The sequence below is a fragment of the Thalassophryne amazonica genome, chromosome 7 (assembly GCF_902500255.1).
Source record: "Thalassophryne amazonica chromosome 7, fThaAma1.1, whole genome shotgun sequence".
Taxonomy (NCBI): Eukaryota; Metazoa; Chordata; class Actinopteri; order Batrachoidiformes; family Batrachoididae; genus Thalassophryne; species Thalassophryne amazonica.
Window position 1 is genome coordinate 76,532,519 of NC_047109.1, and position 243,793 is coordinate 76,776,311.

At 42.9% G+C, this 243,793-nt stretch overlaps 4 protein-coding genes and 1 long non-coding RNA gene across 11 annotated transcripts; 2 read left to right on the forward strand and 3 right to left on the reverse strand.

The window, feature by feature from the left end:
- The first annotated feature begins 4,641 nt into the window (after nucleotides 1–4,641).
- On the forward strand, nucleotides 4,642–34,833 carry cacng6b (calcium channel, voltage-dependent, gamma subunit 6b). 4 transcript variants are annotated; one of them, XR_004561839.1, is made up of 7 exons: nucleotides 4,642–4,731; nucleotides 9,048–9,661; nucleotides 15,301–15,375; nucleotides 22,919–23,056; nucleotides 24,436–24,834; nucleotides 31,779–31,783; nucleotides 34,823–34,833. XR_004561839.1 is itself a non-coding variant. In XM_034174612.1 (4 exons), exons 1-4 carry the CDS (start codon nucleotides 9,298–9,300, stop codon nucleotides 24,654–24,656), a joined length of 798 nt encoding a protein of 265 aa, XP_034030503.1. In that variant the 5' UTR covers nucleotides 8,944–9,297; the 3' UTR covers nucleotides 24,657–25,908. The 4 variants fall into 4 exon arrangements, 1 of the variants encoding a protein (XP_034030503.1); XR_004561840.1 differs by lacking the exon at nucleotides 4,642–4,731 and adding an exon at nucleotides 5,073–5,205; XR_004561838.1 differs by lacking the exon at nucleotides 4,642–4,731 and having other exon boundaries at nucleotides 8,944–9,661.
- An 8,269-nt stretch (nucleotides 34,834–43,102) lies between these two features.
- cacng8b (calcium channel, voltage-dependent, gamma subunit 8b) lies at nucleotides 43,103–101,452 on the reverse strand. The gene is given in 7 exon segments (XM_034174613.1): nucleotides 43,103–44,208; nucleotides 44,211–44,714; nucleotides 50,080–50,220; nucleotides 50,835–50,918; nucleotides 61,576–61,800; nucleotides 65,160–65,422; nucleotides 101,351–101,452. Coding segments are annotated over 5 exon segments (1,251 nt in total). The 5' UTR covers nucleotides 61,799–61,800; nucleotides 65,160–65,422; nucleotides 101,351–101,452; the 3' UTR covers nucleotides 43,103–43,909.
- Nucleotides 101,453–115,319: 13,867 nt separating this feature from the next.
- On the reverse strand, nucleotides 115,320–177,374 carry LOC117514248 (voltage-dependent calcium channel gamma-7 subunit-like). The gene is made up of 6 exons (XM_034174614.1): nucleotides 177,276–177,374; nucleotides 164,918–165,113; nucleotides 163,284–163,370; nucleotides 160,445–160,585; nucleotides 122,499–122,644; nucleotides 115,320–115,907 (listed from the first exon to the last, which is right to left on the reverse strand). Exons 2-6 carry the CDS (start codon nucleotides 165,111–165,113, stop codon nucleotides 115,440–115,442), a joined length of 1,038 nt encoding a protein of 345 aa, XP_034030505.1. The 5' UTR covers nucleotides 177,276–177,374; the 3' UTR covers nucleotides 115,320–115,439.
- Nucleotides 177,375–183,921: 6,547 nt separating this feature from the next.
- LOC117514250 lies at nucleotides 183,922–195,524 on the forward strand. Its single transcript, XR_004561842.1, has 3 exons — nucleotides 183,922–184,114; nucleotides 190,687–190,689; nucleotides 195,514–195,524. It is a non-coding gene; the product is annotated as an uncharacterized LOC117514250 (long non-coding RNA).
- On the reverse strand, nucleotides 184,395–237,252 carry prkcg (protein kinase C, gamma). 4 transcript variants are annotated; one of them, XM_034174619.1, is made up of 17 exons: nucleotides 237,087–237,252; nucleotides 235,955–236,186; nucleotides 213,745–213,796; nucleotides 213,579–213,653; nucleotides 211,797–211,908; nucleotides 210,114–210,242; nucleotides 209,863–210,019; nucleotides 209,391–209,592; nucleotides 206,968–207,165; nucleotides 193,370–193,543; nucleotides 189,688–189,779; nucleotides 189,163–189,225; nucleotides 188,868–189,006; nucleotides 186,705–186,785; nucleotides 186,417–186,524; nucleotides 185,783–185,923; nucleotides 184,395–184,590 (listed from the first exon to the last, which is right to left on the reverse strand). In XM_034174619.1, the coding sequence occupies exons 2-17, from the start codon at nucleotides 236,179–236,181 to the stop codon at nucleotides 184,429–184,431; spliced, it is 2,112 nt and encodes a 703-aa protein (XP_034030510.1). In that variant the 5' UTR covers nucleotides 236,182–236,186; nucleotides 237,087–237,252; the 3' UTR covers nucleotides 184,395–184,428. The 4 variants fall into 4 exon arrangements, with proteins under 4 accessions (XP_034030510.1, XP_034030509.1, XP_034030508.1 ...); XM_034174618.1 differs by having other exon boundaries at nucleotides 213,579–213,660; nucleotides 213,765–213,796; nucleotides 235,955–236,080; nucleotides 237,087–237,237; XM_034174617.1 differs by having other exon boundaries at nucleotides 213,579–213,660; nucleotides 213,765–213,796; nucleotides 237,087–237,237.
- Between the last annotated feature and the right edge of the window lie 6,541 nt (nucleotides 237,253–243,793).

The window sequence follows — 243,793 nt, forward strand, 5'->3', positions numbered from 1 at the left end:
ATACCGTCATGCGTAACAGGTGGACCATAGTACATTTTGGTGATTCATGATCATTATTGTCATTGATGTGTCATGCTGTGTCAGACATTTAAATACACACACACACACACACACACACACACACACACACACACACACACACACACACACACACACACACACACACACACACACACACACACACACACACACACACACACACACACACACACACACACACACACACACACACACATTTAAGAATTTGTGTGGGACAATACACAGTTGTCTGGGTACCCCCTGTGAGCACAGTTAGAATAATTACAGAACGCAGCATAATTATTCACTAGTGGGCTTAAAAAGAGTGTTTGGAACAATAATTGTGTAAATGTCTGAAATTATACATTATTATTAAATATTGCCAACACATGAACATGCTCAGTTATGCACAAGGAAGCATCAGGAGTATAGGTGCCATTGGCTGATTTATTTTCATTTTGTGCTTGCCACATTAACACATGCATAATCCTCATTTACATGCTGCTGTCTATGTAACATTAGCACCGCTATCATTTGCTTAATTAGACTTAATAAATCAACTGCAAAACTGTCTCCAGCATGCAAACATTTGGATTGCCCATGCAATTTAGAACTTGTTCTCTGCAGGATCATAGTACATCAGAACTAAAATGTGTCAGAGAAAGGTCACTGTTGTGAAACTAAATGAAACAAGAGGAATTCGAGATTTCTGAAGTCCGCCAATCCGGATCCGGATCGCCTCCCAAATTCAGTGGAGTATTCCATGCCCTAATATCTGTCTGTGGTGTAAATTCTGTGAGAATCTGGGAAGTAGTTTTGATGTAATCCTTCAAAGCCTTTATAAAGTGAAATCTTGATCCAGAATCCAGATCCAGATCTGGATCACCTCCAAAATTCAGTACAGTCTTTCATGCCGTAATAGCTATCTGTAGTGAAAATTTCATCAAAATCCATGCAGTAGCTTTTCAGTAATCCTGATAACAGACAGACAAATGAATAAATGCCGATGATTTTATTAAGTCCACAAAGGATGTAATAACAGCTTTACAAAACAATTCAGCTGATGACATTCTGAAAACAGTAAATGAAAGAACGACCATACTTCAAAACACTTGACACTGTAATGCTTCAGAAAATGATTTTTTTATTTAGCTCATCAAAAATAACTTAAGCAAATAGCTTGAATTGAAAACCATTGCTTCAAAAATGTTTCAAAATGCCCAAAACAATAAATAAAAGTACAGTTTTAGCAATTGATTAACTTGTTCAAAATGCCCAAAGCTCAGTTTTAAGGAAACAGTCTTTCAAAAATGATCACATCAATCAATAAAACCTGTCAAAGAATACTCTCAGTCATCCAGAGAAGAAGAGGAAGAAAACACAGAAGCAGTATTTGTTATATGGCTGGGGGGGCCTGGCTGCCGGTTTGTTTGTCTTTTGGTTTCCTCCCAGGTGGCTTGCGTTTGGGACTGAGTGGCTGTGTTGCTGAGGCTGTCAGGACCTCACCCTGATCACCTGCGACTCGTCAGGACTCACAGCTGTGGTGCATCTGGATGGAGTGGAACATGTTGGCATTTAAGACTGGAGTGCACAGTGTGTATTTGCCAGAGACTCGACCTTGTGACCAGACGGGTGAGATCGTCGTCTTGGGAGCCATCTCATCAACAGCGGATGCTGAGAACGTCCAGGTTTGATGCACAGTCTGTGAAAGAGGAGGGGGTGAGGTCTCACGCTCGTCAGCACACTTCCTGAGGTACGTTAGATTTTGTGACTAACAGTTATACAGTCAGTAAATGTGGTGTCCCTCACACCTTATTGTATTGAGCTGTTTGTTAGTCATGTATCAGCTTCCACTGCGGTGGAGTTTTGTGAACTGGATGTTCCATGCCTGCAGGTTGGGAAGCTGATCAGCAATCAAGCCAGGAAGTGTTTGCTGTTTGTACACCTTTAAGTGTTCTGTGTGTAGAGTGTGGACTCACATAATGGTTCCTTCTTTCACAGACTCGGTTGTTGCGGCCACCTGGGGGGTGTCGGCGGGGTCCTTGGGTCCGAAACAGCTTATGGCTCTGGACCGTTAGCGCTGCTGGGAGCGCACCACGCCAGACCGCACCTTTCTGTTATTATATTTTCACTGTTATGTATTAAATTCAGTTAGCCTTTGTACCGTGCTCTGCTTATTTCATACTGGGTCCTTCAAACGCTGGTCGGTTCTCCGAGCTGCGTCCGACACATAACAGTATTTTGCACTTGTAAAACAATCCTGTAATGGAAATCATACATACTTGGGTGTTTTTGGCAGTAAGCAGATATAAAATAGTAGGTAATATGAATTTTGCCTGCTATTTTAAACAGAGATGGAATTTTGGGCAAGAAAAATCTGCAGTGTGCGACTGCCCTTAGACCAACAAGTCCAGTTACTTATGGCCCCTTCACACATAGTGCAAAGTTTGGATGGCATTTGGACGGGAACGGCGAAACAGTGCAAAACAGTTTGAAATTAGCGCACAAAACATCACTCACAAAGCATCGCCCCGACGGGCAGGTGTGCACAAACCCTGTGCGAGAGTTTGTGCACGCGCCGGTGTCCGTTGAGCAGGAACAGTGCCAGGTGCACCACAAGGCAACGCTTATGTGGAAGAAATAAAAACCAGCTGGTACCTGTGGGACCACATCGCGCTGCTTATGTGGAATAATTAAAAAAAAAGAAAAAACACATCACCTGGGACACAAACTTGCACCTTTTAAAACCTTTGATTCCCAGTCAGAGACTTTACCACCAAGCTACAGAGCTGTTCTTTGAAAGCTGCGGGAAGCTGCCTCACATCAGGAAGGACATGGAAGTATTACAAAAAAAAAAAAAAAATTAAATACCACACCATATAAAAACAAATTTATCAAGCAAGCAATACAAATATGATCTGTCTGTTCCTCTGGTGATGACCCATGTTCACAGATGTACAGTCATGAAATGACAGGAATGAGAAGCAGTGTGCGCTGATCATGTCCACATCTACTGGTCAGGTGCGTCCAGTCGGCCGCGCGTGTATTCTGCCCGACATGCGTGTCTTGTGGACAGTGAGCCACAGCACAGACACTGTGTCATGTGGAACGGAGTTCAAATGGGCGACGTGATGGTCAGATCGCCTGCTGCGTGTTCTGATTTGAGGGTGCATTTCAACTTTGCGAGCTGTCAGTGTCCGTTCTGTGTATACGCTCGCTTGCTGCAGCTTGTCGCCACGCCGATATATGTTTTTATTTATGTCCATGTAAATACAGCAATCAGAGACACACACACACAGTAGACAGTTGTTAGTCCATGACTGTCCAAACACAATAGGTGTTGTGTAGCTGGAATGTCCAGAATGATGTATGACCACAGCTGCTTCTGTCAGAAGTCACGGCTCCCGTGAGTGGAGCGCACACACCCACGTATCTGTGTGTGTGTGTTTGCAAAGTCACACTTGTGGGAAACATAGACAAATTTCACAGCAGTACGAAAGTGATTGTCTGTAGCTGTTGTCATGCCAAGAGTGCGACTGGCCACACATTTTCTAAGTGAGCGGTGTTAGGTGTTCGTGTGTGTCACCTGGAATTTGTCTGGCACCTGCCACGAGAAGGTGCAATGGGTTTGCACAGTGCATACTTTGTCTTTCAGGCACTTGTGTGCACAAATAGTTGTAGCAACAGGTGTACGATCCGTTGCCGACAGGAATGACATTACACGGTTTGCACATGATTCCTGTGTCATGCACACTAAGTGTGCACTTCGTCCAAACTTCGCAGTATGTGTGAAGGGGCCCTTAGTGAATAACCCGATTCATGCTGGATTTTATGGTTGCAAATTGAGTTTTGTGACCATACTCGTAATCCAGCATGAACATCTGCAAATCATCAGACACAACAAGGTTATATTCCCATTCTAATCCAATTCCATTGTTTGCACAGATTATTTCTCTGTAAGTAATTCGGTTGGCGAAAGGGTGTGGGCGGCTCGTCAAAGCTTACCGTAGCAGTGTCTTCATGCCAAACTGGAAATTCTGTGAAAAGACCCACAGATTTCGCCATCTTGTCAGCTGCACTGAGTTAAATTCATGGTAAATCCATCAATCAGTCCAGTTAAATCTATGCATTTCGGCATTGTCCTCCCTGCACTAGTTTCTGTCGCTCTCAGCTGACAGCGCTATTAGTGACACCTGTGCAGCAATGCGGGTCAGGGGGCGGAGTAACACATCCAATGTGAAACAGTTTTAATATTTTGCCACGTCCACGCAATATTTTATGGTCTGAAATCTCACACGATTAACCAGTCAGATTTGCGTAAACAAATGTAATTGGATTAGAATGTGTTTTTTAGATACACACTGTGTACACACTGATTGGCTCAGGAAATGATTGACTGCTTTGACTCACTCCAAACACCAAGTGAAACAACTGCTTCAGAAAGGGCGACATCTTGTAGACAGTAGCTCCTCCGACCCGTTCAGAAAGAATTCCTGGCTCTGCCCCTGGTATGGAGTACAAACAGGGTGAGTATCCAGGATTAACCACCCAGACTGCACCCCCCTCCCCTCTTACATTCACTTCCCATAAGCCTTACGTACCTCCCTCCCACCCCGCTTCCTCTCTCTACTCTCTCACTCCCATCACCGCTCTGCTCCTCGATTAAGTTTCAAGCGTCTCTCCCTTCAGAACTGAACAACATACAGCAAACAGGTCAGACTGATGTTTTTTTTCAAAAACTACAAGACTACTCCTTGTTTCTTGCTTTCTTACATACATGTGTTACACAGATGACATTAGATGCTGCTTGTGAAAAGACACAGTCTTCATTTTTCATGACTGCAGACGTTTGCCACATAAAATGAGCTTTTCCTCTGCTCAGATTGCTGTACAACGTAGGCCAGCACACATTAGGTTGTCGCTGCATTGCCAACCACAACCACAGCATGGCTGTACTGGAAAATATTTAATTCCAGTGGAAGCGTTCGTCTGCATTATTGCTCCAGTAGAGTACCCGACCGACCATGCTCGAACCCTTCTGACTACCCTGTAGCTGATATGTGATCAAGTTTTGTAATTCTATGAGCACTAAGTGTGCTGTCAGCAGCTGCACTCAACTCGATAGTCTTCATAACGCTTAATGTCGGAGCAGGATTCTCGCAGGGGAGTGACTCTGGAGTTTTACAGGTTTGCATGAATTTGCCATAATTTGGAGAAACCATTTGGCTGTATTGTAAATTTTTAATTTATTATTCTACAAAAGCGTACCGCAGAGTAAACTACTTGAACTGTTATTACCGCTGCCAAGGAGGTTGTGTTTTTTGTTGCTTGTCTGACTATCACTTAGTTATTAGTTATAATATATGTTTGTCAGCAGGATATCTCAAAAGGACAAGAATGAATCTCAATGAAATTTGATAAAGATCAGGTGTTGGTTCAAGAAAGCCTTGATTCAATTTTCTTGCAGATCCAGAACAAGTAGTGAAGCCTTTCTCTGATCCCGATGCCACAAGAGACGACCACAAACTAACCCCATGAAACATTTTTTTTAGTGTGCATGTCTTGAATTGAAGAGCCATTTCAGCATGAAAGAAAAATAAGGTTTTTTTTTTTACATGTACACATTTTAGTAAGTTCTTGTAGTCTTGTTCTTGTTGAACATAGACTAACAATGGTTTTCAAATAAACATTTTGATTATAAAACTGGAGCTTTTAACATGAAATTTCTTCTGACTGAAGTGAAATAAATGACTAATGTTAAAAAGAAGGTAACAATAACAATTTGCATGAACATTTCTGAGTAGAACAGAAGCAAAAAAAAAAGAAGTGATAATAACATAAACAAACTAATGTGGCTACTTAATAACACCAAAACCTTTTAATTAAGTTGGTCCAATTTCATTAACTTTGGAGCTGACAAAGTATAAAGTAAAAGTTGAAATATGCTATGAATATGCTAAATTATTTAACTAAATGGTTTACTAAACTTGACACATTCTTACTGTACACATCTCATGACATTTACTCAGTAATGCCTGGAAAAAAAAAAAAAATCCTTGCAAATTGTTACATTGGTTTTTGAGCTTATCCAGGCCGATGATAAACTCATGCCATAGCAAAGGCTTCACCGTGGCATGAGCTCATCAGTCCGTTTGTCATCCGTCCATCTGTCCGCCATCCATTCACAATTCATAGAAAGTGCAGCTTCTCCTTCACTTCTTGATGGATTTTGATTTCAGTGGTTTTGTTTGCTTTATTTAAGCACTTTTCACAATCTTTTTTTTTTTCATAATTTTGAAATTTTAAATTTTAGGGAAAATATGGGGTTTTTTTTGCTGTAAAAACTGTAAAATTCACCCAAAATGCTTCTCCTTCAGTTCTTGATTGATTTTGATTCTGTTGGTTTGTTTGCTCTAAGCACTGTTCTTCATGCAATTTTTTAAATTTTTTTGTTTTTGGGAAAATATACACTGAAAACAATGAAACAGATCAAACACGACAGATACAACCCCTGGAAAAAATTATGGAATCACCGGCCTCAGAGGATGTTCATTCAGTTGTTTAATTTTGTAGAAAAAAGCAGATCACAGACATGACACAAAACTAAAGTCATTTCAAATGGCAATTTTCTGGCTTTAAGAAACACTATAAGAAATCAAGAAAAAAAAGATTGTGGCAGTCAGTAACGGTTACTTTTTTAGACCAAGCAGAGGAAAAAAATATGGAATCACTCAATTCTGAGGAAAAAATTATGGAATCACCCTGTAAATTTTCATCCCCCAAATTAGCACCTGCATCAAATCAGATCTGCTCATTGACATTGACCCTATGTGTCTTTTTGCAAGGAATGGTTTTGCAATTTTTGCTCTATGGCAAGATGCATTATCATCTTGAAAAATGATTTCATCATCCCCAAACATCCTTTTAATTGTCCAAAATATCAACATAAACTTGTGCATTTATTGATGATGTAATGACAACCATCTCCCCAGTGCCTTTACCTGACATGCAGCCCCATATCATCAATGACTGTGGAAATTTACATGTTCTCTTCAGGCAGTCATCTTTATAAATCTCATTGGAAAGGCACCAAACAAAAGTTCCAGCATCATCACCTTGCCCAATGCAGATTCGAGATTCATCACTGAATATGACTTTCATCCAGTCATCCACAGTCCACAATTGCTTTTCCTTAGCCCATTGTAACCTTATTTTTTTCTGTTTAGGTGTTAATGATGCCTTTCGTTTAGCTTTTCTGTATGTAAATCCCATTTCCTTTGGTTTCTTACAGTTCGGTCACAGACGTTGACTCCAGTTTCCTCCCATTCATTCCTCATTTGTTTTGTTGTGCATTTTCGATTTTTGAGACATATTGCTTTAAGTTTTCTGTCTTGACGCTTTGATGTCTTCCTTGGTCTACCAGTATGTTTGCCTTTAACAACCTTCCCATGTTGTTTGTATTTGGTCCAGAGTTTAGACACAGCTGACTGTGAACAACCAACATCTTTTGCAACATTGCGTGATGATTTACTCTCTTTTAAGAGTTTGATAATCCTCTCCTTTGTTTCAATTGACATCTCTCGTGTTGGAGCCATGATTCATGTCAGTCCACTTGGTGCAACAGCTCTCCAAGGTTTGTTCACTCCTTTTTAGATGCAGACTAACGAGCAGATCTGATATGATGCAGGTGTTAGTTTTGGGGATGAAAATTTACAGGATGATTCCATAATTTTTTCCTCAGAATTGAGTGATTCCATATTTTTTTCCTCTGCTTGGTCTAAAAAAGTAACCGTTACTGACTGCCACAATCTTTTTTTCTTGATTTCTTATAGTGTTTCTTAAAGCCAGAAAGTTGCCATTTGAAATGACTTTAGTTTTGTGTCATGTCTGTGATCTGCTTTTTTTCTACAAAATTAAACAACTGAATGAACATCCTCCGAGGCCGGTGATTCCATAATTTTTGCCAGGGGTTGTACAACTGGCCTATGAATGTGAAGAAGCAATTAGTTGAGACCCTTGAGGTGTTTGTGAGACTATTGCAATGACAATAATGTGTATTTTGATCAAACAGTTCAGGAACCACTGGAGTGATTGCAAACGGTTTGATATAGAAAAGCTTTTTATTGTGCTAGCAACATCTTTGATTTATTTTTACGTCACACCACACACTTTTGCACAGCTACTATTGTGTTGCTGCAGTGATACATAAAGATTGTTGTTAATGAGGTCATGTTGGGAATTGTCTATATAAAACCTCTGATGCTGTCAGCACAAAGATTGGAATTAAGTGATCCACCAACTGTGAATTGCCTGCCGGTGCGGCCCTCCTGACCGGCTCTCCTAAACGTCTCCAAGATCTGAGCTGTTGGACTGAACACCAGGGTCAATTACTGCACCCCCCCCCCCCACTTTGCCAAAGGGTTTGGTCTTGAATTATCGCCTCTCGCACACCATGTGCCCAGTGACTGCACTGTGACTGACATTGGTTAAAGACCCCTCGCTCACAGTGGTGAGTAACCGATACGACTCTGTGGGGGCAGATTAGCAGTGATGGCTGGTGCGTGTCATGCAGGACGGGAGGTATTTGTGGTAACATGTTATCCCCTCAGACCAAACGGAAGCTGTGTCAAGGCCACACACATTCTACCTACTTGGGGATGAGCTCTTGTCACTTTGTCTGGGATAATAGAAGACAGGTTGCCCAGTCTGGTGTTACTGCTCACCTTGACCCCCCCCCCCCCCCACCCCATTCCTGCCAACCACACACACCAGATGACTCCACTATCTCATCCTAGCCAAAATTGTTTCTTCATCTGAAGCAAAAATCTGCCTTTCGGGGAAGCACCATATGGCTTATCTATTTTTGGCTGAGAACGTGTCACACGGTTTTGTTTGAGGAAGGAATACTGGAGATGCTGATAAAGCTGATGGAAATTAAATATTACACTGGTGATGAAAGGATTTTGTTCTTGTCAAGCATATTCTGGCGGTACTTTCATCTTTCTTTTTTATCTCTCTCTCTTTCACAGGACTGGACAAAAAACAGTCACAGGCTCTTCTGGTCCTTGCTACCGCCCCTCTTTATTTTATTGCTACTTTTATTGCATCCCCTTTTCTTTTATTGGTACTCTTTCTATTCAGACCACTTCTTGACCCCCTACTCATTTGACAGTTTCTCCATTTGACTATCCATCACAGAATAACTGGTAGCTATTTCCTGTACCATCAGAGCACTGTTCCTCCCCCCCTCTTTTGTGGGATCTGACAGGTAAATTTAGCATGTGGTCCAACTTCTTTGTGCAGCAGGATGAGGAAGGTCGCATCGGGGTGGCGGGGGCTGGACATGGCACAGCCCTGGGTGGGACAAAAGTTGGCAGGGGACAGAGGAGGATGCAAAAGATGAGTGACAGTCAGGAAGGGAAGATCAAGCTGGCCTTCTTTGTGTCAATAATTGGCATGACCCTGACGGTGTTGGGGATGGGGACAGAGTTTTGGGTGGAGCTGGCCCAACCGAAGAATTTCAGTGGCAATGAGACATGTCAGATGGCCCATTACGGCTTGTGGAAGGGCTGCATCCGCACTCTGTGGGTGGCCGACATCGATCCTGAGAGGACAAGCTGTGGCCCCGCTGAACTACCTGGAGGTAACACCTCTCCATGTGCATGTGCGTGTCCATGGGCACATACATTTCTGTGTTTAGGTTTCAGTGTCAATTAATCAGTCTGTTCTCAGAGATGTCTCACACGTAATGCTTGTCAAAAGAAAATGTAATTAATTAATTAATTAATTAATTACTTTCCCAAAGTGTTAGCTCCTTTTTGTTTTTGTGCAGATGGTTTATCTGGCAATGCAAATGTGGTGGTGTTTGTGTGAGTATTTGAAGGAACGGGAAAATTATATTTTCCCTCTGACAAAATACTTGCATCTGTACTGTTCTTACATCGATATGTCCAAAATCTTTCACACATTATGTACAGTACTGTGTAAGAGTTTGTAGTGTTTTTTTTTTGTGAATGTGACTTTACTGAGTCTTTTTCCAAGTATGTCAGCAAATGACCAAATTTTAAATGATTAATGTCTCCTCAAACCACAATTATGACATTATTAAGAAACAAAGGTGAAAAAAAGAAGGAAAGACAGAATGAAAAATCCAAATATTCCATAAAATTTGGCCTAATTTAAAAAAGAAGCTAATATGGTACTGTGCATCCAGAAAGTATTCACAGCGCTTCACCTTTTCCACATTTTGTTATGTTGCAGCCTTATGCCACGTTCACACTGCACGCCACACGATGCCACAAATTCGCATCCCTTGCCTGGCAATGGACGCCCTCCATTGTCCGGTGTGTCGCTCTGCTTGAGCCACATTCACAGCAGACGCCACACGACACTACAAATTCATCATTTGCTGCAGGAGCTGTGTCTGGATGACGGCCATTTTCAGCGGTACTTCCACCTCTCCAGGACCCAGTTTTGAGGAAGCTCCTGTCCCGTTTGCGCGCACATGTGAACAATTAAAAAAAAAAGAAACTGGTTGTCGCTGCTGCTGCGGTGCCACTGCTGCGGTGCTGCTGCTCGCTGTCCCCTCAAACTCTATCATAATTGTGTTATAAACCAGTCACCATTTGTTTTATTATACATCTGTGTAGTTAATAAATAAAATAATCTTCACGGACGATTTGTTCGCGTGCGCATGTGAAAAAAAAAAACGGCTGCTGCCGCTCCTGCGGTGCTGCTGCTCGCTCTCCCCTCCAACTCTGTCATAATTGTGAAATAAAGGACAAAAGGGACATAAGTCCTGCTCACAGGCTGCTGCCAGAGACAGGACATGTCCACATCAAGTATAAACTCCAGACATCTCCGCGTCACTACATATCCAGTCCCCAATTGGTCATTGCGACGCAACAACATGAAAAAGTTCAGATTTTTCAACTTGGGGAGGAGGGCAATGCGACGCGATATAGCGCCACAAACGTGCCAATCGCTCAAAATCACTTCATTCGCATCGCTTCATTCGCATCCATCGCGTCATATTGCGTGGCTTGAACTTTTGTGGCGCCACAACGCGTTCTTCCATAGGGATTACATAGCAACCTGTCGCCGCCGTCACTTGCGTGTCGTCCGGTGTGAACTCGGCATTATTCCAAAATGGAGCATATTGTTTTTTCCCCTCTGAATTATACTCACAACACCCCATAATGACAATGTGAAAAAGTTTTTTTTATATTTGCAAATTTATTAAAAATAAAAAAATAAGAAATCACATGTATATAAGTTTTCACATGCTTTGCTCAGTACTTTGTTGATGCAGCTTTGGCAGCAATTACAGTCTCAAGTCTTCTTGAATATGATGCCACAAGCTTGGTGCACCTGTCTTTGGGCAATTTTGCCCATTCCTCTTTGCAGCACCTCAGGTTGGATGGGGAGTGTCGGTGCACAGCCATTTTTAGATCTCTCCAGAGATGTTCAATTGGATTCAGGTCTGGATTCTAGCTGGGCCACTCAAGGACATTCACAGAGTTGTCCTGAAGCCACTCCTTTGATATCTTGGCTGTGTGTTTAGGATCATTGTCCTGCTGAAAGATGAATCGTTGCCCCGGTCTGAGGTCAAGAGAGCTCTGGAGCATGTGCCTTTTACTCAGGGGTGGTTTCCCTCTGGCCACTCTACCATAAAGGCCTGATTGGTGGATTGCTGCAGAGATGGTTGTCCTTCTGGAAGGTTCTTCTCTCTTCACAGAGGAATGCTGAAGCTCTGACAGTTTAGATGGGTGGACAGCTATATGAGTCCTGGTGGATCTAAGCTTCTTCCATTTATGGATGATGGAGGCCACTGTGCTCATTGGGACCTTCAAAGCAGCATAAATGTTTCTGTACGCTTCCTTGAGACAATCCTGTCTCAGAGGTCTACAGACAATTCCTTTGACTTCATGCTTGGTTTGTGCTCTCACATGCACTGTCAACTGTGGGACCTTATATGTTGACAGGTGTGTCTTTCCAAGTCATGGCCAATCAAATGAATTTACCCCAGGTGAGCTCCAGTTAAGCTGTAGAAACATCTCAAGGATGACCAGTGAAAACAGGATGCACCTGAGCTCAATTTTGAGTTTTATGGCAAAGATTGTGAATACTTACGTACACGTGATTTCTTCATTTTTAAATTTTTTTTAACTAAATTTACAAAAATCTCAAAAAAACATTTTTACATTGTCATGTCAAATTTTGAGGAAAAATAATTTCATTCATTTTCCACATAACAAAATGTGGAAAAAGTGAAGTGCTGTGAATACTTTTCGGATGCACCGTATGATTCACAATATAATAACAACCATAGAGCACCGCATTTGTTTGTGTGTTTTTCATGGAGGTTATCCTAGGTGTCCCTGGAGGGACCCGCCTCACATTTGGCAAAGTGGTCCTTGATAGGCTGGTATGGTGTATGTGTTAATTTCAGTAGACTCCTTAAAGTTATGAATGTACAAATGTTTGTCATCACTATGGTCCTGTCTGATGCATTTTCTTTGATTTAATAAATAAAAAAATAAATAAGTCATACTACAAGGAAATATGCCGAGCTGGCCTCTTTGAAGGAAATGGTGGGTGAAATGGGAGCTGTTGCTTTCTGCTTGCACTGATGATGTGGTTGAACTGAGAGCTAAAGTTGAACAGCTAACGGCAGAGTTTTCCAAGTTGGAAAATCAGTGTGAGGATCTTGACTCAAGATCCCGTCGGAACAACGTAAGAATAGAGGGGGTTCCAGGGGACACGGTAACTAATATATACATCATTGCAGCCCTGCTTAAGGACGCACTACAGCTGGACAAGGAGCCGCTACTGGATTTAACACACCGAAACCCCTCAGCCGAAGACCCGTCACGGTGTGTGACCGCGGCCCATTATTACAAGGTTCCATTATAACAGTGACTGTGCAGACATTTTGCGGCTTGCGAAAGTGAATCAATGGCTGTCCACTGGTGATACGAGGATCTGTTTTTTCCCGACCATACTGTTAAAGTGGCCCAGGAGGCTTTTAACAAAGTCATTTCGGCAGCTACGTGGCATGGAGAGGGTGCGCTACTGTCTCTTTTACCGACTGAAGAGCAGCTACAGAGGCATCTAAAAAGACTTTGTTTCTGTAGACGATGCCAAGGCATACATACATACATACATACAAGATGAAGGTTGGTTGATATTTTTATACATTACCTACCTGGTCCAGGAATGTAATACCTCAATTTTTTACAGTTGCTGGCTGTGTACGTTGGGTTATTTTGTTACTCCTGTTTATTTTAATAGTTCATTTGTGCAGTACGCACAAATGAACTATTAAAATGCGCCGAGTGGATTGAAATTACATTGTGATAATGCCTTATTTGCACAATGAGTGTTTTTGCCTGTGTCATAGCTGTTTATTTAATTTGTTCTCAAACTATTTAACTTATTTTAAAAACTTGTCAATATTATATTTGTTTTTTTTTACGTTTGTGTTCATAGGAGTGCTATTATTACATTTTGATTCTGTGGGAGTCACTTTTCCTGTTGTTTTGTTTTTTATATACTTTTTTCTTATTGGTTTAACTTGGCTTATTCACTGAGTTTCTGTCACTAATTGATATATGGCAGCAACTGTTTTTCTGTTTTGTTTTTTCTTTTCTGTGTGCGTGTTTGTGAGCCCTGGCTCTATTGGATGTATTTGGTACTTTGTTTATTTTTAAATCCTAGCCCGCTTGGTTCAGGCACATCCATTTGTTTTATTACTTGGAATATTGGTGGTATGGGTAATCCTACCAAAAGGTCAAATATTATTGATCACAGACTATCATTATATGTGGATGATTTGTTATTATATCATAAATGGCAACCTTTTATTTCATATTTCACTGATTTGCAGGTCTTACCTGACTGAGGGCTGGGTCATGCAGTTTCAACTATGTGCCTTTTTATTCTACTCATTGAGTTGGGGTAGTTGGGTGTGCATATATATGTGTGTGTGTTTGTCTCAAGGTGTGTGTTTCCTTTTTTGGGGTGGGGGGGTGGGGGTGGTTGTGGTTTTGTAGGGTTTTAATATATAAAAATCTAAATATATCTGCATATTTATATCTTTACATATTGGGGAGGAGGTGATGGTCTAGTGGTTAAGTGTTGGGCTTCAGACCAGAGGATCCTCAGTTCAAAACCCAGCCAGACCAGAAAATCATTAAGGGCCCTTGGGCAAGGTCCTTATCTCCTAGTTGCTCCCGGTGTCAGCGCCTTGCGTGGCAGCACCCTGACATTGGTGTGAATGTGAGGCATCATTGTAAAGCGTTTGAGCCTCTGATGCACATGGAAAAGCGCTATATAAATGCAGTCCATATATATTGCTGCTTTCAATAAAAATATTTGGAAAAAAGTCTCTGTTTTTCTTTTTTGCATCCATATTTACACAACCCTGGCTCACTTCCCAAACAAAGGGCGGCCCACTGATGCTGTGTCTGCCATCTCAAGACCGGCCATCCATCTTCACTGCCTCCTGCAGAGGAACATGACGGCTCAATGATCACACTCTCAGAAAGAACAGACTCAGCTGACTGTGATGGCTTAATGTATTCAAACTCAAGAAGCTGATAAATGGTTTGTCTGTGCCAGTTAGTGATCCCTAATGTATAAAAGCACAAACACGCGTCAATGTTTGAGCGTTGGTGTATTCGGTGGGTGAAAGTCCTCACTATACGCTTGTGAAGCCAAGTGGAATCTGACTACTTCACAGTTTTTGTCTAAATATAGAGAAGGGGAATCGAGGAAGAGGGCCAGACAGAAAGTGAGGGCGAGTGTATGTCTAATGCAGTATTAACTATCCCCCCTGCGTTCCTCCCCCTCCTGACGTCTCCTGCACCCTTCACCTCCTTCTCCATCTGTGGCTTTGCTTTATCTGTTCTTTTTCTAATCACCTCTCCATCTGCCCCACCTTACTCCTTTGCTTCTTTCCATCATATCATCTTCCACTTACTCCTGGTTCTTCTACCACTGTGCTCCTCCTTTTCAAATCCCCATCTGCCCTGTCTACCTCTCGCCTGTCCACTCTTTCTCACCCTCTCTGGCAGCACCATATGTGCACCACTGGACTGTGTGTGTGTGTGTGTGTGTGTGTCTGGGTGCTCTGGCTCCTGCGCCACATTTGGATATAAATAGGGATGATGCCCAGGAGGACAGAGTGCATGGATGCATGAGGGAAACATCAGAGAGGACCAGCAGCCGTCCGTAGGCGTTTGCACGTGTACGACCTCATCCTGTCCTCTTTATTCACAGAGTCCAACTGTACTTACTTCAAATTCTTCACCTCTGGGGAGAACGCAGTCATATTCAAGAAGACGACTACCAAAAGTGAGACACTGCACTTTCACACACCCCCTTTTGGTTCACCTGTACATTTTGTTTCTGCAATTAATGACAGTTAGGATGAGCAGTCAGTGTCCTGAATATATGGACACAGAAAACATTTATGTTTTCCCACCACTGCATATTGGAGTCCAATGCAAACATTTAATATGAACTCAAAGAGTGAACATTCAGATTCTGTTTGAGGGTATTTGCATCAAATAAACTGATGTGTAGGAACTCAAACATGTGGGACCCTGTATTAAAAGGATTTTACACTGTATTTTACACATTTTCAACAATCTGAAAAACAGATATGAATGTTTTTAGCCAAAAAAATACCCCATTCACAACTAGAATGTCAAATAATCAGTCAATTTTTTTTTTTAACTATTAAATGATAAATTCACTTAAAAACAAAAAACAAAAACAACAACAAAACAACAAAAACCTTGAGCCCTGTTTGGACAAGAGTAGTTTGACATGCGGAGGTGTGTCATGCAGTCATCATCAGAGTTTCCGTGCAAGGAAACTGTACAAGGATCCATAGAAATTACCTCAGGTTGTACTGCTACCATGAAAAAAACACACATCAAACATATTATGCAGAAAAGGAGTTTCCCCACCCCCTTATGCAGGTACTCAAAGAGGCATTTGGAAGACCATCAATTTGGCAACAACAGATTTGACATTCACACTCATGTTTTATTGGAATTTCTGTATCAGCGCCTCTATTCCCTCAGAATGCAGAGTTAAAAACAAACATGAAATCAGTGAGATGGCACAAGTTGGTTTATGTGAATCAGCCATAAATAATACAAATGCACTTTGGTAGAAACATTACTCCACCTTCCCAGATAAAACGAAACCTGTCCGAAAAGGGCTTTAGTCGTATTAAAACATTATTATCAAACAAGGCTCTGAATGCTGTTCTTACCTTTGACAGTCACTTTGTTTGCAAGTAGTACTTTTTAAAAATAGTGTTCAGGAGGCACGGGGACTTAGTGGTAAACAGTTGCTTCTTGGAGAAAAGGTCCTGGAATCACGTCCCACATCATGCTTTCTGTGAGGAGTTTGCCTGTTCTCTCCATCCTACCTCCAAAGACATGAAGGATAGGTGAATTGGAAACTTTAAATTGACAATAGGTGTGCCCGTATGTATCAACCCTGCTATCAACTGGCCAGTCTGTCCAGGGTGAGCCTCGCCTCTCACCCACTGGCTGCTGGGATAGGCTCCAGCACTGCCCATGACTCTTAAGTGGGTATAGAAAATGAAGGCACGAAAGTTACTCCACTTAAAGTAACGAGCAGCATAATGCTAATAACCTACTTCTTACATTGTTGAAATGTCTCTGTACAAAATGTCTCAAGAAATGCAGCCAGTTTGATGTAAATTCAGTGATTTATTATTTTTTTGCCACTTATCCGGGTCTAGGTAGTGGTGGCACCAGACTAAACAGCTCTCTCACACTTCTCTACCCTTGGCTAAGTTCCTAGGGGATCTGGAGGTGTTGCCAAGGCCACTGGGAAATAAAATCCTTCTAGTGTGTCCTGGGTCTTCCTATGCCTGGAAGAACTCTCTCGGGTGATGACCAAGGGACATTCTTGCAAGATGTCCGAACCACCTCAGCTAGCTCCTTTCAATGAGAAAGAGCAGCAGCTCTACTTCAAGTCCCTTGTGGACATTTGAACTTCTTACCCTGTCCCTGATTGTAGGTTCAAATACACAACAGAGAAACCGCTTTTCCATTATTTGTATCAGCGACCTTGTTCTTTTGGTCAGTACCCAAAGATCATGACCACAAGCGAGGATAGGAGCCTAAATAATCTGGTAAATTGAGAGCCTCACTTACCTGTTTAGATTTTTCTTCACCACAACAGTGTGGAGGTGCTGATCCTCATTCCAGGTGCTTCACACTTAGCTTCAAACTTGCCCAGTGTGCATCAGAGGTCACTGTCTGATGAAGCCAACAGAACCACATCATCTGCAAAAAGCAGAGATGTAACTCTGAGGTCACCAAACTAGACACCATCCAATCCCTGACTGTAACATGAAAGCCTGTCCACAAAATCACAAACAGGATAAAAGACACAGTAAGCAATCCCTTTATTAATTTGATACAGTCACCAGATATTTATTTAGTCAGTACTTATAAACACTGATGGGAATAATGTTGTTAAAATAAACACCGTTACAAACACCGTTATTTTTTCCAGTATGGGTAATCTAACTACTGTTTACGTCCTTACAACGCCGTTGCTATCACTATAATTAAGATTATTGCAGCTGTTTTCATCTCTCAGCCACAGCTACGAACAAGCGAAAGGCCATTGCATAAGTGATGGTGATTGGCAAAGAAAGGGTAAAATTTCAAGGTAAGCCAATCAGAGGTGGGGGGGCTTCATGCACAAATACAAACACAAATACAAACACAAACACACAAGCCCTTGCTCACACACAAACTGTACACAGCATTAGTGTTTTTCAACTGGAACTACAGACATTACTTCCTCTCACTGAGATAAAAAGCAAGAATGTACGAGGTCTGTCAATAAAGTATAGGTCCTTTTTATTTTTTTCAAAAACTATATGGATTTCATTCATATGTTTTTACGTCAGACATGCTTGAACCCTCGTGCGCATGCGTGAGTTTTTCCACGCCTGTCGGTGATGTCATTCGCCTGTGAGCACTCCTTGTGGGAGGAGTCGTCCAGCCCCTCGTCGGAATTCCTTTGTCTGAGAAGTTGCTGAGAGACTGGCACTTTGTTTGATCAAAATCAAAACGGGATGCAGCCGGCGCAGTGCGGCGGCACAGGAAAAACACCTCCGTGTTGGTAACCATTTGTAAAATCCAGGCGGCTTTTGATGGCTTTCAATGGAGTGAGTATATGAGAAATTGTTTAACAGCTGGACATGTTCCAACTTGTCCTTAAGGCTTCCAACAGAGGTGTTTTTCCTGTGGCGGAGCGTCGCGGCGGCTGTGAGCCGACGCTGCAATCTGCCCGCACGTCTTTCATTAAAAAAATCTCCTTTAACAGTGGAATATCCGGATAAAATGCTGAAACCGACTTCTTCTGAAACTTCTCTGTTCTCTCACGACGTCCTGGATCAATAGAGCCTGAAATGTGGAGGTTTTCAGCTTGAAACAGGCTGACGACGGCGCCTGAGAGCGCTGCGCGACGTCTCGCTCCGTGGGAAGTCCTTAAAGTGACAGTATCACCTCAAAATCTCTCATCAGCCGTTAAAATTTTCACCGAAAACCAGCTTCATTTTTCGAACCGTGTCCACTTCGATGTGCCTCACAGGTTTAGAAAAAATTTTCGATCAAACAAAGCGCCAGTCTCTCAGCAACTTCTCAGACAAAGGAATTCCGACGAGGGGCTGGACGACTCCTCCCACAAGGAGTGCTCACAGGCGAATGACGTCACCGACAGGCGTGGAAAAACTCACGCATGCGCATGAGGGTTCAAGCATGTCTGACGTAAAAACATATGAATGAAATCCATATAGTTTTTGAAAAAAATAAAAAGGACCTATACTTTATTGACAGACCTCGTATATGTGAACGAGCATAATTTAATTTTAGATTTATTTGATGTTCGCTTGTGGCCTGTTGAAGTGCATAAATATCAAAAGTTCTAAAATATATTTTATGTTTGATTGTTCAACTATTATAAACATAGTAATGATAATATTTACAATAATGTATTTGATTTGACTGGCGTGTTGCCCGTGGGGATCCATGTGCTCTAGATTGGGTAGTGTTTATAAAATAGGTAGATGACATTTATCAAGGATGGTAATAAATTATGCAAAGTTTCTATAATGATTTTAATTGAAAGTGCAAGAAATTAAATGAGAAAGTTTTCTGAATATTTGTATTTATTATTTGGCACATTTAATTGATGTTGTCATGTTTTATTGGCAAGGTTGGCAAGGTTGAGATATTTCCTTTGTTCAGAGCTTGTCTGGTCTCAAGCCCAACGCTTAGACCATCACCTCCCCCTGTCCATGGTGAATCCTGCCTTTTGCCCAATGACCACATGGATAGGTTCCAGACTCTGTGGCCCATAACATGAAATACCTAGTTTAGAAAATGAATGAATATTAGAGTGATAAATTGCATCATTTCTTAAGTGATTAGAGAAAAGGTGATATGACATAATTACAAAGACAGTGTTTTTATTTTTATCTTTAATTTGAAAAACTTGATACCTGACTAATTTCTGTAAAGTACAACCCCAATTCCAATGAAGTTGGGACATTGTGTAAAAATGTAAATAAAAACAGAATACAATGATCTGCAAATCCTCTTCAACCTATATTCAGTTGAATACACCACAAAGACAAGATATTTAATGTTCAAACTGATAAACTTTATTGTTTTTGTGCAAATATTTGCTCATTTTGAAATATTTGCACACAAAAAAAGTATCAGTTTATCATAAAATGTTTTTATTTACATTTTACACAACATCCCAACTTCATTGGAATTGGGGTTGTAACTGAATCCTAGTATTAATTCTAGTAGTCAGGGTCCTCCCTGGACAGGCTTCGGGTCTACAACCAATTTAAAGTTTCCAAATCACCTACCTTGCATTTCATTAGAAAATGGAGGAACCCAGAAGCACCAAGTGGGAATCCACACAAGCATGGGGAAATCATGCAAATGCCACACAGAAAGGACCAGAAAGGACCAGATCAGATCTGAACCCATGGCCTTCTCATTGTGAAGCAACAGTGATTGTCATTGTCATTGTGCCGCAAAAAAAGTCCTATATTAATAAATCAAATTTTATGCACCCTGAGGCCCACTACTGTCAGAGCTTAGGGCCCCTGCACACATAGTACGAATGTGGTCGAATTACGCATTACCTCCAATGCCTCATACACCTGTTGCTACAACTATTTGCGCACACTAGAGGCTGAAAGACGCTGTGAGAGCCCATTGAACCCTCTCGTGGCAGGTGTCAGCCAAATTCCAACTGACACACACGAACATCTAACACTGCTCACTTGGCACTTAGAAAATGTGTGGCCATTCGCACTATCATCACAAAAACAGTGCCCCATGAGTATGGCTTTGCAAAAAGACACAGTGACACATTGATGTGTGCGCTGAACTGACAGGGGGTGTGGCCGCCGATAGACCTGTGGTTCTGGACATCCTGGCTGGGGAACACATACCGTGTTTGGACGGACATGAACTAACAACTGCCCACTGTGACGCACGTGTGTCTGCTTGCTGTCCTCCTGTGGACATACATAAAAACATATATCACTGTTGCAATGGGCTGCAGTGAGCACGCGCATGCCACACACATTGACAGGCTACGCCAGGTGAAATGGACCATCAGATCATAACATGCAGCCGGCGATCTGAATGTCACATCACCCACGTGAGCTCTGTTCCACATGACACGGTGTCTGTCCTGTGGTGCGCTGTCCACAAGACACGCGTGTCAGGCAGGACACGCACGCGGGGCCGGCTGGACATGGTGCCAGCAGATGTGGACATGATGAGAGCACCCTGCTTCTCATTTATGTCATTTCATTGCTGTACATCTGTGACCATGGGTCATCCACAGAGGAACAGATGGATCATATTTGTATTGTTCGCTTGATAAGAGGGAATCAATAAAATGTGGTGTTTTTATATGGTGTGTGGTTGTATTTTTTAAAATATGTCCATGTCCTTCTTAATATCAGGCATTTTCCCGTACCTTTTATAAGACAGTGATGGTAGCTCAGTGGAAAAGTTTGTGGCTGGCAATCAGAACTTTTGGAAATTGCAAATCCCGTTCAAATCCCGTGATTGACATGTTTTTTTTTTTATATATATATATTTTCACAGCCGCTGCGCGATGTGGTTATACATGCTGCAGCTGCTTGCACTGTGTTCCCGTGTGCACAAAACAATCGCAGTGGCTTCGTGCACGCCTGCCCACTGGCTCAATATTTTCGTGGTTCACTCATAAGAGTTGTTCCGCCATGATTCACCCTGATTTATACTTAGTCGTACTTTGTGTGAAGGGGCCCTTATCCTCGTATTCCATAGCAGACATGGATCAGAATCTACAACTATCCCTGGACATGATGCCAGTCCATCACAAGTTACTTACCCAACCACGGCTGATACCCAACTGGATTGATCTTGAAAATGCAGATGAAGTGTCTTGTCCAACGACATAAACAGGTCACATGACTGAGAATCTCACTGAGCTACTCTGGGAAGTTCTAACAATCAATAATTGAATGTAATGGAATAGGAATGGAAAAACAAACAAACAAACAAACAATCCAACCAACAAACAAACAAACCAAACTCATAGTAGACAAGCTTGAATCTTCGACTGGACTGGGCTGCTTCTTGCGTCAAGCAACGCAGTCCACTCGAAGATTCAAGCTTCTCTACTATGGAAACCACCTGGACAACTGAGAGCCTTCACAGAAATCAAACTCATCACCACTGTATTATCAAAAATGTAGGGTGCCTAAAGCCTTTGCACAATGTTATACATCTAAATTCAAATAGGTCTGTTTGTCTGTCTGTCTTACAGGTATAGGAATTGCTTGACTGTATGTTTGTGTGTGTGTGTGTATGTTTGTATCGTGTTCGATTTGTCAGTGTTGTCTTGACAAAAACTCTTGAAACTTGGTGCACAAGGTTAACTTATTAACACCTCAAAGGAGCTCAACATTATTTGTGTTTTGATTGTCACTGTGGCCACCAGATGCCAAGTCTCAACAACCTTGTGAATGTGATAACTTGATAAAGTCTTCATAAACAGCACAGTCTCACATTTTTTTTTCATGCTCCCATGACAAAATAAGTCAAATTGTCATGACAGGGGTTTTTTAACTCACTATTACTAACCCTACTCCTATCCCCAACCCTATCCTTAACCATAACCTAATCTTACTCCTTCCCCTCACCCTAACTATAGCCCCCCCCCCCCCCCCCCCCGCTTCACTTTTGATTTCGTGCAGCCATCACGGAATGAATTAGAATGAATTCGTGCTGTCGTGATGAAAATGAGGCGCTTTTTGTGACAATATCACGAACCAATAGATTAATGTATATTTCATGCTGCTGAATCACGACTTGCCGTGAGACTGGGTTGTCATAAACCACAATCACACTTGTTACTGTAGATTACGCCTTACCTGGCACAAGAAGGAGGTTTGGCTCAGCAGTGCAGGTTTTGGTAATTAGTGCCTTTATGTAATTGATAGATCCTTAAAGTTTATGCAGTGTGGCACAACACACTATTATTTTACAAAACTAGCATGGGTGTACTGGTTTCGCCTGTCCACATGGTTTATAATGCCAACAAAATGTGTTTGAAGCTTTGTAACTAAAATCATTCTCACCATAATTGAATTTTTAATTAGAAGCTTCAAAATTTTGATGTGTGATGTATTCAAATTTAAGCGTGTTGTTTGAGATAAACTGTCATAAAGGTTTATTCATGATGTATAAGTGCTTTGTAGAATACATTTCACCTTGAACTACACATATTTATCTCTCTCTGCTCTCTTTCACAGGTCTAAATCTGGCGGCAGCTGTCTTGGCACTGGTTAGTCTGACAATGATGGTGATGGGCTCCATCTGTATCATCATGTCCCTCAGCAAAGGAGGACACTTCTTTCTCAAGCCAGCCTCCTTCTGTTTTATCCTGTCAGGTGGGATTTCATGTAATGTACGCTGAGAAATATGCTTCTAACGTGATCTACCATTAGAATAGGAATGAACACCCTTCAGATCTTCGACTTAGAAGACAACTGATTGATGGTTCGTATTTTTGTTCTTGAACAATTTTTTTAACTGCATGCAATATGCCTTTTTGGCTTCTCACTCATAGCCAAAGCAAAATCCCCACTAGCCATTTTCACAAGAATGTTGTTGAAACACAGTGATTTGTTTTTGTACATTACAGGATAACTACAGTCCAAGTCTTTAGGGTCCTGGTGCTTCATGTCTTACTGTATGAGTAAGACTTGGAAACTGACTGGTTACTAAGGCAGTGACTAGATGTGTTTGACCTGTGTACTTGGCTACTACTGGAACAACTTTGTGTCAGACAAGTGGTTACTTAGGTTACTAAGATAAGGAGTATCCCTTGTATTGTGAGGGAGCGTCGGCTTTGACATTTTGGTCATGTGGCACATTCCTCCAGGTATGATCAAGAGTGCAGTCGCGGTTAAGGACTCCAGGGGGGAAGGGGGAGGGAATGTCCAGGGGTTCCCGTTGCTTCACCTGCCTGTGGCAGATAGATGGTGACTTTTCACAGGTGGGAATGGACTGGTTCTTTGCCTGGGTGGTTGGCATCCAGGACCCAACGTTGTTCCGTGGTATCATGGGTGAAGTGAAGCATGGCACCAGCTCATGCTCCCAGACTTGACTTGACTTGGCAATGGGCAGGTAACTCAACAGGATAAGGAATTGATCTACCTATTTGTAGACCGGGTTTGATTCCTGGTCACACTGCTTGTCTATGTCTTTGGACAAAACAGTTCATTTGCATTGTCCAGTCCACCGTAAATGGGAATTGGCCTTTTCTGTGGAGGTTACCTACAATAGACCGGCATCCTGTCCAGGAGGAGTTGTAGACTATCATCTGCTTCACGCCGTAACAGGGGTCAACAACCTTGTGTCTGGAGATCACTTACCCTGTAGTTTTTCCACATGTACCACTTGTAAGGACAGCTAAATAGCCAAGACAGGTGTTTTCAAACTCTTGATTGGCTGACCGCACATGACAACTGCTCTATTGAAAGTTAGAAAACATGCAGAACAGGTGAACTCTATGAGCAGGGCTGGTAACCCCTGTGCCACAATATTAAGGTATAAGCACTGAGACCCTTTGGGATGGTGTTTATCCAGCCCAATGGTTTAGGACTTACTTTTTTCTTATTCTACTGGTAATATGTAATTTCTAAGTTATGTGCATAATTTGGGGGGAAAAAGACTTCTCTAAAATAGCATCACATCTCCTAACTCAGATGTTCAACACCTCAAACCTCTGACATTCCTTCACCTGTCTCTCTATCCACCTCTGCAGGTATAATGGTGCTGATTTCTGTGCTGGTGTTCCACCAATCAGTGTTGGCCTTACTGTCCAGCAATCACTCCATACCATTACACCATGAGCTGTCATGGTCTGTGGCCTGTGTGGGTTCAGCAGGAGCCATCCTTATAGTCGGGGGACTTCTTTTCATCATCCTCTCCCTTCCATTCAGCCCTTGTCAGAAATGTTGGCCCTATAAGAATAGCACCACCTAGCACTTGTGCTCACAATCTGCACATTTTTGACATTTTGCTTGAGAGCGAGTGTAAAACTCCTGTTTCTTGAGCTTGCTCTTGGTATAATTCACCTAAGGTCTTAATCAAACTTACAAAGTTATGACACATAAGGATAAGCCACCCAGAAGTAGTTTTTTTATAACTTGCCTTGATTGTTGTTGAGTGTTATGCTGTGTTTACTTAAATAAGTCATATATATGCTTGTAAGTGTAAATTATTCTAATTATTCAATCATTGTGCTCAGTTGAAAATCACTTTATCATCTAGTTAAAAGTCTTTAAACAGCCCCATCATAGTGCACAAGCAAAAGAAAAAGTCCCCATGGGAGATGAAAATTGGAGATGCTTTAATTTTTGACTCCTGGACAAACTAAAATTTATCACAATTTTTAGTGTTTACCCCATAATTCAGGAACTTTAGACCCCAATTTAATTTTATTTAGCGATGTGAAGAACTTGACGTGTATGGTGGTTTATATCCCAACATACAATTTGCCCAAACTGCAGGTTTTTAGAAATAAAACCACAAAGCTTTGTACACTGGCAGTCATCCCGAATCCAGAAGTTTCAAATAGTGAAGGTTTGTCAGAAATCTGACAATGACCGACATCGGGACAGGCGTTCTTTGACATACGACAATAATGCATCCTCTTGGTTTTCCATCATTTTGGTTATTGTTTCTGTGATGGATTGTGGTCAGGTTACTATATATGCATACTGTATGTCCATGAAGATAACACAAAAGCAGTGTCTGCAAAGTGACTTTTGATGATGTCAGGTCAAGTCTGGGAGTACAAACTACAGCTTTTACAAATCTTAAATTTCAACATAATCGGAGCATTAATTAAAAATTCTTGATCCTTTGTAAATCCACCTGAATTCACCATGTTTTGAAAAAATGTTCCCAACAAACCTCTGATTTTTTTCATACTTTCACAAAATAATGTTATTATTTATAGTAAACACCAGGCAGATTTTCAGCCATATATCTTCATTTGTTTTTGAGATATCGGTGCTTGGAAATGGGCTGTGACACTGATTTTAAGTGATTGGTACAGAAAGAGATGCCAAGTTCAATAAGTCATTACTTGTGAGCTATTCACACTAGGTGCATGACATTTTCAGGAGTTGTTCTTAGGTGCAAGACTTCTCAAACTACTGTTAAAAAAAAGACCCACAGTTACATATTTGCCATTTTATAAGTTGCTGCACTGAAAAAAGTGAAACATCAGAGCACTTCATTCAAAGGACTTATTTACATTGGTCTAATGGAAAATTGTGGTTTCCAGTTTAAATGTGCTGGAATCACTTCACCAAATCATAAATATACATTGTGAAAAACTAAAAAAAAATTTATATCATTTTTTAAAGTTGATCCAAAGTATCTTTTTTCAGTGTGAGAACTGTTAAAATGTTTGTTTGTGCTTTATTTTGCCCTTTATAGCTCCACATTAAAGCAGAATCAAATCTTTTAAATTTTGGTTTTTATTTCTCTGTAGTATTTTTTTAATAGTTCAAAGGCAATACCAAAATATACCAAATTAAGCATCAGTTTTGATACCACTTGCATTTAAATCAAAGTCAGTGTCATGGCCATTTTTAAAGCCCCAAAAAGTTCTTCCTTTAGCTGTCCATTGGGGGTTGTGACAGCAGATCACCCATCTCCATCTCACTCTGTCTTCTGTAACTTCCTCTGTCACGCCAACCATCTGCATGCACTTCAATCAATCAATCAATCAATTTTTTTATATAGCGCCAAATCACAACAAACAGTTGCCCCAAGGCGCTTTATATTGTAAGGCAAGGCCATACAATAATTATGTAAAACCCCAACGGTCAAAATGACCCCCTGTGAGCAAGCACTTGGCTACAGTGGGAAGGAAAAACTCCCTTTTAACAGGAAGAAACCTCCAGCAGAACCAGGCTCAGGGAGGGGCAGTCTTCTGCTGGGACTGGTTGGGGCTGAGGGAGAGAACCAGGAAAAAGACATGCTGTGGAGGGGACCAGAGATCAATCACTAATGATTAAATGCAGAGTGGTGCATACAGAGCAAAAAGAGAAAGAAACAGTGCATCATGGGAACCCCCCAGCAGTCTACGTCTATAGCAGCATAACTAAGGGATGGTTCAGGGTCACCTGATCCAGCCCTAACTATAAGCTTTAGCAAAAAGGAAAGTTTTAAGCCTAATCTTAAAAGTAGAGAGGGTGTCTGTCTCCCTGATCTGAATTGGGAGCTGGTTCCACGGGAGAGGAGCCTGAAAGCTGAAGGCTCTGCCTCCCATTCTACTCTTACAAACCCTAGGAACTACAAGTAAGCCTGCAGTCTGAGAGCGAAGCGCTCTATTGGGGTGATATGGTACTACGAGGTCCCTAAGATAAGCATCACTCTGAGACAAGACCTTTCTGATTTTAGAGATATTGCGTAATGCAAAAAAGCAGTCCTACATATTTGTTTAATATGCGCTTTGAATGACATATCCTGATCAAAAATGACTCCAAGATTTCTCACAGTATTACTAGAGGTCAGGGTAATGCCATCCAGAGTAAGGATCTGGTTAGACACCATGTTTCTAAGATTTGTGGGGCCAAGTACAATAACTTCAGTTTTATCTGAGTTTAAAAGCAGGAAATTAGAGGTCATCCATGTCTTTATGTCTGTAAGACAATCCTGCAGTTTAGCTAATTGGTGTGTGTCCTCTGGCTTCATGGATAGATAAAGCTGGGTATCATCTGCGTAACAATGAAAATTTAAGCAATACCGTCTAATAATACTGCCTAAGGGAAGGCATGTATAAAGTGAATAAAATTGGTCCTAGCACAGAACCTTGTGGAACTCCATAATAACTTTAGTCTGTGAAGAAGATTCCCATTTACATGAACAAATTGTAATCTATTAGGCAAATATGATTCAAACCACCGCAGCGCAGTGCCTTTAATACCTATGGCATGCTCTAATCTCTGTAATAAAATTTTATGGTCAACAGTATCAAAAGCAGCACTGAGGTCTAACAGAACAAGGACAGAGATGAGTCCACTGTCCGAGGCCATAAGAAAATCATTTGTAACCTTCACTAATGCTGTTTCTGTACTATGATGAATTCTAAAACCTGACTGAAACTCTTCAATAGACCATTCCTCTGCAGATGATCAGTTAGCTGTTTTACAACTACCCTTTCAAGAATTTTTGAGAGAAAAGGAAGGTTGGAGATTGGCCTATAATTAGCTAAGATAGCTGGGTCAAGTGATGGCTTTTTAAGTAATGGTTTAATTACTGCCACCTTAAAAGCCTGTGGTACATAGCCAACTACAAAGATAGATTGATCATATTTAAGATCGAAGCATTAAATAATGGTAGGGCTTCCTTGAGCAGCCTGGTAGGAATGGGGTCTAATAAACATGTTGATGGTTTGGATGAAGTAACTAATGAAAATAACTCAGACAGAACAATCTGAGAGAAAGAGTCTAACCAAATACCGGCATCACTGAAAGCAGCCAAAGATAACGATACGTCTTTGGGATGGTTATGAGTAATTTTTCTCTAATAGTTAAAATTTTGTTAGCAAAGAAAGTCATGAAGTCATTACTAGTTAAAGTTAATGGAATACTCAGCTCAATAGAGCTCTGACTCTTTGTCAGCCTGGCTACAGTGCTGAAAAGAAACCTGGGGTTGTTCTTATTTTCTTCAATTAGTGATGGGTAGAAAGATGTCCTAGCTTTACGGAGGGCTTTTTTATAGAGCAACAGACTCTTTTTCCAGGCAAAGTGAAGATCTTCTAAATTAGTGAGACGCCATTTCCTCTCCAACTTACGGGTTATCTGCTTTAAGCTAGAGTTTGTGAGTTATACCACGGAGTCAGGCACTTCTGATTTAAAGCTCTCTTTTTTAGAGGAGCTACAGCATCCAAAGTTGTCTTCAATGAGGATGTAAAACTATTGACGAGATACTCTATCTCACTTACAGAGTTTAGGTAGCTACTCTGCACTGTGTTGGTATATGGCATTAGAGAACATAAAGAAGGAATCATATCCTTAAACCTAGTTACAGCGCTTTCTGAAAGACTTCTAGTGTAATGAAACTTATTCCCCACTGCTGGGTAGTCCATCAGAGTAAATGTAAATGTTATTAAGAAATGATCAGACAGAAGGGAGTTTTCAGGGAATACTGTTAAGTCTTCTATTTCCATACCATAAGTCAGAACAAGATCTAAGATATGATTAAAGTGGTGGGTGGACTCATTTACTTTTTGAGCAAAGCCAATAGAGTCTAATAATAGATTAAATGCAGTGTTGAGGCTGTCATTCTCAGCATCTGTGTGGATGTTAAAATCGCCCACTATAATTATCTTATCTGAGCTAAGCACTAAGTCAGACAAAAGGTCTGAAAATTCACAGAGAAACTCACAGTAACGACCAGGTGGGACGATAGATAATAACAAATAAAACTGGTTTTTGGGACTTCCAATTTGGATGGACAAGACTAAGAGTCAAGCTTTCAATGAATTAAAGCTCTGTCTGGGTTTTGATTAATTAATAAGCTGGAATGGAAGATTGTTGCTAATCCTCCGCCCCGGCCCGTGCTATGAGCATTCTGACAGTTAGTGTGACTCGGGGTGTTGACTCATTTAACTAACATATTCATCCTGCTGTAACCAGGTTTCTGTAAGGCAGAATAAATCAATATGTTGATCAATTATTATATCATTTACCAACAGGGACTTAGAAGAGAGAGACCTAATGTTAATAGACCACATTTAACTGTTTTAGTCTGTGGTGCAGTTGAAGGTGCTATATTATTTTTTCTTTTTGAATTTTATGCTTAAATAGATTTTTGCTGGTTATGGTAGTCTGGGAGCAGGCACCGTCTCTACGGGGATGGGGTAATGAGGGGAGGGCAGGGGGGAGAGAAGCTGCAGAGAGGTGTGTAAGACTACAACTCTGCTTCCTGGTCCCAACCCTGGATAGTCACGGTTTGGATGATTTAAGAAAATTGGCCAGATTTCTAGAATGAGAGCTGCTCCATCCAAAGTGGGATGGATGCCGTCTCTCCTAACAAGACCAGGTTTTCCCCAGAAGCGTTTGCCAATTATCTATGAAGCCCACCTCATTTTTTGGACACCACTCAGACAGCCAGCAATTCAAGGAGAACATGCGGCTAAACATGTCACTCCCGGTCTGATTGGGGAGGGGCCCAGAGAAAACTACAGAGTCCGACATTGTTTTTGCAAAGTTACACCCGATTTAATGTTAATTTTAGTGACCTCCGATTGGCGTAACCGGGTGTCCATTACTGCCGACGTGAATTACAATCTTACCAAATTTACGCTTAGCCTTAGCCAGCAGTTTCAAATTTCCTTCAATGTCGCCTGCTCTGGCCCCCGGAAGACAATTGACTATGGTTGCTGGTGTCGCTAACTTTACATTTTGCAAAACAGAGTCGCCAATAACCAGAGTTTGATCCTCGGCGGGTGTGTCGTCGAGTGGGGAAAAACGGTTAGAGATGTGAACGGGTTGGCGGTGTACACGGGGCTTCTGTTTAGGGCTACGCTTCCTCCTCACAGTCACCCGTCAGCCTGCTTTCCCGGCTGCTCGGGATCTGCCAGGGGGTAACTAACGGCGGCTAAGCTACCTTGGTCCGCACCGACTACAGGGGCCTGGCTAGCTGTAGAATTTTCCACGGTGCGGAGCCGAGTCTCCAATTCGCCCAGCCTGGCCTCCAAAGCTACGAATAAGCTACACTTATTACAAGTACCGTTACGCTAAGGAGGCCAAGGAATAACTAAACATTTCACACCCAGAGCAGAAAAGTGCGGGGAGAGACAGGAGAAGCCGCCATGCTAAATCGGCTAAGAGCTAGTAGCTATGCTAAGCTAGCGGATTCTAAAAACACGCAAAGTGAATATGTGTAAATATTTAGAGGTGATTCAGCAGAAGGAGTGCTTTAGTTAAGGCATGTAAAGATTACATGGGAAACAATCGTAATCTAGATAACTAGATCAATCTATGCGCAGATTTAAACAGCTAACAGATACAGAAAAACACCGCTGTGCTCCGGAAACAGGAAGTGATACAATACCGCAGTGAGAGCCAACCACCAGCCAACTTGGTCAACACATTCTCAAACCTCCTCTTTGGTCTTCCTCTTCACCTGCCTGGTGGCTCCATCCTCAGCATCCTTCTCCCTATATACCCTGGGTCCTTCTTCTGCACATGCCAAACCATCTCAATCTTAACTCTTGGACTTTGTCACCAAACTTGTCCCCCTGTGCTGTCCATCTCATATGTTCATTCTTAATCCTGTCCATCCTCGTCACATTTCAAGAAAAAGGAACATCTTTAGGTCTGCCTCTTGTCTTTTTGTTAGTCCCACGTCTCTAAGCTGTACAACATGGCTGGTCTCACTATTGACTTGTAAACTTTCCCCTTCACTCTTGCAGATATTCTTCAGTCACAAATCACTCCTGCCACTTTTCACCACCCACTTCACCTTGCCTGCACTCTTTTCTTCACCTCTCTACCACACTCTCCATTACTTTGGATAGTTGACTCAACTATTTAAACTCATCTGCGTTCACCACCTCTGCTCCTTGTAACCTTCTATTCCACTGGGCTCCCTCTCATTCACACCCATACTCAATCTTGCTCTGACTGACTTTCATTTCCTTCTCTCCAGAGTGTATCTGCACTTATCCAGCCTTGTCTTGACCTTCTCTCTTCTCTCACTACAGATTACATTGTCATCTGCAAACATCATAGTCCATGGAGACTCCTGTCTGATCTTGTCCACCAACCTGTCCCTGCAAACAAGAAAGGACTCAGAGCTAATCCTTGATGTAATCCCATTGCCACACTGAATGCATGCCATTCCTACTGCACATTACACTGCTGTCACACTGTCCTTGTACATATGCTGCACCACCCTCACATACTTCTCTGCAACTCCAAATGTCCTCATACAATATCACAAGTGATCTCTTGGCACCCTGTCATAAGCTTTCTCTAAATTCACAAATACACAGTATAACTCCTTCTGGCCTTTTCTATACTTCTCCATCAGCACTCTCAAACACTGGTGCTCTTTCTCAGCATAAAACCATATCTGCAGTAGCTGTCCAGAAATACTTGATCTCACCCAGTGCCTGTCTTATCATAACAACCATCCTCTTTCAGCTTCCACAATCTGATCCTTGGTCACTCTTTTCCACTTCTTCATCTCCAAAGTCACCCTACAAATCACTATCTGTGTCGTCTTCTGTAATGGTCATGAAATAGATGGGATCTATGGACTCAACCCCCTTCCCCTCCCCTCCCCAGCCAGCCTCCCGTCCTGGACACCAGCATGGTCTCTCAAAATTTCCTGTATATTTGTACTATCAAGTGTGTTGGTAGCATGGCCCAAGCAAAGGGTCACCCCTTTGAGTCTGGTCTGCTTGAGGTTTCTTCCTCAAATCATCAGAGGGAATTTTTCCTTAGCACTGTCACCTGTGTGCTTGCTCGAGGGGTTGGTAAGGTTAGATCTTACTTGTGTGAAGCGCCTTTGTTGTGATTTGGCACTATATAAGTGAAATAAATTGAATTAAATTGAACTATCCATTGCTGTCTAACTATACGGCCCCCTGCCACCACTTTAGAGTTTTCAATATCTTTAACGTTGCATCTCCTACAAAGGATGTAGTCCAACTGTGTGCACCATGCTTATGAAGATATACTAAGCCTGAAATTTTGTATGGTGTTGACGAAGAATACCATTATTTTTTGAAACTATGAACAAATTTGGAGACCTCCAGTGATTCCATTTGGACTGGCCCGCCTGTATAATCTTTAATTGACCCCTACCTCGCTATAGCTACCACTGTGGGAAGATACATTTTGTTTAAGGAATGGTACAATGAAACTGGATTGTAACTGTTGTTGGGCTACCTTTGGTCACACTGCAAATGTCCTTGGCTCATGGACTACAAATATAAAGTCTGTCCTGATATATTTAAAACAAAATGGCATGTCACATGCTACATGGCCTTGCCATACTAGTCAGGTTACATATGATTAATGATATGTGTGTGGATTTTGACATTTAATACTTGATAAACCTGCTGACATTTTATTGACTATTTATTACTTATGTTTGCTTTAAAACAGTTATGTGAATGCTGCTTCATTACATTAAAAGAATTTAAGATGGAATTATATAAACTGTGAGAAGAAATTTTATACATCAGTGAATTTTATGGACTCACTTTACAAGTTCAACTATGTATATAAAGTGTATGTGTATATTTTATGAATATCACTGTTTTGTAGTATTATCTGTAACATCTGCAGAATATTTTTGTCATACACTCACCTGATTGTAGCCCCTTATACATATTTCTTCTCATGCAGATGTATAATATGTTACCGGTTTTGCTTATAATTAAAAAAGTTTGAAAAGATAATAGCTTTGTTGTGTATGCCTGCACTGCATGCTGTCTGTTGCCAAATTTAAAATTTGTCCATTTGTAACCTCTCTTCCAAATGTCTCCCTCCCCCAAACTCAGCCCTCTATAATTAGGCCAGAGCTCATGCAAGCATTTCACTGCAGCGGATAGGAAACTTTATCCTTGAATTTCAATTATGTGTCCTCCACTCTGCACTTATACCACCGTACCCTCTCCTTCTCCTCAACTGATCCCAGTACTTCACTTTCTCAACTGTCTCAACCCTCACCTCCTCTCGTCTCTCCCACGACCCTCAGCGCCACAGAAAATGGCTCATTAGATGAATGCAATGCAATTTTGTACAGTGGTACACACAGTTCAGATAATCAGCTAACAGTTAATATACAATTATAGACTTTTTGATGAGGTGTACCCGTTGCTTATGCGGAACGAGGCCTCGGTGAACCCCCTGCGACCCGACCTTGGATGAAGCGGAAGAAATGGATGGATGGATGAACACATAAACTCATTAACTCATTATTTGTATAACAACAGTGAACAATGGACATGATAATTACATTCCGGACTCATGCCATTCCAGCAGGCATGCTAAATCATCTATATGTTTAAAAGCCAAGTGGCCTTGTGTACATGTATGTGTGCATACTTATGTGTGCTTAACTTGATCACTGAAAAACTGGGGAGAGCTGACATTTGCTGTTGGTATGCTTATGTACTTCTAGGTAAGCGGCGGTGCCCACCACTGATTTTGAGTAGGATTTCCAACCAAATATGTAGCTGCGACTCTGTTAAATTAAATTAAACCTAGAAGCATCAGAGAGTGCAAACCTCTGCCAAGGCCATGGGGTCACTGACGCCATAACATCTACATGCCATGGAATCATTGAACCTAAAAAAGTCTAACAATGATGTTTGCTCAGTAGTAAAAAAAAGTTTCATCTGCTGTGACTGGATAGCATGTATCCTTAGTGCTTGACATTACAGTTTATTGCAACTTGCACCTTTCCCAGAAGCTACTGACATCTGAGCACTGATATTGATATTGCATGTGCTTATAGACAAAAACAAATAAGAGACAAAATTCAATTTATTATTCAAACTAAACTGCAAATATATGAATTTTTTAACATTTATGAAACACTTCTCTAAATAAATAACAGTAAATTCTGAAATAGAACTATTTTTTAAGTGTTGCATGTGCTACACAAGGCCATAGGGTCACTGACCCTAAAGAGATTCCCTCCTTGGCACAGTGATCTATTCAACAATTCAGTGTTACAACCAAAACTATGATACATACACTTTTCTTTCCTTTATATTTGACATCCTTGACCATGAAAACATACCACTAGAACTTGGAATCACTTTTATGTCTTTATTAGTTCAAACGTTATTGTATAAAAACGATTTTTTCAGTAATGGCAGTTTTCTTCAGGATCTAGCTCCATAACATTTGAAGCTACATCAAATCTGATGCACCGTTACTGAATCAGTACAGATTCAGCTACAATTTGGTGTTAGTTGTGCATCTCTAGCTTCATTTGTCACCTCACACTGACACATTTTCTATTTTCCCTATATTTTGCATAGTCTGGATCGCCAGATCCGGAATCCGTATTCCGACTCATCACCAAACTTTGTTGTTTGATAGAACATTTGACTATGTTACACCCCAATTTTTTTCAAGCCTTTCTGCCTTGTTTTTGTGGAGTTAGAAACTAGAATGTCAAAATTCCCCCTATCCCACAATGGTGAAGAATCCTTTAAAAAATTCCTGGATCTGGATCGTGATCCGGATCACCACTAAAATTTAATCACTTGTTCCTCTTGTCATTTCCAACCATTCCACAAAATTTCAATCAAAATCCGTTCAAAACGTTTTTGAGTTATCCTGCTGACAAACAGACAGACAGACAAACAAACAAACAAACAACTCGACCGAAAAACATAACCTCCTTGGCGGAGGTAATTATAATGCATGGATAATCTTTGCTTGAGTTGGGACTAAGTATATTTCTTGGATGGAAATCCTGCCCAAAGCTGAACTGAGTTCATTCAATGAGTCAGTTATTTGTTAGATAAGAGATGTCCCGAAAGTTACACCCAGTCCACTTACACACATGCACATGTTTAAGTAGTTCTACTGAAAGTGGATGAGAACAAGTATTTTTACTGTAGAAAAGGGCTTCACAGAATTTTTTAATCTTGTCGATTTATCATTTGGTATTCATCAGTATGTGCACACACAAATCTGCAAGAATAAGAACTGTGAAGCTTAAAACAGCTTGTGAAGTTAACTTTATATCTACATCTTTAAATGTAGTTTCATGCTAATGAGGTTACTTTAAAAATTATTTCTAACACAATTATTGATTTCTTGTTAAAATATATAATCAGTAAATTAAACCAATTATCAATCAATCAATCAATCAATCAATCAATCAATCAATCAATTTTATTTATATAGCGCCAAATCACAACAAACAGTTGCCCCAAGGCGCTTTATATTGTAAGGCAAGGCCATACAATAATTACGTAAAAACCCCAACGGTCAAAACGACCCCCTGTGAGCAAGTACTTGGCGACAGTGGGAAGGAAAACTCCCTTTTAACAGGAAGAAACCTCTAGCAGAACCAGGCTCAGGGAGGGGCAGTCTTCTGCTGGGACTGGTTAGGGCTGAGGGAGAGAACAAGGAAAAGACATGCTGTGGAGGGGAGCAGAGATCAATCACTAATGATTAAATGCAGAGTGGTGCATACAGAGCAAAAAGAGAAAGAAACACTCAGTGCATCATGGGAACCCACCAGCAGTCTAAGATTTGTGGGGCCAAGTACAATAACTTCAGTTTTATCTGAGTTTAAAAGCAGGAAATTAGAGGTCATCCATGTCTTTCTGTCTGTAAGACAATCCTGCAGTTTAGCTAATTGGTGTGTGTCCTCTGGCTTCATGGATAGATAAAGCTGGGTATCATCTGCGTAACAATGAAAATTTAAGCAATGCCGTCTAATAATACTGCCTAAGGGAAGCATGTATAAAGTGAATAAAATTGGTCCTAGCACAGAACCTTGTGGAACTCCATAATTAACCTTAGTCTGTGAAGAAGATTCCCCATTTACATGAACAAATTGTAATCTATTAGATAAATATGATTCAAACCACTGCAGCGCAGTGCCTTTAATACCTATGGCATGCTCTAATCTCTGTAATAAAATTTTATGGTCAACAGTATCAAAAGCAGCACTGAGGTCTAACAGAACAAGCACAGAGATGAGTCCACTGTCTAAGGCCATAAGAAGATCATTTCTGTACTATGATGGATTCTAAAACCTGACTGAAACTCTTCAAATAGAGCATTCCTCTGCAGATGATCAGTTAGCTGTTTTACAACTACCCTTTCAAGAATTTTTGAGAGAAAAGGAAGGTTGGGGATTGGTCTATAATTAGCTAAGATAGCTGGGTCAAGTGATGGCTTTTTAAGTAATGGTTTAATTACTGCCACCTTAAAAGCCCGTGGTACATAGCCAACTAATAAAGATAGATTGATCATATTTAAGACCGAAGCATTAAATAATGGTAGGGCTTCCTTGAGTAGCCTGGTAGGAATGGGGTCTAATAGACATGTTGATGGTTTGGATGAAGTAACTAATGAAAATAACTCAGACAGAACAATCTGAGAGAAAGAGTCTAACCAAATACCGGCATCACTGAAAGCAGCCAAAGATAACGATACGTCTTTGGGATGGTTATGAGTAATTTTTTCTCTAATAGTTAAAATTTTTTTTTTATGACATTATGACATTTACAAATTATGACAACACTTTTGGATTATCTCACCATGCAACCCCCAAAATGGATTATTTTGTCAAAGGTGACATTAACATGGATTTAACAAATGTGTGAACAAAATCTAAGAGAAATAAAATGTGTGATTTGATTCAACTCATCAAACGTGAGCAAAAACAAAAGAGTTGCATGTATATTTTTGTTGAGTCTATTTCTTTATTAATTTTGTTCTTTGCTTATTAATTGAGTTGATTGTTATTATTTAGAACTACCACCAGAAAATAGTTCAGTTTTGTTCTCCAAACACACTGTTTGAGACACTCAGTGGCCAAGTGTTGAAATTGTCTATTAATTGTGTTAACTGGAGTCAGAATATTGGAACATGTTTTTATTATGATGTTTTAAAAATGCCAGCTTCACATATTCATCTTAGTGTGAAACTGGGGATATTGCTTAAACATAAAAGAAATTTTGATTTAGGCATTTTTAAATTTTAGTTTTAAGCTAATGTATCTGAGGTGGAACCTTTAAAAGCTATTTGACTACAGGATATGCATTTAATTTTCTACAAGTCTAAAAAAAATCACGTATTATGTCTGAAGATGGCTAAATAAATCAAACATTGTAGCAATAATTATAGTGAATAAATAAATAAATGAGTAAATCATGAAAAAGACTGTATCAAAAATGCAAGATGATCAAATTATAACATCTTTATCAAACACCTCTGCTGACAAGACCTTTTGTAAAGTCTAAGTTATTGCTATAATGTCCAAATATGGAAAACCACAGTTCATAATAACACTGTAATAAAGCATTTAGAATAACAATGTCTGTGTGGCAGGTGCTATAATTTGCTCTGGGACTCTTATCATTGCTCCTTGACTCTCTCGTTTCCTCACTGTAACGATATCTCGATTACAAGAAGTATGATAATAGCAGTGATATCTAATCCTCACACCCAAGGGTCTATAAGGAAATATTTAGGACCCTTATCATGATGGAATGCTGCTTTCTGCTTTCCAAGTGCATCTGCAGCCAACTCTCATCTCTGAAGACAGTCCACCTCCTTGGACTTGTTCCCACTAGTCAGCCCCCACCTGCTCAGTGGGTGAACAAAGTAATTTTATAATTGCTACCACAAAAAAAAAAAAAAAAAAAAGAAGCATGAGATACCAGATGTCAGTGTAATTTATAAATAAATAAAGTGACAGTCAATGGAAAGTATACTAAATTGACTTTCAATTGCTTTTGTCATTATCCTGCTTAACAAATACAGCCCATCTGGCGCTCCCCATATATTTGCAAATATTATGTGCTTCAGGTTTGACAAAAAAGGTCAGACACTTTGAGGATCACAGCATGTAAAAGACCTCAAGGAGCTACTAAAAGAAATATTTGCTCCCTGATAAAGACCGCTGGCTGTTACAGCTCCATGCTACCAGACTGCTGTCAGACCCCAATTTTATTTTATGAAACTATCAGTATGTTGGTATTTCCCTGAACATATCAATAATACAAATTGCTCAAACTGCAAGTGTTTTTAAAACCAGTGTTGACTTTTAATGACGCCTTAGAGCATGTTCTTGTGCTGTGTGTTGTTATATCCACTACACTATGGAACCACCTTGGGTCCTGAATGGCAAGCACCCAATTAGCTGTTCAAGTAACAGTCATTTCAGGGTTTATTCAAATATACTCAGAAGACACCTAGTACCCAAGACATGTTGTTCTCATTTTTAGCATCCACGTCTTACAACAGTACAGTGTAACAGGAAGGAGCAGGACTATAAAGACTTGGACCTTTGTTTTCTAACAAAATATGAGCATTGCGAAACACCACTGTCCAGAACCTCACAATGTCATCAGCTCTGCTCAGGTGTCTCTTGATCTCAAAAGTAGAGGAGGAGGATATTCACAAACCCAGACACTCTGATTCCTCACTCAACCTCTCAAGTGTTGCAGTCAGGATATCCATTGATTCAGCAAACATCACAGCATCATCTGCGAAGAAAAGGTCAGTAAACCTTTTCTCGCCAACAAAGCACCTAAGCTACTGCTTTCAAGATCCTTGCCCAATGTAAGGTGTATTCTGATAACTTTAGGAAAGAAAAAGAAGAGCAAGATACTTGGGATATAAGTTAATTTCCCAATCTTTTTGTATGAGTTCAAAGGACACTGACCGTACCTTACTTTTTATGGGTCTATTCTGTGTCAGTACTAAAAAAAAGGCTCCTAGTGTGTTTAGCCTTCAACGTGCAATGACTTGAAACTATATCATCACAGATCCAAGATATTTTGGATATAAATTAAACATACAACCCTCTCATGGGAGATCAGAGGATGCTACCCTTGACTTATTCTGTCTTGGTCAAATCCAGCTCACCACATAAAATAAGGCTTTGGCCCATGATTACTCAACACTATCTCATTGCAAACCCATGACATTTGGAATACTAATTCGTATAACAACCGTCTCACATGAGCACTGATGACCTACTTTTTATGGGTCAAACTGCAGTCCAGGAGAGGTCTCTTGCTTTTGTAAGTTTAGACAAATGCACATGCACAGCACGTGCCAATAATAAACTGCATTTATTACCTTCCCAAGTGGCTATTGTGATGGCCGTGCCATGGGAATATGGCTGTCCTCTCACAACATAGGTCAAGTCAAGGTCATAGGTCAAAGTTCAATGTGAAAACCGATATCATGAATATGTTATGGAGTTCCACAAGGTTCTGTGCTAGGACCAATTTTATTCACTTTATACATGCTTCCCTTAGGCAGTATTATTAGACGGTATTGCTTAAATTTTCATTGTTACGCAGATGATACCCAGCTTTATCTATCCATGAAGCCAGAGGACACACACCAATTAGCTAAACTGCAGGATTGTCTTACAGACATAAAGACATGGATGACCTCTAATTTCCTGCTTTTAAACTCAGATAAAACTGACGTTATTGTACTTGGCCCCACAAATCTTAGAAACATGGTGTCTAACCAGATCCTTACTCTGGATGGCATTACCCTGGCCTCTAGTAATACTGTGAGAAATCTTGGAGTCATTTTTGATCAGGATATGTCATTCAAAGCGCATATTAAACAAATATGTAGGACTGCTTTTTTGCATTTACGCAATATCTCTAAAATCAGAAAGGTCTTGTCTCAGAGTGATGCTGAAAAACTAATTCATGCATTTATTTCCTCTAGGCTGGACTATTGTAATTCATTATTATCAGGTTGTCCTAAAAGTTCCCTAAAAAGCCTTCAGTTAATTCAAAATGCTGCAGCTAGAGTACTGACGGGGACTAGAAGGAGAGAGCATATCTCACCCATATTGGCCTCTCTTCATTGGCTTCCTGTTAATTCTAGAATAGAATTTAAAATTCTTCTTCTTACTTATAAGGTTTTGAATAATCAGGTCCCATCGTATCTTAGGGACCTCGTAGTACCAATCACCCCAATAGAGCGCTTCGCTCTCAGACTGCAGGCTTACTTGTAGTTCCTAGGGTTTGTAAGAGTAGAATGGGAGGCAGAGCCTTCAGCTTTCAGGCTCCTCTCCTGTGGAACCAGCTCCCAATTCAGATCAGGGAGACAGACACCCTCTCTACTTTTAAGATTAGGCTTAAAACTTTCCTTTTTGCTAAAGCTTATAGTTAGGGCTGGATCAGGTGACCCTGAACCATCCCTTAGTTATGCTGCTATAGACGTAGACTGCTGGGGGGTTCCCATGATGCACTGTTTCTTTCTCTTTTTGCTCTGTATGCACCACTCTGCATTTAATCATTAGTGATCGATCTCTGCTCCCCTCCACAGCATGTCTTTTTCCTGGTTCTCTCCCTCAGCCCCAACCAGTCCCAGCAGAAGACTGCCCCTCCCTGAGCCTGGTTCTGCTGGAGGTTTCGTCCTGTTAAAACGGAGTTTTTCCTTCCCACTGTAGCCAAGTGCTTGCTCACAGGGGGTCGTTTTGACCGTTGGGGTTTTACATAATTATTGTATGGCCTTGCCTTACAATATAAAGCGCCTTGGGGCAACTGTTTGTTGTGATTTGGCGCTATATAAAAAAATTGATTGATTGATTGATTGATGTTAAAATAATTTGATGCATTAATATCTCAGGAACAGGCAAGTTGTATATGGATCTAGAGCTCTATATAGTAGCTGTAGATAAATCTCTAAATCTAGATATCTAGATCTAGAGAGCTCTCTCTCTCTCTCTCTCTCTCTCTATGTATATATATATATAGTTATAGTATCAGACATCTGATCGTACTTTCTCGCTAAGTCAAAAAGTTAGCTGGCAGTGGCAAGACACTGCAATCATCTAAATGCCTTGCTCTACTTCATACATTGTATTGTACTTAATAACACAATGTGTTCACGTGTTTTGTTGATTGTTAGGGCAATGGTTAGCTTTAATTCACAAACATTCACAAAGGTTTGATAAGTATCTCTGCTGGTAGGGAAAGTCCATGTCCATGTGCTTTGCATGCAGTATACAAATAATAAATGTTTATGAGTGTAATGTAAGAATATGTTCCATTTTTGAAATCATGCAAATATTATTACCATTGCACAAATGGAAAACATTCATTATTTGTTTTATATGACACTTAAATAGATAATAGTCAAGGCAAAGTCCATAGGCTATAGATAGCTTCTTAGTAACATTGATGCATTTTTATGCAAAGGTAGTGTAGTCTTTCAGTGAGGTGAAATGTGTGGAACCAAAATTTGTGGTAAATTGAACCAAATTGTGCAATAAATAACATAAATTATGCAATGGAAGAGTTTGCTGTGCAATGGGACAAATCAATGCCACATGACATATACAGTAATCCACCAATCAAATAACATGGATCTATTTAGGTATTTTATAAATGGATACCTTTTAACTATGTGCATATGAGGAGGGGGTGGGACTTCTGAGAGTGTTGAGTTGTTGTATTTATTGGAGGGTGGGAAGAGGGGGTGAGTCTGACTGTGGTGGACTTAGATTTGTTTCGTGGATGAATAGTGTGATTTTTTTTTGTTTGTCTCTCCTTTAACAAATATGTCCATCTTAAGTATTCCATCAAAACTTGCTCATGTAAATCTTCTTTACACTGCAAACAGCAGAGCTTTACTAGATATTTATAGTTTCTGCAAGAAATCAATTCATTCAGTTTGTTTCTGACTCTCCCTTCAATGACTCTGCTTACTCCAAGTGGGGCCGGACGCTTGTTCGGGAACAAGTATTTCAGACAAAACAGGAGGTGCATTGTGTATCTTATATGGTTATTTTCCATCTCTGAGATAATTAAATAAAAGAAACAAAAGACATCAGTCGGTGATTATATCCGTTCATCATTTTTATAAACTTCGTGCAATACAGTTTTTAAGTTTATCACACATTTAGATAAACCATAATTTTCTCTAGATATATCTATTCTCAACTACATACTATTCATATGGCCCACATAAATGCTATCTGTGTGCAGTTTTATTAGAATATTGTCTTTTAAATTCAAATAAAAGAAAATGTATAGAATCTGGAAGCATCTGGTAGTTTTCTTTCTTCATTATATAATGTAGCAAGGTGTCCATTGATCAACCTGGATCAGCAGTCACTCAGAACAGCTTAAAGAGGAGAGTGGGGACGTTTACACGTGTGTACATTCTCATCAACTTCAGCAGGTCAAAGTTCAGGAGTCAGCAGTCAACGGAGAAGCACAGTGAAAAGTATCTTTGGGGAAGGTTAAGGGTCGTTCGTCTCTGTGGAAACTCTTCTTATTGGTCATGTAACATAGGAGGGTAACACTAACTGTGTGACCAGGACAGAGGCCAATTATGGTGGAAGAGGGTGAGTCCAAGCAGTACACAGCAAATAAAACACTTCACCCAAACTCTCGCTGCCCAAAAATGGACACCAACACGAACAGTGGTCCCAAAAATGGTTTACAAATATGTTATATTTATCTTTTCAAAGGTTTTGTGTCATTTAATCCCTCTTAGCTCACATATACACACACACTGTATATTTATTTTTTGCCTCAGAAAATAAATTGCAAGTCTCATTTTGGGTTGCTTGGTAGAAAAGAAATGATTTATGTTATGTATATTCCTGCTCAGGCAGCAACCTTTACCTGATTCTGTACAAATGAGTTATATATCTTTTTTTTTCTGTTTCCTCCAGGCAGAGGTTTCTGTTAATGCCCAAGAACATTTTTTTTTTTTTTTACATGACTATAGCTACAAGTACAAGTGCAAACACTGATCAGAATGGAAATAAGACAGAAGCCCACATAAAGACTCGTAACACTGAAGTTGGTCAGTTATCTCAGTCATTCACATTGTTGTTGCACTTGTTTAGGTATCAGTATTGGAAGACAATGTACAGTATTCACATCTGACTCAATGTCATAAACCAAAAAGTGCACATATTATGGGCATTATAAAACAAACAAACAAACCAATACAGGCTTTCAGTCTCCTACATATTGTGAAAACACTCATGCTGGACACAGTAACAGCTCACTGACAGTTGCAGCGGCTCTGCACGGAAGAAATTCACAGTAACGTCTAAAATTGGACAAAATAAAATGAAAATTACATTTTCATTCCAAACTATAGTGCTGCAAACACAGGTACCATGTAATAACACTGAGAATAATCACAACAACAATTTACACCAACAACGCTCCGGCTGAATTAGTGGTAATATTGCACCAAAAAAAGTGAAACATTTTTATAGTAGCCCAAGGTTAATTGCGTTTGATCATTAACAAAATAAATCATTTTTAGCACATTAAAATATCAAAATAATTTTTTTTTTTTACTGTGACAGTTCATTGTTGTTGTTATCATTCTGTTATTACTCGTCTTCTTTTTGTTATGTGACAGTGGGTAGATAACAGCGACTGTGGAGGGAGAGATGTAGCATTTCATTTCTATCCAACACTGCTCCCTCTTTTATCTCTACTCAACCCCTCACACTTCCTTACTCCTCGTCACCTCCCCCATACCTTCTCCCTACACGGGTGTTGTCTTCCTATTGAGGGTGTTAGAGTTACTCTCTCTGTCTCCCTTCAGCCGGTCCAGGGTCCCCATCCCTCGATCCCTGTCTACTGTGGACGTGGTAAAAGGTGGCGGGCCGGAACCCACTGAGTTGGGTATCGGTGCATTAGAGTTGGAAGAATTTGAGGGGTTGTGGGATTTCAGGGAGGGAAGTGTGCCGCTCATCATTCCTCCACCGCCTCCTCCTCCACTCCCATCCTTTGGGAAGCAGTTGTGGAGCTGATAGAGCGTAGCTCTGTCCACCGTTCCATACATGGTGGCAAACCTGCCAGTTTAGGGTCACGTGACAATGTGTAGAGGGAGATGTCGCCGCCGGCCAGGGCTGTGTGGGAGCGAGAGTGGGGGTTAGGCAACGTGGACACTGAGATCGGGCCCTGGGAAAGCAGTGCTGACGGGGGTAGACCGAAGTTCTTGCCCCCGCCTCCCCCGACAGGTGAAGGGTCTCGGGATCGGGAAGGGTCAGTGGAACGGGATGAGGAGCGGGACCGGCGACGGAAACGATAGCTGGGTAGTCGGAGCATGGCATGCGTAGTGCTCTTGAAAATGTCAGTGCGGGAGCGGCAGCGCAGCTCCTTGTTTTTCTCTATGTAGATGTTGACAGCCAGGACCCCCACCATCTCAGCCATGATGAAGGACAGCCCTCCAAAGTAAAAGGACCAGCCATACGAGTACTGCCACTTTTTATCTTCATCCTTCTTTGGGGAGATATCCCCCAGTGCAGCCGAGATGTACACAATAACACCGATTATGTTACTCAGACCTGAGAGAGCACAGGAAAACTGTAATGACACAACAGCTAAACAAACATATGAGGTCTATTAGAAAAGTATCCGACCTTATTATTTTTTTCAAAAACCATATGGATTTGAATCACGTGTGATTACATCAGACATGCTGAACCCTCATGGGCATGCGAGAGTTTTTTCACACCTGTCGGTTACGTCATTCGCCTGGTGGGCAGTCTTTGAGTGAGGAGTCGCCCACCCTCTCGTCGATTTTTTCATTGTTTAGGAATGGCTCAGAGACTGCTGCTTTGTTTGATAAATTTTTTTCAAAACTGTAAGGCACAACTGAGTGGACACCATTCGATAAATTCAGCTGGTTTTCGGTAAAAAATTTAACGGCTGATGAGAGATTTTGGTCTGGTAGTGTCGCCGTAAGGACGGCCCATGGCACCTGACGGCGATCTGCGCTTCGAGGCGGCAGCGTCTCGCCATTTCAAGTTGAAAACTTCCATATTTCAGGCTCTGTTGACCCAGTAAGTTGTCAGAGAACAGAGAACTTTCAGAAGAAGTGGGCATGAGGAGTTTATTCGGACATTCCATTGTTAACAGACATTTTGTAATGAAAGAACGTGCGGGCAGAGTCGCATGTCGGGCCAGACCCGACCGCGGGGGGTCGCGACAGGAAAAACACCTCCGTTGGAAACCTTAACGGGCAAGTTGGAACATGCCCAAGCTGTTAAACAATTTCTCAGTTACTCACTTGTTGAAAGCCATCAAAAGCCGCCTGAATTTTACAAATGGTTTTCAACACGGAGGTGTTTTTCCTGTCGCGGCGCACACAGATTCGCTGAGTCGTTTGCGCACACGTCTTTCATTAAAAAATGTCCTTAAACAGTGGAATGTCCGCATAAAGTCCTCATGCCGGCCTCTTCTGAATCTTCTCTGTTCTCTCACGACGTCCTGGGTGAATTAAGCCTTAAATTAGGATGTTTTCAGGTAGAAACAGGCCGATGACGGCGCCTGGAAGTGCTGCAGGACGTCCCGCTCTGTGGGAAGTCCTTACACCGACAGAAACACCCCATAATCTCTCATCAGCCGTTAAACTTTTCACCAAAAACCAGCTTAATTTCTCGAATAGTGTCCACTCGGATATTCCTCACAGGTCCAGAAAAATTTTTGATAAAGCAACGCGTGCCGTCTCGAGCAGCGTGTGAAACAAAGGAATTCAGCCGAGAGGGCGGGACCACATCTCACTCAAGGCCTGCCCACAGGGAAATGACGTCACAGACACGCGTGAAAAAACTCACGCATGCGCACGAGGGTTCAAGCATGATTGGTGTAATCGCATGTCATTCAAATCCATATAGTTAAAAAAAATAAATAAAAGGGTCGGTTTATTGTCTAATAGACCTCGTATACAGCATAAGATACAATACACAAAATAAAACCCATTAGGCTGGTGTGATGACTTAAAACACAATTAGCCAGGAGGTGATGGTCTAGTGGTTAAAGTGTTGGGCTTGAGACCAGAGGATCTTCGGTTCAAATCCTAGGGCCCTTGGGCAAGGTTCTTCATCCCCTAGTTGCTCCCGGTGTGTAGTGCGTACTTTGTATAGCAGCACTCTCACATAGGTGTGAATGTGAGGAGTTATTGTAAAGCGCTTTGAGCGTCTGATGCAGATGGAAAAGCGCTATATAAATGCAGTCCATTTAAGGCAAAAAGTCACAAACCCTCCACTACTCTGACAGAATTGTCTAGACATCCCCAAAACAGCTGTTCCAGCACATCATATTCTTACAGTTTACTTATTCTGCTCTGTACAGCTGATCAGCTAAATGAAGTGTCATCAAACCCTGACTGCTCATCAGAACATATGATTTAGTTTTTCTGTTGATGATATAATCAGCAACTACACTCTAAAAAATGAACCGCTGTCTCAACGAGAAAAACTTAACTAGAGAAGTCTTGCTGCATTAACTCAGTTGAAAGTTGAAATAACTAAGTTGAATTAAAATAAAATAAGTTATTTCATTTTAATTCAGAAGCTCTTTAATTACATTTACTAGCAAAAACCCACCCAACAGTTGAGACTTGTGTGCGTGTGGATGTGTGTGTGTGTGTGTGTGTGTGTGGGGGGGGGTAATGCTGCTGCATACATATGTTATGATCATTATACACTCTAAAAAAAGACCCGCTGTCTCAGCAAGAAAAACTGATGCAACAATTTGCATAGATTTTCTTAAGTTATTTCAACTTAGTTATTTCAACTTTCAACTGAGTTAATGCCACAAGACTTCTCCAGATAAGTTGAAATAACTTCAGTTAAATTCAAATAACAAAAAATTCTATGCAAATTGTTATATCACTGTCTGTTGCTGAGACAGCGCTTCATTTTTTTTTAGAATGTACTAAGATATTAGATGGAATGCTTATTTTTTGCTGTGATTTTTGTGTGAAAAATTTGATGTTGATGTTGTGAAACACTTTTCTTTGGCTGTTTGGAAAGCATAATGCAAATAATGCATTCTTCTTATTGTTATCAATAACTAATAACAGCAACAATAACAATAATAATAATAATAGTAATTTTTTTCATTGTTATTTAACCAGATTAGGGCCGTGTCACACCTTGACGATTTAGCCAGTGTATGCTGGCAGCCCCGTTTCCACTGAGCAGTCCAAGTCGGTACTGCAAGGTATGGTGTGGGTCTGAACAGTTAAATCTGGCTTGGTTTGCGTTTCCACCAGTGGCAGAACCCTTATGTTTGGCAGACAGTACATGTAAATATTGATGAGTACATCATCGAGCATGTGTACGCTGTCGAGCAGCCTCACTTCTTCACACAGAGGCCAAACAGTGTAATCTAACATTTTTTAATTTAATAAAATTTTGTCTTGGTTGATCATGGGATTTATTTTCATCGTATGCAGAATGCTGAAGAGTCGACTGATGCCTGTGGTAAATGCTGACGTGAATGAATGAGGCGCTGTGACTCTTTTAACTTTTAAACTAAGTTAATTTTCTTGTTGGCACAAAGTACCGGTGTCCTGGAGTTCAGGCTGAGAAATGTACTAGGAGCAGACAAACACAGAGGGACTGCTTTTAAAACACTTTGTTTCTGCAGCCATGACAAGGAACTAAAGTATTTTCAAACGTCGTTTTCTAAAATCAGGATGGTTTATGTGGATACGTTTTCATCAGGCTGTGATGATGAATCTGACTGAAATGAAAAGGTAAGATTAAGACTTTATATTTACTTTGTGTGTGAATGGTTTTAATGCTTGTAAAAGTTTGAACTGTTCACATGAGGAGTACAGCTTTCAGTTGTTCAGCCAATCAATGGACAGCATCAATGGACGTATTTCGACTTATGAGTAACTTACAATAAATGTGTGTCAACAATCGCATAACTTATCTACAACTCAGTCTGTGCATGCGGGACATATGAGACATACGCTGGCATATGTCGAAAACACTGTGCATGCTCAAAATGTTTGAAGTACCCGCCATATTATGACATATATCAGTGTGCTTCAACGTGGTCTTAACTTATTCAAAACTTACCCATAACTTATTAGACGTACGCCAGTGTATGTCAGTGTTTTTAATACACTCAGCATACGATGGCTAAATCGTCAAGGTGTGACGGGGTGTTAGTCCCATTGTTTTCTTTTCCAAGGGGGACCTGGCCAAGAGGGCAGCATCATGGCTACATTAAAAATAATAAAAATAAAATTAACAACATTAAAACTTGCTCAGATAAAACACTTGCACACAGATGAGGCAGACTGCAACAATTTCACCAGAGCCCTAAACTCATTCAGTGTCACCAGGGCTCAAAGTCGAAGTTCCAATTGTAGTTTATCCCAAGCATTAGGTACTGAAAATGGGGACAACCAAGTCTAAAACATCCATAGACCAGAGATTGTGACATTTTACATCAGCACATAAAACATTCATATGTATTTTAAGTGTTGTGTATTATTTAGTTTGTTACTGTACTGTTTTATATTCTTATCTCTGACCCCGCCCAATTAAACTTAACTTATTTCTTTTTTACACAATAATTTTAAGAAAATTAATGTACATGGCCGTTGTTCCTGTATTTTTTATAAATTATTGTAAAATGCTTCACATTGCTGTAGTGTATGAAATAGGCTGTGTAGATAAAGCTGCCTTATGTGAAGGGATCAGATACAAAATCTAGGAACTGGAGAAAACTGCAGTTTAAAATGTCGATTCAAAGGAAAATGTAGTATAAAGTATAAAGATTTCCAAAAATAAAATGGATCTTACCCGCCAAATTCTTTAATATTTTGCATACTGATACAGGTGAACCCCATTAACTCGAGTATGCGTAACTTGCATTTTGGCTTTACTCACGGTCAATTTGTGGACACTGAAAATTTAGACCACTGTATAAAGACTACTGTATGTTTTTGGTCAACCTCATTAACTCATGGTTTCAGATAACTTGCAGTTCAATTTTGTGGATCCAAACTTGTGTGAGTTAACGAGATTCACCTGTAGTTATCTAAGAGCCCAGTCACATGGCACACAACGATAGCGGAATGAAGGAAAAAAGTCACAAAGTCACAAATCCTCGAGAAAAGGTGGCTAAATGATCCTGCACTTCTCCCATCACCGAAAAACCTGCAAATCAAGAGCGCATAAAGGAACGAAACAAAACCAAAAATAACTAAAGAAAAACACAGGGAACGCCGACCTTAATGCTTTAAACAAAATCAAAACAAAACATTCATGATGTTTGTCTGTGCATGTGTGCACAGCCATTCCAGCCATTTGTGGTTGGAACGTGCATAAATAGTTAAAGTAGTTGATAAAACGTTCTTGCCACTGTTGCTTCTGTATGACAATGTTGCTTTTCGTCCCACACGTGGACGAGTTAGATTCAGCTAGTCAGATTATTGATCCGTTCAGATGCCATTAATCTTTGTGTAAGGCGTCGGACTTGGGAGGTTGGACAAAGTTAGATGACAGTCAAACGGAACATCACGGGAACTACGCAAACGATGAAGGACCGTCAAAACAGAAACAAAACGGAATATGGACAAATTGAGGTTGTCGTCAGGATTCGTTCACATTTTTCAACAGTTTGAAAATTCTGATGAAGCTGGACGATGGTTAAACGATGCCTCCTAAAGTCAATGTAAGTACAGATTTCTCGTTTTGTTTTGGTTTCAGTGTCCTTCGTTAGTGCAGTGTGACCAGGGCTTAAGCACCCCAACTAAAAATTTGTCATTTTGGAGATACTGGGTTTTGCATCTGAATCCTTCATATTGTATCTTTAGGAGAACAACTGAGAACCGCTGAACCACAAAGGTTCCGCAACAAAAACATATTCACATGCACAAATACATTCATCTATGCAAGGTACCTGCAGCCACAAAAAGAATTCCTGCCCCCAAGATGATGTTTCTTTTACTCTTATAGAAACGGCTAGCAGCGATGCACACCCCTCCCATCAGGAGTAGGATGGCACTGAGGATTGGGAAGATGTTGGAAGCTCTTACTACCCCTGCATGGAGGAAAGACGATGCATTAGCAGGTAATACTAAACAAAGGGAAGGAATATGTAAATGTGTCAAATGACATTTACGTTGTCCTGATATAGTAAATCTAGCTGCTGGAGAATGCAGAAAAGTGAGGGGGGAAAAACCCTTGAGGGGATCAATTAAAAATATACAGAGAATAGCTTAATGTAGAAATTAATCGCACATCAAACATGCTCAGTTGAATCAATCCTTCCTGTCAAGCCGTCAAAGCATTTACATGCACTAGTGGACGCATACAAATACACAATTGTAAAATCTCTCATCCAGGACAATTAGGCTTCAGGGAAGGAAAATGCCACCTAAATGCCAGCAAAATGCCTCTGCAGCACTGTAAACAGAACACAGGCTTTGCTTTCTGTATGCATTGACTTACACATAACATCTCTCAGAGCTGAAAGATATCTGCAGGGCACTGGGTGTAAACTAGGGCGCCACCATCTACACCCATCTTTCTCCACACAATGCAGAGTCTTTATTTCCTGACCATGTATGAAAAGAAACCCCCAGCAACTTCTTTTTCTTGCCATTTCAATGATTCCCTCTCTTCTTGTGTTGTTACAAACTAGTATTGACTTACGTAGGACGTACTCTGCCCCATCGTGGTCAAAGTCTGCATCCTCTGGGAAATGGTTGATTTGAGAGCACACTCCTCTTTTTACTCCTGAGAGATGGAAGAGCACAAAATACAAGTAAACACATGCACAAAAAGTGAAAATCCCCTCCCGATCAGCAGTTGAGTATACTGTAGTCACATTTGCATTGTTGAATTCAGATGTGCCGATTGTTCTCAAAACGATTAATGACATCGTACAGTTTACAAAGGTTAATGGACAGCTAGGAATTGCAAGTTACTAAGATGTATTCTCCACAGGAGGCTCACGTGGACAAATTCATTTATGCAGACATACAGGAGAACAGATAACCCACTGGGGTCTTGCATGTGGACAAACAGACGAATGGAGGGATGCAGGCACGATGATGACAGCACACCACTGTTGCTGATGGATTGTGAGAGAGATGGGGTGATGGAATGAAGAGACAGACGGAGGGAGGAATGGACAGATGTGCAGTGAGCTGGTGTCTTTCTAGCAGCGCTTATATTCCCACTGCTTGTTCTGCAAAGAAAGAAATGTAAGATCCATTGTGTGGACTTCAGAAAAGTGTTATTTTCTTAGCTTCACACACAGGCTCAACAGAGTACAGAAATGGTTGCAGGTGAAACATGTACAAGGTCTGTCCATAAAGTATCGTACCTTTTTATTTTTTTTTAAACTATATGGATTTGATTCATATGTTTTCATGTCAGACAAGCTTGAACCCTTGTGCGCATGCGTGAGTTTTTCCACGCCTGTCGGTGACGTCATTCGCCTGTGAGCGCGCCTTGTGGAAGGAGTGGTCCCGCCCCGTCGTCGGATTTTCATTGTCTGGAAATGGCGGAATGATTTGGCATTTTTTTTCCATCAGAATTTTTTCAGAAGCTGTTAGAGACTGGCACCTGGAAACTATTCGAAAAATTTATCTGGCTTTTGGTGAAAATTTTACGGGCTTCACAGAGAATAAGGTCTGGTAGTACAGCTTTAAGGACCCCTTTAAGGACACTCAGCATGCCGCGCTCCGAGCTGCGACGACGCTGCACAAGCCACCGGACCATTTCTAAGCTGATGGCTCTGTGGATACGAGACCGTCGTGTGCTCTTTCTCTGGTTATCACAAGAGCTGGACATCAGCCATTTTCTGGCAGATTTCACTTTTAACAAGAGATTTTGTCATGGAAAGCCACACAGACGCTTCGTGCGTCACGACCGATTCGCTTTGGAAGCGAGACAAAGGAACACCTCCGTTTCGGCGTGTCAGAGGACAAGTTTGGACATGTCTATCTCGGCTTTCAATGCTTACCAGTCCAGTAAGTATCAGTGAAATTGTGGAGAGCTGGACATGTCCAAACTTGTCCTCTGACACGCTGAAACGGAGGTGTTCCTTTGTCTCGCTTCCAAAGCGAATCGGTCGTGACGCGCGAAGCCTCCGCGCGGCTTTCCATGACAAAATCTCTTGTTAAAAGTGAAATCTGCCAGAAAATGGCTGATGTCCAGCTCTTGTGATAACCAGAGAAAGAGCACACAACGGTCTCGTATCCACAGAGCCATCAGCTCATAAATGGTCCGGTGGCTTGTGCCGTGTCGTCGCAGCTCAGAGCGCGGCGCGCTGAGTGCGGCGTGCTGAGTGCGGCACGCTGAGCGCGGCGCGCTGAGCGTCCTTAAAGGGGTCCTTAAAGCTGTACTAACAGACCTTATTCTCTGTGAAGCCCGTAAAATTTTCACCGAAAACCAGATACATTTTTTGAATAGTTTCCAGGTGCCAGTCTCTAACAGCTTCTGAAAAAATTCTGATGGGGAAAAAACCCCAAATCATTCCGCCATTTCCAGACAATGAAAATCCGACGATGGGGCGGGACCACTCCTTCCACAAGGAGTGCTCACAGGCGAATGACGTCACCGACAGGCGTGGAAAAACTCACGCATGCGCACAAGGGTTCAAGCTTGTCTGATGTGAAAACATATGAATCAAATCCATATAGTTTAAAAAAAAAAGATAAAAAGGTACGATACTTTATGGACAGACCTCGTACTTCCGTGGCCCTGTGATTACCCACTTGAGTTGTAGCTCATGGTCTTGCAGGGTTTTTGGTGTTGCTTAGCTCACCAGTGAAGCACACTCACACCATCCTTTTTTAAAGAGCATGGACTGAATTGTTGACTTTATCACTTTTACCCTACGGTCATATTAGCTACAAGAGAGCGCAAGCGAAAGCAAGCGTTAGAGGCATGAGAATGAATTTCCAAGATGTCTGGGCCCTGATACTTCCTGTCTTACTGTATTGTTGTGAGCTTTGGATGCTAACTTGTAATCTAAAACGCCCTGTCCACATAAATCCTGTTAGGGTGCATTTGGCTTCCCAATAGGAAAAAAATGCAAAATGGCAAACACACGTGATAATCACCAACTCCACCGCAATCCACCTGCAAGCATACATGGTCATCCTGCAGCGTGCCGCCAACCATCTGGAGCGTCGCAATCATCAGGAACAAAATTTTGGATGGTTCAAAATGTCAATGCTGATACAAATCATTGGGAACCTTACGCAACTTAATCGTCCTGGGAACTCTGCTGCAAGCTGACAGCATTAGACTTGTACCAAAGACTAATTTAGATCTGTACCGGATCCATTATCATAAGGTTCACCGAGGCAGTGCAGCAAGCAGGCGGCAAAATATTCCATCTTGTGAGTGTCACCAGTGGCAAGGTAGCTATCTTCTGCTCCGCCCCTTGTTACAGTCTCGGATGCCGTTTACTTCCCGATTTGTATCTGGATCCCACCTGGAAGCTGAGTGTGGACAACATGTAGACACTAGGCATAAGGTAATGACTAGATATCTTTGATACTATGTTTCTTTGGAGACTCAGATATTAGCATCATTTGCATTGAATGAGAATGTCAGTTATGACATTTTGATCATCTGGCACATTTCTCCAGGGATGATCCAGCACATAGATGCCTCGGTGTTGAGGATCTCAGCTGCTGGTGAAGGCCAAGTGGATGTCTCCGTTTCACCTGGCAGCAGATCACAGATGGTTACTTTTGAGAGGTGGGGATGGACCAGTTAGGATGTGGTGATGCGTGGCACCAGTGCATGATCCCATGTGTGAAACGACTTGACCTGAATGTGTTTTGGAATAGAACAAGCTATGTTGCTGACCTAACCATGCTACCATACTAGGATTTGGGTAAATTCTGTTCTGCTTTCAAAATTTAAAGCTGAAAGTTAATCGTTTATGTAGGCCAAATATTATTGTGCTTTTTGTTGCTGATTAGTTAGGCTAGGGATATGAAAAATAGCCAGCTGATTAAAACAAAAAAATGCAAGACAGCTGGAGACAATAAGGTACAAGAATCAATAGTGTGTTCAGTAATAATGGGCAGTGCGTCGAGGCTCTTGGTGAACGCCGCTCATGCTTCCAGTAAATTTTAATCTATCAGATTTGGTGAAAATCAGATAAACTTTGCCATTGTGACTGACACACACATACATGCACAGAGTGTAATTCCATCTGGCCTCACAGCCAGCGGGAGACAAATTTATAAATGGACCTAGTGACCATGTCAACACAGGCACAGGTTTTCCATAAAGGGTTTGTTTACCTCTGTGGTTTGAATATAAACAGTGTAGTGAGTTTTTATTATATTTTCACAAAATGAATAACTTTTTGCTGCACAAAGAAGCAACTGCGCAGTGACAGTGTCAAAGCGACAGACATCCTGGATATTGAAGAGCAGAACAACAAATGTTTATGAAATGACATTTTCCCCTTCTGGAGCGGTGACCTTAAAAATGGTGGTAAAAATGACTTTTATTGCATTTGTGAGAATTTTGGTACAACCCGAATTCCAATGAAGTTGGGACATTGTGTAAAATGTACATAAAAACACAATACAATGATTTGCAAATCCTCTTCAACCTATATTCATTTGAATACACCACAAAAACAAGATATTTAATCTTCAAACTGATAAACTTTATTGTTTTTGTGCAAATATTTGCTCATTTTGAAATGGATGCCTGCAACACATTTCTAAAAAGCTGGGACAGTGATATGTTTATCACTGTTACATCACCTTTCCTTCTAACAACACTCAATAAATGTTTGGGAACTGAGGACACTCATGATTGGGTATAAAAGGAGCATCCCCAAAAGGCTCAGCCGTTGACAAGCAAAGATGCGGTGAGGATCACCACTTTGTGAACAACTGCATGAAAAAAATAGTCAAACAGTTTAAGAACAATGTTTCTCAATGTTCAATTGCTAGAAATTTAGGGATTCCATCATCTACAGTCCATAAAATAATCAGAAGATTCAGAGAATCTGGAGAACTTTCTACACGTAAGCGGCAAGGCCGAAAACCAACACTGAATGCCCATGACCTTCGATCCCTCAGGCGGCACTGCATTAAAAACCAACTGTTGTGTGGGCCGCTGAAGAGGAGGTACTGCTGGCCCACCACCACAAGATGGCGCCCTGCTTGAAGTGCGGGCTTCAAGCACGAGAGGGCATCGGAGCAACCAGGAGTGACAGCTGTCACTCATCATCCGTACCAGCTGTCACTCATCCACTACTCATCACCACCACCATAAAGGCCGGACTGCAACTCCACCTCCCCGCCGAGAAATCAGCTACCATTCAGGTAATTTCTCTGCTGACTCATACGTTGTGTAATAATCTGAACTTCTGTTGCAGCCATTTTCCTGGTGTTTTCCTTATCGGTGGGATTGGCGTTTGGTGTGATCAGCGACGGCTTCGCCTCACACCCCAAACCAAGATAAGTGGTTAAACAGGAGCTGCACGAGTGTGTGATTGGAGGTGGAGGTTCTCCCTCCTTTACTGAACACTGACTGTGGGAGTACTGAGTGTGCGAACTCACACTCATCAGGACTGTCTCTGTTTTCTGCCAGCAGTACCGGGTCTGGCTGCTGAAGACAGCGGCCACCTGGGGCGCAGGGCTTGGCGGCTCCGGTGTTCTTCAGCTCCGTTGGTGGTGGAAGCTGTGTGGGGATCCAGCTCTTCTCTCGCCAGGCGTCTTCTATCATCGAGCCTGCCCACACGTCACCTGGTGTATGATTGACAGTCCACCATATTGTTATTGTCTGTACGTCGTTGTGCGATTCACAACATTAAATTGTCACTTTTGGCTTATCCATTGTCCGTTCATTACCGCCCCCTGTTGTGGGTCCGTGTCACGTCACTTTCACAACACCAACATCATTGTGTAAAGGATCTTACTGCGTGGGCTCAGGAACACTTCAGAAAAGCATCGTCAGTTAACACAGTTCGTCGCTACATCTACAAGTGCAAGTTAAAACTCTACCATGCTAAATGAAAGCCATACATCAAAAACATCCAGAAACACCGCCGCCTTCTCTGGGCCCAAGCTCATTTGAAATGGATAGATGCAAAGTGGAAAAGTGTGCTGTGGTCTGATGAGTCCACATTTCAAATTGTTTTTGGAAATCATGGACGTCGTGTCCTCCAGACAAAAGAGGAAAAAGACCATCCAGATTGTTACCAGCGCAAAGTTCAAAAGCCAGCATCTGTGATGGTATGGGGGTGTGTTAGTGCCCATGTCATGGGCAACTTACACATCTGTGATGGCACCATCAATGCTGAAAGGTACATCCAGGTTTTGGAGCAACACATGCTGCCATCCAAGCAACGTCTTTTTCAGGGACGTCCCTGCTTATTTCAGCAAGACAATGCCAAGCCACATTCTGCACGTGTTACAACAGTGTGGCTTCGTAGTAAAAGAGTGCGGGTACTAGACTGGCCTGCCTGTAGTCCAGACCTGTCGCCTATTGAAAATGTGTGGCGCATTATGAAACGCAAAATATAACAACAGAGACCCTGGACTGTTGAATAACTGAAGTCGTACATCAAGCAAGAATGGGAAAGAATTCCACCTACAAAGCTTCAACAATTAGTGTCCTCAGTTTCCAAACGCTTACTGAGTGTTGTTAGAAGGAAAGGTGATGTAACACAGTGATAAACATACCACTGTCCCAGCTTTTTTGAAATGTGTTGCAGGCATCCATTTCAAAATGAGCACATATTTGCACAAAAACATTAAAGTTTATCAGTTTGAAGATTAAATATCTTGTCTTTGTGGTGTATTCAGTTGAATATAGGTTGAAGAGGATTTGCAAATCATTGTATTCTGTTTTTATTTACATTTTACACAATGTCCCACTTCCTTGGAATTGGGGCTGTATTGCCCTGTGATGGTTTTCTGCATACACATGCATAAGGCTGGTCAGCTTTCATATCCTAATACACACTTTGAGTTTCATACAGTTACAGTATCTCTGCAGGATATCCTGCATTGAAGCTCAGATTTTATCCACTTTATGATGCTGTCATTCCTCGACTTGTTGATCTAGAACAGAGGGCTCAACCTGATTCCGGAAAGGGCTGAGAGGGTGCAGGTTTTCTTTACAACCACCCACTCCACCAAGTGATTTCACTCATTAACTGACTCCATGGTTGCAGATGTATAATTTGCCTGCAAAGTGAGGTTGTGCTGAGAGACAACACCACCACACAAATAAATGAGCAATCACAGATTTCTGATGTCCACCAATCCAGATCCAGATCACCTCCAAAATTCAGCATATATAAAGGGAAATCTTGATCCAGAATCCGGATCTGGATCACCTCCAAAATTCAGTGGAGTCTTCAATCCCGTAATATCTATTTGTGATGAAAATTTGGTGAGAATCTGTTAAGTAGTTTTGAAGTAATTGTTCAACGCCTATATAAAGTGAAATCTGGATCCAGTATCCGGATTCGGATCACTCCAAAATTCAATGGAGTCTGCCATACCCTAATATCTATCTGTGATGAAAATTTGGTGAGAATCCGTGAAGTAGTTTTGAAGAAATCCTTCAAAGCGTATATAAAGTGAAATCTTGATTCAGATCTGGCACACCTCCAAATTTAATGGAGTCTTCCGTGCTCTATTATGTATCTGTGGTGAAAATTTTGTCAAAATCTGTGGAGTAGTTTTGACGTAATCCTGCTAACAGTAATCCTTCACAGCGTATATAAAGTGAAACGTGATCCAGAATCTGGATCCGGGTCTGGATCACCTCCAAAATTTAATGGGCTCTTTATGACCTAATATGTATCTTCATCAAAATCCATGCAGTAGTTTTGATGTAATCCTGCTAAGAGACAGACAGACAAATAAATAATCCCTGATGATTTTATTACGTCCTTGGCGGACATAATACAGAGATAAAAATTTTGGCTCAGTGGAGAAATACTAGAGACTTACTGCAAGTTGGCAGATTTCCTCAAATTTCTAGCAGCACCTACAGGAGGACTGATCAATGATCCCTGAATGATGTACTGCATCTAACTCACTGTATGTCTCCAAGTATCTTGTTAAAGAACAAAAATTTTCTGCTCAGCAACTCCATCAGTTGTCATATCTAGTGTCAAGTTTGTGGAAAATACGCTGACATATAGAAGAAAGTCACCATCGGCAGGTAGTTCATTGTGATCCCACTATTAGAAAATCTGCAGAAGAGCTAGAAGAGGATACAATGCAAAATGTGGTGCCTACCAACAGGCATGAATCTTTTAGCGCTAACATGTCCTGCATTTCTACTCCGACTAAACCTCACTGCAGTGCTGCAGGACGACTGAGCAGCTCTCTTGGCTGAATACTCTGCAGACATCAAGGACACTTGACCTCTAAGCTTCGCCAAGACGCTGTCAGCTTTACTACACCACATCAAACGAGTGAGACTTAAAGAAAATGAGGGGACTTTAAAAGAATAAAGCAGGAAGGAGCGAAACCAGCGATAGATAAAATATAATGTTGAGGATGGATCTGAAAGCGTGAGGCAACAGAGGGAGTGGGGTGAGGTGGGGGAGTACACTGCAGCAGTGCTGCAAGGGCTAGAGCTTATCTCTAATTGGCTGCTTGCTATCAGGAAGCTTAGCGATGAGGACAAATTAGCTTTGTGCAATCGCCAGGGCCCAGGATGGGTTGGGGATGCTTCATAAGCAGATCCAGGAGGTTTTCCCGAGGACAGAAGAACCTCCACCTCAGCCGTGCGTGCGAGCAGACACACAGATCGCTCACCGCGCGACCCCCTGTGGCTTCAGCCGCTTCACTGTTCGCTCAGTTCCAGCTCTTGCTGTTGAGCGTCTGCCAGGCAATGAAATGTATAATGAATTAGCAGCTTGTGTTGCAGCAACAAAAGTGAAGATTGACAGAAAGCTGCTGCCAGTTTGTGGAGCTTCTGCCACTTGGAATGAGATATCTGTATGCAGCAGAGGTGATTGTAGACCTTTGTTACACAGTGTCTCAGCACTTGGATGAAGTAGATGCTCTCAAAATGAAAAACAATGATTTATGGATGAATTCGGCTTGAGTATCAGTTACAGTGTTTTTTTTGTGTGTGTGTGTGTTTTCCAGTTATTGTAGTAAAAATTAATGTAATGCAATACTATGTAGATTAAAAAAAAAACAACAAAATAATGGCTTCCAAATCACTTTGCTGTCATTACCCAGCAGCCCCGAAAGGCCTGCTACTGTGCTAAGTAACTCTGGTGTGGTGGGAAGGAACACCTTGTGAGAAGCTAACAGCTAGCAGAAGATGCTAGCTCAGTACTCTCACTATGAACACATGGCAGAAAAAAAAATAAAGAGGGCAGGATAGGAGGAAATGAAAAACAAAAACCATGCCCGGAGTGTTGATTAGAAAGGATTTTACTTGTTGGTGAAAGTTAAAAGAGTCAAAACAACGTTGATGCAAAACTGGACTTGTTGCTATTGGACTAGTAAGCCACGAGGTTTGATTACTTGCTTTGGGTGTGCTGTTGCACTTGCTTGATGTTAGGCTGTGTTTGTGAAGTTGTTGAGTTCTAAGTTTATGCGTATAATGTGCGCAAAACCATTTTGATAGAGATTTACCCAGTAAAGTAAGTAATGCTATGATGTTAGCTTATTGCTACATAGCACACTCAGACATTGGCCATTCTTTTTTTTATTATTTGTAAATGTTTGCTTTTATTGCTGATATCACAACAAATAAAGCTAAGCCATAATATTTATGTAATATTGTCTAAGAATACTCTACTTTATCGGTTGACATGCTTCTATATCTTCTGACGTCCGTAATTGCCAAGTTGTTCCCTTTGTGCAGTTGAGTGCTTTGACCTCTTCAGCACATCTTTGAGACTACTTCTACAAGCTTAAATGCTTTATGTTTGTCATATGACTTTCTGATTAGATATTATTGAATAGCTGAACAGGCTGATGAATCAATGTAAAGATATTACGTTATTAGTATATCATAACTCAGTTATGTTTAATTACTGTATAAACCTGTTATGTGTCTATTATTTGTGTACAACTAAACTTAAATGGCTTAAGGTTATTCATTTGCTCAAACTATTTGAGTTCAGGTCAGGTCTGGGAGCACGCAATGGTGCTACACCACTACACGACAGAACCAACTTGGGTTCTGGATGGAAAGTACCTAGGTAGACAACTGATCCAACTGGTAAAATAAATGGTCAGACATGTGGCCAAATATGTGCAAGATTGTTGGCCCAAATTTACATCCCAATTCCAAAATTGAGGAAACTGGGCAAGATTTATTACAATAGCAGAAAAAAAGTCATGTTTTACTTTTATATGACCACTTACAAACAAGTGGAACTGATTATTGCAGAGTATTATCGTTATTGCGGAATACAGATGAATACGGATGACTCCCAACTTCAGTCTACTCACTACTTCTACATTACTACCAGTTATTACCACACTTTTCCACAAAGCTACCATGTTATTACCACACTTTTCAATGAAGCTAAAATGTATCTGCTAACATCTCAATGCTGTCTTCTGTTTTTAAGAGTGTGACATGTTTTTCATGGGATCAGTGTTGCAAAGGACAATCAGGAGGCTTCTGTTCAGAGAAAGGTAGGCTGGAGCTTTGTGATGAGAAATTATGCTCGTTGCTCACAGAGCTGTATGAGCCTCCTGCTCCACTCATTATCGCTCTCTGCTTCAATGAAATCACTCACTGCTTGCTCAGAGACAGAAAACAATCTGCATTATATTTTAATTTTAGCTTGAACTGTAGCCTGGCATCAAAATAACTGAGCAGCCAATTCCATATTCAAGCTGAAATTATTTATTTCAAGATGCACTAACAAAATCAAAGCAAAGTCATCTGTAACATTAAAGTTTTTATTATTTTGGTGAGCTGAAGGTCAGTCATTTATAATTGGAATGGGCTTCACTGTTATAGTGAACTCTTTGTTGTTCCTGTGCTGATTCCACTGTGAACATCACTTTAAAACACACAAATACCAAACTGTCAGACATCTGAATTATTCCAGGAGGCAAAAAGGAAATGAATACCATCAGTAGTCTCTGACCTGACACGAAACAAATAATGCTACAAAAACAAAACCACTTGCATCATTTAAGGCACAGTGAAGCTCTACCTCACACAGTTTTACTGGCCCCTAGAAGCCCAGAAAGACCAAAAGCAGTCTGGATTCTACTATATTTAGATCTAGGTGCAGTCTTCAACCTGAGCTGGGGCTACAGAGTAATAGGCAGAGCTGCACTGCCCTATTTCACCCTGAACCTCCTGAAACAGCAGAGTCAGCTAAAGAAAACCTGCTCCTGTATGCATCTTTATGATCCAAACAGATCCAAAATGACTGCAACAACTTGCTGCCTACCTTCCAGGCAGCATATCCTCCACAGTCCGGAGTGGGTGAGGGCCCCAGGGTCCTTCTTGTCCTTGTTATGGGGGTCATCCTGGGTGACGTTGGCTGTGCTATTGCAGATGAGGGCACGGGAGTACAGCCAATAGTCCGTCCCTATTGCCACCGTCATCAGGCCGAAGGCAGCAAATGCCCCCACGGTGGTGAGAAGGATTTGGATCCCCTTCTCACACACCATGCCTCAAGAGAGAATGATGGAATAGAAGAAAGGAGAGGAAGAAAGAGGTGGAGAAAGAAGGAATAAATTAACACGAGCATTAAAACCAAAATTCCAGTGGTGGCTCCAGACATTTTTTTCTTTGTGGGGTTTGGGGGACATCATTTTTACTAAATGTCCACATATGCATTTTAAAGTACATTTCACATGTGTGCTATATATAGAGTTGTTAATTCATGTCACATATACAACTTACAAGTGCTGATAACAGCAATATTGCTTAAAAATCTAAACAATTACCCTTCTCCCAGGACAAAAATGGAAATTTTGGGTAAACATACACACGGAACAATAGAAAAACTCCACAACTAACAACACATGATACAGTCAGGATAGACACCGTTTTGTTTTTGTATCCTGCTTCAGGCTTTCTGAATACTGGATTGGCATCAACCCACATCTCAATTTAAGCAGATCCTAGTTCCTAGATGGAGTAGTTTGATAAAGAAACAATCCATTTATAATCATGCTAGCATACCAAAGCAACCAGAATGATCAAAAATAGATGCATCTTGCATTATAGGAGTGGTGTGAATTCGCTCCACTGATTCTTCTTAAGAGTTTTTTTAATTGTCATGCGTACAGGCAGGTATACCACATAATGAAATTCCTACTCTGTTTATTCTCGCTAGGAAATTTGCATGTAAGAAAGTTCACATCAGATGATTTGAACTCCCCCCCCCCCCCAAAAAAACTCCTCCACATTATGAAATACACATAATACGCAGGTATTAAATACACTATGTAAAGGATGTACAGTTTAGAGGATTTACGGAAGTGCAGTTTTGGCAATTCTGTACAATACTGTGTAGTTTTAAGCTGCATTCCTGCAGTGTAGGAGTCATAAAGTGCATGGATGCAGAAGAAATGGACAGAGCTATTATAATAAATACTTAGAGAATGATAGTAATAATGACAGTGAAATAACAGTCACTCAGATGGAGGAGTCAGTGTGTACGAGGGTTACTGAGAAGCCTAATAATAGTCTAGTCTAGTGCAGAATCTCATCTGTACATAAGAAACAGGGGGCGCTACAGGATTGGATCTGTCAGAAAATGGAAGCTGGAAACATAAAACTTTCAATAGCAACTGCAAATTTTAAGTAGGAGCTGCTGAATTTTTTTTTTTTTTGGGGGGGGGGGGGGGGAGCACTGAGTCCCACTCTGCAGCCACTTATGTAAAGTCCTTGCACATGCAAGTTGTATTTTGGCCATGAGGCCTGTTGGACACGGTGCTTATCACCGCTTTCCATAGAGTGAAGTGGATAACCGTCCATAACTTCCCCTGGACAGGACGCCAGACCAATGCAGGTTACTTCCCCAGCCAAGACCAGTGCCTATTTATAGCTGGGTTGACTGAGATAATGCAGATTAAATGTCTTGTCCACTGACACAGACAGTCCAGGTCCTTATCCACTGAGCTACCTGCTTACAGACACTTAAAGTAGACCTGCATTGAAATAAATGCAGTCAGATCTTTGGACCAAAAATGACTTATATTTACACATAAGATCCTGCTGAATGTAGTAAAGTAAATCTGCAAGCCCAGATCTGTCATTCAATGGAGAAATCTTCATTTAAAAATGAGAAATTTACAGCTAAAATTTAGCCCTCCGCAAATTGTCCCTCTCATCATGGACGCTGCCGAGATGTCACGGACAAGACTCTCTCCCAGCATGCATTGCGCCAATTGTAATTTGTGGATTTACGTCAGTTTGAATCTGCACCTTTTTCTTGTCTTATACGGAAGGATCTACTTTTTAAAACTTCATATTGTCTTGCGGTACGCTTCGTGAGTACACATTTCTTTTATTTGTGCTTGAAAATTATTTTTGTGGACTTTTTCATACGCCCGTTTGATTGAGTGGTGTCGCATTGAAAATCTACTGTCTTTCGCCTCTGGTGTTACCGTCGCGGGGTACGGAGGCGAGACCCGCAAAGAATTCAAGTAATTAAAAATATATAAACCTCTCTCAGCGGCCACGGAGCTCTGCGGCTCCGATTACCGAGACGTGCGGCGCTGCGGATTTTGCAGCAAGAAGTCTGTCCTTGCGAGCAACAGGTGTCACCGCGCGCACTGCATTAAAACGGCGAGCGTAGTCTCTGGACTTGTGCCAAGTTGGCTGTAACTCCATTCAATAGACAGAGAGGTGGTGCTGGCTGCACAGCAGACACAGGGGTGTGAGTGCCGCGGCGGAATTTAACAAGCGCATGCACTCGGTAAGCGTATCGGGGGCAGTGAGAGCGAGGCGTCGGGGAATAATGTCGCCCGCTGTCGATGCCGCCGCTGATCTGATCCCCGGATCTAAGCAAGCAGAGCTGTATCTCACATTCATTGCAGCTTACTTTTGGATGTTGAAACCAGGATGTGTATAACAGTAACATTACTAAGAGATAAAATCAATTTCAATGCGGGATCGGACTGAAGGCGGGAACACGTCGTCTTGTCACCGACGTCATGGAAATGATCCGGATGTACAAACTGTTTTCACAGAGGGCTAAATGTTAGCTGCAAATTTGTCATATTTAAACGAATATTTCTCCGCTGAATTACAAATTTGGGCTTACAGATTTACTTTACTGCATTCACAAGGGTCTTATAAATACATATCAGCTATTTCTTTTCTGAAATCTGACCACATTTATTTCAATGCAGGTCTCCTTTAATGATGGCTAAGTACAATATTAGAAAAGTCAACAGACATGTATCAGTATGTCTGGTATTTATATTGTGTATTTATATTGGAAATTTTTTCCTTTTTTAACTTTCATGTTTGGTACTCTGTGTGCTTCTTACCCTGTGTGCTGCTATACAATGCTGTTGGAGCCTCAATTTCCGTGAGGGAGTCTTCCCAAGGGATCAATAAAGTTCTGTCTAATCCAAACTAATCTGTAGGTGAGATAATGAGGGGTAAGAGGAGGTGAGGGGTGGATGAGAGGATAGGAGTGAAGCAGAGACGTATGTGGGAGGTGTTTATGATGTGTCCTGCGTGGAGAGTTGGGGCGACTGATTACCTAGAGTAAATTGATGTGAAACACAATAGATCACACACACTCCCAGTCTCGGCCTCGTCCATATTTTTGACCCTGACTACACTGTTTTCCATCTCAGAAACAACAGGAGTGGAGCTGAATGCATTCTGTCACTGTAAAGATTTTGCATCTACACGTCATACAGGTGACATCGCACACTTGACCTGTGAGTGGCCTCATGACTTACAATAAGTTTCTACACAAAACTCTCCTCATGACAACTTTCCTTTTCCTGGTTAAACTGATACTGACTGGGGTTAGAATGCTTTGCAGAAAAACTTAAGACATACCTGACGGCGAGTTTCTGTCCTTCGACTCAATTTTGAAATCTTTCTTTTCCTCGTCAGTGAAGAAGAACGTGCTGTCCCCTCAAACCAGACAGCATCCATCGACTGTTCTCACACGTTCCCCTTTTCTCCTTCTTCCACTCTTTCTCTTTCTCGTGCCTCTTTCTCTCTGTCTCAATGAAGCGCTGTAGCTGGTGGAGGTTGCGGTTTGGACGGTTGTCCCTCTCTCCGTCCGCTGTTAGAGAGCTGAAGCCATGCTCACTGCTCTGCTGCACAGAAAACAAGCCAAAGACACGGGATTCTTTTTTGGTTTTTAAGTTATTTAACGATGAGAAATGATGTGTGAAAGGAGGTGCTTGTTGAAGTCAAATTATGGATGCTTTATTCAAAGTGTGCATGTGCTAAAGAGTGACAGAAATACTGACACTACTGTGAGTTTGACTGCATCCAGTCTCAATAAGAGGAGCAAGAGGGGGAGGCAAGAGGACCAGCCCAACATTGTTACCATAGCAACATTGAATTCCAAAGTCTGGATCAGCATAGAGTGAAGGGAGAGAGGGATGCAGAGCGGGCGAAGAGATAGTAGAAGAAAAGAGGGAGAAAAAAGGCAACAGCTCATACAGATGGGAAACGAGAGAGAAGAAAGATGGGGGTGGGCAGTCATGGGGGGGGGTAATTCTGGGTCACTATCATGAGTGCTGAGTCTGAAACCCAAAGCACGCTGATGCTGCATCAGTGACCATTGCGACACACACACACACACACACACACACACACACACACACACACACACACACACACACACACACACACACACACACGCGCGCGCACAAATTCTCTGCATCTGTACCTACTTTCGTGAAAATGTGTTGAAGCTGAGCACATGATTCATCAAATATTATTTAGCAAATATAATGCGGTGCAGTGTAACGCTGTTAATATTTGATGATGCAATATGGCACTGTGATCAAAATAGGTTACATCTTGTTTGCATTGTGAGACCCAAAACAGAGCTGCCTCAGAGAACAGATGGGAGAGGAGATGCTGGTTTATGTTTTTACATGTGTGTGTGTATTTCCTTCCTGTTCATCTGGCAGTGAGCTGGTCCAGCCGCGCTCCCATCATCTGTTTGTATGTGAGAACAGATTTCAGTGTTTATTTCACATTAAAAGAAAATACTGAGTGCTAGTTGACCCTCTTATTCTGCAGATCTTATGCCCAGCACCGTATTATGCTCTGTGTTCCCAAAACCACGGCCTTACTCTTTGTCCCTAAGGTGAAAAAGAACACAGCCGGCCACTTCAGCAGATTTTCTTCTTGATCTACAGTATAACTCACCAAGAAATAGTATCAAAACAAAGAGCAATTTTATTGTGTCAATTTATTTCTTGCATTGCTTTACAATGTAGATCCTGAACAACATAACTGTTGATGCACTGTAGGCGTAAACCGCCAAAGCCATCTTGTGCAGTCAATAACTCAAAAACAACAACAATAAAGCATCTTTGTTTTGTCTGTGTCAGCTAGCTAGTTTATCTCAGAGGTTGGTGGCAACATGTGGTTATAAACATGATGGCCAGTATGTAAGCAACAGCCCGGTCTCACATTTTTTTGTGCTCTCGTCACGAAATGATTAAAATTTTCCTGACGGGTTTTTTTTTAAGTCACTATGATTAACCCAACCCCTAAACTTAACCATAACTTAACCCTACGCCTTCCCCTAACCCTAACCATAACCTCCCCAGACCCCCCCGCTTCACTTTTAATTTCGTGCAGCCCTCACCGAATGTATTAGAATAAATTCATGCTCCCACTACAAACATTTTGCACTTTTTGTGACAATATCACAAACCAATAAATTCAGGTATATTTCGTGCTGCTGAATCCCAACATGCCGTGAGACTGGGTTTGTAAACAAATACAGGCCAAAAAAAAAAAAAAAAAAATACAACAGAAGAGGAATGTAAAATCACAACTAAAGAAGATATCGATTGGCTGGGGACAAAATCCAAACGTATTGTTGGGACTGAAAATTAGTGATGGCTAACTCTCTGAGTTTACGTGAAAAGGAGGACATCACAATACAGGTTGAATTATATAACAGCTGAGTGGATCCTTGTCATTTGATTGGTGGCTTGTATGTCATGTGACATGGACTATTGGTACCATTTGCCATTGTGTTTCATTGACTGTGCAGTAGTTCTTTTTAGGGTGCAATTTTGGTGCAATATGAAATGTGCTATTGCACACCCTGACCACTGCACATGCTCACACTACCGGGAGTGGTGTTTAGCTAAACATGGCGGAGTTTGTTTTGCTGACGGACAACAATTTGAAGGAGCTAATTGATGGCACTAATTCTTCTAACACAATAAAAACTCCAAACAAATCCACCACACCGTAAGTCATCTGGAGACATTAAGAGCTGTTAGAATGAAGTTAAGATGAACTTAGGATGAAAAGATGGACTAATCTTTGATGCGATTTTTCGCTGGAGTGAGGTAAGCAGACACCAAAGTCTGTACACAAAGTCAGTGGACGGCATTATGGACTACTGAGAACAATTTTAGATTCCTATTTAAATTCATGTTGGACTGGAAAGCATTAGTGATGAACACCAAAATGTAAGTCCCTTTTCTGTTGTTTATAAATTAATAAAAAAATCAAATGACACGGATCTATTTTCGCCATTATATAAAACAAATAATTCATGTTTTTCCATTCATTCAATGGAACAAATATTTAATTCGGTGAAAGCTGGAACGTACCATTCAACTCGCCTTCACTTTGTTGAATGGTAGGTTCCATCTTCAGTGTTTATTTCACATTAAAAGAAAATACTGAATGCTAGTTGACCCTCTTATCTTGCAGAGCTTATGCCAGCACCGTATTATGCTCTGTGTTCCCAAAACCACATTATTATTGTTATGCTTTGCCTTGTTGAATTGTACGTTCCACCTTTCACCTCATGAAATATTCGGACCATTGGACTCATAAACATTTTTTATTTGTATAATATGCAACAACAATACTGGTATTAAAGGATAGACTGAACATGTGGCTGGGGATATTGACAAAACTTTGTCTGTACTGCAAATTAGTGATTATGAACTCAAAATACTGCTTCAAACCCTTTAAAACGACATTTCGAACATTGTTTTGGTGTCTGCATGAAAAGGAAGGCATCACCTACTTGATACCACCTTGTGAACACCGGCACTTGCTGGACAGATCAGGAATGTGTATCAAGACCAAATTATGAATTTGATGTTTAAAAGCTACAGACAGTGCAGGATCTGTAGTACATGTACATTTCTAGTTTAATTTATTGAAATAATTTCTTTTTGATTATCTCATGTTAATGTGTTTGCTCATGTAGTGGGCAAGATTTAGACCTTGCTTGTTATCCACAAGTAAGGTCTAAACCTTGCTTGAATGCTTTGAGGTGACTTGTGTTATGATGTGGTGGGAAATAAATAAAAACAAGTGAATTTATTTTAATATTCTTTAAGTAAAATTTCACCTTATTTGTGTGCTGTTTTTATTTTAAATTATCCTGGTTTAATATCATTTTGTCTTAGATGTCATATATGTTGTTACACAGAACTTTGTAACAACAGTTTTGAAAGTGTGATACAACTTAAATTATTATTATTACTGTATTATTATTATTGATTGACTATCTATACATATATACACAAAGAAAGATATATATACAAAGAATTACACTGTCTCCAAGGAATAAAAGGCCTCATCTACCGTGTGTGTGTGTGTGTGTGTGTGTGTGTGTGTTGGGGGGGAGGGTTGACTCTAGTATTTAATGAATGACCTTAGCAGTAACCTACTAAGTTATTCCCTTGAGCAAAAGCTCCCCTGAGTCGGAAATCATAATTGTCATTTAATTGTCTGTAATTTTTTCCCACCAATAATTAACAGACATGGGAAAGAGGAGAATGAGAGCAAGGCAGCGTGAAAGAACAAGAGGGCAAGAAACATGATTGAAAATGTCAGAGTTGAACTAAATAGCTTTGATTTAGTTTCAGATTTTTCATCACCCATGAGATATTATTGTATGGCTTTTGCCTTGCAATATAAAGCGCCTTGGGGCAACTGTTGTGATTTGGCGCTATATAAATAAAACTGATTTGATTTGATTTGATATTTTACATTGTTTTCAATGTGGAATACAGACATGTCTCAGAAATACAGTTTTTATAGATTGTACTCACTGCCGTCAGTCTTTATGTTTTTTTTATTTCATGATATCAAATATAAATAAAATAAAATAAAAATCTGGGATCTATATTTAAAGCTAAGCACCATCCTGCTTGTGTGAGAATGTGCGCAGTGAGCTTGCACGCTCACACAAGAGGGATGGTAGTGGAAGCATGCTCTTCTCTTCTTCTTTTTCTGCTGCTTCCGTTCGGGATTACCACAGCAGAAGCATGGAATGGTACCAAGCGTATGGAACCAAATTGCACTCTAAATTGCAACAATGGGACGAATAATCCATGTCACGTGACATACAAAGCACCAATCAAATGACAAGGATCAACTCAGACATTATATAAAACTCTATTGGTCCCTTGGGAAGACTCACTCAGGGAAACTGAGGTTCCAGCAGCATTGTATAGCAGCACACAGGGCAAGAAGCACACAGAGTATCAAAAGCGAAAGTAAAAAACAATTTCCGAATTCAGTGTTTTGCAGTTGTGAATCTCGCGCCGTCCGGCAGTCCGTGACTCATGTGAGAGGTTGGTTTTAGCAGAGTTCTGGTGTCAGGAGCTCAGCACTCACAGTGTAAACACATCTCATGAAGTATGGACAATAAGACATCATCGGGCACAGCAGAAGTCCATCACAGGTGCGACACCTCCTCTAGATAACCCTCTCAACTTGGGAGAAAGTGTCATCATCATAAACACCCGTGAACTCGCTAAATTAACGCCATCCACATCCTCGCTTTGCCATTGTTTACATGCGCTGAGAGACAGCGGAACTCTGCTGGCACCGTGGTGGATTCTGGGAAGAGCAGGTGGCCCCCAGGGATATTATGGGAAATGCTGAAACACTGAATATAAATATAAATACCAGAAATACTGCTTGCTACTAGTTTACTGGCTACCACTGTTCCTCTCCTTCCCATCCTCTGTCTTCCTGTTACTCCTCCTCCCCCTGAGTGAGGAGTTTTACAGTCTGATGGCCTCAGGGACAAAGGAGTTTTTCAGTCTTTTGGTCCTGCACTTGGGACTTGGTTTTGTGTTTTCTTTTTGAAAATAATTTGAAGAAAAGGCAATCATATGTCAGAAATCATGACATGTAATAAGCCAGACTTCTGTCGTGGAAGTTTTGCTTACATATGATGAAATAAGTCAAACCTGATGGTTCCACTAATTCAGCCATAAATCAGGCAGGAGGTGTGAATTGTGTAGCAGCTGCTTCATTAGCTATTCATTGCATAAATCAGCCACCAAACTGCTTGTTGAATAAATGATGACATCTCTAATAAGTTTTTCCACACATGAGAAAAGCAACAGTCCTCTGTGTGTCAGAATATTCTCCAAACACAGCACACTGCTTCTACAGTGAGGCACACCTCAGCTGCTGCAGCTGCTGCACGTGCAGGGCAGGAAATGTGTAAATAACCAAAAATCATGAGCTAACACTGATTACATCACATCCCCCCAAAAATGCATAGCCCTACTTCTGATGACAGTTCTAAAAATATGCAGTTTTCTATTCTGGGTGAGTCGTTGCAGCAGACAACATTTAAAAGGCACTGCCTAAAATTTCAGAGCAGGAGCTCTTTAGCTAAGACATGTCGTGCCCTTAATTATGAAATAAAGCTACACACCTGAGGACAGTTCCACAGCTGGCACACACACACACACACACACACACACACACACACACACACACACACACACACACACACACACACACACACACACACACACACACACACACGCGCGCGCACACACACACACTTTCTCTTATGTGTAATGCACAAGTGTGTAGGACGGGCAAACACACAAGTAAAACCCTGGGAATGGAAGCACGTTTGCAGCCTCAAACCCTCACAACTATCAAAATGGTAATAAAATCCTAAAATAGGTCATTTTTAAAAGCATTACAAGGTGTAGCAGAAATGCCGTGATAGAAATATGGAGTTCACCAAGTCGCTGCCTGACTGAGCTGAACAGCTGGATGTGGAAGGACAGTAACATTTTTGTCAAAGAAGCTCCCAAAATAAAACGTTATTAACCCATGAACATTTGCTCAAACACATGCACACATTCATGCACACACACAGTAGAGCAGTCTGACATAAGTCTGCTCTTTAAAGCTACAGTGTGAAAGTTTTAAGGGTGTTTATGGGCAGAAATTAAATCTAGTTTTGCAATCTGCAACCTTACCCCTAGATGACACTAAATCTTACACACTGTAGCTTTAAATGAGCAGTCAGTACAGTCAAAGATATGTGTGTTTGCTACCTTGTTATTCATGGACAAGATAGCTCACCAACATGTCACCTTTAAAGAAAAGCATAAGAGTTGAATATAAGCAGGTCTTCCAAATAGTTTGATAATCTATGCGTATATTTAATTACTTTTAGTGTTGACTTGTTGGTCAGAAAAACATGGATAACAGGTGTTGAATAAACAGCTGGTGGGTAACCAAGACACCTGAATGGGGACAATGGAAGAGGATAAAGTATAAATGGTGTTGATGAATGCTTCATAGGTTGATTATAGAGTAATGGCAGATTACTGAAATATAATATCTGTGTATTTCAGCTATACTGATAAATGGACTGCATTTATGTAGCACTTTTCCATCTGCATCAGACGCTCAAAGCTCTTTACAGTAATGCCTCAAATTCACCCCAGTGTGAGGGTGCTGCCATACAAGGCGCTCACGACACACCGGGAGCAATAGGGGATTAAGGTCCTTGCCCAAGGGTGATTTTCCAGTCAGGCTGGGATTTGAACCAAGGATCCTCTGGTCTCAAGCCCAATGCTTAACCACTAGACCATCACCTCCTGGGGTATCGTTCACTCTGCAAAATTGAATATGTATCTTGGTTTGAATTTCCTTTTCACATTTTCCCTCCTCAATTATGATGGTTCCCAGGTATATGGACTGTTTCACTTATTCTAGGGTTTCTCCATTTAGTGTAATATGTGGTAGCACTTTACATTATGGCACGGTAATAATATGGTAATATTAGGGTAATAATATTGACACTGAGTCGTAATAATATTACCCTAATATTACCATATTATTACCGTGCCATAATGTAAAGTGCTATCTAATATGTATTAGACTGGGGTTCTTTCCTGTCTTCATCACTTTTGTCTTTTTGCTGTTTATCTTCATGCCATGCCTTTGCACAATGTCACTGAGCTTATCCATCAGCCTTTAAAGACACCTCTCTGTGCCAGCTGTTGCTGCCTAAACATTAACACATTTTATTGTCTTAAGTAGTGGACCTCTGTTTTCAGCTACATCAAATGCTTCTCTCTCAATAACATCTGGATAAATGCTAAAAAGTGTTGATAGATTTACCATGTTACACCATACTGTTTGTATTTCTTAATGATTGGTGTGAAAGGTCTAAGACATATTCATTGACATGATAAATGGATTGCATTTCCATAGTACCTTTCTATCTGAAGCAGAAGCTCAAAGCTCTTTACAGTGATGCCTCACATTCATGCACACACTCACACACTGATGTAAGTGTGCTGCTATGCAAGCATGCAACTACACACTGGGAACTACTTGGGGATTAAGGACCATTTCCAAGAGCCCTTAGTGATTTTCCAATTTAATGGGGATTTGAGCCAAAGATTCTTTGGTCTCAGGCCCACCCCGACACCATCATCTCTCCATACAAATCATTATTTAGAATAATCTATATATTTCATTTGTCCATTTAGTTATGGGCTCTGAAAATGGCGGCAGTATATATATAAAATTAGCTGTAATTCCAAAATGGTTCCTGCAGTGTTTTTGGTAAACCCCATGAAGTAAAGCTAATAATACACACTAGAAGCACATATTCATTCATTCATACATTTTCTATACCTGCTTATTCTACTTAAGGGTCACGGGGTTTGGAGAGTATCCCAGTGGTCACTGGGTGAGAGGCAGAGTACACCATGAACAGGTTACTAGTCTATCACAGGGACAACACATGTACACATACAAGCTCATTCACACTCTCGTCAATTTATAACCATCAATTCACTTAACCTGCATGTTTTTGGAATTGGGAGGAAGCTGTAGCACTTAGAGGAAACCCACAAAAACACAGGGAAACCATGCAAACTCCACACAGAAAGGACCAGGTCAGAAGCAAACCTGGGACCTTCTCGCTGTGAGGCAACAGTGCTAACCACTAATCCACAGTACTGCCCCGCAAGCACATACTGGGGCTATTTCAACTAAATTGTGGTGGTGTACAGAGGCAACATCACAAAAATTGTGTCACTGTCCAAATATTAATGGACATAACTGCAAGTGCAATAAGTGCATGTTCTCCATCTGTTCCAGATGAAGTCAGACCCATTGAACTGCACTGGATTTTGGATGGCAATCACACAGACAGACAACCTGACTTCTCAAAAGTAGCCATCTATCTATTTCATCCAAGTGAAACTTTTGTGTTCTATTGGCCTTCTTCATTTTCTAGGGTCTTCAACACCGAAGCATCTACAAGCTGTCTCATCCCAAGAGAAATATGCCACATGGCTAAAATGTCATAGCCGACTTTCCTTCACAAAGTGAAAGATGTTCCTCATATGAGTCTGCCGAAGCAACCATTCATTTGCTACGAGGTCCTTGTAGCAGTACTCAAGGATTCGACAAAGAGATCTAATACCAAAGACACTGAGTTGACACCTTATGTCACTGGTTAACATTTACAGCGCATTCAGAAAGTATTCACAATGCTTCACATTTTATGTTACAGTCTTATTTCAAAATGGAGTAAATCTTTTTTCCCCTCAAAATTCCACTCACAACACCCCATAATGACAACATGAGCTTTTGTTTTTATTTTTTGCAAATTTGTTAAAAATAAAAAACTAAGAAATCGCATGTACAACCTCAATTCCAATGAAGTTGGGAAGTTGTAAAAAATGTAAATAAAAACAGAATACAGTGATTTGCAAATCCTCTTCAACCTACTATATTCAATTGAATACACCACAAAGACAAGATATTTCATGTTCAAACTGGGAAACTTTATTGTTTTTGTGCAAACATTTGCTCATTTTGAAATGGATGCCTGCAACACGTTTCAAAAAAGCTGGGACAGTGGTATGTTTACCACTGTGTTACATCACCTTTCCTTCTAACAACACTCAATAAGCATTTGGGAACTGAGGACACTAATTCTTGAAGCTTTGTAGGTGGAATTCTTTCCCATTCTTGCTTGATGTACGACTTCAGTTGTTCAACAGTCCGGGGTCTCCGTTGTTGCATTTTGCGCCTCATAATGCGCCACACATTTTCAATGGGCGACAGGTCTGGACTGCAGGCAGACCAGTCTAGTACCCGCACTCTTTTACTATGAAGCCACGCTGTTGTAACACTTGCAGAATGTGGCTTGGCATTGTCTTGCTGAAATAAGCAGGAACGTCCCTGAAAAAGACGTTGCTTGAATGGCAGCATGTGTTGCTCCCAAACCTGGATGTACCTTTCAACATTGATGGTGCCATCACAGATGTGTAAGTTGCTCATGCCATGGGCACTAACACACCCCCATACCATCACAGATGCTGGCTTTTGAACTTTGTGCTGGTAACAATCTGGATGGTCTTTTTCCTCTTTTGTCTGGAGGACATGATGTCCATGATTTCCAAAAACAATTTGAAATGTGGACTCATCAGACCACAGCACACTTTTCCACTTTGCGTCTGTCCATTTCAAATGAGCTCAGGCCCAGAGAAGGCGGCAGTGTTTCTGGATGTTGTTGATGTATGGCTTTCGCTTTGCATGGTAGAGTTTTAACTTGCACTTATAGATGTAGTGACAAACTGTGTTAACTGACAATGGTTTTCTGAAATGTTCCTGAGCCCACGCAGTAAGATCTTTACACAATGATGTTGGTTTTTAATGCAGTGCTGCCTGAATGATCGAAGGTCACGGGCATTCAATGTTGGTTTTCGGCCTTGCCGCTTACGTGTAGAAAGTTCTCCAGATTCTCTGAATCTTCTGATTATATTATGGATGGTAGATGATGGAATCCCTAAGTTCCTTGCAAATGACGTTGAGAAATATTGTTCTTAAACTGTTGGACTATTTTTTTCATGCAGTTGTTCACAAAGTGATGATCCTCACTCCATCTTTGCTTGTGAACGGCTGAGCCTTTTGGGGATGCTCCTTTTATACCCAATCATGAAACTCACTTGTTTCCAATTAGGTGGTCTTTGAGCATTCATCAACTTCTTCTTTTGTTGCCCCGTCCCAACTTTTTTGAAATGTGTTGCGGGTATCCATTTAAAAAAATGAGCAAATATTTGCACAAAAATAACAAAGTTTATCAGTTTCAACATTAAATATCTTGTATTTGTGGTGTATTCAATAGAATATAGGTTGAAGAGGATTTGCAAATGATTGTATTCTGTTTTTATTTACATTTTACACAACATCCCACCTTCATTGGAATTGGGGTTATACATAAATATTCACCCCTTTTCTCAATAGTTTGTTGATGCACCTTTGCCAGCAATTACATCCTCAAGTCTTTTTGAATATGATGCCACAAGCATGGTGCACGATATCTTTGGGCAGTTTTGTCCATTCCTCTATGCAGAACCTCTCAAGCTCCATCAGGTTGGATGGAGACTTTCACAGAGTTGTCCTGAAGTCACTCCTTTGATATCTTGGCTGTGCGCTTAGGGCCATTGTCCTGCTGAAAGATGAACCGTCGCCCCAGTCTGAGGTCAAGAGCGCTCTGGAGCAGGTTTTCATCCAGGATGTCTCTGTACATTACAGCATTCACCTTTCCCTCAATCCTGACTAGTCTCGCAGTTCCTGCTGCTGAAAAACATCCCCACAGCATGATGCTGCCACCGCCATGTTTCATTGTAGGGATGGTGCCTGGTTTCCTCCAAACATGACGCCTGGCATTCACACCAAAGAGTTCAATCTTTGTCTCATCAGACCAGAGACTTTTGTTTCTCATGGTCTGAGAGTCCTTCGGGTGCCTTTTGGCAAACTCCAGGTGGGCTACCATACTCAAAAAAAAAAAAAAAAAAAAAAAAAAAAAACTTGCTCAGTGAAGATAAGATTATGGAAAGTATGTCCACCCAAGCAAAATGTGTAAACTTAGCCAGAAACAATTTTGTTGAATGACCTAAATGTAAATTTGTTGGGTCAACATGATGAATTTACATGACTGTTACTTAATTACCATGGTTCAAGGCAACTAGATTTGTAAGGGTAAATGTAACAAAAAAGAAAATCCCTTCGGCTGCTCCCTTGTTTTTACTCGGGGTCACCACAGCAAATGGGTTGACCTGCATGTTGAATTAGCACAGGTTTTACACCGGATGGTCGACATTACAGGGAGAAATGTGGCAGGTGTGGGGTTTGAACTGGGAACTTTCTGCATTGAAACCAAGTAGACTAACCATTTGGCCACAGGGTAGGGGTGGTGGCCAGGCTTTGATGGGAGCCAGGCTTTGGTGGGAGCCAGGCTTTGGTGGGAGCCAGGCTTTGATGTCATTTTCTTGGACCATTTGAACTTGTTTGATATGATTATGAGTTACTTAATTTAAAAGGATAGTTACAACTACTTTTTAAAATAGCTGCAAATTATGCTGATCCAGTGAAGCAAAGTTAAGTTGACATGTAACTGTACTATGTTAAAAAGTATTTGTAACTACCCTACTAATTTGATTAATTGACTGCATTGCATTTCTTCCTCAGTGGCTCAGTTTAGATGGGTGGCCAACTCTAGAAAGAGTCCTGGTGGATCTGAATGTCTTCCATTTATGGATGATGGAGGTCACTGTGCTCATTGGGACCTTCAAAGCAGCAGAAATGTTTCTGTACCCTTCCCCACATTGGTGCCTCAAGACAATCCTGTCTCTGAGGTCTACAGACAATTCTTTTGACTTCATGCTTGGTTTGTGCTCTGACATGCACTGCCAACTGTGGGACCTTATATGTAGACAGGTGTGTGCCTTTCCAAATCATGTCAATCAACTGAATTTACCCCAGGTGGACCCCAATTAAGCTGTAGAAACATCTCAAAATAAGTGGAAACATGATGCACCTGAGTTCAATTTTGAGCTTCATGACAAAGGCTGTGAATACTTATGTACATATAATTTCTTAGTTTTTTATTTTTAATAAATTTGCAAAAATCTTTTTTTCCCCACATTGTCATTATGGGGTGTTGTGCATAGAATTTTGAGGAAAAAATTAATTTCATCCATTTTAGAATTAGGCTGTAGCATAACAAAAAGTAAGTAAGTCCCTTCGGCTGCTCCCTTGTTTGCACTCGGGGTCGCCACAGCAAATCCAAGGTGAATCTGCATGTTGATTTGGCACAGGTTTTACGCCGGATGCCCTTCCTGACGCAACTCCACATTACAGAAATGTGGCAGGGGTGGGATTTGAACCCAGAACCTTCCGAACTGAAACCAAGCGCATTAACCACTTGGGCACCACCCCTGCTAGGCTGTAGCATAACAAAATCTGGAAAAAGGGAAGTGCTGTGAATACTTTCTGGATGCACTGTATAAGACAGGAAGTACAGATCTATAATGACCTTTGTTCTCCTGCAAAGGTTTAATCTTGTCAAACACCTCTGTCCACTGTCCTCATGACTCCATAAACTCAATCTCAATCTCAAAGACCAAGGACCCAGGGACCCAAGACATGAATGCCTTGAGAAAAGTGAATATCTTGACAAGTTTATATACAGATACACTTATGATGGCTGAATACAGGTACTTGTAGTCACTGAAGCGTGCATCTTTCTCTTGATCCAAGACAAACCTGCACACTCTGATGCTTCACTCAGCTTCTCAGTTACTGCAATGAGAGCATCCATTGATTCTGCAACACCCACAACACTGCCTGTGAAGTTAAGGTCAGCAAACCTTCCCTCTGATATCCAGCAAGTTGCTGGGGTTCCTGCGAATTTTCAGGATCTACCAAAGAGCAGCCAAATAAAACAAATGCTTTCCAAAAACTGTCATAGGCTGCAAAGAATCACTGACAAAATTCATGCTGGCATTCAGTGAGTACTCAGAGCCAGGCTTTGATCAATGGTTGGCTTCTTGAATGTGAACAAGTCAAGTAAGTAGGACTGACTCTTACTGTGCTTCTCCATTTTGGAGATGTTGAATGTTGATGGTGGGGAAAATTAATTGAAATAGAAAAGTTTTGGCATCATAGTATCATTAAGTGGTTGCAGAAAAAGTGTTTAACCATCAAAGACATTCATGTCTATATGTTTGGCATGAAGGGATGACATTCCAAATTTCATAACATCATAAAAGTGGAAAGCTGAATTTAAGAGGGGCAGAGACACAGCCTTGAAGAGGACCTAATGTGTGGATGGCCTGCATGTCACCACAGCAGAAAACATTGACAGTGGACACCACATGGTGATGGGTGACAGATGAATATCAGTCAGCCACATCAGTAATGAGAGTAAAGACAGAACATTTTGCATATGGAACCTGGAGTGTCACATGCTTTTGATTTGTAAGTTATTTTGTAGAAGAGTAGATTAAAGCTGGAGTTAGCTTGCAACCAAATGTACTTTTACATGGGAGAAGAAAGATGGGAAACACCACCAAACTAGATGGAGGAATGAAACAGTAGACTTCTTGGGCAGATCCAGGCCGAATGCTGTTTCTGAAACCTCTGTTCAGCAACAGGTGACTCAGCTAGATACATTTAAACCAGACCATGACTCAGCAAGGTGTATCAAAGGTGTCCACGTTTTTTTAAGCACTGTGACTTGTCATCATAAAGTCATAGCATCACATTCAAGATTGTACAATACAAGTTCAAATAAATAAAAACAGGTTCTAAAATTTATTTTCTCTGTGGTCTATTTTCTGGTAAAATATGTGGCAAAATGCAGGAAATTTAACCTAAAAATTAAAAAATTTCACACCTTGCTTGTTTGCAAATCCCCCCCCCCCTTTTTTTTTTTTACAAAATCTTGGATCTGCCCTTGGACTACATGGAAACAACACCTTGGACAGAATTCATAAGATAATTTTTGAAAGGCCTTTGCCCACCGGTGTGCTAATATACAAATAATAAATGTTTACGAGTGCAGTGGTAAGAATATTTAATTCTTTGAAAGATGGAATGTTCCATTCAACGAGGCATATTCTTTCCATTACACGAATGAAATAAACATTCATTATTTGTTTTATATAACACCTAAAATAGATCCTTGCCATCTGATATTTTATTAATTTATAAACAAGAGAAAAGGGACTTACATTTTGGTGTGCGTCACTGGTCCTTTGATGTCAAGAGGTTCCAAATAGTCCAACACAAACTTTAAATAGCAATCCAATCCAAAATTGTTCTCAGTCAACTTGCAAAAAACAGTCAGATAGTTCAAAAACAGTCCGTACGATGTAGTCTCTATTGGACGCCGTGCTCTGGCTTCTTCATGTACAAACTGCTGTCTGCTTTTCTCAGGCCAATGAAAAAATGCAACAGAAATTTGTCGAGCTTTTCATCCGACAGTGCTTTTACTTCAGCAAGAGATGTGAATACTGCAAATGCCTCCAGATGGCTTACAGCATACTGATAATAATAATAATTCAATTCAAATCATCATCTGTCACCAAAACAAACCCCACCATGTTTGTTTTTAAGCTAAGCGCCGTTGCTGTTAGCGTGAACATGTGCGGTGGTGGTGCTGTGCAATGGTGCAAAACGTATGGAACCAAATTTGCACTGTAAATGGAACCAAAATTGCACGGCCAGTGGAACACAATGGCAAGGATCTATTCAGGTCTTATATAATATGAGCTAATGATGATAATGATGACTACTACCATTTGTTTTGCTACATGATGAACAGCACACCAGGTTCATTATGCCAAGGGAGATCTGGCAGTACTTGGAAGCAAATACGAGGTCTGTTAGAAAAGTATCTGACCTTTTTATTTTTTGCAAAAACCTGATGGATTTGAATCACTTGTGCTTGCATGAGCAAACCTTGAACCTTCGTGCGCATGCGTGAATTTTTTCACACCTGTCGATTGCGTAATTTGCTGGCAAGCAGCCTTTTGTTTGAGGACATGTTGTGCTCTCGTCAGATTTTCATTACAAGGAAAATGGCGGAACGACTGGAGCAGCGCGACTGAATCAAATTTTGCCAGAAACTGGGCGACAGCCAGGTGGAAACCATTCAGATGATTCAGACGGCTTTCGGTGATGATCCTATGGGCATCACACAGATTAAGGAGTGGTACAACCAGTTTAAAGACATCTGAACAACGGTGGAGAGCGAGCCACGCTCCAGTCGGCCATCAACACGTTGAAATGACCAGATCATTTCCAAAGTGAACGCTGTGGTGATGCGGGACCGTCGTGTGACTATCCGAGAAATTGTGGAAGAGGTGGGCACCATTTTTCGGAGTCCAGCATGTCCTGTGAGACTTCAACACGAAGGTGCAGTACGAAGCTGCTAACAGCGGAGCAAAAGCACCTCCGTGTTCAAGTCTCACAGGACATGCTGTGACATGCCCACCTCTTCCACAATTTCTCAGATAGTCACACGACTGAAAAGCTACCGAAAGCCGTCTGAATCTTCCGAATGGTGGAAGAGGTGGGCATCATTTTTCGGATTCCAGCATGTCCTGTGAGACTTCAACACAGAGGTGCTTTTGCTCCGCCGTCAGCAGCTTCATGCCGAAACCTTCGGTATGAATTTCACCGCCACTCTTCATGGCCAAATCTTCTGTCACAGTGGAATGTGCCGAAAAAGTGCTGATGTCCACCTCTTCTCGAAAGCCGTCTGAATCTTCCGAATGGTTTCCACCTGGCTGTCGCCCAGTTTCTGGCAAAATTTGATTCAGTCACGCTGCTCCAGTCGTTCCGCCATTTTCCTTGCAATGAAAATCCGACGAGAGCACAACACATGTCCTCACACAAAGGCTGCTTACCAGCAAATGACACAATCGACAGGCGTGAAAAAATTTAGGCATGCGCACGAAGGTTCACGGTTTGCTCATGCAAGCACACGTGATTCAAATCCATCAGGTTTTTGCAAAAAATAAAAAGGTCGGATACTTTTCTGACAGACCTCGTACACCTAATTTTCTTACCCATTTCCTGACGTAGGATAAGTGTCTCTGTTCATCATCACTTTTGAGACAATGAAGCCATCATGCAGTGAAAACATACATCATGTTCTCCTTCAAAGAATGCCAGCGTTTTTTCTTCAGCAGAGAAGTACATGACCTCAATGTTTTGGGATGCAAAGGGCATTCTATTCATTGATTGCCTTCTAAATATTAAAACCAAAATTGAGAACACTAAACCAACAGATACACAAGGCAATCAAGGATGAATAAATGGGAAAGCTAACAACTGGCATGCAAGTCTGTCTATTGAGCTTGACTATGGATTCCAGCTGACTGACCACAAAACACAGACTCCTGAATTGGCTGTATTTGACTTCCATCTGTTTCCAAACTTGAAACCCCACTAGGCTGGGAAGAAACATCTGAAAGGTTATCATCAATTTTTGCTGTTAAGGACTTTTTTTGACCATGAGGGTGAACATTTCCGTGCTAAACTGTTCAATTTGGAAAAAGCATGCAAACCTCAAAGGAGATTATGTTGAAAAAAAAAAACCACACACACAAACACATGGTTTCCTCCCAAAAGTGTATCTTGGTTAGCCAAAGACTCTGATGATGCTGATGTGATGTATAATCTGGATGAGATGGAGCACACTCCATAATGTGATCACCAAAGAGGCTTCAGTCCAAGCCAGCGAGTAGTCTTGTGTGTCAGACTGTCTGTTGTGTTTGCATTCGTACACGACCTGGCTTATAGTCTATCACTGACACAATATGCTTCAGTCATAGGTGCTTACAGCTCTGCTCCCAAAGGCACTCATCACTGATATTAGCACTTCAAAGACCAAGGTCACATCATTTTGGAGAGAAGTCACACAAAAAGCTTTCACTAAAAGCCTCTTGTCACTGGTGTCATAAAGCAATGTGCACTGACTTGGTAAAAGTGACAAATAATTGCTTTAAACTGATTTGCATAGTACAAAAACAGAACATTTGCTGCAGCAATTGAGACTGATATTATGGCAGTTTGCTGAGATTAGATGTTTCAGTGAAGTGTGACGTGGTATCGGAGGGAAAGCTCATGAGGATCCTCACACCATAACTGAAACTGCAACAAATCATTGATCTCTGAACAATAGCTACATGACAGATGTGATGATCATTGCAGAATTGCTTCTTTTCAGAGGGAGAACGTGACTAACACATCTGACCACCCAACCAGCAAAAAAATTACAGCGAAACACGCAAAGCAAGGCTACAGATGCTTTCCCACCATAGTTCTGGATCATTTTGGCTTCACATGATTAACATTTGCTAGGACATCTTTCTACCCATCACTAATTGAAGAAAATAAGAACAACCCCAGGATTCTTTTCAGCACTGTAGCCAGGCTGACAAAGAGTCAGAGCTCTATTGAGCTGAGTATTCCATTAACTTTAACTAGTAATGACTTCATGACTTTCTTTGCTAACAACATTTTAACTATTAGAGAAAAAATTACTCATAACCCAAAGACGTATCGTTATCTTTGGCTGCTTTCAGTGATGCCGGTATTTGGTTAGACTCTTTCTCTCAGATTGTTCTGTCTGAGTTATTTTCATTAGTTACTTCATCCAAACCATCAACATGTCTATTAGACCCCATTCCTACCAGGCTGCTCAAGGAAGCCCTACCATTATTTAATGCTTCGATCTTAAATATGATCAATCTATCTTTGTTAGTTGGCTATGTAGCACAGGCTTTTAAGGTGGCAGTAATTAAACCATTACTTAAAAAGCCATCACTTGACCCAGCTATCTTAGCTAATTATAGGCCAATCTCCAACCTTCCTTTTCTCTCAAAAATTCTTGAAAGGGTAGTTGTAAAACAGCTAACTGATCATCTGCAGAGGAATGGTCTATTTGAAGAGTTTCAGTCAGGTTTTAGAATTCATCATAGTACAGAAACAGCATTGGTGAAGGTTACAAATGATCTTCTTATGGCCTCGGACAGTGGACTCATCTCTGTGCTTGTTCTGTTAGACCTCAGTGCTGCTTTTGATACTGTTGACCATAACATTTTATTACAGAGATTAGAGCATGGCATAGGTATTAAAGGCACTGCGCTGCGGTGGTTTGAATCATATTTGTCTAATAGATTACAATTTGTTCATGTAAATGGGGAATCTTCTTCACAGACTAAAGTTAATTATGGAGTTCCACAAGGTTCTGTGCTAGGACCAATTTTATTCACTTTATACATGCTTCCCTTAGGCAGTATTATTAGACGGTATTGCTTAAATTTTCATTGTTACGCAGATGATACCCAGCTTTATCTATCCATGAAGCCAGAGGACACACACCAATTAGCTAAACTGCAGGATTGTCTTACAGACATAAATGTTGGGAAGGTGTCGTAGCACGGACCCACAACAGGGGGCGCAAATGAACGGACAATGAGTAAGCCAAAAGGTAACAATTTACTGTTGTGACAATACACAACTAAACGTACAGAAATTACAAAGTCAATGAACACCAGGTGACGTGTGGGCAGGCTCGAAGATAGAAGACCCCGACGACAGAGAGACCGCGTCCCACACGGCCTCCACCACCAACGGTCTGAAGAACACCGGAGCCGCCAAGTCCCGAATCCCCAGGTGACCTCTGTCTTCGGCTGTCGACCCTGGTACTGCTGGCAGAAAGCAGAGAAAAGATGAATGAGTGTAAATCCTTACACTCAGTGGTCTATAGTCTGTACACAGTTAGGAGGAGAACCTCCACCTCCGAATCACACACTCGTGCAGCTCCTAGTGTGACCACTTATCTGTAGCGCGGTTGTCGTCGTCACGCTCCACGCCACTTCCCAGATAAGGGTGAACACCACAGGATACCGGCTGCAACAGAAGTTCAGAATCCTACACAACGTGTTAATCAGCAGAGAAAGTACCTCACGGTAGTCGATTTCTCGGTGAGGAGGTGGAGTCGCGATCCGGCTTTTAAGATGGTGATGATGATGATGAACGAGTGACAGCTGGTGCAGGGGATGAATGACAGCTGTCACTTCTTCAGGGTCCGGCGCCCTCTCGTGCTTGGAGCCCGCACTCCAAGCAGGGCGCCCTCTGGTGGTGGTGGGCCAGCAGTACCTCCTCTTCAGCGGCCCACATAACAGGACCCCCCCCTCAACGGGCGCCTCCTGGCGCCCGACCGGGCTTGTCCGGGTGTCGGCCGTAGAACTCGGCCAGGAGGGCCGGGTCCAGGATGAAGCTCCTCTTCACCCAGGAGCGTTCCTCAGGTCCATACCCCTCCCAGTCCACCAGATATTGGAACCCCCGGCCCTTACGACGGACGTCCAGGAGCCTGCGGACCGTCCAAGCAGGTTCCCCGTCAATGAGCCGGGCAGGAGGCGGCGTAGGTCCAGGTGCACAGAGGGGCGAGGTGTGGTGAGGCTTTATACGGGACACGTGGAATACCGGGTGGATCCGCAGTGAAGCTGGGAGTTGGAGCTTCACTGCGGCCGGGTTGACAATCTTGAGGATTGGGAAGGGTCCGATGTATCTGTCTTTCAGTTTGGGGGAGTCCACACAGAGGGGAATGTCCTTGGTCGAGAGCCACACCTCCTGCCCGGGCTGGAACGTGGGGGCCGGGGACCGTCGGCGGTCTGCATGGGACTTGGCCCTCGTCCGGGCCTTTAACAGGGCAGAGCGGGCGGTCCGCCACACCCGGCGACATCTCCGAAGGTGGGCCTGGACCGAGGGCACACCGACCTCTCCCTCCACCAGCGGGAATAATGGGGGCTGGTACCCCAAACACACCTCAAAAGGGGAGAGGCTGGTAGCAGACGAAACTTGGCTGTTGTGGGCATACTCGATCCAGGCCAGATGGTGACTCCAGGCCGCCGGATGTGCGGAGGTGACACACCGAAGGGCCTGCTCCAACTCCTGGTTGGCCCGCTCTGCCTGGCCGTTGGTCTGGGGGTGGTACCCGGACGAGAGACTCACGGTGGCCCCCAGCTCCTTGCAGAAACTCTTCCACACTTGTGAAGAGAACTGGGGACCACGATCCGAGACGATGTCCGACGGTATCCCATGCAGCCGCATGACGTGGTGGACCAGGAGGTCTGCCGTCTCCTGGGCCGTCGGGAGCTTCGGGAGGGCCACGAAGTGAGCCGCCTTGGAGAACCGGTCCACTATCGTGAGGATTACGTTGTTGCCCTGGGACGGCGGGAGGCCCGTGATGAAATCCAGGCCGATGTGAGACCAGGGGCGATGAGGCACCGGCAGGGGTTGGAGGAGGCCCGTCGTCCTCCGATGGTCTGCCTTGCCCCTGGCGCAGATGGTACAGGCCTGGATGTAGTCCCGGACGTCGGTTTCCAGGGACGCCCACCAGAAGCGCTGCTGGACTACTGCCACGGTCCTACGCACCCCGGGATGACAGGAGAGCTTGGACCCGTGACAGAAGTCCAATACGGCAGCTCTTGCCTCTGGTGGGACGTACAGTCTGTCCTTGGGGCCAGTCCCCGGGTCCGGGCTCCTGGTCAGGGCCTCCCGGACGGTCTTCTCCACGTCCCAGGTAAGGGCGGCCACGACAGTGGACTCGGGGATGATGGTCTCGGTGGGGTTCGACAGCCCCGCTTTGGCTTCTTCTTCGTGCACCCGGGACAAGGCGTCTGATTTTTGGTTCTTGGTCCCGGGGCGGTATGTAATCCGGAAGTCAAAGCGCCCGAAGAACAGAGACCAGCGGGCTTGCCTGGGGTTCAGCCGCTTGGCGGTCCGGATGTACTCCAGGTTCCGATGGTCAGTGAAAACCGTGAAGGGCAACGAAGCCCCCTCCAGCAGGTGTCTCCACTCTTCAAGAGCCTCCTTCACCGCAAGAAGTTCCCGATTGCCAACGTCATAGTTCCGTTCAGCTGGGGTCAACCTGCGGGAATAAAAGGCACAAGGATGGAGAACTTTATCAGCCTCCACGCTCTGGGACAGCACGGCTCCTATCCCTGAGTCAGAGGCGTCCACTTCTACTACGTACTGGCGATCAGGATCAGGCTGCACCAGAACTGGCGCAGTCGAGAACCGGCGTTTCAACTCCTGGAACGCGGCTTCGCACCGATCCGACCAGGCAAAGGGGACCTTGGTGGAGGTCAGGGCAGTCAGGGGGCTAACGACCTGACTGTAACCTTTGATGAACCTCCTGTAAAAATTTGCAAAACCGAGGAACTGCTGTAGTTTCCTGCGGCTTGTTGGTTGGGGCCAATCTCTCACCGCCGCAACCTTAGCCGGATCAGGGGCGACGGAGTTGGAGGAGATGATGAACCCCAGGAAGGACAAAGAAGTGCGGTGGAACTCGCACTTCTCGCCCTTCACAAACAGCCGGTTCTCCAACAACCGCTGTAGGACCTGACGTACATGCTGGACATGGGTCTCAGGGTCCGGAGAAAAGATGAGTATGTCGTCCAGATATACGAAGACGAACCGATGCAGCAAGTCCCGCAAGACGTCGTTTACCAAAGCTTGGAACGTCGCGGGGGCGTTAGTGAGGCCGAACGGCATGACCAGGTACTCGAAGTGACCTAACGGGGTGTTGAATGCCGTCTTCCATTCGTCTCCCTTCCGGATCCGAACCAGGTGGTACGCATTTCTAAGATCCAATTTCGTAAAGATTTGGGCTCCATGCAGGGGCGTGAACACTGAATCCAACAGAGGTAACGGGTATCGGTTGCGAACCGTGATCTCGTTCAGCCCTCTGTAATCAATGCATGGACGGAGTCCGCCGTCTTTCTTGCCCACAAAAAAGAAACCAGCACCCATCGGGGAGGTGGAGTTCCGGATCAGCCCGGCAGCTAAGGAGTCCCGGATGTAGGTCTCCATTGATTCGCGTTCCGGACGTGAGAGGTTGTACAACCTACTGGACGGGTACTCAACGCCCGGGACTAAATCGATGGCACAATCGTACGGCCGGTGCGGAGGAAGAGTGAGCGCCAGATCTTTGCTGAAAACGTCAGCGAGATCATGGTACTCCTCTGGCACCGCCGATAGATTGGGGGGGACTTTGACCTCTTCATTAGCTGTAGTGCCGGGGGGAACCGAGGATCCTAAACACTCCCGGTGGCAGGCTTAGCTCCACTGCGTCACAACCCCGGACGGCCAATCAACCCGGGGATTGTGCTTCACCATCCATGGAAAGCCCAAAATCACTCGGGAGGTAGATGGTGTTACATGGAACACTATCTCCTCCCTGTGATTCCCAGACACAACCAATGTCACTGGTTGTGTCTGATGTGTGATTAATGGAAGCAGGGTGCCATCTAGTGCTCGCACCTGCAATGGTGCCGGCAGAGCCACCAGAGGGAGCCCTACTTCCCTTGCCCATCTGCTGTCCAGCAGATTCCCCTCTGACTCCGTGTCTATCAGTGCTGGGGCGTGAAGGGTTAACTCCTCACAAAGGATTGTTACTGGGATTCGTGCCGATCTGCGGGGTCTTTCCGCGTGTGTGTTATGGCCCACCCTTAGCCCAGATTCTAAGGACGGGCGTTGTAGTTTGACCGTTCAGGGCAGTCCCTCTGCATGTGCTCACAAGAGCCGCAGACAAAACACTCCCCGCGGGCCAGTCTCCTTTGTCTGTCACTTAATTTAACTTTGGCCCTGCTCGTGTCCATAGCCTCCTCAGCAGGGGGAGCTGTAGCCCCACGGGGCCCTCTGGCAGTGAAGCGTGGGGACAACGTCTTATCGGAACCGGAAGGGGGAGGGACGGCTCGTACCCGGTCACGCCCCCCGGCCTGCTCCCGACGATGCTCAGTCAAACGGTTGTCTAGGCGTATAACCAAATCGACAAGCCCGTCAAAATCCCGCGGTTCCTCCTTTGCCAGTAGGTGCTCCTTGAGGACCGGTGACAGTCCATTTACGAAGGCGGCGCGGAGCGCAACGTTATTCCAGCCGGACCTCGCTGCCGCGATGCGGAAGTCGACTGCATACTCGGCTGCGCTACGGCGCCCCTGTCTTATCGACAGCAGCACGTTTGAAGCAGTCTCGCCTCTGTTAGGATGATCAAACACTTGTTTGAACTCCTGTACAAACCCAGCATAAGACGTTAGGAGCCGTGAGTTCTGCTCCCAAAGCGCCGTAGCCCATGCGCGTGCCTCTCCTCGAAGCAGATTGATAACATAAGCTACCCGGCTAGCATCTGATGCGTACATGACAGGGCGCTGTGAAAAGACGAGCGAACACTGCATGAGGAAGTCCGCGCACGTCTCGACACAGCCCCCGTATGGCTCCGGAGGGCTTATGTAAGCTTCAGGGGATGGTGGGGGGGTTTGTTGAACGACCAGTGGTACGTCTGATTCAGGCCCAGGACCAGCCAGAGGAGGAGCTGCAGCAGCGCCCTGATCGTGCGCTTCCACCCTGGCGGCGAGAGCCTCCACTCTCCGATTAAGGAGGACATTCTGCTCGGTCACTAAATCCAACCGAGCCGTGAAGGCGGTTAAGATCTGCTGCAGCTCACCCAACACGCCTCCTGCTGATGCCTGCGCTCCTGGCTCTGCCATTGGCCGTTCACGCTCAAGCTGACGCCCCTCGGAATCCATGACGATTGGCCGAGAAATCCTGTTGGGAAGGTGTCGTAGCACGGACCCACAACAGGGGGCGCAAATGAACGGACAATGAGTAAGCCAAAAGGTAACAATTTACTGTTTGACAATACACAACTAAACGTACAGAAATTACAAAGTCAATGAACACCAGGTGACGTGTGGGCAGGCTCGAAGATAGAAGACCCCGACGAGAGAGAGACCGCGTCCCACACGGCCTCCACCACCAACGGTCTGAAGAACACCGGAGCCGCCAAGTCCCGAATCCCCAGGTGACCTCTGTCTTCGGCTGTCGACCCTGGTACTGCTGGCAGAAAGCAGAGAAAAGATGAATGAGTGTAAATCCTTACACTCAGTGGTCTATAGTCTGTACACAGTTAGGAGGAGAACCTCCACCTCCGAATCACACACTCGTGCAGCTCCTAGTGTGACCACTTATCTGTAGCGCGGTTGTCGTCGTCACGCTCCACGCCACTTCCCAGATAAGGGTGAACACCACAGGATACCGGCTGCAACAGAAGTTCAGAATCCTACACAACGTGTTAATCAGCAGAGAAAGTACCTCACGGTAGTCGATTTCTCGGCGAGGAGGTGGAGTCACGATCCGGCTTTTAAGATGGTGATGATGATGATGAACAAGTGACAGCTGGTGCAGGGGATGAATGACAGCTGTCACTTCTTCAGGGTCCGGCGCCCTCTTGTGCTTGGAGCCCGCACTCCAAGCAGGGCGCCCTCTGGTGGTGGTGGGCCAGCAGTACCTCCTCTTCAGCGGCCCACATAACAATAAAGACATGGATGACCTCTAATTTCCTGCTTTTAAACTCAGATAAAACTGAAGTTATTGTACTTGGTCCCACAAATCTTAGAAACATGGTGTCTAACCAGATCCTTACTCTGGATGGCATTACCCTGACCTCTAGTAATACTGTGAGAAATCTTGGAGTCATTTTTGATCAGGATATGTCATTCAAAGCGCATATTAAACAAATATGTAGGACTGCTTTTTTGCATTTACGCAATATCTCTAAAATTAGAAAGGTCTTGTCTCAGAGTGATGCTGAAAAACTAATTCATGCATTTATTTCCTCTAGGCTGGACTATTGTAATTCATTATTATCAGGTTGTCCTAAAAGTTCCCTAAAAAGCCTTCAGTTAATTCAAAATGCTGCAGCTAGAGTACTAACGGGGACTAGAAGGAGAGAGCATATCTCACCCATATTGGCCTCGCTTCATTGGCTTCCTGTTAATTCTAGAATAGAATTTAAAATTCTTCTTCTTACTTATAAGGTTTTGAATAATCAGGTCCCACCTTATCTTAGGGACCTCGTAGTACCATATCACCCCAATAGAGTGCTTCGCTCTCAGACTGCAGGCTTACTTGTAGTTCCTAGGGTTTGTAAGAGTAGAATGGGAGGCAGAGCCTTCAGCTTTCAGGCTCCTCTCCTGTGGAACCAGCTCCCAATTCAACCCTCTCTACTTTTAAGATTAGGCTTAAAACTTTTCTTTTTGCTAAAGCTTACAGTTAGGGCTGGATCAGGTGACCCTGAACCATCCCTTAGTTATGCTGCTATAGACGTAGACTGCTGGGGGGTTCCCATGATGCACTGTTTCTTTCTCTTTTTGCTCTGTATGCACCACTCTGCATTTAATCATTAGTGATCGATCTCTGCTCCCCTCCACAGCATGTCTTTTTCCTGGTTCTCTCCCTCAGCCCCAACCAGTCCCAGCAGAAGACTGCCCCTCCCTGAGCCTGGTTCTGCTGGAGGTTTCTTCCTGTTAAAAGGGAGTTTTTCCTTCCCACTATGTTATGTTTCGGACGTGGTCGGAGCACCGACCCAGCGTTTGAAAGGACCCAGCATAAAATAAGCAGAGCATGGTTCAAAGGATAACAGAATTTAATAAACATAACAGTGAGATGCAGTGCTAAACAACTAAAAAGTCCGCGGTCTGGTGAGGTGGAAACACGGCGCGCACTTAACAGCGCAAACGGTCCGGAGCCACAGCAGTTCGGACCCAGGGACCCCGCCGACACCCCCCAGGTGGCCGCGACAAACCAAGTCTGTGAAGAAAGAAAACATGAGGTGAGTCCAACTCCACACAGAGAGACACAACTCAAAGGTGCACGCAATCAGCAAACACTTCCTGGCTTAAATCTATACATCAGCTTCTCATCCTGCAGGCACGGAACAACTCAGTTCAAATCTCCACTGCAGCAGAAGCTGATTAGACAATTAGCATAACGTGACAGCTCAATAACACAAGGTGTGAGGGACACCAAATCCACTGTCATTACTTCATAAAAGTCACCAAAACCAAATTACCTCAGGAAGTGTGCTGAAGAGCATGAGACCTCACCCAATCCTCCTTCACAGACTGTGGCGTCAAACCTGGAGCGGTCTCTGTGTCCGTGATGGTGAGATTGTTCTCCTGACGTCGATCTCACACGTCTGCTCACAAGGTCGAGTCTCTGGCAATCACACACTGTGCATTCAAGGTTTAAATGCAGCAATCTCTGATTAAGACAAAATACACCACAGCTGTGAGTCCTGATGACCTGCACGTGATAACAAGCCTCAGGTGTTCAGGGTGAGGTCCTAATGCTCAGCCACTCAGTCCTGAATGCATACCACCTGGTGGGAGAAACAGAAAACAAAACCCAAGCCAGCCAAACACCCCAGCCCATAACACCACTGTAGCCAAGTGCTTGCTCACAGGGGGTCGTTTTGACCGTTGGGGTTTTACATAATTATTGTATGGCCTTGCCTTACAATATAAAGCGCCTTGGGGCAACTGTTTGTTGTGATTTGGCGCTATATAAAAAAAATTGATTGATTGATTGATTTGTCAAACGCTAAAGTTAAAAAAAAAATCAGCAACAGTTTGTGAAGACTTTGCATCAACATAGACAGGAGTGAGTCACCTTACAGTGCAAAGAGGAGATCTTAAAGCTGGCTGAAGCACTTTGAATATAATCCAAAATCCACAGGGACAATCATCAAGGACACACACACACACACACACACACACACACACACACACACACACACACACACACACACACACACACACACACACACACACACACACACACACACACACACACACACACACACACAGCAGACGTGCTACAGATGGTTGAAAAGACGGCCCCGGTGGGAGGTGCAGGGGATGTGTCCATCAGACCAATCATGCCTCAATGAAAATGTCATTGAACATTGACTGAAAGGTCAGGCTGTAATGGCAGCATAGCAAAAACAATTATTCAGTGTCTTTATTGTTTGCTGCCACTTCAAGGGTAATTCAAAGTTGAAAGGAAACACAATCCTGTGGTAAAATGTGGCTGCTCTTAAGCACCTAAGAATTTAGTTCAGAAATCCAAGAGAGCCCTTTCTGAGAACTGTGGTCGAAGTGCCCTGTGCTCATTATGAAGCAAATGAGTGTCTAGAACTTCCACTGAAGGGAGCAGCACTCCATCGCTGGTTACTTCTGCAGCCAAAGCTGGTACCTGTTTACTAGTGGGTCAATTGAGACAACACAGTTTTGCCTAAAGACTCAGACAGATAGCCTCAAGAGGACAGACTGTACCTGGAATCAAACACCAGTCTAAGGTTGGTAGTTCAAGCCCTATGGCTTAGAACCTCATACACTGCTTGGGTTAAAAAAAAAGAAGTATTTTTATTTATTTACTTCCTTATATTATTATTTGGTCAATATAAAATAAAATTTATCCAAAAATTCTTGTTCAAATAATAATGCCTAAACATAGGCATAGACATAAACACGTCTATCTCGGCTTTCAATGCTTACCAGCCCAGTGAGTATAAGAGAAATTGTGGAGAGCTGGGCATGTCCCAACTTGTCCCCTGGCACTCCGAAACGGAGGTGTTCCTTTGTCTCGCTCGATCAGCGAATCGATCCTGACGTGCGAAGTCTCCGCGCGGCTTTCCATGACAAAATCTCTTGTTAAAAGTGAAATCTGCCGGAAAATGGCTGATGTCCAGCTCTTGTGATAACCAGAGAAATTGCTCACGATGGTCCCAGCTCCACACAGCGATCCGTTTAGAAATGATGTGGTGTTTTCTGCCTCTCGATGGCGGCTCGGAGCAAACTCACGCATGCGCACGAAGATTCAAGCTTGGCTGACGTAAAACATATGAATCAAATCCATATGGTTTTTGAAAAAAATAATAAGGTCGGATACTTTTCTAATAGACCTCGTATATATATATATATATATATATATATATATATATATATATATATATATATATATATATATATATATATATATATCTTATCTTATCTTCCTGAAACTTAAACTGAAAGCAAATCTCTAAAACTTGATAAAACCTGTAAATAATAATCAGTTTTATTGCCAGTTTTCTTCAGGCAAGTCAGGGATGGAAACATGAACACTTCCAAGTCACTGAATACTGTATGTCTTGGGCTTTATTTACATCAATTATGAAGAAATACAAAAGTTTCTTTCACCAAAACATCAAATCTAGGCTTTCATCTCAAATGTACTTTCTGTCAAATTGTAGCTGAACTTTCAGGTCTTCTTTTTAAGAAAATCCTTCTCTACACCAGTTCATCAGGAAGCTGGATTTTATATTTTTAATTAATTTATATCAAGTTGTAGAGATTTGCTTTCAGTTTGAGTTTCAGGAAAATAATTTAGAAAAAAAAATGTATTTGAAATGGAATAAACAAATGTGTGAAAAACCAAGTGTTCCAGTACTTTTGATGGCAATTCATAAACACTGAGGAGCAACATCTTACATCTCGTACATAGTGCAGCAGATAAGAGAATATTTAGAGCAGAATCCTGCAAATGGTGATACAAGCATCAAATTTGGCACAAATACTCCATAGAGATGAACTCTTTTGAACAACCCGATTGGCCACTTGAATTTTTAATGGGCAGCCAGGTAGGGGTCAATTGAAGAATTACACAAGGGTCAAAATTAAAAGATGCTCCAATCATATAGAAAACTACACCAGATTATTTGCCTGATCATAAAGATTCCAAAAAGGTATAGTTTGGACTATCTATGACTGAATGTTATGGAGTTATGAGGTAGAAGCAGCAAGAATGGTGACAAAGGTCAATTTCAGTTTGTACAGGGGGTCAAAAGTTAAAGTTGCGCCAATTTTGGTAAAAAAAAAAAAAGATGCAAATTATTGTTTGAGTTAATCGGATTTTAAAAAGTAACAGTCATGTGTCATACTTAGTTCATGCTACAGGGTAACATTTGTCACATGTCATAGAATCCAATGGACATTGACCTTGTTTGACCTTTACTTTTGAGACCAAGCATTCAGCACTGTCAAAACTATTACATTTATTAATCCTATTATCTCAACCAATAATGTACATTACTTTTTGCCAAAATTGGACATTTTCGTAAAAAAAATCTCCAACGGCCACTTGAAAATTCAAGTGGCCAGTTGGTTTATTTAAGTTTAGTGTCTATGCTGTATTTGTGCTGAATTTGATGCTTGTATCACCATTTGAAGGATTGTTTCAGTTATCTGCTGCACTAATAAGCCAACAGAGCATGAACCAGTTGCTGTCTGTTAGCATATATTGTTCTGTCTGAGTTATTTTCATTAGTTACTTCATCCAAACCATCAACATGTTTATTAGACCCCATTCCTACCAGGCTGCTCAAGGAAGCCCTACCATTATTTAATGCTTCGATCTTAAATATGATCAATCTATCTTTGTTAGTTGGCTATGTACCACAGGCTTTTAAGGTGGCAGTAATTAAACCATTACTTAAAAAGCCATCACTTGACCCAGCTATCTTAGCTAATTATAGGCCAATCTCCAACCTTCCTTTTCTCTCAAAAATTCTTGAAAGGGTAGTTGTAAAACAGCTAACTGATCATCTGCAGAGGAATGGTCTATTTGAAGAGTTTCAGTCAGGTTTTAGAATTCATCATAGTACAGAAACAGCATTAGTGAAGGTTACAAATGATCTTCTTATGGCCTCGGACAGTGGACTCATCTCTGTGCTTGTTCTGTTAGACCTCAGTGCTGCTTTTGATACTGTTGACCATAAAATTTTATTACAGAGATTAGAGCATGTCATAGGTATTAAAGGCACTGCGCTGCGGTGGTTTGAATCATATTTGTCTAATAGATTACAATTTGTTCATGTAAATGGGGAATCTTCTTCACAGACTAAAGTTAATTATGGAGTTCCACAAGGTTCTGTGCTAGGACCAATTTTATTCACTTTATACATGCTTCCCTTAGGCAGTATTATTAGACGGTATTGCTTAAATTTTCATTGTTACGCAGATGATACCCAGCTTTATCTATCCATGAAGCCAGAGGACACACACCAATTAGCTAAACTGCAGGATTGTCTTACAGACATAAAGACATGGATGACCTCTAATTTCCTGCTTTTAAACTCAGATAAAACTGAAGTTATTGTACTTGGCCCCACAAATCTTAGAAACATGGTGTCTAACCAGATCCTTACTCTGGATGGCATTACCCTGACCTCTAGTAATACTGTGAGAAATCTTGGAGTCATTTTTAATCGGGATATGTCATTCAAAGCGCATATTAAACAAATATGTAGGACTGCTTTTTTGCATTTACGCAATATCTTTAAAATTAGAAAGGTCTTGTCTCAGAGTGATGCTGAAAAACTAATTCATGCATTTATTTCCTCTAGGCTGGACTATTGTAATTCATTATTATCAGGTTGTCCTAAAAGTTCCCTAAAAAGCCTTCAGTTAATTCAAAATGCTGCAGCTAGAGTACTAACGGGGACTAGAAGGAGAGAGCATATCTCACTCATATTGGCCTCTCTTCATTGGCTTCCTGTTAATTCTAGAATAGAATTTAAAATTCTTCTTCTTACTTATAAGGTTTTGAATAATCAGGTCCCATCTTATCTTAGGGACCTCGTAGTACCATATCACCCCAATAGAGTGCTTCGCTCTCAGACTGCAGGCTTACTTGTAGTTCCTAGGGTTTGTAAGAGTAGAATGGGAGGCAGAGCCTTCAGCTTTCAGGCTCCTCTCCTGTGGAACCAGCTCCCAATTCAGATCAGGGAGACAGACACCCTCTCTACTTTTAAGATTAGGCTTAAAACTTTCATTTTTGCTAAAGCTTATAGTTAGGGCTGCATCAGGTGACCCTGAACCATCCCTTAGTTATGCTGCTATAGACGTAGACTGCTGGGGGGTTCCCATGATGCACTGTTTCTTTCTCTTTTTGCTCTGTATGCACCACTCTGCATTTAATCATTAGTGATCGATCTCTGCTCCCCTCCACAGCATGTCTTTTTCCTGGTTCTCTCCCTCAGCCCCAACCAGTCCCAGCAGAAGACTGCCCCTCCCTGAGCCTGGTTCTGCTGGAGGTTTCTTCCTGTTAAAAGGGAGTTTTTCCTTCCCACTGTAGCCAAGTGCTTGCTCACAGGGGGTCGTTTTGACCGTTGGGGTTTTTCCGTAATTATTGTATGGCTTTGCCTTACAATATAAAGCGCCTTGGGGCAACTGTTTGTTGTGATTTGGCGCTATATAAAAAAAAATTGATTGATTGATGATTGATTGTCTGTCAATGCAGAAAGTGTCGATCCAGGAAATGTTTGACATTTGACATTTCCTGTTTCACTGTGGATTCAAAATTTGGCACTTCCTGTTTACGCCACAGTGTACCATGAGCGAGCGCCGTGCTGCTGCACAGCGCTTTGCTCGTATTAACTGCAGAAGAGGAAAACAAAAAATGATAATAATTTTTAAATAAATATTTGATCAATTATGTCATCAAGGACACCAACAGGTTACATGAAACAGACACACCTGGAACTGAACCATATGACAGTCTCACTCCCGTGCCAGGAAGCCACCTGCTCTACCCTAAAGAACAGCAGGAGGCAACTGAAAAGAAAGTATAAATTCTTAATGGAAAAACTCTCTCTCTCTCTCTCTCTCTCTCTCTCTCTCTTGCTTTCTCTCTCTCTCTCACACACACACACACACACACACACACACACACACACACACACACACACACACACACACACACACACACACACACACACACACACTACAGTGGGGCCAAAAAGTATTTAGTCAGCCACTGATTGTGCAAGTTCTCCTACTTAGGAAGATGAGAGAGGTCTGTAATTTTCAACATAGGTACACTTCAATTATGAGAGATAAAATGAGAAAAAAAAATCCATAAAATCACATTGCAGGATTTTTAAAGAATTTATTTGTAAATTATGGTGGAAAATAAGTATTTGGTCACCCACAAACAAGCAAGATTTCTGGCTCTGACAGACGTGTAACTTCTTTAACAAGCTCTTCTGTCCTCCACCTGTTACCTGTATTAATGTTCTCCTGTTTGAAGAGGTACAGAGTGCACGTAACTGCAGAACTCAGCTTACAGGGCCAAAGCGTGTAGTGCTACAAGCTGCAGGTGAACAGCAGGAGTGCAATCGGTTTGTCTGAGAAGCTTCTTTCATGTGTATGCAAAATAATGATTACAGGCAATCCAGTGCCATTTACAATCACATTTCCATGCAAAGTGCACATCAACACAACTTTGCAGTTCAGTGCCTGGCTTAAGGATACTTTGATACACAGAAATCAAATCACTGACCTTCCGTCTGCTTCCTAAACTACAGTCAAGCAAGAGTTACTTTTAGCTGTTAATGCAAGTGCAGCATTTTTCGGAGTATAAGTCGCACCTGTCACACAAACAAACAAAACAAAAAGCCTCTTGAAGACCGGGGGAAAAAAAACATATATAAGTTGTTCCAGAGTATAAGACCAGACTCTCATTTTTGGACCCAGTTCACGTCCACATTCCAAAAAAGTAACTGGTCCAATTTTCCACAACAGCAGTGTGTATATGCACTAATGTCTGTGGTTATAACAACATGTTACGCAAATGGGTTACAGTGTTCCGCAAATTTTGACCATGTTCAAAATGATCTAAGTATCATTTATGTTTTTTTTTTTTTTTGTGACTATATTAACCATTCAGGTGCCCAAAACCGGCAATGGCACACGGCTTTAGTTGCACCTTTTTTCTATATTATCAGCTCTTTAATTTGGGATTTTTGCACATTACCTTTTGCACCAAATCCTCTAAACAAAAAACGAAGTCCATGTTGATTCTAAAGACTAATTTATGTTGTAGGACAGAGTAAGTCACAACTTTATAAAAAAAAAAAAAAAAAAATTCATATCCACTGTATGTCAGTGTTCATATGTAAAACATTGCTCATATATTTCATTATGTGAGCTCCTACAAACACTGCTGGAGCAGTTCAGAAAAACATCTATGTTGATACTTGTTTGATCACGATAAATGCCATGTAGCACATAAAGGTACGGGGGAGCAGTTTGCAAGTTTGGCTTTACTGTTATTTGGTTTTAGCTATGCTGTCAGAGCCGTATATTCTTGATTGCATTAAGTCTCTTCATGTGTACAGTAACGTTAGCAAGCTATCTTAAGAACTTTTAGTCAAATTTTGATCAGGTTTAGTAGATCTATTGGGATTATAAATGGGAAGTGATCATGTCAGAGGCCAAATGTAGAGGAAAATGGTTAAAGGAAACTGGCATTTTACAATCCAGGCTGTTTTTAAGATGTTTTGCGGGTCATTGTTTCACTCAGGACAAAAAAAAATAATTGGTGCAATGTTGATTTATAAAGCAAACATGGGCAAGCCATCTTTATAATGCTATTAGTACAGGAAAAATAGAGTATAATGCTTCTTAATGCCACTGAACAGGTGAAAATGTCTTTAGAATAGAATAGAGCCTTTATTACTATAAACTAAAATAAATTGCAGGAGGAAACCCATGCAAACTCCACACAGAAAGGGTGGGAATCGATCCCATAACCTTCTTGCTATGAGGCACCAGTGCTAACCACTAATCCATTAGAAATGTTTGATAGCATGGAGGCATACTCTCACACGCACCACTAGCGCAGGCAGTAGACACTCGTTTTGGCCAAACAACGATATAGTTTCTAAATGTTCTGTGTTAGTATGCACCCACGGCCAACGTGCTTGATGAATTCCTGCGCAAAAAGTAGTTCCCAGACCTGCGATGACAGTGCGTTTTCATTGGTAACAAAAACATGAGTATATTTGGCACAAGAACGTGTGTATCTCATGTGTTTTTACCTCTAAATGATCGTAAGTCAATATACTCACATCCAGCAGCATCTTCTCATGTCGGCAAATTCAGCGCCAGGTCAGGTGAAAGTAGTCCGGCGAGCTATCCCACAATGCCAAAATAGCAGAGATGTCACTCCAACGAGAGCGCCACACTGAGCAGGGTGAGCATGGAAGTAAATGTGCGAATGATTACCTCACTAAAGGCAAATAATTTTATAAGATGACTGATTATACAGTTAGCTGCTTACCTTAGCCTCCCAGGCAAGCAGTGTAGTGATGCTGCTGTGCACTGAGGCATTACAAGTTTTAAAGAATGATGCTACCAGACACTTCTAATGTCATTTTCACATGTTTAGTGGCAACAAGAAGTGGATAACTGAGTGTTTTTAGACTGCTCCTTGCAATAGCATTATATAACTGGTTAGCCCACATCTGCTTTGAAGTCAGTATTGCACAGATTAATTTACTTTTTATCCCAAGTGAAAACGGAAACATGCAGACACCTCCAGTTTCGCAATCTATGGTGAAACAAGGCTTTGTGTGTGTGTGTGTGTGTGTGTGTGTACTTTATTTTCCAAGCAGTTTGTTGAATGTTGAGTGCAAAACATAGCAGCTAGTTGCACTCAAAAAAAATGATTAATTGGATGAACTCAGTTCAATTATGAGTAGGATTTCCATCTAATAAATATATCTAGCCTCAACTCAAATAAAGCACAAATAAAGATACTTACTCACTTACACTCATTTTCAACCACTAAGTCCAATTAAGGGTCGTGGGGGGCTGCAGCCTATCCCAGCAGTCATAGAGCGCGAGGCGGGGTACACCCACGCAAACACGGGGAGAACATGCAAACTCCACACATAAAGGCCACGGGCGGTCATTGAACCCATGACCTTCTCGCTGTGAGGCAACAGTGCTAACCACTAAGCCACCGTGCTGCCCCATGTAAGATAACGTAATTTAATTTAGTTGGGACTACATATAGTTAATAGCTGGAAATCCAATTCAATGAGTCAATTTTTGAGTGTGTTTTATAAAGGGAGTGCTGCAAACTGCTGCACCCCAGCCCCTTCTCCAGAGATATGCACAGGTCTTCTTGCCTTTACACCATGTGTGGTACCAAAAAGCACAGAGTAGAAGAAGCCATGACTTTTCATTCTGTTAGCATGGTATAAGATCTTATTTCTTTTTGCTGAAATGTATCTGTTTGCTCATGTTTGATGTTGTGGCGCGGTTCAGTCCCATGATGCAGCAGGCACTATGCGCTGTTATGATTTGGTGAGGGCGCATCAAAAAACCTCTGCATTTTTTTTTGAATAACCACAATTCTTTTCTTTGCGTCAACCAAAAGCAGCACTGATGTGCAACAGCATGTGAGCCCAAGCTGGGTTATAGAGATTTCACTACCCATGATGTTTCAAGATGACTTAATGAAGTATTGTGGCAGCTAATAACTGGCCTTCATCATGTGTTCTGGCTCTGTGTTGTAGCCAAACCAAACTTATGACAGAGGGTACCTATTTCGAACTTTATCATCTGTTCCTAATATCTCATGGAAAAACGTTTGCACGGCTGATCCTGCCGCTTTAGGTTTGCACCACCCCCCTGACTATGCTCTGATAAGACAAAACCAACAAATTGTCATTGATATGCAGCACCTGGGATCAGTCATAAGGCAGTAAGTAACTCACATACAGCAGAACCAGCCTGCATATGATTCCTGCAAGACATGAGAGGAGAGGGCCACATGTTTCTTGGCCCTTGCTTCTATCAGATCACATAACAGCGTTCTGATAGGAAACAGCACCACAAAACATCATGTGGAACAAGTCCAACATGACGTTATACGACTGCGCAAGGATTCGAACAGCACATGCAGGCTGATAGTGATGCAGACTGCGTCCGCGCACACAGCGGGTCGCCTGCGTAGAAACACACAGCGGAAAATGGACGCCTTTGTGCCATTAACCGGCCAGTGGACCGGGACGCAAAACTTAAGACAGCACATGCAGGGAATCATCCAGATGGTGGTGCATAATAGTGTCAACAGCAACGCTGCATTCTGCGCGAGAGTCTCATTTTTTTAAACCCCCTAAAATCCGCACTGTCTGTGCGCTAAGTTGAGGCGTGTGATCCATGAGGAGTGATGGCACGGCGTCTTACCTGCACGGCTTTTATTTCAGCTGATCGCAGCGCATCACACTCCCAAAGAGAAGGAGATGGAGGGGAAAAAGAGACAGAGAGAGAGAGAGAGAGAGAGAGAGAGAGAGAGAGAGGGGAGGGGGAAGAGGGCAGAGAAGCAAACAGGCAGGAGGGTGGATGAAAAATCAAGCACGCGGATATCGACTTGTTCTGGATGAACTGAAATCAGCTCGCGATGGAGAACGCGCGCATTCAAAAAGCCTGACAGAAACACGTCACCGTCCACGGAGGATGTGGCCGTTGCTTGTGTGTGGACTCAATGCGTCTCCCCCTCCTCCCATCCTGTCTCTGTCTCTCCTGTATTTCTCCCCACGACGCAAGCAACTTGTCGCATCCCACCAAACTCCTCAATGGAGTGACTGACGAAGACACGAAACCAGGGGAAGAAACGTAGCGCGTTTTACGCACAAATCGTTCCAGCTAAAAACAGCGTCCCGCGGGCTCCAACGGTGGAGAAAATGACCTGGATGCGCTTATTGGAGCGTGCGCCGTGCGCAGAGTAGCGTGCGTTTGGAGTAACCCATACTGGCCATGACAAGGTTATGTGCGCGCACGTGGCGATTTTTTTTTTTAATTTTGTTTTGTCTATTTTTGTGCCAATGGGGCAATGGAAGCTCTTGGAAATGCGGAGCGAGAGAGAGAGAGAGAGAGAGAGAGAGAGAGAGAGAGAGAGAGAGAGAGAGAGAGAGAGAGAGAGAGAGAGAGAGATGCTAAGTTGGTGTCATTACAGAGAAAGTCAGACTGGACTTAATGAATGAGTTAACTGACTATAATAAGGCTTTAATTATCAACATTTTATGATTAAAATTAAGATATGATGGATGTTGCCTTTATGCTGAAATTTTAAGTTAATTTTATATATATATATATATATATATATATATATATATATATATATATATATATATATGAGATAGCAGGGGTGGTGGCCAAGTGGTTAATGCCCTTGGTTTCAGTGCAGAAGGTTCCGGGTTCAAATCCCACCCCTGCCACATTTCTCCATGTAATATGGAGTTGCATCAGGAAGGGCATCCGGCGTAAAACCTGTGCCAGTTCAACATGCAGATCCACCTTGGATTTGCTGTGGCGACCCCAAGTACAAAACAAGGGAGCAGCCAAAGGGACTTACTTATATATATGATATATGAGATCCGGACAACTGAGCTGACAGTGACCTTCAATAGCTTGAAAATGGCTTTGCTGCCAGTTCACCTCTCTCTCTCTCTCTCTCTCTCTCTCTCTCTCTCTCTCTCTCTCTCTCACACACACACACACACACACACACACACACACACACACACACACACACACACACACACACACACACACACACACACACACACACACACACAAGTATATAGAATGGGTAGGGAGAGTTAATGCAGAGTGACAGGTCTTTCATGCAGTAATGGTGATGGTGAAAAGAGAGATCCACTCAAATCACACTGCTATACACACACACACACACACACACACAGAGAGAGAGAGAGAGAGAAGCAGGACACGTGAGTCAAAGACATGCAGACAATAAAAGACGCACGCAGACAAACCAAATGAAGCGTGCAGCCACAAGTTAATAAGAGTTGTTTGCATGTTTGTGCAAACTGTTTGGTTCCATCCATCACAGGGTGAGTGGTCACACGGTGTTAATTCTACTCTCCACATGTCTGAGTTTATATTACATTTGCCAGCAGGTGAAAGAGAGTGAGAAATGAGAAAAAGAAGCTCATGTGTTTGATCCCAACAGTTCCCAGCATTTTCCCCCACTTTTGAAGACCCTCAGGAGAGGTGATGGTTTAGTGGTGAAGCATTGGGCTTGAGACCAGCGGATCCTCAGTTCAAACCCCACCCTGACTGGAAAATCACTAAGGGCCCTTGGGCAAGGTCCTTAATCCCCTAGTTGCTCCCAGGGTGAATGTGAGGCACTGATGTGTGAAGTGCTTTGAGCGTCTGATGCAGATGGAAAAGTGCTATATAAATGCAGTCCATTTATTATTTACCTCAGTTTTTATCCAACAAGGCCTGAGCCCCCCTCCCCCCACACACTGCAAAATAATAAAGAAATTTATTACAGTTTTTATGTTTGTTTTTGCCAAAAAAAATCAAACAAATTATATATATATTATGTATTTTATATATATATATATATATATATATATATATATATATATATATATATATATATATATATATATATATATATATATAAACAATGATCTTTTAAGCTATTATTATTATTGTCGTGGTTATTGTTATTACTGTGTTAAAATCCAACTCATCATCTGTGTCATGACACCTGGGTAACAGACCAAGTAGGGGACTGCCTGTTGGAGTGAAATACAGTGGGGACCTTGTGTGTGCTGTGGCCACCACGGAACCTGTGAAGGCCCACCAGGAACCCTGAACATAAGATGGCTAACCGGGCACGTGAAACAAGAAGTCCTCAACAGTGCTCCAGTAAAGGAGGTGACGGCTTGTGACCCAAAAGCTGTGAAGGTGGATGAAGGCTGCTGCAGGTCTTCAGACCCTAATTATCTGGGATTTCCCAGCTATCTGATCGGGCTGAGAATCTGTAAAGGCCCATGTATTTGTCTGTGTATAAAAGATTCCCACATTAAACAAACACACAGACATCTTTAGATAGAATAGAATAGAGCCTTTGTTGTCATTGCACAAATATACATACAACTCTGAATTTAACCCATCCTAATTACAGTTGGACACACTCCAGCCACTAGGCGCACAGTCTGCCGCCTGGGGACCAACTCCAGATGTAGAGATGCTGCCTTGGTCAGGGGCAGAGAAAGGAGCAGATCCTAAATAAGCATGTTTTTGATTGTGGGAGGAAACCGGAGTGCCCGGAGGAAACCCACACAAACTCCACACAGAAAGGCCGGGAATCGATCCCACAACCTTCTTGCTGTGAGGCACCAGTGATAACCACTAATCCACCATGCTGTCTATAGACCCTATTATTATTATTATTATTATTATTATCATCCAGTAACTGAGTTATTATTACTTTAAGTAACATTTTGACAATTTCAGAGCAAATGTAACTGAACTCACAATGTTAACATTAACACTATTGCAGAGTTGATAGAATTGTCTGCTTTATACTGAGTGAATGTTAGACTTTTCACAATGTTCCAACATTAATGCTTTAACAGTGTAGCCAGTCTACTCTGTGTGAGCCTGATCCTGTCAGATCACAGAGCAGATCTTGGATGGGAGACCTCTTCAGAAGACAAGGGGCTGAGTGTGTGTCCTGCATCAGGAAGGGCGTCCAGTGTAAAACTTGTGCCAAATTCCAATGTGAATCTGTGCTGGATCTGCTGTGGTGACCCTGAATTAATGGGATCAGTTAAAAGGCAAACGACATTAACAGTGTCAACTTTTTTTCTTTTTTTCACTTTAACACTGCCTAAGTGTAATTAAATTATGTGCAATGTCAATGTCTGGGAGTATATAGTATAGACAAAGGCCTCAGGTTGGGTTTGAACTTACAACCTTCTCATTATTCAACTGTTATAACGCTTTAGGAGTAGAAATCAATTGAGAAATATTTGACTGAGATATTAATGCTCCAGTTTTACCTCGGTGGAAAAATTATTAACATTTTACAGTGTAATCATCTGTGAAGTCAAAGTCAATAAGCCTCAGCAGGTAAAGAGTGAGGCAGATATCATTACTTTTTTCTACAGCATAAGAGTTAAGGAGATAATATATAAACTGTGAATGTTTATGAGTGCATTGCTAATAATATTTGTGCGAGTTGAACGATGGAACATTCTATTTAAAGCGGTGGAGCCGAGTTGAATGAAATATGCAATTTTTCAACAGTTTTTCTTTTCCATTTTTTTTGTGTAGAGACACTGCCCCAAACAGCTTCTGCACCTCACCTCAGTGCACATCAGGTCAACTCTAGCAGGACCAGCTCACTCTTTGTTTCTGACACCAGGACCATCTGGCCTGAGTATGGTCACTGCAGACCCAAGGTCAGTCTTCAGCTTCCAATCCTGCGCTCGTCAGGAGGCCTCCGATTGAGCCTGGGTGCTGTTGTGGCCTCTCTCCAGCCTTGATAAAGATGAAATACCACCTTGGGGGTTGATGTAGCTGCTGTGATGATGCCTCCTACGACAGCACCTGGTCATGGAGCCAGCTGTATCACTTCTCTTGTGGGTGGAGGGCAGTACCACAGGATATGCTCCAGTGATCTTCTTTTCAGGCACAAAGAGCACACTGGAGTCTCTGCCAAGACCCAGTAGCAGAGGTTGTCTGGGCTGTAGCGTACATCATAGACTGATTGGACCAGGAACTTTACTTGGTGTGGTTCAGCCTTCCAGGGTTCTGGCAGTGAGATCTTCCAGGTCATTGTCTGCTCCCATCAAGTCTCCGCCCCCTGCTGCTGTACCCTTACTGCCCGACTAGAGTGGACTTCTTCTACCCCTGCTTCCTGAAGAAGTTGGCAGCTTTTTTCCCCTGCACCTTATTGTATTTGATCTTTGAATGCTATTACGTCCTGTCCATCCTGAGGTCACTCCATCCATCAATAAACAAAATTTTTCTACTTACACGTGCACTGTTTTTCTTTTTCAATGTTTTTTTTTTTTTGCAACCTGTTAGAATTATGACCTGATAACAGAAGTAAGATAGACCTGCCTGCAGGCCCCTGGACTTAAGACGCTTCATTTCACAATTCTTATCTTTTTTTTTTTTTTTTTTTTTTTGAGCAAGTTAAAAACATTTATCTATTGCGCACATTCATCTTTTAGAGTCCGTACATTACTCAAAGGGAGTAGGATGAAGTAAAACTTATATTTTCTACCCCCTTTCACATGTATTATTTTCGACTGTGCAGACAAGAATAAATAAAAAGTTTTGAGCACACTGTTTTTTTTAAATTATACTTCCTTCTTAAATTGTAACCTCCCTCTCTTTCACGAAACAATTTTTGGAGGTTATCTGCTAGTAGGTTTTGTTTCACTTTGAAAATTATTTGTAGAGTTTTAAATTCTGCAAGATCTCTAAATTTTAGGATTTTGGATTGTAAAAACAGTGTACTCGTATGATCTCTGAAGCTTGCATTATGGATGATGGATCTCACTTAAAAACAAAGTGGACTTTACAAATACTTTCTAAAGTCCAACAACATCCAATTGCCTTGCTTTACTTTCTGATAGATTATGATGAACAATAAGTTTTATCGCTGCACAAACATGGACACATGAAGCCACGGGAAATCACTTACAACAGCAGGATCGATTGTTGCCCTGGGGCCAGTGGGGTGCCATGACTGAGCAGGGAGCTGCTGCTGCTCTGCAGTGCAGCGTGCACACACCTGCAGCACGTCCTCCCATCACACACTACAGCAGATTATTTTTTTCTGGTGACATTATTTCAGTACAAGGAAGGACGATCTCTACAGTTCAGATCATGAGAATGTCTTTTTCTGTGATTTATTGCTTAAATAAATGACTTCCAAATCCAGTTTATCAATCTACTGAATAGAATATGAGGCAAATATGCAGCCACAAATCAGAATGCTTGTCTGTACTCTTTTTTCAAGGAAAAGCAATAAATAAAGTAATTAAAAAATAAATCAATAGAAATGTCTGTATCTTTCATATCAGATGTTGTGTTGCAGTTTCTTTAATGTTACAAAATACCTATAAAATAGGTAAAAACACACACATTATGTTGTAAAGTCTAAAGGTCACATTACAAACATTTTCAGGATGCTAATGTAGGGCACAAGGTGTTAGTAGCACAGATTTTAATGCCTGAAGCCCAAAATATCTCCCAGGCACTGATGTGCTGCATCATGAATAAATATATTTTCAGGTCTTGAAGAAAACAGCCCGTTTTTGTGCCTGTGCTTTTAAACTGAAAGGGGACACAGCTTGCTGCACCTCCTCCAGCTTCAGAGAGGAGGCATTGCTCCACCTCTCTCCCACAGAGAGTGAGCATGTCACCCTGGGAACAGAATATATCAGGGTGTGTTCCAGAGTGCAGTCAGGAGTCTAGATATGGCAATGTGTTACAGAAGTCCAAAATATTCAAGCAATGGGCCCTATCTTGACATTCTAAGGCACATTGTTTATTGTGCACAGTGCAAGCCTGTTTGGGGCGTGTCTGCATACACATTGCTGTTTATGCAACGTGAAGTCTTAGTGCACACCAGGGTGCAAATGGTTGAAGAAAGTCACTTCATTAGTCATGGATATGGTGTGGGCATAATATGGCACCACCCAATCAGAGTGGCACCTGCCACTTGACTGTAAGGCAGAAGTGAGAGGTTTTTCTGGCAAGGACATACAGCAGTGTTGAGAATAATAGTAGTGCTATGTGACTAAAAAGATTAATCCAGGTTTTGAGTATATTTCTTATTGTTACATGGGAAACAAGGTACCAGTAGATTCAGTAGATTCTCACAAATCCAGCAAGACCAAGCATTCATGATATGCACACTCTTAAGGCTATGAAATTGGGCTATTAGTTAAAAAAAGTAGAAAAGGGGGTGTTCACAATAATAGTAGTGTGGCATTCAGTCAGTGAGTTCGTCAATTTTGTGGAACAAACAGGTGTGAATCAGGTGTCCCTATTTAAGGATGAAGCCAGCACCTGTTGAACATGCTTTTCTCTTTGATAGCCTGAGGAAAATGAGACGTTCAAGACATTGTTCAGAAGAACAGCGTAGTTTAAAAAGTTGATTGGAGAGGGGAAAACTTATATGCAGGTGCAAAAAATTATAGGCTGTTCACCTACAATGATCTCCAATGCTTTAAAATGGACAAAAAACCAGAGACGTGTGGAAGAAAACAAAACAACCATCAAAATGGATAGAAGAATAACCAGAATGGCAAAGGCTCACCCATTGATCAGCTCCAGGATGATCAAAGACAGTCTGGAGTTACCTGTTAAGTGCTGTGACAGTTAGAAGACGCCTGTGTAAAGCTAATTTATTTGCAAGAATCCCCCGCAAAGTCCCTCTGTTAAATAAAAGACATGTGCAGAAGAGGTTACAATTTGCCAAAGAACACATCAACTGGCCTAAAGAGAAATGGAGGAATATTTTGTGGATTGATGAGAGTAAAATTGTTCTTTTTGGGTCCAAGGGCCACAGACAGTTTGTGAGACGACCCCCAAACTCTGAATTCAAGCCACAGTTCACAGTGAAGACAGTGAAGCATGGTGGTGCAAACATCATGATATGGGCATGTTTCTCCTACTATGGTGTTGGGCCTATATATCGCATACCAGGTATTATGGATCAGTTTGGATATGTCAAAATACTTGAAGAGGTCATGTTGCCTTATGCTGAAGAGGACATGCCCTTGAAATGGGTGTTTCAATAAGACAATGACTGCAAGCACACTAGTAAACGAGCAAAATATTGGTTTCAAACCAACAAAATTAATGCCTTGCAGATGTGAAGAAATCATGTAAACTGTGGTTATACAACTAAATACTAGTTTAGTGATTCACAGGATTGCTAAAAAAGCAGTTTGAACATAATAGTTTTGAGTTTGTAGCGTCAACAGCAGATGCTACTATTATTGTGAACACCCCCTTTTCTACTTTTTTTTTAACTAATAGCCCAATTTCGTAGCCTTAAGAGTGTGCATATCATGAATGTTTGGTCTTGTTGGATTTGTGAGAATCTACTGAATCTACTGGTACCTTGTTTCCCATGTAACAATAAGAAATATACTCAAAACCTGGATTAATCTTTTTAGTCACGTAGCACTATTATTCTGAACACTACTGTATATTTGCACACACAGTGCACAAGCACGGAATCAGCAGGCAGAGACAATACTGGAAGTGTGCAGTAGTGACTGCTGTGACAGTCTACATGTGTAGCTCTGTGGCTATTGTATTGAATAGTGGCCTATGTTTGTTTGTGATTTTTGTTCATTCTGCATGTTGTCAATGATGGTCGCAGATGAGAATGCAGCTATATGTACTTGCGCCCATGACCGTGGCAGAGGTGTAGCAGAGAGCCGTTTTGACACACAAGCCCTTATTTCATAGCTTCCTCCTAAAAATCCAGAGCTCCACCATAGCACCTGCAGAAGAAATCTCTGGAGCCATCACTGGCTTTATCTGCTTGCTCTGCCAAGTCTGTTGATTGAGCTTTCTTTTTCTGTTAAGGCTGAAGTATATGATGAGTGTCTGTCAGGTTTCTTTGTATCAAAGCATGGGTTATGTATGATTGGTAGTTTATGTTTTTATTTCATACAATGCATAAATTCCAGAACACTTGGAAACATGCCCTATGACTGCTGGGATAGGCTGTAACATAAAAAAATATGGAAAAAGTGCCGAACTGTTATACTTTCTGGAAGCACTCTAAATAGATACCACCAATGCACTTCGCTGGATTTTAGACTAGGTTTTTTTGCTGCTCAATGGTGCACATGCATTCGGCTGCCCATCTACATGAATGCACCAGCATTGCACATGACCACCTTGTTTTCAGACCAAACAACTGGGTACAACAATGAATGTAATTCAGCTTGCTATTGACAAGACATGGGTGATGTATATGAAAATCATAACTGCATCAACTAGAAACTGAATAATATTTGTGTTGTGCTTTGCGTGGCTTTGCAGTTGGTAAAAGATAGGGCCCTTTGGGTTGTATGATATCTAACACAAAACCCCATCTGTTATTTTGCACAGTTTAACTCCTGCAAAGAAAGTGACAGCATCTGCATCCAGTTTGTATTTCACCAAAATTTGAACTTTTTTTTTGTTTATAATATTTTTAGTAATAACACTCATAAAAAACAAAGAACCAAACAAATGTAGCCAACAAAATGTAAAGTTCTTGACATATGAAAAATGTAAACAATTTTGCAGGAGATAAGACTATAAATGGCAGAGTTGAAATTACTTTTTATTAATATATAAGCATATTAATGACATTTTTAAGAAGAATGAAGTCATCAAACCTCCTGCTATGTTACATAAAGGCTTTATGTATCAGTTCTGGTGTCTTACTGAAAAGCTTTTGTTTGAGCTGCTACTTATTCATTTATTTTTACAAAGGCGGTCATTAGGCTTTACGCAGACACAGCTTCAGCTTTTAATGTATTCATGTCTGGACAGTGGAAGACACTTAGGATTTGAAAGTGAAAAGAAAGAATGGAATTAAAAGAACTGCAGCTTACGTAGGAGGCACATCTGTCTAAAAACAAAACTGGTCGAAAGAAAAGCAGAAACAAAAACAGAACTCCAAATGGTCCAAAGGCCAAAGATCACAAAAATATGTTTTTGATGAGAAGACTCAGACACGCACTGGCTGAGTAAATCTAGGACTGATCTTTAACAGCTGTCTGCTAAGGTGCCCTTGAGCAAGGCACTTATCCCCTAACTGTAACAGCACAAATAACACTAGAAGTTCCTCAAGCTTCACCTCAGTATGAATGCGAACCAATAAAATGTAGACATTGGAAAAGCTGCACATGCAGCTCTACCAGATGAAACCAAAAATACAGAGATATCTAAGTGATGTCACTTCTTCACCTCTGGCCTGTGTAGGTCTTTATTTTCAGTTCACACTTCTTCTGTACGACATCAGCGTACTCCCCTGTGTGATTACTGAAAACAACTGAAATGACATTGCACATAATTTAATTACTACAGGGATTTATCATTAAGACCCTCCAGATGTGTGATGTGCCTTCAAGCTATAGTGCGTAGGATTTAGTGTCCTCTAGTGACGAGGATGCAGATTGCACTATGTCATTGGCAGGCATGAATTCGTTTCCCTTCAGGTTTTCACTTCTTTTGTGAGAATCAGCATATATGATCCTTTATTTCACAAAAATGAGGGTTCTCATATTTGTTAGGTTGCAGAAGCAACCAGTAGACAATGTATTACGGGAGCAACACCCATGTAGATATGAAGGGCTCATTCTAATCTCATAAAAAACACATTCACTTGTTGCAAATATACATTAATTAACAAATGGGTATGAAAAATATATTAAATTTCTGCTATTAAACACCACAAATACTGCAATATGTAGCTTTAAAACAAACCATATAGTTTTTATTCATGTTTACTATAAAACTATTCTTTCCAGACAAAGCTTATTTACTAACACCAGGCTTTTATGCTGATCTGCCCCCAAATTTGGTTGATTCTATGCTGATGAAATTTGATTTATTATTTTTACTTTACAATAATTCTGTTCAGAAACCAAGCATCAGATGCAGGTGAAACAATAATCTCTAGAGGTAGGCGGATCAATCCTAATAGCGATAATATCGATATTAGGAATGATCCTGGTGTAAAAAGATTGATACTCAAAGCTTTTTTTCTCTCCCGTATGCACTGACTGCTGCGCACGCAGATTCATCAAAGTCTACTCTCTGTCTGTAAGAGCAGCGCTGCGCTGTGTCACACAACACGGAGCAGCGCGCCCTTGTATTGTGGTTTGTCAGCCCTCAGGAGATTTTGTTTTAAGTTGTGTTGAGTGATATTTTTTAAACAAAAATGTTGATTGCGATAATAAAGTATTTTGTTGTCACGTACAATGTTTGGTGAAATTCTATACTAGGTCTTTTGGATCCTTTGGATCTTTGAAGCTTAAATTTGATAAAGTGTCGGTATCAGTATCGATATTGGCGATACTGGGCCTGTATTTACTTGGTATTGGATCAATACCAAAATTCCCGGTATCGCCCACCTCTAATAATCTCCTCAGATAAGGTAACAAGATGTGTCGCAAAATCCCATTTTAAACAAATCTTTTAGCTTTAAAGACACTGCTGAAGCTGAAATTCTCCCTATCACATGTAGTTACACCTGAGCCACTGTAGGGGGCGCCCTATTGTTGTTGCCTTATTTTGCCAAGATTTACAGTCAGCTGTACTTCCAGTTGCACTGTAACTACCACAGCCAGCATTAAAAATACACCAAATAAATGTAAACCAGACTGGACAAACTAAGTAAGAAATAATAAATACATACAGCATCCCACAGATTTTACTTTTGCTGAAGCGGTACACAGCAGCTGTGGAGAATATCTTCCTGCTTTCCGACACTGCTTCTGGCTTCACAGGGCTTCATATGCTTGGATATCTCAAAGTTCCACAAGTTCAACATGGCGATCATTCAACATCCAATTGCCATTGTCACCTTTGTATTTCTTGATTATTTTATATATATTACTTGATATATTATACTTGATTTATTTCTGCCCATTGAGATTGGAAATAGAGTTGTTTGCTTCAGGAAAAGTGGCACACAGCTGCTTTGGGCGTTATAGAGCTTTGAAAATCTTTAATATTTCCAAGTTCCACCAGTTCAACATGATGGTCATTAAACATAAGATTGCCATTGTTTGTGTTTCTTGATTCTATCACACGTCTAGAAACGGTCAATTAGCAGATAAGCATAGATATCGCTAACACCTAAGGGTGGTATCTCACTGGGCTGCAACTGTTAGGGAGTAGACACAAATTTGTGACAAAACACGTGAATTAACAACAATTTTTCAGTTAGAATCTGAATTGGTACTTATGACACATTTGCGCAAGTCACGCAAATGTTGCATGGACTTGCAATGAAAATAGAGCCAAAATTGTGAGTGGTTCACATACATGTTGATGTCACTCGCACGGCCTTTGCAGGTGCAAGGATCCTACTGATTTTAATGTGACTCCGGTGCGGCACTCAAGCAACTGAAATGATGGCGTTCACGAAAGAAGTGCTCAGGATGTCTGTGGGCTGCTACTGTTGTCATGCTGTTATTATGTGGAAAGAGGCTGTGGAAATACAAAGCCATACAAATACGTAATGACAATAAAAAGGTTAGCGTGGCTCCACAGAGGAGAAAAAAAAAAACAGGAAGAAAAGTGTGGATGGCTGCACACTCACCGATTTGAAAAATGTTTTCCAGAGTGACAGCCCACTGCATCTTGACAATACAGTATTTAAAATAGCAGAGGATAACACACCAAAGTATTAAACATATACTGTATGGTCCTTAAAAAAATAAAATAATAAATCTGGATCACGTGTGTCCTCCGCCACAAGACAGGTCTCCTGCGACCCTGCCTACAACACAGGTCGCAGCCAGGTGGCAGCATTAACCTTATATCCATTGTGGTCCTCAAAAAAAAAAAAAATCCATCTCATCATCATCCTCTGTCGTCGGACAGGTCTCCTGCAGTTTGCTGCCTGGCTGACTTGGACAGCCACTTCCAGAAGTGCTGTTCCTCTCCAATCATATAAAAGGAAATGTGTCGTAGTTGTGCACTTTGTGAGTCACGTAAGCTAAATCAGAACGGTTCGAGACGCGTGCTTCGACTCTGTGACCAGAGAGAAAATGCGTCATACAGAATTTTTTTTAACCCAACGGACATCAGAGTGATGCCCTGTGACTCACGCAAGGAGAACGCAAACCCCCGTGCACATTTCACAAAAATTTGCAAATTCCCTTTCAAATGCCGTTCACACTCTGTCGCAGCCCAGTGAGATACGACCCTAACAGTGCTAACTGTTTCAAAGTCCCATGTCCACTCCACACCTGTCCTGTCGAGATTACAAACCCGCCACAGCTTTCTCTCCAAGCCTTCATGGACACAGGCTTGCAAAAAAAATCAGATAAACGTGTGATGTTTTTTCGGAGACACAGAAATAAAACATAGATGTAACGGAATGGGACTGGAAATTTATCTGACTGAAAAAAAAACATGATGACACAATGCATTCTGGATTGATTTCACCTACAGTATATGTAACTGGGAGAACTGATGCATTGTGGTCTCATTTGTGTCTGTGTAGCCCAAATAACACAAGACCTTAATGACACAAGATCTGTTCTGAGAGCTGTGAATGAAAACAAGTTTCTTCGTGTCAGTTTTGTTCCAGCTCTCACGCCTCTATGCAGCCCGGGTCTTAATTCTGTTTTACATCAGTCAGAATAATGTTTCAGTTTGTTTTGTTCATTTGGTGAATTGGAATTACGCCTCGAAATGGACACCAAAATAAAACCTATGTGAGCTGTAAACTGCCATAGAATCAGGTCAGTGAGGAAATGAGAGCACATGAGAAGGTCGTGCACAAAAAAGGCCTGAAGCTGGTCCAGGGTCGTGCAAAATAAGAGCCACTAGAGGGCATCAGACCCCCGTATCTCTCTGTGTGTGTGTGTGTGTGTGTATTTCTTTGAACCAACATGCACTGCATCCACAGGGTGTGTGTTGGTTGGTTGTGGTGATGCAAATGCAGTGTCTTCATTCCGTAATGCGCGTTAGTCATTCATTCATAATTTACAACAGCTGTACAGAAGACTTCATGTGCATTTTTACGTACAAGAAGATAGAAATTTGCATCTTAAAGGAATATGCAAAACATAAAAACCATTTCTCTTCATGAGATTTCACATCAGCCGCTTCGTCTCAGCTGTTTCTTGCAAAGGATAATGACATTCACAGTGTTCATCCTTCTGAACGCCCATAAAGCATTTAATAATTATAGTACGTCACCACTGCAGTTGATGAAAACTGTTGTGATACGAGAAATTCAGAGAATATGTCACCGTGTGGTAATAAGGTACAAATCCATGTATTTGCTTGTATTATGTGTGTATAAAATTGTGTGCTGTGATGTGTGTTTTGCATTGTATGTTCTAAAATGCAACCAAATTTCCCGCAGCACTGCAGTATCTTTGTATTCTACTGCAGCCCCTTGCTCTTTCCACCTCTCCCTCCCTCCCTCCCATGGATCTCCTGCCACTCAGCCTAACCTCTGAAGTCTTTCTAGGAAACCTTTTTCCCCCCACTCCATCATGACAAACTCCTCATCTGTATGCGTCTGTTTCTGTTCCGCTGCATCCATTGCGTAAAAAATGTTAACTCTTTCAGTTCATAATGTTCAAAAACCTACATCCTAACTGATCCACCACCTGATCCCACACGCCATCTGTGCTCCACATTTAACTTTGATGTCCTCTCTGAATAAAAGTGCACCCGCATCTTATTGTACAGTGATTATGGAGTCTGCGTCTCTTCTTCCCACTGCTGCCTCTTTCTAACAGGGGGAGGCACTCATGTGCACGTGTGAGTGATAATGAGGGGGAGGGACAGGGGATGGAGGCATGGCCATGGGAATCGCTTGAGCCGGGTTATGTGAAGAGTGTGACCGGGGCAGGGTGTGCATGGAGGGGTAGCCAGCAGACTGCTGAGGCATTTGATAGCTCCCCACAGAAGATGAACCGGAGGGCGAGTTTCCCATTCTGCCACCCTGGACGCCCATCTGCAGGTTGCTTTTGGGTGGCGCTGGCGGCGTCTGATTGAGCTGGATAGAGATGTCGCTTGAGGCTTCGGAGGTGCTGCGGCCTCGTTTTGGAGGAGGCCAAGAAGATTCTGGGTGGAGGAACTGGCCACTGTAGTCGCTGCTCTCTGACAGGCGGGGGTGGTAGAGTGCAGGGTGGGGGTGGTACATCTCTTCTTCAGCGTAACGCTTCATGAAGAGATAAACTGACATTACTCCAGCACCCTGAGTGATGGGACATAAAGGGACATACAATCAGTGGTGGGCACGGCTAACCAAAAAGTTAGCTTCGATAACATTAATCCCATAACTGAAACGTTATCTTTTATGATGCTAAACCGATAAACTGCTAAAAAATTGATCTTTATTACAGATAACCGATAACCGATAACTTTTAGTATTGATTCGGACGCAGCCACATCAGATTACACTGTTGGTTTCTGATAAACCAGTTTCACTTTCAATTTTCGCTGCTGGGTAATTTCAAGGATCACCAGTGTTGCCACAGTTACTTTGAAAAAGTAATCCAATTACTGATTACTGATTACTCCTTGAAAAAGTAACTTAGTTACTTTACTGATTACTCAATTGTAAAAGTAACTAAGTTAGATTACTAGTTACTTTTTTAGTTACTTTCCACAGCTGCCGACAACAACTCACTTTATAGTCACCCTTTCTTGACTTCAATGAAAATAAATACTTGTTTTATAAAAAGTAAAATAAAGACCTCTTTCTTGACCTCATATTTAACTGTTGACAGCACTGTAACAGTAAAACTTGCAATTTCAAACCTACATTGTTTAGAAATGTAACTATTAAATTCTAACTCTCTAAACATAGCTAGTTATTTACAAGGCAGATTTCAGTATGTTCAATTCAATAATACAAATTCTGAACTCAGGGATGTCACATGTGGGGGTGCCGCAGGGCTCAGTGCTGGGTCCTTTGTTGTTTATAATCTATATAAATGATATAAGTTGGGTGTCGAGTTCACTGAGATGTGTCCTTTTTGCGGATGATACATCTGTGTTCTGTAGTGGTGAAAATCTTGAACAGCTTCTGGACATAGTGGAGAAAGAACTGGAAAAATGTAAGGTTTGGTTTGATGCTAATAAGTTGTCACTCAACCTTGGGAAAACTAAATGTATTATATTTGGAAATAAACAGGCACCCAAATGTAAAAATTTAACTATAAACAATAAGGAAATTGAGTTAGTAACAGAGAATACATTTTTAGGTGTTATAACTGATAATAAACTTAGCTGGAAACCACATATAAATTATGTGAAATCAAAATTGTCAAAAACTATAGCCATTTTGTATAAAGCCAAAGACCTACTGCCGCAAGAAGGGTTACTTACTTTATATCATTCTCTGATGGTACCATATATGACATATTGTGTTGAGTCATGGGGAAACACTTACAAATCAAATACCAATCCAATATTCCTTTTGCAAAAACGAGCCATACGAATCATCTGCAATAAACAATATCGTGAACCAACTCATTCTCTATTTGTGTCTTTAAATTTATTAAAATTCATTGATTTGGTCGATTACATTACAATTCAAACTTTATTTCGAGCGAAAAACCAAGCCTTACCGAGACATGTCCAGAGTCTGTTCCGAATGAGGGAATCCAGATATAGTTTAAGATGTTGTGCAATTTTTATGAAACCACCAGTAAGAACAAATGTAAAGGGTTTTTGTGTGTCTGTGGTTGGGGTGAGGAAATGGAACAAATGTTCAACAGAGGTTAGAATGAGTAGTACCTTAGTGAGATTTAAGAAACTACTCAAAAAGAACATTATGTCTAAGTATCATAAAGAAGCAAATATAATTTGATTTATATGGAATGTTCAATTTATAAGTGGGACTTATTGTATATTTGAATGTGTGGGTATGTATATGCGTATGTAGATATATAGATATGGGTAGGTGTATATGTATATGTATATAAGTGACTGTGTATATGTATGTATATATTTGTTTGTAAAGTATATACGTATGTATATAGGTATATGTGGCACAGCCCAAGCAGAGGGTCACCCCCAAGAGCCTGGTCTGCTTGAGGTTTCTTCCTTATAGGGAGTTTTTCCTCACCACAGTTGCCTAGTGCTTGCTCTGGGGGTTGGTAAGGTTAGTCCTTACTGGCGTAAAGTGCCTTGATTTGACTTTCTTATGATCTGGTACTATATAAATATAATTATAAGTGAATAGTATATTGATGTGTATGTGTGTGTGTCGACATGTAGTAGTGAATTTATATTTATGTAAATATGACTGATTAGAATTGTTGGACTTGTACTAGCAGGGGTGGGCACTAATAAGCTTTGCTTCAGCCCACACCCTTTCGGACTCACTAGTTTTGTCTGTGTTTGTTTGTGGAATTGTTCATTTTTTTCTATTTGAATATTTTGTGTGCCGAATTAAAAAACTTTGTCACTTTGTCACTTGTCACATTTTACTTGTCGAAATTATTATTATTTTAAGCAGTATTAGTAGTTGTAGTAAAAAACCTTCAAAACTGGACCTTTAATCTAGGGGTGTTGTGGGGGAGGGGGGCACATCCTTGCCCCACGCCCCCATTCCAACTGGATTCGCCCCTGCTTTGGCGTTTGAGCACAAAGAATGGATAACATTTATTTATGCAGAAAACAGGACCAGATTTACAGGTAAGAAAGTTTTATTGCGTTTTCACATCATGTGGTCCTCAGAAAGAGAGTTTAGGTGCATTTGAGTGGAAAATAGTGTTAGTTGTTGACGCGTCGCGGAGGATCAGCTGTTTTTAACGAGACGATACAGAGTGGCTCAGCTCAGAATTCTAAATAAAGGAGGGGAAAAAGTATAAAAATGTCTTTGTAAAGCTCAGTGCAGGTGTGCTGATCACCGCGCTTTAAGAGGTGAGGATGAGTCGAGCAGCTGCAAAAAACCGCGGATGAAAATCTCACAGCTCGCTTAAAGTGTGCAGTTCAGTCGAACCCCGACCTCCTGCCCACGGACCAAGTTTAATGCTGCTGTTGACCCACAATGAAAAATAATAGTAACGCACAGTGACATGGAGAAGTAACTTTAATCTGATTACTGATTTGGAAAGATTAACGCGTTAGATTACTCGTTACTAAAAAAAGTGGTCAGATTAGAGTAACGCGTTAGTAAGTAACGCGTTACCGGCATCACTGAGGATCACAAACACATAAGAATGCACAAAAAATGAATGAATAAAAAAATAAAACCCCAAACACTGTCATCATCTTTCAAAAGCAGTAAAACACAGTTTATCTCGGTACAGAGGGTTTTCATGTGACGTATCAGTCACGTGATTTTACGCCCTGCGGCCACTGTGGATTACGACGCGGTGGCCTCTGTGATACGCTACCTGCATTTGGCGAACAATTGCAGAAGCTTCAACAATGGTCAACTTTTGTGCTGTCGTCGGTTGTTCAAACAGAGGAGATAAAAAGGAGGCAGGTCGCTCATTTTACCGGCTACCAGAAGTTATTGCGCATCAAGCAGTCAAGTGTTAGAAGCTTTCTAAGCGACACAGAGAGACCTGGCTCAGCAGATCTGAAGGAAGCGTTAATATGGCCAGAACCAAGTAGATCGCCTGTAAATCCAAAGCAAAAGCTGCCAGGAAGAGCGCTCCGGCTACCGACGTGTGAAGAAGCCTCATTGTTACAGGCCCGGCACTGTGGCTCTGAGAGAGATCCGCCGCTACCATAAATCCACTGAGGTGCTGAGTCGCAATCTGCCTTTCCAGCGCAGGGTGAGAGAAATCACTCAGGACTTCAAGACCGACTTCCGCTTTCAGAGCTCCGCTGTGATGCTCTGCAGGAGGCCAGCGAGGCTGACCTGGTCGGCAGCTTGTGGATCAGCAGCTCGGTGGATTTCTGGTAGCGGTGGATCTCTCTCAGTGCCTGTAATGGTGAGGCTTCTTCACACTGCCAGTAGCTGGAGCGCTCTTCCGGGCGGCTTTGGTAGCAAGCTGCTTCCTCTGAGCTTTTCCTTCGGTGGATTTACAGGCGGTCTGCTTGGTTCTGGCCATATTAAGTTTACGCTGTGAGACTGCCGGCCACTTCGTTACATCATCATTAAATTCACTATCCGGTACAACATACGGATCCACTGAACCAACTGCTACACATTGATCACAATAAACAGTTTTATCTCAAGGGTTTAAAGCCTCGTAATAAGCTTTCATTCTCTCTATTTTCTTTCGCGCGCTAGCCGCGTAGTAATCCATGATGGAGACGGGTGCAAATTGGTCACATAATTAAAAACCCTCTAATAGATACACTGTCATTTATGAACTAAAAACCTGCTGTTTTTTCACATGCTTTGAACACTGCGGCTTAAACAACCAAAATACATCCATTAATGTATTGATTGGCAGAATACAATGCACGCAGTAAATATAAATTCTTACCTGTTAGTTTCAGCAGGATTCATCTGAATAAATAATCCACATAAAGAGTCCTTTTTTAAAATCCAGAACAGTGTCTAAACGGTGACAAAAAGTCCCTCTGTACACAGTTGCGCAGTGAGAGCTCTACCCCACCGAGTCTTGGCGATTAAATTACAGCCACAAAGAAATAAAATAAAATAATGTTAAAATTTGTCTGTTTTGTTTTTGTGTCGAGTGGACAAGTCACTGTAACGCCCAAAGTGAACCTGAACTACACTACCCATAATGCTCCCTGCGCCTCTTTGTTCTCTGGGACTTCTGCACTTTATCCAGGAACCATCGTGGGTACCCACATATTGTGAGGGTTTCCCGTACAAGTTGTTGTTCTTTAGCCCTTCCCTCTGTAGTTGTGGGCACCTGTAGGGCTCTGTGTTGAAGAGTCCTGATCACCCCGAGCTTGTGTTCAAGGGGGTGGTTTGAGCCAAAGAGCAGATATTGGTCAGTGTGAGTGGGTTTTCTCCAGACAGGGGTTTACAGAGCCATCAAGAGAGCCATCAGTCCCATCGTTAGGAGGGACAGCTACACTGTCATTAGGAGGATGCTAACTAGAGCACAATAGGTGCTAATTAAAGCAATTGTTTAGTCACGAGCCAATAGCAGTCTGCCTCTCTGTAGGAGGGGTCTGGTTAGGTTTAAAACTCCAGCTTTTGTGGCTTCTGTTTGTTCTTCTCTACAAGAGTCTAGGGACATGCCCGGAACACCCCTCCAGCGAGGCGTCCAGGGGGCATCCGGAAAAGATGCCTGAGCCACCTCAACTGGCTCCTTTCGACGTGGAGGAGCAGCGGCTCGACTCCGAGCTCCTCCCGAGTGACCGAGCTCCTCACCTTTTCTCTAAGGAGCGCAGAGCCACCCTGCAGAGGAAACTCATCTCGGTCGCTTGTACTCGCAATTTTGTTCTTTCGGTCATGAGCCAAATCTCATGACTATAGGTGAAGGTCAGGACGTAGATTGATCGGTAAATCAAGAGCTTTGCCCCCCTACTCAGCTCTTTCTTCACAACAACGGTCCGATACAGTGACCGCATTACTGCAGATGCTGCACCGATCCGTCTGTCGATCTCACGCTCCATCCGTCCCTCACTCATGAACAAGACCCCGAGATACTTAAACTCCTCCACTTGAGGCAAGAACACTCCACCACTTTTCCAGTCGAGAACCATGGCCTCGGATTTGGAGGTGCTGATTTTCATCCCGGACGAATGAAAATTGGTATTGCATGGAAAAATGAACTTACTCCTTGAGATTAAGAATTTAACAACGCTTAAAAGAATGAGAAAAATGGAATTCATATCTTACCAGATATAGTTTTTTTGTATAGATATTTCTATTTTTGTACTGAGCAAACATTCTTTACTCCTTTTTTCTCTTCCCTTCTCTCTCCGCTTTTTGTCCTGGAAATTAAATAAAAAAAAAAAAAAAAAAAAAGAAGAAATTAAATATTCTAATATTTTGAGATACTTTTTTAAACTGTAGGCCAAGTGGTTAGTGCACTTGCCTCCAAAACAGAAGGTTCCCAGTTCAAGACCACCTGTACCCATTCTCCATGTATGTAATGTGGAGTTGTGTTCCTGTCATAACTCCACATTACATACATACACCAGGAGATCTGGTGAAAAACCTGCTAAACCAACATTCAGATTCATAATGGACCCACTGTGGTGACTGCGAGTGAAAAGGGAGAAGCCAAAAGAAATTATTCAAAAAAATAATAAAAAATATGCTTGAAACATTTTTCTAATATGCAATGAGTCTAGAGTACATAAAATGTTTACTTTCTGAAATAAAACAAAAAATTAACTTTTTCATACTATTCTAATTGTTTTTAGATGCACCTGTATATATACATATACAGTATATTTGATTTTGAAGATTACACAGACTGTACATGCCCTCTCATTTGCTAAATTTCCCTTTTGGGAAATGGTAGTGTGCTGATTTATACTAATGTATAACAGACTGAAACAGGAAGACAGACAAAATGAAAAGAGAGAAAAAAATGTGATAAAAGAAATAGGAGAGGACAGAAGGAGGTTACTGCACCATGAGTGCCCAATGCACCGCATTAAGAACAGAAGGAGAAGCAGGGATGGAAGACAGTGGGGAGATGAGCACAGGATCCACATGAAAGAGCATTATGCATGGATGCACAATGGAAGACACGCATACATACACAGACACACTTTATCAGATACACAGACACACTTTATCAGCATTTAGCATATGCATACAGTCTCTCACACACACACACACACACACACACACACACACACACACACACACACACACACACACACACACACACACACACACACACACACACACACACACACACACGCACGCACACACACTGACCTCTTTGAGCAAGAAGGATGAAGCGGCAAAGGCGAAGGACCAGCCATAGTGATAGTTGAAGAACTGCTCGGGCTCTCTGGGTCGGTTCATCACTTCGTCATTAATACTGGAGATGTAGAGCACCAGGCCCACCACCAGGCTGAGGCCTGCATGTGGAATATTAGCAGTCACAGATGGAGACAGAGCGTCAGATGCAGTAAGGAACAAGTGGGAGGAGGTCCTCACAGCTATGGTACATCTGGAAAGTATTCACAGCGCTTCACTTTTTCCACATTTTGTTGTTACAGCCTTATTCCAAAATGGATGAAGTTCATTTTTCCCCCTCAAAATTCTACACACAATACCCCTGAATGACAATGTGAAAAAAGTTTTTTGTTTGTTTGTTTTTTTTTAGATTTTTGCAAATTTATTAAAAAAACAAACTAAGAAATCACATGAACATAAGCAGTATTCACAGCCTTTGCTGTGAAGCTCAAAATTCAGCTCAGGTGCTTCCTGTTTCCACTGATCATCCTTGAGATGTTTCTACAGCTTAAATAGAGTCCACCTGGAGTAAACTCAGTTGATTGGACATGATTTGGAAAGACACACACCTGTCTACAGATAAGGTCCCACAGTTGACGTTGCATGTCACAGCACAAACCAAGCATGAAGTCAAAGGAATTATCTGTAGACCTCCAAGACAGGATTGTCTCGAGGCACAAATCTGGGGAATGGTACAGAAACATTTCTGCTGCTTTAACGGTTCCAGTGAGCACAGTGGCCTCGATCATACGTAAATGGAAGAAGTTTGAATCCACCAGGACTCTTCTCAGAACTGGTTGCCCATCTGAACTGAGTGATTGTGGGAGAAGGGCATTAGTCAGAAGGACAACCATCTCTGCAGCAATTCACCAATCAGGCCTGTATGGTAGAGTAGCCAGACGGAAGCCACTCCCTAGTAAAAGGCACATGGCAGCCCATGTAATTGCTGCCAAAAGTGCAGTATTGAGCAAAGGCTGTAAATACTTATGTACACATGATTAGGGTTTTTTTTTTTAGTATTGAATACATTTTAATATTGAATACATTTGCAAAAATAATAATAAAAAAAAAAACAACTTTTTTTTCCTGTTGTCATTATGGGTTGTTGTGAGTAGCATAACAAAATGTGGAAAAAGTGAAGCGCTGTGAATACTTTTCGGATGCGCTGTACAGTCCTGTGTGCTGAGTGTTTGAAATACTCACACAAAGAAGCAATGTGTTATTGCAGTAAGATTACTTCAGACATTTCCTGGAACAATTTTATTGTCATTTAGTGAGATAAAAATCCAGCGTGCTGTGCTGAAGTCAGCATTCAAATGACTGAATGAAAAACCGAGAACAATCCTTTTCACACAGAAGCAGCACATTACATGCAGACAGAGTCTCACGTGTGTTTTGTGCTGACTCCTAAATACTGATATTCAAATTAAGGTCAACAGCATGGACTCAAAATGAAAAGGTGTAATTCTGTAATGCTTTCATCAAGCTAACACAAGGGTGACGCTGAAAGGTCACATTCAGTGTCACAGCTGTTTAACTGAAGCAGTTTGGAGCCAGTAAGGATTAAACACGGTGTAAGCATTGTGATAGTCAAAGATGCTCAGTTTTGGACAGAATTTCTTTTGCAATGTGTGCAAAAACAGTATTAATTTCATTTGTTTTAAATGTGTGTGTATGTGTGTGTGTGTGTGTGTGTGGGGGGGGGGGGGGGGGGGGTGGACAACAACCCCATGTAAATAAGTGTCAAATGCCATATTGTTTCAGGTTTATTCAATCATTTCAAATTTTCTGCAGCTAGAATTCATATTGGCAATGCCACAAAAGTTAAATCTAAAGATCTGGCTTGATGTTCTCCTGAAATAACCATTTTAAATAACTTGAAATAAAATCCTCTCCTCACCTAAAATGTTGATTTTATTCACTGTTAAACTTGGGAATGTCTGAACTCTTTGGATAATAAATGAGTCCTTTATCATATGTTCAAGGCTTTAGTTCTGAGTTTGTAATTTGAGCAGAAATTTGCTATATAAAATCCAGAGGCCATGAAGGGATAAAATAAGTGGTACCAGGCCTAAATTTTATTCATAGCACTGATATTACTTTTTGGGGTGAAATGACACATTGATACAGATCAATGTATCGATTTAACAATCAATGACCCCATATCACTGATGCAAAGAGAAAATGTTGATCCATACCTTCATGCCTTTATTTTGCAATTCCTACATCACACCTATGTACCTTATCAATCCATATGCACCAATAAACATGCAGACTGTGTAATGTTTTTGTTTAAATCTTTAGACATTCTTTTAAAGACATTATTTTAAAAGAATGTCTTTCTTCACTTAGAACAAAGAAAGTAGCTGGTTGTGGAGACCCAAAGATTTATGGCCCCATCTTGTCGTGGGGGACGTTTTGAAGTCTTGAGAGGTTCCTGCCTTAGTTTGATCATAAAGTTTGGGTTCTCCTGGCCTGGAGAAGCTCAGATTCTGACGTGAAGCAATTATAATGTCATGTAATTCATAATGACCGGAGTTTAACCGATAAAAGGCGAGGGCTTCCCTTTGAAGAACTTTGAATTACAGCTTTGTTTTTCCTCTGTGAAGCAGTGTTGGACCATCGGGGGATGTCTCCAAACTTATCTGAAGATCTCCAGATGACTTAGGAATTTCTCAAATGAGAGTGGAAAGCACAGTCTGTCTCCAGTTGAAAACTCAGGTTGTTGTTGAGACAGCATTAATGTACTTTATTTAATTAGGGTGAATCGAGGCCATGGCGCTACAACTGTGTGAGTGGCCTATAGTGCCCGGTAGATAATGACTGTATGATATGTGTCTCATATTGATCACAGGTGTTGTGTGGGCCGCCAGAAGAGGAGGTACTGCTGGTCCACCACCAGAGGGCGCCCTGCCTGAGTGCGGGCTTCAGGCACGAGAGGGTGCTGCCGCCACGGACACAGCCGGAGGTGACAGCTGTCACTCATTAGCTCATGACAGCTGTCATCCATCTACACTTCATCATTCCACTCCATAAAAACCGGACGTCATCTCCACCTCGTTGCCGAGATATCATCTACCTGTGAAGGTAATATTCTCAGCCTTAACACTAAACTGTGTCTTAGTCTGAACTCTTTTTGCAGCCGCTTTCCTGTGGTGTTCTTTATCTGAGAGATTGGCGTTTGGTGTGATCAGCGACGGCTTCGCTTCACACCCCAACCAGATAAGTGGTTAGACAGGAGCTGCACGAGTGTGTATTGGAGGTGGAGGTGGAATTCCCACCATTGTTGTTTCTGGGTGTGCACGCACCCACATCTGACTGTTTTTGCTCCTCGCCAGCAGTACCAGATCCGACACTCGGAGACGGTGGCCACCTGGCCAAACCATCAACATGTGGATTAGACCCCATTCCTACCAGGCTGCTCAAGGAAGCCCTACCATTATTTAATGCTTCGATCTTAAATATGATCAATCTATCTTTATTAGTCAGCTATGTACCACAGGCTTTTAAGGTGGCAGTAATTAAACCATTACTTAAAAAGCCATCACTTGACCCAGCTATATTAGCTAATTATAGACCAATCTCCAACCTTCCTTTTCTCTCAAAAATTCTTGAAAGGGTAGTTGTAAAATCAATCAATTTTTTTATATAGCGCCAAATCACAACAAACAGTTGCCCCAAGGCGCTTTATATTGTAAGGCAAGGCCATATAATAATTATGTAAAACCCCAACGGTCAAAACGACCCCCTGTGAGCAAGCACTTGGCTACAGTGGGAAGGAAAAACTCCCTTTTAACAGGAAGAAACCTCCAGCAGAACAAGCTCAGGGAGGGGCAGTCTTCTGCTGGGACTGGTTGGGGCTGAGGGAGAGAACCAGGAAAAAGACATGCTGTGGAGGGGAGCAGAGATCGATCACTAATGATTAAATGCAGAGTGGTGCATACAGAGCAAAAAGAGAAAGAAACAGTGCATCATGGGAACCCCCCAGCAGTCTACGTCTATAGCAGCATAACTAAGGGATGGTTCAGGGTCACCTGATCCAGCCCTAACTATAAGCTTTAGCAAAAAGGAAAGTTTTAAGCCTAATCTTAAAAGTAGAGAGGGTGTCTGTCTCCCTGATCTGAATTGGGAGCTGGTTCCACAGGAGAGGAGCCTGAAAGCTGAAGGCTCTGCCTCCCATTCTACTCTTACAAACCCTAGGAACTACAAGTAAGCCTGCAGTCTGAGAGTGAAGCGCTCTATTGGGGTGATATGGTACTACGAGGTCCCTAAGATAAGATGGGACCTGATTATTCAAAACCTTATAAGTAAGAAGAAGAATTTTAAATTCTATTCTAGAATTAACAGGAAGCCAATGAAGAGAGGCCAATATGGGTGAGATATGCTCTCTCCTTCTAGTCCCCGTCAGTACTCTAGCTGCAGCATTTTGAATTAACTGAAGGCTTTTTAGGGAACTTTTAGGACAACCTGATAATAATGAATTACCATAGTCCAGCCTAGAGGAAATAAATGCATGAATTAGTTTTTCAGCATCACTCTGAGACAAGACCTTTCTGATTTTAGAGATATTGCGTAAATGCAAAAAAGCAGTCCTACATATTTGTTTAATATGCGCTTTGAATGACATATCCTGATCAAAAATGACTCCAAGATTTCTCACAGTAATACTAGAGGTCAGGGTAATGCCATCCAGAGTAAGGATCTGGTTAGACACCATGTTTCTAAGATTTGTGGGGCCAAGTACAATAACTTCAGTTTTATCTGAGTTTAAAAGCAGGAAATTAGAGGTCATCCATGTCTTTATGTCTGTAAGACAATCCTGCAGTTTAGCTAATTGGTGTGTGTCCTCTGGCTTCATGGATAGATAAAGCTGGGTATCATCTGCGTAACAATGAAAATTTAAGCAATACCGTCTAATAATACTGCCTAAGGGAAGCATGTATAAAGTGAATAAAATTGGTCCTAGCACAGAACCTTGTGGAACTCCATAATTAACTTTAGTCTGTGAAGAAGATTCCCCATTTACATGAACAAATTGTAATCTATTAGACAAATATGATTCAAACCACCGCAGCGCAGTGCCTTTAATACCTATGGCATGCTCTAATCTCTGTAATAAAATTTTATGGTCAACAGTATCAAAAGCAGCACTGAGGTCTAACAGAACAAGCACAGAGATGAGTCCACTGTCCGAGGCCATAAGAAGATCATTTGTAACCTTCACTAATGCTGTTTCTGTACTATGATGAATTCTAAAACCTGACTGAAACTCTTCAAATAGACCATTCCTCTGCAGATGATCAGTTAGCTGTTTTACAACTACCCTTTCAAGAATTTTTGAGAGAAAAGGAAGGTTGGAGATTGGCCTATAATTAGCTAAGATAGCTGGGTCAAGTGATGGCTTTTTAAGTAATGGTTTAATTACTGCCACCTTAAAAGCCTGTGGTACATAGCCAACTAACAAAGATAGATTGAGATTATTTAAGATCGAAGCATTAAATAATGGTAGGGCTTCCTTGAGCAGCCTGGTAGGAATGGGGTCTAATAAACATGTTGATGGTTTGGATGAAGTAACTAATGAAAATAACTCAGACAGAACAATCGGAGAGAAAGAGTCTAACCAAATACCGGCATCACTGAAAGCAGCCAAAGATAACGATACGTCTTTGGGATGGTTATGAGTAATTTTTTCTCTAATAGTTAAAATTTTGTTAGCAAAGAAAGTCATGAAGTCATTACTAGTTAAAGTTAATGGAATACTCAGCTCAATAGAGCTCTGACTCTTTGTCAGCCTGGCTACAGTGCTGAAAAGAATCCTGGGGTTGTTCTTATTTTCTTCAATTAGTGATGAGTAGAAAGATGTCCTAGCTTTACGGAGGGCTTTTTTATAGAGCAACAGACTCTTTTTCCAGGCTAAGTGAAGATCTTCTAAATTAGTGAGATGCCATTTCCTCTCCAACTTACGGGTTATCTGCTTTAAGCTACGAGTTTGTGAGTTATACCACGGAGTCAGGCACTTCTGATTTAAAGCTCTCTTTTTTAGAGGAGCTACAGCATCCAAAGTTGTCTTCAATGAGGATGTAAAACTATTGACGAGATACTCTATCTCACTTACAGAGTTTAGGTAGCTACTCTGCACTGTGTTGGTATATGGCATTAGAAAACATAAAGAAGGAATCATATCCTTAAACCTAGTTACAGAGCTTTCTGAAAGACTTCTAGTGTAATTAAACTTATTCCCCACTGCTGGGTAGTCCATCAGAGTAAATGTAAATGTTATTAAGAAATGATCAGACAGAAGGGAGTTTTCAGGGAATACTGTTAAATCTTCTATTTCCATACCATAAGTCAGAACACGATCTAAGATATGATTAAAGTGGTGGGTGGACTCATTTACTTTTGGAGCAAAGCCAATAGAGTCTAATAATAGATTAAATGCAGTGTTGAGGCTGTCATTCTCAGCATCTGTGTGGATGTTAAAATCGCCCACTATAATTATCTTATCTGAGCTAAGCACTAAGTCAGACAAAAGGTCTGAAAATTCACAGAGAAACTCACAGTAACGACCAGGTGGACGATAGATAATAACAAATAAAACTGGTTTTTGGGACTTCCAATTTGGATGGACAAGACTAAGAGTCAAGCTTTCAAATGAATTAAAGCTCTGTCTGGGTTTTTGATTAATTAATAAGCTGGAATGGAAGATTGCTGCTAATCCTCTGCCCCGGCCCGTGCTACGAGCATTCTCACAGTTAGTGTGACTCGGGGGTGTTGACTCATTTAAACTAACATATTCATCCTGCTGTAACCAGGTTTCTGTAAGGCAGAATAAATCAATATGTTGATCAATTATTATATCATTTACCAACAGGGACTTAGAAGAGAGAGACCTAATGTTTAATAGACCACATTTAACTGTTTTAGTCTGTGGTGCAGTTGAAGGTGCTATATTATTTTTTCTTTTTGAATTTTTATGCTTAAATAGATTTTTGCTGGTTATTGGTAGTCTGGGAGCAGGCACCGTCTCTACGGGGATGGGGTAATGAGGGGATGGCAGGGGGAGAGAAGCTGCAGAGAGGTGTGTAAGACTACAACTACAACTCTGCTTCCTGGTCCCAACCCTGGATAGTCACGGTTTGGAGGATTTAAGAAAATTGGCCAGATTTCTAGAAATGAGAGCTGCTCCATCCAAAGTGGGATGGATGCCGTCTCTCCTAACAAGACCAGGTTTTCCCCAGAAGCTTTGCCAATTATCTATGAAGCCCACCTCATCCCAGAGGAATGGTCTATTTGAAGAGTTTCAGTCAGGATTTAGAATTCATCATAGTACAGAAACAGCATTAGTGAAGGTTACAAATGATCTTCTTATGGCCTCAGACAGTGGACTCATCTCTGTGCTTGTTCTGTTAGACCTCAGTGCTGCTTTTGATACTGTTGACCATAAAATTTTATTACAGAGATTAGAGCATGCCATAGGTATTAAAGGCACTGCGCTGCGGTGGTTTGAATCATATTTATCTAATAGGTTACAATTTGTTCATGTAAATGGGGAATCGTCTTCACAGACTAAGGTTAATTATGGAGTTCCACAAGGTTCTGTGCTAGGACCAATTTTATTCACTTTAGACTATTGTAACAGTTTGTTTTCATGTCTAAACAAGGAGTTGCGTCGACTGCAGTTGGTACAGAACTCTGCAGCAAGAATTCTGACACAAGCTAACAAAAGGACTCATATTTCCCCAATTTTAAAGGAACTTCATTGGCTGCCAGTGTCCTTCACGATCAATTTTAAAATTTTGGTTTTAACTTTTAGAGCTCTACATGGCCAGGCGCCTCCCTATATCTGTGACCTCATCCAGCCTTATGCCCCTGCCAGGGCTTTGAGGTCTGTGGACCAAAATCTGTTGATGGTTCCTCGCACCCATTTTGCAACCAGTTGAGAGCGATCCTTCCAGGCTGTTGCTCCCAGGCTTTGGAATGGTCTCCCGCTCTCTCTGCGCTCACTGGACTCTGTCGATACTTTTAAAAGCCAACTTAAGACTTTCTTTTTTACTCAAGCGTTTGCTTAGCTTTTAGGCTGCTCTGTGATCCTATGTTATGTTTTATGTTTTTATGTCTCGGCCATTGTCTGATGTTTTGTGTGGTGTACTCTGCTTTTATGTTGTGAAGCACCTTGTGGCTCTTGTCTGTGAAAGGTGCTATATAAATAAAATTTACTTACTTACTTACTTACTTTATACTTGCTTCCCTTAGGCAGTATTATTAGACGGCATTGCTTAAATTTTCATTGTTACGCAGATGATACCCAGCTTTATCTATCCATGAAGCCAGAGGACACACACCAATTAGCTAAACTGCAGGATTGTCTTACAGACATAAAGACATGGATGACCTCTAATTTCCTGCTTTAAACTCAGATAAAACTGAAGTTATTGTACTTGGCCCCACAAATCTTAGAAACATGGTGTCTAACCAGATCCTTACTCTGGATGGCATTACCCTGACCTGTAGTAATACTGTGAGAAATCTTGGAGTCATTTTTGATCAGGATATGTCATTCAAAGCATATATTAAACAAATATGCAGGACTGCTTTTTTGCATTTACGCAATATCTCTAAAATTAGAAAGGTCTTGTCTCAGAGTGATGCTGAAAAACTAATTCATGCATTTATTTCCTCTAGGCTGGACTATTGTAATTCATTATTATCAGGTTGTCCTAAAAGTTCCCTGAAAAGCCTTCAGTTAATTCAGAATGCTGCAGCTAGAGTACTAACGGGGACTAGAAGGAGAGAGCATATCTCACCCATATTGGCCTCTCTTCATTGGCTTCCTGTTAATTCTAGAATAGAATTTAAAATTCTTCTTCTTACTTATAAGGTTTTGAATAATCAGGTCCCATCTTATCGTAGGGACCTCATAGTACCATATCACCCCAATAGAGCGCTTCGCTCTCAGACTGCAGGCTTACTTGTAGTTCGTAGGGTTTGTAAGAGTAGAATGGGAGGCAGAGCCTTCAGCTTTCAGGCTCCTCTCCTGTGGAACCAGCTCCCAATTCAGATCAGGGAGACAGACACCCTCTCTACTTTTAAGATTAGGCTTAAAACTTTCCTTTTTGCTAAAGCTTATAGTTAGGGCTGGATCAGGTGACCCTGAACCATCCCTTAGTTATGCTGCTATAGACTTAGACTGCTGGGGGGTTCCCATGATGCACTGAGTGTTTCTTTCTCTTTTTGCTCTGTATGCACCACTCTGCATTTAATCATTAGTGATTGATCTCTGCTCCCCTCCACAGCATGTCTTTTTCCTGGTTCTCTCCCTCAGCCCCAACCCGTCCCAGCAGAAGACTGCCCCTCCCTGAGCCTGGTTCTGCTGGAGGTTTCTTCCTGTTAAAAGGAGTTTTTCCTTCCCACTGTCGCCAAGTGCTTGACCACAGGGGGTCATTTTGACCGTTGGGGTTTTTACGTAATTATTGCATGGCCTTGCCTTACAATATAAAGCGCCTTGGGGCAACTGTTTGTTGTGATTTGGCGCTATATAAATAAAACTGATTGATTGATTGAACTGGGGATTCGGAACTTGGCGGTTCCAGTATTCTCCAGGTTCGATGGAGGAGGAAATCGTGTGGTTCCGGTTCTTCTCGGGACAGACGTTTTCTATCCTCGAGCCTGCCCACACGTCACCTTTGTGGATTGACTGTTTGCTCAAATTCTGTAATCCTCTGTGTTTTTGTTGTGCTCTTTCACAACAGTAAAGTGTTCATATTCGACTCTTTCATTGTCGATCATTTACGCCCCCTGTTGTGGGTCCGTGTCACTACACTTTCCCAACAACAGGCCCCTGAATTAAATGGAATTGTGGCTTTGTGTTATTAGCACATATTGTACCGTTGACCAAAGAATTATATACTGTACGGTGATGAAACAAAGGATTTATTCTCATAGTTTCTACATGCACAGCCATACAATTACAGGAGTTTGAGGATGATTAAAATTAAAAGCACCAACGACATAAAAATTAAACAAACAAAAAGAAAATAATAGATCAATCAGAGATCAAGCTCTGCTTGTAGTACCTCAAACCAAGCTCAAACTCAGAGGTGACAGAGCTTTTTCTGTTGTTGGTGTTGTGAAAGTGTAGGAACATGGACCCACAACAGGGGGCGTAAATGAACGGGCAATGGATAAGCCAAACAGTAACAATTTAATGTTGTAAATTGTGCACAAGGGAATACAGACAATAACAAGTTTGGAACTACAGTCAATTACATGTTGAGTGACGTGTGGGCAGGCTTGAGGATAGGAGACGCCCGTCCAGAACTGAGCCGGATCCCACACGGCCCTCACCGCCAATGGATCTGAAGAACACCGGAGCCACCAAGTCCTGGGTCCCCAGGTGGCCACTGTCTCCAGCTGTCAGACCTGGCACTGCTGGCAGAGAACAAAAACAGCACAGATGAGTGTGAGTACGCACACTCAGTAATCCCACAGTCTGTGTTCCTTTGGGAGGGAGCACCTCCACCTCCAATCACACACTCGTGCAGCTCCTGTCTAACCACTTATCTGGTTGGGGTGTGAAGCGAAGCCGTCGCTGATCACACCAAACGCCAATCCCACAGATAAGGAAATGCCACAGGAAAACGGCTGCAAAGAAGTTCAGACTATAAGTCAGTGTTTAGTTCAGCAGAGAAATTACCTCTAAGGTAGCTGATTTCTCGGTGGGGAGGTGGAGTGACAGCTGTCACTCCCGGTTGCTATGACGCCCTCTCGTGCTTGAAGCCCGCACTTCAAGCAGGGCGCCATGCAGCCGAGTGTGAAGCGGCTGGGATGAGGATCAGCACCTTTAAATATGAGGCTACAGTTCTCAGTAGGAAACCGATGGATTGCCTACTCCAGGTAGGGAATGAGGTCTTGCTTCACGTGAAAGAGTTCAAATACCTCGGGGTCTTGTTCATGAGTGAGGGGACAATGGAGTGTGAGATTGGTAGGAGAATCAGCACAGCAGAGATGGTATTGCATTTGCGCTATTGTGCTGTTGTGACAATCTACCAGTCAATCTTCATTCCTACTCTCACCTATGGCCATGAGGGTAGATCATGGGTACAAGCGGCCAAAATGGGCTTCCTTAGGAGAGTGGCTGGTGTCTCCCTTAGAGATAAGGTGAGAAGCTCGGTCATCTGTGAGGAGGCTTGTCCGGGTGACGCCGGTAGAAGTCGGCCAGGAGGGCCGGGTCCAGGATGAAGCTCCTCTTCACGCAGGAGCGTTCTTCGGGTCCATACCCCTCCCAGTCCACCAAATACTGGAACCCCCGGCCCTTCCGACGGACGTCCAGGACCGGCGCACAGTCCAAGCCGGCTCCCCGTCGATGATACCGGCTCCCCGTCGATGTACCCCGGTCCAGGGGTACAGAGGGGTGAAATGCGGTGAGGTTTGATGCGTGACACATGGAAAACCGGGTGAATCCGCAGCGAAGCTGGCAGCTTCAGCTTCACTGCGGCTGGACTGAGGACTTTGAGTATGGTGAAAGGTCCAATGTATCTGTCCTTCAACTTCTGGGATTCTACTTGCAGGTGAATGTCTTGTGGAAAGCCAAATCTCCTGCCCAGGCTGATACGTAGGGGCCGGGGCACACCAGCGGTCTGCATGGTTCTTGGCCCTCGTCCGGACTTTGAGCAGGGCAGAGCGGGCGGTACGCCACACCCGACGGCACCTCCTCAGATGGGCCTGGACCGAGGGCACCCCGACCTCTCCCTCCACTAGCGAGAACAATGGGGGCTGGTACCCCAAACACACCTCAAACGGGGAGAGGTCGGTAGCCGATGATACTTGGCTGTTGTGAGCGTACTCGATCCAGGCCAAATGGTTGCTCCAGGCTGTCGGGTGCGCGGAGGTTACGCAGCGGAGGGCCTGCTCCAATTCCTGGTTCGCCCGCTCTGCCTGTCCGTTCGTCTGAGGATGGTACCCGGATGAGAGACTCACGGTGGCCCCAGTTCCCTGCAGAAACTCCTCCAGACCTGAGAGGAGAACTGAGGACCACGGTCTGAGACGATATCCGATGGAATCCCATGCAGACGCACGACGTGGTGGACCAGGAGGTCTGCAGTCTCCTGGGCCATCGGGAGCTTCGGGAAGGCCACGAAGTGGGCCGCCTTGGAGAACCGGTCCACTATCGTGAGGATGGTAGTCATGCCCTGGGACAGCGGGAGGCCCGTGACAAAGTCCAGGCCGATGTGAGACCAGGGGCGATGAGGCATGGGCAGAGGCTGGAGGAGGCCTTGGGCCTTGTGGTGGTCAGCTTTGCCCCTGGCGCAGGTGGTGCAGGCCTGGACATACTCCCGGACGTCGACTTCCATAGACGCCCACCAGAAGCGCTGCCGGACCACTGCCACGGTACTTCGCATCCCTGGATGACAGGAGAGCTTGGAACCGTGACAGAAGTCTAGGACCGCAGCCCTGGCCTCTGGTGGGATGTACAACTTGTCCTTCGGACCTGTCCCCGGGTCCAGGCTCCGTGTCAGGGCCTCCCGGACGGTCTTCTCCATGTCCCAGGTGAGGGTGGCCACGACAGTGGACTTGGGGATGATGGTTTCCGTTGGGTCTGACAGCTCGGTCTTGACCTCCTCTTCGTGCACCCGGGACAGGGCGTCAGATCATTGGTTCTTCGTCCCGGGGTGGTAGGTGATCCGAAAGTCAAAACGCCCGAAGAACAGTGACCAGCGGGCTTGCCTGGGGTTCAGATGCCTGGCGGTCCGAATGTACTCCAGGTTCCGATGGTCCGTGAAAACCGTAAATGGTACTGATGCTCCCTCCAACAGGTGTCTCCACTCCTCCAGAGCCTCTTTCACCGCTAGAAGTTCCCGATTGCCGACGTCATAGTTCCTTTCAGCCGGGGTCAACCTGCGGGAAAAGTTGGCACATGGATGGAGAACCTTGTTGGACTCCCCACTCTGGGATAGCACGGCTCCTATCCCTGAGTCAGAAGCGTCCACTTCAACTATAAACTGGTGATTGGGATCGGGCTGCACCAGAACTGGTGCAGTCGAGAACCGGCGTTTCAACTCCCTAAACGCGGCTTTTGTGGAGGTCAGGGCTGTCAGGGGGCTAACTACCTGACTGTAGCCCTTTATGAACCTCCAGTAGAAATTTGCAAAACCGAGGAACTGTTGCAGTTTCCTACGGTTTGTTGGTTGGGGCCAGTCTCTCACCGCCGCAACCTTGACCGGATCAGGGGCGATGGAGTTGGAGGAGATTATGAACCCCAGGAAGGACAAAGAAGTGCGGTGGAACTCGCACTTCTCGCCCTTCACAAACAGCCGGTTCTCCAACAACTGCTGCAGGACCTGATGTACATGCTTGACATGGGTCTCAGGATCCGGAGAAAAGATGAGTATATCGTCCAGATATACGAAGACAAACCGATGCAGGAAGTCCCGCAAGACGTCATTAACCAATGCTTGGAACGTCGCAGGTGCATTGGTGAGGCCGAACGGCATGACCAGGTACTCAAAGTTACCTAACGGGGTGTTAAATGCCGTCTTCCACTCGTCTCCCTCCCGGATCCGACCCAGGTGATAAGCATTCCTGAGATCCAGTTTAGTGAAAATTTGGGCTCCATGCAAGGGCGTGAACACTGAATCCAACAGAGGTAACGGGTATCGGTTGCGAACCGTGATCTCGTTCAGCCCTCTGTAATAAATGCATGGACGGAGTCTGCCGTCCTTCTTGCCCACAAAAAAGAAACCAGCACCCATCAGGGAGGTGGAGTTCCGGATCAACCTGGCAGCTAACGAGTCCCGGATGTAGGTCTCCATTGATTCGCGTTCCGGACGTGAGAGGTTGTACAGCCTGCTGGACGGGTACTCAGCGCCCGGTATCAAATCAATGGCACAATCGTACGGATGGTGCGGGGGCAGCGTGAGTGCCAGATCCTTGCTGAAGACGTCAGCAAGGTCATGGTACTTGGCTGGCACCGCCGCCAGATTGGGGAGGACTAAAACCTCCTCCGAGGATCCTAAACACTCCCGGTGGCAGGTTTCGCTCCACTGAACCACAACCCCAGACGGCCAATCAATCCGGGGATTGTGTTTTAACACCCATGGAAAACCCAAAATCACTCGGGAGGTAGAAGGTGTTACATAAAACACAATCTCCTCCCTGTGATTTCCAGACACAACCAATGTCACTGGCTGTGTCTGGTGTGTGATTAGTGGAAGAAGGGTGCCATCTAGTGCCCACACCGACAATGGTGACGGTAAGGCCACTAGAGGGAGCCCAACCTCCTTTGCCCATCTGCTATCCAGCAGATTCCCCTCCGACCCCATGTCCACCAGTGCTGGGGCGTGAAGGGTTAGATCCCCACTCAGGATCGTGACTGGAATGCGTGCAGATTTTCGGGGTCTCCCCGCGTGGGTATTGTGACCCACCCTTAGCCCAGTCTCTAAGGGCGAGTGCTGCTGTACTGACCGTTTGGGGCATTTTTTCTGTGTGTGCTTGGTTGAGCTGCAGAGAAAACACTCCTCACGGACCAGCCTCCTTTGTCTCTTATCTGATCGCCTTTTGGCCCTGCTCGTCTCTCTACCAACATCAGCAGGGGGAGCTGTCGTCACGTGGAGTGCCCTGGCTGTGGAGCGTAGGGAAGACGGCTCCCTTTCGGACCCGGGAGGAAGAGGGACGGCTTGTGACTGACCACGCCCTTCGTCTCGCTCCCATCGGTGTTCTGTTAATCGGTTGTCTAACCGTATAACCAGGTCGATAAGCCCGTCTAAATCCCGCGGCTCGTCCTTCGCCACCAGGTGCTCCTTAAGGACCAGAGACAGTCCGTTTATGAAGGCGGCGCGGAGCGCAACAGCATCCCGGCCGGCTCACGCTGCCGCGATGCGGAAGTCAACTGCATACTTCGCTGCGCTCCGACACCCCTGTCTTATCGACAGCAGCACGCTTGAAGCGGTCTCACCTCTATGAGGGTGGTCGAACACCTGTCGGAACTCCCTCACAAACCCAGCATATGTCGTTAGGAGCCATGAATTCTGCTCCCAGAACGCCGTAGCCCAGGCGCGTGCCTCTCCTCGAAGCAAATTTATAACGTAAGCCACCCGGCTAGCGTCTGACGCGTACATGACGGGACGCTGTGAAAAGACGAGCGAGCACTGCATCAAGAAGTCCGCTCACATCTCGACACAGCCTCCATACGGCTCCGGAGGGTTTATGTATGCTTCAGGGGAAGGTGGGGGGGTTCATTGAACGACCAGTGGAATGTCTGTTTCTGGCATTCGGTCAGCAGGAGGAGGTGCTGCAGCAGTGCCCTGAGCATGCGCTTCCACCTGGGCGGTGAGAGCCTCCATCCTTCGATTGAGAATAATGCTCTGCTCGGTAACTAAGTCCAACCGAGCAGTAAAAGCGGTTAAGATGTGCTGCAGCTCACCTAACACGCCTCCTGCTGGCGCCTGTGCACCTCGCTCTTCCTTTGGCTGTTCAAGCGATGGTTGACGCCCCTCGGGATCCATGACGCTGGCCGAGAAATCCTGTTGTGAAAGTGTAGGAACACGGACCCACAACAGGGGGCGTAAATGAACGGGCAATGGATAAGCCAAACAGTAACAATTTAATGTTGTAAATTGTGCACAACGGAATACAGACAATAACAAATTTGGAACTACAGTCAATTACACATTGAGTGATGTGTGGGCAGGCTTGAGGATAGGAGACGCCCGTCCAGAACCGAGCCGGATCCCACACGGCCCTCACCGCCAACGGATCTGAAGAACACCGGAGCCGCCAAGTCCTGGGTCCCCAGGTGGCCACCGTCTCCAGTTGTCAGACCTGGCACTGCTTGCAGAGAACAAAAACAGCACAGATGAGTGTGAGTACGCACACTCAGTAATCCCACAGTCTGTGTTCCTTTGGGAGGGAGCACCTCCACCTCCAATCACACACTCATGCAGCTCCTGTCTAACCACTTATCTGGTTGGGGTGTGAAGTGAAGCCGTCGCTGATCACACTATCACAGATTTAGACTGGTTTGTGCACAGTATTTGAGTGAAATGGTGATATTGTGTATGTGGAAAACGTTTTAGATCGTTGAGCCAATCCCACAGATAAGGCAACACCACAGGAAAATGGCTGCAAAGAAGTTCAGACTATAAGTCAGTGTTTAGTTCAGCAGAGAAATTACCTCTAAGGTAGCTGATTTCTCGGCGGGGAGGTGGAGTGGCAGTCCGGCCTTTATGGTGATGGTGATGTGATGTGGATGAGTGACAGCTGGTGCTGATGACGAGTGACAGCTGTCACTCCGGGTTGCTATGACGCCCTCTCGTGCTTGAAGCAGGGCGCCATCTGGTGGTGGTGGGCCAGCAGTACTTCCTCTTCAGCGGCCCACATAACAGTTGGTCCCAGATTGTGGAATGACCTGCCTCTCTGTATCAGGCAGGCGGATTCACTTCTACTCTTTAAATCTCATCTTAAAACATATTTGTTTTCTTTGGTTTTTGACTAGGGAGTTGATGATTTTACTGTTGTAAAGACTTATTATATTATTGCCACTGTTGTCTACCATGTATTTATTTTATTTATTTATGTCTTTGTTGTACAGCCCTTTGGACAACCTTGTTGTTTTTAAATGTGCTCTACAAATAAACTGGATTGGATTGGATAAGATAAATCACAAAATGTACAGAAAAAAATAACATTTTCAAAGCTTTCACTGAGCATTTAAATGTACCACAGAACTAGAAAAAAGCTCAGCTGCATGTGTGTATGGAGCTGTGTGTAAAGTTAAAATCATGCCAAGTGTGACAACCATGTTACTGTCAACCCCACAGTGTAAATAAATCTAAATAAGTAAGGAAAGAAAAAACTTCCGAAAATATGGTGAAAACGAGTGAGAGGAGATGGAGGAATAAAGAAATATTTGCAAGTACTTGCACGGCCATAGAGTTATGGGAATATGAGCATCCTTATAAAAAAAAACCAACCACATAAAAAAACTAAATAAAACAAACAAACAAAAGAAGGAAAACTAAGTACACTCAACAAAAATATAAACGCAACACTTTTGGTTTTGCTCCCATTTTGTATGAGATGAACTCAAAGATCTAAAACTTTTTCCACATATACAATATCACCATTTCTCTCAAATATTGTTCACAAACCAGTCTAAATCTGTGATAGTGAGCACTTCTCCTTTGCTGAGATAATCCATCCCACCTCACAGGTATGCCATATCAAGATGCTGATTAGACACCATGATTAGTGCACAGGTGTGCCTTAGACTGCCCACAATAAAAGGCCACTCTGTAAGGTGCAGTTTTATCACACAGCACAATGCCACAGATGTCGCAAGATTTGAAGGAGCGTGCAATTGGCATGCTGACAGCAGGAATGTCAACCAGAGCTGTTGCTCGTGTATTGAATGTTCATTTCTCTACCATAAGCCGTCTCCAAAGGCGTTTCAGAGAATTTGGCAGTACATCCAACCAGCCTCACAACCGCAGACCATGTGTAACCACACCAGCCCAGGACCTCCACATCCAGCATGTTCACCTCCAAGATCGTCTGAGACCAGCCACTCGGACAGCTGCTGGAACAATCGGTTTGCATAACCAAAGAATTTCTGCACAAACTGTCAGAAACTGTCTCAGGGAAGCTCATCTGCATGCTCATCGTCCTCATCGGGGTCTCGACCTGACTCCAGTTCGTCGTCGTAACCGATTTGAGTGGGCAAATGCTCACATTCACTGCCATTTGGCACGTTGGAGAGGTGTTCTCTTCACGGATGATGCGAAGGAGATGTGTTGCACTGCATGAGGTAAATGGTGGTCACACCAGATACTGACTGGTATCCCTCCCAATAAAACAAAACTGCACCTTTCAGAGTGGCCTTTTATTGTGGGCAGTCTAAGGCACACCTGTGCACTAATCATGGTGTCTAATCAGCATCTTGATATGGCACACCTGTGAGGTGGGATGAATTATCTCAGCAAAGGAGAAGTGCTCACTATCACAGATTTAGACTGGTTTGTGCACAGTATTTGAGGGAAATGGTGATATTGTGTATGTGGAAAACGTTTTAGATCGTTGAGTTAATCTCATACAAAATGGGAGCAAAACCAAAAGTGTTGCGTTTATATTTTTGTATAGATTAGTCACAAAATGCAATGAAATGCACCACAGAACTGAGAAATGTTGCAGCTGTGTGTTTGTAAAATTAAAATGATGAAAAATGTGAAAACCCTGCTGCTGTCAGTCCTGCAGTGGAAATCTAAACAAGAGCAATCTAAGATTTCTGATGCCTGTCAAGGGTTGACAAGGACTCAAAAGATATGCGATTCACATTGTGACCCGGACTTTACTTGGATCCGGATTCTACAACACAATGCAATAATTGCATACTGATCCAGAATGGTCCAACTGGTCAAGATGTTGTAATACAACCCCTGGCAATAATTATGGAATCACCGGCCTCGGAGGATGTTCATTCTTAATTTTGTAGAAAAAAAGCAGATCACAGGACATGACACAAAACTAAAGTCATTTCAAATGGCAACTTTCTGGCTTTAAGAAACACTATAAGAAATCAAGAAAAAAAAAATGTGTCAGTCAGTAACAGTTACTTTTTTAGACCAAGCAGAGGGAAAAATATGGACTCACTCAATTCTGAGGAATAAATTATGGAATTACCCTGTAAATTTTCATCCCCAAAACTAACACCTGCATCAAATCAGATCTACTCATTAGTCTGCATCTAAAAAGGAGTGATCACACCTTGGAGAGCTGTTGCACCAAGTGGACTGACATGAATCATGGCTCCAACATGAGAGAAGTCAATTGAAACAAAGGAGAGGATTATCAAACTCTTAAAAGAAGGTAAATCATCACGCAATGTTGCAGAAGATGTTGGTTGTTCACAGTCAGCTGTGTCAAAACTCTGGACCAAATACAAACAACATGGGAAGGTTGTTAAAGGCAAACATACTGGTAGACCAAGGAAGATATCAAAGCGTCAAGACAGAAAACTTAAAGCAATATGTCTCAAAAATCGAAAATGCACAACAAAACAAATGAGGAACGAATGGGAGGAAACTGGAGTCAACGTCTGTGACCGAACTGCCTTTTTTTGTTTTTCATGATTCCATAATTTTTTCCTCAGAATTGAGTGATTCCATATTTTTTCCCTCTGCTTGGTCTAAAAAGTAACCGTTACTGACTGCCACAATTTTTTTTCCTGATTTCTTATAGTGTTTCTTAAAGCCAGAAAGTTGCCATTTGAAATGACTTTAGTTTTGTGTCATGTCAGTGATCTGCTTTTTTTTCTACAAAATTAAACAACTGAATGAACATCCTCCGAGGCCGGTGATTCCATAATTTTTGCCAGGGGTTGTATAATATTTAATTCACAAGCTGAAACAAAATAGTGTCTCCCTGATCATGATGTCATATCCTGGGAGCAGTTTTGATGGAATCCTTAAAAGCCTACAAAGTGAAATCCTGATTCAGAATCCAGATCACCTCCAAAATTGTCTTCAAGTCTTCCAAGGCCTAACACCATTGTGCAGTGAAATGCGGCGAAAATTTGTTAAGTTTTTTTTTATGTAATCCTTAAAATATGACAAAGTGAAGGGCACACATTGAAATCTTGATCCAGAATTCAAATCAGGATCACCTCCAAAATTCAGTGGAGTCTTCCAAGGCCTAACACGAATATGTGGTGAAAATTTGGTGAATATCCATTAAGTAGTTTTTTTTTTTTTTTTTTTTTTACGCAATCTTCAAACTCAGACAAAGTGAAGAGTACAAATTGAAATCCTGATCCAGAATCTGGGTCACCTCCAAAATTTAACAGAGTCTTCCATGGCCTAATATCTATCTGTGGTGCAAATTTCATCAAAAGCCTCTCAGTGGTTTTGATGTAATCCTGCTAACAGACAGACAGACAAATAAATAAACGCTGATGGTTTTATTACCAGCCCAGTCTGATATTTTTTTTCATGCTCCCGGCATGAAATGAGTCAAATTTTTGTGACAGGGCTTTTTTTAACTCAATATTACTAACCCTATTCCAACCCCCAACCCTAACTTTAACCATAACCTAATCCTACTCCTTCCCCCCACCCTAACCACAACCACCCCAACCCCCCCGCTTCACTTTTAATTTCGTGCAGCTATCACAGAATGAATTAGAATGAATTTGTGCTGCCGTGACGAAAATGAGGCACTTTTCGTCACAATATCATGAACCAATAGATTAATGTATATTTCGTGCTCCTGAATCACGACTTGCTGTGAGACAGCGTTGTTTATTACATCCTTGGTGGACGTAATAAGTAATCATGAGAAAAAAAAAACCTGATGAAAATATGTTGAAAATAAGTGAGAAGAGATTAAAAAAATTGGCATGCTCAGGCATGAGATGCCTGTAGTGTGCAGAGTAACAAATTTGAGTGAAGGAATAAAAAACATGAAGTGCACACAAAGCTTGATTAGCTGTGGCTCCATGCTGCAATTTCTGAACACTGCAGGATTACTCAGAACGCGATGTCGCATCACACGCTCTGCTCCTCTGTGTCAGTGATACCGGTGGAGTCGACTCCACATGCACCAGCACAACCACAGTGAGTCTCAACGTTGAAAGAAAAGACTCTCAATGAGGGAGGACCATGACAGAGGGGGGGAGCAAAGAAAACAGAGCTGAAGACGAGGCAGAGTGCAGCAACGCACATCCTGTGAACAGCAACTAGACACCATGTACCCTTATTATCACCTTATTACCAGAATACCCCCATCAAGACAAACGGTGTGACACGTTAGGCTCCAAACATGACATAACCCCCTCCATTACATAACAGCTATTATCTTGCTTCGCCGTTTATCTGCGAGGCCCCACTGTGGCATGAATGATTTGTCATTTGATGCTCCTGTGAGCACTGCAGCGCCACTTCTGTCCTACAATGTGTGAGCATCTTCAGAGGACACATGCAGCCTCCACTCCACACAGCGAGGCTGTTACAGCCACCTGCTGTTCAACTCTCTTCACTGCATCCATGCGACTCCAAATATGCTGATGAGGCGATGCTGCACCACCACAGGTGTTACCCACATAACTCAAATTGAGGCAAAGCTGATATGAAGGCAGCTTTATTGCAAAGTGCTGCAAAAATTACAATAAATAGACGCGTACTCAGAGAGCACATGGCTTCTCTGAGGTCAGCAAGTTGTCTGTATACATTATCTTTTCACATTTTCCTTTGATCCCTTTTTTCCTCTTTTCTAACATTTTTTGATAGTGTTGACCTTTGATCCTGATCACCCATTCTTGATCCCGATTGCTCTACATTGTGAAGCTTAGATCTGATTGCTAAATTTTAATGCTGCTCTTTGATCTGCCTTTGAGCACTGCAGTGTTGTCTCTGTCATTCACGTGAGTTTGATTTCTGAACCTATTTACATTTGATCCTGAATGTTAACCATTAACCCTGATCAGCGACCTTCGAGCTTGATCACCAGTGGTGTCAAAAGTACACACATTTGTTACTTAAGTAGAAGTATAGATACTGCAGTTTAAAAACACTCTGGTAAAAGTTGAAGTATCAACTTGACCTCTTTACTCAAGTAAAAGTGAAAAAGTATGTGCTCCAAAACCTACTTAAAGTATAAAAGTATAAAGTAACCTTTAAAAAAAAAAAAAAAAAAAAAGGTAGATGCCACTATATGAATTGAAAGCTTAATTTAAAATCTGATTCGTTCTACATGTGGCCCAAGACCCAAAACCAAAAATTACCCCCCAACACCACCTGCACGAAAATGTTTCAATTCTAGAAGCTCTGAAATGCAATCTGGGACTATTCCAGACGATAAACTGGAGTGAGTGCAGCATCCATTTAGTGAAGGAAAAAAAAACAACAACAAAAAAAACAACACAACTTTTCCTTATTCAAATTCATTCCAGTAGTATTCTGCTCTTACAAGGATGCAGCAGTTTTCTAGTTTGGCAGAAAGTTCTGGAGGAAATCACTGAAGAAATTAAAACATTGAAAATATGGTTTGACCAAAACAAACTGTCATTAAATAAGACAGGGATGAAGTGGAGGTGTAAGTCACTAGGTGTTCACATTAAACACTTATTTATGTATGTATTTATTTATGTATGTTCATTGTTAGTTGCTTTTATATTTTCTGTTGTGTTTCTATTGGTTCTTTTTGCCTCTTTCTCTAAAATTGTATATAATAATCATTAGATTATTGATATATAAACAAAAATAAATTTAAGAAATATTACAATTTGAAAACAAATGCACCCGAACGTGATGAGAGCTGCAATTGCTTAATGCTAAGTTTTAACATTGAAAACGCCATAGACATGCTAACGCGTTAGCGTCGCTCCCGTTTTTAAGTTATAAAATACATCTATCAGCTGTTTCAGAAGACCATAACAGGTCGGTTTAACGTAGAAAAGGTAAATAATACTCACAGAAGTATGCTCTTTAGGATTTTAGCGGGGGAAAATTAAGCGAAAGAAAGAAAGAATAAACGAAGCAATAGGTCGAAGCATTCAATCTGCGAAGCACTGCTTCGATTGGTTCACGGTTCAAAGCAAAGCCGCGCTGCAGAAAAGTTGATTACAGGCGCACATGACGTGAAATATATATATATATATATATTAAACTGAAGCCAAGAGTAACGAGGCTGTTTGTTTTAAAAATGTAAGGAATAGAAAGTACAGATACTTGTGTGAAAATGTAATGAGTAGAAGTCAGAAGTAGGCAGAAAAATAAGTAAAGGCGTAAAGTACAGATACCTAAAAAGTGTACTTAAGTACAGTAACGAAGTATTTGTACTTCGTTACTTGACACCTCTGTTGATCACTGATCTTTGATCCCGACTGCTTTTTATGTTATTATTATAATATCCTTCATTTAACCAGGTAAAGTCTCATTGAGATTAAAATTTCTTTTACAAGAGAGCTCTGGCCATGAAAGCAACATAACAACAATTATGACAAACACCATCAAACACCATAAAAGCACAAATATTCAATATACAATGAAACATCAAGATTTGAAAAAAGGGGCACAGTCTTAAATGTGATTAAAAGAAAACTCTAAAAACATGTACACTGGCCAAGAGTGCTTTTTTTTCCCTCAATTCTTTAAAAATCGATATTTAAATTCCCCCATGGTGATCAACTCTGACAGTTTCAGGTCTTTCTGTATACTATTCCAGGAGAAGGCAGCAGCAGTCAAAAGCTTTGTTAGCCAAGTTCAGTTCTGACTCTGGGGACTAATATCTGAACAATATCGCGTGAGCACGAACCCACCATGTAACAGCACAGATATGAAAACATCAAGAAGAAGAGATTTATAGACAAAAGTCAACCAATGAGTAAGTCTGTGAACATACACAGCAGGCAAAGTAGCAGCAGCATACAGTGGTACATAGTATCCAACTTATTTAGGCACTGATCAGATACATTAAAAAAACAGGTTATCATAGTCTAACAATGGAAATAAATGTTGCAGAGATCAAGTGTTTCCTTTCCTTTAAGGAAAAACCAAATTTAAGTTTCAACTTTGAGACAAGATTTTCAATATACAACTTGGGACTCTGACGAGGGTGGTCACATCTCCTCCACTCTCCCTTATCTCTGTTCTCTGCTTTAACCTTCAAGTCCCTACTTCACCAGACTGTGAATTCCTCAAATTATATTGGATTCTGGATCTATTGGACTACTATTGGATTAACCATGGAATTGATCAGCTGGTCTCTAAACGCTATTGACACCATTTTTTCTACAAGAAGGTCAGGACTGGGGGATCCTACCTGCCCAGATGGAACGTATCCTGCGGGCTATGTTCTGGACTCCTGGAATTCCTGGCGTGTGGCATGCTTGGCACCTGTCTCCGTTGAGAACGTTGAGGATTTATTCATTTTTGGTCTCATGGTAGCAGGGCTGGTACTTTTTGGCTTATGTGCTGCCCTGATCTACCAGAAAATTGGCAAGATGGCGGCATCAAGAACCATGGCCCCTCGCTTGTCCGTCATGATTAACGAGGTTGGCAAGGCATTGCATTCTCAGACTGCAATGACTCTTGAACCCAGATGCAAATTGGATGACATCTTGGAGCAGATGTGTGCCTTGCAGTTGAAGTTGAAGATTTCAGAGGCCAGTGAATATTCTTAATTCATAATTGGGAATATTCTTAATTCATAATTGGGATTTGGTTGTTTAAGTGAAACTGTTAAAAAGTGTTTTTCACTACTCAAACCATAACACTACAGGCAGGGGCGTGCTGGGAACATTTTTCAGCCCGGGAGTTTCATATCCAACCGGCCCACAAACTGCCAGCGCACAGAGATAATAAGAGTTCTGCTGTGGCATTTAAATCCAGCATTTATGTGCTGACTGACTGTGAAAATTGGGTGGCTTATAATAGAAAGAAAAAGTTAGTTAGTTAAAACAAGAACGGTATTGTTAACTCACCAGTGCACCACCTGGGCTTACACTGTGCAATTTTTGGCCCTTTTTCAGCCCATTTGTCACTCGTGCGAGAATTTTTTGGATCGCGCCGAGTTTCAGCTTAATCGTGCATCCTGCATTGTGCAGTCTACATGGAGTAATGAGCTGTGTTTAACATCTCACGACCACCTCCCGATGGGGAATCATATGGTCGGATAAAAATCAAACCTGTTTGTTATTTTGGTCGGCTGTCGTGACTCGTGAGGGTTCCGCGCTGTTGAAGCAGCGCTACAAGCATCTACGCGCTGATTATGTCACGCAATGTCCATGAGCAAACACCGGAGAGAGCAAACAGTGATCTCAAGTAAAGTCTTGTGTTTTTTATTGCGTTCCCTCGCATTAACCTAATATCATATTAAAGGTCAGGCCTATCAGCGTGCACAGTGAGTGGAATCAGGTGGTGGGAGACTGAACGTATATGCGCGCGCACGCACACACACACACACACACACAACAACAGGATTTACGACAGATGAGCACAGCTGTAAGACTCTGTATGAAATATAGTTTATTTATACAACCAGGCCCGGCACCAGAAAAAAATATAAGGGGGCAATGAGTTTATCACAGGGGGTGATGAGTTTATCACAGGGGGCAGGGTCGCCCCCCCCTCCACAAAAAAAAGTGCACACCAGAGGGTACCTGCCTCTGAGCGTGCGTAATGAATTGGGTGCGCTCCTAGAAAGCTCGTGTATTTAGGCTTCACCGTTGTAAGAGACTGACTAAGAGTAAAGAGTGATGACAGTATTTTTGTTATGTGGGCCGCTGAAGAGGAGGTACTGCTGGCCACCACCACCAGAGGGCGCCCTGCTTGGAGTGCGGGCTCCAAGCACGAGAGGGTGCCAGACCCAGAAGAAGTGACAGCTGTCATTCATCCTCTGCACCAGCTGTCACTCGTTCATCATCATCATCACCATAAAGGCCGGACTGCAACTTCACCTCCTCGCCGAGAAATCGACTACTGAAGAGGTAATTTCTCTGCTGACTCATACGTTGTGTAATAATCTGAACTTCTGTTGCAGCCGTTTTCCTGGTGTTTTCCTTATCTGTGGGATTGGCGTTTGGTGTGACAGCGACGACTTTGCCTCACACCCCAAACCAGATAAGTGGTTAATCAGGAGCTGCACGAGTGTGTGATTGGAGGTGGAGGTGCTCCCTCCTAACTGTGTGCAGACTGTGGATTACTGAGTGTGCGGACTCACACTCATTCATCTTGTCTCTGCTTTCTGCCAGCAGTACCAGGGTCGACAGCCGAAGACAGAGGCCACCTGGGGACTCGGGACTTGACGGCTCCGGTGTTCTTCAGACCGTTGGTGGTGGAAGCCGTGTGGGACGCGGCTTCTCTCTCGTCGGGGGTCTTCTATCTTTGAGCCTGCACACACGTCACCTGGTGTTAATTGACGTTGCAAATTTTGTGTATTTAGTTGTGTATTATCACAACATTAAATTGTTACTTTTTGGCTTATTCATTGTCCGTTCATTTGCGCCCCCTGTTGTGGGTCCGTGCTACGACACCTTCCCAACAGGATTTCTCGGCCAATCGTCATGGATTCCGAGGGGCGTCAACCCGAGCTTGAATGGCCAATGGAAGAGCCAGGAGCGCAGGCATCAGTGGGAGGCGTGTTGAGTGAGCTGCAGCAAATCTTAACCGCCTTCACGGCTCGGCTGGATTTAGTGGCCGAGCAGAATGTTCTCCTTAACCGGAGGGTGGAGGCTCTCACCGCCAGGGTGGAAGCGCGCGATCAGGGCGCTGCTGCAGCCACTCCTCTTGCTGGTCCTGGGCCTGTAACAGACGTTCCACTGGTCGTTCAACGACTCCCCCCCCTACCTTCCCCTGAAGCATACATAAGCCCTCCAGAACCGTACGGAGGCTGTGTTGAGACGTGCGCAGACTTCCTCATGCAGTGTTCGCTCGTCTTTTCACAGCGTCCTGTCATGTACGAGTCAGACGCCAGCCGGGTGGCTTATGTCATTAGTCTGCTTCGAGGTGAGGCACGCGCCTGGGCTACGGCGCTTTGGGAGCAGAATTCACGGCTCCTAATGTCTTATGCTGAGTTTATACGGGAGTTCAAACAAGTTTTTGACCATCCCAACAGAGGCGAGACCGCTTCGAGCATGCTGCTGTCAATGAGACAGGGGCGTCGCAGCGCAGCCGAGTATGCAGTCGACTTCCGTATCGCGGCAGCGAGGTCCGGCTGGAATAACGTTGCGCTCCGCGCCGCCTTCATAAATGGACTGTCTCCAGTCCTGAAGGAGCACCTGCTGGCTAAGGAGGAACCGCGGGATTTTGACGGGCTTGTCGATTTGGTTATACGCTTAGACAACCGTTTGAATGAGCATCGTCGGGAACAGGCCGGGGGGCGTGACCGGGCACGAGCCGTCCCTCCCCCTTCCGGTTCCGAAAGGGTGACATCGTCCCCACGCTTCACTGCCAGAGAGCTCAGTGTGGCTACAGCTCCCCCTGCTGAGGAGGCTATGGACACGAGCAGGGCCAAAGTAAAAACAAACGTCAGACAAAGGAGGCTGGCCCGCGGGGAGTGTTTTGTCTGCGGCTCTTGTGAGCATATGCAGAGGGACTGCCCCAAAACGGTCAAACTACAACGCCCGTCCTTAGAAACTGGGCTAAGGGTGGGTCATAACACGCACGCGGGGAAATCCCTGCAAATCAGCACGAATCCCAGTGACGATCCTTTGTGGGGATTTAACCCTTCACGCCCCAGCACTGGTAGACACGGGGTCGGAAGGGAATCTGCTGGATAGCAGATGGGCAAAGGAAGTAGGGCTCCCCCTGGTGGCTCTGCCGGCACCATTGCAGGTGCGAGCACTAGATGGCACCCTGCTTCCATTAATCACACATCAGACACAGCCAGTGACTTTGGTTGTGTCTGGAAATCACAGGGAGGAGATAGTGTTCCATGTAACACCTTCTACCTCCCGAGTGATTTTGGGATTTCCATGGATGGTGAAGCACAATCCCCGGATAGATTGGCCGTCCGGGGTTGTGACGCAGTGGAGTGAAACCTGCCACCGTGTTTAGGATCCTCGGTTCCTCCCGGCACGACGGCTAATGAGGAGGTTAAAGTCCCCCCCAATCTATCGGCGGTGCCAAAGGAGTACCACGATCTTGCTGACGTTTTCAGCAAAGATCTGGCGCTCACTCTTCCCCCGCACTGACCGTACGATTGTGCCATCGATTTGGTCCCGGGCGCTGAGTACCCGTCCAGTAGGTTGTACAACCTCTCACGTCCGGAACGCAAATCAATGGAGACCTACATCCGGGACTCTTTAGCTGCCGGGCTGATCCGGAACTCCACCTCCCCGATGGGTGCTGGTTTCTTTTTTGTGGGCAAAAAGGACAGCGGACTCCGTCCATGCATTGATTACAGAGGGCTGAACGAGATCACGGTTCACAACCGATACCCATTACCTCTGTTGGATTCAGTGTTCACGCCCCTGCATGGAGCCCAAATTTTCACTAAATTGGATCTTAGAAACGCGTACCACCTGGTTCGGATCCGGAAGGGAGACGAATGGACGACGGCATTTAACACCCCGTTAGGTCACTTTGAGTACCTGGTCATGCCGTTCGGCCTCACTAACGCCCCCGCGACGTTCTAAGCTTTGGTAAATGACGTCTTGCGGGACTTCCTGCATCGGTTCGTCTTCGTATCTCTGGACGATATACTCATCTTTTCCCCGGACCCTGAGACCCATGTCCAGCATGTACGTCAGGTCCTACAGCGGTTGTTGGAGAACCGGCTGTTTGTGAAGGGCGAGAAGTGCGAGTTCCACCGCACTTCTTTGTCCTTCTTGGGGTTCATCATCTCCTCCAACTCTGTCGCCCCTGATCCGGCCAAGGTTGCGGCGGTGAGAGATTGGCCCCAACCAACAAGCCGCAGGAAATTGCAGCAGTTCCTCGGTTTTGCAAATTTCTACAGTAGGTTCATTAAAGGTTACAGTCAGGTAGTTAGCCCCCTGACTGCCCTGACCTCCACCAAGGTCCCCTTCACCTGGTCGGATCGGTGCGAAGCCGCGTTCCAGGAGTTGAAACGCCGGTTCTCGACTGCACCAGTTCTGGTGCAGCCTGATCCTGATCACCAGTACATAGTGGAAGTGGACGCCTCTGACTCAGGGATAGGAGCCATGCTGTCCCAGAGCATGGAGGCTGATAAGGTTCTCCATCCTTGTGCCTATTTTTCCCGCAGGTTGACCCCAGCTGAACGGAACTATGACGTCGGCAATCGGGAGCTCCTCGCGGTGAAGGAGGCTCTTGAAGAGTGGAGACACCTGCTGGAGGGGGCGTCGTTGCCTTTCACGGTTTTCACGGACCATTGGAACCTGGAGTACGTCTGGACCACCAAGCGGCTGAACCCCAGACAAGCCCGCTGGTCTCTGTTCTTCGGGCGCTTTGACTTCCGGATCACGTACCGCCCCGGGACCAAAAACCAGAAATCGGATGCATTGTCCTGGGTGCATGAAGAAGATGCCAAAGCGGGGCTGTCGAACCCACCGAGACCATCATCCCCGGGTCCACTGTCGTGGCCTCCCTCACCTGGGACGTGGAGAAGGCCGTCCGGGAGGCCCTGGCAAGGAGCCCAGACCCGGGGACCGGCCCCAAGAACAGAATGTACGTCCCACCAGAGGCAAGAGCTGCTGTATTGGACTTCTGTCACGGGTCCAAGCTCTCCTGTCATCCCGGAGTGCGTAGGACCGTGGCAGTAGTCCAGCAGCGCTTCTGGTGGGCGTCCCTGGAAACCGACGTCCGGGACTACATCCAGGCCTGTACCATCTGCACCAGGGGCAAGGCAGACCATCGGAGGACCTCGGGACTCCTCCAACCCCTGCCGGTGCCTCATCGCCCCTGGTCTCACATCGGCCTGGACTTCATCACGGGCCTCCCGCCGTCCCAGGGCAACACCATTATTCTCACGATAGTGGACCGGTTCTCCAAGGCAGCCCACTTCGTGGCCCTCCCGAAGCTCCCGACGGCCCAGGAGACGGCAGACCTCCTGGTCCACCACGTCATGCGGCTGCATGGGATACCATCGGACATTGTATCAGATCGTGGTCCCCAGTTCTCTTCGCAGGTGTGGAAGAGTTTCTGTAAGGAGCTGGGGGCCACCGTGAGTCTCTCGTCCGGGTACCACCCCCAGACAAACGGCCAGGCAGAGCGGGCTAACCAGGAGTTGGAACAGGCCCTTCGCCGCGTCACCTCCGCGCACCCGGCGGCCTGGAGTCACCATCTGGCCTGGATCGAGTATGCCCCATAACAGCTACTGGCCTCTCCCCTTTTGAGGCATGTTTGGGGTACCAGCCCCCATTGTTCCCGCTGGTGGAGGGAGAGGTCGGTGTGCCCTCGGTCCAGGCCCACCTCAGGAGGTGCCGCCGGGTGTGGTGGACCGCCCGCTCTGCCCTGTTGAAGGCCCGGACGAGGGCCAAGACCCATGCGGACCGCCAGCGTTCCCCGGCCCCCACATACCAGCCCGGGCAGGAGGTGTGGCTCTCGACCAAGGACATCCCTCTCCATGTTGACTCCCCAAAACTGAAGGACAGGTTCATCGGACCATTTCGTATCCTCAAGATCATCAACCCGGCTGCAGTGAAGCTCCAACTCCCGGCTTCACTGCGGATTCACCCTGTGTTTCATGTGTCCCGTCTAAAACCACACCACACCTCGCCCCTCTGTGCTCCGGGACCTACGCCGCCTCCTGCCCGGCTCATTGACGGGGAGCCTGCCTGGACAGTCCGCAGGCTCCTGGACGTCCATCGTAAGGGCCGGGGGTTCCAATATCTGGTGGACTGGGAGGGGTATGGACCTGAAGAACGCTCCTGGGTGAAGAGGAGCTTCATCCTGGACCCGGCCCTCCTGGCCGATTTTTACACGAGACATCCGGACAAGCCTGGTCGGACGCCAGGAGGCGCCCGTTGGGGGGGGGGGGGTCCTGTTATGTGGGCCGCTGAAGAGGAGGTACTGCTGGCCCACCACCACCAGAGGGCGCCCTGCTTGGAGTGCGGGCTCCAAGCACGAGAGGGCGCCAGACCCAGAAGAAGTGACAGCTGTCATTCATCCTCTGCACCAGCTGTCACTCGTTCATCATCATCATCACCATAAAGGCCGGACTGCAACTCCACCTCCTCGCCGAGAAATCGACTACTGAAGAGGTAATTTCTCTGCTGACTCATACGTTGTGTAATAATCTGAACTTCTGTTGCAGCCATTTTCCTGGTGTTTTCCTTATCTGTGGGATTGGCGTTTGGTGTGACAGCGACGGCTTCGCCTCACACCCCAAACCAGATAAGTGGTTAATCAGGAGCTGCATGAGTGTGTGATTGGAGGTGGAGGTGCTCCCTCCTAACTGTGTACAGACTGTGGATTACTGAGTGTGCGGACTCACACTCATTCATCTTGTCTCTGCTTTCTGCCAGCAGTACCAGGGTCGACAGCCGAAGACAGAGGCCACCTGGGGACTCGGGACTTGGCGGCTCCGGTGTTCTTCAGACCGTTGGTGGTGGAAGCCGTGTGGGACGCGGCTTCTCTCTCGTCGGGGGTCTTCTATCTTCGAGCCTGCCCACACGTCACCTGGTGTTAATTGACGTTGCAAATTTTGTGTATTTAGTTGTGTATTATCACAACATTAAATTGTTACTTTTTGGCTTATTCATTGTCAGTTCATTTGCGCCCCCTGTTGTGGGTCCGTGCTACGACACCTTCCCAACAATTTTTTAATTATTATTTGAACATATAGACCCTCGGTCAAGTGATCTCCTGCATACCACAAAACCAAACCAACAACTGATCTGAGAAACGACATGAGACAGTAGATTAACCCCACATAAACCTTTCATGTAGATGTACAGTGGTCCCTCGTTTATTGCGGGAGTTACGTTCTAAAAATAGCCCGCAAAAGGCGAAATCCGTGAAGTAGTCAGCGTTATTTTTTACAATTATTATAGACGTTTTAAGGCTGTAAAACCCCTCACTACACACTATACACTTTTCTCAAACAGGCATTAAAATTTTCTCACTTTTCTCTCATGTGTAAACACTCTCAAAGTTCAAACATTAGTAGAAAAATAAGACCAACCTGTTTTCAGGCCCAAACATTTGTTTGAGAAATAAAAATAGAACGTTTTCCTATAAATAATTATGATGGCTTTTAGAACTAACGAATTTAATTTTAACGATCAAGCTACGAGGGTTAGGGACACATAAGCAGGGCTTAATTTGAGGGGGAGCAAGTCGGAGCGCGCTCCGGAACCTCTGACATTGGCTCCACCAGCTATTTATACTGGATCCGTGATCCGCCACCTCTCTTGACTAACAAAATATAAAAAAAATCACCGCGATTGCTCTCACTCCTAATCACACCGCCGCCCTCCTGTCTGCTGTGCGGAATTGCGCCAAATCTGGCAACAGGTCCAGAGGCTACGCTTGCTGTTTTGATCCGGATGTTGACCGTACCTACAGAGCTCCGTGGCCACCGAGACAGGACTTGGATTCTTTGCGGGTCCCGCAAAGAGAGTGTTTACACAAGAGAGAAAAATGAGAAAATGTTAATGCCTGTTTGAGAAAAGTGTGTAGTGAGGGGTTTTACAGCCTTAAAACATCTATAAGTGTAAAAAATAGCGCTACTTCACGGATTTCCACCGCGTTCACACCGGGCGCGATCAGATGCTACAAATTCGCGGGGGTCGCGTGGCGACGGACGTGCCTCCTTCGCCCGGTGTGTTGCTCTGCTTGGGTGGACTTTCGCAGCGAAAATTCGCCCCGGTGCATCATCAAATAGGAGGAGCTTCCATTCCGCTCGGCGTCAAGTCATCATGACGGACCTTGATCACACGGAGCGAGTTGTTGTGGAAAGCTCCCAATACAGAGAGTATCATTATTTGCTGCAGGAGCTGCGTCTGGATGACGGCCGCTTTCAGCGGTCCTTCCGCCTCTGCGGGACCCAGTTTGAGGACCAACTGTCCCGTTCATGCGCGCACATGTAAACAAAAAAAAAGAAACTCCGCTGCTTGCTGCAGCTCGCTCCTCCCCTAAAAAAACTCTGTCATAATTGTGTTTAGCAACCAGTCACCATTTGTTTTATTATACATCTGTGTAGTTAATTAATAAAATACTCTCCACACAGACGATTCACTCGCGCATGCATGTTAAAAAAAAAAAAAAAAAGAAAGAACGAAACTCCGCGGCTTGCTGTGAGTCTGCTCCTCGCTCTTTCCCAAACAAACTCTGTCATAATTGTCTTTAGAAACCAGTCACCATTTGCTTTATTATACATGTGTGGTGATTAAGTAGAATAATCTCCATGGATGATTCCCTTGCGCGCGCACGTAAAAAAAAACAAAACACAAATAAACTCCGCTCCCCCTGCTGTGGGGCTGCTGCTCGCTCCAAAAACTCTGTCATGATTGTGAAATAAAGGACAAAAGAGACATAAGTTCTGCTCACAGGCTGCTACCAGATACAGGACATGTTCACATCTTCAGTCAAACTCCAGACATCTCCACGTCACTACATATTCAGTCCCTGATTGGTCATCGTGGCACGACGAGACGAAAAATTTCAGATTTTTAAACTTGGGGAGGAGGGCAACACGACGCAATATCGCGCCACAAATGTGCAAAACGCTCAAAATCGCTTCACTCGCATCGCGCTGCACGGTTTGGCGCCAAAACGCATCCTTACATAGGGATTACATGGCAACCTGTGGCAGCAGTCGCTCGCGTCGCGCCCGGTGTGAACGCGGAGAACGTAACTCCCGCGATAAATGAGGGACCACTGAGGAATTTGTACTCCATCCGGATTTGGCGTACAATAAATGCCCAGTTTATTTTCGGTATGGCGCACAGCGTTGTTCGCAAGACCCCCCCCCGCCATTCTTTTTTTTTTCTGCACCGGAGCCACCCATCCTCTGCGCTCCGGGACCTTCCACTTTACAAATTAAGCACTGCACATAAGAAATTATTAATAATGACTGACCAGTATTTCACAGTTCCTCTGATCGCGCCTCTTCGTCCTGGCGCTGCGCCACTGTCGCGCCTTTTTCCACTAAGTCACACCTCACTGCAGGTGTCTTTTTCCGAGTGAAGAACAAAGTTATGGGTAGTTGTTGGCGTTCTTTTTTCTTCTGGGCCATAGGTATTAAAGGCACTGCGCTGCGGTGGTTTGAATCATATTTGTCTAATAGATTACAATTTGTTCATGTAAATGGGGAATCTTCTTCACAGACTAAGGTTAATTATGGAGTTCCACAAGGTTCTGTGCTAGGACCAATTTTATTCACTTTATACATGCTTCCCTTAGGCAGTATTATTAGACGGTATTGCTTAAATTTTCATTGTTACGCAGATGATACCCAGCTTTATCTATCCATGAAGCCAGAGGACACACACCAATTAGCTAAACTGCAGGATTGTCTTACAGACATAAAGATATGGATGACCTCTAATTTCCTGCTTTTAAACTCAGATAAAACTGAAGTTATTGTACTTGGCCCCACAAATCTTAGAAACATGGTGTCTAACCAGATCCTTACTCTGGATGGCATTACCCTGACCTCTAGTAATACTGTGAGAAATCTTGGAGTCATTTTTGATCAGGATATGTCATTCAAAGCGCATATTAAACAAATATGTAGGACTGCTTTTTTGCATTTACACAATATCTCTAAAATCAGAAAGGTCTTGTCTCAGAGTGATGCTGAAAAACTAATTCATGCATTTATTTCCTCTAGGCTGGACTATTGTAATTCATTATTATCAGGTTGTCCTAAAAGTTCCCTAAAAAGCCTTCAGTTAATTCAAAATGCTGCAGCTAGAGTACTGACGGGGACTAGAAGGAGAGAGCATATCTCACCCATATTGGCCTCTCTTCATTGGCTTCCTGTTAATTCTAGAATAGAATTTAAAATTCTTCTTCTTACTTATAAGGTTTTGAATAATCAGGTCCCATCTTATCTTAGGGACCTCGTAGTACCATATCACCCCAATAGAGCGCTTCGCTCTCAGACTGCAGGCTTACTTGTAGTTCCTAGGGTTTGTAAGAGTAGAATGGGAGGCAGAGCCTTCAGCTTTCAGGCTCCTCTCCTGTGGAACCAGCTCCCAATTCAGATCAGGGAGACAGACACCCTCTCTACTTTTAAGATTAGGCTTAAACTTTCATTTTTGCTAAAGCTTATAGTTAGGGCTGGATCAGGTGACCCTAAACCATCCCTTAGTTATGCTGCTATAGACGTAGACTGCTGGGGGGTTCCCATGATGCACTGTTTCTTTCTCCTTTTGCTCTGTATGCACCACTCTGCATTTAATCATTAGTGATCGATCTCTGCTCCCCTCCACAGCATGTCTTTTTCCTGGTTCTCTCCCTCAGCCCCAACCAGTCCCAGCAGAAGACTGCCCCTCCCTGAGCTTGTTCTGCTGGAGGTTTCTTCCTGTTAAAAGGGAGTTTTTCCTTCCCACTGTAGCCAAGTGCTTGCTCACAGGGGGTCGTTTTGACCGTTGGGGTTTTACATAATTATTGTATGGCCTTGCCTTACAATATAAAGCGCCTTGGGGCAACTGTTTGTTGTGATTTGGCGCTATATAAAAAAATTGATTGATTGATTGATTGATTGGGCAAGAAGATTCTTATAAACAGACAAGCAGAACACAATGCGCGTGCTCTCCCTTCACGGTGCCGCAACAGGTGTCCTGTCATCTCGACAGAACACCGGCCTGCTTGATGAGGACGCAGAGCACAATGCGCTGTTTAAAAAAAAAAGCATGCAAAATTGGACTAAAAAAATCCATGAAACTGCGAAGCGCTATATTTTCCAGTATTTCTTTTTCCTTTATTTTTGATTTTTATTTTTGATAACTCTCATATCCGAGGGGGCAAGGTTGATGATGTGAGGGGGCGTCGCCCCCAAACGCCCCCTCGTGGCGCCGGGTCCGTATACAACAGTGTAAGTAGCAACACCTGTTATGAATATTTATGTTTTCTTTTTTTATCGTCCTCTCGTGAATCATGTTGCTGTCTGCTGTGTGTGTGTGCGCGTGCATATACGTTCAGTCTCCCCCCACCTGATTTCACTCACTGTGCGCGCTGATAGGCATGAAATAATTTTTTTTTAAAAAGAAAAAAAAGCTTCTGTTACGTTTTGCTTTTGGAAACACAAGTCCGACGTGTGGTTTTTGAACGTACAATGTGCGGAGTCAGATCGCATCAGAGCATCGGGCTGTACAGTGTGAGACCATGAATCGTGCGCTCTGAACTTTTAAACCCTGCGGTTTTGTCGCACAGTTTGAGCTGGAGCCAAGTACAACGATTGAAAATATCGTACAGTGTCTGCCCAGCTTAAGTCAGTGAAGTCTGTAAGTAGCTGGAAGAGGTGGTACTGTACTACAAATGTTGATACGGCTGACATCAACAGGCATGCAGCCTGTTATACCCGGCCCTATTTACCATTTCCCTCTTCGCTCTGTCTTCTTGAAAAATTATCTGTGAGCTTTGCACACTTGGCAGCATCTTCCTCCAAAGCTTTTCTTTTTCTTAATCTAGCTTTTTCAGCTCCAACTGGCTTTTTTCTGTCCATCTTTTCACTCACGGGCCACTCCTCCTATACTTGCTAATAGCGCAAGTCCCATCTGGGCACACAGGGCTTGACTGGACTGAACTAACTGTAATGAATACATAGGGGTGTTAAACGTGTAATGGTATCCCTTACCAAAAAGTAGTATGTGCAAGTATGTTTCAAGTATACTTCCAGTTTACTTTTTATATACTTATCAGTACTATTTTTTGGTAAGGGATGTCCCTACCTTAGACTTTGGAAAAGATAACAGTGTTGCAAAAGAAGCAGTCTTAAGTTATTTTCTTGTGAATTTTCATGGTTGTAAAACATTTCTAACACTTAATGTCTTCTCTTTAAGATACAGCAGCCCAAGTGTCTTGCTGTGTAGCCTAACAGTTAGTGGTGGTCATATATGTATGCATATATATTAACACCCCCTCACAACGACCCCAGGTTGGACCAGCCCACCAGGAAAACTCCCGACTCTCCCGATTACCCAGCACACGGTAGACTACAGGCTTATCAAGCCTGAAGGTCAAATTGCCCGACTGTTTTCCTCCAGAGGAATTTCTTCGGCCTGGGGATCATTTGACTGTTTCTTATCTCAACTCACAAAGACAATAAACTGCTTTTCACAGGACTGAAGCATGCTCCATTCCCTCCCCCCACCCCCCTCCTATCCCCTATCAACACTCCCCACTCTGGCGTCTGCTCACGTCATTCCTTTCCCCTTCTGCGGGGGCAGTGCAGTTTTAGCTGCAGCCCCCGTTACTCCCCCCAAGCCGAAGGTGGTGCATCTTGGGGTTGCTGCGTGGCCTTCACCCACTTGCCTCAATTCGGATAATGGACTTCTTCAAACTTAGTGCACATAAACAATGTCAAATGTGTATGTGCTGTCTTTAATTCTGATGTGTGCCTTTATTATGGTAAACAAGTAATAATTGTGGACTAATTGCTGTCTGAGGTAACTGGAGTGTAAACATAATTTCTCCACTGTGAGATCAATAAAGTATCTCTCTCTCTCTCTAGAACAACAAGTTCTGACTGAGTACAATTTCTAAATACTTATATGATGTGACCATTTCAACACTAATCAAATAACAATGACAAAACTGAAAAAGGCAGCAGGGTGGCTTAGTGGTTAGCATTGTTGCCTCACAGCAAGAAGGTTGTGGGGTCGATTCCCACCTGTGGCCTTTCTGTGTGGAGTTTGAATCTTCTCCCAGTGTTTGTGTGGGTTCCCTCTGGTTGCTCTGGCTTATTCTCACATCCAAAGACATGCAGGTTTGGTGGATTGGATATTTTAAAATTGTGTGAATGTGTTTGTCTATACGTGGCCCTGCGACAGACTCCCACTAAACATTAGACATGTTGTGGATGTTCTATGGACCCTACAGATGCAATATAGACATGATCTGCATGTCTATAACATGTCTATGTTTAGTGGTCTGGTGTCCTGTCCAACGTGTACCGTGCCTCACACCCTATGACTGCTGAGGTAGGCTGCAATACCCCCCCATGACCCTTAATAGGAATAAGGGGTTATAGAAAATGGATGGAAAAATGAAAAGTCATTTTCCAAGGCAGGTAGATTGATCCACATCTGCACCTACATGAAATAGAGTCTACTTCACCCTCACATTTCACTGAAATCTCTTTGTATTGTGCAAACAAACAGACAGACAGCAACAAAAACGTAGCCTTCTTGACTGATATAATAAAACTCTCAAGAAGTAACTGAGTCATCCTTTCAGACTGTAGTTTGCACCAAACAGTAAAAACAGAGTGGTGTTGGAGTGTGTGAATGTGCGACACACCGGGTTGTGTCATCAGTCAAACAGGATGTGAGTTATGGTTCTCACCCGACAAGATGAAGAAGATACCGGACACAAAGGCCAGGATTGTGCGCTGAGGTTGGATGTGTCCAATGTTACTGATGACGAAGGCGGTGAAGACGAAGAGCAGTGACACCATTGGGAATGGAGTGGCTGTCCGCACCATCTCTACAAGAAAAGGAGTCGCAGTGTTAAACACAGCTGCCAGGATGTGACCTCAAACTGTTGGCGGAAGTTGATGATGACATCTCTAGCCTATAAAAGGTCTCACTTATCAGATGGGGACATAAAAAAAGACCTCCTGCACTATAAACCAAAGACTCCACCCCCAAACACACACACTCACACAACAAAATTGGTACATTTTGAAGACTGGGATGTCTACATAATGATATCAAATGGTAAAGGTGAAAATATTGGAACTGCTTAGCATTTACTCCTGTTTATTGACCCACTATACACAAGCAAATTCCTCACTTTTCATTGTAGCTAAAAAATGCAATAAAATTCATCACTCAGGAAAACATACAACATTCAACAGACTGTTACATATAATATACCAAATGAAAGTTTGTGATGTTGAGAATAAGCTAAACTAAATATTAGATACTTTGGTTTTTGAGATATGAGTGCAAGACAGCATAATTTACAATAGACATGGTAGAAAAAGTTTTATTATCATTTATAGTATTTTTACAATTATTCTTCTCACATTATCAGAAAGAGTTTCATTGTCTTTCATTGTGTTACAATAATTCATACTGAGCAAAATAACAAAGCTTGAAACCTCAGCACAAGATGTTAATTTTTGTCCAATTGGAATGTCAATGACATTAAGCCACATATCCTGTCTGCAAACTTCCATATACACAAATATATCAAAAGACAATTTCCACTGCTTATTTACTGCAATACTCTTTTATTGTTACAGTAACAGCAAATTAAATGTACACATTTAGACCATGAAGACTGAACGTAGAAGTACTTGTCCGTGAATCAGGTGTTGGATCATTTTAAATGAGAACAGTTAAAGTAATTCCTGATCATCAATTCACTTAACATAAAATACTACCTGTAGTCACATGACCTATGCACCTCAAAGTATATTGCACTGTCAACCCAAACAAGTTAGCACAACTCAAAAATATTGAGGCAATTAATTGCCATAAAATTTTGGAGTTCATAAACTTAAAAGTCAATTGTTCCCAGAACTTAAAAGTTTTGATTATATGCTACTTGTACCTCATGATTACAAATAAATTAGCTAATTAAATTCCATCAGCTGCTCCCTTGTTTTTCACCCATGGTTGCTACAGAAGATCTGAGGTGGATCTGTATGTTGAATTGGCCCACGTTTTATGCTGGATATCCTTCCTGATGCAATTCCACATTACATGGAGGAATGTGGCAAGAGGTGGGGTTTGAACTGGGAACCTTCTGCGCACTAACCACTTGTCCACCACCCCTGCTAAAGTGTTCAAATATCAGCTCAGCTCAAATATTTCCATATAGAATTACTTAATTCTTTTAAGTTGTGCTTAAGTTATGCTTTGAAGTTTTGCTTGTTTAATATACAATTAGTTCAAGTCAATCAAAAATTCTGTGTTTAATTTACTCAAAAAACAAGACCATGTTACAAAAACTTGAAATATTGACGTAAGTGATGTTTTCTTAAAACTTTGAGTTTACACTACTTCATCTTTTTAATTCATTTGAACATTCAGGTTTACAGTGTGAGAACATTTAGCATAATTTGAGTACATGGTACAAACAATTTCCAACTAAGTCATGGGGATAGAAGTGGCCCTAGTGTTTGACAGGGTCTGGTAAGAGGGGTACATAGGCGAAGAGGAGGATGTTATACTTGACATGAAGTCAGTGAAGTTGAATGAGGGTTGGGATGATGGGCTGCCAGGGCGTGGTATGAATTAGAACCCTATAAGCCGATTTCTGCATGTACTGTAGCCTGTGCACAGGGTAGGGCTGTGAAAACCGGTGTTAGTGAGGGAGAGTAAGATGAGGAGTATCACTTGCACTGGGAAGAAATGTCAGCTATGACAATTTCCAGAGAGAGAGAACAAATTCTGACTTCCAGTCTGTTGGGATGATACCTGTCTCCAAAATGAAAGCAAAGATTTCTTGCAATGCCACGAGAAGGGCATCTCTGCCGACCTAAAGACGTTCAGACCCGATAGCACAGATCACTGCAACTTTGCCCACCCTTAGCTGTTTTACTACATTTGCAATCTCACTGAAATTTAATGTTCACAGCTGACTTGAGTAAAAATCGCCCAACCGTAACACTGACTAAGAACCAGACCTATACAACTGTTCAAATGATCTGGTCCAGTGGGACAGTGCAGCAAATTCCTCCGTTAGGACCATACCATCATTTGTTTTGACTGCAGTGGGATGTGGTGTAGGTTTGGAGGACCACAGTGGTTTGATTCCTCTATAAGCAGCATGAGGGCCACTAGACTACAGATGGTGCGTCATCTGCTCTTAGATTCCACGAGGACAAGGCAGTTTTAGCAAAATTCCCTCCAGGTTCATTTTTTTCCCTCATGTCCCCAGTATTATTAATACCTAATTAAAATTTGTGCCAGCATTGGGAGTGTGCATGTGCATGCGTGTGTGCCTGACTGTGTGCAGATGTGTGTGTGATGGAACAAGGTTGGGGAACACTGACTTAAAACTTGCATTGTGTATGATGATGAGCAGTGTTTTTGTCAGCTTCCACACTATAGAGCTGGGTTCACATTTCAGTACCCACAATCAATCAGCAGAGGGAGTCTGCAGCTCTTCATGCTGGAACTGCCTTCATAGATAATGTATAACGACACTGGGCTGTTTATGCTGGACTCACTGAGAATGTTTGCAGTGTTTTCAGTGGTGATCTCTATTTCAGGTTCGGTGAAGTACTCAGATGCCACGCATCTTCCGTTTTCTGATCCTGCGAGGAAACACAGGAAACTGAAATGTTGGGAGTTTCCCTTGATAATTAAAGTAATAGAGAAACAAAAGAAAATGCAAATCACTGCAACTTTTGGACAGCTGATTGTAAAAGTGTAATTATGCATAGACGTTTACATACACCGTAGTTTTCCCATATTGCACATATTCCATTTGATCAAACGTGTTAAGTCACTTAGAATGACTACTTTACACCCATAAAAAAGTCATTTAAATATAATAATTATAAGATACATTATTTTTTATTGTGTGACCAGTTTACATACAAGAAGACAAATTCTCCTTTAAAAGCACAGAGGGTTGCAAAAGATCTGAGAAATTAAGGGAAGTATTTCTAAAAGCTTCTGAATAACTACTTCGAATAATTGAGGCTTAAATAGGCAACCTTTGGCTTCCTTCAATGGCAAATGAAGAACCAGTGCCTTCTTCTGATTAAGAGTTTAGGGGGAATGGGGGGGGGGGGTCTGGAGAATTATACTGAGATATCCCCACAAGTCATGTTATTTGTTAGCAGACATCTGCAAAAGATTCATGGTACAAAAACATAAGCTATTGAGCACACGCATTGCATAATTGAGGAAGGAGGCTCACAATAACACCCAGGAATGAACAAAATTTTGTTCCAAATCTCAGAATCCAGCTCCTTTACCAGAACTGATGGAGTCGAGGCATCATATAGATCTGTGATATCATCCACCTTTAAGAGAGCACTCTGTCACCATGACCCAAAGAGGCTATCAACCATAGACAAATCTACTTATTAGAAGTAAATAAATAAATACATAAATAAATACAGTAATTCCTCTGTGGTCAACAGACTTGCAGGTCAATGTTACTGAGTGCTCCCGAGGTGGATGGTGTCACAGTTCTATCTCATGCCTCTTCCTCCTTTGTCATTTCCACAGATGGGATCCTTAGGTTCTGTTACACCTTTGATTGCAGGAAACTGATAAGAACGTATTTAAATAATTTGTCAAGTGGCAAAAATTGGCTAATCCTTCAGTTATTTGTGGATTTGGGGCTCTGATGGAATAAGTGGACAACCGCCAAATGTGGGTGCACAGTGCTTCAGGATGCGAACAGAAGATGAACAGAACAGCGCATGGATAAGACTAATGTCTACTGGACATTCACTGGCAAGCTAATGATCAAGCACAGGACAAAACAGTAAACAAATGTGGAACCACTGGGGAAGCTCTATGTCTCATCTCCGTCAAGTTTTGAGCATGCACAAAACTTTTTGGTGGATTCGCAGGACATCAGCTGACAAGGAACACATTTAATAAATGAGAAAATAATTTTTACAGGACACAAATGGACACTGTTACGCACATATTTCCTCAATCTGTCACAGTGTGACAGACTTTACAACAAAGGTTATTTAATTTCTGGGTGTTAATTTTTGATGTAAAGTCTTTGTAGTTCCAAACCTTTGACTTGTGAAGATGCACTGTTGTTCTTCAAAAGCCTTGACTTAATTCTTTTAAAGTTTCAAATGTGTGTCCACATGCTTGAGTATCTTCCTACCAGCCACAAAACAAACTCTCCAGAGGCCTGAGTGCAGGGCCATCTTCACCTCCATGCTCTGGTTCTGCTGGAGGATGATGCCCTCCACCATAATCAGCCAGTAGTCCGTAGACACTGCCACACCCACCAGCAGCAGTCCACATGCTCCAAACACTGTGGACAGGATGGTCAACGCACGGCTGCTGCACGAACTCATCTGGAGAGCAGAGTAAAGGGGGGATGGGTGTCAGAAGCAGCTCACCAAAGTTCAACAAAGCCACAGGGGTGAAAATGGGAGTATAAATTTAATCATCACAGAGAGGAGGTTGCTTGTGACAGGCAAAGACAGACATGCATGCACACAAAAAGATACAGGCTATCTTTCTTGTTTTACTCAGTGACACAACTGCTGGCAAACAACACAGTTAAAGGGCAAACAGTTTTAACCAGATAAAGGCTTTATGATGATAAAAGTTCAAAAACTGAACCTGAGTGAGAGCTACAGATCAGATGCATGGGGGCAGGCATGTGATGTGTTTCACTGCAAATCCTCGATTCCCTCAGACCATCTGCTTCATATTTGTGTATTTGTTCAGTCACTGTCCTCTGCTTAAATTGGGACAGCTACACAACATTACCAATAATGAGTAAGAGAGTGTGAATTCACAGAATGAAGATGTGTATAATTATCCTTATACACATCATCCATTTTTTCTTAAAGGACAACTTAACCTTTACATGAAGCCTTGTGTTCCAGATATAGTGCTGGAACTGCCAGGTCAGGTCTGGGAGCACACCCTGGTGCCCGCTTGTTGCCACATCCACCACACCACGCAACCATCTTGGATGGCAACCACCCAGGTAGCTAACAGGTTCATTCTCACCTCTTTAAAACAGCCATTTATCTACAGGGTGGGCATCCCCCTGGTCTTTTCCAGCTGTTGGGATCTTCAGCACTGAGGCACCTATGTGCTGGATCGTGCACAGAGAAATGCTCCACATGGCCAAAGTGACATAGACAGTGTTCTCTTTCAGTGGACGTGGCACCCCTCAGAGTTTTCCTAACCATTCTTTTGACAGAAAAATAAAATTATCCAGGGGGAACCCAAAGATCCTCAGAAGAGATCTAGCACCAAAGACATCCAGTCATCATTGGTAAGTGTCCAAGTCTGATAAACATACAATAAGACAGGAAGTACCAGGACCCCAAAGATTTGGGCCCATATTCATGAAGTAGCCTAAAGCTAAAAATAGCCCCTAGTGATGTTATTCTAAGAAAAATCTTAGAATTCCTCAAATTCTTACACATTTCTTAGAATTTTCCCTTGGTAAGATGAAAGTTGTCCGCAAAACACCTTAGGTCTTAAGAGAGCTCCTAAGGTGCCAAACTGGTAAGAACAGGGAGGAGGACTTTTAAGAAGCCTAAGAGTGTCTTAAGCAGAGGAGATGGCATAAAAGACAGAGAGGAAGCAGAGATATTTTACGTATGTAGGATGACAGTGAGTCAGTAGCACACTACCCGCTTAATCTACTTAATTATTATTTTATGTTAATTTACTGTATTAATGTATTTACAAATTGTTTAGGTTCTTGTTATCATATACACACTATTATTGTTATTATTATTATTATGTAGGTATTATTAATATTATTATTATATAATTTTCTTTTCTTTTATTATTACTTCTATTTTGTCATTTGATTTTAAATGGACCACAGTGGACATAAGTGTTTTCACTTTCTTGTGTCATGCATGTGTTTTTAACGTATTTACAATCATATTATGTACTCACAATGAACATACTAAATAAACTCATGCACTCACGCATGCATGCATGCATGCATGCACACTTCTAATATATACATATTTGGCTTGTGAATTAGGTATGTTCAAACATTTTCAAGCTGTGTAACAAGTCATTTAATTTTGCTGGGTTTATCCTCACAATCTTAATGTACTTCAGGATACATGATCGGTTGATTTCACTGTCCATTCATGACTAGGAGGGCGGAGCACATTTATTATTTATTTCTCCTCCCCTTTCTGTGACAACCAATCACAGCTCTTAGAGGACTGTGTCATACCTAACAACCGGGTCAACCCCACCTCCTCACAAACAAAGGAGTTTCTGTCCCTCCTTGCTCAGAGTTGCTCTCAGACACCTCCTGGCTCACTCTTAGGGCAAGATTTCTTGCCAGGAAATTTTAGGCTATGTTAGGAGCTCTTTGATAGGGCTTTGAGTTGCTTCGTGGATACAGGCCCTGGATCTTACTTTCTTTCTTCTGAAAAGCTATTGACATTGTCAAACATTTCTGTTCAGTGGCCTCATGCAACTGTGATGGACATTTTTGAAAATCCCTTTAGTGATTTCACCTGTCAGGTTCGCTGCAGAGTAACCAGTATTTTGATAGTTTAAGATAAAAAAAAAACTATGAGGCTATGTTTGCTCCTGTCCATTTGCGTGTAAATGACAATTCAAAAAGCAGACAACACATCATATTAAATTCTGCAGTTAGAGGCTCCTTATGTAAGGGCAAATTTTATTAAATTTGAAGGAAATTCCAAATCTTTTCTTTGCATTTCATCTCATTTAATATCTTTCCCAGTATTCCATGATTTGACCTTGTTATATGGCAAAGGCTTGTGCTGCAGAAAAGATGAAGGCCCAAGTATGAACTCTCTGAGTACATCTTTTAGTTAGGCAATTACGCTGCCCAGACTTTGAGTTTATCTTTCTAGCTATCATTGCAATATTGACATATGATAACACTTCAAGTGTGTGTGTGTCTTACTTTCAACAATTATACAATGAAAGAAAGAAAGAAAGAACCCATGATCCCTGTACAGGTTCATCACAGTTGTATCATCTAAAGATTAATATTTTCACTGAGGTTTTTTCCCCACCACAGGACTGGGTAATTACAAATAAACTTTTACATTATCTATTTACTACATTTAAACAACTTTATACTACAAACAGTATTTCAATTTGAAGAAGTCACTTAAGTGAGTGACAAGACATTTTGAAGACTAAGGGCTTCATTTCCTAAGAGCCCATATAAACGAGTGCTACATTACATGCGCTCTCCAAACTTTTGCACAATGGAGAATGTTTTGTGGGTGATTTACTAAAAATAACTGTGCACATGATATATAGACAGCAGAATGTAAATGAGGATTTTGTGTGTGTTAATGACCATAAGCCCAAACTGAAATTAAATCAGCTACTCCCAGCTATGAGCCTTACGCTCAGTTACACACGAGCATATAAGTGAATGTGTTCACACACTGGCAATTAAAAAAACCCAACAACAATCTGTTATTTCAGAATTTTAATTATTGTTCCATCCACTGTATTTAAGCAAACTGGTGAATAATTATGCTGCCTTCTGCAACTGGAACCCAGAGCATGAATGCCATCAGCTGTGATCATCTAGATGTGCGTTTATATTTCTGTGTGTCATGGGGTGAGTAAACGGACTATCTGCATCAGACGTTCAAAGCGCTTTACAACTAATGCCTTACATTCACTCCGATGTGAGGGTGCTGTCATACAAGGTACTCAGTACACATCGGGAGCAACTAGGGGATTAAGGACCTTGCCCAAGGGCCCTTAGTGATTTTCCGGTCAGGCTGGGATTTGAACCGAGGATCCTCTGGTCTCAAACCCAATGCTTAACCACTAGACCATCACCTCCCCTTTGATTTACTTTTGACTGTCTAGTTCTTTTCTTTGTACATGCACCACAAAAACTATAATGCTGTTCACATTTGAGAAACTCATTTTATACCAGTTTTCATTAAATATATTGGAGCGTCCATGTGAAAGTGACTTTTAAGTACATTAGTGACAGTGACAATCAGGAGTCACACTAAAATGTACTTGGTCCACCTGTAATGCCTCAAGATATTTGTTCAGAACCTAACAAACAAAATGCAAACAGTGAACTATTTAAATATGCCCCATGTTTACAATTATTATTTTTTTTTAAATTCTGTCTATGAGGAGGCAGAGGTGTCTCAGCCTCTGAAATGATCAGGCTTGGTGATCAGGAATGGCTGGACACAAATGCAGGACTCGGACAAACAGCTCTGGCTTTTAAAAGAGTTTACTTGCAGGATAAGCTGGGGTTGGTACATGAGAAGACAGTCCAAAAAATACAACAGTACAATAATCATCAGGCTAAGGAATGGTCTGGAAAACAGGCAGAAGGTCAAAAACACAACAAGGCAGGCAGGATGAGAAAAATGCAAAGCTGGAAAGAAAGCCCAAGGCACATCAATCTTTGGAGGGGAATAGAAAACCAAGTGAAGCTTATATACACCCAGGTGATGAGCTACAGGTGGAAAGCACCAGAACAAGGGTGTGACCAGATAGAGTGAAACACCCACCACCAAGCACCAAGAGACAGACAAGAGAGATAGAGACAGAAAACCCCAAGCAGAGAAAAAACAGCAAGAGAACTAATATCAAAAGAAAACAGTAAAACAAAAAAACACCCCACACATAACAATACAAAAGTTCAAATCCTGACAGTAATAAAAGTCTATCACTTATGTTTCAAACACACAATGTTCAGATGCAAACAGGACTTGCTAAAGTTCCTTTTGATTTTGATCAATCTTATGGCGTATGCAAGCCTCACCTATTTATAGGTTCACATTCCACAGTTTTGTGTACTCAGGAAGACACAGACACTAAACTACATATTAATGAAGGCAAATTTGTTAAATGGACAATGTGCACTAATTATGGGAAAGTTCAAACCTCCCATCTGGTCAGAAAATCACTAAGGAGTGGCTGGGCAAGGTCTTTAATCTGTGGTGAATGTGAGGCATTACTGTAAAGTGTGTTCATCTTCTGATATAGATGGAAAAGCACAGTCCCATCCATATTTTGCACACTAGAAAGACAGTCCTCAGTACGCACTGCTCAGAAATCACCTTGCACATTTTTTTTTTTTTTTTTTTTTGGAGCTATGATGTTTGTGCACATTGATACACATGCAAACCTTTAGTAAATTAGGCCCTAAATGAGAAGTCTAGTTGCTTTAGTGGCAGCACAGATTGTCCTTACTAAAGATCACCTCTGCATGTGATTTCACTGATAATCACCACTTTATGTTGAAAGGAGGAGCTCATCAGTAAAACCACCTGCTGAGGTGGCCAGCTGCAGGGAAAAACTGCACTGTCTTAGCTCTTCATGGCAAAAACCACTACCCAACCCTGGTCCAGATTTTCTTCATAACTGGGACCTTCATCAATAGACTGCAATTCGTATTTCACCAAACCTGCCTTCTATGAGGCCCACATGAGGTACACACATGTACTGTGCTGTACTTGACATTCTCTCCCCTGATGGCTGATAATAAGTCATCATCAGTGCTGCATGCATTCAACTTCATGCTAAAGTTTTCTGTTGCACTGAGACTGTGCAGGTGTTTACACACACTCAGGTCACTCGATGTGTTGTGCACTTTGTAGCACAATCATTATCTACAACATTCCAACTGTGGCCATTAAACAATGCACCCGGCATTCACACACTGGCATTCAATGTTCAGCCACTCAAAATAACGACTGGACAAATGTGGTGCAAGAAAACATCCCCACATCATTACGCACACTGTTTAGTCTGCAGCCTGGACTGTGGACGAGGAGCAGAATGAATTGTTTACACAGCAGCCTGACCCTGCATGTCACTGCAAAATAGAAATGTGCCATCTCAGGAAGTGTTTTTCATTTGCTACCTGTCCACTTTCAGTGACCAACATCTCCACCTCACTGCCCTGTCAGCACAGAGCATCATCATGTTCTTATGTAACTTAACTTCCTCTGCATGTCACTGCTGTGATATTATTTACAGCATATATGTGTCATGTTTGTTTATTTTCCTGTGACCACGATCATTAATCAAATATTTCCTCCACATACATTTTTTTGCTGTTACAGCACTTAGCCCAGTCAGCCCACAGCATCTTTATCGTGTCTGCATTCTTATGTTTTTTTTTTATCATAATCAATACGGTACAAATTAAAATCAATATAGGTGTTTAATATAGTTAAAATGAATAGTTTTTGAGTGATTTAGAGTGTGACGGTGTAGTGGCAAGCATGTTCAGCCAACTGGCTTTACAGGAGGAAGGTACAGCAGTAATCACTGTGTTTCTGTGTTGTAGATCTCTGTGTTGTGTGCTTTAGCTATTCCAAAGACATACAAGTTCATTGGTGGTTGTAAACTGGCCATGTGTGAATGGGTTGCCTACATGTGTGTACTGGGATTGTGTTCAACATGTGCCTCCTTCATACCTCAGCAGACTACCTGTTCTACCAAAACATAATCAAAAATACAACTGCGCACTTTGAAATAGAAAAATCTACTTTCATAGCAATTTTGATTGACACTTGAGACTATCTATCTATCTATCTATCTATCTATCTATCTATCTATCTATCTATCTATCTATCTATCTATCTATCTATCTATCTATCTATCTATCTATCTATCTATCTATCTATCTATCTATCTATCTATCTATCTATCTATCTATCTATCTATCTATCTATCTATCTATCTATCATATTAATGGAGGTCAGTTAAATGAAGAATAATGTATCATTGAAGCCAATGATTTTTTTTTTCATTACTTGTGATTACACTTTATATAATTAGAAATATTTTGGCATCTTTTTAAACATTACAAAATTGAAAATCAAAGAAATTACACTTGGTCAGCCACCTGCATTACCCTCATAGCCAATAAAGGGTCTGCGGCCCACACTTTGAGAATAACTACAGCAGAAAGTTGAGAATCCAAAATATGTTTACAAAATAAATAAATACCCCCCCCATGCATTTTCCTCCTCATGCATTTCAAGTGCTCTTTTGGGCAACATTTTGTATTTTTATTTTTTGTGTGATAAAACAAATTTTTGTATGCTGCTGCGTCTAAAGTACAATTTGCGACCGCCTTTCCTTTTGTAAAGAATGTTTTTACAAATAAACTATTCACTGACTCCACAGTGAGCACTTATGGCGTTAAACCAGATAGTGTTAAGTCAAGCATATCATTCTATAAATCAACTCTCTTAGAGATCATCATCCCCGTGACCCAGTCCCGCATAAGCGGTTGAGGATGAGTGAGTGAGTAAGAGATCATCATCTTGAATTAACACGATGACAGTGCTGATTTTACACTGTCTGGAATGGAGCCATATGTACTCAATGTTGTGTGCAAAATTTGCTGTGCATATATCACAATGTTTGTCTTTGTTAATGTTTGCCGTTCATTCATTTATTCATTCATTGACGTGTGCTTACTCAGGAGAGTTGGTAAGGTTAGACCTTACCAATATGAAGCAATTTGGGGCAGTTCTGTTGTGATTTAGTGTTATACGAGGGCTGTCAATAAAGTATAGGTCCTTTTTATTTTTTTCAAAAACTATATGGAATTCATTCATATGTTTTTACGTCAGACATGCTTGAACCCTCGTGCGCATGCGTGAGTTTTTCCACGCCTGTCGGTGACGTCATTCGCCTGTGAGCACTCCTTGTGGGAGGAGTCGTCCAACCCCTCGTCGGAATTCCTTTGTCTGAGAAGTTGCTGAGAGACTGGCGCTTTGTTTGATCAAAATTTTTTCTAAACCTGTGAGGCACATCGAAGTGGACACGGTTCGAAAAATTAAGCTGGTTTTCGGTGAAAATTTTAACAGCTGATGAGAGATTTTGAGATGATACTGTCGCTTTAAGGACTTCCCACGGAGCGAGACGTCGTGCAGCGCTCCCAGGCGCCGTCGTCAGCCTGTTTCACGCTGAAAACCTCCACATTTCAGGCTCTATTGATCCAGGACGTCGTGAGAGAACAAGAGACGTTTCAGAAGAAGTCGGTTTCAGCATTTTATCCAGATATTCCACTGTTAAAGGAGATTTTTTTTAATGAAAGACGTGCGGACGGATTACAGCGTTGGCTCGCAGCCACCGCGACGCTCCGCCACAGGAAAAACACCTCTGTGTTGATAACCATTTGTAAAATCCAGGTGGCTTTTGATGGCTTTCAGTGGAGTGAGTATCTGAGAAATTGTTTAACAGCTGGACATGTTCCAACTTGTCCTTAAGGCTTCCAACAGAGAGCGGCGCAGCGTTTGTAGCTGTACCAACAGAACAGAGGATGATTCTCGTTTATTGACTGCAACAAGACAAGAGTCCCAGTTAGTGACTTTAATCCACACAAAAGTGACTCACGATTGACATATTTTAATGGCTTTGAGAGGGGTTAAGAAGTGAACTTTCCGCTTGTTAACCAAAAACAGCGGATCAAAGCACTGCTTCAATGTTCAAGCTTCAAAGTGGAGTCGCGCTGCAGAAGCGGTTGATTACAGACCCGCTGCAGGGTCTGCAGTCAACATAGAGAAATGATCATTTTACTGACAAACACCCTCAAAAACAACGGCCGCTCTGAAGGACTGATAATGGAATCGTTAAGCAAAAAGGCTACTGATGTCGGTGGATCGAATCATTTTTTAACGATAACCGAAAAGAACCAGTTCTCGATACCCAACCCTAGTGATTTTACTGTGTACAGAAACATTTCTGCTGCTTTGAAGGTCCCGACAGTGGCCTCCATCATCTGTAAACAGAAGACGTTCAGATCCACCAGGACTCTTCCTAAAACTGGCCGCTGGTTTAAACTGAGTGATCAGGGGAGAAAGGGCCTTAGTCAGGGAGGTGACCAAGAACCCGATGGTCAATCTGTCAGAGCTCCAGCATTTCTCTGTGGGGAGAGGAGAACCTTCCAGAAGAACAACCATCTCTGCAGCAATCCACCAATCAGGCATTTTACAAGTTGAGTTGAGTTGTTAAGTTGAGTTCAACATCCAAAACTTGTAAGAGCTCTATGTTAAAGAGAGGTAGCAAGTAGACATAACTAAATGCAGCAGCATGTTTTAGAGTGAGGGATCAGACATGAATCAATGAACCTATGCAGGAAATATCACTGAATACAATGAACACATACAGAAAATATTACTTAAAAAATTCACCAGGAACTGAATACATACAGAACATAATAATACTTAAAAGTACACAGACGGGGGGTGGTGGTGGGTAACCCCAACATCTAACCTGTATTGCAAAAAAAAAGCTATCAAAAGACAATCTGCTTTTCGTATAAATGCGCACACGCACATGCACGCATATGCGCACACACACACACACACACACACACACACACACACACACACACACACACACACACACACACACACACACACACACACACACACACACACACACACACAAACAAAGGTTCAAATATAACGATATATGCCAGCCTTCAAAAACAAGGACCCTTCTGAATATTAGAATTAATCACAGAGTTTCACACGGTACTTTCATTTTTCATCTCTTTGTTTCTCTTTAATTTCATCAGAGCTCGTGACTCATGTCAGGAATGCTACACTGCTGATGACTATTGCAACAGAGACTTAAAACAGATGAGAGATCTGTGAGCAGACAGTGGTTTGAGTCAGTGTGAAAAACAAAACTCAAATAGTGAGGCCAAAAAGTGGAAAACAACCAAATTAAGACAAAAGATGGTGAAGCAGAGAGGATGAGTGAGGCTCAGAAATAAAAGGTCTCACCTTCATGTGGAAACGTCTTATAGAAGAAGTTAGGATGAACAGAGTTGTGGCACTGCAGAAATAAGTGGAACTGTCCTCCAGATTAGAACCACAGATAGTTCAGAAATAAACACAGTTCAGAACTGTGGACAGTTCAGAACCACGAATTGTTCAGAACCGCATAAGTTTGTCACCACATATAGTTCATAACCATAAATTGTTCAGAACCACAGATAATTCAGAACTGTGGACAGTTCATTGCCATGAACAGGTGAGAAAAAACAGACAGTTCATCACACAGATAGTTCAGAAACGTAGCCAGTCCAGAACCACGGACAGTTCATTACCACGGATAGTTCAGACAAACAGAACGTTCAGATCCGTGGACAGTTCATTGCCATGAACAGGTGAGAAAAAACACAATTCAGAACCACAGATAGTGAAGAACCAAGAGAGTTCAGACCACGGAGAGCTCATTGCCACAAACAGTTCAGAAATGTGGACAGTTCATCACCACAGATAGTTCAGAAACATAGCCAGTCCAGAACCACGGACAGTTCACTGCCATGGACGGTTCAGACAAATAGAATGTTCAGATCCGTGGACACTTCATTGCTACGGAGAGTTAAGAAGCACAAACTGTTCAGAACCATGGATAGTTAAGAACCACAGACAGTTCAGAATCATGGACAGTTCATCACCATGAACACTTCAGAACCACAGACAGTTTATCTGCAGGGACAGGTCAGAATCACAGACAGGTCAGAACCAGAGACAGTTCAGAACCACGGACAATTTATTACCAGGGACAGGTCAGAACCACAGACAGTTTATCGGCAGGGACAGGTCAGAATCACAGATAGGTCAGAACCGGGGACAGTTCAGAACCACGGACAATTTATCATCAGGGACAAGTTAGAACTACAGACAGTCCAGAACCGCGAACAGTTCATTGCCGCAGACAGTTCAGAAGCACAAACAGTTCAGAACCGTGAATAGTTAAGAACCATAGACAGTTCAGAACCATGGACAGTTCATCACCATGAACACTTCAGAACCACAGATAGTTTATCGTCAGGAACAGGTCAGAACTGGGGACAGTTTATCACCACGGACAGGTCAGAATCACAGACAGGTCAGAACCGGGGACAGTTCAGAACCATGGACAGTTTATCACCAGGGACAAGTCAGAATCACAGACAAGTCAGAACCAGGGACAGTTCAGAAACATGGACAGGTTATCACCAGGGACAGGTCAGAACCACAGACAGGTCAGAACCACAGACAGTTCAGAACCGCAGACAGTTCAGAAGCACAAACAGTTCAGAACCACAGACAGTTTATTGGTAGGGACAGGTCAGAATCACAGACAGGTCAGAACCGGGGACAGTTCAGAACCATGGACAGCTTATCACCAGGGACAGGTCAGAATCACAGACAGTTCAGAATCATGGACAGTTTATCACAAGGGACAGGTCAGAATCACAGACAGGTCAGAACCACAGACAGTTCAGAACCGCGGACAGTTTATCACCAGGGACAAGTCAGAATCACAGACAGGTCAGAACCGGGGACAGTTCAGAACCATGGACAGTTTATCACCAGGGACAAGTCAGAATCACAGACAAGTCAGAACCAGGGACAGTTCAGAAACATGGACAGGTTATCACCAGGGACAGGTCAGAACCACAGACAGGTCAGAACCACAGACAGTTCAGAACCGCAGACAGTTCAGAAGCACAAACAGTTCAGAACCACAGACAGTTTATTGGTAGGGACAGGTCAGAATCACAGACAGGTCAGAACCAGGGGACAGTTCAGAACCATGGACAGCTTATCACCAGGGACAGGTCAGAATCACAGACAGTTCAGAATCATGGACAGTTTATCACAAGGGACAGGTCAGAATCACAGACAGGTCAGAACCACAGACAGTTCAGAACCGCGGACAGTTCCCTCGTGCCAGGGAAAAATGTGTTTTCTCCATCTTTCAAACACAAAGCCTTCGTCACACATGGACACGACATTCCGCAGAGGTCCTTCAGAACAGAACAGACCGGAGATTGAGTTTGGAAAAGAAATCCAGCTGATAACAACGTGATAAGAATCCCGTTCCGGAGCTCTGAGACAGACTAAAAGCAATGAGCCCTTTGAAGCGGTTAGAAGGGAGCCACGGGAGGACAAAACATTAAATTCTCTGTAATCTGAGGCAATCTACGTCCTCACATGGCGCCAAAAACTCACCGGAACCAGCCGCGACACAGAGCGCTGCGTAAAAGTGCAAATACAATGTATTTGTGACGGATACGAGAAAAGGAGAAGCGGTATATGGATGATCAAGACGGGGACGCGCCATCGGTCATGCACACACAACTTTGGCTGTCCAGCCTGGACAACATGAAATTAAACGAGAAAATAAACTTCGACACAACGAGCAGAGCGCGTCCTCGCGCGCTGGCGTCTGAATTAAACGGAATCACGTGTAAAATCAGCATTTAAACAGTCCGTGACGCCGGGCGGAGAGACGTGCGTGCCGAGTTTGCTGGTGATGATAAACAGGGAGCACGTGAGTGAACCGGACAGACGCTGTAAACAAAAAGCAAAAAAACTGCGCCCGCACTGAATTAACGAACCACCACCGCAGCTCGGTTCCCAGCTGGCACCGAGATCACCGACAGAAAAAAATAAATAAATAAATAAAAAAAATTAAAAAACGCTAAATTAGTTCATGTGCATGATTTAAAAGATGAAGGTACTCACCGTGACACGAGCCGCGCGCACACGTCAGTAGTAAAGACACCGGAGAGGCTCGGACGCTTTTGCTCTCTCTCTCTCTCTCTCTCTCTCTCTCTCGCTCTCTCTCTCTCTCTCCTCCCCTCTCCCCCCTCTCTCTCTCTCTCTCTCTTTCTCTCTCTCTCCTACCCCCCCTCTCTCTCCTCCCCTCTCCCCCTCTCTCTCCCCCCTCTCTCTCCCCCCCCTCCCCCCCTCTCTCTCTCTCTTTCTCTCTCTCTCCTACCCCCCCTCTCTCTCCTCCCCTCTCCCCCTCTCTCTCCCCCCTCTCTCTCTCCCCCCTCCCCCTCTCTATCTCTCTCTCCCCCTCTCTCCCCCTCCCCCTCTCTATCTCTCTCTCCCCCTCCCCCCTCTCTCCTCCCTCCCCCCTCTCTCTCTCTCCCCACCTCTCTCTCTCTCTCCTCTCTCTCCCCCCCCCTTTCGGGCACTGCGGTGGATCGGTACACCCCGATAAACCCTGCAGCTCCGGAACTGCGTGATGCAAGGTGTCTGATTGCCGGTAATTAATTTGAGGATGCAAATGTGTCTCGACACTTTGTCCTGCGGATCAAAAAAAAAAAAAGTTTTGTGGGTAACTAACGGGGACTAGAAGGAGAGAGCATATCTTACCCATATTGGCCTCTCTTCATTGGCTTCCTGTTAATTCTAGAATAGAATTTAAAATTCTTCTTCTTACTTATAAGGTTTTGAATAATCAGGTCCCATCTTATCTTAGGGACCTCATAGTACCATATCACCCCAATAGAGCGCTTCGCTCTCAGACTGCAGGCTTACTTGTAGTTCCTAGGGTTTGTAAGAGTAGAATGGGAGGCAGAGCCTTCAGCTTTCAGGCTCCTCTCCTGTGGAACCAGCTCCCAATTCAGATCAGGGAGACAGACACCCTCTCTACTTTTAAGATTAGGCTTAAAACTTTCCTTTTTGCTAAAGCTTATAGTTAGGGCTGGATCAGGTGACCCTGAACCATCCCTTAGTTATGCTGCTATAGACTTAGACTGCTGGGGGGTTCCCATGATGCACTGTTTCTTTCTCTTTTTGCTCTGTATGCACCACTCTGCATTTAATCATTAGTGATTGATCTCTGCTCCCCTCCACAGCATGTCTTTTTCCTGGTTCTCTCCCTCAGCCCCAACCAGTCCCAGCAGAAGACTGCCCCTCCCTGAGCCTGGTTCTGCTGGAGGTTTCTTCCTGTTAAAAGGGAGTTTTTCCTTCCCACTGTTGCCAAGTGCTTGCTCACAGGGGGTCGTTTTGACCGTTGGGGTTTTTACGTAATTATTGTATGGCCTTGCCTTACAATATAAAGCGCCTTGTGGCAACTGTTTGTTGTGATTTGGCGCTATATAAATAAAATTGATTGATTGATTGATTGGATTAAAGGGGTCGTATTGTGCAGAACTCGTTTTTACCATCTCACAGTTTAATATTAAACATCCTCAAACTCATAAAATTCTCAGTTTATTTGTAAAAAATAAGTACAATTTTGGCCTGAGGCAGCTTGTTACATTTGTGACGTGTAAAATAGGTTTATATCTGGAGTGTTGTTGAGTCTTACAGGGGTCACCAACCCTGTTCTTGGAGGGCACCTGTCCTGCATGTTTTCCACATCTACCTACTCAAGTCACAGCTGATTTTTCCAGCTCTTGATTGGCTGAGAACACCTGATAGAGTTAATTGTCTGGGAGTGGAACAGTTAGAAAAACATGTTAGAAAACATGCAGGGCAGGTGCTCTCCAGGAAAAGGTTGGTGACCCCTGGTGGAGATTGAGAGCATGGCCAGCAGCAGGTCTTTTCCATTTAAATCAACAGGACACAGAGAATAGGTCTTTTTTTTTTTATATAGACATGAAATTTTTTTAGGATGCATAAACTCAGTGTCTGTTGGGTATTACTGGCTACAAACTTTAAAATTTAAGCTCATCGACCTTAGTCATATTAAATATTGTATTACTGATTTATATGTTATTTTTGTTGCTTATTTACAAAATATAGTACTGGTGATACTATTATTACATTTCTGAAGAGTATTTATGCTATGTTTGGAACCTGAAGTAAAAACCCTAACTTCTGGAAAAGTGAGTTCATGAGTTTACCTCGGAGACAAATATAAATAAACTATTTAGCCTATCACAGTAGAGCTAGGCTAACATTATCTTTTGGGCTAAATTAAATCATTAAATATGTTTTTTCTGATGTCTGGTGCTGTTAACTAATTGTATGTAGAATGTGAATATAATACATATAGTAGCAATATCTAGTTAAAAAATGTGTTACATTTTTAACATTAGTAACAGTGTTGTCTCACTACTCACAAACACAGCTGCCATGGCTGTGATGTTAATTCGTATTTCTTGGATTGCTCAATTTTCTCACGTTTACGAGCAAGGATTCCGGCCTGACAGAGCATTCAAGGCATTTTTCCTCAAGCTAGAGGTTGGAATCGCCCACTTTCCAAGGATTTTGAATGCAGCATGACCATTACAGCTCTTCACAAAATTGTTTTTTGCTTGCATTAATGGTAAATGTCCACCAGATGGACATATTGCTCCATTTCAAGAACCTTGAGTACAGGCTGCTGTAGGATGTGATAGTGAACCTGTTGCTTGTAATAGAAGATGTGCAGCACTTGCTATAAGCAAGCTGACCAGTGCTAATGCAGGGACGATTTAAACCATTCAGCTTATTCTCACAAAACATGCCCAGTAAAATGTACAAAAAAGTAATATTCATACATGTGTTTGACCTAGTCATACACATCCCACATATTTTCTCCCTGGAGGTGGTGATGATGTCACAGGTAACAAGATGTGACAACAAGATGTGATCATGTGACTGAGAAAAGTCACCTTTTCCTCATTGTTATTGTTGTTATTCTAACCCTAAACCTACTTCTAACCCTATCCAAAATGCAAACACGTGTTTCTAAACATGAAATGCAAAACAGGTGTCGAGCATGTGTGTGGAAATTCAACAGAATATGCATATCAGGTTTAACTTTTTGTGTGATATCATATTAACACACCATGACAATATTTTAACATATTGTCATGATAAAAAAAACGGTTTTCCACACCAAAACATTAAATCTAGCCTTTCCTCACTCTTCTCCTTCTTGCACAGTCAGGTTTTGAGAACTGTCTACTCCACACAGATTTCCCATACAGTGCCATACTGTTTGTATTTCTTCATAACTGATGTAAATAAAGTCCAAGACATATTCAGTGACTTGGAAATGTTCATGTATCCATCCCCTGACTTATCTGAAGAAAACTGGCAATAAAACTGATTATTTACATGTATTACACCAAAGGGGCTGATTACTTATGCAACCCATCATCTTGGCTTTTAAATTTTCAACAAATTTCTATCAAGTTGTAGAAATTTATTTTCAGTTTGATTCTGTGGAAGATAATTAAAAAAAAAATTATATTGAGAAGCCTGATTTACTTTTTGTATTTGAAATGCCATAAACAAATTAAAATGCATGAAATACCAAGGGGCTTATATATATATATATATATATATATATATATATATATATATATATATATAGTCCTCTGTTTGTCGTCCTCTTCCTTTGAATCGTGTAGTCCCCGTCCCCTGTCTGTGGACTATTTTTAGAATGCTGGTGGAAGTGGAGGGATCCTATATTTTTAGTAAGGATATCAGTAGTGAACAGCACACTCTGACCCCAGGGCAGAAGGGAGGGGGAGGGGGATGAGAGATGTAGGAATGCTAAAAAGGGAAGGAGTGGAAGAAGAGACAGGAATGAAGATAAGAGATAATATTGTGTCACAGTGACAGTGAAACATCGACTGCACAACACCAAAGTGCTGCATGTTCACTTACATGAAGGCAGATACCATCATGGGTGGAATGAAGCTTGCAGTTAGGAGTGGTCACATAGCAGGTTTTGTTTTCCCCTAAAATATACCAATTTTATATAAAATGTGGTTTGGAAGGAAACTATTCAAAAATGTCAAATGGTTTTGTACTTTTAATGAATGGCAGAGATTGTAAGCCATGAATCTGAAACATGTCATATGAGTGATACAGATGATACGCAACTAAAGGGATTAAAAAGAGATAATAGCAAGAGTAATTCCTATAGTGCTATGATTTATAGCAAACACAGGAAGACATTTACATAGAGTGACTGACAGGAGGTGCAGGTGAACAGAGAGAAAGTCACGGATACAAAGATAAAGGGCAGGTAGAGAGGAGGAGAGGGAGATGGAACGCTGATGAGATTTTAATGTGAAGGTCAACCTGTTATAACTCACTTCTCCACGGGGATATTAGTCCCATTTTGGGGCTGCGTGTGTGTGTCGGGTGCCAGGCTGCTTTAGGGAGACAGGAGTGAAAGTGAGATGCCTGAGAGGTGGTTTTGCTGGTTTGACAACTGCAGTACCACAGTAAATAGAAGGGTCAGCATCTTTTGTTTGTGTGTGTGTGTGTGTGTGTGTGCGCGCGCTAGAGACTGCACTTTTAAGCGTGAGTATGTGTGAAACCGAGGGCGAGGGAGTGAGTGAGCGTGACAAATAGTCGTGTGGAGAAGAAACAAAGAAGGAGTGGTGTGCGTTTGTTTCCCTGCAACGTGCACTCATTATCACAAAATAGAACACTTTGCTCTCTTTTTTCTCAATTTTTTGTGGTGCAAATTTATTTAATTGTTCTTCCAACACATAAAACAAAAGGTACTGCAATAACAGAGACATAGATGATTTAATTTATTATTTATTACTGTTGAAACAATGCCTCATATCTATCGCACAAAAATGTGATGTGCAACAATGACCTTTGGCCTCCACACAAACTGAGCTAAACCAATCAGATTGTTTACATTGTTCCTTTATGATCACATTTAAATGAACAATGTCGCTCCTCCAGATGACAAGCACGCATGAACGTGTTTACTCAGAAGAAAGACAATTTTATCAATTTAATGAAACAGCAGTTTCATTAGAATGCTGAGGTTGGATTATTTAACTGCATATCTGCAGCCACCTGCTCTGCTCAGATAGTGTTTAGTGAGAGTGCTGCTAATATTTTTCCATCTATTGAACAGACCGAGTGACCCTCTCTTTTAATTACACCTAATCAATTTTGTGAGTACATCATTACCCAGCAAAAAGACTTACACACCACACTGACGCACAAGTGCATGTACCTGCACAAGCTCACACGCTTTTTGTATTTTAGCTGGATCAAAAGAAGAAAAGTTTTTAAAATATTTTCTAAAACCACCAATACATATTTCATGGCAGCTGTGCACCACGAAAGGGGTGACTGTATAAATTCTGCAGAGAAAACTATAAAAATGATGCAGCTACGTGGTGGAAATATGAGGGTTTCCTTGCAGCGATGATGCAGGCGGTGTGGGCTCGGGCTGGGGACGCGACGCTCTAGACTACATTAAGTGTCACATTGTACTCTGTGCTTCAAGCATCTCCGCGGGTTGTCACAGGTCACGAGCGTGACGTTCAACCGAGAGGTCGAGTCAGGCCAGAGGAACTTGACCGTGCTTTTCCACAGGATGCCTGTCGGCTGGCAAAAACAAATAAACGAACAAATAAATAAGTAACGTCCGCCCGCTCAGCTTGTACCATTGTGGTTAAAGCGTCATTGAGCCATAACAGTTAAACCCACACCAACAGAATGAAACAGAAATACTTACAGTGAAGCAGATATGAGAATATTTAGAGCGGAATCCTGCAAATGGTGACGCAAGCATCAAATTCAGCACAAATACTCCTTAGACATTCCTCTTTTGAAAAAACTGACTGGCCACGTGAATTTTCAATAGGTAGTCGGGTAGGGGTCCAAATTAAAAGATGCTCCAATCATATTAAAAACTATACCACATTATTTGCCTGATCATAATGATTCCAAAAAGGTATAGTCTGGACTATCTGTGACTGAATGTTATGGAGTTATGGGGTAAAAACAGCAAGAATAGTGACAAAGGTCAATTTCAGTTTGTACAGGGGTCAAAAGTTAAAGTTGCTCCAATTTTGGTAAAAAGTGATGTAAATTATTGGGTGAGTTAATAGGGTTTTAGAAAGGTAGTTTGGACCATGTACCATGCTTAGTTATCACGTTACGGGGTAACATATGTCACATGTCTTAGAATCCAATGGACGTTGACCTTGTTTGACCTTTACTTTGGAACCAAAGCATTCAACACAGTCAAAACTATTCCATTTATTAATCTTATTAGCTCAACCAGTAATTTGCAGAACTTTTTACCAAAATTGGAGCAACTTTAACTTTTGACTCCTGTACAAACTGAAATTGACCTTTGTCACCATTCTTGCTGATTTTATCCTATAACTCCATAACATTCAGTCAGAGATAGTCCAAACTATACCTTTTTGGAATCTTTATGATAGACCAGTATTGTGGTGTAGTTTTCAATTTGATTGGAGCATTTTTAAATTTTGATCCCTGTGTAATTCTTCTGGCTGTCTATTGAAAATTCAAGTGGCCAGTCAGTTTTTTTCAAAAGAGTAATGTCTAAAGAGTATTTGTGCCAAATTTAATGCTTGTATCACCATTTGAAGGATTGTTTCAGTTATCTGCTGCACTATTAATGCTTCTTATGCCATGTTGCCGAAACCGCTGCAGCTGCATGATAAAATACCTGATGGACAAAGTGCAATTTGTTTTGTGTGTCACAACACAAGATTATTCGAGTTGAAGTGTTGGAAACACTTAAAATATATGCACTGTAAATTTACAGAGCTTACAGAAAACTTACAGATTCATTTCTCAAACATTGCATGCATAGATTCATACTCCAGTACTCACATTAAGTTCAGAATTGCGGCATAAAACTATGTGACCCAATCGCTAAAACAGGTATTGTAGTGTTTCAACATATAAAAATCTGTGAGTAGCATTAAATACATACATCGTATAGAGTGCGTTATGATAAAGTAGTCGTGGCGTTTTCATGTAACTGTCAGTATTCGCTGAGGAGAGGTTTCTTTAATACTGCTGCTAGTATGTACTGTAAGTAAGCTCTCATGTTATTAAACTACAGGTGGGGGAAGGCGGGTGGTTGTGGGTGGTGTTTGGTGAAAGTTTTTTTTTTATTGGACTGGGAGGTGAAAGGGTGCAGCCATCTTCAAACAGCAGTGAGGGGCGAGGTGGCAAACTCTGGGTTGAGGAAGGAGAAGCCGTGGAAATCTTCCTGGTTGATGGCGGCAAGGACGTCCGGGTCAGAGGGAGTGAGCGCTGATGGTGCAGCTGTGAAGAACTTGTCGAAGTTTTCACCTTTTCTTCCACCCTGTAGGATGTGAGGAGCAAATACAAACACACGTGATGAAGCACATTTGGCGTTCATGTGTGTGGTACGTATCCACAAAAAGAAACAACAATGAAATAATAAAATACAGCCCCTTCTGTATTGCTCCTCCCCATCCTCTCATTTTCTTCTTATTTCATGTCACACCGACAGACTGTGTGATGACATGGATCACATTTGGCTAATGGGCCTGACCTTTAACCCCCAGTAGTTTTAGCACACTCAACGCTCCCCTCACCGTTGGCTAACATTACTGCAAACTAGGATGTAGTAGGTTAATGATGACATGTCTGCATATGGGAGGAGCAGGATGGACCACGAGGTCAGGGGGTCGTATCTGTTTAGAACGGGCTGTCTGTTCTAAAGAGATGAAAGGAGTAGAAGGAGGCAGGGATGGGAGCTTTTGAACAGAGGACTGGTGAAGAGTGGAGGAAATGTGAGAAATGAGCAATGCAGCAGGGACTGTAGGGCTGAGAGAAAGAAGAAGAATGAAAAAGAGGAAATTCAATAAAAAGAGATAGAATAATAGAAAAAGAGAAGAGGTAAGGAAAAAGAAAGAAAGAATAACTGAAAGAGAGAGAAACGAAAGAAAGAAAGAAAGATGAGAGATAGAGGGAATGAGAAAAAGAAAAAGAAAGAATAATAGAAAAATAAACACAGAAAGAAAGAAAGATAGATAAGAGAGGGAATGAGAAAAAGAAAGAATAATAGAAAAATTAACACAAAGAAAGAAAGCAAAAAATATAGGGAATGAGAAAAAAGAAAAAGAAAGAATAATAGAAAAATAAACACAAAGAAAGAAAGAAAGAAAGAAAGAAAGAAAGAAAAAAGAAAGAAAGAAAGAAATAGAGGGAATGAGAAAAAAGAAAGAAAGAATAATAGAAAAATAAACACAAAGAAAGAAAGAAAGAAAGAAAGAAAGAAAGAAAGAAAAAGAAAGATAAGAGATAGAGGGAATGAGAAAAAAGAAAAAGAAAGAAAGAATAATAGAAAAATGAACACAAAGAAAGAAAGAAAGATAAGAGATAGAGGGAATGAGAAAAAAGAAAAAGAAAGAAAGAATAATAGAAAAATGAACACAAAGAAAGAAAGAAAGAAAGAAAGAAAGAAAGAAAGAAAGAAAGAAAGAAAGAAAGAAAGAAAGAAAGACAGCATTTCCATGTGTTTAACTGACAGTTCTGGGTTTGAAGGGTGGCTGGATCTCCAGTCTCTCCAGGCGGTCCCAGTCAATCCAGCGGAAGAATGGATGCTCCCTGATGTCTCGCTCCGCATCCTCTCCTCCACCCAGACGCTTGGCCGGGTGTTTCGTTAGCAGCTTGAATTAACAAAAAACATAAACAAACATTAAAAGTTGCATGAATTCTTTTCATGTCTTCCTTTTGTTCATTAAGCCACATGCAGTGTGCATTGCATGATGATTTAGGATATTACAGGTTTTTTTGAACTATTTCATTTATTTATTTATTTTTGCTTTGGGCTGCTCCTAGTTGCTCAGGTTTGTCATAACCGACTCTGCAGAGATCTGCATTGTGATTTGTCACAGGTTTTACACCGGATGTCCTTCCTGAAATTACTCCAGTTGTATACAAACGGGTGCAGCTCCTGGTGTTCCTAATGGGTTCTCCAGACAAATACGTATCAGGACCTACAGTACTTTGCGTAACCTTTGATGGGATCAGGTGTGTACAGAGCAGCATGACAGCTTTGATCAGCATAGCAGCGTAAGGTTATTGTTTTCCATTCGTCATATTTTACAGTATATGCCCTTTAGGAAAACATGAGTGAGAAGAAAATGAATGTGGACTTACTCCTTTGCAGATAGCGACAGCTTCGCGAGAGAGACTTTTCGGGTATGAGACGCTCTGCTCCATGATACACTGAAACAACTCCTCCTCATCAATACCGTCAAATGGTGGCTGGAGGAAACGAGAGAGAGGGAGTAGAGAGCGTAACCATAGAGACCTCTGGATAAATTAAAAGCAACTTCATTGAAAAGAACTAAAATTCTTGAAAGACTTTTGAAGTGATTACAAAGGACCGGAGGCTTAAGTGTCTGTGCACACAGGAACATGAGGAGGATGAATGCCGAATGGTACCTGTCCTGCCAGCATTTCATACAGAAGTACTCCGTAAGACCACCAGTCCACCGCTTTATTGTACGACTGATACGCCACAATCTGAAAAAGGAGAAAGAGAGCAACGATAACAGGGAAGAACAGCAGTATAAAGATATGAAAGGGAAAAGGAGAAACTCTGCAAAGGCACAGCTCTAACAGTCAGATGATAAGCAGCTATCGGAGTCAGAGGCAGGCAGAGCGAGAAGCGGGGGGGGGGGGGGGGGGGTGTGCAGCATTAGGGAGGGGGAAATATGAACGAGCTCAGAAATAATGCACACTGGTTTTGTGTGTTTTTTCACTATCTGTGCATGTGCCTGAGTTTATTTGTTTCTCCTCAGTGTGTGTGTGTGTGTGTGTGTGTGTGTGTGTGTGTGTGTGTGTGTGTGTGTGTGAGCATGAAGCACAAGGGAACAAATCCCAGTCTCTGGGGAAATATATTGTATATCTGCTCCAAAATGGATGATGCAGGCAAATCAATGGGTGTTTACATAAGAGTCAGTATCCAGGCGTTCATCCGCAAGGTTTACAAAATCAAAACAAGAAAAAGAACGAGATCGTGAGTACAAGCGGCCGAGATGAGTTTCCTCCGCAGGGTGGCTGGGCGCTCCCTTAGAGATAGGGTGAGGAGCTCGGTCATTCGGGAGGAGCTCGGAGTCGAGCCGCTGCTCCTCCATGTCGAAAGGAGTCAGTTGAGGTGGCTCGGGCATCTTTTCCGGATGGCCCCTGGACGCCTCGCTGGAGAGGTGTTCCGGGCACGTCCCATTGGGGGGAGGCCCTGGGGAAGACCCAGGACACGCTGGAGGGACTAAATCTCTCGGCTGGCTTGGGAACGCCTTGGGGTTCCCCCGGAGGAGCTGGGGGAGGTGTGTGTGGATCGGGAGGTCTGGGCAGCTTTGCTTGAGCTGCTGCTCCCGCGACCCAACTCCGGATAAAGCGGAAGAAAATGGATGGATGGATGGATATTTGTGATGCATATCTGATATGACGCCACATCCCATCATGCAGTATTTACAGAATCTCATCCTCTTGAAACTGCAGAAACCAGAACTATACATGAGGCGGACCTCCCGGGAATCTGCTCAGGAGTCTGACTGTGCATCCTCTGTGCTGTCATGGCATACTATTACATGCATCTGGTCTATGGGTTTTGGAGGGCTGAGGCTCCTTGGAGCAGCCAGGTTCCCTGTTTGTGTTGCCTATGGGCCTCTGGGTGTGGCTATTGTGTGCTCCTCAGTGCACCTAGGGCAGTAGCTCACTGTCTGGGCATTGGCTGTTGATGGGGTATTGCTTGATTTTTCTGCTGTTGTCTGGTGATCCCTGAGGGCCAGGGGCTTGAGCGTTGGTTGGTTAATAGCTGTGTGAGTGCCTTGCTTCTGGGGCTGATACCCTCTCTGGACAGTGTGGGCCATTCTCTGGATGGATGGTGGACTTGATGGTGTGGGTGTGTGTGGGGCCAATGGCTGGGGGATGTTTTCCTGTTGGTTCAGTGGTGCAGCTTCTGCCTCAGGTGGTGCAATTTTGCTAAGGGGTTCCTTCATCCCTGTAGATGGTTTCAGATGGCACATTAGCTTGCTCTTTCTGTCTGACGCCCTGCTTGCTGTCAGGACTGGTAGCCTGTTTTCTATATGGTGGGCTTAAGGACAGGTCTGCTCCTGCATACAGGATGGTTGGGTGTGCTTCTTCTGCAGCTGTGAGTCAACGCCTGCAGTTTGAGGACAGTGTGGTTCTGATAACTCTTCACAGTTATCTACTTTATCACACATCTCATGACAGTAGATCTCTGCATGTGGATGGAATATATACAGGAGGGGAAAGAGTGCCACAAAATCACCTAAAAATTATGGACACAAGGTCTATGACGGACAGTTACACTTGCTAAGGCCATGTTCTTATAGCACAAGCACACACCAGCACTAATTGAATCATGTGAAGTTAATTACTCAAAAATTCTGACAAGGTCACAGAGGACTGACGAGCTGAGAGGAGTGGCAGCAGAGCGACACACCGTCTCACGATGGTGGAAAACAGGTCAAGTAAAGAAGGATGTAGGGTAATAAGAGGCGATGTGGGAAAATGAGTCTAAGGAGGAGTCACAGGAGTTTAAGGAGGTTCAGCTGTGAGATGAAACAGAGGGCAGTGTACCTCAGGGGCGATGTAGTCCGGGGTTCCACAGAAGGTGCGAGTGGTGTCACCCTCAAACATGCCCTCTCTGCACATCCCAAAGTCAGCGATCTTTATGTGACCCTCACTGTCAAGGAGCACATTGTCCAGCTTTAGATCCCTGAGAAGGGAGGAAAAACAAACATCACAAGCTTAAGGACCTTGTTGATCTTTAGCAACATGTTTCATCTTACAGTGTGTGTGTGTGTGTGTGTGTGTGTGTGTGTGTGTGTGTGCGTGCGCCAAACCAGGCTGAACAAGCAGCTCACTTCTTTACCTGTAAATGATGCCTTTACTGTGCAGGAAGAAGAGACCAACTGCTACCTCCGCTGCATAAAACCTGCAGGGAGCCGGAGGAAAACAGACAGATGAGGAGAAGAACTCACTACTGAGAACTTTATCTTTCAGAAAGTTGTCCAACCTAATTCAAAACAGGATGATGACAAGAAGAGAGGAAAGAGGGATTGGACCCTGAGAGGGTGATGAAAGCCAGAGAAACTACATAGATGAAAGGCAGTAAGATGAATAAAGAGAACTAGAAGTTAGCAACAGAGTAACATTGCTTTTGGATGATTGATCAAAGATCATTGATTATGTATTACAAATCTCAGAAACCTACCCCGGAGGAGGGAACTGTGGATGAAAAGATTAGTGGGAGGAGACAGTAAGGAAAAATGGAAATGGGCTGCTACTTGATGACTTTCTGAGTTGCCAGGTATAATAATGAGATGAGCGTGTGTGTGCACATTAATGGTGCAAAAAAGGAGATGTGTAGATTAAAAGAGATGAGGTTACTACATACGCTGCATGAGGCTCTTTGAACTTGCCAACGATTTGAATATGAAACATCAGGTCTCCTCCATTGACATATTCCATCACATAATACAGACGATCCTGCAGAAACACAACACACACACACGCATTCACAGCACATGATCGGCTCTTGTGCAAACTGAATCCCACCCCCCACCCCCCCAGGACCAAAGATCCTGTTAAAGAAAACAAGTTAATTATTGCATTTCAGAATTAATTGAAATTGACAGCCAGCCCAGACTGAAACAATTCCTCGGAGGATTATGCAGCAAAATGCCAGGTTACGGAGGGTTTAATTGAAGTTATGTGCTGCACATGCCAAGCGCCAGCCTTTGTCTTTTAAAATTCAATAATTCTTGACATTAATTTTCTTTGGTTGCGTATGTAACCTTGGAGGTTAAAATGATTGCTGCGAGGAAAGCATTGGTACAAACAAAAACAGGAGCAGCCATGTGGTTTTTTTTTAACTCTGAAATCATTTGATTCTATTATTTTGTACAAGCTGGTCTGAATCATACATCATAAGATTAGCAAATTGTTTGTCCAGAAGAAACATTTACATTTACACATCTTCACTCAGGAGAGTGAGAGAGTTTGTGAAAGCATGCTACAGGTTAGATATGTTAAGAAACATCGGGCTCTGGTAATTTGATCTTGGTGTGAGATGTTGATCACTATCCAATCCTAACCAAAATCAGATCACTTCTTCCATCTATAGAACCAATCTACCTACCAAGGCTGATTAAAATTTGTTTTTGGCTTTCTTAAAATATCTTGCTAAAATACATACAAAATTACAGTAGTTATATAGAGGCCAAGGTAATTACAAGAGTGTACGTGTCTGGCAGCATCATCAATTACCTCACAAAATAAAAGTTCCTGGCTAATGAAAAAAAGTGACCACATTCATGACAATATAGACAAGCAAACTGCAACATTAATATATTAATTTGTGACTTTTATTTTATATCTATTTATGTTTGGGAAGAACGTATGAACTCATACAGTGCATGGGCAGAGGTGCAAAAACCTTTCCAGAGAACAAACACAAGTCTTTAGGGTCTCGGTGCTTCCTGTCTAACTGTAGGGCTGCAAAACTTGGACACTAAATACGAGGCTCTTGCATGCGTCATGCCTGTGTGAGTTTTGCATGATGTGCAGTATGTTTCAGGCATGAGGCGTCATCTGAGTGTTCTTTTTTTGAGGTGATATTACATTTTAGTTTGGGCTTTTGTGTGTGTATGTCTGCACATTTTTTTTTCCTTCTGTCACCACACTGTGAAGATGTGAGGAGCAAGAAGAGAGTCATCACTGCTCTCATTGTGTAAGCTTACAGGGGGAGGTGTATATATGTAGTGTGAAAATTCACAGACGTAACAAATCACATTCGTAATCTGATCTAAGGATTCAGCGTTCTCACAAAAATGGATTTATAAGAATGCAATTTGAATTGCATTTCAAACAACCTATGAATGAGGCTTGAAAATAATTTGGAAAGAAATAATTTCATGTGACTTTTGACTATCCTGACTTACAGCATGGAAACAGACTCAAATTGGATATGCACATGAAGCAGATTTTTACTGGCAGCCTGAACAAGGCCTAACCAGTAACCTAAATTGATGACTGGATGTCTTTGGCATAACTTCTCTTCAGAGGATCAGTGGCTACTGCTGGAATGACTTTGTGTCACATAAAAGATTATTTCATGAAACTTGGATCAGGAATACTACATGCTTTCCTGGGTAAGATCCAATGCATGGGTGCCTGAGTGGCCATGGGGATGCCCACATATCATCTGGTTGTGGCAAATAGATATCAACTTTTGGGATGGACCAGATTTTAAAGTGAAAAATGTTTGGGTAATCCTCAACCCCACACTGTCCGTTTTCCTACATATGTAGAAAACTCACTAGGAATGCTTTCTTCTATCTCCATAATATTCAGAAGATTTGCCCTATCTCATCTATGGCACATGCAGATACTCTGATCCATGCCTTTCTCTCTTCTAGATAGGATTACTGCAAAGTCCCATCCTGTGGCTTACCACAGTCTAACATCAGAGGTCTCTAACTGGTCCAAAATGCTGCTTCTAGCAGTACTTTGACTAGAAGCAGAAAGCTTGACCATATTACCCCAATCTTGGCCACCATTCACTGGCTTCCTGTTCATGCAAGGTCTGATTTTGAGGTTTTGTTACAAAATCCTTCACGGACTAGCGCTTTCCTATCTAGCTGACCTAACTAAACCTTATGTACCGGCCTGCTTCCTGCGTTGTCAGGATGCAGGATTATTATATGTCCCTAAGGTTAAAAAGATGTCAGCAGGCCACAGAGCTTTCTCTTATCGTGTGCCTGTTCTGTGGAACAATCTGCCTGCTGAGATAAAACAGTCATTCTCTAGAGTCATTCAAGTTCAGATTAAAGACTCATCTGTCTCTCCTTTCATATGGCGAGCATACTTGTGTAGTATCAAGCCACTTTTCCTCTCCTTTTAAAATGTGGTGTTAACAATGGAGCAGGTCTCAGCCTCATTATATCTAAATTCTGGGTCTGTTAGTAAAGCAAGGGGCTAGCTGCTGGTGACCATATTTGTAACTGTTGTGCTTCTCTGTTGGTTTACTGCTGGGAACTAGTGCTTTAGGTGTTGTTAGTTCCAGCCAACCGATTATGCTCTCTTTCTCTCTGCTCGAGGTGCTGCCACTGGACAACCACTCACTCACCCATGACAAACTTTCAAAAGCATAATACTGACCAATAAAATTTAACATGGACCTTTTTGGACCTTTTAGAATCAAATCTTTTCTGGACTTTGTTTTGCATGTGGAGGATGTTTAATCAATCAATCAATTAAATTTTATTTCAGACACTATTGGTCCATATAAAAATTAAAAATTATAAAATAAAATATATTTAAAAAAAAAAAAAGTTTAGTCTGCTTAGTCTGCTCTTTGTTCATTTGCACTTTTTCATGCTCTCTGTTCCTGGAAAAAATGGCCTAAGCAGTGGATCACCCCTCTGAGTCTGGTCTGCTTGAGGTTTTGCCCTTAAAATAAATAAATAAAAAATAAATAAAAACACCAGAGGGAGTTTTTCTTTGCTATTGTCACCTATGTACATGATCAGGAGGGTTGGTAAGGTTAGACCTGAACCATGTGAAGAGCCTTGAGTTGACTTTGTTGTGATGTGTTGTTATGTAAATTGAATTGAATTGAGTTTCATGCCTGGAAGGATGCCACTCATGACCATGGGTGGCTCTGTAGTGTGATGGATGCACCACACCAGCATTTGTTCACAGATCTGTTGTAGAAATGTTCACTAATTGAAGAATTGCTTGGTTTTTATGGGTGTTCCCCAGTGAAGCCACTGCACAAGATGTACAACAGCTGTGTGATGAATTCTGGCCTGTTGCAGTCTTCACTGAGGGCTTCCTTTGACAGGATAAAAAAATGGACCTTTCCCTTTAGAGAAAACCAAAAGAAAAAAAAATGTTGATACTAGTATTCCTGTTCGATGTGCTATTCCTCAGTAAACACTCTGCAGTCAATGCCAAAAATTTGAAACTTTGACGTTCTGTTTCTCAGTAAACATAACACTATTGCGTATCCATGCATGGAGTTCTCCTCAACTGAAAAAGTGTCACATCCCCATCATTACAAACACACAGTGTACCTCAGTCTGGAAGGCACAGTAGAGTGATGTGAGGAAGTGAGGACGAGAGGGGAGAGCTAAGACCCTCCTCTCCACCAGGGCACTCTCTGTGTCTTCATCCTGGAATAGCACGTCTTTCTTCAGCACCTTGACTGCAAACAGATGCTCACTGCTTCGTTCTTCTGCCAGCAGAACCTATGCACAGAGAAGCTGTTTATCACCTTTGCAAAGAATTTTAGAAGAGCTCCTGCATTTCTGCAAACTCCTGGAGTTGTTTTTTCTTAAACCACACATGTATAACTGTCTAACATGAATAAATGCAAAGAATGAAGGGTACATTTGTAAAAAAAAGTTTTCAGGGTGTTACGCTATGAGTGACTAAAGGTTTTATAAAAGGTTCACATTTGGGGATTGTGTAGAGTCTTGTCTACTCAAGCATGACTCCAGAGTAGTCTACAATGAAAAATTCACAGATGTGTGACGCAAACAAGATTACATTTGGGTCTGAGATCTTGTTATGTAAAAAAGACAGTTTTTCAAATTCTAAGCAAAGATAAATAGAAGGGAAAGGATTAAAATGCAGATTTTGAATCAGATCCAAGTCACCAATAAAAACCATAGCACGCTGATCCTAAAAGCTGCTCAGTGTGTGTGTGTGTGTGTGTGTGTGTGTGTGTGTGTGTGTGCGCGCTCATACTGTGGGATGAGTTCAGCATTGGTGTTTTGCTGGAATATTAGTCAGAGGAAATATGTTCAGTAATCTGCAGTACTTCAGGATAACATATGTACCAAAGTTTGTTTGGAATAATAATACACCCAAGGAACGTGATAAGTGTGCATGCAAACCTAATAACAGGGTAAATCACAGAGTGCATACATCTGCCAAACCCCAACAGATCTCTGTTCATCTGTACTGTCTGAGTTTAGGTACAGGTACTGCTTTCCCAGAAAATATGGCAATCAATTGGAAACCTTATAATAAGAACGACCACCGACATGATTACCAGAATCTGCACTGCCACTTTGAACATGAAATCTTTGTCAAGATACTGCATACACAAGGTTTCAAAGATTCAGCCTCTTCACAGTTACAATTAGAGTCAAAACCTGACCAGTATCAAACTTGTCCAAGATGTGACTGAGGTGACCTTGTGCAAAAGGTTTGATTTGATTTGATCATTTATTTAGTCCCCATGGGGGCAATTCAGGTGCAGTCAGCAGTAAAAATTACATTACATTCATAAAACCACATCATGCAAATTCATAAAAAACATAAAAACATAAAAACACAGCAGAATAAATATACAAAACAAGAGCCCAGAAATAAGGTGCGAGTCAGTGTAGACTTAAGTGCAACAGTGAGTCCTTAGGTGTTATTTAGGAGAGCAACGGCTGTGGGAATAAAAGAGTTTTTTAGTCTGTTGGTTCTGCATCTGGGCATTACCAGGCATCTGCCCGAGGGCAGAAACTTAAATTGTGGGTGCAGAGGGTGTGCAGAATCGGCCATAATTTTCCTGGCTTTTGACACAACCCTTGTTTTAAAAAGGTCCATGATGTCTGTGCACTGAGTTCCCATAATTTTACCACATTCCTTGACAATATTACAAAGACGGTTGCGATTCTTAAGGTTCAATAGGTTAACCTTCATGAATCAAGGTTTCATCTTGATTCATGAAGTTGTTGTTGGGGAAAGTGTAGTGACACGGACCCACAACAGGGGGCGCAAATGAACGGTCAATAGATGAGCCAAAAGGTAACAATTTAATGTGAATGTGCACAACGATGATACAGACAATCACAGAATCTGACAGCAGTCAATACACCAAAGTGATGTGTGGGCAGGCTCGAGAATAGAAGACGTCTGTCCTGATAAGAGCCGGAACCACACGATTTCCACCGCCACAGAACCCGGAGAATACTGGAGCCGCCAAGTCCTGAATTCCCAGGTGATCACCGTCCCCGACTGTCGGATCTGGTACTGCTAGCGAGGAGCACAAACAGTGAGGAGCACGGCTCCTATCCCTGAGTCAGAGGCATCCACTTCAACCACGAACTGGCGGCTAGGGTCGGGCTGCACCAGAACTGGTGCAGACGAGAACCGGTGTTTCAACTCCTTGAACGCGGCTTCGCACTGATCCGACCAGGTGAAGGGGACTTTTGGAGAGGTCAGGGCTGTCAGGGGGCTAACTACCTGACTGTAGCCCTTAATGAACCTCCTGTAGAAATTTGCGAAGCTGAGGAACTGTTGCAGCTTCCTACGGCTTGTTGGTTGGGGCCAATCTCTCACCGCCGCAACCTTGGCCGGATCAGGGGCGACGGAGTTGGAGGAGATGATGAACCCCAGGAAGGACAAAGAGGTGCGGTGAAACTCACACTTCTCACCCTTCACAAACAGCCGGTTCTCCAACAACCGCTGCAGGACCTGACGTACATGCTGGACATGAGTCTCAGGGTCCGGGGAAAAGATGAGTATGTCATCCAGATATACGAAGATGAATCGGTGCAGGAAGTCCCGCAAGACGTCATTAGCCAAAGCTTGGAACGTCGCGGGGGCGTTAGTGAGGCCGAACGGCATGACCAGGTACTCAAAATGACCTAATGGGGTGTTGAATGCCGTCTTCCATTCGTCTCCCTTCCAGATCCGAACCAGGTGGTACGCATTCCTGAGGTCCAGTTTGGTGAAAATTTGGGCTCCATGCAGGGGCGTGAACACTGAATCCTACAGGAGTAAAGGGTATCGATTACGAACCGTTATGTCATTCAGCCCCCTGTAATCAATGCATGGACGGAGTCCGCCATCTTTCTTGCCCACAAAAAAGAAACCTGCACCAATCGGGCAGGTGGAATTCCGGATCAACCCGGCAGCTAATGAGTCCCGGATGTAGGTCTCCATTGATTCGTGCTCGGGACGTGAGAGATTGTACAGCCTGCTGGACGGGAACTCAATGCCCGGGACCAAATCAATGGCACAATCGTACGGATGGTGCGGGGGAAGGGTGAGCGCCAGATCCTTGCCGAAGACATCAGCAAGATCGTGGTACTCAACCGGCACCGCCGTCAGATTGGGAGGGACTTTAACCTCCTCATTAGCGTTTACACCGGGAGGAACTGAGGATCCTAAACAATTCCGGTGGCAGGTTTCGCTCCACTGAGCCGCAACCCCAGACGGCCAATCAATCCGGGGATTGTGTTTAATCATCCATGGGAAGCCCAAAATCACGCGGGAGGTAGAAGGAGTTACAAAAAACTCAATCTCCTCCCGGTGATTCCCAGACACTACCAGGGTTACAGGTAGTGTCTTGTGTGTAATAAAAGGGAGAAGAGTGCCATCTAGTGCTCGCACCTTCACTGGCGAAGAAAGCGCCACCAGAGGGAGCCCTACCTCCCTTGCCCATCTGCTATCCAGCAGATTCCCTTCTGACCCCGCGTCCACCAGTGCTGGGGCTTGAAGGGTTAAATCCCCACTCAGGATTGTAACTGGGAGTCATGTTGAAAGATGTGTATGACCCACGTGAATGTTTTGACCCCCCCTCAGCCCAGTCTCTAAGGGCGGGCGTTTGTGTTTTGACCGTTTGGGGCAGACTCTCTGCTGATGCTCACTCGAGCCGCAGACAAAGCACTCCCCGCGGATCAGCCTCCTCTGTCTGAATGTGGCCCTGCTCGTGTCCCTAGCATCATCAGCAGGGGGAGCTGTAGCCACACGGAGCGCTGTGGCTGTGGAGCGTGGGGAAGACGGCTCTCTTTCGGACCCGGGAGGAAGAGGGACGGCTTGTGCCTGACCACGCCCTTCGCCTCGCTCCCGTCGGCGTTCTTCTAACCGATTGTCCAATCGTATAACCAAATCGATAAGCTCAGCCAAATCCCGCGGTTCCTCCTTAGCCACCAGGTGCTCCTTCAGGACCGACGACAGTCCGTTTATGAAGGCGGCGCGGAGCGCAGTCATATTCCAGCCGGATCTCGCAGCCGTGATGCGGAAGTTGACTGCATATTCGGCTGCGTTCCGGCGCCCCTGTCTCATTGACAGCAGCACGGTAGACGCGGTTTCGCCTCTGTTGGGGTGATCAAAAACAGTTCTGAGCTCCCTCACAAACCAAGTATAAGAGGCAAGGAGCCGTGAACTTTGTTCCCAAAGCGCTGTAGCCCAAGCGTGTGCCTTACCTCGAAGCAAATTAATCACGTAAGCCACCTTACTGGCGTCAGACGCGTACATCACGGGACGCTGTGCAAAGACGAGCGAACACTGCATAAGAAAGTCCGTGCACGTCTCCACACAACCTCCGTACGGCTCTGGGGGGCTTATGTATGCTTCAGGGGATGGTGGGGGGGGGTCGTTGAATGACCAGTGGAATGTCTGTATTCGGCACTGGGTCGGCAGGAGGAGGAGCTGCAGCAGCGCCCTGAGCGCGCGCTTCCACCTGCGCAGTGAGAGCCTCCATCCTGCGATTAAGGATGATGTTTTCATCAGGTCCATCCGAGCGGTAAAGGCGGTGAGGATGTGCTGCAACTCACCAATCACGCCTCCAGCTGACGCCTGTGCACCCTGCTCTTCCATTGGCTGTCCAACAGATGGTTGACGCCCCTCGGGATCCATGACGTTGGCCGAGATATCCTGTTGGGGAAAGTGTAGTGACACGGACCCACAACAGGGGGCGCAAATGAACGGTCAATAGATGAGCCAAAAGGTAACAATTTAATGTTGTGAATGTGCACAACGATGATACAGACAATCACAGAATCTGACAGCAGTCAATACACCAAGGTGACGTGTGGGCAGGTTCGAGGATAGAAGACGTCTGTCCTGATAAGAGCCGGAACCACACGATTTCCACCGCCACAGAACCCGGAGAATACTGGAGCCGCCAAGTCCCGAATTCCCAGGTGATCACCGTCCCCGACTGTCGGATTTGGTACTGCTGGCGAGGAGCACAAACAGTGAGATGTGGGTGTGTGCACACACCCAGTAACAAAAACAGTCAGAAGGTGGAAAGTCACCTCCACCTCTAATCACACACACGTGCAGCTCCTGTCAACCACTTATCTGGTTGGGGGGTGAAGCGAAGCCATCGCTGATCACACCAAACGCCAATCCCACAGATAAGGAAACACTTACAGGAAAACGGCTGCAAAGAAGTTCAGACTGTTAGTCAATGTTTTCAGTTTAGCAGAGAATTACCTTCACAGGTAGATGATATCTCGGCAGCGAGGTGATGACATCCGGCTTTTATGGAGTGATGAAATGATGGGTGACAGCTGTCATGAGTTGATGTGTGGACAGCTGTCACTCCCGGTTGTGTCCGTGGCGGCAGCGCCCTCTCGTGCCTGAAGCCCGCACTTCAGGCAGGCGCCCTCTGGTGGTGGGCCAGCAGTACCTCCTCTTCTGGCGGCCCACACACAGTTGTCCATTCTATCACATGTACTATGTTTCAAACAAATCATATTCTTGTTGGTCACAATGTAAAAAATGCCCACCGGTGGGACTTGTCTGAAGTCTTAACCCACATGTACCAGGATGGACCAGGAGGCAGAGCTGTGGTCTTATACACCTCTCTGCGGCTTCTCTTCCCCCTGCCGTCCCCTCATTGCCCCATCCCCAGTGGAGACGGTGCCTGCTCCCAGACCACCAATAACCAGCAAAAATCTATTTAAGCATAAAAATTCAAAAAGAAAAAAATAATATAGCACCTTCAATTGCACCACAGACTAAAACAGTTAAATGTGGTCTATTAAACATTAGGTCTCTTTCTTCTAAGTCCCTGTTGGTAAATGATATAATAATTGATCAACGTATTGATTTATTCTGCCTAACAGAAACCTGGTTACAGCAGGATGAATATGTTAGTTTAAATGAGTCAACACCCCCGAGTCACACTAACTGTCAGAATGCTCGTAGCACGGGCCGTGGCGGAGGATTAGCAGCAATCTTCCATTCCAGCTTATTAATTAATCAAAAACCTAGACAGAGCTTTAATTCATTGAAAGCTTGTCTCTTAGTCTTGTCCATCCCAAATTGGAAGTCCCAAAACCAGTTTTATTTGTTATTATCTATCGTCCACCTGGTCGTTACTGTGAGTTTCTCTGTGAATTTTCAGACCTTTGTCTGACTTAGTGCTTAGCTCAGATAAAGATAATTATAGTGGGCGATTTTAATATCCACACAGATGCTGAGAATGACAGCCTCAACACTACATTTAATCTATTATTAGACTCTATCGGCTTTGCTCAAAAAGTAAATGAGTCCACCCACCACTTTAATCATATCTTAGATCTTGTTCTGACTTATGGTATGGAAATAGAAGGACTTAACAGTATTCCCTGAAAACTCCCTTCTGTCTGATCATTTTTTAATAACATTTACATTTACCCTGATGGACTACCCTGCAGTGGGGAATAAGTTTCATTACACTAGAAGTCTTTCAGAAAGCGCTGTAACTAGGTTTAAGGATATGATTCCTTCGTTATGTTCTCTAATGTCATATACCAACACAGTGCAGAGTAGCTACCTAAACTCTGTAAGGGAGTTAGAGTATCTCGTCAATAGTTTTACATCCTCTTTGAAGACAACTTTGGATGCTGTAGCTCCTCTGAAAAAGAGAGCTTTAAATCAGAAGTGTCTGACTCCGTGGTATAACTCACAAACTCGTAGCTTAAAGCAGATAACCCGTAAGTTGGAGAGGAAATGGCGTCTCACTAACTTAGAAGATCTTCACTTAGCCTGGAAAAAGAGTTTCTTGCACTATAAAAAGCCCTCCATAAAGCTAGGACATCTTTCTACTCATCACTAATTGAAGAAAATAAGAATAACCTCAGGTTTCTTTTCAGCACTGTAGCTAGGCTGACAAAGAGTCAGAGCTCTATTGAGCTGAGTATTCCATTAACTTTAACTAGTAATGACTTCATGACTTTCTTTGCTAACAAAATTTTGACTATTAGAGAAAAAATTACTCATAACCATCCCAAGATGTATCGTTATCTTTGGCTGCTTTCAGTGATGCCGGTATTTGGTTAGACTCTTTCTCTCCGGTTGTTCTGTCTGAGTTATTTCATTGGTTTGCTTCGTCCAAACCATCGGCATGTTTATTGGACCCCATTCCTGCCAGGCTGCTCAAGGAAGTCCTACCATTATTTAATGCTTCAATCTTAAATATGATCAATCTATCTTTGTTAGTTGGTTATGTACCACAGGCCTTTAAGGTGGCAGTAATTAAACCATTACTTAAAAAGCCATCACTTGACCCAGCTATCTAGCTAATTATAGGCCATTTGCAACCTTCCTTTTCTCTCAAAGATTCTTGAGAGGGTAGTTGTAAAACAGTTAACTGATCACCTGCAGAGGAATGGTCTATTTGAAGAGTTTCAGTCAGGTTTTAGAATTCATCATAGTACAGAAACAGCATTAGTGAAGGTTACAAATGATTTCTTATGGCTTCGGACAGTGGACTTATCTCTGTGCTTGTTCTGTTGGACCTCAGTGCTGCTTTTGATACTGTTGACCATAAAATTTTATTACAGAGATTAGAGCATGTCATAGGTATTAAAGGCACTGCGCTGCGGTGGTTTGAATCATATTTGTCTAATTAGATTACAGTTTGTTCATGTAAATGGGGAATCTTCTTCACAGACTAAAGTTAATTATGGAGTTCCACAAGGTCTGTGCTAGGACCAATTTTATTCACTTTATACATGCTTCCCTTAGGCAGTATTATTAGACGGTATTGCTTAAATTTTCATTGTTACGCAGATGATACCCAGCTTTATCTATCCATGAAGCCAGAGGATACACACCAATTAGCTAAACTGCAGGATTGTCTTACAGACATAAAGACATGGATGACCTCTAATTTCCTGCTTTTAAACTCAGATAAAACTGAAGTTATTGTACTTGGCCCCACAAATCTTAGAAGCATGGTGTCTAACCAGATCGTTACTCTGGATGGCATTTCCCTGATCTCTAGTAATACTGTGAGAAATCTTGGAGTCATTTTTGATCAGGATATGTCATTCAAAGCGCATATTAAACAAATATGTAGGACTGCCTTTTTGCATTTACGCATATATCTCTAAAATCAGAAAGGTTCTTGTCTCAGAAGTTGATGCTGAAAAACTAATTCATGCATTTATTTCCTCTAGGCTGGACTATTGTAATTCATTATTATAGGTTGTCCTAAAAGTTCCCTAAAAAAGCCTTCAGTTTGGTTCAGAATGCTGCAGCTAGAGTACTGACGGGGACTAGCAGGAGAGAGCATATCTCACCCGTGTTGGCCTCTCTTCATTGGCTTCCTGTTAATTCTAGAATAGAATTTAAAATTCTTCTTCTTACTTATAAGGTTTTGAATAATCAGTCCATCTTATCTTAGGGACCTCGTAGTACCATATTACCCCATTAGAGCGCTTCGCTCTCAGACTGCGGGCTTACTTGTAGTTCCTAGGGTTTGTAAGAGTAGAATGGGAGGCAGAGCCTTCAGCTTTCAGGCTCCTCTCCTGTGGAACCAGCTCCCAATTCAGATCAGGGAGACAGATCCCTCTCTACTTTTAAGATTAGGCTTAAAACTTTCCTTTTCGCTAAGGCTTATAGTTAGGCTGGATCGGGTGACCCGGACCATCCCTTGGTATGCTGCTTTAGACGTAGATTGTGGGGGGGTTCCCATGATGCACTGTTTCTTTCTCTTTTTGCTCCGTATGCATCAATCTGCATTTAATCATTAGTGATCGATCTCTGCCCCCCTTCACGGCATGTCTTTTTCCTGGTTTTTTTCCCTCAGCCCCAACCAGTCTCAGCAGAAGACTGCCCCTCCCTGAGCCTGGTTCTGTTGGAGGTTTTCTTCCTGTTAAAAGGGAGTTTTTCCTTCCCACTGTTGCCAGGTGCTTGCTCATAGGGGGTCGTTTTGACCGTTGGGGTTTTTCATAATTATTGTATGGCCTTGCCTTACAATATGGAGCGCCTTGGGGCAACTGTTTGTTGTGATTTGGCGCTATATAAGAAAAAAGTTGATTGAGTTGATTGATGTACAATTATAATTATATATAATTATATATATATATATATATATATATATATAATATTAATTAATATAATATTATTATTATTATTAATATATAATGCTAATTATAAGGTAACTTGCATTTCTGAGGATTAATGTTATTGTTGAACAAATAGAGTGCTCTCAGTCAATCTAAAATGTTACAAAACCTCAAACTTGAATGTTTAACAAAGCAAGTGTTTGTTTTGGCTTTCTCAGTGGAACATATATGTTAGACAACTATTATTGTGCAGAATTATCATACAACTAAATGAAAAACTAACATTTCCCATCTTACTTGTTTATTTTCCTTTATTTGAGTAAGTAAAACTTTTGACATCTTAAAATTATTCAGTGACAAATATAGCCACCCTTCTTTTCAATAATTGACGTGAGCCTTCCATCCACAGAGTCTTGTCTGTTATTTGATCTATTGACAATCAACTTTTCATGCAGTAGCAACCAGAACCAATCAAACATTGTTCAAAGAGGTGTACTGTTTTCCCTCACTGTAAGTCTCATGTTAATCAAGGGGTCACAACTTCTCAATGAGGTTTAATTCAGGTGAGGATATGGGACAGGTCATTATTTTGTCATCTCTGAGGTTTTTGCTGGCTAGCCAAGAAGGGGAGTACTTGGATGTACCTGGTGGAGCACTGTACTGCAAAAAAAATCATGGCCTTCTTGAATGATGCAGACTTTTTCCTGTAGCAATACCTGAACAAAGTATCATCTAAAACAACGGCAGTAGGTTTGGGAGTTGATTTTAAGCCCATGTACAAGTTGAAAAGGTTCAGCAAGCTCATCTTTAATATCCCTCCTCCACCTTGCTAGCATCTGACTCACAGTGGTGCTGTGTGTCCATGAGTGATCCAGCCACAGGTCCATCCATCAGGTCCATCAAAAGTCACTCTCATTTCATCTGTCCAAAAAAAAAAACCTCAGAGATGTCTCTGAACACTCAACAACTTGTACAGTGCATCTGGAATGCATTCACAGTGCTTCACTTTTTCCACATTTTGTTGTTACAGCCCTATTCCCAAATGGAGTAAATTAATTTTTCCCCTCAAAATTCTGCTCACAACACCCCATAATGACAACATGAAAAAAGTTTTTTTTTAATTTTTGCAAATTCATTAAAAATAAAAATGAAAAAAAAAAAATCACATATACATAAGTATTCACACCCTTTGCTCAATACGCTTTTTGCAGCAATTACAGCCTCACGTCTTCTTCGATATGATGCCACAAGCTTGGCGCACCTATTTTTGTGTGGTTTTGTCCATTCCTCTTTGCTGCACCGCTCAAACGCCATCAGGTTGGATGGGGAGTGTCGGTGCACAGCCAATTTAAGATGGCTGGCTGAGCCACTCAAAGACATTCATAGAGTTGTCCTGAAACCACTCCTTTGAGATCTTGGCTATGTTTAGGGTCATTGTCCTCCTGAAAGATAAACTGTCACCCTAGTCTGAGGTCAAGAGCGCTCTGGAACAGGTTTTCATCCAGGATGTCTCTGTACATTGCTGCATTCATCTTTCCGTCAATCCTGACTAGTCTCCCAGTTCCTGCCACTGTAAAACATCCCCACAGCATGATGCTGCCTCCACCATGCATCACTCTGGGGATGGTGCCTGTTTACATCCAAACATGACACCTGGTATTCACACCAAAGACGTCAATCTTTGCCTCATCACAGCAGAGAATTTTGTTTCTTGTGGTCTGAGAGTCATTCAGGTGCCTTTTGGCAAACTCCGGGCAGGCTGCCATGTGCCTTTTACTAAGGAGTGGCTTCCGCCTGGCTACTCTACCATATAGTCCTGATTGGTGGATTGCTGCAGAGATGATTGTCCTTCTGGAAGGTTCTCCTTTCTCCACAGAGGAATGCTGGAGCTCTGACAGAGTGACCATTGGGTTCTAGGTCACCTCCCTGACTAAGGCTCTTCTCCACTGATTGCTCAGTTTAGACAGATGGCCAGCTCTAGCAAGAGTCCTGATGGATCCAAATTTCTTCCATTCATGGGTGATGGAAGCCACCATGCTCATTGGCACCTTCAAAGCAACAGAAATGTTTTTGTACTTTCCCCAGATTGGTGCCTCAAGACAATCCTGTCTCGGAAGTCTACAGACAATTCCTTTGACTTCATGCTTGATTTGTGCTCTGACATTCACTGTCAACTGTGGGACCTTATATGTAGACAGGTGTGTGTCTTTCCAAATCATGTCCAATCAACTGAATTGACCCCAGGTGGACTCTAATTAACTTGTGGAAACATCTCAAGGATGATTGGGGGGGGGATTTCTGCATTTTGGAATAAGGCTGTAATGTAACAAAATGTGGAAAAAGTGAAGCACTGTGAATACTTTCCGGATGCACTGTAGCTCAAGACACTCCATGTGGGCTTCAGTTTTTGAATACTGTGGCATTGGAGGATAATGTGTTTCTTGTGTGGTCATCTTTAATTCTTCTCATGTCTTTTGCAGTTAATTTGCATCTTTTCTCCTCCATGTTTAATGTGACCCTGTTGACTACTTGCAACAAAACCTCTGATTGTTCAGTGATCACACCTTCAAAGTTTAGCTATTTCAAGAGCTCTGAAAGGCATTTTACAATTTTACTTTTCAGTGTCTGTTACACTAGGCAGCCAATCTGCTCTGTGTCAGCCTGATCCTGTCAGATCTCAAAGCTAAGCGGCGTGGGACCTGGTTAGTACTTGGATGGGAGACCTCTTTGGAACACCAGCGGCTGTGTGTGTTTCTCCAGGTAAAACTGGAGTTGTGTCAGGAAGGGCATCCGGCGTAAAACTTGTGCCAAATACCAATGCAGATCTGACTGAATCCGCTGTGGCGACCCTGAACGCAAAACAGGAGCAGCTGAAGGGATGAGTGTCTGTTATACTAGAAAGAATTTTACTATAATTGTAATGTTGTAATGCTTTTTCATTTGTGTAGTCTGTGAAGATAGCATTAAAGTAAGGATTTCATACACTCTAAAATAAAGCTTTGAATGTTGAATCTTTTGCCACAGGTAAAGAATCTGCCTAATAATTCTGCACATCTTTTATATAGGGTGTTAATCACTTTAGACTACACCCCCATTACAGAAATACATGGAGTTTGACAGTATGCATTGACATGATGATAAATAAACATTCATTTGCCTAATAATTATTCATGCAGTGTACTGAGGTGACCTTATACACCAAGTTTCACCTTGAGGCACAACGTCTCAAGATATAACATGTATGCTGACCACATGAACATACACACAGATGCACACACACAGTCAACAGTTCCTGGACCTGCTCTGCTTTCGGCAACACAGACAAAAATGATCGCTGCATCAGCACCCACCGCACAATCTAATCACCTCTTCAAATCTTCCCTCTCCAACAAGTTTCATTTAATTAAATCCATTATTATTTTTATTTAGATATTGTGCATTACAATGTGCTTGATAGTTAAATGTGACACTCTCATGTCCAAACATGAAGAGACTCTTGGGGTTTTTAACAGACCCTAAAAACAACAAGTGTAGCTGTTCAGGTGCTCAGGATATTAATGATGCCATAACAACACTTTTAAATTTAATTGTGGTTCAAGGCAAAGATAAGGACAAATGCACGAGAAAATGGTGACGCTGCTGAAACATATGTGATCAAGCTGCAGGAAGACGCTCACACGTTATAAAGGATAAAGGATGTGATTTTACTTTCAAATAGTGGTCCAGGAAATTAAAGTTCCATTTTCATTCATAAGTCAGTGGTACTACACAAAAGCACTTATGAGGACTGGGGTGTGTATGCATGTGTGCACGTGCAGGGGGCTATAGATGAACAGCCAATAAATGAAAGAACTCCTTCCATCCTTGTTCTCTCTCACAAACTTAAATAAGACTCATCGTGTTTCATAATGCAACAAATCCCAAAAATGCAGTCGTGCAGATTTTCCTCTTCCTCCCTCGTTATCCCATTTCATTTGGCTCATTTCGTCTCTATCTGTAGCACGGTAATCATTCTCTCTTTTTCCCATTTCTCTATCTGTGCCTCTCTCTCTGGCAGCTCTGGGGTCCGTCTCTCCTTCCTTAGGTCGCCCCTCTCCACCTTACGTAAGTTGAGTCTATTTCTCCCGCCCTCTGTGGACTCTCATCTGACAGTTATGAAACAGCACAGGGGGATTTCAGAAGAGGAAAGAAGGATTCAAAAACTCAGCTCTCTTCATTAAGGCTCATATGCAGGGGAATTAAAGCAAAGAAGAGAGTGAAATGAACGCTGCCAGGAGAAGTGTATGCTTGTGTGGCACACAGAAAAGCAGCCAGCATGAGCTATGCTGACTGCACAAAACAAGCTCAGGGTTAAATGAATCATTTGGCAGCAGATGCAGAGAGGCCGAGTTACTAATAGAGCTTTTCAAACAAATTCTGTTTTACTTTGGCCAGCGCCTCAGTTTGAAATGTCAACTGAAGGTCAGGCCCATCAACAGAAGAAATTATTTAATCGTAGGAATAATCTTTATTGTTTTCAGCCTGAATGGACTCTTTGATCTCACTTACAGCTGTTGGGATCAGAAAAAAGAAGATGCTGTCTCAGTTGTTGCCATGGTTACCTTGCCAAAGCTGCCTTTTCCCAGCACCATGAGGAAGTTGAAGTCATGGATGTTCACTCTGACCTTTCCTATACCTGGAGAGTGGACAAGTGGACAGGATGGAACCAGTGATGGGGACAGAGCCATAGGGAAGGGTTCTGACACTGAGGCAGGTATCTCCTGAGGGAGAGGTGGTGCTGCAGAATCAGGCTGGGGTTCCTGGAGAATTGCAGAGGGACATTTAACAAATTAATTTCTGGATGCATTCCAGTGTGCATGAGTACACACACACGCACGCACGCACACACATACACACCTTCTAACACTGGTGTTTCATCATAATCAAGCAGAACAATCCTGCTCCCTGGTGGAGGTGGGGTGCAACATAATTTATTGTCTAATTATTTAGCTGTAATGCCAGGTGTAAATCTTTAGTTGTTTTCTCCTGTAGACAGGACTGCAACAGGCAGATGCAGAGAGGGAACTTGATTGGCTTGCAGTGCCTCCATCCACCTTGCAAGAATTTCAGTTGTCTCACCATAACTGCACCAGAAAATTGACATTTGCCATTCAAAGTTCTGTTTTCTGTTCCCACCAGCCCCATTCTATGAATGATCTGACACTATAGCAGTCCCAGTTTCCATAGCGCCCACAGGATATTAAATATTGGACTAGGATCAGTTGGACAAGTTCCCATCAGTCACAGAATGCAATTAATTAATTTTTTTTTCTGTCATTTTGTTTGCTTTGGCATGCTAGCATGATTAAAACAGATTGTTTCCCTGATAAAAAACCCCCTCCATCCAGGAATCAGAACATGGTGAAACTGAGAAATGGAAGGTCATCAGTCCAACATTCAAGTGTCTCTACCCTGATGGTAAGTTGGTGCTAGTTGTGTAGCTTTTCGTTAGCTTTGTCAGTAATTTTTCTTAAATTTCCCAAATTTGTATATGTGTCCAGTCAGAAGAGTAAGCTGGAAGATACATTGGGCCTTTAGATGAGAGAAGTGATCTGAATTGAGGGTGTGAAATCTTGATCCAGTTGTGATATGTAAATGATTAGTATTGTTGTTCTATCTATTGTGTATTATTGTGTGAATTTTTCCCTACCACATAAGGTATTTACGTACCGCCATATGGGGCACAATATTTGCTTTTGCCTGAATTTTCCAAAGTTCGCCGAGCAATGTATTTCCAGCTTCTTTGTAACCCGTGGTGTATTCAGAAAAAAACCTAAACAAAACAAAAAACATCAACTACATATAAATAAGACTGCCTAACTACAAACAAAGTAATAATAAGTACATACCCTGAAACACAACTGCATCCCTCCATGCAGAATAACGTTCTGCTGTCTGGTGCTTCTCCTGTTTCACATGGCTTCCTATGTAAACAAAGTTGTTGTCCCTTTCTGACTTCCATGTCCTACGAGTTCCATATGACAAACACCTGATAGCCATTGTCACATTTATGTTGTCTGATTCTTTCATTTGTCCGTCCACAGTCAATAAGCTGGTAAGCATTCACGTTGCTAACAGCTGGTAAATTTTTCAAGTCCCACCACATCCCGTTGAGATTGTGAACAAATCTGTCTGCAGTCGTCAGTTGCAGTCACCCGCAAGTCCTTGTCCTCTCTGACACGTCGTGATCACACTACAAAATCAGGTAAAGTTGTGCAGCTCTCAGCGTTCTCTTCCATTGCAGGGAACACCCCTTACAGCAAGAAATTTTTATGACCACTGGGACCTTCATATTCCTAAAATTTGCACACTCCTCCATGGAGACAGACTTTGGGATAATGAATGTGACAGCAACAGTAAACAAACAGTAAAATAACTACAAAAGAAGGTGCTGCTAAGTGAAAATTCATCACTCTATGCTCCTGGAGGTGCGTTTGACTGGTAAAAGACTAAAAAGGATGTTGATGACACAACGCATTCTGGGTTGATTTTTCCTATGTGAGGTAAGGGAAGTAACAAGTATGTTGCATACACTTGAAAGTTACATTAAAATCTATATATCTATATATTCCCCATCTGAAAGGAAAATCACTAAGGTGTCCTTGAACAAAGTCAATCTCCAAGCTTTCATGGTGTGCAGGTGCGCAATTTGCATGTCAGCATGTTGACATCAGTGTGTTGGAATGGGTCAGTGCAAGACAAGATGGATATGTGTGAAATCAATGGAGTCCATTTACTCCTACAATCCCCTCCCCCAAGCCCCCCAAAAATCTCTGGAACCGCCACTGGATGGAAGGCTGCATAGGCAGTGTAAGCACTGTGTCTTACAAGCTGATCAGACAGTCACAGGACAAACTCGCATAAACACTGTAAAAGTAAAGGACTTGATCCGTTTTCGTAAACAAAATGCTGTCAGTGTTTCTGCACTATGAGGCTCTGAAGCTGTTGTTCTCTAAGTTTTTTCTTTTTTCTGTGAATTTCCTACCTGCAGGTCTGGGTCAGGCACAGGGATGTTATAGTATTCTCCCTCATCTTGAGCCAGCAGTTTGAACCAGCCGCTGATTGGGCGTCTGAAGATTTCACTCACTCCGAATGACAGCGCTCCCATGAAATCATTCCTAGACGTGCGATCCCAGTCCCACACCTCCACAGACAGACGCCTGTCCCACTGCTGACCATGTACTGAGCTGGATACAAGAACCCAGAATCTCAAAGTCATTAGGGAGAGAGAGGACTCCAGGTCACATAATACAAAACAATAGGGTGGAATTAGCTTTGCCATGTTCTCTAAGTTTTCTAGTACTTCTGTATTTCTTCTCTTGGAAGAGAAGAAATGTGGAGGTGTTAGAAAAATGCATAAAACCACATTAAAATTCAGCATGTGGTGCCTAATGAGATCCATTTTGTTCCAGACAGCTCTCCTGTTTCCCTGTTGGATTGCGGCTGCACAGACTTACAAGGTGAAGCTCTCATTCCAGACCGGGTTGAGCGTGGAACGGATGGTCTTGGTCTTCTGTTTGCTGTGGCTTTTTGGATCTGGAATCAGTTTCATTTTAACATACGGGTCTGAAAGGCCGTTGGGATCCATTGGCATCAGGTTCCGAGCCTCCCGCACTGGGAATTACAGGAGAAACAAAATACTGTATCTTCATCACCTGCAGATTTCTTCTTGCCTGGACACTTCCCATGATGCAGCAGTTTTTCTCACCTGTGACAAAGACCTCCTCCTTCTCTCCTCTGATAGTCAGGTGGATCCTCCCTCTCTTCTCTGTATGGTCCTGGCCACACAAACTGGGAACACTGGTTTCACACCGTCGATGAACATTCATATCACAACCTCACAATCAAAACACGCAAATGAGGGTTGCAGCAATGATGCTTCCATTACCAGCATTGGATTATAATTGTGTTTTACTGTCTGTAAAATATCAGAAAAAATGTCCACCACAATTTCCAAAAGTGAAATGTGTGATTTTCCAATACTAACAGTAATTTATCCCTATATATCTCCCACATTGAAATAAAAGCCATCAGATGTAAGATATTTGGTATTACTTCCACAATTATCTAAACAAATGGATGTTAGTTTCTGTTAAATAGTTTCAGCTCTAATAGATATGCTCTCATCAGTGCATGCACATGAACACAAACAGAGGCAAAAAACCCCCATCAATTTCATCTGAAAACCATCTGCACTGATCTGAAAAGACATGACATTGAAATCAATCATAAATTGTGATAGCTGGCATTTTAATAACACAAATGTTCATCTTTTAAATAACATTATATATATGTATGTGTGTGTATATATATATATATATATATATATATATATATATATATATATATATATATATATATATATCACTCTTGTTAATTTAAATTTCAAACTGGCTATAAATCTCTACAACATTATCTATATTAAACAAAAAATATAAAACATGATGAACATGATGGATGACATAATTACTCACACCATTTAAATCTAACAACAAATCCTTTAATGGCTGTGGTTACAGGGTGCAGATTGTATCACTTTTTGTCCCCTGCGCTTTGCAGAGCAGGGATGAGATTAATGGTGTCAGGTTCACAGAATTTCCATAGCTTGGTAAAATCTACTGTGTGTTCAGCTCTGCAGTTTTTCAGTTGTGCTAGTTATAGGTGAGGATCAGTGAACAAAATCAAAATAAAATAGGCTGTTCTATCAAGTTGCTTGTGAAGCCTTGTTGCTAATCGCACAGCCCTGATGGTAACCAAGGCCATTGTTGGTTGTTGGTTGAAATCCTGTTGTTTTACTACACTGATGTAGGGTCAATGTATAGTTGTAATGTACCTGATGTTTACACAAGTAACAGTGTCCTTCACGATCACCAGGACCCTGGATTTAACAAGCAACACGATAGTCATTTTGTATGTTAAAAGAAGCCATCCTGGCCCAAAATAGGAGTGACATGAGTCCTCACCTGCATTTATTAGGACCCATCATTTTACAACTGAATATGCAGTAGTTTTTATGTAATTAAAAGAAATTTTCAGTCATTGACTCACTGTCTGATTGGCTCCTTTAATTCTGTACTTGCCCTGCTTATTTCACCAAAAATACATCATGTTGTTGAGAGGTTTTCTTTTGAGATTAAACTTGTTAATTTTGATTAATTTTTGTATCAAGCTTTTTGTATAAATATTTTTTCCCTTGGTTTATATCATGAAATAATATGTAAAACCTCAAGGTTCCGAATATCCACAACATTTAACATCCATATTTCTGTGTCACTTCAGCTTCCCTTTCGCTTTTATTAATTTCCTTAATGGACAAAGATAAATAAATAATTAAAATACTGTAGTTTTGTAATCCTTTACCATTTACATATTAATGAGTAATGACACTCACTTGCACATTTCATGCCCTGGTGGATGAGGCCGTACAGCAATGAGCCACAGTGGTCACAGAACGTGGGACTGGAGTATGTGTGAATTTTGAATGCATGTCGACTTTTTATGTCCTGAAATGCAACACAAATGCAAGCAGCCAACAGCTGAAGTGAGACGTATCGCATAGTTATTAAACACACACACACGCGCACACACACACACACACACACACACACACACACACACACACACACACACACACACACACACACACACACACACACACACACACACACACACACACACACACACAGTATGATGAGAGTAGATATGGTGAGCGTGGTGTTCATGGACAAGCCAATTAGTTTTCTCCTCTGGGATAGAACATATAAATGGGAGTGCATCAAGGCACAGCTGTGTGTGTGTGTGTATATTGTTCAGTCAGGGATGAATCATTTTTATTTCTCTTCACCTCATGATAGTCTCCCACCCCCATGGCTCACTCTCCAAAACAGTTTACCCTCTGAGCCTCTATTTACTCCGTTGCCCCCTTTCTTTTCTTTCCCTGACTCTGTGTGCCATTTATTCCTCATCCCAGATCACAAATGCACATGCTGATGGATGCAAAAAGGCACACATTACCTGTGACATTATTTCTGTGGCAAGTTACTTGACTAGCAGAAATATAAAAGTGGAAAAAGTACACATTTCTATGAAATCACTAAAATGCTAAAGAGAGGAAGACAGAGCAGCATATCTCACCCATATTGGCCTCTCTTCATTGGCTTCCTGTTAATTCTAGAACAGAATTTAAAATTCTTCTTCTTACTTATAAGGTTTTGAATAATCAGGTCCCATCTTATCTTAGGGACCTCATAGTACCATATCACCCCAATAGAGCGTTTCGCTCTCAGACTGCAGGCTTACTTGTAGTTCCTAGGGTTTGTAAGAGTAGAATGGGAGGCAGAGCCTTCAGTTTTCAGGCTCCTCTCCTCTGGAACCAGCTCCCAATTCGGATCAGGGAGACACACACACTCTCTACTTTTAAGATTAGGCTTAAAACTTTCCTTTTTGCTAAAGCTTATAGTTAGGGCTGGATCAGGTGACCCTGAACCATCCCTTAGTTATGCTGCTATAGACGTAGACGGCTGCGGGGTTCCCATGATGCACTGAGTGTTTCTTTCTCTTTTTGCTCTGTATGCACCACTCTGCATTTAATCATTAGTGATTGATCTCTGTTCCCCTCCACAGCATGTCTTTTTCCTGGTTCTCTCCCTCAGCCCCAACCAGTCCCAGCAGAAGACTGCCCCTCCCTGAGCCTGGTTCTGCTGGAGGTTTCTTCCTGTTAAAAGGGAGTTTTTCCTTCCCACTGTCGCCAAGTGCTTGCTCACAGGGGGTCGTTTTGACCGTTGGGGTTTTTCCGTAATTATTGTATGGCTTTGCCTTACAATATAAAGCGCCTTGGGGCAACTGTTTGTTGTGATTTGGCGCTATATAAATAAAAATGATTTGATTAGTGCTGGTCTTTCTCCATCTACTTCTCCATCAGCTCCAATCTTTAATTGAAACCCCCCCCCATCTCAAACTGTCTGCACCACAACGGCCTTAATGGAAGTGTGCGCACATCACACAAACGTCACACAAGGCTGCCTATTGCAAGGGATGTGTGAATTGAGCAATGAGTCATACGCTACTGGCCACAAACAGATGGCTAAAAATGAAGACGGGAGGCATGTCAACAAAATCAACAAAGAAAGATGTATGAATGCACTTGAATGGATGCAATGACGCATTTACTCACATCTGGTCTCGGGGCCGTCACAGAGCCGGGACAAGTGAAAGTCACAAACTCGTGACATCGTTTGTGCACCACAAACTACACACTAGAGAAAACAAAGAGGATAATGTCCTGAAATGACATGAACAGCAAAACTTATCTAAGATTAAATGCAAAGAAACACATAAACAGCACAAAATCTATCTCTACCTTGGCATTGGAATCCCTGTTTGCCGATGCCCCTAAGTGAGAAAGGGAAATGGATTAAGACACAAACAATCATCTCGTGAAATATTTCACTTCTATGCCTGATTTGCAGCCAGGAAGATATAGATAATGCTGCCAAGACATGGATGGTGTTGCATTATACTCTTACAACAATGCAAGCACACATGAAAGTGGCTTGTGTCAGCCGTAAACAACAACAGCAGTTTTAGGACTACATTCTATGTGATAAATAAAGTCTGCATCCCTGTTCTGTCACAGCAGGCCACATCAAGCTATTTGTTGATGATCGTATACACACATACTGTATGTACATCCTATATACAAACAGTATTTGATAACAATAATGCTCCCTGAGCGGCCCTGTCTCTCTAATCGATTGGTGTGGCTATCTTCTGTGGGATGTACCGGTTCATATTTCAATTTCATATTGGACTGGATTCATGAATGTTATTGTATAATAATAATAATAATAATAATAATCATCTTGCAATTCCTAGTGTGACCTCATAAATCAGAATAAGACTGAGATTTTTGGGTCTAATCTAAGCACTTAATCAATAGATCAGACTCAAATTGTGCATAGTGGTCCTTTGTAAGTTGGGCAGGTCCACTTCAATTTGGTAGAATTTGGACAGGTGTCCTAAATGTTACAGAGTTATTTTTTTCCCCCAAAGTCACAAAACACAATAACATTGAGCCTCATGGATTCAATCATGGCCATCACTGAATGGATTGGGCTCAAAACTGACACACTGGTGCTTTGTAGATTGGGTTAGTGCATATATCAATTTTGTCAAGATTGGACCTAAAATGTATTTGTGGTGTGACACAGTAACACAAGATAACACTAAGGATTAAAGATCTAATACCCATCATCTCTTGATGGATGAAACTCATATTTGAGTCACTGGTCCTCTGTAGGCTGCATCAGTTTATATCTCAATTTAATAAAGATTGGACCACTTTTTTTATTGTGGTATCAGAAACCAGAATAACTTTAATATTTCTAGACTTAATCTCAGTCAACCTTAGTTTGATCAAATATGGCATGGTGACCTGTTGGTTGGGCCAGTGCTTTAATGCAAATGCCTATGTCATCAAGATCAAATCGGACAGGAGTATTAAATGTTACTGGAATTCAAACCGATGCTTGAATACATCATATGGTAAACCAAATTGAGGTTTCTGAGGTTACTGGTCAATCCTCAATGGATAGAGAGTGGATATCTATAGGCTGGGCCACTGCATACTTCAGTTCTCTTGATTACAGACCTAAAAAATGTTGAGATTAAAAAAACAAAGAGAAAATGAATCACCACTCTTTCACTTGTAACCTTGTAAGGATGATGTCACTGCAATGCTACAGATCAACACAACAGGATTAACACTATGGTGTATGTCAGAATATGGTAAATTCATTATTTTTCACCACACAACACTTGCATGAGCAATAATGGCCAATGAGATGATTAACTCCACTAAACAGTGTCTCTGAGTGATATTAAAGATGGTTCTGTGTGGCATCATAAGACACTGAGTCCAGGTACTTTATAGTACTACAGGTGGATTCCTCTTATTACAGAGCAATACTCCTGATTCAAGAACTGCAGCGCTGGCTACTCTCCAGTGTCTCCTCCTTTGATTATTTAACAAAATAGTCAAAGCCATTGATTGGCTAAAGAGTCTTCACAGTGCCTTGAAGACTCTGAAAGGTTTGATTAGGAAACAACCAAGACACTCCTTCACAATCATATTGACTATAACCACTAATGTACAATCAGTTCATTGGCTGGCTGAGTAATAATTAAAGGCCAGATTGCAGAGGGTAATCTGATACTTGATCTGCAGTCATCGTTGTCTCTCTGCACCACCGAGTGTGTCTAGGTCAGTTCAGCTTTTTCACCAGTAGAGAGCATTAAAGAATCAGTGATGAATGTGGAATGCATTTCTGGCCACATATCACAGGGAACTGAGAATAAAGGCACAACTGTAATTATACATTTTATGATCTGAATAATAATTTTATGAATATCCCCCATGAGCAAATCAAATTTGCCATAAAAACATGAGAATAACCACATAAGATGAACAGACTATCTCTGAAAAATACATAAAAGAGTAATAACAGAATATTAAAAATATTTAGGGCTGTTTCTAGTTTTCATTAAGGTCTTACTGTGTGATTCTTGGTGTTGTTCACATATGGCACTTGAAAATAAGCAGTTTTCACTTTTAACCTGACAAATTTTTTACATGTAAAAGACAATTTCACATTAATGAAGTCACCATATACCATAACCGGCATGAGTCCACATGTGATTTACATTTGCTTATTGGAAGCATCTTTTGTAAATCTTTAATTACTCTCCACCCCCCGCCACCCAGGGACCCCTAGGCCCCAGCTGAGCGCCATTGCTCTCAAATCTTGTGTGAATGAAAGATTTTTCACTCACAACTAAGTCCTGAAACCACGGCCAAGAGAGTAGCCATTTGGAGAAATGTCCTGAAATCTACCCAGAAGCTGCTGGCATGCACAACGCCCTGAATCAGACCTACACACCCACCATATGTCCACACACACACACGCACACACAACCACGCACACACACAAACATGCACACACACAGTTACGTCTTCAGTGGAAGGAAGCAGCACAGTGCACTGCTCATTAAAATATAAGACGTCTTCACTTGGATATCTATTTGCCTTCATGTCAGAGTTTTACAACAGCAAAATCCATTTACTTGTACTGAGTGCTTAGAAAACGTTTTGCAGGACTGAACCTGACTTGATTATTTCTCCATTTATCTGACACAATAGCCAAGTGGCCTCTGTGTGCATGTATGTGTGCATGTGTGTGGCTTCATTCATGGATAAACTGAGATAAACTGGATAAACTTGTATGCTTATGAATTTTGGGCCAAGGATGTGTTGGGAAGGTGTCGTAGCACGGACCCACAACAGGGGGCGCAAAGGAACGGACAATGAGTAAGCCAAAAGGTAACAATTTAATGTTGTGACAATACACAACTAAATACACAAAATCTGCAAAGTCAATTAACACCAGGTGACGTGTCGGCAGGCTCGAAGATAGGAGACCCCGATGAGAGAGAGGCCGCGTCCCACACGGCTTCCACCACCAACGGCCTGAAGAACACCGGAGCCGCCAAGTCCCGAATCCCCAGGTGACCTCTGTCTTCGACTGTCGACCCTGGTACTGCTGGCAAAAAGCAGAAACAAGATGAATGAGTGTAAGTCTTTACACTCAGTGGTTCTCGGTCTGTACACCGTTAGGAGGGGGAACCTCCACCTCCGAATCACACACTCGTGCAACGCCTGTGTAACCACTTATCTGTCCAGAGAGTAAGGCGCAGTCGTCGTCGTTAATCTCCGAAGTCCCAGATAAGGCTCCATCCACAGGAATAGGGCTGCAAATAACACAATGTGTCAGTCAGCAGAGAATTACCTCACGGTATTCGATTTCTCGGCGGGGAGGTGGAGTTGCGGTCCAGCTTAAGTAGTGGCGTAGACGGGTGACAGCTGGTGTGATGAGTGACAGCTGTCACTTCCTCTGGATCTGGCGCCCTCTCGTGCTTGGAGCCCACACTCCAAGCAGGGCGCCCTCTGGTGGTAGTGGGCCAGCAGTACCTCCTCTTCAGCGGCCCACACAACAGGACCCCCCCCCTCAACGGGTGCCTCCTGGCGACCGACCTGGCTTGTCCGGATGTCTTCTGTAGAACTCGGCCAGGAGGGCCGGGTCCAGGATGAAGCTCCTCTTCACCCAGGAGCGTTCTTCAGGTCCATACCCCTCCCAGTCCACCAGATATTGGAACCCTCGGCCCTTACGACGGACGTCCAGGAGCCTGCGTACTGTCCAAGCAGGTTCCCCGTCGATGAGCCGGGCAGGAGGCGGCGCGGGTCCAGGTGTACAGAGGGGCGAGGTGTGGTGAGGCTTGATACGGGACACATGGAAGACAGGGTGGATCCGCAGTGAAGCCGGGAGTCGGAGCTTCACTGCGGCCGGGTTGATGATCTTGAGGATGGGGAATGGTCCGATGTATCTGTCCTTTAATTTGGGTGAGTCCACACAGAGGGGGATGTCCTTTGTTGACAGCCACACCTCCTGCCCGGGCTGGTACGTGGGGGCCGGGGAACGTCGGCGGTCCGCATGGGACTTGGCCCTCGTCCGGGCCTTCAACAGGGCAGAGCGGGCGGTCCGCCACACCTGGCGGCATCTCCTGAGGTGGGCCTGGACCGAGGGCACACCGACCTCTCCCTCCACCAGCGGGAACAATGGGGGCTGGTACCCCAAACACACCTCAAAAGGGGAGAGGCCGGTAGCAGACGAAACTTGGCTGTTGTGGGCATACTCGATCCAGGCCAGATGGTGACTCCAGGCCGCCGGATGTGCGGAGGTGACACACCGCAGGGCCTGCTCCAACTCCTGGTTGGCCCGCTCTGCCTGGCTGTTGGTCTGGGGGTGGTACCCGGACGAGAGACTCACGGTGGCCCCCAGCTCCTTGCAGAAACTCTTCCACACCTGTGAAGAGAACTGGGGACCACGATCTGATACAATGTCCGATGGTATCCCATGCAGCCGCATGACGTGGTGGACCAGGAGGTCTGCCGTCTCCTGGGCCGTCGGGAGCTTCGGGAGGGCCACGAAGTGGGCCGCCTTGGAGAACCGGTCCACTATCGTGAGAACGATGGTGTTGCCCTGGGACGGCGGGAGGCCCGTGATGAAATCCAGGCCGATGTGAGACCAGGGGCGATGAGGCACTGGCAGGGGTTGGAGGAGGCCCGTCGTCCTCCGATGGTCTGCCTTGCCCCTGGCGCAGATGGTACAGGCCTGGATGTAGTCCTGGACGTCGGTTTCCAGGGACGCCCACCAGAAGCGCTGCTGGACTACTGCCATGGTCCTACGCACTCCGGGATGACAGGAGAGCTTGGACCCGTGACAGAAGTCCAATACGGCAGCTCTAGCCTCTGGTGGGACGTACAGTCTGTTCTTGGGGCCAGTCCCCGGGTCCGGGCTCCTGGTCAGGGCCTCCCGGACGGTCTTTTCCACGTCCCAGGTTAGGGTGGCCACGACAGTGGACTCGGGGATGATGGTCTCGGTGGGGTTCGACAGCCCCGCTTTGGCTTCTTCTTCATGCACCCGGGACAATGCATCTGATTTTTGGTTCCTGGTCCCGGGGCGATACGTGATCCGGAAGTCAAAGCGCCCGAAGAACAGAGACCAGCGGGCTTGCCTGGGGTTCAGCCGCCTGGCGGTCCGGATGTACTCCAGGTTCCGATGGTCCGTGAAAACCGTGAAGGGCAACGACGCCCCCTCCAGCAGGTGTCTCCACTCTTCAAGAGCCTCCTTCACCGCAAGAAGTTCCCGATTGCCGACGTCATAGTTCCGTTCAGCTGGGGTCAACCTGCGGGAATAAAAGGCACAAGGATGGAGAACTTTATCAGCCTCCACGCTCTGGGACAGCACGGCTCCTATCCCTGAGTCAGAGGCGTCCACTTCTACTATGTACTGGCGATCAGGATCAGGCTGCACCAGAACTGGTGCAGTCGAGAACCGGCGTTTCAACTCCTGGAACGCGGCTTCGCACCGATCCGACCAGGCGAAGCGGACCTTGGTGGAGGTCAGGGCAGTCAGGGGGCTAACTACCTGACTGTAACCTTTTATGAACCTCCTGTAAAAATTTGCAAAGCCGAGGAACTGCTGTAGTTTCCTGCGGCTTGTTGGTTGGGGCCAGTCTCTCACCGCCGTAACCTTAGCCGGATCAGGGGCGACGGAGTTGGAGGAGATGATGAACCCCAGGAAGGACAAAGAAGTGCGGTGGAACTCACACTTCTCGCCCTTCACAAACAGCCGGTTCTCCAATAACCGCTGTAGGACCTGACGTACATGTTGGACATGGGTCTCAGGGTCCGGGGAAAAGATGAGTATATCGTCCAGATATACGAAGACGAACCGATGCAGGAAGTCCCGCAAGACGTCGTTTACCAAAGCTTGGAACGTCGCGGGGGCATTAGTGAGGCCGAACGGCATGACCAGGTACTCAAAATGACCTAACGGGGTGTTGAATGCCGTCTTCCATTCGTCTCCCTTCCGGATCCGAACCAGGTGGTACGCATTTCTAAGATCCAATTTCGTAAAGATTTGGGCTCCATGCAGGGGCGTGAACACTGAATCCAACAGAGGTAACGGGTATCGGTTGCGAACCGTGATCTCGTTCAGCCCTCTGTAATCAATGCATGGACGGAGTCCGCCGTCTTTTTTTACCCACAAAAAAGAAACCAGCACCCATCGGGGAGGTGGAGTTCCGGATCAGCCCGGCAGCTAAGGAGTCCCGGATGTAGGTCTCCATTGATTCGCGTTCCGGACGTGAGAGGTTGTACAACCTACTGGACGGGTACTCAGCGCCCGGGACCAAATCGATGGCACAATCATACGGTCGGTGCGGAGGAAGAGTGAGCGCCAGATCTTTGCTGAAAACGTCAGCAAGATCGTGGTACTCCTCTGGCACCGCCGATAGATTAGGGGGGACTTTGACCTCCTCATTAGCTGTAGTGCCGGGGGGAACCGAGGATCCTAAACACTCCCGGTGGCAGGTTTCGCTCCACTGCATCACAACCCCGGACGGCCAATCTATCCGGGGATTGTGCTTCACCATCCATGGAAAACCCAGAATCACTCGGGAGGTAGATGGTGTTACATGGAACACTATCTCCTCCCTGTGATTCCCAGACACCACCAAAGTCACTGGTTGTGTCTGATGTGTGATTAATGGAAGCAGGGTGCCATCCAGTGCTGGCACCTGCAACGGTGCTGGCAGGGCCACCAGGGGGAGCCCTACTTCCTTTGCCCATCTGCTGTCCAGCAGATTCCCTTCTGACCCCGTGTCTACCAGTGCTGGGGCATGAAGGGTTAAATCCCCACAAAGGATTGTTACTGGGATTCGTGCTGATCTGCGGGGTCTTTCCGCGTGTGTGTTATGGCCCACCCTTAGCCCAGTTTCTAAGGACGGGCGTTGTAGTTTGACCGTTCAGGGCAGTCCTTCTGCATGTGCTCACAAGAGCCGCAGACAAAACACTCCCCGCGAGCCAGCCTCCTTTGTCTGACGTTCGATTGTACTTTAGCCCTGCTCGTGTCCATAGCCTCCTCAGCAGGGGGAGCTGTAGCCACACGGGGCTCCCTGGCAGTGAAGCGTGGGGACGACGTCACCTTGTCGGAACCGGAAGGGGGAGGGACGGCACGTGCCCGGTCACGCCCCCCGGCCTGCTCCCGACGATGCTCGTTTAAACGGTTATCTAAGCGTATAACCAAATCGACAAGCCCGTCAAAGTCCCGCGGTTCCTCCTTAGCCAGTAGGTGCTCCTTGAGGACCGGGGACAGTCCATTTACAAAGGCGGCGCGGAGCGCAACGTTATTCCAGCCGGACCTCGCTGCCGCGATGCGGAAGTCGACTGCATACTCGGCTGCGCTACGGCGCCCCTGTCTCATCGACAGCAACACGTTCGAAGCGGTCTCGCCTCTGTTGGGATGATCAAACACTTGTTTGAACTCCCGTACAAACCCAGTATAAGACGTTAGGAGCCGTGAGTTCTGCTCCCAAGCGCCGTAGCCCATGCGCGTGCCTCTCCTCGAAGCAGATTAATAACATAAGCTACCCGGCTAGCATCTGATGCGTACATGACAGGGCGCTGTGAAAAAACGAGCGAACACTGCATGAGGAAGTCTGCGCACGTCTCCACACAGCCCCCGTACGGTTCTGGAGGGCTTATGTATGCTTCAGGGGACGGTGGGGGGGTTCGTTGAACGACCAGTGGAACGTCTGATACAGGCCCAGGATCAGCCAGAGGAGGAGCTGCAGCAGCGCCCTGATTGCGCGCTTCCACCCTGGCGGCGAGAGCCTCCACTCTCCGATTAAGGAGGACATTCTACTCGGTCACTAAATCCAACCGAGCCGTGAAGGTGGTTAAGATCTGCTGCAGCTCACTCAACACGCCTCCTGCTGACGCCTGCACTCCTGGCTCTTCCATTAGCCGTTCACGCTCGAGCTGACGCCCCTCGGAATCCATGACGATTGGCCGAGAAATCCTGTTGGGAAGGTGTCGTAGCACGGACCCACAACAGGGGGCGCAAAGGAACGGACAATGAGTAAGCCAAAAGGTAACAATTTAATGTTGTGACAATACACAACTAAATACACAAAATCTGCAAAGTCAATTAACACCAGGTGACGTGTGGGCAGGCTCGAAGATAGGAGACCCCGATGAGAGAGAGGCCGCGTCCCACACGGCTTCCACCACCAACGGCCTGAAGAACACCGGAGCCGCCAAGTCCCGAATCCCCAGGTGACCTCTGTCTTCGACTGTCGACCCTGGTACTGCTGGCAAAAAGCAGAAACAAGATGAATGAGTGTAAGTCTTTACACTCAGTGGTTCTCGGTCTGTACATTGTTAGGAGGGGGAACCTCCACCTCCGAATCACACACTCGTGCAACGCCTGTGTAACCACTTATCTGTCCAGAGAGTAAGGCGCAGTCGTCGTTGTTAATCTCCGAAGTCCCAGATAAGGCTCCGTCCACAGGAATAGGGCTGCAAATAACACAATGTGTCAGTCAGCAGAGAATTACCTCACGGTAGTCGATTTCTCGGCGGGGAGGTGGAGTTGCGGTCCGGCTTAAGTAGTGGCGTAGACGGGTGACAGCTGGTGTGATGAGTGACAGCTGTCACTTCCTCTGGATCTGGCGCCCTCTCATGCTTGGAGCCCGCACTCCAAGCAGGGCGCCCTCTGGTGGTAGTGGGCCAGCAGTACCTCCTCTTCAGCGGCCCACACAACAGGATGAACGTTGCGAAAATGGAAAGTTGATAGGACTAGTGTTTTTTTTTTTTTTTTTTGAGAAATTAGTGATATTACCTAACAACAGTGAACAATGTACATTGTGCTGCAATGCACCATGGGCATTTGGGGTTTTGAATGTTGTTATTGCGGTTCATGTTAGTTTAACAGTGTTGTTAGCGTTATTGATTTATTGTGTTTTTGTAGTTCAATTGGTTTAGTCCATTTAATTAAGTGTCATGTTGCCATTACCATGAGTGAGAAGTGTAGTGAGTTTGATGTCTTCCGCCAACATCTCTGTTTGTGTGTAAAAATATAAGTACCTGCTTGCGGCAGAATGAAGACACAACAAAAAGCTCTGGCTTGGTTTTCATTCTTCTGTACAGTTCACCAGAATATACAGTTTTATGCAAAAGTTTAGGCATCCCCGATAATTTTCATGATTTTCCTTTATAAATCATTGGTTGTCTGGATCAGAAATTTCAGTTAAATATATCATATAGCAGCCAAACACACTGATATTTGAAAAGTGAAATGAAGTTTCTAGTATTTACAGAAAGTGTGCAATAATTATTTAAACAAAATTGCGCAAGTGCATAAATTTAAGCACCATTGTTATTTTATTGATTTTAATACATTTATCAGTAATTATTGGAACACAAAATTGGTTTGGTAAGCACACTGACCCTTGACCTCCTTACACAGGTGAATCCAATCATGAGAAAGGGTATTTAAGGTGGCCATTTGCAAATGTTTCTCCTCTTTGCATCTCTTCTAACAAGTGGCAACATGGGAGCCTCTAAACAACTCTCAAATTACCTGAAAACAAAGATTGTTCATCATCATGGTTTAGGGGACGGATACAAAAAGCTATCTCAGAGATTTCAGCTGTCAGGTTCCACTGTAAGGAACATAGTGAAGAAATGGAAGACCGCAGGCACAGTACTAGTTAAGGCCCAAAGTGGCAGGCCAAGAAATATCTCAGATAAGCTGAAGCGAAGGATGCTGAGAACAGTCATAGCCAACCCACAGACCTGCTCCAAAGGCCGACAACATGATCTTGCTGCAGATAGTGTCTCTGTGCATTGTTCAACTACACAGCACACTTTGCACAAACAGATACTGTAAGATGCTGTAATGCAGAGGAAGCCTTTTCTGCGTACATGCTACAAACAGAGTCGGTTGAGGAATGTTAAACCACATTTGGACAAGCCAGCTTCATTTTGGAATAAGGTGCTATGGACTGATGAAACTAAAACTGAGTTATTTGGACATAACAAGGGGCAGTATGCATGGCTGTAAAAGAACACAGCATTCCAAGAAAAACACTTGCTACCTACAATGAAATTCAGAGGTGGTTCCATCATGCTGTGTGTCTGTGTGGCCAATGCAGGTACTGGGAATCTTGTTAAAGTTGAGGGTCACATGGATTCCAGTCAACATCAGCAGGTTCTTCAGAACAATATTAATGAATCAGTGACAAATTTGAAGTTGCGCCAGGGCTGGATCTTTCAACAAGACAATGACCCTAAACATTGCTCAAAATCTACTAAGGCATTCATTCTATGTTCTGGAATGGCCACCTCAGTCCCCAGACCTGAAAATTATTTAAAATCTGTGGTGTGATTTTTAGCTGGCTGCCCATGCTGGGAAACCAACAAACCTGACGTATTTTATAAAGAGGAATGGTCCACAATACCTTCAACCAGAATCCAGAGTACACCTCTGTAAAAGAGAATTGGCATCTGTGTACATGTATGCGTGCATGTGTATAACTTTTATCACAGGCAAACAGGGGAGAGCTGACATTTGCTGTTTGGTATGCTTATGTATTTTGGGTCAATGATGAATGCCGCCAAAACAGAACGTTGATAAGTATCAGGGTTGGCTGGTAAAGGAGGCTGGACATAAATGCAGGATGCAGGTACACAGCTCATTGGAGTTAAAGCGTTTACTGGGTTTGTTAGCTGGGGTTGGTACACAGATGGGCAATCCAACAGAAGCAACAGTAGCAAAATCATCAGTCTTAGGCCTGGCTGAGGTACACAGGCAGGTAATCAAAAACACGATGAAGAACTCAAGGCAAGGCAAAAACACAAGGAACTGAGCTGAGGTGGAAAGAGGCACAAGTCACATCGATTTGGCGACGGACAAAGGCAAACTGTGAAGCTTATAAAGCACCCAGGTGATTAACTGCAAATCAAGAACAGGTGTGTGGAGAAGCTCCCAGAACCAGGGTGTGGCCAGACAGAGAGAAACACCCACTACCAAGAGCCAAGAGTGAAAAAAGAATCAGCAGGACAGAGAAAACCCAAGCAGAAAGACAGAGCAAGAGAAAGACAGATCACAAAGGCAAACCAAACAAGACAGTAAAACAGAACACAATCTAAATGAATCCAAAACCTGACAATAGGACTAATATTTTTGGAGACACTACAGATATTAACTAACAACAGTGAACAATGGACATTGATAATTACATTCTAGACTCACACACCATTCTAGCAGGGGGCAGTAAATCATCTATATATTAAAAACGTGCATACATGCATGTGTGACTTTATTTTATAAGTTCAATGTAAATACATAATATAATTGTAAATATATTAAAAATACATGGATGACAGATGAAAGTGAAAACACTTATTTCCATTGTGGTCCATTTAAAAATCAAATGGCAAAATAGAAGTAAGAATAAAATAAAATAAAATAATAATGATAATAATAACAACAATAACAACAACAACAACAACAATAATAATAATCATGTGTATATGATAACAAGAACCTAAACAATCTATAAATGCATTAAGACAGTAAATTAACAATCAAAAATTATGGAATTAACAGGAAAGAAAAGGGTCAAGTTCTTCTTCGAAAAACTGTTGAGGTCTAAGGCCTAAAGTTCTAAAAACATTTGGACTCACACACCATTCCAACACATTATAGAAACTTTAGTAAGTAAGTAATGTTTATTTATATAGCACCTTTCACAGACAAGGAAAGTCACAAGGTGCACCACAAAAGACACACATAAAAATTCTGAGAATAAAATACAATGTACATCACAATAAAATAGCTCTAAGACACACACAGTGGTCATAAAACAGCCCTCTCACTACTAAGTTTTGAATGCCTGGAGAATCAGATGGGTTTTAAGTTAGCGCTTAAAAACATCAACAGAGTCCAGCGAACAAAGAGACAAAGGGAGAACATTCCAGAGCCTTGACACAATGGCCTGGAAAAAGCGATCTCCTCGGGTCTTAAAGTGGATACGAGGGACCCTCAGAAGGTTCTGCTCCACTGACCTCAGGCTCCGAGCGGGAGCATAGGGACATAACAGGTCTCTAATGTAGGAGGGAGCCTGGCCATGCAAAGCTCTAAAAGTCAACACTAGGATCTTAAAATGGAAATGCAACGACACTGGGAGCCAATGAAGAGACTTTAAAATAGGAGAAATATGAGTCCTTCTGCTTGAGCGAGACTTTACATAATATATTACCACCCTTGCAAAATGTCAGCTGCCTATTTTATAAACACTACTCAATCTAGAGCCCGTGGATCCCCACGGGCAATGTATGTATGTAGTTATACTTATTTCATCTCAGAGCTGTAATTACTTCCTGCAAACTAAAAAAAGTATTGTTGACATCCGGCACAAAATGACAAAGTTACTTGTGTACGTAGTGACTCTCGTCCACTTAATGCTACAGAATCCACATATCAGCATTGGATCATAGGCCTTGGGCATGCTGTACTTCATCAAAGGTTCAAAGGGTCCCCATCATTCAAGGCCTAAACTGTGATTAAAAATATACTGTCAGTTCAGGTCTGAGACAATGCGCATGTGCTGTACATCACCACATCCATGAAACCACCTTGGGCCTGGTTTAGCAATCACATAGGAAGACTGCTGGTCCATCCCCACTTCCTGAGAGCAGTTGTGAAGTTGCCACAGCCAGGTGATTTGTGGATGATTCCTGGCCTTTTCCTGTAACTGGAATCTCAGTCCTCAGGGCAGCCACACCACGTGGCCCACGTGACCATAGTTGATGTTCTCTCACAATGCAAGAAATATGCCGGGCGCCATATGCATTTTGACCCATCTACTGGATGGCAGTGGGAATGGCGGCCAGTTATGTCATACGGTTGTCGACCTGAATCACAACTTAACAGGCTTTTTGATTTTGCAAATGCCCCCCCCCTTTTTTTTTACAAATGAAAAAAATGACATATTTTACAAAAGCACATTTATTTGTAAACACCAACACACACGTTACAATAACTTGTGTTGGTTTATACATACAATGAATGAATCAACCAATCTGTGGTCACAGAGGCTCAGTTTACCCATAATCCCTTTGGGCATCTGTGTGTTAATGTTAAAAACTTCAGAATTAGTGCATTGTTTTAAAATTAAAAGATATGTGTTATATTTTCACTTTGTACAAATGACAGAGTTGACATTAATGTAGTTATTCTATCCTGAATAATTTGGTTTATAACTCAAAACCATAAGTTAAACCTGCTTTCCTTTTCAAGATGTCTGCCTCACGGCTGGACCACTGTATGCTGTGAAGGATAATGACTCTTCTCTACAGCAGTGGGCAGGGCGCACAAAGACAGAAGTGCTGACTCATTGGTTGTGTTTGGGTTTGTGATTGTCTTTGATTCTATCAGAAGCATTGGCGATGTTTAAACTCAAAATTGGCTTGTCAGTAGCTGGGAGTATACTAGAGACAATACTGAAAATTATCGGTTAGCGGTTAGCTGTAGCGCCCAATAAATTTTTTAATGGTTTATCAGTTTAGCATTATAATCTTTTATAATGTAATCTTACAATCTTTCATTGTAATCTTTTCAGTTAGCTGATTAGCGGTTATCGAAGCTAACTTTTTGGTTAGCTGTGCCCACCACTGCATATGGGAATTATATTTTGTGGTGGATGAGGTATTTGTGAGCTGATGTTGGCAGCTTACAGTGCTGCCAGGATGAAAGGGGTGATCACCACAGGCAGCAGCTCCAACTGGGGTTTTCCCTGCACTATGACACACACTTGGAGTCATTCCGAAGATGATTATTGTTTTTTAATTTATGTTGTGAAGGCCTGGCAAACCAGTTTCCCTGTCATTCCTCCTACAGAGTTACATGGTGTCCATGTCATGATAGGTGTATTACAGGTGACAAATCCCGTTCAGCTGCATTGTGGTGCACCACTCCGAGCCTGTGACATGTGCACCTACACGTCATGTTCCAGCCATGATGATCATATTAGTTCACATAGATTATCTCATCCTTGGGAGGGAATGACAATGTATCTGTAATATAAGATTTATTATGGGTATAACAGACATTCAGATGTGGGCACTGCAACTCTGAGATGCATTGACCCGGGGTGCTTTCGGTTGGACTGCACAATGTCCACATCTGGTTCACAAGATGAATGCGTGCAACAGACACTGCACATGACAATATTTTGTTTGTGCTCCCTGAATGGGATCCTCTGGTGGTGCACATATGGCTCATCTGTGCCACAATCGGGACATGCTGGCAGGATTTGTCATGCCTGACCATTGCAAATTACCCTCGTATGCGATCAGACTGTTTCAAATGCTTTTTGATAATCAGAACATTTAGAATGCCATCAGACTGTGATCAGACTGTACTCTGATCGGCATTTGAGATTTCCCCACTTCAAACACACCTTGACAGTGGAGAGCATGTGCTCTACTTTTGGCTTGGCTGTGCAAAACTGTTCGGAGTGTAATTACACTGTTCTGAATGCTGTTTTGACACCATCAAGACACAGTCATACTGCGATCAGACTGCACTCCAACTGATGTTCGAGCTTTCCCCACTTTGAATGCAACTTGACAGCATATCAAGCTACATTCAGGCTGGCCACGCGATTGTGCCCGACTGTGATTCATTCATGGAAGAATGCTGTACGAAGATTTTGAATGCAGCTCACATTTGCCTGACTGTAGTTTCAATGGCCATTCATGTGGCATTTGAGGTCATTCATGTGCCAGTGTGACCGGGAGGTGCGTGCGTGCAGGCACGGTAGAGACATTCGGCCAGGATTCAACGAGATCAAATAATTCAAACAGCCCCTCAGCTGCTCTCCGACTATTTTGAATTGCTCACGAATTACCGTACAAATACTATAACTGCAGTCAGACTGCGGTATGGCTGCATCTCCACCACTGTTTGATTGTTTTCCAATGTGAGTGTAGCGTGCATGTGCTCTGACTGCACAAATGTGCCAATTGCTGTAAGAATGATGTACGAGGTGTTCGAATGCAGCTCAAATTTGCCCAACTGTGGCTCAACTCCAGAGGTGTAAAACTCCGGCTTCAGAAAGTAAAACCCCTCCCATGTGTTGCTTCTACTTGTGCACCTAAAACAGGTGATCTCAATAATTAGCTCATCCACCTGCCTGAAGAGTTGAATTAATTACAATTAATTACAGCTGGTTAGTTAGGGAGATGGAACAACTATGTGGCTGGACTTTTACTTTCTGAAGTTGGAGTTGTGAAAATTTTGGCTCCATGCAGGGGCGTGAACACTGAATCCAACAGAGGCAACGGGTATCGATTGCTTACCGGAATCTCATTCAGCCCTCTGTAATCAATGCATGGACAGAGTCTGCCGTCTTTCTTGCCCACAAAAAAGAAACCAGCACCCATCGGGGAGGTGGAGTTCCGGATCAGCCCGGCAACTAACGAGTCCCGGATGTAGGTTTCCATTGATTCGCGCTCTGGATGTGAGAGGTTGTACAGCCTGCTGGACTGGTACTCAATGCCCGGGATCAAATCAATGGCGCAAGTGGATGCCTCTGACTCAGGAATAGGAGCCGTGCTGTCCCAGAGCGGGGAATCCGACAAGGTTCTCCACCCATGTGCCTATTTTTCACGCAGGTTGACCCCGGCTGAACGGAACTATGACATGGGCAATCAGGAATTCCTTGTGGTGAAAGAGGCTCTTGAGGAGTGGAGACATCTGTTGGAGGGAGCTGCGGTACCATTCACGGTTTTCACGGACCATCGGAACCTGGAGTATATCAGGACCGCCAAGCGGCTGAACCCCAGGCAAGCCCACTGGTCATTGTTCTTTGGGCGTTTTGACTTCCGAATCACCTACTGCCCCGGGACCAAGAATCAAAGATCGGATGCCTTGTCCCGGGTTCACGAAGACGAAGTCAAAACAGAGCTGTCGGATCCGCCAGAATCCATCATACCTGAGTCCACTATTGTGGCCACCCTCACCTGGGACGTGGAGAAGACCGTCCGGGAGGCCCTGGCACGGAGCCCGGACCCAGGAATGGGCCTGAAGAACCGTCTGTACGTCCCACCAGAAGCCAGAGCTGCAGTCCTGGACTTCTGTCACGGTTCCAAGCTCTCCTGTCACCCAGGGGTGCGAAGGACCGTGGCAGTGGTCCGGCAGCGCTTCTGGTGGGCGTCCATGGAAGCCGACGTCTGGGAATATGTCCAGGCCTGTACCACCTGTGTCAGGGGCAAGGCAGACCATACAAGGACACAAGGACTTCTGCAACTGCTCCCGGTGCCTCATCGCCCCTGGTCCCACATTGGCCTGGATTTTGTCACTGGCCATCCTCACAGTAGTGGACCGGTTCTCCAAGGCAGCCCACTTCGTGGCCCTCCTGAAGCTCCCAACGGCCCAGGAGACAGCAGACCTCCTGGTCCACCACGTTGTGCGTCTGCATGGGATACCAACTGACATTGTCTCGGATCGTGGTCCTCAGTTCTCCTCACAGGTCTGGAGGAGTTTCTGCAGAGAACTGGGGGCCACCGTGAGCCTCTCATCCGGGTATCACCCACAGACGAATGGACAGGCAGAGCGGGCCAACCAAGAACTTGAACAGGCCCTCCGCTGTGTGACATCCGCGCACCCAACGGCCTGGAGTGACCATCTGGCCTGGATCGAGTACGCACATAACAGCAAGGTGTCCTCTGCCAAGGGCCTCTCCCCGTTTGAGGTGTGTCTGGGGTACCAGCCCCCATTGTTTCCCATAGTGGAGGGAGAGGTCAGTGTGCCCTCGGTCCAGGCCCACCTGCAAAGATGCCGTCGGGTGTGGCGCACCGCTTGTTCTGCCTTGATGAAGGCCCGGACGAGGGCTAAGGCCCATGCAGACCGCCGGCATTCGCCGGCCCCTGCATATCAGCCCGGGCAGGAAGTGTGGTTGTCTACAAAGGACATTCCCCTACAGGTGGACTCCCCAAAACTAAAGGACAGATACATTGGCCCCTTCAAAGTCCTCAAAGTCCTCAGTCCTCCGCAGTGTAGCTCCAACTCCAAAGCTTCACTGCGGATCCACCCTGTATTTCATGTTTCCAGACTCAAACCACACCACACCTCACCCCTCTGTGCTCCCGGACCAGCGCCACCTCCTGCCCGGATCATCGACGGGGAGCTGGCTTGGACCGTGTGCCGTCTCCTGGACGTTCGTCGAAAGGTTCCAGTACTTGGTGGACTGGGAGGGGTATGGACCTGAGGAACGCTCCTGGGTAAAGAGGAGCCTGGACCCGGCCCTCCTGGCCGACTTCTACACCTGACACCCCGACAAGCCTGGTCGGGCGCCAGGAGGCACCCGTTGAGGGGGGGGGGGGGGTCCTGTTGTGTGGGCCGCTGAAGAGGAGGTACTGCTGGCCCACCACCAGAGGGCGCCCTGCCTGAAGTGCGGGCTTCAGGCACGAGAGGGCGCAGCTGCCTCACGGGAATGGCCGGGACGCATGACAGCTGTCATCTATCACCACATCATCAACACCCCATAAAAGCCGGACAACATCTCCACCCCACTGCCGAGATATCGCCTACCTTCGGAGGTAACTTCCTCAGCCATATTCTGTGCCGTATCGCACTTAACTGTTATCTGATTACTACAGGAGTTCCTGACGGCTTGTGTCAGCTGGAGGCTGAGCTGGTCGTGGACGACAGGGTGACGAACCGTACCCTTCCCGACCCGTGAAGACAAGTGTTTGTTTCAGGTCCTGTGAAAGACTGTGTTCGTATTTGCGGAGGTGGAGGTGTAATTCCCACCCGCAATCCCAGAACTGTGTGTGCGAGGAGTTGCTGAGTGTCACCACACTCACCTCGCTTTCTGTCTTGTTTCCTGCCAGCAGTACCAGATCCGACAGCCGGAGATGGTGGCCACCTGGGGACTCAGGACTTGGCGGCTCCAGTATCCTCCGGGTTCGGTGGCAGTGGAAATCGTGTGGGATCTGGCTCTTCTCTGGACGGACGTCTCCTATCCTCGAGCCTGCCCACACGTCCCCTTTGTACATTTGACTCTAATCCTAATTCTGCATTTGTCTGTATTTCGTTGTGCACGTTTCACAACAGTAAAGTGTTGTATTTTGGCTCATCTATTGTCTGTTCATTTGCGCCCTCTGTTGTGGGTCCGTGTCATTACACTTTCCCAACAATGAAAGTGAATTGAAACAACTATTAAAATAAGTAAAAGTAAATACTCACCTTGCTGCTGCAAGGTTTGAGTTAATCCTTTAACCAGTGAGAAATATGTTTTCACTCACATCTGCCTCCTTGATACCACAATGCTATGTGCCTGGCACACTCCAGTTTTAAAGGAAAAACAAGTCTCATTGTATTCACACTAAAAAAACACCCACAAATAAGGAGCATATTATTTGTGTGTGCCCCTGCTATGTTAAAACCACACCCCCAGTAGCTGAAACATTCAGTCATTACCTTAGGTCACTGGTTAGCATCCAAATCTCACAAACATACAGTAAGACTGGAAGCACCAAGACCATAAACACTTGGACTTTTGTTCTCCTGCAAAAATATCAATATCACCAAACACGTCCGCCCAGCAACCCTACGAGGTCATAACTTCTGATCATCACTGATAAGAAAAGCAAATCTGTGACAATTTTAGCACAAACAAGTACATGTCTGATGTCCAAGAAGTGATTAAAAGCCTGGATCTTAGTCTTGATCCAGGGCAATCACAAACCAGGACACTGAGACTCCTCATGCAGCTTCTCAAGTGGCACAATCAGGGTATCCATTGTTTTGCAAGATTAAACCTTAATTTGCAAAATCAAGTTCAGTGAAACACTTGTCATCAACAAAAGCACCATGCATTTGTATAGCACCATAGATCGGCTCTTATCGAGCAATTTATGGGAGATCCTGTAAAATCTCAACATATCGCACTCATCAACTTAATCAGATACCTTGCAAAACTCAACATGGGCTATAAAGAATCACTGTCAATATTCACGTTTGTATGTTCAGTAAGTTTTCACAGGTAGGACGACTGATGTTTGATTGATTTGATTCTTCTATAAAATTCTCTTTTTTATATACATAGCATAATTTGAAATAAAATAAAAATAATTCCTTGAACTCTCAGAGGGTTATAAATGCTCTGTCCTGGCAGCACTTTGAATGGATCAAATCAAAATTAAATATAATGTGCTCCAAGGCCCGGCAACATTTACATCAAGTTTAATGTAAAGGGGTGTGTTAGAGTTGAGTAAATCTGATTAATTAAATATAATTAACAATGCAGGAAATCAATGAAAATAAGAAAATAGCAAACATACCTTAATCTTTACGATCTTTTAAAGAGCAAAGTTCTATGCTAAATCTGAATATTGTTCTGACTGCAGCCTTTAAATATGAAATTAAAAAAGCGGGATCCTAGTTCATTCACTTGTGTTTTAATGTTTCGAAGCATTTATGTTGAGTCAATTGGTGATGTATACAGGCCCCACTGAGCAAAGTTGGTGATATATTCCTTTTCATGCCAACTCTTAAACAGTGTTTGAAGTAGGTTTTGAAATACTCCACAACAGTGTTTCCAATTAGTTTTCACTAATTTGTAGAACTGAAGAAAAACATTTTGGAGCTACCCCCAGCCACACATTCTATCTATTGTTTAATTCCAGTTTTATTTTCTCGTTCTGTTGTATATTTCTATAATTTGCTTATGTAGTTGGCATCATTTTTTACAACACTTGTTAGCTGGGCAAAACACAGTGATGAGCACAATGTGTGCCCAGAGTTCACCAGGAAGACAAACTACATGTGAGTTTTAAGTACAATCATTTTCTTTTTACAAGTGAGGAGTAAACAGTGTCAAATTTGACTGCAGAGTCTCTGACCATGGAACGGGTGTGAGAACAGCTCTATGCCTGATCAGTGGAAGTTCTCATCAAATGTTCTGGTCAGAGTCAGAAGGGATGGAATCATGAACTAAATTTGATTTGATCCCTAATTTTAGGACATCGAGGGCATGGACTGACATTTAAGTTGAGACATTTACTCAGTGAATGCCACTGACAAACATCAATCAAGAATCATGAATTCTATGACTGTTCAAACTAAGGTTGCATTGTGAAAAATCAAACCTGTATCTGTTGTAAGACCAGATATGGAAGTGGCCCAATCTGAATTGTAAAAAAACAAACAAACAAACAGAAAATAAATTGCATTCCATGTGACTTGTGCTGTTCACACTGTCATGAAAAAAAAAATCAGATCAGAGTCACATATGTGCACAAAAAAAAAAAAAAAAAAAAAAAAAAAAAAAAATCACATCTGGGCATTATTTGTACTGCAGTCTCAACATAGCTAAAAAAAAAAAAAAAAAAAAAAATGACCTAACAATATGCATGGACATTTCTGAGTAGAACAGAGATAAAATAACGATGTTAGAATAACTTTAATTAAATACTTTGGCTACCTAATAACACCGAAACATTTTTATGAAGTTAACTTAATAAACCTTGCAGAGGACAAAGGAAATCAAGTATATTAAATCACTTAACTAAATGCCTCACCAAACTTGAGTTAGTCTGTCTATCTGTCTATAAACGTCTCATGGTGTCTACTTAGTAATGGCCAAGTTAGAATCATTTATAAAAGATCCATGCAAGTTGAGCAGTTGAGCATTCTTCTTGAGAGTTCAGAAGAACAAAGGTCCAAGACCAAGATATCCTGGTGCTGTCTGTCATTGTCAATAGCTGTGAGACTTGTATGCTAACCAATGACCTAAGGCAAGGACTAGATGATGTTTAGTACTCAGTCTCTTCAGGGGATAGTTGGGTACCACTGGGATGACTTTGTGTCAAGTAAGCAGTTATTTAGGGAGACTCGAATGAGTAGTATCACATGTTAGAGAACAACAGCTAGGATATTTAACCATGCGGTACATTTCTCTGGTTGTCATCCAGGACCGAAGGCAGTTCCGTAGTGTGGTGAATGTGGCAATGTGTAGCACCAGCGCATGCTCTCAGACCTAACATGATCTGACCAATAACCATTCCTAACACCTTAAATGACAGTTGTGAAGGCGGACACCTCCACGAACCATCCAGCAAGACGCAGTACGCCCATGATATACTATAAAGGCAAAACGTTGCTGATTTCACCGATCTAGTGCATCAAAGTTCATTAAACGCAACAGGGTTTGCCCTCATTATATATTCATTTAATTTGGTGAGTTACAAGATGACAAAATCTATTGTTTTTGAGTTATTGTCTACACAATCTGGCCCACCCACTCTACATTTTTGCTGTCCTAGCCTTACAGTGTTACCAGTGCAGAGAAAACCAACACACAGATGCAGCTAAAAGCATAGTTTTCTTGGCATTCTTTTTTTGTTGTTGTTCTGATTCACTACAGAGGATCCAGAGGATTTCTGATGAAATTCCAGTTCAACTTGGGGAAACATGCTCACAGCTACTTGTGTTGCTAAGTGGTCTTCCAGCTAAGAACTAATCAGGACCTACCCTATGCCACTTCTGAGGTCTGACAGGATCAGGTGTGCTCAGAGCAGAAAGGCTGTGCATAACTGTTTCAACAAAGTTAAACAAAAAGAAAAAAGAATACAGCACTTTGCTTTTAATGATACAAGCTTCCACTGGGGTATTACATGCATGTTCATGCACATGTGGTGATCTATATTTGTGATGTTTTTGTGTGTGTGATTTCATGGCTTGAATCTCTTGTCCCGTTTGCTGGTGTGTGTATGTGTGTGAGCTCATAGAGGTGTTATGGTAACTCTTGCACAGTGTGGGCTGTAGTGTGTGTGTGTGTGTGTGTGTGTGTGTGTGAGGTGATGTGATCAGATCAGGTCAGCATGGTGACTACAGTGTGGGCCACTGCTCCAGCAGGTAGCCACGAGCAGCCAAAGAGAAACCAAGCAGAGAAAGCAGCAGTGGGGCCCCTGAGGAGGCGGCTTAAGAACTGCCTCAGTGGTTTCTGTGTTGACGTGCAGCTGTGTGTGTGTGTAGGTGTGTGTTTGTATGTTTGTGTTTACTGCATGTGTGTTACCAGATAAAATCGGTGCAGTGGCTGCAGAAGGTGGGCTGCTTGAAGAAGCGGGCTGTAAACTGGTGATCCTTCACCTCGACAATCCTCTTGTGTTTGAGTGCTCCCCTCCTCTGGAACACAGGCACCCTGGCCGGAGGGGAGAGGGGGGAGGGCACAGGTTGGGGAGAGGTTGGGGAGGCCAGTGTCAACGGGGAGAGGGAGGGCGACGGGGACATCGGGGTGGACATGATGTCTGGAGGATTGGAGCAGAAAGAGGAGCGTGAAGGAAGCAAGAAGCCTTGAAACTGCAGCACAAAGGTAGAAGAAGAAGGAGTAAGAGGAGGGTGCAAAGTGGGACAGGTCACTGTGCAGACAGATGTTGTAACAGCACAAAGTGGAAGACCAAAAAAGAAAACAGGAGGATGGGAAAAAGGAGGAGGATTGCAGGGAAAGTGACAGGTCAGAGCAAAGAAGAAAAAGAGAGTGAGAGAGAGAGGCTGTGGTGTAATGAAGGAGACAGAAAGGTTAATTCACAGACAGACAAAACTCTCCTAAGAGACTCAGAGACACTAAACGCTCGGTGTTAGTATAACTCAGTGTGTCCCACTTACTATCAGTCTGTTCGCTTTACAGCAGCAGACATAAATACCTGCTGTCAACTGTATCTCCTGTTACCATGTCGACAACCCCATCACCACCCGCTCCAACGTGAGAGCTGCATCCTCCCCAAGCTTCCTGCCTTCCTGCCCTTATTAGCAATTAGTCTCATTTCTGTAGAAAGGTTTGGAGCAGGATAATATTTATACATCTAGAGGGAATAAGATGTGCTGGGAAAAAAAAGTGCAAAATAGCAAATATTAGCTGGAGAGATTGTGGTGCACGAGTTGCACACTGTTAAATGATAAATGAAACGCCAGCAGAGATTTAATGAATAAATAAATAAGCCCATAGGGGGAAAAACATGCTAGGGGAAAGAAAAAAAATGTGATGAAATGATGGTGTCTCAGCAGAGAAGCAGGAGCAAATCAATCAAAACGGTGACGGGGAGAAAATGGCAAAGTGCAGAGGAATTAGCGGAATAATGTCAAGAGAGAAAAAAAATATGTTCTGAGAAATGTGCACAGACCCATGTGGTGAAGATAATAGAAAATACCTGAATTCCTGATGGTGTCGGAGAAACGGCTGGACTGAAGGTTAGTTCTCCCTCTCCTCCTCTCTTTGTCCTGCTCACTTAAAAGGAGAGGTTAAGGTATCACACCTGTAGCAGGTCACCCCCCAGTGAAAGAGAAGAGAAACACAGCTGTGCCGAGCAGACAAGAATCATCCAGGTTTAAGAAGAAGAAGAAAAAAGCTGTTGCGCAAAGAGATAGAGCAAGAAGAGTAAAAAAAAAAAAGAAAAAAAAAGAGCTTTCTAGGAACCAGATAGAGAAGTGCAGTCACATATATCCTTTAACCCAAGGTTAGGTGAGGAGGAGGAGGAGGACGAGATGAAGGGGTGATATTCTCTTTCTAAGATAGAGTCTGATTTTACTAGGAACAAGATGAGAGAGAGAGAGAGACAGAGAGAGAGAGAGAGAGAGAGAGAGGAGAAAGATTGAGGGGAATAGGCGGCGATTCATTTTGAAATCTGGGTTACTTCTCTCTGGAGAGAGAGGGAGGTAGAGGAAGGAGGACGGATGAGACAGAAACTGCCATTTTGCCACCACAAATACAGAATGGACAACCGTGTCTCACTTCCTGTATAGCTAAGGGACAGCGCGTCCATTACAGAAGAAAAGAGCACCGAGCGCGTGCAAACTCATTGAACTGTTGACAAGTTGCAGCAGAGTGAAATGTCATTTGAAGTAAATGACCCGGTGGTGCAACAGTACAGCCGTTCAGTATGTTTACTGCATTTAAAACCTTTGATCGGAACCAACGGTTACATGGTAACTTTGCTCCACTGTGCACTGAAAGCGGGTCAGCAAAGCCTGATGGGATAGCTCCCGAGAAAGAGTGTTTGCTTGCCTATTACAAGAAGTTTTTTTTTTTTTTGGAAGAGGGTGAAGGTGCAAATGTGCAAAATATTCTACTCATCCACCTGCACTCAAAAGGTGAGACATGTTCAAGGATGTTCACGTGCATGTGCATGCTAAACACGCTATTAATCACATTTGCTGTGTGTGAATGTTGCACGCGGACAGTCCTGTGGGAGGTGAGCAGGAAAGATGCAGGCAGACAAGGGATGAAGGGGTGGATTGGAATGGGATGGAGAGACTGAGAGAGGGAGCAGAGGGTTGAAGGTCTAATTAATGGAAATGTAGGTTATTAGTCTCCTGATGAGGACACTGGCAGAGAATTAATTAACAATTATAATTATCAAGATTGTTAGAGAGCGAAATGGTGTCAGCCAGTGAGATAACAGTGAGCTGTATGCTTAGTGTGTGCGTTTGCATGTTGAATTCTGGCAAAAATCATGCTTGTGTGTCTTTATTAAAAAAAAAAAAAAAAAAAATCAGCTCTATGTGACTATGATATGTGTAATTTCAGCATTAGTCATGCAGCACGGGGAGCTGATTGGAAATGAGGGGGTGCTTTGCCTTCAGAAGACCTCGTTTGTTAGAACAGCTTTCATTTTACGGCCTGTAGTGTTCATCAGTGTCATCTTGTGATGTTGTCAAACATAAATGAGACAGCCGGCCGAGCAAAGTGAGAGAGAAAAATGTGAGCCTGTGTTGTTGCACTACCGGGTGATCAGTGCATTAAAAAAACAAAGCACGTAAACGGCCAACGTGCTTCCCATCCTCGCTCGCCGCAGCGTGTTGAGGAAGCACTTGTGGATATGAAGTGTCTTTATCAGAGTGCGTTTGCATGCCTATCTGAGCGTAGTTTACAGTGTTTGATCCTCTGCCATAAAAGAACAGGCTGGAGTGCAGCCAGTCAATGAGAAATTAAAGCCATAAAGCAAGAGGAGAAACGCACAGTGCGACACACACACACATATATACATCTAGATTGATTAAGAGTGCGGGGAATCCCTCTATAAAACACAATAATGTGGCTCCAGATTGGAGGAGACGAAAAAAAAAACAAGGAAAAAAAAAGAACTATACACGACATCTGGCATCAACAGGAAAAAAGAAAATAAAGGAACCCTGCATTGGCCTGTCTATTTTTACTATATTTATTGTTATATCACAGTTGATTCCATTTCTGTCCATGCTCGAGCCCCCTCTCTTTCTATTTTCCAGTCTGCAGGTGGCTGGCTGATTATTTCTGATCATGGCTTAATGAAACAGAAAATTCTCCTTCGATGGAGTCTTCTGCTGGGGTGGGGAGGGAGGCAGCAATCAGCACTTCACCAATTACTCGCATCCATTATCGTCTAATGAGCACTCACTCGGATCCAGCACCGCCTTCAACCTGGCAGGCTGGCTTTGTTTCTCTTCGAGTCAAATGAAGGTAAATTGGCAAAGTGTTGTCTGTGAAATCGTGGGGAAGCAGTGTTTGACGTCTGCCTGTTGATTTAGTCTCCAGAATCAACTAGGTCCGTTTGTGTTCATTTTCTAGTTGTGTGTGCTTCTCTTTGCTTTTATTTATTTATTTATTCATTTTAAATTAAAAAATATCTGCCAAATTTTGAACTTTGGAGGTATATATATATATGGATACAACAGGTACATATCTATACATATAAATCTACAAGTATACGAGGGCTGTCAATAAAGTTACGGTCCTTTTTATTTTTTTCAAAAACTATATGGATTTCATTCATATGTTTATACGTCAGACATGCTTGAACCCTCGTGCGCATGCGTGAGTTTTTCCACGCCTGTCGGTGACGTCATGCGCCTGTGAGCACTCCTTGTGGGAGGAGTCGTCCAGCCCCTTGTCGGAATTCCTTTGTCTGAGAAGTTGCTGAGAGACTGGCGCGTTGTTTGATTAAAATTTTTTCTAAACCTGTGAGACACATCGAAGTGGACACGGTTCGAAAAGTTAAGCTGGTTTTCAGTGAAAATTTTAACGGCTGATGAGAGATTTTGAGGTGATTCTGTCGCTTTAAGGACTTTTCACGGTGCGAGACGTCGCTCAGCGCTCTCAGCCGCCGTCGTCAGCCTGTTCAAGCTGAAAACCTCCACATTTCAGGTTCTATTGATCCAGGACGTTGTGAGAGAACAGAGAAGTTTCAGAAGAAGTCGGTTTCAGCATTTTATCCGGATATTCCACTGTTAAAGGAGATTTTTTTAATGAAAGACGTGCGGACGGGTCCGCGCGTCGGGACGCAGCCGCCGCGACGCTCCGCCACAGGAAAAACACCTCTGTTGAAAGCCTTAAGGACAAGTTGGAACATGTCCTGCCTGTTAAACAATTTCTCATATACTCACTCCACTGAAAGCCATCAAAAGCCGCCTGGATTTTACAAATGGTTATCAACACGGAGGTGTTTTTCCTGTGCCGCCGCACCGCGTCGGCTGCGTCCCGACGCGCGGATCCGTCCGCACGTCTTTCATTAAAAAAATCTCCTTTAACAGTGGAATATCCGGATAAAATGCTGAAACCGACTTCTTCTGAAACTTCTCTGTTCTCTCACGACGTCCTGGATCAATAGAGCCTGAAATGTGGAGGTTTTCAGCTTGAACAGGCTGATGACGCCGCCTGAGAGCGCAGCGCGACATCTCGCACCGTGAAAAGTCCTTAAAGCGACAGAATCACCTCAAAATCTCTCATCAGCTGTTAAAATTTTCACTGAAAACCAGCTTAATTTTTCGAACCGTGTCCACTTCGATGTGTCTCACAGGTTTAGAAAAAATTTTGATCAAACAACGCGCCAGTCTCTCAGCAACTTCTCAGACAAAGGAATTCCGACGAGGGGCTGGACGACTCCTCCCACAAGGAGTGCTCACAGGCGAATGACGTCACCGACAGGCGTGGAAAAACTCACGCATGCGCACGAGGGTTCAAGCATGTCTGACGTAAAAACATATGAATGAAATCCATATAGTTTTTGAAAAAAATAAAAAGGGCCGTTACTTTATTGACAGCCCTCGTACATATGTACATATATATCTGTATGTGTGGATTAGAGAAAACATCATTAAAAAACAAAAATTACCATGACATTCATGCTCATGATGAGTGCATGTAAACATCCAACCACAATTGAACATAATCACTATAGCAACCAAGAATGAAAGGAGAAGCTTGTTTTTGTATCAAAGTAGAGACAAAAAAGCTCATGTATGGCAAGAAATTAGGTAGACTCCATCTGAGGGTGAGTTCTTTTATGACAATATGCATTTTAAGCTCATCGTTAGCTGTTTATTGCCATCATAGAACCAAATCTCACAAGCAGGGCTGATTTTTAAGGAAAACATTGAAAAGAAATTCTTCTCAGCACCCTTTCAACACTTTTCTCCCAGAAAGGTAATGTAATATGGACATAAAATATGGAAACATGGCCTAAGATATGGTGATAATTGTGCAATCACTCATTTTAAAAAGTTTCTTTATGTTTACTTTGATAATCATGCACACATTAACCTCCATAGGGATCCTCTCCATGCTATCAAATATTTCTAATTATAATTTTGCCGATTCAGTGGTCAATCAATCAATCAATCAATTTTTTTATATAGCGCCAAATCACAACAAACAGTTGCCCCAAGGCGCTTTATATTGTAAGGCAAGGCCATACAATAATTATGTAAAACCCCAACAGTCAAAACGACCCCCTGTGAGCAAGCACTTGGCTACAGTGGGAAGGAAAAACTCCCTTTTAACAGGAAGAAACCTGCAGCAGAACCAGGCTCAGGGAGGGGCAGTCTTCTGCTGGGACTGGTTGGGGCTGAGGGAGAGAACCAGGAAAAAGACATGCTGTGGAGGGGAGCAGAGATCGATCACTAATGATTAAATGCAGAGTGGTGCATACAGAGCAAAAGAGAAAGAAACAGTGCATCATGGGAACCCCCCAGCAGTCTACGTCTATAGCAGCATAACTAAGGGATGGTTCAGGGTCACCTGATCCAGCCCTAACTATAAGCTTTAGCAAAAAGGAAAGTTTTAAGCCTAATCTGGTGGTAAAAACATGTTTGACTTTGAGGTTTATGGTGCTTACACTGTATCTGTTATGCCTTTGATTGTGTTAATGGTGGAACTCTATATTATTTTTGTCTATGTAGATTTAATAGAAAAACTATAACTTTTACAAGGAGCAAATCTATTTACTATGTTGTCTATTCAGCTAGTAACAAGATGTGGAGCAGTATTTATAAGTTGTACATTTATGTTTTAAATTTCTTCTTCTTGTCACATTTTGTCCAAGTAAATTATTATTATGTTTTAATGCTGTCTCCACTTGGGAAATGCTCAATTACTCTTTTACTGTGGCCAAGCCAACATATCTCTCGTATTTCTAACAAACAAATTAAGTGTGAAACAATTGACTGACTGCATGTGAAAATTGCCGAGAAGAACATAAAATGTCGTGGGACACAAAATTCCCTTGCTGCTGCAGGGAGGAAGGGAAGACTTTGGGCAAAATGTGGTCAAGGAGGAAGATTAAAAGAAGACGGCAGGAGAGGAGAGGCATAATGAGGCAAGGGGTGAACAATGGAAGAACTGACACCGAGTCTTCATGAAGAATGAAGACCCTGTGGAAAGATAACATAAAACATTCATACAGGTTTGCACACAGAAAAGCAAATAAATGCACAGAATGAATTTTGTTTTTGATGAAACAGAAACATCGTGTGCATGGTAAAAGAGCATATCAATCAATCAATCAACTTTTTTCTTGTATAGCGCCAAATCACAACAAACAGTTGCCCCAAGGCGCTCCACATTGCAAGGCAAGGCCATACAATAATTATGAAACACAGTCTACGTCTAAAGCAACATAACCAAGGGATGGTCCAGGGTCACCCGATCCAGCCCTAACTATAAGCCTTAGCGAAAAGGAAAGTTTTAAGCCTAATCTTAAAAGTAGAGAGGGTATCTGTCTCCCTGATCTGAATTGGGAGCTGGTTCCACAGGAGAGGAGCCTGAAAGCTGAAGGCTCTGCCTCCCATTCTACTCTTACAAACCCTAGGAACTACAAGTAAGCCCGCAGTCTGAGAGCGAAGCGCTCTAATGGGGTAATATGGTACTACGAGGTCCCTAAGATAAGATGGGACCTGATTATTCAAAACCTTATAAGTAAGAAGAAGAATTTTAAATTCTATTCTAGCATTAACAGGAAGCCAATGAAGGGAGGCCAACACGGGTGAGATATGCTCTCTCCTGCTAGTCCCCGTCAGTACTCTAGCTGCAGCATTCTGAACCAACTGAAGGCTTTTTAGGGAACTTTTAGGACAACCTGATAATAATGAATTACAATAGTCCAGCCTAGAGGAAATAAATGCATGAATTAGTTTTTCAGCATCACTCTGAGACAAGACCTTTCTGATTTTAGAGATATTGCGTAAATGCAAAAAGGCAGTCCTACATATTTGTTTAATATGCGCTTTGAATGACATATCCTGATCAAAAATAACTCCAAGATTTCTCACAGTATTACCAGAGATCAGGGAAATGCCATCCAGAGTAACGATCTGGTTAGACACCATGCTTCTAAGATTTGTGGGGCCAAGTACAATAACTTCAGTTTTATCTGAGTTTAAAAGCAGGAAATTAGAGGTCATCCATGTCTTTATATCTGTAAGACAATCCTGCAGTTTAGCTAATTGGTGCGTATCCTCTGGCTTCATGGATAGATAAAGCTGGGTATCATCTGCGTAACAATGAAAATTTAAGCAATACCGTCTAATAATACTGCCCAAGGGAAGCATGTATAAAGTGAATAAAATTGGTCCTAGCACAGAACCTTGTGGAACTCCATAATTA

Bases quoted from the DNA above. Each gene is read 5' to 3' on its own strand.
- LOC117514248 (XM_034174614.1), bottom strand. From the start codon at position 165,113: ATGAGTTCGTGCAGCAGCCGTGCGTTGACCATCCTGTCCACAGTGTTT. The intron at 163,371-164,917 runs GTAGGAAGATAC...GTTTCCTCGCAG, and splicing joins GAGAGTTTGTTTTGTGGCTG to GATCAGAAAACGGAAGATGC. The intron at 115,908-122,498 runs GTCAGTGTGTGT...CCCATCACTCAG, and splicing joins CATCCTTCTTGCTCAAAGAG to GGTGCTGGAGTAATGTCAGT.
- cacng6b (XM_034174612.1), top strand. From the start codon at position 9,298: ATGTGGTCCAACTTCTTTGTGCAGCAGGATGAGGAAGGTCGCATCGGG. The intron at 15,376-22,918 runs GTGAGACACTGC...TCTCTTTCACAG, and splicing joins CAAGAAGACGACTACCAAAA to GTCTAAATCTGGCGGCAGCT. The intron at 23,057-24,435 runs GTGGGATTTCAT...CCACCTCTGCAG, and splicing joins CTTCTGTTTTATCCTGTCAG to GTATAATGGTGCTGATTTCT.
- prkcg (XM_034174619.1), bottom strand. From the start codon at position 236,181: ATGTCCACCCCGATGTCCCCGTCGCCCTCCCTCTCCCCGTTGACACTG. The intron at 210,020-210,113 runs GTGAGAAAAACT...TGTAATTCCCAG, and splicing joins GGAGGAGGTCTTTGTCACAG to TGCGGGAGGCTCGGAACCTG. The intron at 189,007-189,162 runs GTAAAGAAGTGA...CTCCCTTCTCAG, and splicing joins AGTAAAGGCATCATTTACAG to GGATCTAAAGCTGGACAATG.